Source organism: Onychomys torridus, chromosome 14 (genome assembly GCF_903995425.1).
Source record: "Onychomys torridus chromosome 14, mOncTor1.1, whole genome shotgun sequence".
Taxonomy (NCBI): Eukaryota; Metazoa; Chordata; class Mammalia; order Rodentia; family Cricetidae; genus Onychomys; species Onychomys torridus.
The window spans coordinates 33,440,108-33,688,144 of record NC_050456.1 but is presented as its reverse complement, the minus strand read 5'-3'; the positions used below and the strand labels follow the sequence as shown (position 1 = coordinate 33,688,144).

Genomic DNA, 248,037 nt, shown 5'->3' with positions numbered 1-248,037 from the left:
GTCACAGGAAATCGAAGTACAGCCTACATAAAAAGCAGTCACTGTGAAAGCAAACGAAACAGTAGTTCTTATCGCGTCTGAAAATCGTGACCTACATTCCAGTGACAAACCCACTGTGTAAGCACCGCATACACTTGCTCACGCTCGGTCCTCCTGTAGAGACAGGAAGCGAGCGAACTGAGGGAACGCCACCCCTTTCACCGGGTCACTGTCTCCCAACCTGTAGAGTCTGGTCCACAGGTTCAGTTCCTCTTCTGATAGGAGCCCATCTTTATTTGAATGAACTGGCTTTCATTCCTGGAAGTCGAAACAATGGTTGAAAAAGAGGTTTACAGGAATCTGCAAGACAAACCAAAATACGCGGTGCCACCTGAACTCTACCTAAAAGTTAACTTCTGCTTCTTCTGCCAGGCCAAGATCCCATTTCTGAAAACTAGAACGGGTCACATAAAACCACGGTGCACGGCTTCTCCATCCTACCTCTGTTGCCGAAGCTGCCCTTCTCATCTTAGGAACTAACCTTAGGCAACGGCGTCACAGTGAGCTAGGGTTACAAGAGCCTGGCCCTCGCTTCCTTTGGACGCTCGTCTGTAAACTCTGTTGTGAAACAGGGTTAAAGTGACTTACAAACAAAACCAGCGCCGCCCACACAGCTGTGGTAAAATGCTTTTCTGAAGCTTCGGAGGGGAAGAGCATTGAGGACAGAAAGGCTTTTAGGCTTAAGTCTGAAGTAGGGGACAGATGGGGGAGACCAAGGCAAGGGGAACAGAAGAGTGTGAAGCAGGACTCTGGCCCAACTCGGGCAGGAAAAAATTCACAGGCCACTAACCAGGAACTCAGAGACTTTGGTCTGCGTATTCCTCAATACTGTGGAGGAATTATAAAAAAAGCCAGTTTTCTGAAAATGTTTCCCCCATCATTAAAAACTAAGACCTGAGCTAAATGATCTTAGGCGCTCTATGACTTATTTTAATTTTTGAAGCTATTTTTTATTTCTTTAATGTTATGTGTACAGATGTTTTGCCTACATGTATGTCTGTGCACCACATGTGTTGCAGTTCCTGAGGAGCCAGAGGGGCATCAGATCCCCTGGGACAGGAAATTACAGGACCATTGTGGATCACCACGTGGGTGATGAGAATAGAAACCAGGTCCTCTGGTAGAGCAGCCAGTGTTCTTTACCACTGGGCCATCTCACCATGCCCTCCGCTCCATGTTTTTACAATAGGGAGGAATTCCAATGTTTCAGGCCCTACACCCTTGACGAATATATTCTACTGCACGTTTATGATGCTTTATGAGAAACTGTAGAACACAGTCACAATAATTTGAATCACAGACACTAGAAAATTCAGAAACAGAGTGGGAGTAGGAAAGTGGACACTAGCAATTTTGTTTTGCTTACATTTTTGAGATGATCTCAAAAAGTGACCTAGAACTCGCCATATAGTCCAAGCTGGCACCTAAGTGTAATACAATTAGTACAAATGGCTGTGAAATTACCAGATGGCTGGTGAAAGGCTGTGTAGCCAATGGTGGCAATGTGGTGTCCTCCTATATGAAGGGCACGTGACCACTAACCCTGGCTGTGCATGGAAGGGCTGTTCCTGCCTGGGTGTACACTCACAAAGAACTCCTTTCTGCTTTGTAACGCTGGGACTGTTACACACATCTAACTTAATGCTTGCTTATTCTGCAGCTGGTTTCTTTGGAAACTTTGTGAGAGGACCACTCTGGCTTGGTAAGGTCATTTCAGTTCCCTAACAAGGTTTTGTGACTCTACACCACCAGTGTCTTCCCCTGGTCAGCATCAACAATTCCTTATCTTTTCTAAGGCATATCCAAAACATCTTAAAACACGCACTGAGATTTTCAAAGAGGAAATAAATACCTTATCAAGATGGGAACACACACTTTAATCCCAGCACAGGGGAGGCAGAGGCAGGCGGATCCTTCGAGTTTGAAGGCCAGCCTGGGCTAACGAACGAATTCCAGGACAGCCAAGCTACCCACCCAGAGAAACCCTGTCTCGAAACAACAACAACAACAAGGACGCTCTGTTCCTTTCAGGTGGAGTCAGTATCTTCCAGGAATTCTCCAAAGTGACAGCGCAACAGGAAAGAGGGGAGGGCAGATGCACGCTCTCAAGCCTTCTGGAAAACAGTTATTTCTTTGGCCACACATGTGTGGACCTACAGGAACATACTACAGAGAGTAAGGGACTAGGGGCCGTTCTCACAGGAACGCCTCGGAACTGCAGCCATGACAAAACCGGGAGCGGCTACGACACACTCTGCGGGCTGCGCTGTCCCTAAACAAGCACGCCAAGGGCAAGAGTCCTGCCGAGAGTGCGCGTGCGCAGTGAGCGCGGTAAGCGCAGAGAGTCAAGATGGCTTCCCGGGCGGAATGCATGAAGGAAAAGGACCAGGACAGAAGCTAAGCCAGGAGGGGCACCGGGTCAACTGAGGCACCAGCCTGTCATTCAGAGAAGCCCTCTGTGAGGAGTAACAGAAGGAGCCTGAGCTGCTGGAGCCCGTGCCCCACGATCGGGAAAGAAAGCTCCAGAGTGTAAACAAACACAGGGCATACTGAGAAGAGAGTGAGGAGGAAGAATGTGTTCAAGTGTAAAGTTTATTTACCACCTCTCCAGGAAACAGACTTTCGATGCACATTCCGGACTTCTCTGGTTCATAGACACCCGGCGTGATGGACATTCTGTGTTAATTCGGGATGATTTTATCAGGGACCATTCGTGGACTTCCTTGGTAAAAGTGAAGCAATATGTCTGTTACCTGAAATAGCTTTATAAATATTTCTTTTGATGGACTGGCTCTGATTATATGTCTGAAAAAACAAATACAAAATTTTCATTGTTTTTATAATAATCATTTAGCTATGTAAGAAATCACTATGTTTGTGATTACTTTAAACATAAAAACTAAACTTTGATTCACTTAAGTAATAGAGAATGAATTCCTCTGGTCTTGAGTGTGAAAACAGATCCAGGAAACTGTTAGATACTTGAGAAAAAAAAGCTTTTTTTTTTTTTTTTAGTTTTTTTGAGACAGGGTTTCCCTGTGTAGCTTGTGCCTGTCTGGAACTCACTCTGTAGCCCAGGCTGGCCTCGAACTCACAGAGATCCGCCTGCCTCTGCCTCTGGAGTGCTGGGATTAAAGGCATGCCGCCACCACCGCCCGGCTGAAAAATAAGTAATTTAAAATCTATTATTACATAAGCTTAGCAGCTGTTTGCCAAAAGGAAATATACATACATGTATGTGCGGATTTCATGTAAGTACTTATTTTTTATTGGCTTACTGCTCTTGATATGGCTGACATTTGGACCTAAGTATACGGCTCTTCTTGGTGCAAGGGAGAGGGTTACGGGACAGGAAATGACACCTTTATTTCCGCTTGGTCATCTGTCTGCACTCCCCACTTTCTTTGCTGTCTCCCACAGCAGAAGCTCTACTCTGCCCACTGGGCATGGACCAAGCGGGGGTCAAAAGCTAATCTAGAACACCTGAAACACCGCACAGCCCCAAGAAAGGGCTCATTACAAGAAGGCCACTACTCTAATTTACAGAGAAAACACACACCTGGAGAATGATTGTAACGCCGGCAGCGGTGGCGCATGCCTTAATCCCAGCACTCGGGGCAGAGCCAGGTGGATCTCTGTGAGTTCAAGGCCAGCCTGGGCTTACAGAGCAAGATCCAGGAAAGGTGCAAAGCTACACAGAGAAACCCTGTCTCAAAAAAACCAAAAACAAACAAACAAACAAACAAAAAAATCAAACAAATAAAAAAGTGTAGGGAAACAGTAAAAAGAAGTAATACTATCAGTTGCTGAAATAAAGGTGACTTATGCTGAAGTACCAAAATGCATTTCTTCAAATGAGGTAAAACTTAGGAAAGTGAATTTTGTTTCAAAACTTATAATCTACAAAAACATTTAAGGCATCAAATAGAAAAATGGGGGAATAAATAAGCACATTTACCTAGAGTGCTTGGACTTTTAATGCTAAAAGACAGGCAGTTGTCTTTGGAATTGTTTCTCTAAAAGTCAGCGTCAATCAAGTTTGCACCAATCCATTACCCGCTCTTCCCGGCCCTCTGCGAGGATAACAACAATCCTGCCTTTGCCGTCGGCGGCCAGTTCTGCCCATGCGCTGGATGAGGCGAATTTGGGCTCTTCTGGGCGTCAAAGCATATTATAAGATGACTTCCCCTATATCCAAAACCTCTTTCACCAACAGCAGGGTGGAAAACCGATGTGTTATTAGCCGCATCCCGGAACTGCCTTCACACACCTCAAACACAAACACACCCAGAAGTTCACACCACAGAACTGCAGACTTTGCATCCTCTTACTCATCTTGAAAAGGTTAAAATCAGATTTAAAGCATTAAGGATGCCGAGAAGCGGGGAGGGTGTCATAAAACGACAAAATAAGTCAAAACCAGTACGATCAAATAGAAAGAACAGTGCCTCTTCCTTTGTATAATAATTACTATTGTCAGCATATAATTTACCAAGTACAAATCTGTAAATAGCTTTATGTTTCTCCGTCTATGAGCAAGCCCAGTGTTTACTTTAGCATCATTGAAACACGAGGGCAGGTAAAAGCCTGAAAGCCGCATTACTCCTATAGAACTAAATGTATGGTTAGGGTGAATCTAAACTTTAAGTGGAATGTTTAACCCTTAGTATGGTGGTGCACACTTTTTAATCCCCGTACTCAGGAAGCTGATGTCTATGAGTTGCAGCCAGCTAGGCTACAAAGTCAGACCGCTTTAAATAAGCAAATCAGAAAGAATGGGTTCGGCGCCTGAAGGGGGCGGCTTCAGCACGTAAGGATTACTTGCCAGGCAAGCCTCATAGCTTGAGTGTGATTTCTGGATGGGCAGGGCGGCGAGAGAAACTGCCATCTCAACTTGGAAAGTGGTAACTAGTACCTCTAGTTGCTCCTTCTGGGGTAAAACCTTTTGTGTTTTTCCCCGAAGCGTGGCCGACAAATGTCACCACTTCTAATCACTGGCTGGTGCTGTAAAAGCATTTCTGCAATCTCTTCCACACTATCTCGCGAACGAGGAGGAAGACCATAACTCTGGTCTCCTGCTTTTCTTTCAGTGTGTTTTTTAGCTGTGGAACAGAAATACTATGTTTTTAAAAAGGCATAGAAAGGCTAAGAAAAAACACTTCAGTAGTAGATTGCCTAGAATGTACACAAACCAGTGTGCGTCAATGCCAGGATCACATCAAAAAAAAAAAAAAAAAAAAAAAAAAAAAAAACCAGAAAAAACAGCATTTCAGAGAGGAACTCCTAGAAGCAGAAGCTAAAACAACAGACTCAGGAGTAAATTTAATGACTTTTGAACTCCCTGATTCTTCACTGGCTATCATAAAATAATGGTTCAAGAAATCAACTCATTCCTGGATCAATACTAGTCCATCAATTCAAACACATGCATGTCGCCTCCCCTTTACAGACTCTGCAGACAAGAAGCATGTAGAAGCTCCACTGACGTGCATCCATCCTTCCCCATCATTCACCACAGGGCACCATCCTAATCAGGCCAGGGAGCCTCCCAAACGCTGCCTGGGCCTCCATGCCACATGAAGGGACTGCACGACCGCAGCCTCTGGTTCACTCTGACCACCGCTCGGGTCTCAGTGCTTGCGGAGGGGTGGGTGGAACTTGGTAAGGTGACGCTTTTCTGACTGCCACTGCTTCTCCTGGTAACCCAGAAACCACTGCAGTTACTAAACGACGTAAGCTGTTTGATTCTGTTGCCCTTACATTGCCCCCACACTAAACTTTTCATGTAAAACCTATTTTTTCAAATCCCATCATATTCTTCTTGCTCCTAACCATCCAAACTTTCTTCAGAAATTCTAAATATCTTTATCCAGAGTAATTAGAATCCACCTTCTCCCTTGAATTTTAGTTTGTTGTTTTTTTCAGTAACTACTTGGCCTTGAAACTAACTGTTACTCACCGCATTCCATGACCTGAAGTGTCAATTATAACTTCTTCCAGTTTCTTTAACTTTGGATGACTATAGAAAAATTTCTTCTCTTTATTTCCTAAAAGGGATAAAAAAAAAGCATTATTTTCTCCATAACTACTATGGTCTTGAAACTCATAGAGGTCTGCCTGCCTTTGTCTCTGTGTATTGGGATTAAAGGTGCATGCTCGGCCCGTAGTAATTACCTTACTGTGGTGTGACATCTTTTGAAAATACAAGTTAGGGCTGGAGAGGTGGCTCGGTGGTAAGAGCAAACTGCTCTAGCAGACCTGAGTTTGGTTCCCAGCATGCACAGCAGGTGACTCATAGCTACCTGTAACTGCAGCTCCAGAGGATCCTACACCCCTGCGTTCCAGGCCAGCTTGAGGCCACATAGCATGAGGCCTGTCTGTGATACAATTACACACACACACACACACACACACACAAGTAATAAAAATAAATCTTAAAAAAAAAAAGCACATTAAAACTACATTTTCGAGCCAGGGCAGTGGCACACAGGACTTTAATCCCAGCCACTCAGTGGGAGGCAGAGGCAGGTGGATCTCTGTGAGTTCGAGGCCCAGCCTGGTCTACAGAGCGAGATCCAGGGAAAGGCGCAAAGCTTTAACCCTGTTTCGAAAATCTAAAACCAAAACAAAAAGTTAAAGTTTTCATTCATGTGTGGTGGTACACTGGTGCTTATCTCAGCACTTGCAAGGCAGAAGAGGGAGAATTAGGTCTTCATGGCCAGCCTCAGTACAGAAATGCTCAAGGCTAGCCTCAGCTACGTGAGACCCTGTCTCAAAAGAGGCTCAAAACAAACACAAAAACTTTTTTACCTGTCAAATGCAAGTACCCCCTCGATAGCCTATAAGTGTAAAAACAAACTTTAATTTTTGTGAAAATACCATTCTGAGAAAAATTCAAATGCATTCAGAAAAAGTAAAAAGGGAAAAAAAATATTTAGTTAAACATATTTCAATGTTTAGTAGTTCTTGAGAATTTTCACAAGCAGTAACTACCACTGCTATTTTCTATTTCGTTTATAGCCTTATACAAATTGTACTCATCAAAATACCCTAACTTACGAACAACATACATTTACAGGCCTGTTGCTATTAAAGAAAGTGTAGACGATGTGTACCAGACAGGGACGTTTCAACATTGATCTTCATCAAGGAAAACCATAAATAGTATTTCTTTTTTCTGAAGGGGTCTTGTTACAATGCCTTCTAAAATCCTGTCATGCCTCCCAGTCAGCTCTCACTGTCCTCAGTTAAACACAAACTTCCCCGTGAAGTATCAGACCTTTCTGCGAGGCCGAAGCGCCGCTGGCTGAAGGATCTCGCACTTGGCCAAACACCGCTCCAGGTGACTGTTAGAGCTTCATGAAGTCCTCATTCCGGCGAGCTCAGTCTTCACCCGTGCCATCCTTCAGAAGACAGACAAAGTTCACAAGTAAACAAGGCGAAGCTCTCGACATCGACTGCTTATTAAGAAGAAGTGAAGTTTTAACTATGAAGGCAAAAATATCAACCATTTGTTTTCGTTCAACATTTTTGGTTTGTGTTTGTTTGAGATAGGGTTTCTCTGTTGTAGCCCAGGCTGGCCTCAAATTCAGAGATCCACCTGGCTCTGGCTTCCTAAATTATGGATTAAGATGTTTCGTCCACCACTGCCTGGGCTAGTCCCACATTTATGATACACGATTTTCTAGCAAGCTATCCAAAACAATGAAACATGAACTTCCACTATGTGAGTCCATGCTTTTAAAGCAAAGTTATTTAAAGTTAACTCAAGTTACTAGTAATGACTTCTAAGAACACTCTGGTATACCCATAAGTCAGAACATTGCTCAACATTCTCAAAGAAGCCTCCCTTGCAGCAGATCGGAACCCACAGCAGATGGCGAAAAGGAAGGACCTTGGAATAGTCCTCAATGAGAGAGCTTCATCAAACTCCTCCATCAGGGATGAGGGAGCAATGCAGAAGAGCAGAGACAAGAGTGAAAGGGCCAGATGAGGATGGAGGATTCCAAGGAAACAAGGCCTGGACACCTCAGAGACTGAACTGACACGCAGGAACTCATTCAGTACTGAGAGGGGAAGTGGACACAAGCTCCCATCCCCGGCCTACGGCTATATCCAACTGAACAACAGCTGGCAAAGGGAAAATTAATTTTCTCCAACTTCAGTCTCACTGGGTATACAAAACCATGCTTGCAAGGCCCCATGCCACTGATAGATGACCATCACAAAAAAAAAAACAAAAAACCTCAAAGGTATTTTGGAGATTTTTGTCTCAAATTGTATTGTCTGGGTATTTTTTGCCTACTGATCTTTTGCTGCTTATAGCTTCTGGTTTTGTGTGTTTATGGGTTTTGTTTTTGTGTGTATGTTTCTCATGCTTTTTCTTTCTTTTTTGTTATAATTTTTGTTTTTTTTTTCCTGTTTGTTTTCTAAAGAGAGAGAAAGAACAAGGGAGTTGGACCAGTGGGGAGGACCTGGGAGAAGATGAAGGAGAGCAAACAGTGACAAGAATATATTGCATGAAAGAAATTTATTTTCAATGGAAAAAAAAAAGTTAACTCAAGTTTAAGCTGACTTCAAACTGCTCAATGACTTGAACCAGAATAACACATTTCATTGTTTTTAAAAACAATGTCATATAACTTACCTTTAGTTCCATCCATGATTCCAGAAAGGAAGAAAAATAATGATCGCATTCCCATTTGCGCAATAACTCAAATCCATGATATAAAACTAATACAGAGGGGCAAACTCACCCTCAATTATGCCTTGGTGAATTCCCTGGAAGAAACACATGTCAAATTTAACCAGAGAAGAAATGAAGACACACCCTCATGACAATGTTAGTTATAACACAATGGTTCAAATGACCAGAATAACCAAACCTTTCCACTGGTTATGAGCTAATGTTCTACCGAATATTATGTTACAGGGGTGGGCTACGAAAGTATCATGTAGTTCCATATGAAGCCTGGCTCCTAAGAAAAAGAAACCCAACAGAAACCAGTCTTTATCATTTTTCTTCACAGGTAAATTATTTGCCATATATAGGTTCATGTGTCCTTTCCAAAGCCATCAATAATTATCTATCATAGGTCAATATATGAGGTGACTGAAATGGAGAAACTGAACAGACTAGCTTCATGAAGAACAATGTTTTGTGTTAATTTCTCTCTCTCTCCTTCCTCTCGTGTGTGTGTGTTGTGTGTGTGTGTTGTGTGTGTGGTGGTGTGTGATTGTGTGTATTTTTGAGTGTACACAGGCTCTTGGCTCAGTCTGTGGCTTTAAACTCAAGGCAATCTCCTGCCTCTGTCTATCAAGTGCTGGGACTGTAAGTATGTGCCTCCCAGATGGGACAGATATTCATCAATGTAGACGTCGTGCCAGTGTGGAAGCCAATGCCAAACATGTCCTAATTGGTACATGGTCCTCTAAGGGCACGGTGCAGTCCCTGTCCGCTCCTGTCCTATAACACTGGTAAGGCAGTGCTCCCGTCTGCTCCTGTCCTATAAACACTCGGTAAGGCAGTGCTCCCGTCTGCTTCCTGTCCTAACGGTAACACTGTGCACACTCACTTCATCTTAGCAGCGCAGAGACAGGTACTGCTCCAACCGACTTTACAGAAATGAGAGAGGAACACTTGTAGCAGCTGTAAAAAGTACGTGAGACTTATTGGTCCTGTATTGATTAAAGGACATTGTTCCCTCCTCCTGTCCCACGCCTTCTTTCCTTTCTTCCTTCTACTTATCTACTTCAATTTCAGACAGGGGCTCCCTACCTATAGCTAGGATGTCTTAGAACTCTGAGCTGCCAGTCAAATCTTCCTGCCTCCACCTCCCCAATGATGAAATTATGGCCTTATCAGTTACCACATCCAACCTAAATCCACCTGTCCCCGCTAGTTCTTGCGCATAAACATTGCAAACTAGTCCCTTGTTGGTGCATTTACATGAATGACTCTAAGCCCTGTCTCGGCCACATTAGAGTGCTGGGATTACTGGCATGCCACCCCCACCCCCCCACCCCACCACCCCACCACCACCCCCACCCGGCTTCTTTATTTTTTTTTAATTGTAAAGATTCCTTTATTGTGTGTAAGGGTGTGAATGCAACGTAATGAATCTGTAAGGGTATCCCAACCCCACAGCTGGAGTTGCAGGCAACTGTGACTACCATTGAGAGTGCTGGGAACCAGATTCAGGATCTCAACTCTTAACCACAGAGGCTTCTCTAGCTTCTACAACAACAGTCTTAAAGTGGCCTTACACAGTTTCCGTGAGTCACTAAGCATATGAAATAATATTGTGACATGGTACTTAGAGATATTCTTCCTGTATTAATGAGATCTACTTCTTTTAAGGCAGAAAATTAGTTTCTTATTGCGATGAAAGATGCTATACAGAAAATATTCTATCTATAATTAACTATAATAAATACTATTGTTTCTTACAACAATGACTTCATATTCATAATGAAGGTTAAGAACTGGGCTGTAGCTCAGTTGGAGGAGCGCTTAAGCATACAAGAACCCTGGGTTCTATTCCCAGGAACCCTGCAATCCCAGCCCTAGGCAGGTAGAGGCAGGAGCTTTAGAAGTTCTAGGTCATCTTTGGCTACATAGGAAAGTCAAAGCAGCCTGGAGTACATGAGGACACCCCACACACACACACACACACAAAGACAAAAGAGCAGGAAGAGGAGGAAGAAGAAATGAGGAAACGTTCATCCGCACACTAGCAAGAGAAAGCCATCGCCATACAGCCAGAGTATTACAGACAGCACACAGAGGCTGTACATAGAGGCTGCACACAGAGGCTGCACATAGAGGCTGCACACAGAGGCTGTACATAGAGGCTGCACACAGAGGCTGCACACAGAGGCTGCAAGGCTGCACATAGAGGCTGCACACAGAGGCTGCACACAGAGGCTGCAAGGCTGCACATAGAGGCTGCACACAGAGGCTGCACATAGAGGCTGCACACAGAGGCTGTACATAGAGGCTGCACACAGAGGCTGTACACAGAGGCTGCACACAGAGGCTGTACATAGAGGCTGCACACAGAGGCTGCACATAGAGGCTGCACACAGAGGCTGTACATAGAGGCTGCACATAGAGGCTGCACACAGAGGCTGTACATAGAGGCTGCACACAGAGGCTGCACATAGAGGCTGCACACAGAGGCTGCACACAGAGGCTGCACACAGAGGCTGCAAGGCTGCACATAGAGGCTGCACACAGAGGTTGCAAGGCTGCACATAGAGGCTGTACATAGAGGCTGCACACAGAGGCTGCACATAGAGGCTGCACATAGAGCTGCACACAGAGGCTGCACATAGAGGCTGTACATAGAGGCTGCACACAGAGGCTGCACACAGAGGCTGCACAGAGGCTGCACACAGAGGCTGCAAGGCTGCACATAGAGGCTGCACACAGAGGCTGCACAGACCTGTAACCCCAGCACTCAGAAGACTGAGCCAGCCAGTCTGGAGCTGAAGCTAAATAACAAGACTCTGTCTCCAAAAACTGACAGAGAGAGGGAGAGGGAGAAAGAGGAAACAGAGGAGGCAGGAAGGAGAGGGAAGAGGGAGGAGGAGAGAGGGCTGTAAGAAAACTCTACCTCTTCGTGTCTCATTCCTTCTATCATTTGCATAATGCTTATAAAATGGTGGCATCGATCTGAATGGTCGACGTGATGTGTAGGAAGTGGATGATCTTGCCACAGACTCCATTCAGAGAGTGAGAGTTGATGAATCCCAGGAGTTGGTTCTTTCATCTTAATTAGGATTAAAAAAAAAAAAATAGAAACTGAGATTTCTTAAAAACATGCTTAGTTGCAAATAACAAGCTTAACATAAATCATTTAACTTCACATATGCACATTCAACTAAAATTCTCAAGGGAAAAAAGATAATTTTATAAAATATAAAGTTGCTCTTTTAAGTACATTTAAAATGAACTGTCCTTTGAGTTATGATTTACCATATTCCAGTTTCTACAAAACATGCTAAGAGGAAATATTTGAGAAAACATGTTTGGTTTTGAAGTCACTGCTTTGCTGTATATAGATCCCACAATATGAGGTGGCATCCATAATGTCCCTGATAAGCTAAACTGATCGAGACTCTGCATGTCCCCGCCATTCATCATTCTCCATGCTAGTGACTAAAACACGTCATAGCCAGATTAGAAATCATCCCTGAGCATCTTCCAACTCATACAACCTGGGTCAGTTCCCTCCATTGTAACTAAGCTCACCACGTCTGTTCAGGGAAACAATAGCATCCAACTTAAAGTCTTGGCTAAAATTTCAAGTAAGAAGACAAATAAAGCCAGGTTGCCCTAAGGCACACGGGACAGTATGATTTATGCTAGTGAAATATGGAGGATCCTAAGACACAACAGGGAAATAGTCATGCACACTGTGCTGTACTGCAGGATGATGGTAACCAAGTCACAGGAAATCAAAGTACAGCCTACATAAAAAGCAGTCACGTGAAAGCAAACGAAACAGTAGTTCTTATCGGTCTGAAATCGTGACCTCATTCCAGTGACAAACCCACTGTGTAAGCACCGCATACACTTGACTCACCGCTCGGTCCTCCTGTAGAGACAGGAAGCGAGACTGAGGGAACGCCACCCCTTTCACCGGGTCACTGTCTCCCAACCTGTAGAGTCTGGTCCACAGGTTCAGTTCCTCTTCTGATAGGAGCCCATCTTTATTTGAATGACTGGCTTTCATTCCTGGAAGTCGAAACAATGGTTGAAAAAGAGGTTTACAGGAATCTGCAAGACAAACCCAAAATACGCGGTGCCACCTGAACTCTACCTAAAAGTTAACTTCTGCTTCTTCTGCCAGGCCAAGATCCCATTTCTGAAAACTAGAACGGGTCACATAAAACCACGGTGCACGGCTTCTCCATCCTACCTCTGTTGCCGAAGCTGCCCTCTTCATCTAGGAACTAACCTTAGCAACGGCGTCACAGTGAGCTAGGTTTACAAGAGCCTGGCCCTCGCTTCCTTTGGACGCTCGTCTGTAAACTCTGTTGTGAAACAGGGTTAAGTGACTTACAAACCAAAACCAGCGCCGACACAGCAGTGGTAAAATGCTTTTCTGAAGCTTCGGGGAGGGAGAAGAGCATTGAGGACAGAAAGGCTTTTAGGCTTAAGTCTGAAGTAGGGGACAGATGGGGGAGACAAAGGCAAGGGGAACAGAGAGTGTGAAGCAGGACTCTGGCCCAACTCGGGCAGGAAAAATTCACAGGCCACTAACCCAGGAACTCAGAGACTTTGGTCTGCGCTATTCCTCAATACTGTGGAGGAAATTATAAAAAAGCCAGTTTTCTGAAAATGTTTCCCCATCTATAAAACTAAGACCTTGAGCTAAATGATCTTAGGCGCTCTATGACTTATTTTAATTTTTGAAGCTATTTTTTATTTCTTTTAATGTTATGTGTACAGATGTTTTGCCTACATGTATGTCTGTGCACCACATGTGTGTGCAGTTCCTGAGGAGGCCAGAAGGGGGCATCAGATCCCCTGGGACAGGAAATTACAGACCATTGTGGATCACCACGTGGGTGATGAGAATAGAAACCAGGTCCTCTGGTAGAGCAGCCAGTGTTCTTTACCACTGGGCCATCTCACCATGCCCTCTCTCCATGTTTTTACATAGGGAGGAATTCCAATGTTTCAGGCCTCTACACCTTGACGAATTATATTCTACTGCACGTGTATGATGCTTTATGAGAAACTGTAGAACACAGTCACATAATTTGAATCACAGACACTAGAAATCTCAGAACAGAGTGGGGAGTAGGAAAGTGGACACTAGCAATTTTGTTTTGCTTACATTTTTGAGATGATCTCAAAAGTGACCTAGAACTCGCCATATAGTCCAAGCTGGCACCTAAGTGTAATACATTAGTACAAATGGCTGTGAATTACCAGATGGCTGGTGAAAGGCTGTGTAGCCAATGGTGGCAATGGTGGTGTCCTCCTATATGAAGGCACGTGACCACTAACCCTGGACTGTGCATGGAAGGGCTGTTCCTGCCTGGGTGTACACTCACAAAGAACTCCTTTCTGCTTTGTAACGCTGTGGACTGTTACACACATCTAACTTAATGCTTGCTTATTCTGCAGCTGGTTTCTTTGTAAACTTTGTGGAGAGGACCACTCTGGCTTGGTAAGGTCATTTCAGTTCCCCTACAAGGTTTGTGACTCTACACCACCAGTGTCTTCCCCTGGTCACATCAACAATTCCTTATCTTTTCTAAGAGCATATGCAAAACATCTTAAAACACGCACTGAGATTTTCAAAGAGGAAATAAATACCTTATCAAGATGGGAACACACCTTTAATCCCAGCACAGGGGAGGCAGAGGCAGGCGGATCTCTGAGTTTGAGGCCAGCCTGGGCTACAGAACGAATTCCAGGACAGCCAAAGCTACCCACCCAGAGAAACCCTGTCTCGAAACAACAACAACAACAAGGACGCTCTGTTCCTTTCAGGTGGAGTCAGTATCTTCCAGGAATTCTCCAAAGTGACAGCGCAACAGGAAAGAGGGGAGGGCAGATGCACGCTCTCCAAGCCTTCTGGAAAACAGTTATTTCTTTGGCCACACATGTGTGGACCTACAGGAACGATACTACAGAGAGTAAGGGACTAGGGGCCGTTCTCACAGGAACGCCTCGGAACTGCAGCCATGACAAAACTGGGAGCGGCTACGACACACTCTGCGGGCTGCGCTGTCCTAAACAAGCACGCCAAGGGCAAGAGTCCTCCGAGAGTGCGCGTGCGCAGTGAGCGCGGTAAGCGCAGAGAGTCAAGATGGCTTCCCGGGCGGAATGCATGAAGGAAAAGGACCAGGACAGAAGCTAAGCCAGGGAGGGCACCGGGGTCAACTGAGGCACCAGCCTGGTCATCTAGAGAAGCCCTCTGTGAGGAGTAACAGAAAGGAGCCTGAGCTGCTGGAGCCCGTGCCCCACGATCGGGAAAGAAAGCTCCAGAGTGTAAACAAACAGGGCATACTGAGAAGAGAGGGAGGAAGAATGTGTCAAGTGTAAAGTTTTATTTACCACCTCTCCAGGAAACAGACTTTCGATGCACATTCCGGGACTTCTCTGGTTCATAGACACCCGGCGTGATGGACATCTTGTGTAATTCGGGATTGATTTTATCAGGGACCATTCGTGGACTTCCTTGGTAAAGGTGAAGCAATTGTCTGTTACCTGAAATAGCTTTATAAATATTTCTTTTGATGGACTGGCTCTGATTATATGTCTGAAAAACAAATACAAAATTTTCATTGTTTTTATAATAATCATTTAGCTATTGTAAGAAATCACTATGTTTGTGATTACTTTAAACATAAAACTAAACTTTGATTCACTTAAGTAATAGAGAATAGAATTCCTCTGGTCTTGAGTGTGAAAACAGATCAGGAAACTGTTAGATACTTGAGAAAAAAGCTTTTTTTTTTTTTTTTTAGTTTTTTGAGACAGGGTTTCCCTGTGTAGCTTTGTGCCTGTCCTGGAACTCACTCTGTAGCCCAGGCTGGCCTCGAACTCACAGAGATCCGCCTGCCTCTGCCTCTGGAGTGCTGGGATTAAAGGCATGCGCCACCACCGCCCGGCTGAAAAAAGTAATTTTAAAATCTATTATTACATAAGCTTAGCAGCTGTTTGCCAAAAGGAAATATACATACATGTATGTGCGGATTTCATGTAAGTACTTATTTTTATTGGCTTACTGCTCTTGATATGGCTGACATTTGGACCTAAGTATACGGCTCTTCTTGGTGCAAGGGAGAGGGTTTACGGGACAGGAAATGACACCTTTATTTCCGCTTGGTCATCTGTCTGCACTCCCCACTTTCTTTGCTGTCTCCAACAGCAGAAGCTCTACTCTGCCCACTGGCATGGACCAGCGGGGGTCAAAAGCTAATCTAGAACACCTGAAACACCGCACAGCCCCAAGAAAGGGCTCATTACATATGAGCCACTACTCTAATTTACAGAGAAACACACACCTGGAGAATGATGGTAACGCCGGCAGCGGTGGCGCATGCCTTTAATCCCAGCACTCGGGAGGCAGAGCCAGGTGGATCTCTGTGAGTTCAAGGCCAGCCTGGGCTACAGAGCAAGATCCAGGAAAGGTGCAAAGCTACACAGAGAAACCCTGTCTCAAAAAACCAAAAACAAACAAACAAACAAACAAAAAAATCAAACAAAATAAAAAGTGTAGGGAAACAGTAAAAAGAAGTAATACATATCAGTTGCTGAAATAAAGGTGACTTATGCTGAAGTACCAAAATGCATTTCTTCAAATGAGTAAAACTTAGGAAAGTGAATTTTGTTCAAAACTTATAATCTACAAAAACATTAAGGATCAAATGAAAAATGGGGGAAAATAAGCCACATTTACCTAGAGTGCTTGGACTTTTAATGCTAAAAGACAGGCAGTTGTCTTTGGATTGTTTCTCAAAAGTCAGCGTCAATCAAGTTTGCACAATCCACTTACCCGCTCTTCCCGGCCCTCTGCGAGGATAACAACAATCCTGCCTTGCCGTCGGCGGCCAGTTCTGCCCATGCGCTGGATGAGGCGAATTGGGCTCTTCTGGGCGTCAAAGCATATTATAAGATCGACTTCCCCTATATCCAAACCTTCTTCACCAACGCAGGTGGAAACCAGTGTGTTATAGCCGCCATCCCGGAACTGCCTCACCACCTCAAACACAAACCACCCAGAAGTCACACCACAGAACTGCAGACTTTGCATCCTCTTACTCATCTTGAAAAGGTAAAATCAGATTTTAAAGCATTAAGGATGCCGAGAAGCGGGGAGGGTGTCATAAAACGACAAAATAAGTCAAAACAGTACGATCAAATAGAAAGAACAGTGCTTCTTCCTTTGTATAATAATTACTATTGTCAGCTATAATTACCAAGTCAAATCTGTAAATAGCTTTATGTTCTCCGTCTATGAGCAAGCCCAGGTTTTACTTTTTAGCATCATTGAAAGCAGAGGGCAGGTAAAAAGCCTGAAGCCATTACTCCTATAGAACTAAATGTATGGTTAGGTGAATCTAAACTAAGGAATGTTTAACCCTGTATGGTGGTGCACACTTTTTAATCCCCGTACTCAGGAAAGCTGATGGTCTATGAGTTGCAGGCCAGCTAGGGCTACAAAGTCAGACCCTTTAAATAAGCAAATCAGAAAGAATGAGTTCGGGCCTGAAGGGCGGCTCAGCACGTAAGGATACTTGCCAGCAAGCCTCATAAGCCTGAGTGTGGATCTCTGGGATGGCAGGCAGGCGGAGAGAACTGCCATCTCAACTTGGAAAGTGGTAACTAGTTACCTCTAGTTGCTCCTTCTGGTAAAACCTTTGTGTTTTTCCCCGAAGCGTGGCCGACAAATGTCACCACTCTAATCACTGGCTGGTGCTGTTAAAAGCATTTCTGCAATCTCTTCCACACTATCTCGGAACGAGGAGAAGACCATAACTCTGGTCTCATGGCTTTTCTTTTCCGTGGTGTTTTTAGCTGTGGAACAGGAAATACTATGTTTTTAAAAAGGCATAGAAAGGCTAAGAAAACACTTCAGTAGTAGATTGCCTAGAATGTACACAGCCTTGTGTTTCAATGCCCAGGATCACATCAAAAAAAAAAAAAAAAAAAAAAAAAAAACCAGAAAAACAGCATTCAGAGAGGAACTCCTAGCAAGCAGAAGCCTAAAACAACAGACTCAGGAGTAAATTTAAGACTTTTTGAACTCCCTGATTCTCACTGGCTATCATAAAATAATGGTCAAGAAATCAACTCATTCCTGGATCAATACTAGTCCATCAATTCAAACACATGCATGTCGCCTCCCCTTTACAGACTCTGCAGACAGAAGCATTGTAGAGCTCCACTGACTGCATCCACCTCCCCATCTCTTCACCACAGGCACCATCTAATCAGGCCAGGGAGCTCCAAACCTGCTGGGCCTCCATGCCACATGAAGACTGCACGCCGCAGCCTCTGTTCACTCTGACACCGCCTCCGGTCCTCAGTGCTTGGGAGGGGTGGGTGGAACTGGTAAGGGTGACGCTTTCCTGACTGCCACCTGCCTCTCCTGGTAACCCAGAACCACTGCAGTTACTAAACGACGTAAGCTGTTTGATTCTGTTCCCTTACATTGCCCCCACACTAAACTTTTCATGTAAAACCTTATTTTTCAAATCCCATCATTTCTTCTGCTCCTAACCATCCAAACTTTCTCAGAAATTCTAAATATCTTTATCCAGAGTAATTAGAATCCACCTTCTCCCTTGAATTTTAGTTTGTTTGTTTTTTTCAGTAACTACTTGGCCTTGAAACTAACTGTTACTCACCATTCCATGACCTGAAGTGTTCAATTATAACTTCTTCCAGTTTCTTTAACTTTGGATGACTATAGAAAAATTTCTTCTCTTTATTTCCTAAAAAGGGGATTAAAAAAAAAGCATTATTTTTTCTGTATTTTCTCATATCTACTATGGTCTTGAACTCATAGAGGTCTGCCTGCCTTTGTCTCTGGTGTATTGGGATTAAAGGTGCATGCTCGGCCCGTAGTAATTACCTTACTGTGGTGTGACATCTTTTTGAAAATACAAGTTAGGCCTGGAGAGGTGGCTCAGTTGGTAAGAGCAAACTGCTCTAGCAGACCTGAGTTTGGTTCCCAGCATGCACAGCAGGTGACTCATAGCTACCTGTAACTGCAGCTCCAGAGGATCCTACACCCCTGCGTTCCAGGCCAGCTTGAGGCCACATAGCATGAGCCTGTCTGTGATACAATCACACACACACACACACACACACACACACACACACACACACAAGTAATAAAAATAAATCTTAAAAAAAAAAAGCACATTAAAACTTAACATTTTCGAGCCAGGCAGTGGCACACAGGACTTTAATCCCAGCGCTTGGGATGCAGAAGCAGGTGGATCTCTGTGAGTTAGAGGCCAGCCTGGTCTACAGAGCGGTTCCGGGACAGCCAGGGCTACAGAGAAACCCTGTCCCAAAAAAACAAAACAAGGCTGGGCGGTGGTGGTGCACGCTTTTAATCCCAGCACTCAGGGGAGGCAGAGGCAGGAGGATCTCTGTGAGTTCGAGGCCAGCCTGGTCTACAGAGCGAGATCCAGGAAAGGCGCAAAGCTACCCTGTTTCGAAAATCAAAACAAAACAAAAAGTTAAAGTTTTCATTCATGTGTGGTGGTACACTGTTGCTATCTCAGCACTTGCAAGGCAGAAGAGGGAGAATTAGGTCTTCATGGCCAGCCTCAGATACAGAAAGTGCTCAAGGCTAGCCTCAGCTACGTGAGACCCTGTCTCAAAAGAGGCTCAAAACACACAAAAAAACTTTTTACCTGTCAAATGCAAGTACCCCCTCGATAGCCTATAAGTGTAAACAAAAACTTTAATTTTTGTGAAAATACTATTCTGAGAAAGAATTCAAATGCATTCAGAAAAGTAAAAAGGGAAAAATATTTTTAGTTAAACCATATTTCAATGTTAAGTAGTTCTGAGAATTTTCACAAGCAGTAACTACCACTGCTATTTTCTATTTCATGTTTATTAGCCTTATACAAATTTGTACTCATCAAAATACCCTAACTTACTGAACAACATACATTTAACAGGCCTGTTGCTATATAAGAAAGTGTAGACGGATGTGTACCAGACAGGGACGTTTCAACATTGATCTTCATCAAGGAAAACCATAAATAGTATTTCTTTTTTCTGAAGGGGTCTTGTTACAATGCCTCTAAAATCCTGTCATGCCTCCCAGTCAGCTCTCACTGTCCTCAGTTAAACACAAACTTCCCCGTGAAGTATCAGACCTTTCTGCGAGGCCGAAGCGCCGCTGGCTGAAGGATCTCGCACTTGGCCAAACACACGCTCCAGGTGACTGTAGAGCTCCATGAAGTCCTCATTCCGGCCGAGCTCAGTCTTCACCCGTGCCATTCCTTCAGAAGACAGACAAGGTTCACAAGTAAACAAGGGCGAAGCTCTCGACATCGACTGCTTATTAAGAAGAAGTGAAGTTTTAACTATGAAGGCAAAATTATCAACCATTTGTTCTCGTTCAACATTTTTGTTTGTTGTTTGTTTGAGATAGGGTTTCTCTGTGTAGCCCAGGCTGGCCTCAAATTCAGAGATCCACCTGGCTCTGCTTCCTAAATTATGGATTAAAGATGTTCGTCACCACTGCCTGGGCTAGTCCCACATTTATGATACACGATTTTCTAGCAAGCTATCCAAAACAATGAAACATGAACTTCACTATGTGAGTCCATTGCTTTTAAAGCAAAGTATTTAAAGTTAACTCAAGTTACATAGTAATGACTTCTAAGAACACTCTGGTATACCCATAAGTCAGAACATTGCTCAACATTCATCAAAGAAGCCTCCCTTGCAGCAGATGGGAACCCACAGCAGATGGGAAAAGGAAGGACCTTGGAATAGTCCTCAATGAGAGAGCTTCATCAAACTCCTCCACTCAGGGATGAGGGAGCAATGCAGAAGAGGCAGAGAAAGAGTGAAGGGGCCAGAGAGGATGGAGGATTCCAAGGAAACAAGGCCTGGACACCTCAGGACTGACCGACACGCAGGAACTCATTCAGTACTGAGAGGGGAAGTGGACACAAGCTCCCATCCCCGGCCTACGGCTATATCCAACTGACAACAGCTGGCAAAGGGAAAATTAATTTTCTCCAACTTCAGTCTCACTGGGTATACAAACCATGCTTGCAAGGCCCCATGCCCACTGATAGATGACCATCACAAAAAAAAAAAACCAAAAAACCTCAAAGGTATTTTTGGAGATTTTTGTCTCAAATTGTATTGTCTGGGTATTTTTTGCCTTACTGATCTTTTGCTTGCTTATAGCTTCTGGTTTTGTGTGTTTATGGGTTTTTGTTTTTGTGTGTATGTGTTTCTCATGCTTTTTCTTTCTTTTTTTTTATTTAATTTTTGTTTTTTTTTCCTGTTTGTTTTCTAAAGAGAGAGAAAGAACAAGGGAGTTGGACCAGTGGGGAGGACCTGGGAGAAGATGAAGGAGAGCAAACAGTGAACAGAATATATTGCATGAAAGAAATTTATTTTCAATGGAAAAAAAAAAGTTAACTCAAGTTTAAGCTGACTCAAACTGCTCAATGACTTGAACCAGAATAACACATTTCATTGTTTTTAAAACAATGTCATATAACTTACCTTTAGTTCCATCCATGATTCCAGAAAGGAAGAAATATAATGATCGCATTCCCATTTGCTGCAATAACTCAAATCCATGATATAAACTAATACAGAGGGCAAACTCACCCTCAATTATGCCTTGGTGAATTCCCTGGAAGAAACACATGTCAAATTTAACCAGAGAAGAAAATGAAGACACACCCTCCATGACAATTGTTAGTATAACACAATATGGTTCAAATGACCAGAATAACCAAACCTTTCCACTGGTTATGAGCTAATGGTTCTACCGAATATTATGTTACAGGGTGGGGCTACGAAAGTATCATGTAGTTTCCATATGAAGCCTGTCTCCTAAGAAAAAGAAACCCAACAGGAAACCAGTCTTTATCATTTTTCTTCACAGGTAAATTATTTGCAATATATAGGTTCATGTGTCCTTTCAAAGCCATCAATAATTATCTATCATAGGTCAATATATGAGGTATGACTGAAATGGAGAACTGAACAGACTTAGCTTCATGAAGAACAAATGTTTTGTTTTGTTAATCTCTCTCTCTCTCTTCCTCTCGTGTGTGTGTGTGTGTGTGTGTGTGTGTGTGTGTGTGTGTGTGTGTGTATTTTTGAGTGTATCACAGGCTCTTGGCTCAGTCTGGCTTTAAACTCAAGGCAATCCTCCTGCCTCTGTCTATCAAGTGCTGGGATTGTAGATATGTGCCTCCCAGATGGGACAGATATTCAATCAATGTAGACGTCGTGCCAGTGTGGAAGCGCACATGTCCTAATGGTAACAGTGCTCCCGTCCGCTCCTGTCCTAAGGGTAACACCGGGTAAGGCAGTGCTCCTGTCCGCTCCTGTCCTATAACACTGGGTAAGGCAGTGCTCCCGTCTGCTCCTGTCCTATAACACTGGGTAAGGCAGTGCTCCCGTCTGCTCCTGTCCTAACGGTAACACTGTGCACACTCACTTCATCTTAGCAGCGCAGAGACAGGTACTGCTCCGACCACTTTACAGAAATGAAGAGGAACATCTGTAGCAGCTGTAAAAGCTCACAGAGACTTATTGTCCTGTATTTGATAAAGACATTTTCCCTCCTTCCTGTCCCCACCCTTCTTTCCTTTCTTCCTTCTACTTATCTACTTCATTTCAGACAGGGCTCCCTACCTATAGCTAGGATGTCTTAGAACTCTGAGCTGCCCAGCAATCTTCCTGCCTCCACCTCCCCAATGATGAAATTATGGCTATCAGTTACCACATCCAACCTAAATCCACCTGTCCCCGCTAGTTTCTTGCCATAACATTGCAAACTAGTCCCGTGTGGTCGCATTTACATGAATGACCTCCAAGCCCTGTCTCGGCCACATTAGTTTCTGACCTCTTTCAGCTGCCTCTGGCCTTCTGGATGTGGATTTATCCTCACTTCAAAGGACTCAGAACCTGTTTGTATGGTGAACATCTCTCCTGACTTCAGACAGAGTCTGATAGAAATTTTCATATCCATCCATTATTTTTCTATTAAAATTAAACAAGAAGCATGTGGGCCAGCCCGATGGCTCAGCAGGTAAAGGCACTTGCCATCAAGACCAATGCCCTGAGTTCAATCCCTAAACCACCACAGTACAAGAGAAGTTACTCTTACAAGTTGTCCGCTGACCGCCCCACGTCATGGCATACACATGCCCACACACGTATGCAGGTGGACATACACACACCAATCAATCAATCGATCAATAGATAAATATACCAACAAACAAATAAATAAATGTAATTTTCTTTCTTTCTTTTCTTTTTTTAAAGAAGCTTGCTAGCGGGGGCTGGAGAGATGGCTCCGTGGTTAAAAGCACTTGTGTTCTTCCAGAGGACCCGGGTTCAATTCCCAGAACCCACATGACAGCTCACAACTGTCTGTAACTCCAAGATCTGACATCTCACACAGATATACATGCAGGCAAAACACCAATGCACATAAAATAAATAAATTATCTTTAAAAAAAAAGAAAATTGCTAGGATGCTTCCTATGACTTCTGGTGTCAAGAACTGGACTAAATTGCCGGGTTGTGGTCTACAGAGCTAGTTCCAGGACAGCCAAGGCTAAACAAAGAAACCCTATCTCAAAAACAACAAACAAACAAACAAACAAACAAACATCAACAACACCAAAAGAATTGGACTAAAAGTCATGGCCTTCCATTTTAATCAGAAATGGACTAAAAGAATATTTGTTAACAGTTAAAACATGGAGGCTGGGAGGTAGCTCAGCAGGGAACAGCTCCAGCCTCACAAACCTGAAGACCCAAGCTTGATCCCCTGAACCCACATAAAAACACATGTATGAGTCTGGCAGGGTGGCGCATACCTTTAATCTCAGAAGAGGCAGGCAGATCTATGTGAGGTCAAGGCTAGCCTGGTCTACAGACAGTTTGGGGTCAGCCAGGCTGAGTCCCTACCTCAAAGCCAAACAAACAAAAAACCCGTATGTGATGTGGCACATCTGCACTCCTGGCACTCCTGTGGCAAAACGGGAGGTGGAGACTGGCGGGCCAGCTAGCCTGGTACATGCACCAAAGAGGCACAGACAAGAGCAGCCTCTGCAAGGAGGAAGGTGAGAGCCGGCTCCCGGGTGTTCTTCTCCGGCCACCATGAGTGCCAAACTCACACACACGAAATGCGAATTAATTAAAACATGGGCTATATAATCAACCTAAATTCTTTTAAAAACATTTTTATTAAATTTATTGCGCGCGCGCGCGTGTGTGTGTGTGTGTGTGTGTGTGTGTGTGTGTGTGTGTCCAGCTGTGCTATGACACACACAGGAGGTCAGAGGACAACCCTGCTTCCATCACATGGGTCTTCAGGACTGAACTCAGGTCATCAGGCTTGGTGGCAAGTGCTGTTAGCAGCCACTGAGCCACCTCCTTGACTCTGTTTTTTTTTTTTTTTTTTTTTTTTTTGGTTGTTAGAGACAGGGTTTCTCTGTGTAGCTTTGCACCTTTTCCTGGAACTCACTTGGTAGTTCAGGCTGGCCTCGAACTCACAGAGATCCGCCTGGCTCTGCCTCCCCCGAGTGTGCGGCCACCACAGCCCTGCAACTCTGCTCCTTCCGCCTGGCAACTCTGCCCCTTTTTTATTTACCTATTCTTGGACACATGGCAATCCTCTCACCTCAGCTTCCCAAATACAAGAAGTATAAATGTGAACCACCACACTTGCAATAAATGGTATGGAAATTCTTATTGAACTAACCAATATATACCTAAGAATTTATCATTTACCTTTTACCAGGCACTCAGTAAAGATTTATTTATTTATATTTTTCAGTAAAGATTTAATCAGTCACCAAAATTTATTTTAAAATACATACCACAATATTTGGGGATGGGTTCTTCCTAAATTGATCTCTTGCCAGAATTATCTGGTATTTTGTTAGATTGGGGATGTCTCTTTTCATCAAAACATTTCTCTGAATCAAAGAACTTGCAAATGTTTCCAAAATCTGCAAATTTAACAGAAATTTATTTCAAGCTTACTTTCAAATACAATGTCATATATTAAAAGTTTGATATTTATTAAAATATACCATGAAATTAAATTTTAAATTAATACAAGATATCAAAATTCTAAAGCATCGGCATTTATATCTAGACACGATCCACCTAAGAGTTAGTAGAAGCCCACATTCAATTCTATTCAACTATAATTCAACAGCATATTTACTTCTTTTCATTTTCTCTCCAGCACTGGGGGTTGAACTCAGTCTTGCACAAGGCAGGCAGGCAAGTGCTCTACCACTAAACAACATCCCCAACCTTATTTATTTCTTTTCCTTCCTTCCTTCCTTCCTTCCTTCCTTCTCTTCTCTTCTCTTCTCTTCTCTTCTCTTCTCTTCTCTTCTCCTCTCTTCTCTCTCCCTCCCTCTTAAACAAGATTCTCACTGCATAGCCCTGGCAGGCCCCAAATATATAAACTAAGTTGGGCTTGAACTCACAGAGACCTGCCTGCCTTTGCCTAAGTGCTGGGAGTAAAGCTATGTATGACTGCACCTGGCCCAAATTAGAGGAAAGGGTAATTTCACCCCATTTCTCGGTGGGTTAAGTGGGGAAAAAAATGGAAACCATTTTTAATCCACGAGGATGAAGGTTTGAAAACACACAGTTCTCTCCTGTGAGACTAAGCATAAAGGACAGACAGAACTGCCTCAAAAGTCAAATTCTAGCAGTCTCTCAACAGCTGCAACACTGGTACATGGTGACCGGGCCAGAGAATTGCTTGTTGTGAGAGGGCTAATGTATCCACAGAAGGCTGTTAGTCACGTTCTGGTCTCTATATACTAGGAGCAGTACTCTCCACCTCTTCTACTCTGTGCCCCAGCTCCCAATTAAACAACAAAGTGTCAAGATACTGCCAGACAGCATCTGCTGAGGAAAATCACTTCCATTTGAGAATCATATTGTAAGAATATTACAAAGAAACTTCTGCCAACACACAGATCTCTTTGAGTTCAAGGCCAGCCTGGTCTACATAGCAAGCTCTAGGATAGCCAGGGCTACATAAAGAGACCTCGTCTCAAAAAACAAAAAGAAACTTCTGGCTGAATGATGGGTATGTTCACTTTGTGAAAAGTCAGAGCCACAGTTTGTGAGCAATGCTGCTTATATACATCTATGCATGTATGCATTTCATACTGAAGTTCAAAGGTTCACTCAAAAAACATACACTCAAGCTGGGCATAGTGGTACCTGCCTTTAGTCCTAGCAGAGACAGGCAGATCTCTGAGTTCAAGGCCAGCCTGGTCTACAGAGCAAGTTCCAGGACAGCCAAGGCTACACAGAGAAACCCTATCTCAAAAAACCAACACATCTATATTCAGCTCACGAGGCCTTACCCTAGACAAAGAACTGCAGGCAACTACGGATTGTTGACAGCAATAGAAATAATCTTCCCCGGGGAAGAGCCCACCACCTGGTTATCTAATACCAACTGGTCACCTTTGAAAACATACACACATAAGTAACATTATACAGATTGAGCAGGATGTATTTATACATTTAGGAATACATACATACATCATACATACATCTTCTCAATCTCTCTCTCTCTTCAAAGGGAGAAGATATTTGGCTGTCCTTCAGGAAAGCTGGGGGGAAATGTAGTTTACAATCTGGTGATCCTTTGCTGTCTGAGAAGCCTGTATCTCCCAGAATTCATGTTTTATTTTCCACAAGCCCTTTCCCCCTAAAACCTTGAAATTACTTCTAGTCCATACAAGTCATCCTCGTGAGAGATGTCACTTGTGCTTCGCAACAGCCTAAGGGACTATGTTATCGTAGGGCCAGGCCAAATCTTGACTCCCACAGGGATTATGTTTACCTCAGTCATTCTCTATAGGCCAGTGGTTCAACCTTCCTTAGGCTGTGACCCTTTAATATGATTCCTCATGTTGGTGACCTCGCAACCATAAAATTACTTCATTGCAACCTCGTAACTGTAATTTTGCTACTATTATGAATCAGAATGTAAATATCTTATATACAAACCCCAAAGGGGTCACAACCCATAGGTTGAGAATTGATGCTAGACTCTTATCTTGATCATTGCTTCTAAGTCAACAAGAACCCCTCTCAGAGACAGAGCCATATGTACTTTGTAAAGAACTTCAACGCAAACATGTCTTAAGAATGTTGTACTCATGGGACTGCACTGGTAAATGAAAACCTTTTTCCAGAATTCTACTGTGCTTAAATATAGCAAAAAAAAAAAGGGGGGGGGGAGGGGGTTGATGTCAGACCCTAGAAGTTCTGGCCTATAACCACTTACCTAAAATCAGGCTTAGGGATATTCATCTGTTTTACAAATAGCCCATTTTGTAAATAGAAAATGGTTTCATGCATACAAAAAATAGGGCTGAATGACCCCAAGTTTCAATTTCAGAGATGTTTTTCAACCTCATAATTATACAATATGAAATACCGTAGATACACTCTACTATATTCTAACTGAAATAATTCCGTCCCCGGTTCATTTACCAGAACCCCACACTGATAAAAATGGCTTACCTGGATGTATGCCTTTTGGATGGCTCTAAGTTCTTCCCCAAGGGGGACAACGAGCTTCTCAACTCGTCTTTCGTGAGAATAAGGCAAAATATCTGGAGAATCTTCAGAACGAAGCTCTATCTTCCCAATTAGTAGGTTGGTAACCACCTGTTGCACAGCCTATGCAGAATCACAGAAGTATGGGTATAAGTTAGATACCACGCTGAACTATAAATCTGAAGCGAGCCTGAGCTCACAAGGCCATGCATCAAAAACAATAACACAATGATAAATGAATATATATATATATGATGTAATACCTTTCTGAGTTAAATTTCACTCACTTAAAACTTACAGTGGGATTACTGTATCAGACACTGTGGTCAATCGTTAAAAACGGAGCGACAAGCCCAGTCCTGTGGGATGCAACTGCATGCTTGACAGAGTCTAAGGCTAAGGCCTGCCTGGGCTTTGTACTTTCAACCAGGGCTTGCGATACAAAGTCACACTCTAGCTCGTAAACATGAGACAAAATGAAAGGAATTCTGACTTAGTTTAACTCAAAAAAATGCTCTGGAGCAAGAACCGCGGCTTAGGGTCTGGAGAGATGGCTCGGTGGTTAAGAGTACTGCCTGCTCTTCCAAAAGATCCAGGTTCAGTTCCCACCACCAGCATGGCAGCTCACAACTGTCTACTAACTACAGTTCCAGGGGATCGGACACCGTCTTCTGGCCTCTGTGGGCACCAGGTATGAACAAGATATGTAGGCATAAATGGAGGCAAAACATTCATACATATACAGTAATACAGTAACTTTGCAAAACAAGACTTTCATCTCCGAAAGACCGTACAAACCCAAACAGAATTACACCTGCATCACCCTTGTGTACCCAAGACCTAGCATAGTGCCGATACACCCGGTCTACTTAACTGTATGAGGTCCGTAGATCTAAGCACTACATTTACAACCACTTCATAAAATTAAGGCGTTCATTTATTGTTCTTTATTTATTTGAGTCAGGGTCTTACTGTGTAGCTCTGGATGGCCTGGAACTTACCACACAGACCAGGTTGGCCTCAGACTCTTGGAGATCTGCCTGCCTCTACTTCCTCAGTGCTGGAACTAAAGGCGTGTACAAAACCACACCCAGCAACATTTTTTATATTTCGTTCATTCAACAATTTTCTTGTTGTTACTCTTTCCTTCCTTCCTTCCTTCCTTCCTTCCTTCCTTCCTTCCTTCCTTCCTTCCCGCCCCTGCCTCTCTCGCTCTCTCTTTCTTTGAGACACTCTCAGACTGCCCAGACCTCACTATATAACCCAGGGTGGCCTCAACTAGAGGGACTATTCCTGAGATGGCCCTGATAATACTGAGATCACAACTGTAAGCCACCACACCAGATCAACAGATATGAGTGAACTCCACAGGCCAGGCGTTCAGTTAGCCACAAACTATTGCTGAAATAGGCCTAACCACTGCAGGCATGTATTTTATAGTTTAGTGGGGACAGAAAGAGCTTTTTTTTAAGGCAGATTATGACGAATTTGAAGCTTGAAAGATGGGTCCAGAGCTTCATACAAAAGCAGGAGGACTTCCATTTAGACCCCGGGACCATATAAAAAAGTAAAGAGCTGGGTGTGACTATATGTGCATTATTACAACCCAGTACAGTGGGGGTAGAGATAGGGTGACCAGACAGGGCTGGAGAGCCACTAGCCTAGCAGGTTCAGTGACAGGCCCTGTTTCAAAGGAATAAGGAAGAGGGTAATAGAGCCAGATGACTACCATCCTCCTCTGGGCAGTGTTTGAGCATGAGCAAGAACACACACATATGCACGTGTGTGCTCACACACTCTCGCGCTCTCTCTCCCTCACACACACACACAAATAATAAAAATAAAAATAACATAAGGAAAGCTGACTTTTGATAATTTAGTTAAAATAGATCTTTTTTAAGGGGATATTTAAGCAGTGATTTAATATCTGACAGAAGAATTAAGCATGTTTCAATAAGAATACAGAAGAAGAGATGAGAGAAATTTCTACCTATCATAAAGACTATGTATGAAGTATGGAATTCTTAAAGAATAATCAAGAAGATTATGTATTATAGTGATATTTTATTTATGCTGAAACGTGATTTTATCTGTATGTTAATAAATAAAAGTGCCTGGAGGTCAGAGCCATTTAGCAGAAGTCTGGCAGTGGTAGCACACACCCTTAATCCCGATCACATGGCAGGCAGATCTCTGTGTGTGTTCAAGGATACAGCCAGCATGGAGACACACCAACCATAGAGACCTGGAGGTCTGTATAGACAGGCAGTGATGAGGAGGTCATGTGGTTGGGTTTACAACCAATGAGAAGGCAGAACAGAAAGTCAATAAAAAGACAGACACTTCCAGAAAAGGTGCAAAGCTACACAGTTAGAAACCCTGTCTCAAAGAAAAAAAAACCAGACAGACACACAGGAAGTATGTCTCTTTCTTAGAGGAAGGGTAAGAAGGTGGTCTCCAGGCTAGAGAGATGGCTCAGAGGTTGAGAGCACCGACAGCTCTTCCAGAGGTCCTGAGTTCGATTCCCAGCAACTACATGGTGGCTCACAACCATCTGTAATGAGACCTGGCGCCTTCTTCTGTATACATAATAAATAAAATAAATCTTTAAAAAAAAAAAGAAGGTGGTCTGACCAATCCACAACATGCATTCCTTGCTAGCCTATGCTGAGAAAGGTTCTGCGTCATTTCTAGAACATTCTTGCAAAAATCAAATATTACTTCATCATAAAAAGCACCAGACAGACTCAAACTGAGCGATAGTTTGCAAAAATAACCCTAACTCTTCAGAAGCATAGAGGTCATGGGAAATAAGGCTGAGCAATTATCACAGACTGGAAGGGAGTAGAGATGTTGTGCCTAACTGCAGTGTTGGATCCTACCTATCACAACCCAGAAAAAAAGCATGCAGGTGGAGGTAGAGGCACACTGGAAAAATTCAGATCTGTGGAGGTCTTGCTAGTTTGTCAATTGTTTTGTTTTGTTTCGTTTTTTGGCTTTTGGAGACAGGGTTCTCTGTGTAACAGCCATGGCTATCCTGGAACTCGTTTTATAGACCAGACTGGCCTCGAACTCACAGAGATCCACCTGTCTCTGCCTCCAGAGTGCTGGGATTAAAGGAGTGTGTCACCACTGCCCAACCTAGTTTGTTAATTTTAATATTATGGTTTAAATTTATATTTAAATCAATAACATATAAATTTAGTTATACAGATAACATCCGGGGAAGCAAGGTAAAAGTGATAAACGTTTCAATTTTTACACATTATCTCAATCCCAAGAAAACTGGAAAATAAAACTTAAAAAAAAAAAGCCGGGGCAGTGGTGGCACATGCCTTTAGTCCCAGCACTCGGAAGGCAGAGCCAGGAGGATCTCTGTGAGTTGAAGGTCAGCCTGGTTTACAGAGTGAGATCCAGGACAGGCACCAAAAAACAGCACAGAGAAATCCTGTCTCAAGGCTGGGCAGTGGTGGCACACACCTGTAATCCCAGCACTCGGGAGGCAGAGGCAGGTGGAACTCTGTGAGTTTGAGGCCAGCCTGGGCTACAGAGTGAGTTCCAGGACAGCCTCCAAAGCTACAGAGAAACCCTGTCTCGAAAAAACCAAAAATAAATAAAGAAAGAAAGAAAAGAAAAGAAAAGAAAAAAGACCTAGCCAGGCAGGGTCCATAATACTCAGCAGGATAAAACAGGGATAGGGCCTGCTTGGGATACTTACTTAGCAAGACCATGGCTCAATACAAATTAAAAAGAGGTTAGGAACGCAGCCGGGCAGAAAGGCACTAACAAAGCATGCTTCTGGCTCTGGGTTCCAGGCCACCTGCTTTACTTGGGGCTCAAGCTTCCAGTCGTAACTGAACTAGAGGCTGAGGCAGGATGATCCCTTGAGCAAGAAGTGGAAGGCCTTCCTGGCGACATGACCAGAACCTATCTCACAAACAATGAAATACAAGAAGGGGAAGGGACAGATGGTATTGATAGAAAGAAACTTCTGCAGTTAGATATGCCACCGTCCTTACATCAGACCGTGTAAACACTAAAATGGAAAACTGATCTGGCCCCATATAAAAATCTGCACTTTCTCACATGTAATAATAGGAACTCATGGTGCTTACCTTGATATCACTACCTGGCGTAGCACTAAGGGCCAAGACTCGAAAGTGATTTGTGTATTTGACCAGTTCCCTTACAACCTTAAAAAAAAAAAAAAAAAAGTATTTTAATTTTAATTTCATCTGCTCAATGGGAAAATAACAATGGCTCAGTTAAACAAGGCATTACGTCTGGTCTATTATGGTTATTCCTCCATTGATACACAGATATTCTGGTGCATGGAACTAACAACAATCATTTCATTCCATAAACAAATGATTTAGGTTTAATAATACAATGAACTTGACTAGTGCTCAAAACATATTATTTAACACATTTATTTAAAGATGCTAGATGTCACATATAAAGGCATCACATTACACCCAAGGCAGACTTCAGTAGAATTATTCTGCTTAAGAACTAATAAAACTGGACATGGCGGGGTACAGCGATAATCACAGCACTCAGGAGGCTGAGACAGGAGACTTGCCAAAGATCAAGATTAGCCTGGGTTACACAATGAGTTCTAGGCCAGCCTGGGCTATAGACTGAAGTCCAGAAAATGGAGGGATAAAAGGACTGAGGATGTAACTTAGAGGAAAAGTGTTCACCTAGCACATACAAGGAAGGCCTAAGATTCATCCCCATCAGGGTGGAAACCAAAGATACGAAAGATAGAAAATCCTCAATAACCACTTTTGTCTCAGTGTTTATTCTAGTCTGCTTTTTGTGGCTGGGATGAGATACTGACGAAAGCAACATTGGGGGGAGAGAGTTTACCTCATCTTACAAGCTGCATGCAGTGATGGTTGAAATGATGGGAGCCCATCGCATTATGGGATGGAATGAGGGGAGTCAGGGCAGGAACTGAGGCCGAGACCATGGAGGAGCGCTGCTTGCCAGCTTGGGAGGCCTGCTTTCTCATACAACGGGAGAACCACACGCCAGAGGTGGCAGCACTCTCCGGGGGCTGGCCACCCCACAGCCATCATTAATCAGGACAACGACCCACAGACATGTCCACAGGCCCATCTGATGGAGGCAATGCCTCAGTGGAGGGCCCCTCTTTCCAGGTGACTCTACTTTGTGTCGAGTTGACAAGAACTAACCAGCAGTGTGCTAGGAGGGATATCCTGAGGTACCAAAGGATGCAAAGCAAAGGCGCGGCTGCAGCAAGGAAGAGGTGGTAAGCGGGCCGCTCTTTGGGGGCGGTGCTCTAAAAAAACACCCTTTCTAGGATGAACGTGGTGGGAGCCTGCAACCAACCTCAGCTCTCAGGAAACTGAGGAGTACAGCAAGTTCAAGGCCAGTCTGGACCACAGAGCAAGGCCTTGTCTCTGATAAGCAAATAACAACAACAAAATGTAAACAAAAGTTATTGGGGTGGGAATGCAGGTCACGAGTAGGCAGCCTGTCCAGCACGCTGAGGCCCAGCGCTCCATCCCCAGTGCGTCACGCGAAAAGGGAATTGCTGCGTTGAGAACCAGGATTCAGAGTTCTCTCAGACCACCAAGAAGTCTTGGGTCAAGTAACCTGTACTAACTACATACCCACCCCCAGCACAAGTCCGTCTACCAAACTGTTACACATGAGAAGTGAGCCGCTGTCACTAACGGCTCACACCAGCACTTGGGAGGCTGAGGCAGGAGGACCAGCAAGAGTTGAAGGCCAGCCTGGGCTACACAGTGACTTTCATCCCGCGCCACAGCATGAGGTAATGGTACTGTATTCTGTGACTCGGTGAGTTGAGTTTCATGCAGCTTGTGCGCCTGTTGTCGCTCATGTCTAGAGTGACTCGGGCGGGGCTGTTTTGTTATTAGATAAGTCAATCCATGTTCGACTGTACCCATTAAAAACACAAGACGTACAGTTTTTGAAAAACAGACTGTGTGGTTCTCCCCCACAGTACTTGGGTACGTCTCACTTTCCCTGGCTCTTCTTAGAGGAGCCTATATCCAGTGTGTCTTTCTTCTGGACGCCTCCTCTTAATCCTTGTACTGAAACCTATCTTAAAGAATCGGTATTAAATCTCAACTCTGCTTCAAAAAAAAAAAAAAATCATGTAATGCCTAGATACCTTTTGAAAATAAAATGAGTTAAATAGACACTAACGCTACCAAATGAATTTCTGCATAGCTGGAATAAGTTTAAACTATCTCTCAAGATGAGTGGAGTGGTAAGTGATGTAATCCAGCTCTGGGGAAAGAGGAGGCAGGAGGGTCAGGGTCATCTTTGGCTACAGAGTGAGTTCAAGGCCAGTTCTGGCTAAAAAACAAGAACAAATAAATAAACAAAAAGAAACAATAATTAAATATCTTCCTCAAACATAGATTCCAACACAATCTGTATTAATCTGGAAAGATAACAAAAGGCTGAAATAAATAAATTTCCTAGATCTAGCCAAAATGATAGCGGTAAGAAAGATAATTCTCCCTATGATAATAACACTGAGTAATATAGTAACGATACTTCTTATCTCCAAGGAAACTAGAAATCCTAAACCGGCAGTGAAACCCGGGGCTTTGCCCTTCCTTCCTTCCCCACTGTCTTCAACCTGCCCCATCACTTTGGGAAAGACCACCACCTTCAACTACTTCCTGTCTTCTACACTATATCGTGTCTACTCACGTCAGATTTCAGAACTCCACTGAGACCTCTCCTCCTCGCTAGCTACTGCATAATTGATATTACACATCTCTACAGTCACCAGTTTTATGACGGCATACAAATAATCCCAGCACTCTAGTGGCTGCCTCGGGAATATTTCAAGTCAGAGGCCAACCTGGATTCACAGGGAGACCCTGTCTCAACAACAGCAGCAGCAAACGATACCTCCAAACTGGACCCATATAAGGCTACTTGGGCTGGAGACTTACTTGGGTGCACACTGCTCTTGCAGAAAGCTTGAGTTCTGTCCCAACACCCATGCTGGCCGCCTGGAACTCTACCTCCAGGGTATTCGACAACCTACTCTGGACTCTGAAGACACTTTCACTCACAGGTGCACGGGCCCACCCACTCATGCATATATATACAACTAAAAGTTAAAAAAAAATCTTTAAAAAAATAATAAATGTCTTTATGACCAATACTGAAGTAGAACAGAACAGACATCTTAATAGAAGAGGGAAAGAGGGGATCCTTTCCATTTAGTGTACAGAGATGAACGACGCCTGTGACCAAACCCAACTGCATTGGAAGGTGCAGTTAGGTATGCTGCACTTACTCCTTATAACACTGCCAGCTGTTTGCCATCTTACCCAAATGCCAAACAACGGCAATATATATCCACTTCCAAAGTTTGGATTACGACTTCCTAAATTCCACCTATGTCCTACTTTAAATGAAGACCAGGCTTGTCGATAGACTATGAATAAACAGCCTTGCCTACTTTAAGAATGCTTTCATGCCAGGTACTCTGCTTAATTTGACAATTCATTTGAATGTTTCATGAGCTCTGACGAGGCCCAAGAGTCAAAGCAGGCTCCTGTCTAAGAATGCAAATATACTGTCTTTAGATAACTCCTATGGAAGAGCAGAAGATATGAGGAGAAGCAAATTCTTCAAGTGGAAAGTCCTTATTGGGAAGGAAGCCAATTAACACGATCCACATATGATATTAATGCACTTGCTACAGTTAGGGGGGCAACAGAGAGCAGGGTGTCACCACATATGCTGTTAGACCCAGCAGACGCAGGCAGAGCTCTGTGAATTGGAGGCCAGCCTGCTCTACCGAGTGAGTTCCAGGCCAGGAAAGCTAGACAGTGAGAGCCTGTCTCAAAAAAAGAAAAAAGGTTAGTGGTGGTGCACGCCTGTAATCCCAGCACTTGGCAGGCAGAGGCAATCTGATCTCTGAGTTCAAGGCCAGCCTCATCTACAGAGCGAGATCCAGGACAGCCAGGACTGTTTCACAGAGAAGCCCTGTCTCGAAAAAGAAAAAAGAAAGAAAGAAAAGAGCAGCAGACACAGATCTGAATGGACAAGGGGATGTTATTTCCCACCACCATGTGCTCTGACACACAGTGAGCATAAAGCTTTTAGAATCACACTAGTGAGATTTTCCATCACTTAAACCCATTCCCCCAAATGCTTCTGAACAATATATGCCTCCTCTACAAAACAGCATTCAACAACAACAACAACAACAACAAAAAACAATTACCTGGCAGTAAGCGTAGTTCCCAAGAGCCTTGTGAGCTTCATCAACCACAAGACATTTTATATGGGCAGCAGGACAAGCTCCTCTGGTTAGGTCATTCACCATGACCTGAGGTGTAAGAAAGAGGACCCTCTTGCTGCACCAGATCTCCTTCCTGTTGACAGCTTGAGTTGAACCTGTGAATCAAAGCGGCAGTGGGGCAGGGTGTGGTGGCAGCCCTCTGTAATCCCATCCCTCCAGAGGTAGAGATGGAGGGACAACTGTAAACTCAAGGCTAACCTGTTCTACCCTTTGAGTTCCAGGCCAGTCAGGGCAATACAGCAAGAGCCTGTCTCACGACAAAACAGAATGAACACACACCAAGAGAGTGAACTTTCGGAAACTTCAGACCATCATCGGTAGACTATAAATACAGTCTGGCCTGGTTTCTGAATACATCCATGCTCTGGTACTCTACTGAAGGGGAGAACAACTGGATTATCCGTTGTAACGTTGCATTTTGGAGCTCTGCATTTTGGAGCTCTGATGCAACCCAAGGATTGAAGCAGGCTCTTATCCAAGACTGCAATTACAATGTCTTTAGATAATTCCTACAGAAGAACATAAGCTCTCAGGAGAAGCAAATTCTTCAAAGGGGAAATCCTTCTTGGATCGGATGCACGTTCAGCACACCCACACAATTGTTTCGAGACAGTGGCAATTTACAAGCTATCTCTGAAAGTAACCAAAGCAAGTCAACGCATCAGACTTGGCTTTGCTACCAACAGACGGTGCTCTTATGGAAAAGAATGTAAGAAGAATACATTTGCATTGGGGAGTTTTTCCGCCGGGATAGTTTTATCACAAGAGCTAGCCCTTCCCCAGGAGCCGAGTTTTTCTCAGATACCTGTCATTTCAGCCATGTGAGACTGCGGGATACCCATCACGTGGAAGCAGGCCTCCATCTGCTGTGTCACCAGGGGTTTCGTGGGTGCCATGAAAACTACCTTGCCGGAAGGGAACCAGCGGTAGAAATTATACATGACCACGGCAGCAATAAAGGTCTTCCCCAGCCCGGTGGGCAGGCACACCAGGGTGTTGCAGAACAGCGCGGTCCGGGAGATCTGCAGCTGGTAGTCGCGCACCGGGCAATTGGTGGGGTAAATCCACAGGGCGCCGGCAGCCGTGCAGAAGCCGCCGTCCTCGGGATCCAGCTGCCGCTCGGCCTCGTACGCCGCCACTAGCAGCACCTCGTCGTCGTCCTCTTCCTGCAGCGCCTCCGCCACCGCGGGCGAGCGCGCCTGGCTGCAGCCCGGAGCGCCGGCGCCTCGCACGAGGCTCGGGCCCCACGTCTGGAAGAGCGTTCTCTGCCGTCCACTCATGGTGCCCACCCGCAGCGGGGCTCCGCTGAGGCCGCCGCCCGCCTGGCAGCGCAACCGCCGCGGCTCGGACGCCCATCAGTCTCCGGCCCGCGTCACGGTGGAACCCGGGGGCGGGACTGGCTGCAGCCCGTCGGGTTGAAAAAGCCGCCGCCTCGTTTGCAGGGGGAATATGATTGGCTGCTGTTCCGGAAACCTGCTGAACGCATGCGTGTTGTGCGCGGGGGTGGGGGTGTCTTTGCAAGTTGTTGTTTTTTGGTTTTAGTTTTTTGTGTGTGTGTGTGTGTTGTTTTTTTTTTTTAACCCCTCCTTCCCCCGAGAGCGCTTAAATGCAATCTACCACCCGGGGTGGAGGTACTTGACTGAAGTGGAGGCTGGAGGATCAGGAGCTCAAGGTCATCCTTGCCTTTAGCGTTTCCAAGCTGAAAGTACTTAATAGAATCTAGGTATTACTTTGCTTCCAATGATGCGGTGTCACCGCTAGCTTAGTACCATTTATAATGTTATATAATATATAACTTTGAGGTCTCAGAGAAAGTACATACTTATAATTTGTGACCTTAACATTATGGACTATTTAAACCTGAAGATTAGAGGAAAAGCAAAAGTAAGACAGAGTTAAATAATTCAAATTTTCCTCCATTTATGCTGAGAAAAGTAAAGTCTCCTGTGTCAGAAATGGCAACCCATTATTTTAATATTTTGCCTGTTTAAAGAAAGTGAATGCGCTCTGGCCCTGTATTTATTGGAAAACTAAAACAAGTAAGATTTTTGTCTTGGGATTTCATTTTCTTTTTCCTCCATATACTTTGTTTCACACAGAATCTTACTATGAGGGCCCATTCTGGCCTGGGACTCAACATGTGGACCGAAATGGCCTTGAACTGGCCAATGTCTTGACTCAGCTTGCAAGGGCTCTCAAGGGCTACAGGCATGTACTGTGTGTCTGCACTATTACATAATAATTACAGGCTTAGAGCAGTAAGCGTCCGTCAGCCATAGCTTTCTACTTCAGACTTGGGTTACTAAGTACAAATCCGGTACAAACCCCTTCCATCAGTTACTGAAGCCAAGTACACATCATATAGTTCTTGCTGTACGCCACCCTCATATCGGAAAGAGGTTTTTTTGGTTTTTTCCCCCGGAGCTGAGAACTGAACCCAGGGCCTTGTGCTTGTAGGCAAGCGCTCCACCACTGAGCTAAATCCCCAACCTGGAAAGAGGTATTTTAAGTATTCAAGTTTCTAAATTTGTACACAAACATCTGTCGTTTGATTTGGGGGCGGTTTGCATTTGGTTTTGTGTAAATATACTTTTGATGGGCAGGACTAAACCAATTCAGTGAGATTAGTAGGGTAGAACTAGATAAAACGAGACGGAAACCCGAATGCAGTTATTTTCTTTAAAGGGTTTACTGTCTGTACCTCTAAAGACATGGTAGGCTATAAAAATTAAAAAGCAAGTGTGGGTAATGACTGCCCAAAGAATGCCTCATAAAGCGTCAAACTAAAGAGGTTGGACATCACTGCATCCAGTTGGCAAAGCCACCTGCACAGATATTTTTTCATTCTACTCAACAGAGTCCTCACAGCCCAGCCTTGACGTCCCATTCCCTGTTAGGATCACGGTAGCCCGGCCTCTGAGTGCCTGCAGGCCCGGGAGCCGGGAATAGACAGAGACTTGCGGCGCTCCGAACGGCTGAGGCCCCGCCCCCTCACGCCTGGCGCATGCTCTGGCCACGCCCCGGGGGCGGTGCTACGCAGGACTGGCCGGCTGACTCAGAAAGGCAGAGAGGCCCCGCCCCTAGAGCGTGGCGCAAACCCAGGCCACGCCCCGGGGGCGGGGCGCCGCCGGACTGAGGCGGGCTGGCTCAGTGCAGCGGCGGCAGCGGGGGAAGATGGCGGCGGCTGTTCCCCAGCGTGCATGGACCGTGGAGCAGCTGCGCAGCGAGCAGCTGCCCAAGAAGGACATTATCAAGTTTCTGCAGGATCACGGTTCAGATTCGGTACCAGAGGCCCCTGGGCGGCCGGGCCGGGGCGATCCAGGGCCGCTTCACCCCCCCGGAGATGCCTTACATCCCGGATTCCTCGGTGCCCCCGCCCTCGCCTTCCGTGGCCGGTGCTGGCCAGGCCCGAGCGGCCCGCGTGAGCTGCCACCCTCCCGCCCCTTGGGCCGCCCCTGCTTCCGCGGGGATCGGCCTGGTTTCTTAGGGCCGGCGAGCGAGCTGCAGTCGGAGATTGCAATCTCAGTTGGGCTCTGTGAGGCCCAGGGCCCGAGAGAAAAGGGAACCTGAGATCTTGGGGTCTGAGGCGGGGGGCGAGGAGCCGCGCATGCAGGATTCCCGGGCGCAGAGTGCTGGCCCCTGGGAAATGGGAGGGAGGGGTGTAAAGACGTGGGACGTCGTGTGTGCATCTTACTGGTTTTACCAATTTACAAAATACCGAAGTATAATGATCTGTGATTTTCAAAAACCCATAAATTACGGTTTAACATTTTTTTTTTGTTAGAAAATCCCTTTACCTTTCTACTTAGGGGAGTGTGTAATTTTTATACTGTGGCCTCTTCTGTGGTTATAAACACGCAGATTTGAAAAATTGTAGTTTTCTAATGCCGTTTTCAGCCTGGTCTCCATCTTAGTCACCCATTTTTTCAGTCACAGTTTGTTTTTATCAGGCACCTGACTTTTTGTCCTTCAGAAATGATCATTCCGGCGACCACCCCCCTCCCCTTTTAATGTTTTTTGGGGGCAACTTCTGACATAGCCCAGACTGGCCACAAACTCCCCTTTCCTTCACCTCCCGAATGCTAGGGATAACAGTCATGCGCCACTATGTCGTCGTGTTCCTTATCTCCTTAAATTGCTGAATGATGGTACACGTTGTTGTTTATGAATCTACCACTTGAAATCAGAAGGTGCAGCCTGAAATTTGATTTTCTTACAGTTTTTCAAATTCTAAAAGGTTAAGTAATTGAGTGTTCTGTGGTTCCAGGATAAGAAAATGCTGTGGTGACAGCCATTTAAATGCATGTTTTGCAGCGATCACTCACAGACTCTGGCCTGTGTTTTTCCAGGATCTTGACGGGGAGATTCAAGAACTCTTACACTTCCAATTCCTCCCATTTTATTTATATATATTTATATATATATATATATATATATATATATATATATATATATATTTATATTTATATATATATTTATTTATTTATAATTATTCTGGCATCGGGAAATAGTTAAGCCAGTATTTATAGAACATATGTAGTAAGAGTAAGAACTATGCTCCATATTTAAATATACAAGAGTGAAAAGCACAAGACACCGTGCAGATAGACCCTAGTGCCATTTTAATGGAATTATTTTTTCTTGAGCCATTTTGCTTTTCAACAGTAGCGTTAGACATTTAATACCTCAAAACGGTACTACTTTAAGCTATCTTTAAACAGCTTATCACAATGTAGACTTTATAGGGTTTTTTTTTCTTCTTTTATACTCCTAGGTTAAAATGACCTAATTTGGACAATTTCAAGAGATTTGGAACATAATAATTTTGTAAAAAAAATAATGCATGGTTCCCAGTGATCGCTCTTGAAACAATTAGTTGCTGGTCATTTCTGTTAATCTTAAATATTAGATAGCTGTGGTTTAGATATTTTCCTGGGCTCTTTCAAAGAAATCACAAGAGTGCTGAAGTAACTGATTACTTCTATATAACCAACTTTTATAACCTTTCACCAGTCTCTTATTGAAAATATTTCTTTTTAATGCAGTTTTCAGCCTTTTCTCCATCTTAGCCGCCCATTGGTAGCAGAGGTGGTGGTGCACACCTTTAATCCCAGAGGTATAAGTAGTAGATCCCTGGATTCCAGGTCAGCCTGAACTACATTGTAAATTCTAGGCTGGCCAGGGTTACATATTGAGACCCTGTCTCAAAAAGGGGAGTGGGGATGGGGAAAGAGAGAAACAGCAAAGCGGGGAAAATTTGGTAGTGATAAAGGTAGATAACAAAGAAAAACTCTTAGGTGCTAAAAGCAACTTTAAAAAAACTCGGGGACCAGGACATTCCAAATACAGTGAAGGAAGCAGATGACAATAAAAGGCTGGAGATATGACTCAGTGGGTAAAGTGTTTGCCACACAAGTATGATGCTGTGAATTAGGATGCCCAGACTGTCTGAAGCTACAGGAGGTGGTAGTACTTACAATCACAGGGCTGCATGGGAAGTGACTAAAGCATCCTTGGGAGCTCTTAGGCCCCCTAGACAGTAAGAGAGACCCTGTCTCAAACAAGGTGGGAAGTGAGGACTTGAGCACACCATGCATGCTTTTTGTGTGTCCAAACTGACAAACACAAGAATTTTTTTTTTTAATTTTTAACACAAGATTTCTAACTCTCACTTGATCTTAAGATAAACATACTATTAATTGATTTTATTATTATTATTATTATTATTGCTTTTTTGTAGTTTCTTGAGATAGTCTTACTGTGTAGTAGCATAAGATGGTCTAGAACTCTCCATTCTGGATTCGCCTCACACGTGCTTTGTTATTTTACATTTATTTCTTAGCTTAATGTGTGTGGGCTTGAGTGCCATGACACTAGAAGTCAGAGGACAACTTGTAGACTTCTAAAGACATGCCAAGTAGCATTCTACCAGGGAAGCTGCTTATAGTATGCTTAATGTCTAGATAATCTTTTCTGTGTGTTCTGTAATGGGAGAAAGGTTAAAATGAATCTGTCTCCCATACATACTTTATTTTTGAGCTGAGGATCGAACCCAGGGCCTTGTGCTTGCTAGGCAAGTGCTCTACCACTGAGCTAAATACCCAACCCACATACTATAGTTCTAACTCTTAATTCCTGGTATTTCAAAATATGCCTTTTCGGAATGGAATATAAAGATACAGTGTTTATTTCTTCATTGCTACTATAGAAACATAGCAGCTAAGCACCAAAAGATTGTTTCTAAGTTTCTTGGTTTTGAGACAGGGTCTTATTATTTGTACAGACTAGTCTTGAATTCCTGAGCTCAAGGGATCCTCTTGCCTCAGACTACAGTTCTATCACACCAGACTCCATTTCCTTCTTTGTTTTCTTCTTTTGAGACAGGGTCTCATGTACCTCAGCCTAGTCTTGAATTTACTGTGTACCTGGCCATGGCCTTGATACTTCTCAATGCTGGGATTTTAGGTATGTGTCTCCAAACCCAGTTTATGTGGTGTGTGGAATGGATCCCAGGGTTTTGCACGTACAAGGCAAGCACTCTACCTGCTGAGCTACATCCTCCAGATTCCATTTTCTAATTTTAGATCCTTCCTACTCAAGGGAAATTGTTTTAACTAATGAGCTTTTTTTCTTTGTAGTTTCTTGCAGAACATAAGCTATTGGGAAACATTAAAAATGTAGCTAAGACTGCTAATAAGGATCATTTGGTTACAGCCTATAACCATCTTTTTGAAACTAAGGTAAGTGATAACATCCTATTAGAAGAACTTCATTTAGAAATTTTATTTCCACATACAAATTTTAAATGCACTTTTTTGGAAGAATAAGTTGTTTTTCCACCTGCAGTTTTTCTTAAATGTGGTCATAATTGGACTTTCTGTCATATCAAGCAAGGCTAGTTTACAACATGGTTGAGTATTTGGGGTTATTTTTAAATAAACCAGATTTAAAAACAAAAAGCAAAAGAAACTCCTAGTGGTATAAGTCAATACACAAATTCATAGGTCATAAACGAGAAGCCAGTTGACATTCTCTACACTTTTATAATGTTATGTGGAAACAGTGAGTTCTATGTCATAGAAGAACTTAGACTAGTTTAGATGATAAAAACAGATTTAAATTCTTTAATGTTTGTTTACTACAAAGTGATTATCATCTACAAAAAAGGATTTTTATTGAAGGAGCTTTGAGTAGTATGCGTCTGACTTCCTTTTTTTTTTTTTTTTTTAAGTTTTTCGAGACAGGGTTTCCCTGTGTAGCTTTGCGCCTTTCCTGGGACTCACTTGGTAGCCCAGGCTGGCCTGGAACTCACAGAGATCCACCCGCCTCTGCCTCCCAAGTGCTGGGATTAAAGGCGTGCGCCACTGTAGTTGGAGTTTTTCTGTCTGGCCCACAGTCAGGACAAATCTGTCACCTGCCAGGCCCATAGATGCTCAGAACCAACCAAGTAAACACACACAAACTTATATTGTTTACAAACTGTATGGCCGTGGCAGGCTTCTTGTTATCTACTTCTTTTATCTTAAATTAACCCATTTCTATTACTCTATATTTTGCCACATGGCTCGTGGCTTACCAATACTTTACATCTTCCTTGTTGTGGTTGCGGCTGGTAGCCCCTCCCTCCAGCCTTCCACCTCCCAGAATTCTCTTCTCCCTTGTCCCGCCTATACTTCCTGCCTGGCCACTGGCCAAACAGCATTTTATTTATACAGAGAGATATCCACAGTACGCCACCACCGCCCGGCGAGTCTGACTTCCTTATCAGAAGGTCATGGTGCTTGTTTAGAATTTATATCATGAAATGGTTTGAGGTCATAATTTATTGACTTTATATATTTAAATCAGTAATATCTTTGTTTTTAGATGATTCCCTTGGGTGATTGCTTTTGTTTGAGTTATTGATACATAAATGTGTATTCATTGTGCAGGTGCTCATTTATTGGAAGGGTGGGATCTAGATACTCTTCCTAGTTGCTGGCCTGTCCACTACTCATGTTAGAATATTTTTTACAGCGTTTCAAGGGTACTGAAACTGTAAGTAAAGTGTCTGAGCAAGTGAAAAATGTGAAGCTTAATGACGATAAACCCAAAGAAACCAAGTCTGAAGAGACTCTTGATGAGGTTTGTATATGATAGTTTTTACTTTTTTCTTTTATTACTAGGGACTGAACCTAGGACCTCATACATGTGCGATATGCTCTACCACTAAATTAATTCCAAGTACTTATTTTAATTTTGAGAAGGGCTTCACTACGTTGTGTAGGCTGGCCTCCATCACCCAACAAGCAAGGATTGCACCCCTGTGTGCCCCCTCAGCCCAGCTAACATTTGCTTTGTATCTCTAAATAAAGTAGGTGTGGTTGAGTACAGCTACTTTTTCAGAGGAAGCTGTGATTTGGAGTGTACTGACTCCCTATTCTCGGTATAGAAATAAACTCAAGAGCTAATAGCTTCTGGCCAGAGCTCCCAGACTTTCTGAACTATTTTAAGAGCCTGATTCTGTAGCCAAGTTGGGTTGAATTAAAGAAACTTCCTTTTAAGTTATTTTTAGCTTTTTCTAATGAACATGATGTGCCGGGCTTTGGAAACAGTTCATACCTCATTTTCCCAGCCCAGGCTTAACAGTCTCCACGTAAACGTTGAAGAATCTGATAAATCATTTGGGGGTTTGTTTATTTTTTTGGATATAGGGTTTTGCTTTTAGCCTGGGTTGTCTTCAAACTCTTGATTTTTTTTTTTCCCCCTGCCTCACCCACCTAAGCACAGGAATTGTAGGCCCAGCTTTAAGCTCATTCACTGCAAGCAGTCAGTATCAATGATAATAATCTACATTTAGTTTTATAACTTGGGTATGTATTCACAGAATGAAAGTTAAGGTATAGTGAAGTCAGATAGTTATGTGATTAAAGCCAGTTAATTTTGCATAATCTTTCAGGAAGTAAAAATTAATGTTTGTGGATATGTACATACAGAAGAATTTCGAGTTTTATTATAACTGTGTTTGATGACTGTTTTATCTATTGAGTAAATATTAAGTGGCTACAAAAGTAAATAAATCTATGATTACTATGGGGTTTCAAAAGCAATAAGCATAGCTTATTCTCATGAAAATTATACACTGTTAGAGTTAAGAAATGGGGTGGTGGTAATGGTGCATACCTTTAATCCTAACCCTCAGGAGGCAGAGGAAGGCAGATCTCTGACTTTTTAAGGCCAGCCTGGTCTGTGTAGTTGAGTACCAAGCCAGTGAGAGCTATGTAGTACAATTCTGTCTCCAAAAAAAAACAGCCGGGCGGCAGTGGCGCACGCCTTTAATCCCAGCACTCGAGAGGCAGAGCCAGGTGAATCTCTGTGAGTTCAAGACCAGCCTGGGCTACAGAACAAGATCCAGGACAGTCACCAAAACTACACAGAAAAACCCTGTCTTGAAAAACCAAAAAAAACATTTAAGAAAAAGAATTGTAATAAAACAGAGTTTCTTAGGAGCTAGAAACAATGCATTAAAAAAAAATTGTTTTATTTTTTTTTCTAGACAGGGTTTCTCTGTATAGCTTTGGAGCCTGTCCTGGAACTCACTTTGTAGACCAGGCTGGCCTTGAACTCACAGAGATCTCCCTGCCTCTGCCTCCTGAGTGCTGGGATTAAAGGCATGCGCCACCGCCACCCGGCCAATGCAGAGAATCTTAAAGGGAAATTTTTGTAATGACCTGTAGGTTTAACTATTATTCCTTAGAACTAAGGACCTCATTTATTTTATAGGAACACTGAAGTTAGTTACACACTCTCTCTCTTCCTGGACCTTGTCAGTGACACTGTGCTCACCATGTTGTCATGTTCTGTGTCCTGTACTTCCTGGACCTTGTCAGTGACACTGAGCTCTCCATGTTGTCATGTTCTGTGTCCTGTACTTCCTGAACCTTCTCAGTGACACTGTGCTCTCCATGTTGTCATGTTCTGTGTTCTGTACTTCCTGGACCTTCTCAGTGACACTGTGCTCTCCATGTTGTCATGTTCTGTGTCCTGTACTTCCTGGACCTTCTCAGTGACACTGTGCTCACCATGTTGTCATGTTCTGTGTCCTGTACTTCCTGGACCTTCTCAGTGACACTGTGCTCACCATGTTGTCATGTCCTGTCCTGTACTTCCTGGACCTTCTCAGTGACACTGTGCTCTCCATATTGTCATGTTCTGTGTCCTGTACTTCCTGGACCTTCTCAGTGACACTGTGCTCACCATGTTGTCATGTTCTGTGCTGGTACTTTGGAACTACAGAGGAAAAATGGTGACAAAACAAGCAGAAATTGTTCTCTCGGCCTGGTCTGAATTCATGTTAGTTTGCTTAATTTGAGGCAAAAGTCATAAGACAATATTCTAAAAATCAATGCAATTCATTGCTCTCAGGGGTACTCATGTAGCAGACAGGATACATTTCTCTTAAGAAAATGATGGGCTGGTGCAGTGGCTCAGTTGGTAAAAATATTTGCATTACAGGAGAAAGGACTCTTAAATCCCTAAAACCCATATTAAGCCAGCCAGATAGAATAGTAGATTGCCCATCATTCTAACACTCCAAGGAGAAGGGAAGCAGGGACAGAATCCTCAGAGTTTGTTGCAATCCAGGCAATCCTCAAACACATGATGATCCTTCCTCGTCTCCCAAGTGCTGGGATTTGGATAGGCTAACCTTCCCCAAGTTAGACTGTTTTTGCCTGTTTGGTTTTTTGTGTGTTTGTTGGCAAATAAGGGGAGCTCTGGGGCTCATTTTATTATTTCTTTTTTGATGGATGCTCTTTTGGGCTGTTAGTTCTGTCAACACAACAAAACCAGTCACATGGGAAAAGGGAACCACCATTGAAGATGTGCTGCCATCGGATTGGCCTGTGGGCATGTCTGTGGGGGCAATCTCTTGATTGATGTGGGCAAGTGGTCTAAGGTTATGTAAGAACACAAGCTGAAGGCTGGGCGGTAGTGGTGCACGCCTTTAATCCCAGCACTCGGGAGGCAAAGCCAGGCAGATCTCTGTGAGTTTGAGAAACAGAGAAACCCTGTCTCAAAAAATAAACAAACAAAAGAACACAAGCTGAGCAAGCCAGTGACCTTTCTTCCGTTGGTGCCTTCCCTGACTTCCCTTAGTTATAAACTGTGATTGAGATATGAAGGCCAAAATAAAGCCTTTTCCCCAAGTGTAGTTGGTTGTTTTTGGTCTTAGCTATGTTGGGGGCCTGCCACCCAACTCCCAGATAAATCACGTGGAGGCTTATTCTTCCTTATTTCTAGCTAGCTTTTCTTAAATTGTCCCATCTACCTTTTTTACCTTTCTCTATTTCTGTGTACCTTTCTTTACGTCTTACTCCTTGTCTTGCTGTGTAGCTGGGTGACTGGCCCCTGAGTCCTCCTCCTTTTTTTTTTTTCTTTTTTTTTTCCCCCAAGACAGGGTTTCTCTGTGTAGCTTTGTGCCTTTCCTTGAACTCACTTGGTAGACCAGGCTGGCCTCGATCACAGAGATCCGCCTGGCTCTGCCTCCCGAGTGCTGGGATTACAGGCATGTGCCACCACCGCCCAGCTGAGTCCTCCTTCTTATCCTGCTCCTGGATCTCTCCTCCCAGATTTCTCCTCCTATTTTTTCTTTCTACCTCCCAGCCCTGCCTATCCTTTTTCCTGCCTTGTTATTGCCTGTTCAACTCTTTATTAGGCCATTCAGGTATTTTACACAGGTAAAGTAACAAGTTTAACAGAGTTAAACAAATGCAACATAAAAGAATGCAACACATCTTTGCGTCATCAAACACATGTTCCACAGCACATCTTAAAATAAGACTCCACAACACCCAAGTTATTTTTGATCATGTTTGTCGCTAGGACAACATCCTTAAGCCCCTCCCACTTGTAACAATTTAAAGTATCTTCAGACAATACTAAGTTCCTGAGGAAGCAAAATTCCTTGTATAAGGTGTACTTATTGTTATGAACTGCAATATAGTGCTGGTGAAATGGCTGACCTGGTACAGGTGTGTAATGGGAAGCCTGGCATCCAGATTTTGTCCCCCATACTTTACATAGAAGTGGAAAGAGATGAGTCTTGGTAAAAACACTTTCTGCTTTTCCAGAGGGACTGAGTTCACTTCTCAGCACCCTTGTGGGCATTTCATAACTACCTGTCACTCCAACTCCAGGGACTAGACGCTACTGGCCTTCACAATCATCCACAAACATATGGCATGCACTCACATACACACAGATAAGTGTAAATCTAAGAGTATCAACTCTGACCCACATGTATATGTATACACACTAAAAACTTTAGATAAAAAATTGAAACGTAGTGTCAGGTATTCCTGCAAGATGCATTGCAGAGAGGAACACTTGGCAGGTGTCCCAAGTTTGAAAATGGAAAAGATTCCAGAGATTGTATTTTCTATGGTGTAGGCCTTTGGGCATTAGAGTAGTATTTTTAACATCACTCAAGAACTACCTATACCAAAGATGCACTCAGCAGACTTAAATTGGCACAGTCAGTCTTGTTCAGACCGAAGCCCCATTTACATGTGTGGGTGACTGGGCCTTTTAAGGAAGAGTAACAGTGAGGGAGAGGGAATGGCAAAGACTTCAACAGGGGCAGGAAGTGAGATGTTTAAAGTCTTTGCCATTTCCTCTCCCTCACTGTTACTCTTAAACACAGACTGAGACAAGAGCCTTAACCTTTAGGATGGCAGGAACAAACAGGAAATTCTTCTGGAAGTGTCGTTTGTTGTTTTTGCTCTTTTTTTTGGAGGGGGAGGCCTCCACCCAGCTCCCAAATAAATCATACACTGAGGCTTATTACTTATGAATGCTTGGCCTTAGCTTGGCTTGTTTCTTGCCAGCTTTCCTTAAATTATCCAGTCTGCCTTTTGCCTCTGAGCTTTTCCTGTTCTCTTACTTCTGTAAATCTTACTTTTACTCCATGGCTTGCTGTATAGCTGGGTGGCTGGCCCCTGGAGTCCTCCTTTTTTGGGTACTGATTTCTTTCCTCTCTGATTTCTCCTTCTATTTATTCTTTCTGTCTGCCAGCCCTGCCTATCCTTTCTCCTGCCTTGCTTTTGGCTGTTCAGCTCTTTATTAGACCATCAAGTGTTTTAGACAGGCACAGTAACACAGCTTCACAGAGTTAAACAAATGCAACATAAACAAAAGTAACACACCTTAAAATAATATTCTACGACAGGAAGTGTTGGGATTTCTCAGAAGGGTAGCCCTAGAGCAGTGGCTCTCAGCCTTCCTAATGTTGTGACCCTTTCATACAGTTCCTCATGTTGTGGTAACCCAAAACCACAAAATTTCCTTGCTACTTCATAACTAATTTTGGTAATGTTATGAATCATAATATAATTATCTGATATGTAGGATATCTGGTATATGACCCCAAAGGGGTCATGACCCTCATGTTGTGAACCACTGGCCTAGAATAAGGCCCTTGAGCTTTTGTAAACTATTACTGCTCCTCCAGTCTTCACAGGTCAAGATTCAGACCTAGCCCAGAAAAGGATAAAGTCCTGGCTAGTTTGGTCAAGAAAATTGTTATCAAAGGGAGAGACTATTAGCAGAGAGAATAAACAAGTTTAATTCAAGTTCTGAAGAGTTCAGGAATCTAGAGTTAAAGGAGTCAGACAATTGAATACATGACTTGACCAATGCAACTAGTTAAGGAAGAAAAATACTAACACTATTTCTCTCATTTCCAAACTCAGGAGCCAAGTAGATGTTAAATCCTTGATAACTAGCCTTGCTACTTGTTTTAAAAGATTTATAAACTGAAAATTAATTTGGATAATGCAGATCCATTTCTGAATACAGGAACCATTTATTTGCATGAGTATTTTTTCCCTCCAAAATTTGTTTGTTGTTGTTGTTGACAGGATCTCAGCTTGCAACTCTGACTGGCCTGGAACTTGATACGTAGACTAGGCTGGCCTTGAATTCACAGATCTGCCTTCCCCTGCCTCTTATGGTACTGGAGTACTGGGATTAACGTTGCATGCCACCATTCCTGGTTCCATCTAAGATTCTTGAGGGGTCATAGTCAGGCTGTGGGTGTAGGCAATGTCAATGTATTCATTTTCATTGCATATGATTTTTTTAAAAAATCTAGTAATTGGCATGTGGTAAGGAATGTCATAGTACCTTAGGAATTTAGTATTATTTTTCTAACTTTGAAAAGTCATGCCATGAGAATTTTAGTTTCCAAAGATACTATAATTTATTTGACATTAAATTATGGCCTCATGTGAATAGTATTCTCATCACTGGGTTAAGTTGTATAAGTATTATGTCATCATTTTAAAAGGACATAAATATGTATTTTATTTTTAGGGTCCACCGAAATATACAAAATCTGTTCTAAAAAAGGGAGATAAAACCAACTTTCCTAAAAAGGGAGACGTTGTTCACTGCTGGTATACAGGGACACTCCCAGATGGAACTGTTTTCGACACTAATATTCAAACAAGTAAGTCTTATAGTTTGTGCACTAGACAGATAAGCAAAAGGTCATTCTCTTTTCTTTGCTATTACTTTCCCCTGATGTCTTTTGTGCCAAGATTTTCTTGGTGGTGGTCTACCATTCATGGGGTGTTGGCTGGCTAATCTTGATCATTTAGGAAGCAAAGGATGTGGAACTTGAGGGAAGCTTTATGTCTGTTTTAGAACTCTTGAGACTTATTAAAGAGGTTTCACGTGGCTGTTAGTTGTGGCACTCTAAGAACACAGTGGAAGTGGCATCTGCTCCGTTCCTGGTGTCATGTGCTGTCTGTCCTAAGAAAGTGAGGACCACATGAAGAAAAGCACTTGTATGGCCACAATTGAGGGAAGTCAGTGCTCTGCTTGCTTTGCTAATAGTCTATTCTGCATTTAACTAGTAAGCACCACACAAGTGAGGAACTTGTTCCTATTTTAAAAAAGCATTCATATCCTTTATGCATCTTATCACTTTTTTGTATGTGGAGCTGAGGATCAAACCCAGGGCCTTGTGCTTGCCAGACAAGCACTCTACCACTGAGCTAAATCCCCAACCCCTAATCACCTCTTAAAGGTTCCCTTAAACTCGACACACTGCAACATTGGGGACCAAGCCTCAGTATCAGGTTAGTAACAAAGCAATATTCAAACCTAGCAGTGTCCCAGAATGCTTTACAATTTTTTTTTTTTTTTTTTTTTTTAAGACAGGGTTTCTATGTGTAGCTTTGCACCTTTCCTGGAACTTGCTTTGAAGACCAGGCTGGCCTCGAATTCACAGAGATCCACCTGCCTCTGCCTCCCAAGTGCTGGGATTAAAGGCGTGCACCACCACCGCCGGCTTACAATTTTAATAAAAAAAAAAAAAGAAAAGAAAAATAATCCCAGCACTCTGGAAGCAAAATGTCTAAGTACTGAGTTCTAGGGCAGCTACACAGTGAGATTCTGCCTCAAAGAAGTCAATATAGCTTGTTATTTAGTGGTCCAAAGCCTCTGCTTTCAGGTTGTGTTCATCTTGAAGCTATATGCAGTTGTAGTTAGCGATGTACGTATGTGATACAACAATCACATACTTCAAACATGTTTTACGGTTTCTTTTATAACTTTGGTGGGCATTTTTTTTTGGGGGGGGGTTGTTTTTTATTTATTATGTATACAGCATGTGTGACTGCAGGCCAGAAGAGGGCACCAGATCTCATTACAGGTGGTTGTGAGCCACCATGTGGGTGCTGGGAATTGAACTCAATAGCTCTGGAAGAGCAGTCAGTGCTAGTGCTCTTAACCTCTGAGCCATCTCTCCAGCCCAGGAAGTTTTTAAGTACTTTAATAATACAGTTTAGAAGGTAATTAAAACTACAGTATGTGATTAAAAGGTAAATCTGTTTTGCAGGTTCAAAGAAGAAGAAAAATGCCAAGCCTTTAAGCTTCAAGGTTGGAGTAGGCAAGGTTATCAGAGGGGTAAGTAAGATGGCAAATGAATCTCTAGGTATTCGAACAGATGTTGATTGTGGTGTAAGGCTCTTAAAAAGTTTGGATTGTGGGGATGAAGAGAGCAGCTTTGTGATGGAACACTTGACTAGTATATACAGGGTACTACTAGCTAGGTTAGATTCTGAACATGTCTTCGTTATTCTTTTGCTGTGAAGTGACACCATGACCCAGGCAGCTCATATAATTGGAGGCTTGTGTACAGTTTCAGAGGCTTACGTAGTCTATTAATGTCATGGTAGGGAGCATGAAGGCATGGTGCTGGAAAAGTAGCTGAGAGCTTTACATCCAGATCTGCAGGCACCAGGCAGAGAGCAGACACTGGGCCTGGCATGGGCATTTGAAACCTCAAAGTCCATTCCCAGCAACACACCTCCTCCAACAAAACCAACCACACACACCAAAAACAAAAATAACAAAAAAAAAAAATAACCAGGTTTTCTCTATCAGCCCTGGCAGTCCTGGAACTGACTTTGTAGACCAGGCTACCCGTAACTCACAGAGATTCATGTGCCTATGGCTCCCAAGTGCTAGGATTAAAGGTGTGCACCACCACACCTGGTAAATCCACACTTCGTAATCCTTCAAAGCAGTTTATCAAATGGGGACTAAGCACTCAAATATATGAGCCTATGGGGGCATTATCATTCAAACCACCAAAACATACAAAAAAACATTTTGTAAAAATCCAAGAATTAGGGTTGGGGATATAAGGAAAATAATCTAAGTCAGAAAGACTTAGTATCCTTACTGCCTGACCTGGTTACAAGTTTCCTAGGTGTGAATTTCCCCATCTATAAAGTAAGAATCCTAGGCCAGGCATGCTTGTTCACATCCTTCATCCAAGCACTCCAAGCAGATGTAGCTAGATCTGTGGAGGCTCCAGCCAGGGGTACATAGAGACCCTATCTGAACAAATAAACAATATTGACAAACTCTAGAGCTATAAGCTTTAGGGAGTATAATTTAATATAACGGGGACTCATACAGTAGTTTCTATGTATAAGCTTACTTTGAAAGTTAATACTGTCAGAAAACAGCCTTTCACATTTAATATATTTTTTTTGTTTTTCATTAGAAAAAAAAGTTTTTTAATTTTACTTACCAATCCCAGTTCCTCCTCCCACCCTCTCTCCCCCAACACCCCCTCTCAGAGAGGGTAAGGCCTCCCTTGGGGAGTCAACGAAGTCTGTCAAGTCTGGCATACTAAGTTGAGGCAGGACCAAGCCCCCCACACATACATACACACACCCCCTCCCTCCACACCCTCACCCCTCCAGTGTCAAGGCTGAGCAATGTGTCACAGAATGTGAAGCCATTTTGAGATAAGTCCTGGTCCCACTGCCAGGAACTCCCAAACAGATCTGGCCACATAACTTTCACCCACATTCAGAGGGCCTAGTTCGGTCCCAGGCATAACGTATTTTGGCACATATAATGAAGAAATATATTCTACTGAAGTGCTTGTAGAAAGAGCAATTTATTTCTTTTAAAAATCTTTGAGACATCAACATGCTTTTATTTGCCCAAGCATATTAGAAATGACAAAGTAAACCTTAAGGAGAAGTTAGCCTTAAGTAAGATTAACTATTAATACAGTGTATTGAAGAAATTATAAGTCAAGTTGATATCATTTCCTCAAATTATGTTTTGTTAGAACTACCTGTTTAAATTGTTTCTCAGACACTCAAATGGTGACATGCAAAATGTTTACTTAATGTAGCTACAAATATATGACATACTGCTTTCTGTAAATCAAGATGAGACTTAAGACTTCTATGTAGAACTCAAAACAATGTAAAACAAGTCAGGTTTTAGTACAAGATGTTGCTTTTGACTAAAATGTACAAGGTTTGATCTCCAACCTAACCAAAAAAAAAAAAAAAAAAAGGCTGACTAGAGCTTTGCTTTGAACTTGTTGAAACTTCATGTTAAAGAAATTGGAGACAGATTTAGGAATTCATCCAAGCATATTACCTTAGGGTAATAATAGAACTTTTTAAAGGTTATTTTTACCGTTAAGTCATGGTGGTACATACTTTAATCCTAGCATTTGAAATGCAGAGGCAAGTGGTTCTGTATGAGTTCAAGACCAGCCTGGTGGACAAAGGGCACATAAGCTACAGCTACATAGAAAAACCAGGATCTCTCTCAAACAAACAAAATTATTGTTTTGTATGTTATGTGCATATGAGTACCCATGAAGGCCAGAACAGGGGGGTTCCTCAGGAGCTGGAGTTAGAGGCAGTTAGGAGCTGCCTGATTTGGGTGCTGGGAACTGAACTCTGCTACAGTGTTAAGATGCCTTAACTTTGTTTTGTTTTGGGTGTGTGTGTGTGTGTGTGTGTGTGTGTGTGTGTGTGTGTGTGTGTTTTAACCTTTCTAGAGCTTTATTGGGAGGGAGGGAGGGAGGGAGGGAGGGAGGGAGGGAGGGAGACAAATTGCACAGAGGGGGGAGAACAGACGGAAAGAGTGCGGAAAGGAGGAGATGCCTTAACTTTTAAGCCATCTATGCAGCACCAGTAGAATTAAAAAATGTGTTTATTTGCTGTTCTATAATCGTGTGTATTTTGTTCTTGCTTTTAGTGGGATGAAGCGCTCCTGACTATGAGTAAAGGAGAAAAGGCTCGATTGGAGATTGAACCAGAATGGGCCTATGGAAAGAAAGGACAGCCGGATGCCAAGTATCCTTTTTCCTTTAAAATTTAAACACACACACACACACACACACAAACAAAATTCCCACAAAGATCTGGGCCAGTGAATCTTAGAAATACAACATAAACAATGGTTACCACATGTAAAATGACAGACCACAGGACAAATAATGTTAGTGAGCATTTATTGATAATTACAGTACTTCTATGACAAAGTGGTTTGTCAACATTTACAAAAATCAGAAAGGCAATGATTTTTAATCCAGTAGTTAAGCGGGAAGTAATTTTTAGGTGTTGATTCCATTCTTGTTGGCAAAATTAGTTTTGATATTGGGACTTTTGGGGATAAGGAGTGAGGTTAAGGTTGGAAGTCCTCTTTGTAGTCTTAAAAGTTAAATTCATTTCAGCTTGCCTGCATGTGATAGCATCAAGACTAATCTCATGTGTATGATGAAAGACTTTTTTTCTATTTTGTTTTTTGGAGGCGGTTTCTCTCTCTGTGTAGCCCTGGCTGTAACTCAGATCTGCATGCCTGTTTCCTAGTGCTGGCATTAAAGCTGTGCATCAACTTAGCTTTGAATTCACAGTAGGTGCCATGTTCTGACTTGTACAGACTTTGACTCACTCAGATGTTCTGAATACTAAGTAGCACAGCCTTCATAGATAGTGGCTAATTCAGTAGCATTAGTGAGGCATTCAGGTAAGAAGAATACTGTTGAAATTCGACTTTTATGATTGCTTTCTGTTGATCACTAAGGATATGATACTTTTAGGAAACTCAAGCTAGCCTCTGAGTCTAAGACAAATCTCTTCCTCTTAAATTTATTGGGACATTCTCTCTGGGTTACCTTGGAAGTATTTCTGGGTTACCTTGGAAGTATTTCTGTCTCCAGCACACAAATTTTGAGGCTTAGAGGTGTGCTGTCACACCAACACTCTTTCTTTTGAGCTTAAATTACTAATAGCTAGATTTCTCAATCCTAGTATTATGCAATAGGTTAGTGGTTGGGGGAGAGGCACTTTCATCAGTTTTACCTTGACCATTTCCCACAGAATTCCACCAAATGCCAAACTCATTTTTGAAGTAGAATTAGTAGATATTGACTGAAACCAGTGCTTCAGATCTGAAGACATCAACAATAAAAACTTGGCCTTGAAACTTAATGTGACTAAATAGAGCTTATTACTATTTTAAGGGAAGAGTCAACTGGAAAATTCAAGGAGTTAAAGCTTGTTTACTTGATCTCAATTTTTGAGAAATGTAACCCCCTGGAAGTCCCTTTAAGTCTCAGATATTTTACTATAGCTGTGTAAAGTATTAAAGAGAACTGCTTTTCCTTTTACCTCATATCATAAACTAAAAGGCTCAATAAAAATGTCATGGATTGTCTTGATTTGACTTACTCTGTGTTGCTGTATTAATGTTCGGATTAGGTAAGCAGGACTTGGGAGTTCATCCAAATAAGAGTATAACTGTTAATCAAGGTGGCTATCTTTGTCCGGGACATTTTAAAAATGTTATTCCATGGTGAAAGGTCAAAGGCATAGAACTTGAAGCAGAAAATCAAAGTATGTAAAACACTGTGGTAAGAAAATAATAAATTAACATTACTTCAAAGCAATGTTAATCTGTATTTGGTGTACCTCCCCCAAATGAATTCATAAACAATTGCTGCATGAGTCTTCACTTTTATTACAAAAATGACGATAAGCTTGATCAAAATGAAAGCTTGCTCGCAAGTTTTATATGAATATTCTAGATACAGAGTCTCCCAAAACATTCTTTGATATTTCATTTCTTAAGGGGATGCTGATTTTCTCATTACACTTTCTCATTTATAATCTATTCCAAGGCAGAGCATGTTAATAGTTCATTTTTCTTGCAATTAGAGCCAAATTTCCAAGTTCAACTGAAACACAGAGATAACCTTAGCATTTGAGGTTAAGAATCTTTCTTTTAAATGTTTTTAAGGAGATAAAATTCTCAATAACCAGCCCTTATTTTTTCCCCCAGAATCTTGTAACTGACATGATTTGCAGTCAGTCTTTTTCCCTACACTTAAGGCTACAAATCTCTTGCGTGAGCTGCAAAAGAATTCTAGACCACTTCAGTAAAATAAAATAAAAATTAAAAAAAAAATAATTCTCTAATAAAAAGTAAATTTTAAAAATGGTAGGAAAGTTTCTATGGTACACTACTAATTGACATTTTCTACTAATAACTAAACAAATGTTACACAGAAACTGGGAAGACAAATTATCAAATACAACAAGCTTATGCTATGTTTACATCCTTCAAAAAAAATAATTCCACATTTCTCATATAACCAATCTGAAATTTACATTTTTTCCATCAGGTTGGAGGTGGAGGATAATACTGTCCATAATTCCAAGGATTCTGATAATTATACTGAAAAGGTAAAAGTAAATATGTCAGCATACTAGAATTACAGCTATGTTCCACATATAAAATTAAGCTGTTGAAATTCCACAACTAAATCACAAAGGGAAATATACAATACAGACCTACAACGAAGAATAAATTATGCAGACTTACCTGATACCAGGCACTGTAATTATATGCAGCTTGATTTGCCTGTAAATCCCCATCAATGATTTGTGCTGATGACATATCTTCTGTGTGTGCTTTCTTTTCTTCTGGTTCTTCTGAACTATATAAAAGGCCAAAACAGAAACTCAAAATTCCCAGAGATAGGACCCTTCCTAGACAGCTATACTGTGTACATTTGTCTTAGTTAATAACGCTTTTACCATCTTTTGAGAGCAAGATGCTATTCAGAAGGCATGGTGGCAATTGCCTTTAATCCTGACTAAGTAAAAACTAGAGATTGTCTACACAACCAACATTCACGTTTCTGCATAACCTTTTACAGCTAAGGAGTTATGCTGTAGATGAACAAACTTTGCAGCACAAACGTACCTCCAATTCTTTATAGAAACACAACCCCACTGTGCTTGCCACCAGACTGCCCTGAACTGTCATCCTAACATAGGGATTTCCTTAACTACAACCCTCAACTTAGGGCCAGTAGCCCAACTCTAGTCATCTCAATGGCTTTCCACTCTCAGTCTCATCTCCAGGTTCAATGGAATCCTCATTTTGGGCCTTGGAGAGTGGTAGGCTGAGCAGTCTTCATACTCGCTTCTCAGCTCAACCATTCATGTCTTTTTTCAAGCCATTAAAAAAAAATTAAATAAAGTACATGTTTTTAAACATTTTTAAGTATCCCTTACTGATTTATCAAGAAATTACATACCCATTTTCAGCTTTCCTTTTTAAGGAATCCTGTTCCTTTAGAAGTGTTTGATGTTCATCATATGCATTCAAAAGCCTGAAGGGGAAGAAAAACAAAATCCTTTGGGATGTGTAAAACATTTTTTAGAAAGATGTTATTTCCACATAAGAAAACAACTTACATAAATTTGTAACTGGGCTGTTTGTCTTGTCTTTTAAGACTTAAATCTTAGTTTTGATATCTAGATGTTCCATACCTACATGAAGTTTAACAGCATACATAATACCTTTCATTGAACCAGTAATTTGTTTGGATATTACTACCAAATCAAAATGATAGCTCATTTAATTTTGTAGGTGCCAATTCTAAGAATTTGCTGTTTACTGCTGATAGTACAACCTCTGAACTGCATCAAGATCCTAGTTCTGGCCAGGTGTGGTACACATGCTGTTAACCCTAACACTCAGAAGGCAGATAGATCTGAATTCAAGGCCAGCTAGGGCTCGCTCCAATTTAAAAACAAAACAATCCTACTTGGTTCTGGAGAAGTAGGTTCAATGGGTCAGTGCAGTGGTCTCAAACTTCCCAGTGTTTCAACCCTTTAATACAGTTCTTCATGTTGTGGTGACCCCAACCATAAAATTATTTTCATTGCTAAATTAATTTTGCTACTGTTATGAATTGTAATGTAAGTATCTGATATGCCAAATATTTGATATGTGACCCCTAAAAGGGATTGAGAACCACTGGGTCAATGGGTAAAGTACTCAACTACCATGTACCAGACCTTGGATTCAATACTTAAAGAGTACGTCACATACTATTCTACTCATGCACGTTACTGTTAACGTATTCTGTTACCATCGCTGCGTTTCTCTTCTTTATCAGAATCCGATAGGAACTAAATGAAACTACCTCTTCTAAGAAGAATGACCGGTCTATTTTTATCCATACAGATCAAGCATATGCCATTCCATATACTTTTGTAGAACCTGAGAATCATACTATCCCAATGAAAAGCTAGCATTACAAAAAGTCAGTTTTTCTGTATACCTTCTTCAGTGTAAAACTGACTGTAGAGTATAAAAGGTAATTAAGAGCAGAAACCATGAAATAGGGTCTAGTTTCATCCTCCTAATTCATGACTTGAAAAACTTAGGTATCTGAGTGAGCCTCTCTCCACTGACTAAAACAACAGTACCTGTATCCATTTAAATGGCTATGATTGTTATACTATATAAATACAAAATATTTAGCATGATTTCAAGAACTGAAATACTAGCTGTATCAAGCTGTAAACTTACCATCAAAAACATGCACCCATATGTATACACTCAAGTTTAGAATGATTTCAGTGGAAATCATTGTATATCAATCATATCAGCAAAGGCACATACATGCCTATAAGGCACTGGGATATTTACTTACTAGCAAGAAAGAAAGACTGGAACTTTACCAATGTTCTAGGCAGTACTTCTACTTTCCAGGTACCAGATTTAAATCTAAAGTTTAGATCTTATTTCCCCCCCCCCCACCTTCCCCCAAATCTACAGCAAACCCTTACATCATCCTCAACTTGAAGCCTTTTATGATTCAGGAGGATGAGTCCAGTGAGCAAGATCTGTGTGACCACATCTACCTTCTTTTCCAAGCTGAGATAAAATGGCATTCCTTTTCCAGACTAATCCTATTTTAGCTCTGTGCATGTTGCTGAGGCCTGAATTCAGTGCCTTATACATGACACATATTCCACCACTGATTTATATCAACTACAGCCTCCACCTACCTACATTCATGTGTCTCATAGTTAAGTTTTTAATCTCATTTCTCTTTGTGCGAGGCCCACATGGTGGAAGGAGAGAACTGAGGGCTACAAACTGTCTTCTGACCACAGTATATATATAAACAAATAACATTGATTTAAAAGAGGAAAATGGTTTTGAAGAGAAGATAAAGCTTAAGTCCTATTAAGCATACACATATTTACAAAATTGAATTTACCTCCACTTGTCTCTGAAGGAAAAGTAGCCTTAACAAACACTTTTAAATTTAGCATTATATCCAACAAGGTAATTCAGCACCTAACTTATGTTATGGGCAAGCCTGGTGACCTGAGTCTAATCCCTAGTGCCCAGGAAAAAGTAGGAGAAAACCCCATGAAGTTGTCTTCTGACCTCCCCACATACATCTGAGAACACATGCACTCTCTCCCATACATATGCATCATATATATAATTTAAAAATATTTTAAAATAAATTTTGCAATGTATTAATGTAACTATCAAATTATCATCACAAAATAACAATGCTCATGTTCCATTAAAAAATACGATGAACTTAAGATCTTACTTATTAACATCTGAACCAAAATCTTCAAGGAATTCCACTTTTCTCTGAGAAAAGGTAATTCTCATTTTAATAGGCAATGAACCATGAATGGCCTTGTCAAAGCAATTGAGGATACTTTCTTCATTTTGTTTGAGATCACAACTGTATTCCATTTCAAGTAAATTGAGGTATAACTTTGTGTTCTCCTGAATAGAAAGCAGTATCAATTAATAACATTCCTAAAATATTTTAATTAAAGTACAAATGTTTAAGATTAAAATATAACTCATGTCAGTGTTTTTAGCATGTATATAATGAAGTGAAACATATTCTTCAGGACATATTTTCTCTGTCCCATTGCACTAAACAGAGACAAGCACTCTGTTACTGGGTCACAATCCCTGTGCTTCTTTAGCAACACTGCAGGGTTGTGACACTACTCTATTCCGCACTGTGCAGTATGTTGTTACATGCTAACTGATTAAAATTCAATATCCTATGTTAGTTAGCTGGACTTTGCCTAGCATGAAAATTGGAAATTAAAATACAAAAGGATAATCTGTATATTACACCTCTACTTGCGACTATAAATACTTTAATTACAAACTTGTATCTTCAACAGGCCCAATACAACTTAAAATCTAAAAAATGAAACACTTCCAGTACACTAGCTTTTAGTTACTGTTATATAAAAGGAACATTTTTTTGTGTGTGTGGTTTTTCTAGACAGGGTTTCTCTGTGTAACAGCTCTGGCTGTGCAATGTAACTTGCTTTGTAGACCAGGCTGGCCTCGAATTCATAGAGATCATTTGCCTCTGCCTACTGAGGGCTAGGATTAAAGATATGCACCACCACCACGTGGTAAAAATAACTTCTACAAAAGGAAATCACTATACTACTTTGTTTAATAATGTTATGCTTTTGTTCCTAAAGGCTTCTCCCAGGCTCTTTATTCTATTTAACAATCATTAAGTTTCTAAAATTTCTAAAAGTTAATTTCAAAGACCACAATATTTACAATTTTAACTCAGTAATCATAATTTTCTCAAACTTTAAATTCAAAGTAATTATGAAAAAAGTGTTAAAAATGGCAACATCAGTTTAGAGGGACTGTTGTCCTCATTTAGTAATAAAATATATTACTGTATAGACCAAGTCTTTCATCATGGTTGCCAAAGTGAAGAAGTACTGTTTTTTAATGGAAGATGTTGTTTAAAACATGCGTACCTTATCTCTTTCGATGGCTTCCAAAAGTACCTTTCTTGATTTTGGAAGATTTTTTTGTATTTTGAAAAGATGTCGGGCTAGTTTAATAGCATAAAATGACGACTCATTATTTGACTTGGCATTCTTTACAGCATCTTGAAGCAAATGCTCAGCTTCTTCCATATTTCCATGCCGTCGTTCTAGGCTTACTCTTCTCAATCGAACCATTGCCAGTCCTAGAACACATTCTTCAAATGTTCTCAAGATAGTCCTGGCTTCGTTAATGTTCCCTAAAACAGTTATTAAATGTTTATACTTTTGTTTAAATTTCCAAAATACACTTTACATCACTTTTGTTTAAATTTCTGAAACAAATTTGATATCAAGAACTGAAAAACATTAGCCCACAGACTAAACCTAGCTCTCTATGTAGGAGTTTGCAGGGTTGTTAAGTAGCCATGCTTTTTTGTACTGTCTATGGCCGATCTTAGATATGGAAAGGTTGAATTGTTAAAGAAACAACATAGCTTTTATAGAAGTAATTAATCAAATTCTTCTTTATATATCCCTCAGTGCAGTAATTCCATACTGACAAAGTGCTGAAGTATCATTGAGGAGCTGGAGGTCAGATTCAGCATTTAGGAGCACCAGGCTCACTTCTCAGCACCCACAACCATCTGTTAAGTACAGTCCCAGAGGAATCCATGGCCTCTTCTGGTCTTTGCAAACACTTAAGCACAGATACGTATGTAGGTAAAACACCCATTCATTAACAAAAAATAAATAACTGAACATTCTCCTTCTTACCCTGCTGTTCCTCAAAAGCTGCCCAAAGCATATGTGCCATGGGTTTCTTTGGAAGGTGAACAGTACAAGCTCTGCTGAAGACATGCCTCACTCCTTCAATGCTATGGTTTTCCATGTACTTGGCATACTACATACAGAAAAGAGGAAATACTGGAATAATTTACAGTTGAACACATGATTAAATATGTGACAGAACGATAAAATTCTATTTGTAAACCCATTCAGCACCTTTATTGAACCACTAGACTAGTTTCTGTAAGGAAGGACGAAGAGAGGCAACGAGGTTGGCATATGCAGCAGTCAAATCTGGTTGCAAGCAGACCATCTCCTAATGCAACAGATATAGTTATATGAACAACATTCAACAGAAGTACAAAAAAGGTTAGTCACTAGATCAATGTTTATAATATATTCAAGTTAAACACTATGTCATTTTCTTACCTTAATCCAAAACTCCTCATAGAGGGCACAAGATATAACACATCTTTCAAAGAGAACCACAACTCTTTCATGAGTCCCATTTTCAATTTCGAATTCTAAGTATTCTTTCCAGTTTTTTAGTTGGGCCTTTTCCAAAGGTTTCACATGAAAATAAGGTCTTTTAATCTGCAAAAACAAAAAATTGTTATATATATATATATATATATATATATATATATATATATATATATATAGAGAGAGAGAGAGAGAGAGAGAGAGATAGGTAGATAGGTAGATAGATATAGATAGATAGTATGGCAATAAAAGTAAACCAAAGTCAAGATATTAAGTATAATGATATAAATTATTTTAATTACAAAGAATAAAATTTTAAATTCATTACTAATTTTTCAGGGTGGAGGGGGCTTGAGTCTCTGTAGACCATGTTAACCTCAAACTCCCAGAGATCCGTTTGTCTCTGTCTCCTAAGTGCTGGCATTAAAGTCTTATGACACTACACCTGGCATAAAATAGTTTTTTTAATTAAAATTATTCAACCTCCATGAGTTTGACAACGGAAAAGAACACATCTTCCATTTATTCAGTCTTTTCAAACAATGTATTTTATTTTTACTTAAGTGTATGTGCACCTACATGAGTTTAGGTACAGTACTTGCATGCAGGTACGGGTGCCCAGAGTCCAGAGAGAGTGGATCCTCTGAACTGCACTTACATTTCTGAGCTCCCTACAACATGGATGCTAGGAAACAAACTTGGATCCTCTACAAGAGGAGCAAGCACTCTTCACCACTAAGACATCACACACCAGTCCTATTTAGTCATTTTTATAATAGTGAAAATTTTATTCTTTGTTACTTTTTTTCACCCCAGAGCTGAGGACCAAACCCAGGGCCTTGTGCTTGCTAAGCACGTGCTCTACCACTGAGCTAAATCCCCAACCCCATCACTTATTTTTAAATTGATCCATTTTAACATAGTTATATATGGGTAGAAATGAGAGTAGACAAGGAGACCATTAAAAGAATTATTCTTTATTTTGATTACTAAGGTAAACTATATTGTGTATTTATCAAAACTATTTTACAGGGCTGGAGAGATGGCTCAGAGGTTAAGAGCACTGGCTGTTCTTCCAGAGGTTGTAAGTTCAATTCCCAGCAACCACATGGTGGCTCACAACCATCTACAATGAGAGATCTGGTGCCCTCTTCTGGTCTGCAGGCTGAACACTCACTGTATACATAATAAATAAATAAATCTTAAAAAAACAAACAAACAAAAACTATTTTACAGCCAGACACAACACAATAGACATGTAACTCCATTCACAAGCTAGGCCATGATAGGGTAATTTACAAAAACAAAAGCTATATTAAACTTAAGCCTAGGACTACAGAAGCTAAACTGTAGGTAAGTTAAGTAGGGTAAGAAGAACTCAAAAGGAAAAGTGAGAAAAATATAATCAAGTTGACTATGCTGATGGTAATACATATCCGTGAATTAATGAACTACATACTTCAAGTAGGCAAACTGTTTGACATGTGACATATACCTTACCAAATCAGTAAGAAAACAGTTAAATTTGCAAGAAAAAAATATTATTCACCTATAATGGGTGGATTATGTATTTATTTTTGAAATGGTGTTTGATTGTAGCACAGGCTGGCATAAAACTTACTGGATAATTGAAGATTACTTTTAATATTTGAACTTTTTATCACTAGCTTCCAAGTGCTGAGTTATAAGATTTGGCACTAAACCTGGTCTAAATGTGGTGCTGGGATCAAACCCAGAGATTCATGCATGTTAGGCAGGCAGTCTACAAACTGAGCTTAATACCCAGCCTTTAATTTATAACGGCTGTTTTTATCTGAAAGGTATAACTCAATAATCAGGAATCTTGCATTTGAAATCTGAATGCAGTAAGATTTTAAAAATGGTCATGGAAAATGTTAAATACAATTGATAAGCATACCTTGAGTTATTACTACTACAAATAGAAAGAAATATTAACAATGGTTTCACTGCTATAAGAAATCTTATTTTTAAATTTTAAAGACTTATAAAACAAAAACACTTACACCTTCTTCAAATGTCCACCTCTTACTAACTTCATGCTCATTATAATTAAACATTTCTTGATGAATTTCAATGATTCTATGTCTCATGTTTTCTATTTCAGTAATCAGCTTGGAAAAAAAAGAAAAAATTAATCTTGTAAATTATATACTGAAAATTCTCAACAGCACACACTTTAAGTATCTTCTACAGATATTTCGTTCTTCAGTAGGGAATTTTTAATTGTTAGGTGTTATTATTTTAAATACAATTGTTTGTTTGCTTTGGTTTTTGAGACAAGGAACCCTGGTTATATCCTAGAACTCATATGGAGACCAGATTGTCCTAGAACTAACAGAGATCCATCTGACTCTGCCTCCCAATTGCCATTATACACAGCTTTAAGTATGATTTGTAAAAGAACTTCAAAAAGCCAATTTCTTGTGTAATTTTTAAAAAAGGAATAAATTAAAAAGTAAAATACTTTTTCTACACTAAGTTACTTCCAGTCTCATAGTAAGACTTTCTCCATTAAATTCATACTTAAATCATATTGATGTAAAGACCCAGAACTTATTGCCCTCCACATATGTTACCTAGTTTATTATGCACTGAACATATGATTAAAAACCTTACCTTTGCTGGGTCAGTTATGTCTTCAATTCCTGATGGAAGGTCATCACCAGGAGGTCCATCATCACCACTGTTTCCATTTACAGAAGCTAATTCCCTTCTCAACTGAATGAACTGTTCACCAGTTAAAAGATCTCTAGGCAAGTTATTCTGTACATGTTCTTTAAATCTAAAGGAAGAATTAAAAACCATGTGTCAGGTACCTACTACATATTATTCCTGCAAGTAAGCAGAGAAACAAATCAGAATATCCTAACATTTCTCCTATTCTGTATTAAAATCCTACCACTTGATATATAATATGTATACATATGTATTTAGTTTCCACTCTGTCTTTGCAGTGGAATATATAGAACAGATACATAAATTCCAACTCTATCTAGTATTCTCTGTGATTATTGGCTTTTTCTCTTCTCCCAATCTTAATCTATAAAAACAACATATCTACTTTGCAAAATTAAATAAAACATAGCTAATTCACATTAAAGTGATCATGAAATGTTTACATTATCATCCTACCTACCAATTACTCCTCCATACATTTCTGTTTAACAACCTAATGACAGACACTGGCTTCCTTAAGGTCACCAGTTACCATACATTTAAGATCAATGGATATTTGTTCTCCAGTATACGCTCTATCTTCAACATTTGAGCCTGCTAACCATGTTTTCTTACTTTTAGAATCTTCTTCACAGCTTGGTTTGTGAGGTAACCACTTTCTTGGTTTTCCTCCAAGTCACTTTCTAATTGCTGCTTGATCTCTCTCAGGTCCCAATTATTACCTGCCCTTAAGGTTATGTTCCCAGGAATTCTCTTTTAGTCTTACATTTTTATACATTTCCTGGCTAAAGTCATTAACAGAGCTTGAAGTAATTACTATATCAATAAAACTCAAAACTATAACAAAAGTCCAAAATTTTAAAATTACAGATTACTATATCCAATTGCCAAAAGTCTACAGGAAAAAGAAAATGTATTTTTTTTATATGAACTAGTTTCAAACTAATGTATAAAAAACTTTGTCTTTTGAGAAACTGACTCACTAGCTGACTTTGGCCTGAAACTCAAAATCTTGACTTTCATCATGTATATAGGTCATTTCACTATTTTATATAAACATACTATTTCATACACCCCAAAATTTAATTGGAACCACCAAAAAAGAGCTAAAGCATCTTCCATCTTGATTTTAACGTGGAATCTCCTATATTTATTTATTTGTCTTTTTGTTTTTTGAGACAAGGTCTGTCTATACCCAAGGCTGGCTTGGAACTCTATGATCTGCCTGTCTCTATCTCCCCAGTACTGAGGCTAAAGGCATGTCTCACCAGGCCTGCCAGGCTGCCTAGAACTCACTATATACCTGAGGCTGGCTAAGAAATGATCTCCTTTTCCCCACCACCATGTGCTATCTCCCAGTCTTTCCCAGTTAATCATTCACATTCCATGGGATAACAGATCTTACTGATTCCAGTTTTCTAAATACATCTTTTTGATCTAACTTTTCACCTGAATAAAGGTGTCTTCCAACCTCAAGTTATGTAATTTCCTTCCTCCAAAGTTACTAAAAACATTTTTTTAAAAAGTGACATAATAAGCAGAATGTTATGATATATGCCTTTTAATCCCAGCATTGGGGAGGCAGAGGCAATCCAGTACTAGAAGGCAGATAGACAGTAGGATTCCCAGGGCTCACTGGCCAGATAGCCTAGCCAACAGAAGTCCTGGAAATCAGTGTGAGATCCTGTCTCAGAAAAGTAAGATAAAGAATGATGAAGAAAAACACAGGGGTGCTGGAGAACACTAGCTGCTTGCTCTTCCAAAGGACCCAAGTTTGACTCTCAGCACCCTATCCTAACTGTACTTGAGCTCTATAGGCATCAGGAACCTATGTAGTACACAGACATACATGCAGGCAAAACACACACATAATAATTTCTAAAAGATAGAAAAATACAGGACTTCAGCCTCTCAATCTCTGACAAGCACATACACATTTTCCCACCAATATGCAAGTAATTAAATTAAAAACACTAATACTGATGAGTGTGGTAGTATATATCTTTAATCCCAGCCCTTAGGAGGCAGAGGCAGGTAGATCTCTGAGTTCAAGTCCAGCCTGATATAAATAAAGAATGAGTTCCAGAACAGCCAGAGCTACACAAAGAAACCCTGTCTCAAAAAACTAAAAAACTGGGGTTGGGGATTTAGCTCAGTGGTAGAGAGCACTTGCCTAGCAAGCGTAAAGCCCTGAGTTCGGTCCTCAGCTCTGGAACAAACAAATAAACAAATACATACATACATACATAAATCTAGCAGGATACTCTTTATTTTAAAATAGATTTAGAGGACTAAAAAGAGCTCATTAGTTATAGCATGCACCACTGTCACAGAATATCAGAGTTCAGTCCCCAGCACCAATGCTAGCTGGCTCACAACCACCTAATTCCAATTCCAAGAGATCTGATGCCTTCTTCTGCACTCCACAGACAACTGTACTCATGTACACATACTACCCTCCCAAGCCACAATTTATTTGTGTGTGTGTGTGTGTGTGTGAAAGATTTGGAAGGACTGAGAATATAGCTCAGGGATAAATAAAGACTAAGAAAACAGATTTCTTTTAAAAAGGGGTGGAGGGATTGTCTGAAGGGCCTTATCTCATTCCCAGAAGATTTTTCTGTTTCCAGGTAATTGTGAAATAAGCAGCTTTGAAAACCAAGTACATTCTGCTTCACCTAAGGCACTGAAGTAAACCCAAGTGGACCTTGGGCACCTTTAAAATTGCTGTTACATGGAAGGCAAAGGAGCTCACAAGCCCTATCCCTGAAGAGCTATTCACAGTTAATGGTTTTTGGGGAAGTCAGTTTTCTTTAAGTATGGCTGGCCCCTAGTAGGTTGACCATACTCCAGTGTATGACTTCATATGCCACAAGTGTATAGGCTATATATTAAGAAAGAAAGTAAAACAAACCAAAACAAAACCAAGCATTTGGTTGTGTGCACACAAGATGCTCACACACATGCATGTACTACAGTTGAGAGGGGTAGGGAGTAATTAAGGGGTAAATATGATTAAAACACAATGCATGAAACTCTCAAAAAATATAAAAAATTTAAAAGCAACTTTTCTAGTAACAGAAAGCTAGTACTTCCTTGATTAAGGTCTTGTAAACATTAATGTCACTGCATTTTAGACAAGTAAGAATTAGTCTATAAAAAAGCCTTGTGGGGGCTGGACAGGTGGCTCAGCAGTTAAGAGCATTGGCTGCTCCTCCAGAGGCCCCAGGTTCAATTCCAGTACCCATACAGCAGCTCACAACTGTCTGTAACTCCAGTTCCAAAGGGATCTCACACAGATACACATACACACCAATGTACATAAAATAAAAATCAAACAAACAAACAAAAAGATTAAAATAACACAAACTGTAAAGAAAAATTCTTGTCTTTGGCCTTCATTTGCACAACATGCATATTTATCAAGCATTGCCAAATACCAAGTCTTGTTTTAATTATTTATTTCAGCAAGTGTGTGCCTAGCTCATTATGTCCGAGAAAGCTGTTTTAGCTTTCATCAATAATAAGAGACAAGAGACCTACCTGCAATGTTTCTAAGTATATTTTTCTTCCTAGTTCCTATTCTCAACACAAGTCCGTGTAACATCTATTTTTAGATTTATTTATAGTAGTTTACAAATATCTCACTACATTTACCTGTGAAATTCATACCATATAAAAATTTCAATATGTAATATTACTCATAAGAATTAACAAAAACCCACAAAATAGCTGGGTGTGATTATATACACAGGTAATCTCAGCACTTGAGACAGGAGCATCACAAGTTCAAGAAGAGCTGAGATGAAACAGTCTCAAAAGAAAACAACCCCACACAAAGTACATATGTTATGTACACACTATAGAGTTTTTACAAAAAAGAAAAAGGCAAAGACACAATCTCCTATACATTTACTTTCTGGATTCTGATCAGTGAGGATAGCTTGCAGCAGGCAAGGCACATGGAGCTTATCATGTGGCACACACCTGCAACTACAGGACTCAGGAAGCAGTGAGGAAGAGATGCAAGGTCAAGGCGCATGGGTGCCACACAGTAAGTTCTAGGCCAGCTAGAGCTACCTAGTAAGACCTTATCTCAAAAGAAAAAGAGCCAGGCAGTGGTGGTGCACGCCTTTAATCCCAGCACTCGGGAGGCAGAGGCAGGCGGATCTCTGAGTTCGAGGCCAGCCTGGGCTACCAAGTGAGTTCCAGGAAAAGCTACACAGGGAAACCGTCTCGAAAAACCAAAAAAAGAAAAAAGAACCCACAGTACACAGAAACTTTTTACTAGTACAACGACCTTGAAAAGTTATAGTACTTATGACTTATAAACAAAAAATTCAGGGTATAAAATTTAAATGGAATTATACTTAATTTGAACAGAGACAGAAAGAAGTTAACACCTACACTACAATCTCTGCTGTTCTGGATATATTTGTGAACATCAGGAATATACATTTTGTAAATCGTTAAGTTGTTAAAACAAACAAACAAAAGCAGCAGCAGCAGCCAAGATTAAGGTGCGTGTCTATAATTTCAGATTTTGGGATGCTGAGTTAGGAGTAAAGACTCTAGGCCAGCATGAGAAACACAGTAACATACTATCTCAAAAAATTAAATATAAAAAAAAAAAATAAGCATTTAATATTTGCCAAGCACCATATAAATTTAGTATTACAAATAATTTATTAAACTCTGTTTTCACATTTCTTCACTGCTCTAAAGTACCTCAGATATAAAATGGACAAAGAAAACTTTCTAAATAAAACTAGTAAATTATTACATTTCATAAAATAAAGTGAAATCTCAAAGTTAAGGCATAAATTTTGATTCTCTAGAAAATTAGTTTCATCTACTAAGATCCTATAGAGCATTTCAAAATAAACTGTAATGCTCAATATTGGGAACTGATCACCTAAATAAACCACCAAAGATATTTCAAAGAAAAAATCTTTCCACATACCTCTGAAAATGATGACTGTACAGCTGTGTTGGAATACCAAGAATCCGATCATACACAGCTGTAACTTCTCTCAGATTTCCCTGTTCATTTTCCCAGTTTATATACATTTCCCATAGTTTGTCAGATCGAAAATCTGTTCCTGCAGCTAGAACAGCATGCTCAAAAGTTCTGAAAAATTAAATTACTCTTAAGTTATCTTCCAAATAAAATCACTTCTAAATATTACTAAATTTAGAAAGTAATATTGAAATCAAAGTTATATTCAGTTGCTTCCTAGGCAAGCATGGATTAAAAAGTAGAAGGAATCATATAAAAGAATTGTTTAAAGGAAAAATAAATGAGAAAAAACAAAGGGAAAAGATGAGTGTAATGTATACATTCCAAAGTAAGAGGAACATGGTAGATGAAGTACCTGTTACATATTTGAGAAGTCCTTTAGAACAGAGAACAAAACTGAAGAATTTATAGACAAACTACATCAATTCAAGGAATACGCTAGCAAAAAATGACTGTAACAAGGGACTCAAATTATTATATAAACTAATGAGAAATATACACAGAACTCTCAAAAGCATCTTTCAATTTTAAACTTTCTTTCATTGTGGAAGCAAGTATTTTTTACGCTATTTAGCTAATCTTAAGAAATATCTGTTTAATTGCTAGATATGACATTAAATAAACAAAACTTCACGACCTGGGAGATGGCTCAGCAAGTTAAGTGCTAACTATATAAATGAGGACTAGAGTTCAAATGTCCAGAACCTTTCTAAATACTAGGTGATGGGTATGGTAGCGCCTACCTATCCTTAATTCCAGCACTAGGAATGGAGACACAGGGGATCCCAAGAGCAAGCTAGGTAGCTTTTAAATAACCTAAGTGGCAACCTCTGGGTCCAACTGAGATCACACTTCAGTGAATAAGTTGTCAAGTGACTGAGGAAAACACCTAAAAAGTCAGCTCTGGGATCCAACACATATACACCCAGTACACATGAATATTAAAACAAAAAACACTTTTTGTTGCATAGTTTCAAAAATAAACACCTTAAAAAAAAAAAAAAAAAAAAACAACAACAACAACCAAGGGCCAGTGAGTTTCTTCAATAGGTAAAGTCACTTGCTACAAGCCTGAGGACCTGAGTTCAATCTTCCAGACTCACTGGAAGAAGAGAACTAACTGACCTGTGGCATAAACCTCTCCCCACATACATATACATAGATTTAAAATATTATAAAAAGTCAAGTGAGAGTTGGGGATTTAGCTCAGTGGTAGAGCGCGAAGGCCCTGGGTTCGATCCTCAGCTCCTTAAAAAAAAAGTCAAGTGAAAACAAAACAACTAGGCTCTTTTACCCCAAAGAGACGACATTTCCTAAATTATCTAATGATTTTAACACAATCTCAAATTTTAGGCAGAACAGAAAATTCAAATTCGAATTTTGGCATAAATATGGTATACATACATGTATATAAAAAGCACTTATTCATACAATATAAAAATATAAGTTATTTTTAAGCAGATTAGTGTCCAAGAAACAACAAAAACAACAACAAAAAAAAAAACAACAGAAAAATGAATGTGTGAGAATTTAATGTATATAAAAGGAGGCATTTTTTTTTTCTAATTTATTTTCTGGTTCGGTTTTTGAAGACAGGGTTTCTCTAACAGCTCTGGCTGTCCTGGATCTCGCTCTGTAGACCAAGCTGGCCTTGAACTCACAGAGATCTGCCTGCCTCTGCCTCCTGAGTGCTGGGATTAAAGGAGTGAGCAAAGAAAGCATTTTAAATCAACACAGACTGAACTATTTAGCAGAGGGAAGGGTTAATGTGTATGTCACAACAGCTAGATGAATGACAGAGAGGTATTTAAAATTAAAAGTACAGGGCTTAAGAGATGGCTGGCTGGCAGTTAGGTTTGATTCTCAGCACACACAAGGTGGCTTAATCATCTGTAACTCTAGTCACAGGGGTGCCAACATCCTTTTATGGCCTCCACAGACACCAGGCACACACATGTTGCAAAGACCCACATGCAAGCAAAAGCACCCATATACATAAAATATCCCTTAACTTAAAATACAGAATTTAAGCCGGGCAGTGGTGGCGCACACCTGTAATCCCAGCACTTGGGAGGCAGAGACAGGCGGATCTCTGTGAGTTCGAGGCCAGCTTGGTCTACAGAGCTAGTCCAGGACAGGCTCCAAAGCTACAAAGAAACGCTGTCTCGAAAAACCAAAAAAAAAAAAAAAAAAATACAGAATTTATATATTCTTGGCAAGAAAGACACAAAACTCAGACTTAATTTTTAAAGATAGGTCTCCTCATGAAGCCCTGGCTGGCTCGGACTGCACTATGTAGACCAGGCCCACACTCACAGAGATCTGCCTGCCCATGCTTCTAGAGTGTCAGGATTAAAGGCATGTGCCACCATTCATGATTGAATATTTTAATACATTATGAAAAAAAGTATAATAAAAAGACACTGAAAAAGTTTATTACTTTTCTATTTTAGTATTTTCAGTATTTCTATTTATGTGTGTATGTGTGTCTATATAAGTACATGCAGGATCCAGAATGGAGCACTGGATACCCTGGACCTGGATTAACAGATTGCTATGAGACACCTGATGTGGGTGCTGGAAACTAAACGTGGGTCCTCTGGAAAAACACAAAGTGCTTTTAACCAGTAAGCCATTTTATCATTCAAAAAACAAAGTTTAAAGACATATTAGTACTGGAAGAAATGTTTACTATACAAAGATAAATTTAAAGTGTCCAAGTGGGCATTTGCAAGCATATGCATGTTTATATGTAAGAGAAAGATGTTACTTCCCTAGAATAACCTCAGCGAATCCAGAGAATTATCAGACACCAAGAAAAGCTGGGGAAAGAATGACAACACAATAAAGGCAGAAGGGTTAGACGAAGGTCTGCTTAATCTATGGTGGGGAAGCTGTTTTGTTTTGTTTTTCCAGACAGGGTTTCTCTGTAGCTTTGGAGCTGTCCTGGACTCGCTCTGTAGCCCAGGCTGGCCTCAAACTCACAGAGATCCCCCTGCCTCTGCCTCCCGAGTGTTGGGAATAAAGGCGTGCGCTGCCACCACCACCCGGCTATGGTGGGAAGGCTTTAACTCTGGTCAGCTGTGAGATTTCAGAACTTAGGTTTACATTCATCAGGCAGATCAGCTGCTCCTCCTCTGAAGAAATTGCTTAGCGTAAGCCTTAGACCAACAGGATTTCTCCAACAAAAAACTGAATGTCTTTTATTTTTTTATTTCAAGTATCCTTTATGAAGAAGCTACTGGCTATACTTCTACAAGATGGGCATAAACAAGAAAGAAAAGGATCTATCAAACTTCAATAAACAGGGCCTGAAACCTAGGAATAAAGTTAAGACATTTCCTAGAACCATGGTGATGAGAAAATCCAAAATTGTATGGCAGAACTAGATGACAGCATGGAGTAGACTGCAGAAGAAGAGAGGCAGCTACACAAGGGTGAGGGAAACAGAAATAAGATCTACAGATTATCAACAGACCTGTTTGGAAAGCTGTAAGAAAAGCCTTTTTCTAGACAAATGAGAAACATGGTTGAGTGAAAAGTAGTAACCCCAGGGAAAATACGACTATTAAAGATGAGTATGATGAAAAATACTCAGACTCAAAATGACTAAAATACATATACATGTTAAACAGATTACTAAAACCTATCCTATAGCTATACTGAAAAGGTAAGAAATGGGAAAACACAGTATATGCATGCATTCTTTTTAAAAGCAATAACTGCTCTAACCTGCTGAGCCATCTCTCCAACCCTAATACATGCTACTAAAGGAAAGTTGGAACATGTATGTGAAAAGGCCATGGAAAAGTGACTATTTTCATGAATTTGTGAGAGTGTAAAATTGATACCATTTTTGAGGACCATTTCATAAAATGTCTTTGCAAACATGTTCTATTTTTAATGCATTCCATAAGATATACATACTCGGAGACATTTCTGCAGCACTATTTCCTATAATAAAAGCTTGGTCAAATAAAAATAGGACTTTAACATTGTATTTTTGCAAGTTAAAAGAATGTTTGGGAGAGATTATAAAACATCCTGTTAAAAACGTGGAGAATATGTAAAATTCACATACAAATTTGTATCTGGAGGCACAGACATTAAGACATTAACCATGGGGCTGGAAAGATGGCTCACTTGCTGCTCTTCCAAAGAACCCAGGTTCAATTCCCAGCACCAACATCATAGCCCGTAATTGTCTGTAACTCCAGTTCCGGGGGATCCAATGTCCTCTCTGGCCTCCTGGGGCACACCAGGCACTCAGGTGATATACAGGCACACATGCAGACATGAAAAAAGAAAGCTAACCAACTGCCTTAGCCAAGCGGTGGTAGTACATGCCTTTACTCCCAGCACTCAGGAGGAGGAGACAGAAGGATCTCTAAACATGAGGCCAACTTGGTCTACACAGTGAGTTCCGGGACAGCCAGGGATACAAAGAGAAACCCTACCTCTTTTTTTTTTTTTTTTTTTTTTTTTTGGTTTTTTGAGACAGGGTTTCTTTGTAGCTTTGGAGCCTGTCCTGGACTAACTCTGTAGACCAGGCTGGCCTCGAACTCACAGAGATCCACCTGCCTCTGCCACCCGAATGCTGGGATTACAGGCATGTGCCACTACCGTCCGACGAGAAACCCTATCTTTAAAAAAAAAAAAAAAGAAAGAAAGAAAGAAAGAAAGAAAGAAAGAAAGAAAAGAAAAGAGAAAAAAACACACTGACCATAAGTGAGTAAAATGTAAACTTGTAAACTAAGTTAAAGGAGTGTATTTATTTCATGTGCTGCTTTTTAAATAGTAGGAATGAAGCAAATATTAACTTCCAGTTTAGCATTCATAAAGTTTTCTTATCAACATCTGAACACTCATCTAAGTATCTTCAAATACATTAAGTATCAAATATTTACCATACCCTCTTATTGTACTGTTCGTCTCAGGGTCACCAGGGTCCAATGTTTCTTTTAAGAAATTTATATAATGTATCCAAAGATCAACACTAAGAGGTATTGCCTGAAGCCCCCGTCGATAAACCTAAGAAGAAAACAATAAACTGTACCTCAAATATTTAATTATTTCTTAAAAGAGAGGCAACACTGTGTTATCCGGTGAACCTTAGAAATACTAATTACTGGAATTTTGTTTAAATAATCTACCATTACCATTTGGGTGGAGGTTGGATAGAACATGGCAATGTTCTGATCCCCACGTGCAGAGTCTTGATCTTCAAAGCGCAGCAGTCCCTGCATTCTGACCGGGTTGTGTGGGCAGGCTTTGGGTTACAGACCATAGGGCACAGACCCATTAGAGCATCAATGACAGCGTCTGACCAAAAATGCAATAAGACGTAGCAAATGTGACTAGCAAACCAACTCTATTGTTTGGAAATTGAGAAATAAATGTAAGTGAGAGAAAAGCCCTGCCCTACTTGTTAAGCTGCAGTGTAATACAGAGGCTTGCACTGCAAAGCTTGACAAACTGTAGAGGTTTAACGCACCTGCCAACAAAGAGAGAAAATATTAGCTACAAATGCCACAATAGTGACAAATGCAAATAAAATACCCTATAAAAAATGTATGATCATAAATGGTAGGTACTGCCAGCCAGAAAAAAAAAGTGTTTGTTATTAATTGGCTTACAGTACCTAACAGAGAAAACTGTGTTCATTGATGTACGCACCTCATCTGATTGTTTAATGTTGTCATGTCGCTTTTCAAGGTCTGCATACTTTTTCCAGTAACCATAGCAATACGGGTAGTGTATGAAAAATTTGTCAAATGCTTTCCTGGCAGCCATCAAGTGATTCTGATGAAAATAAAACAAAGTGTTTAAACATCTTAGAAGTTTTTATCAAAGAAACAATAATTACTAACTTTGTCAAATAGCAGGGTAGCTTTATCCCCCAGAGCTGGGGATAAAACCCAGGCCCTCACAGATGCTAGCCCAGTGTACTCCACCTTACTTAAGTGCACTCCCATATCCCCAAGGTAACTATTTCACTAATTTTACATATCCACACACAAACCTCAATTACTACACAATATGCAGCATTGTGTTTACGTACTTTACACAATGCATAATCCTATGTAATTTTCAAAGCTAAAATATATGCTTCTATCATTATTGAACTTAATCTGAAGATTATTTAAGAGATTAAACTTTAATTACAAAACAGAAAGGCTTGAACTGATACTAGTGGATTATTCTGTCCCTCTTACATACACCATTTAAATAGTTACTAACCTCCTGTTCTACGTACTGAAGCAAATATACCCAGCCTGTAAAATCCTGAGGATTAGTTTCTACTGTTTTCCAAAATTTCTCAAATTCTGGAGGGAAGTTTCCTTCTGTTTCTGTCACTGGAAGGTCCACAGCACTTGCCATTTCATTTTCTTCTGTGGATGCATTCACGCTGGGAGAGCCATCAGGTGACTGTTCCATCTCCGTAACATTCATAATCTCAGTACTGAAATCTGGATGCTCTACTACTACCTCTGAACTGTTGCCTGTGCTGCCATTATCAGAGTTTCTGTACTCATCCATGTGAGAATTTTGCATAGCTACTTATTTGGTCTTCAGTTAATGATCTGCAGAAACACACACACACAAAAGAGAAACAGATCCCAAATGCTAGTAAACTTATTTGTCATGACCAAACATTTTTTCCTGTAGATTTTTTTTTCTTTTTACGCGCATGAACGCTTTGCCTGCATGCATGCACCACGTACACGCCTAATCCCTAAGGTCAGAAGACCATGACAGACCCCCTGGAACTAGAACTACGAACGGTTATGAGACCCTATGTAGGTACTAGGTACTGAATCTGGATCTTCTATGAGAGCAGCAAGTACTCTCACACACTGACCCAGGCCTCCAACTCCACACTTTTTTAAAAAAAGATTTATTTATTTATTATGCATACAGCATGTATGACTACAGGCCAGAAGAGGGCATCAAATCTTATTACAGATGGTTGTGAGCCACCATGTGGTTGCTGGGAATTGAACTCAGGACCTCTGGAAGAGCAGCCAGTGCTCTTAACCTCTGAGCCATCTCTCCAGCCCAACTCCACACTTTTTAAAGCCCTGTCTGCCTACTACAAGTACAGATAGGAAAATCAGCACATTTTATTGATTTGTCTACAAATAATAGAAACTCTATTGATAATATCTATCAATATTACCTGGGATTACAAGCACGTGCCACAAGGCCGCAAATACCTGGCAATAGTTCAAGTGTAACCCAACCTTTTGATACTGTAACATACCATTATCATCTACAAAGATAATGAGAACTCTGCAACCGAGTTAAACTACTCCTCCTCCCCCCGCAAATTTAACTCATGCAATTCATGCAATGTTTTAAGTAAGTCTACTGTTTTGTGTTAGACTACCATTCTCATATTCCTAGCTATCCTCAGACACATATGCTCCTGAAAACCATACTCTGCACACATCTACAAGAAATTTATTTGCTCACATGATATTTCATTATGCCAACAAGAAGCTGGCATTGTGTTAGCACAGTGGTTTTCATCCTGTGGGTTGGGACCCCTTTGGGGGTTGAAGTGCCCTTTCACAGGGGTTATCTATTGGAAAACACAGATACTTACAATTCTTTGTTTATGTATTTTTTTAGGTATGAGCACTCTGCCATGTATACCAGAGAGAGCTTCAGATCTCATTATAAATGGTTGTAAGCCACCATGTGGTTGCTGGGAATTAAATCAGGACCTTTGAAAGAATAGCCAATGCTCTTAACCACTAAGCCATCTTTCCAGCCCTACATTACAATTCTTAACAGTGCAAAATCAGTTATGAAGTAGCACAGAAAATAATTTTATGGATGGGAGTCACCACAACATGAAGAACGGTATTAAAGGGTCACAGAATTAGGAGGGTGAAAGCACTGTGTTAGCAGCATGCAATTGTCAATGTTGGCACTTAATTTTCTTGGCTAATCCCTACTGACTACTTCATAGATAGAAGTCGTTTAAAGAAATGTTCAAATTCAATCAGGAAGAAAATGATCAACAGAAGCACACTAGCATACTGTCCTTTTTTAATGAGAAAAAGCAAAAGCTTTCTTTCCCAGAGCCTTACAGCATTTACAGTCTCCTAATCCCTTAACTGGAATTGGGTACACTGCTGCTTTGGACAAAATAAGTTTTCTATTAATAAAGATAATGTAAGAGGAATAGTGAATATGTAACTGTTGTCCACTAGATATTACAGAACTTTTCAAGAAACATTCAGCATAACCCCAGATCCTTATTTTTTCCTTTGACCCAGAAGTTCTAGTTGGTATTTGCCCAAATTTTTACACATACATGTATATACCTTAGTGAATGTTCGGGCACCATATGTGCGCAGGTGCCTGAGATCAGAGAGGACACTAAATATCCTGAAACTTTTACTCAGTCATCAGTGAGCCACATAGCATGGGTGCTAGGAATCAAACTTGGTTCCCTTAGAAGAACAACAGCAAGCACTCTCATCCATATTACTATTGTAATAATTACTATCTCTCCTACACATCAGTGTTTTTTTTTTTTCAAGCTAAAGACTGCTTCAAGATAGCTTCTGATTTCTTTAAACAGAAAAAACAAAACAAAACAAAACAAAACAAAACAAAAAACAGAAAACACCCAAGTCAGGCAGGTACAGTGTCACAAGCCTCTAATCTCAGCTTTTGTGAAATACTTGTAGGAAGATCAAGTGCTCTATAATGGGCTACACAGGAAGGCCATGACTGAAAAAGATAATCAACGGTAATCTCAGTACTCGGGAGACTCAATTGGGTTACATAAAGTCCAGCCAGCTTGGGCTACATAGAAGACCCTGTATTTGGGCTGCAGAGGTGGCTCAGTTTTTTATAGCATCTACTGTCTTCAGGGTGGGCTGCTTATAACTACCTTCAACCCGGTTGGGCGGTGGTGCACACCTTTAATCCCAGGACTCAGGAGGCAGAGCCAGGCAGATCTGTGTGAGTTTGAGGCCAGCTTGGGCTACAGAGTGAGTTTCAGGAAAGGGGCAAAGCTACACAGAGGAACCCTATCTCGAAAAACAAAACTAACAAAACAAAAACTACCTTCACCTCCATCACCAGGGGGTATCCCACACTTCTGGCCTCCATACCCACCCGCATTGACATGCACATACCACCAGACACATACACACAGAGGAAAAAGAAAAAGAAAAGAGTATATACATACATTAAGGGCATATGCTGAAACACACACACAATTCAACTCATATAGACACCTTCTATTTTGAGTGCAGAAAAAAAAAGTTAAAATACTGCACTGCTGTACTATTGGTACAGATGAACAAATCTTACTAGATTATTAAATTTTGGGAGAAAGGAGCTTTGTATCCCTAGAAACCTATGAACAGATGACATATCCAGCCCTAACTTGGCAATATGTTATTCCTCAGACTAACAAAACTCTTCATTCCTACAACTCACCACACTAATGGTTTACTAAGCATACTTTCATATGCTATGACATTTTCTTATAAAATGATAGGGATGGCAGACTCAAATACATTAGGCAAAAAACTAAGTATGTATTACATGGAAACACAAGCACTCTATACTCTCAATTCAATATTTATTTTATTTGGGGCCTATTAAACACTTGCCTAACAATCAGCATGCTATTTTAAAAATTAAAAGGAATTTTAGAAAATGGCTTAAATGATGAAAACTCATTAAACATGGTGCATTTGACTTAACATGTTTTTTATATGCCCATGGAAGCACATAAAACCTTATATATCATTGACTTTTACCATAAACCACGTAAGTAATATATATAAACTGAAGTCATTAGCTAGTTAGCTAGCTAGCTAGCTTTACAATCCACAAATGACTCCATGTCTCATCCAAAGATGAGTCATCTGTGGCTGTTAGAAGAAAAGGGCTTATTATAACAAGTGGTTTTGGCAACCTGTCTCTAGAGACTAAGTAGGATGTTCACAGACAGACCTTGTTTCCTCGTTTTAAACAATTATGTCTCAGAAATTGAACTTTGTTTATATATTTACAATGTCTGCATAATCTTCAGAGCTTATGTCTTACACAGAATTCTTAACACATAACAGAAGATTCTGCTTCTCCTTGAAAATGCACAAATCTGAACTTTATAACTTGATTTACAAAATCTTTTTTCCTCAATTCAACTCTAAGGTACAAACAGCACCAACTATTGAGTCTTTAAAATACCAAATGGCTCAGCAGGTAAAGGCACTAGCTAGCCACCAAGCCTCAGAGGGAACGGTGTTAAGTTCCAAATTTTCAAATTCTAGAATGAGGTTACAAACATGAGGGGAGGAAGGGATTTAACAGCTGTTGCTCATTTTTCTCAAAAGACTTAAAAGACTACCATGGCGCCCAAAGCACTTAAGTCCCAACCTAAGCTTTCTCGTACGCACGCACCGTGCATTCTTAGCGTCCCCCTTTCCATTTCCAGCAGCTGAAAATTGTAAAGCATTTCCGAATACATTCCACTAGTTTCCTAGTGTAAGTTCTTGAACAGAAGGCCATTTATCAGTATCAGGCCAACCGGGGACATCTGAATCAGCATAAAGCTACATAGTATCATCACTGCATCACTACTAATACCTTATGCTGTGAGCTCCAAGGAGTATTTTTTATCTTAAAAGAGACTGCGGGCACCGGATCACGAGAGGCAAAAATCTATAGACGCAGGCTGTTTAAAAAGGATCCTTTCCCCTGTCCTTTCACGTAGGCTCTTCACGTGTCCGTCCGTCCGTCCGCCCGCCCGCCCGCCCCCAACCCCCTACCCCCAAACCGCTGGCCTACGGTATCGGTTTCGCAGTGACCCCCGTCCTGGCCCTCAAGAGCCCCTCCACTTCGCGTCGTGCGGGCCACGCGGGGGCCCGGGTCCGGGGAAACACGGGGTGCAGCCCCCACGCCGAGCGGGCTCGCCAAGGCAGCCGGAGGCTCGCTCCCCGCCCGCCCGCCCTCCCGCCGCAGCCCTCGGGAGCAGCGCCCGCCCGCCGCCCGGGGCGCCCACCCCAGCCCGGCTCTGCCCAACAGGTGGGACGGGGAAATCGGGCCACGCGCAGGCAGGCAGCCCGGCGCCAGGCGCACGCCAGGCCTCGAGGCGGACGAGCAGGCGAGGCCGCGGCCCGGTGCGGCCTGGGGCGCCGCAGGCCCTCCCCTCCCCGGGCGCCTCCGCCGCCGCCCGCTCCAGGGGCGCCCGCCCGCCCGCCCGCCCGCCACAGCTACCTCACGATGGACGCCGCTCGCTGCCATGAGCCGAAGCCCGGGCCAACCTCGCCGAAGATGGGCCTCCCAACGCCTCACTCCGCGCAGCGACCTCAGCCGCCTCCGCCAGCGCCTCCGCCTCGTCGGGGGACACGCCGCGCATGCGCCGGCGACTCCAGAGGCGCGGCGGTCACGTGGTGCTCGCCGCCTAGGCCCCGCCCTCCGCGGTCTCCGGTCCCAGATGGCGGTCCCTGTGCAGGGTGCGTTTCCAAAGCCTCCGGGACTCGCTGCCCACCTTCAGCCTCCAGGAAAACCCCTGAAGCACCGTCATTCTCTTCCTAACTGCTCCACCTTTACCCGTAAAAATGTATCAGGAAACGGCCAGACATTCAGCCTAAAACCTCCAAACGTCAAGACACTGTGGGCTGCAATGGACTCAAGGATTCTGAAGGCAGACACCTCGTGGGCTTGAGAGTTTGAGGCTCTCCTCTGGGCATATATATATATACACGCTAGTCCTCACCTTTAAGTATCTTTTTAAAGTCCTGTCTTCTCCGGGTAAGACTGTAACAACTGAGCGAGCACACGTTTACTTATCACTCACCAGTCTCCCGACTGGGGTTCAATAAAGACACAACTGGGTTTAAGTCCTTCTCTCTAGAATCAGACTCCAGAAATTTTTTTTTTTTTTTTTTTTTTTCCGAGACAGGGTTTTTCTGTGTAGCTTTGCGCCTTTCCTGGATCACTCTCTGTAGATCAGGCTGGCCTCGAACTCACAGAGATCAGCCTGCCTCTGCCTCCCGAGTGCTGGGATTAAAGGCGTGCGCCACCACCGCCCGGCTAGCATTTTTTTTTTTTTTAAAGATGGCTATTACTCTGTTAGCTATAAATTACCTTGACTGCGCCTTGCTCCCAAATAACCAATTCCTCCCCACATTCTGCATTTCCATCGAATGATCACACCTTTCCCTTTGCCTCTTCATTGGGCAGTTTTGGAGTCTCTAAAAATCAGCAGCTTCTAAGTGTTTAGCATCCAAAGGAACAATGAAGAGAGGGCACTATATTAAGATGTATTTATTTTACACGTCTGTTTGCCTGCATGTATGTATGTGGATCACAGGCTTGCAATTCCTATGGAGGCCAAAAGAGGGCAGTATTTAACAGGCACACCAACCTTCTCACTGTTTTCCCCAAACTCCCAATAATTCAGTGTTAGAGCTCTTAAGGATCTAAAACACTCCATATAATTAGCCTAAAATGTGTTCCTCACCACAGAAAACATAAATTACTCAGGCATCGTGGTGCATGCCTATAATCACACTTGGCGGGTAGCAGCAGAAAAAGCAGGAGTTTGAGGTAATATCCAACTGCATGAGTTTGAGGTGAGCCTAGGCTACACAAGACTCAAAACAGCAGCAGCAGCAACAAAAAGAAAACCACACAAACCACTTTAAAAACAGATTGAGCCATAGTTGACCTTAAAGTAAATTGTATATCCTAATTATAAGCACTCCAAAGAAAAAGTATTAGACCAAATACTGTGGTTTATAGTCTAGTGGTATCTATAATACTGTGTTTAAAGTCAATTGATCGTAGAAACTGAGAAGATCTAAAGAGGAAAGAGGTTATTTATTACCTTAATACATTTCTTCCTCCTGATCAATTCCATGCCAGCCTGCTATGTTCTCTGGAGACTGACCCTTACATATTGTATCAGTGAATTCCCTTGCTCCCTTGCTCCTGTTGGATCCAGCCAGTTGTCCTTCATCGAATGGCATGGAGGAGTGAAGTGGGGTATTCATTTCTCCTTCTCTGTTTAGGGGTCTCAGGTCTGATGAATGTGTCTTTCTCTACATCAGCTGCTGCTCCTTCCAGACACCAGGTTTTCCTAAAGTTCACCTTTGCAAAAGTAACTTCTCAAATTCTGATTTTGGTTTCTACTTCTTTCTACTTCTTTCTACTTCTTTCTACTTCTTTCTACTTCTTTCTACTTCTTTCTACTTCTTTCTACTTCTTTCTACTTCTTTCTACTTCTTTCTACTTCTTTCTACTTCTTTCTACTTCTTTCTACTTCTTTTCTTCTTCTTTCTTCTTCTTCTTCTTCTTTCTTCTTCTTTCTTCTTCTTTCTTCTTCTTTCTTCTTCTTTCTTCTTCTTTCTTCTTCTTTCTTCTTCTTTCTTCTTCTTTCTTCTTCTTTCTTCTTCTTTCTTCTTCTTTCTTCTTCTTCTTCTTCTTCTTTCTTCTTCTTTCTTCTTCTTTCTTCTTCTTCTTCTTCTTCTTCTTCTTCTTCTCCTTCTCCTTCTCCTTCTCCTTCTTCTCCTTCTCCTCCTCCTCCTTCTCCTCCTTCTTTTTAATTTTTCTAGACAGGGTTTCACTGTGTAGCTTTGGAGCCTGTCCTGGAACTCACTCTGTAACCCCAACTGGTCTGAACTCACAGAGATCCACCTGGCTCTGCCTCCCGAGTGCGGGGATTACAGGCGTGCACCACACTGCCCGGCCTATCTACTTCTTTCTAAGATCTAGAATGGTAAAGGAGCAAAATGGTTCTTTCTGGACTATTCAGTACAAAGTTTCTTTTTTCCCCCTTTCTTTCTTTCTTTTTTGGTTTTTCAAGACAGGGTTTCTCTGTGTGGCCTTGGCTGTCCAGAACTTTGTAGACCAGGCTGACCTCGAACTCAGAGATCTACCTGCCTCTGCCTCCCGAGTGTTGGGATTAAAGGCTTACACCACCACTGCCTGGCTCAAAGTTTCTTTTTTATGCTTTTCAAAACATAGCATTGCCCAGCTATGGTGGCAAAGTCCTGTAATATTAGCGTCCAGAAGACACCCCTGTAGTGGTATTTGCTCTGCCCATGACCTTGGGCTATAGGGCCCTTAAGGAGGCAGTGCTTCTTGCCTTTCGGACCTCTTTAAAAGGTAAGGGAGTCCCTTCACCCTTCTCCCTGCTGCCTGGTGTGGTTGAACTGCCAGGTGGATTCACCCTGGTCAGATCAGAGGATGATTTCAGCTGTCTCCTGCATTCTGTATTCATGAGTGTATTTCTTCAATTTACCCTAATACATTTCCCTAATACTCCTTAAACAGACTTCTGTGGATTTATCAGTTATCTGTCCCCCAGACTAGATAGTCATAATTTTCCTTAATCATGATAAAAATACATTAGATATAAACTTTAGACTCACAAAAATAGGATATTTTCTTTAATTTTGTCAAATACAAATAGACTAGATATGTAACTGTAATTCTTGCTTGATAACTTTTTGTTATATATCATTTTACTGTGTTAAAGTTAAAACCTTCATTTTTGATTAGACAGAAAAAGGGAAGTGCTGTGGGATGTCTTTCTGTATGCTGTGAATATGTATGGCTCCCATTGGATAATAAAGCTGTTTTGGCCTGTGGCAAGAAAGCTTACAGCCAGGTGGGAAATCCAATCAGAGATATAGAGAGAAGAAGGGCAGAGTTGGGAGAGACACCAGCCACTGCTGAAGGAGCAATAAGATGCCAGCAGACCGGTAACACCACAGCCATGTGGCAACATATAGATTAATGGGAATGGGTTAATTTAAGATGAAAGAGCTAGCTAGTAAGTAACTAAAGCCATAGGCCATACAGTTTGTGGTTGATAAAAGCCTTTGAGTAATTATTGTATAAGTGGCTGTGGAACCTTGGGGCCGGGCAGGACCAGAGAAACTTCCATCTACAAATATTCCTTCTTCTTCTAGCATATTATGGGATTCATAGATAGTAAAGTGGTTCTATGGCAAATTAACTCATCCATGATCTCACATGGGTTTCCTTGGTGTCTGTGTATGGATGGGGCAGAAGCAGCTGAAGCATATTCATTCAACAGAAATCCCAAATAATTTTTAAGAGACTATTAACATAGTACTATTAACTACAGTCTTCCTGTTGGACATTAGCTACCTTCATTTATTCATGATATGTATCTGTTATTTCTATTTTTCAACCCTATAACCACTGTTTTTCTAACCCCCAACCTCACCCTGTCTGCTTTATTCTCTATTATTTCATCTTTGGGGTTTTTGTTTTGTTTTGTTTTGTTTTTCCTTCAGTGTGAGATCATGCAGTATTTTTCTTTTTCAGTCTGACTTATTTTACTTAGCATGATTTTTCTAAGCTCAGCCATTTCCAAGTTTTCATGAGAAAAATCTCATGAAAGTGGGGCTGGAGAGCTGGAGAGTTGGCTAAGGGTTTAAGAGCATTTGTTCTTGCAAAGAACCTGGGTTCAGTTCCCAGTACCCATATAGTGGCTAACAACCATCTACAATTCCAGTTCCAGGGGATCTGATGTTCTCTTCTGGCCTTCACAAGCACCAAATACACACAGTGCATAGGAATATATGAAGGCAAAATGCTCATACAGATAAAATAAAATCTTTTACAAAAATTTAAAGTCTTGGAGGTGTTTTAAAATATGACTTCAAAACCGCAGATATCAAAAACAAAAATATATAAACATGCATCAGACTGAAAAACTTCCGCATACATCCATAATCTCAGTCCTCTCTAGGTTGAAGCAGAATGATCACCATGAACTCTAGGGTAGCGTGAGCAACATGGGAGCTCCAGGCCAGTCTGGCCTAAGTATCAAGAGACTATGCCCAGACCAGACCAAATCAAGCCAACCCCCAAAAAGACTTCTGCACAGAAAAGGAAATGATTAACAGAGTAAAGAGAGAACATGTGAAATGAGTTGGATATTCTCAAACCATAATGCTAATAAAGAATTAATTTTCAACTTTGATAGGGAATTCAAACAACTAGCAAGAAAACAAAAAACCCTATTTTTAAAATGTGCACACGACTCAAACAGCCAAAGAACATAAATGGGAGGGCAAGATACTTGCCATTAATCCTGGCAACCTGAGTTCAATTCCCTGAGCTTCTATAACGGAAGGAGAATACTGGCTCCTGCAAGTTGTCCTCTGATCTCTATACACATGCTGTTGCTTGTGTGTGCTTGTACACATATAACACACACACGGTGATATTGTGTTCTCCAAAATATTGTGTACCCTAATAAACTTATCTGGGGTCAGAGAACAGAACAGCCACAAATACAGAGGCCAGAAAATGGTGGCACTCACGCCTTTAATCCTAGCATTCCAGAAGCAGAGAGCCGTCTGTATCTCTCTGAGTTCAAAGCCACACTGGAAACAGCCAGGCATGGTGACACACACCTTTAATCCCAGGAAGTGATGGCAGGAAGCAGAAATATATACGGTATATAAGGCGTGAGGACCAGGAACTAGAGCCTGGTTAAGGTTGTTAAGCATTCAGCTGAGATCCATTCAGATGAGGACACAGAAGCTTTCAGTTTAAGGAAACAGGATCGGCTAAGAAGTTGAAGTGAGGTTAGCTGTGGCCTGTTCTGTCTCTGTGATCTTTAAGCATTTACTCCAATATCTGTTCCAGATTTGTTTTTATTAATAAGACCTTTTGTTTTTGGTTTTTGTTTTTGTTTTTTGTTTGTTTTTTTGAGACAGGGTTTCTACGTGTAGTTTTGCGCCTTTCCTGGATCTCACTCTGTAGACCAGGCTGGCCTCAAACTCACAAAGATCCACCTGCCTCTGCCTCCCAAGTGCTGGGATTAAAGGCGTGCACCACCACCTGGCTAATAAGACCTTTTAAGATTCATGCTACACACACACACACACACACACACACACACACACACACACACACACAGAGAGAGAGAGAGAGAGAGAGAGAGAGAGAGAGAGAGAGAGAGAGAGAGAGAGAGGAAGAAATGTCATTTTAAAAAGACAAGTAATTTGCCAACAGGCATGTGAAAAAAATTGTCCAACATCACTAGCCGGGTGAAGTGGCTCATACTTGCAATTTCAACATCAGGGAGGAATTGGCAGAAGGATCATGGCTTCAAGGCTAGATCCTATCTCAAAACCAAACAAGTAGACAACCAAACAAAACCACAAGGAGTTGTCACAGCAATCCCGTTATCACTCTTTCCTTCAAGTACAAAGGGAAAGAGCTTATCTTGTTGGTGAGAATTTAAAATATGCATAAGACAAAACAAATTGAAATTTTTCAGAAAATTTTTCAGAAAAAATAGCTAGTACACAATGCTCTGAAAATTTACTTATGGTTGGGTATACAGCAGAAGGAAATGAAATTGACATTGATACAATGAAAGACATTTCTGGGCTGGAGAGATGACTCAGAGGTTAAGAGCACTGAGGCCCTGAGTTCAATTTCTAGCAACCACATGGTGGCTCACAGCCATCTATAAAGAGATTTGGTGCCTTCTGGCATGCAAGCAGAACACTGTATACATAATAAATAATGTCGTTTTGTGTCACTACATGGGTGTGTGAGTTCAAACGGATCTGTGGAAAGAAGACTCAGGGGCATCTTCAGAATGAATATAGCCTTTCATGGCTGCAGGGGGGTCCAGTCTGGAAGGACTGAAGCACTATCCCTTCGCCTAGGGCATTTTTATTTCTCTCTGTTATCAGTTTAGTCAGTAAATTTCCATACCTTTAAAGCAACCTAAAAGGAGCTCCCAGAGATAAAATGCCAAGTGCAAATCACTTGATTTCTCAGGTACCACAGAGTTCCTAAACCAAGTTTTGCATAGGCCCTTTGATCCTTGGGAGACTCTCTAATCCTTGACTCTCAGCAATTATTCACATGGGGCAAGAGGACAAACAAAAGATGTGGTTAAACAAAGGAAGGATTAGGGCTAGGTGCTGCTCTCTGGAGCCAGGCCAGGAGCTCAGCAGGAATGCTGCCACAAATAAATCTTTAAAAAAAAAGACCCAAGAGTTGTCAAACTTCCATTGTGTTGCTATAAGGAAGAAAAATAAAAAAGGAATAACTGTGCCTTGAACAACTAACTCCACATACTTTGTCCTTTCCTCGACAAGCTCTTTCAATCCTGTCAGGCCTTCAAGATTGATACTACTGCACCATTTTACACAGCAGAGGACAGGGGCTCAGAGTTGCCAGTAATATAGAACTCACATTAGAACAAAATGTTCTCAAACAAAATGTCACCTTTTTTCTACTTTCCTAATAAACCTGGATTCCAAAGCCAAATGTCTACATTTTTTCCCCCAGGTTTTTGCTTGAAGGATATTGTCTCCTGATTACTGACTTAAGATCTTCCAAACAGTGTTTTTACTTATAGAATAGGATTTCACATAGAAACTTATTTGTTTTCTTTTTTCTTTTTGAGCTGAGGATCGAACCCAGGGCCTTGCGCTTGCTAGGCAAGCGCTCTACCACTGAGCTAAATCCCCAACCCCGTTTGTTTTCTAATGAAAGACAGAAATAGGGTGGATGCAGATGGGAGGGAAGTGTGGAGGAGCTGGGAGGAGTACAGGGATGGAAAACTATAACCAGAGTATACTATGTGAATATATATAATTTCAATAAAAGGAAAATAGAAAGATGTTTCTCCATGTCCACATTCATTACAGAATTATTCACAATAGAAGAAACATGAAATCCATTGTGCTGAACAGTTTTATGTCAACTTGACACAAGCTAAAGTCATCTGAGAGGAGGGAACCTCAATTGAGAAAATGCCTCCATAAGATTGGGCTGTAAGGCAAGCCTGTAGGGCATTTTCTTAATTAGTGATTGATGTGAGAGGACCCAACCCATTACGGATGGTTCCATCCTGGGTTGGTGGTCCTGGGTTCTATAAGAAAGCAGGCTGACCAAACCACAAGCCGGTAAGCAACTTCCCTCCATAGCCTCTGCTTCAGTTCCTGCCTCCAGCCCTGCTTGAGTTCCTGTCCTGACTTCCTTCCATGATAAACAATGATATGGAAATACAAGCCAAAGAAACCCTTTCCTCCCCAACTTGCTTTTGGTCATGTTGTTTAATCACAGCAATAGTAACCCTGACTAAGATATCCATTTAAAGGCCTGGCAGTGGTAGCACAGGCCTTTAATCCCAGCACTGGGGAGGCAGAGCCAGGCGGATCTCTGTGAGTTCGAGGAAAAGAAACCCTGTCTCAAAAAAACAAAAAAAAAGACATCCATTTAAGCATCCTTCAGTGGATCAAGAAAATATGATTCAGCCATAAAAGGAAGCCCTGTCATTTGCAGCAGTTTGGGTGTAAATGGAGAACATTATGCTAAGTGAAATAAACCAGGCACAGACACCAACATAACCTAACGTGAAATCTAAAATGATCTCATGTGTAACCTAAAATGGTTGAACTCAAAGTGCGAGTATCTGGACTCATGGGGATACACTAAAGGATACCAAGTTTCACTTGGAATAAGTTCTGTCCATCTGTTTTATATCATAATTTCAATGAATAATAATGTGTCCTTGCAAACTGCTTAAGAGCCTTTAAGTGTTCTCACTGCAAAGAAACATTACATGTGTTATCATCCTATAATGTACTTATAGGGAAGCATCAGGTTGTACTCCATATATAAATATAGGCAATATATACTCATTTGCTTATGCAATTTACAATTATTTGAATATAATCTCGATCATAGAATTAATCCAAAGCTGTAATTTGAATCCAGAAGTTTTATCTTCAGAGTTCCTTAAAAATATTTGTTTTCTGACCCTACTCAGAAAAAGTCTGTAATTTACAAATGTAAACTACAGGCCTATAGTTTACCTAAAAGAAAATATAAGGTCTATGGAATTATAAGGTAATGATAAGTCTTCTGTTGTAGAATATTATTTTAAGGTGTGTTACTTTCGTTTATGTTGCATTTGTTTAACTCTGTGAAGCTGTGTTACTGTGCCTGCCTAAAACACCTGATGGTCTAATAAAGAACTGGCCAATAGCAAGGCAGGAGAAAGGATAGGCAGGGCTGGCAGGAAAAGAGAATATATAGAAGGAGAAATCTGGGAGGAGAAAAAAAAAAAAAAGAGATGGAGTGAGGAGATCTAGCAGGCAGAGGAGGAGGAGGACTCCAGGGGCTAGCCACCCAGCTACACAGCAAGGGGCCGAGGAAGAGCAAGATTTACAGAAGCAAGAGAATGAGAAAAGCCCAGAGGCAATAGGTAGCTGGGATAATATAAAACAAGGAAATAAGCCAAGCTGAGGCCGGACATTCATAATTAAGAATAAGCCTCTATGTATGATTTATTTAGGAGCTTGGTGGCAGCACCCCACCCCCCACAAAGTAAAAACCAAACAGCCACACTCTTCACTGTCCTTTCACTTACCTTCAAATAGCCTCAAAATCCATGCTTCTGCTTGTTTCCTCAAAAGTTACAGATACACACAACAGCACTGCTTCAGAGACTGGCAAACAGCAGCTGTAGAATAGTGTGAGGGCTGCAGAGTGCATGCGTACTATCTGCAAGACCCTGGGTTCTTGCCAGAGCACCCCCCCCCCCCCCCCAGGCAGACCGGAAACTCACAGACACCATGTAAAAGAAGACAACCAGAGCATTTTAGAACAAGGTTAAGACCTTAGAATGCATCTAGCCTAGCTCTTGGAAGCCAGGAAAGGAGCGTAGACTCACTCAGTGTCATGGAGCTAATTTCTTCTAATTTGAGAATGATAATTTGGGTCTAGTCTTACTAGTGATAGGGCAGATGAAATAAAACAAGTCAGCACTAAAACATTGTTTTTATTTATTTATTTATTTAGTCTAATCTTACTAGTGATGGGGCAGATGTAACAAAACAAGTCAGTACTAAAACACTGTTGTTCTTTTTTATTTTTTTATTTTTTTTATTTTTCTTTTGGTTTTTTGAGACAGGGTTTCTCTGTGTAGCCCTGGCTGTCCTGGATCTTGCTCTGTAGACCAGGCTGGCCTTGAACTCACAGAGATCCACTTGCCTCTGCCTCCGGAGTGCTGTGATTAAAGGTGTGTGCCACCACCGCCCGGCCCCCATTGTTTTCATTTTAACACATATGAGAGTTAGAAAAATAGGACACCTGTCACACATCTACAGAAATAAATCCTTTTATTTTATAACATTCCTTTTCTTCTTTAAGATGCATACAGTACTTGTAAGCCCAAGAATTCTGAGAAAAAACTATAGAAGACCTGGCACTATTTTTGAGAATTACACAACTGGGCAGCAAAATAACACCTTTATAAATGGACAGACATACAGAAATTAAAAACTTAGTGTTTGTACACAAAAATAATAAATTTACATTCAACACGTTTCTTAAACGTGCATTCAAATGTTTAATGTTTTCTAAGCTTTGGTCATCATGCTTTATCATAACTTGTTAAATTTCACAATTGTGCAGATGATTAAACCCAAAAGATCAGCAAATATACCATAGTAACACAGCAGCAACAGCAAGCTAATACTGCATAATCATATTAGCAGACTGATTCAGAAACATGTTCTTCACAAAGAGCACACAAAACTTATTTTGTGATAACATAGTTAAATGACTTTTTTCCATTTCATAAAACAAGGCAGAGTAATGAGACATAGCAGAACATGATTACATAATAAAAAGTATATTTTTAATTACAAATCTAATTGTACATATGGGGCAACAAATTGCAGTTTCTATAGAATAGTGCAAATGAGCAGAATTTGTCTCAAAAACATTTAAAATTTAGTTCGTCCCAGGCACCACAGATTTCATGACTATTAGTTTATATCAATTATTTCAGGTTTTCATGTGATGGCTAGAAGGACACATCTGTACTCACAGGTAGGCCACTGAGTTAATTTACTGGACACGAAATGCAGGCACTCAAAATGCAAAATATAGCTTTAAAAAGATTTCATTTGTTATCATGTAAATTGTTCATTGTAACTATTTCATCAAAAACTCATAATTCATTTAAAACTGTCATATCGAGCAATTCCTCTAAATTTTTTTTGATATGTGGTGGTTGAGATGCAGCCTGGTTTAATAAATTCTGACCCATCTGTGCAAAAAGTGCTTTTGACAGTTTAGCTGTGGCTGTTCGTATATTTCCGCCAGCTCCAGGCAGGGAGCCGCTATGTGTCATATTCCCTAAGAGGTGCCACAAAACCACCAGCACTTTCTGTTCCGTGGCATGAGGCTTCCTTTGATAAAGCTCCATGACAATATCTGGAACACAAAACATGGACATCAGTCAGCTTCCCCAAAGTAAATTCAGGGTCTGTTAAATAGCAAATAACCCAAATATGGACTTCTGCCCTGGGCAGAAACCCTAAGAAGTTAGGCCTTAAAAACCAACCAACCAACCAACCAACCAACCAACCAAACAAACAAAACTAGGAAAGACTTGCAAAGACTGGATCTCTAGGTGTCACAGTGCCATATATATGACAACTAGTTCAGGGGGAAAAATGCTAAAGAGAAACATCAAACCTACAGTGAATCTCAATATTTTCCAAATGCAGTTAAATACAATTTACAGAGCTCAATTCATGGACTGTTCGTCAGACAAAACACTGAACTATCTTTCTTCCGTGAGCATCCACATTGGCTCTAATGCCCATTTAACAAAGGACAGAATTCTCCATCTTCCTCTCCCCTCTCCACAGTGTTAGGGCATCAAACCCAGGTGTTTCAGAGTGCTAATCAAGAAATCTATTATAGAGCTACACCCTCAGTCCTAGAATTATTTTAAAGACTATTTTGTAGCCTTAAAATGTTCTTCTGTAGACTACTAATACAATTTATTTCTATTCTGTACAGACTGAATTGTCAGCTGTAGTTAAAAAAAAAAAAAAAAAAAAAAAGGAAATACCCATCAGTTTTCCTTAATATCATTTGCAGGAAAATGGACATAACTGGTGATCATTTTAAGTAAAATAAGTCACACTCAGAAAGCCAAATGTTGCAGGCCTTCCCTCATTTGTGGCTCATAAATTTCATGCAGATAACCAATACTTATGGACACAGGCCATGAAAGTAGAAGAATGGCCTGGGAGACTGAATGGGAATAATGGGAAGGAGCCAGGGGAGGAAAGGGGAAGTGACATATGGTCAATGTATATAATAAATATACTTGCATGAAAATGTCTGTCTATAAACTCTACATTAGGTATGATGAATGCATTGCTATCAAAATTCATAATAAAAGTACATTACTTTAGAAATTATTACTTAAAACTATTTACCAGCAAGTTTTTCTGTCATATCTTGTTTTGCTTTTCCATTTAGAAACTGAGCTTTTGTGCAAAATGGTTGTAGAAGTAAGTAATTGTCTAAAATAGAAAAGAGACATGTCTAAGAATAAGCTCTCAATAATTGTGATTAAATAGCATTAATAGGAAAAACATAATTTCTACAATATAGATGTACTAACTTAAGAAATCCATATACTTAATCCCTACTTTATAGTTTTCTATAACTGTAAGAGTAACATTCTTGAGGCAAAGATGAAATAAAAAATATACATAAAGCATTAAGAAACTACCACACGGCATAGAAGGCAAAGCGCTGTTGATCTCCTAGGCATCTTATTTTTAAATTACTTTATTATAAAACAACAACAAAAATGGTTTTTATGGAGAAGTGGTTTTTACATTTAATTTTTTTAGAAAAAATATTTTTATTATAATTACATAATTTCCCCCTTTCCTTTTTTCCCTCCAAACTTCAAAAGATTCAGAGGAAGTTGTAAGACAGTTCTGACAAGTCTTTTACATTGAAAGGCTACATCTTACATAATTATAGGAAAGTATCGAGCCAGATGGTGGTAGTGCACACCTTTAATCCCAGGAGGTAGGAGCAGGCAGATCCTTGAGTTTGAGGCCAGCCTGGTCTACAGAGTGAGTTCCAATACAGCCAGAGCTATACAGAGAAACCCTGTCTCAAAACACAAAAAAATCAAAATAAGGGATGAATGTACACAACTCAATTCCATTTCCTCACCTACTCTGAGTTATACAACAAATGAGATAAAGAAGGGCTCCTTCACCACAGACTTCTTGCTAACTCCTGCCTTCTCTAGTGATAGAACACAACTGTGGACTCATGTCAGTTGAGTCCATGCTCACTTAGGGCCTATGGGAGCACAGGACATCATGAAGGAGGCTTACAGTGGTGTACACAGCTCACCCCACGGAATCCAGGAAGGGAAGAGACAGGAGAGGCTGGGGCCTAACATTCCCTTCAAGGGTGTGTCTTCAGGGTTCTGCCTTCTAAAGTTTCTAGAACCTCCAATCAGTGCCATGGAGAGAGGACTTGTCTTCAAAAAGCAGGGGGGGGGGGGGGTCTGCAGTACACTTAAGATGTAAGTCATAAGAATACCAATACTTGCTTTCCTATCTCTCATCAATGCATACAACTAGAATGTTCATCACGTTAGTGATTTTTGTCCTTTTGAAAATATGAATAAATCAAACAAGAGAGTATGACTTCACTATAACTTTTTAAAGAGAATCATGCCTCTGTGATTCATACACATCAACCCAAGTATCAAGTCTGCTCCTTTCTATTGCTTAATAGTATTCTATGGATATGCTATGACTTGGATATGGTCGAAATTCTAGAGTGCCTGTACTACTTATACTCTCATTAGAAATGTACCCAAGAGCCAGGCTGTGATGGCCCACTCCTTTAATCCCACTCAGGAAACAGAGGCAGGCAAATCTCTGTGAGTTCAAGGCCAGCCTGGTCTACAGAGCTAGTTCCATGATAGTCAAGCCTACACAAAGAAACCCTGTCTCAAAAGAAAAAAAAAAAAGAAAGAAAGGAAGGAAGGAAGAAAGAAAGGAAGGAAGGAAGGGAGGGAGGGAGGGAGGGAGGGAGGGAGAGAGGGAGAGAGAGAGAGAGAGAAAGGAAGAAAGGAAGAAAGAAAGGGAGAAACAACAACAACAACAACAAACCCCTCACAATCCATTGCTTCTGGGCTCCACAAGTGTTTGGTTCTTTCTACTTCCTTCCTTGATGTGAATGTAAGTGTGTGGGCATGTGTGTGCCACAGGTAAAGTGTGGAGTCAGAGAACAACTAGTGGGAGCTAGCTTTCCCCTCCACCACATGGATCCTGGGAATCATCAGAGAGCAACAAGCTCTCTTACCTAGTAAGCCATCTTTCCAGTCCCAGTCACATTTAAAAAGGAAATAAGTAGCTGTTCTACTATCATACAGTGAACAGTGTCTTAATTTGCCTTTGCACTGCACTAAGGCAAAGTAGTGGTGAGTATCTTTTGTGGGCACGTTTATCATGTATATGTTGTCCTCAGTGAAAGGCTTCTTCATGCCTTTTTTCTACATGGATTTTTTTTTGTTGTTGTTGTTGTTCACAGTTGAGTTTTGAGAGTTCTTTCTATATTCTAGATATGTCTATTATGTAGTTTGCTAAGATTTCTGTCTCAGGATGTATCATTTCTCTTTATCTGCTTAATATAATATTTTGTACATTAAAAAATTAATTTTGTGTATACACATTCCATAATGAGACATCTGAAAAAAATTTTTTTGGCTTGCATCTGGTTCCTTCACACTTAGACCTTTACCCTGAAGATTTTTGTCTGTGTATCTGTCTTTGCATTAAATCCCAGTCATAAGCAAAACTGTCTGAACATATAAAATGACATCCATAGAAGACTGCTTTCCTTCAGAAGTCCGGGATTTTGTCACATCCTAGGCAGACACGATGATAGTCCAGGGAAGACTCTGTCTGTAGTGAGCTTCCTTGTTGGACAACATGTCACAGTGGATGTGCTCTGTGCAGGACTACTGGGAAAGGTCCCTTGAAAGCTGGGATCTAGCCAGACGTGGTGACACACGCCTTTAATCCCAGCACTGGGAGGCAGAGGCAGGTGGATCTCTATGAGTTTAGCACCAGCCAGGGGCTTCTGTAAAGGCTGGAGGAGGTCTTTCCTTCCATCATGTGGGTCCCAGGGATAGAACTCACATTGTCATACCTGGTAAAAAAAACCACCTTTACTTTTTTTAACACAGGTTTTGTTTTTTTTTTTTTTTTGAGGATTTCATGTATGAGTACTATATTTACATCGTTTCCACCACACACTCTCCCCTCTCTAACTCCTTATCCATAACCCTTCCACTCCCTCTCAACTTCATAACATCTGCACTTTACATATATTGTATGTTCATATAAATACAACCAGCTGAGTCCATGTGGTGCTGCTCATATGCACATGGGTTTTGGGCTGACCATTTAGGGTTGTACAGCCTATCAGGGGCTTGTCCTTGGAGAAGATGAATTCTGCCTCTTATAGCAGCCAATAATTGCCTGCGGCTCTTCATCTAAGGGTGGGACCTTGTGAGATTTGCCCTATTTATGCTGGCATGTCAACTGGTAATAACACTGTTCCCGCCTTCCGTACATACCCATATTGTTAATATTAAACTGATGTAAAGTAACTCCCTTTCACAGATAGAAGACACTATTTCTAGCAGACATCCTGGTCCTCTGACTTATAATCTTCCCACCCCGAGTTCAGTTTATTGACGTGCATGGATCATGCTGGTAGAATGATTCTTAAAGGTTTATTAAGTTCTGCCGGGAGGTGGTGGCACACGCCTTTAATCCCAGCACTTGGGAGGCAGAAGCAGGCGGATCTTTTTGAGTTTGAGGCCAGCCTGGTCTACAGAGCAAGATCCAGGAAAGGCGCAAAGCTACACAGGGAAACCCTGTCTCGAAAAAACCAACCAAACAAAAAGGTTTATAAGTTCTAATGTCCTGAAGATGTTTCCATGTTATCTCCCAAAAGCATTAGTTATGTGTTTTTTTGCATTAGTTATATTTTACGTTTAAATCTACAATCCATTTAATTTCATGAATATGAGGTAAAAAAAAATAGAACTCAATGAAAAAGACAGTCAATTTAAACATTTCACTACTAAAATGATTTATGAAAAAGTTTAGGATATACTATATATTAAAAAATGTGACTTATTTCAACATATAAATACTACATAGGCTAAGAAAGCATGGAAGTAAAATCACTAATTGGAATACCAATTGAGATTCCTTACCTACATGCTGACTCAGTGCATGAACAACATTGGTAGCGGCAGCATATATGCCTGGATTCTTGGAATTCAGATTGTTATCCACAATTGCGGGAATGAGCATGTTGATTATGGGAGACAAGTTGTCTCCAAGTAAAGGAATCATTTTATGCATTGTTTCTAGAGCCACCAGATTTACTTTGCTGTTAGAATCATGAAGACGAGACTTAAAAGCATCAAAGATCTGAAAAGAAATTGGTTAAAATTATTTAAAGGAAAACAATGCTTATACCTACTACATTATCCTTGTTTGCACTTCTTATCTCTCCTACTTTACTCTCTCTCTCTCTCCTACTTTACTCTCTCTCTCTCTCCTACTTTACTCTCTCTCTCTCTCTCTCTCTCTCTCTCTCTCACACACACACACTAAACTTAGATAACAGAAACTTTATGATTTGTCAAGTTTAAACATGTACAGGCAGTAAAAATTCACCCTGAAAGATGTTTTAATAAATAAAGGTTACCAATGTGGCTTGGCAGGAGGCTGCCTTACTCCAAGCATGACTAATGTGTGGTTAGCTAGAAGATGAAGGTCTGCCTCATTTGCTGCTAAGAACTTGGGGAAAGTTTCTTTCTTTCTTTTTTTTTTTTTTTTTTTGCCAGAGCTGAGGACCGAACCCAGGGCCCAAGCGCTCTACCACTAAGCTAAATCCCAACCCATGGGGAAAGTTTTTATAATCTCTTTATTCAGAACAGAAGACAATGAAATTTTACTGTAGATATCTGATATAATTTGGTTGAAGTTTGGTAGGATAATTAGATGTAATGTCACCTCCCTCCCTTAAACTAGAGTAGAATCAAACCCAAGGCCTACCTATGCTTCCATGCTTGCTTGCTTGCTCTACCATTAAGCTGTATCTCTAGCACCTGAGTTTTTCAAGGGTCCCCCCCACACTCCCCAGACCTTTGAACTTGCAGTGTAGCTGAAGATGCCCTGGAACTACAAGAATGTACCACACTGTAGCTTATGTGGTGCTGGGGAATTTAACATTTGTGTATGTGTTAGGCAAGCACTCTACAAAAAAGCTGCATCCCCAGCCTCCTCAGAGTAAAATTTTATTAGTTTTTAATATGATACTTTACTAATTATTCCTGTTTCTTCGGATTCCTTAATTAATAAATCTCAACACATAATACAATGGATGTTAAATAAGCCTTTAGTCAGGCATCAAGAAGCTACTCTATGAAGCTAAGGCCATTAACTAATCAATCCTTGTACTTACTTATTCCTAATTTTTCATGTTGAAAATAATTTAACCAAGAGATTTACTTTTATTTAACAGATACTAGAAAATGACTCACTGGAATTAAGAAGTGATTATAAACAAATATTCATTTGTTAGAGTATGTATTGACTTTCTCACATATAGTTACTGAAGCCAGGCTGAGAACTCTCAGAATACTAAACTTACCAATGTGTGAGAAGTTTCAGAGAAATTCTGACTGCCTTCTTTTCTTTCTTAGACTGCACCTGGGTCTGTGCCTGGCTATGTACACATACTACAGGCTCCCTCAAAGCCAAAGGAGCTAGAGTTATAGGCAGCTCTGAGCTGCCGGAAGTGGGAGCTGGGAACCCAACTCAGATCATTTGGTAGAACAAGCGCTCTGCGCTTCAGAGCCATCTCTGCAGCCTCCTACACGACCATTTTCTTATTTTTATCACCTATCACATTTTAGTCGCTCAGCATGTTTTTAACATAGCAAATCCTATGTAATACATTCTTGTCATTAAATGTATTTTTAACACTTTTAAGTAACATAAATAAAGATCCATGGTTTGGGGTAATGTGCTACGTTAATGCTTTTTTTTTAGGTTATAAATGAAAATTAATCTGGAGGAGCAAAGGACCTGAATTTGACCCTTGGGTTCCATGTGTGACAGGAGTGAACTACCTCCCTATATCTGTCATCTGAATTCTACAAATGCAGTAGGGCACGCGCACGCGCACACACACACACACACACACAGAGAATTCTTAACAAAATTAACTTGGACCTTCTTACCTTCACAATGTTGCCAACAACAAGCTCTTGGTTATTTTCAGTATCTGATAAAAGTTGTTTAATCCCATTAATACGATCACGAAAGTCTTTTGCATTTAATAAACCTGTTATGACTTTAATGTACTCAGCACTTTCTAAGGAATTTCGAGGAGCTGGTTTTCTGGGGACTTCTCGAACATCAGTTACTTCCCTAAAATGAAAGATAGATTTCATTTTTACTTCCCTATAAAAACTAAAATTAAAAATTCGTACTATAAATTCAATTTTTAATTTCAAGAAATGATGTAGCACATCTGTGTTGGGAACTCCTAAGATGTCTCCCTAAGACAGCGGATGATTTGCTGGAAGCACTCACAAAGTCAGCATAGTTTTACTAATGGCTGAGATTTACAAAGACAGATACCAAACAAAATCTATAGGGGTAAAGGCACATGAGTCCAAGTCTAGAGCAAATCGGACACAGGCATTTTTTTTTGTTTTTGGGTTTTTGTTTGTTTGTTTGTTTTTTGTTTTGTTTTTTTTGAGATAGGATCCCACTATAGCTCCTAGATGGCCTGGAAATTATAGACAAGGCTGGTCTCAAACTCTAAAATATTCACCTGCCTCTGCCTCCCCAGTGCTGGGATTAAAGGCGTGTGTCACCACGTCTGGCTAGATGCCAGCTTTCAAGGGACCTTTCCCAGTAGCCCTGCACAGAGCACATCCACTATGACATGTTGTCCAACAAGGAAGCTCATTAAAGACAGAGTCTTCCCTGGACTGTCATCGTGTCTGCCTAGGATGTGACAAAATCCCAGATTCCTGAAGGAAAGCAGTCTTCTATGGACGTTATTTTATATGTTTGGATAGTTTATGCACAATAAACAACCTTACAAATTGGAGAACAGTACACTGCTCTTCAAATCCTATTTTCTTATGTTTTTGGTTGTGAGCCTAGCCTTTAATGGCTGAGCCATCTCTCCAGCCCCAAATCCTATTTTCTAATACTAGTAAAGGATTAACTTTGCAGGCAAGTCAAAAACAGCATTTCTCCCAATCAATTTACTTTGTCTTGTTACTTTCCCTCCCCCCCCCCCCCCCCCGACAGGGTCTCTCTAAATAGCCATGGCTGTCCTCCAACTCACAGAGATCCACCTGCCTCTGCCTCTCTTAGTGCTGGTATTAAAGGTGTGCACCACCAGGTCTGGCCAAGAACAACAGTTTTAAGCTGGATGTGTTAGCATACATCTTTAAATCCCAGCACTCTGGAGGCAGAAGCAGGTGGATCTCCGTTGAGTTTGAGGGCACCTAGGGATACATAGAAAGACCTGTTCTGAATAAACAAACGAATAAATATACTAAGTGGAGTAACTGCATGCCTAAGAACATGCGTGCACCGAGCGGTGGTGGCACATGCCTTTAATCCCAGCACTTGGGAGGCAGAGGTGGGCAGATCTCTGTGAGTTCGAGGCCAGCCTGGTCTACAGAGTGAGTTCCAGGAAAGGTGCAAAGCTATATAGAGAAACCCTGTCTCAAGAAACCATAAACAAACAAACAAAAAACAAAACAAAACAAAACAAAAAGAACATGCGTGCATGCGCAACCCCTCACGGGTCTTTATGTAAAACATAGGATGTGGGCTAGGGAAATGGCTCAGAGCTTAAGAGGTTAAGAGGTTAAGAGCACTGACTGCTCTTCCAGAGGTCCTGAGTTCAATTCCCAGAAACTACATGGTGGCTCACAACCACCTGTACCGAGATCTAGTGATCTCTTTTGGCCTGCTGGGACACATGCAGGCAGAATACTATATACATCATAAATAAATAAATCTTAAAACATAGGATGTGAAACTATGGTATTGAAAGGCCCCTTTCTAGGCCATTTGTTACCTCAACTCATTCAGACCAGTCCATCAGGCCACATAGACTCTTTTGGATAGCAACCTCTTGATGCACAAATACAAATACTATTCCCTGACTCAAGGACCATTTGGCATGAGATGAAGAATAGGGGAGACTTTATCTTACTTCCTACAGTGCTCTAACTTCAATAGGAAGTAGTAAGAAGTCAACTCCATAAATCCCTTGGGCCCTATCTCCCTCTACTCTGTTATATAAATGCTCTTTTATTTTTTTAAACGTAGTCAAAGAGGCTGGAATCCTGTGTCACAAATGCTGCACCTAAGATATTAGCCAAGCCTTTTATCTTATCTAGGACTTTCGTGAGCTCCTAAACTCCCATCATATAGCAGCTTCAAGACAGGTAAAACACTGTTAAATTACTACCTTCTATCTTACCTAATACCTTTACTAATCTGCTAAGGTCAGAAACCCTGATCTTCTAACCTGAGACGCCTTCCCTCTAAACTCGGTAAACGTAAGGAATTTCCTTTTTTTCTGTGGGTTGCTGTTGGAACCTTCTATCCCAGTTTCTATGTTGTGAGTGGCTAGCATTATTAAAACATATTTTTTTGGATGTTTGTGTATATGTACAATGTATGTGCACATGATATGTGGGAATGTGGACCCTCACATGCCATGGCACTCAGGTGTCAGTGGTTACTGTCCACCTTCTTTGAGACAAGGTCCCTTGTTATTTATCACTGCACAGGCCAGGCTAGCTGACCATTGAGCTTCTAGGAGTACCATCTCTGCCTCTCATCTAGTAGGAGCCCTGGGCAGCACACAGGGCTGTTGTGTATTGATAAAGGAGTTCTGGGTACTGAAACCCAGGTGCTCCTGTTTACACAGCAGGCACGTCATCCAATGAGCCATCCACTCAGGCCTCATTTTTGCTTGAGACATCGTCTCACTATGATGTCCAAGGCTGACCACTGAGTTCATTATCCTCCTGCCTCAGCCTCAATAGTAGCTGTGATTACAGGAGTATTCTGCCTGAAAACAAGAGCATTTTATTGATTTTTTTTTTTTTTTTTTTTTTTTGAGAAAGAATCTCATTCGGTAGCTCATTCTGGCTTGGGATTTGGTATGTAGTCCAAGCTGGTCTCTTAAAAATCCTCATGCCTCAGTCTCCCAAGTGCTGTATTACAGATGTGAGTCATCATAAGCCAGCAAAAATTTTAAAGAGCATATTTAAATGAATGAGCCCAGGCTGACCTCAAAATTGCTATGTAGTCAAGGATGATCTTCAGTTTGCTAAGTGTTGGGAGACAGACATGTGCTAGCATTGTCGGTTTATGAGATGCTGGGCATCAGACCTGGGGCTTTATGCAAGCTAGGAAGGTACCTACCCCTGGCCCCACCCTGTGCATGTGTCAACTCTAGACTTGAATTAATAATTTATAATGAAAGACACAGACAATTTTAAAGATATATGTATATAAAAAATATAAAATTTTGCTGGCTGATTTTATGTAAACTTGACATAAGCTAGAGTCACTAGAAAAGAGGGAGCCTCAATTGAGACAATGTTTTTATGAGATTGGGCTGTAGGAAAGCCTGTAGGGCATTTTTTAAATTAGTGATTGATATGGGAGGACCCAAGCCATTTTGGGTGGTGCCAACCCTGGGCAGGTGGTCCTGGGTTCTATAAGAAAGTCTAATGCTGGTGAGTTCAGTAACACTACAGTTTCACTAAGGTGTATGTAAAGTTTCCAGGAATATGTAAGTACTCAATTAAATCTAGTCATCTAGGTCCTTACTGAACTTTTAAGAATCATTAAGTTTGACAAATACTACTGAGGTAGGTCATGAGAACATGCACTTGAGATAATGAGGGTCATTTCTCAAACAGTGTGGACTCTTAGATGATCCCACCTTTCAGCTGAACTGAAAACATCTCGAGAAACAGATGATGATCTCGCGTGTCCAACACTGCCAGTATGAGATCGTCTTCCTTTTGCTGATGGCGTGTCTAGAGGGATCTCTCCCAAACCCTGTAAGGAAACAGAGTCAATGGGAAACATAGTTCAACTAGCAGTGCAGTAACGAACACAATGGCTTTTCAAAGCAGCCTGATAAACACATTATGTGTTTTATGGAGCCTGGAGAGACGGCTCAGGGGTAAAAGCACTGGCCTTATACCAGAGTTCAATTACTCAGACACACCTAAAAGTGGAATCGAATAGGGTGAATCAATGCTACAAGGTTGTTCTCTGACCTCCACAAGCTCACAATGACCTGCTCTCACACACACACTATAAAAAAATTAAAACACTTTATTGTACTGGAAATGACTCACATATATAACAACTTCATTTCAGTCAGTTGTTTGCATGGCTATAAGAGTCAGTATTAATGGACAGAAAAATTGCTCGAAAATGCCTGTTACTGTGTATCTTTGTAATATCCCTTTATAAATGACCATGTCATTAAAAAAAAAAGACATGAAGTTACAATATAAAAATTGTACATTATATTAAACACAGTAAAAAGTAAATGTATTTTTCACATTTTACTACTATCCTCATTTTATAAAAATAAAAATTCTAGTTATAGAAATGAAGTGCTGTGCTGAATATAATGCAATTACAATGCAGAATTATAATACAAGTCTTATAACTGTAAGAGTTCAAATAACATCTTACCATATTTAATGCTTTCTTCAAACAATGCCCTACCATCATGTAATCTTTTCTTCAAGATTTATTTTAAAAATTATTATGTGTTTTACCTGCCTATAAGCCTGTGCACCACACGTGTGCCTGGTACCTGGAGTTCAGAAGAAGATACTGGATCCCCTGGAACTCAAGTTACAGACAGTTGTAAGCCTCCATTTGGGTGCTGGGAATTGAACCTGGGTCCTCTGCAAGAGAACCTGTGGTCTTAACCACTGAGCCATCTCTTCAGCCTCATAATTTTTTTAAAGATTTATTTATTTATTATGTATACAGCATGTATGACTGCAGGCCAGAAGAGGGCACCAGATCTTGTTACAGATGGTTGTGAGCCACCATGTGGTTGCTGAGAATTGAACTCAGGACCTCTGGAAGAGCAGCCAGTGCTCTTAACCTCTGAGCCATCTCTCCAGCCCCCAGCCTAATAATTTAAAACTTAATAAGCAATAAACATTTACTCTTTAGGCCCAATAGTATATACATCTAGTTAGAATTGCAGGCTAGCCCTATTTCAAAATGGGTAACACAGAAATAATCTTAAAAAAAAAAAAAAATTGTTTCTATCCTTTACATTTTTGGAAAAACACACTTTGTAGTTATTTGTATTTATTTCTTTATTACTTTCTTTATTTCTGTATTTGGAGGGTGGACTCGTTTTTTTGGAGACTGGGTACTATGTTGCTGAGGCTAGACCCATAGTCAATACGTAGCTGAGGATAACCTGAATTCCTTTGATTCCCCTGCTTCTACTTTTCAAGTGCTGTGAGTGCTGGGCTTATAAGCTTTGCTTTTTAAGTTGTTTTATACAACAAACTTAATTTACATACCTTTTGCCGTAAATTCTTAACAGATTCTTTAATATATGGCAAATCTTTCGATGGGATATACTTTTCAAGCATTTTTTCAAAGTTAGGATGACCCATCATGAGGAAAAGCATCTTTCGACCATAATACCTATGAATTTGAGAGAAATGCATTAGTACTTTTTCATCTATTAACAAACTCAGTTTCTGTGCTTGATGCAGTTTTTCCCAATGGGTGGGGCTGGGACATAGAGACTGCTAATCCCTTAGGTAGGAAATCACTGAAATTCATATACACTGACTGTCCTTGAGAGAATAGCATCCCCCTGTTCTCTGTCTGCCTCCTTTTAAAGTCACTGCAGCTTAAATCTTTCAGCCACGAGATAGAAAGTACAAACATACAGCTATTTTTGTTTGTTTGTTTATATGCGCTACGGTCCATATTCAAACTTGCATTCTGTAGAATCAAGAGCTAAGGGAAGTGCATCATTTCTGTCTTGGGCTCCTCAAGCTCAACCTTGCAGCTCCCCACCAGCGAACGTCTGACCTTGGTTAAAACCTTCCCTCCATCTGTCTTTCTGACTGACTTTCTCCTTTTTCAGCCCAAACTTACCTGGATGCCAATCTTCAAAATTCTATTCTGCTGTTTACAGTATGAATTTTAAAAATGAACCCAATGTCAGATGACACAATTAAGGTTGATATGCTACTGAAATGGTGGGGTGGTCTTCAAGCTAGAATTATGTTACATAAAACTAAACATAATCCTTTTAGGGTAAAGGAGCCAAATGTCAATCTAGTAGAAGAACGGCAGGCACCATAGAGATGCACAGAGATCTTAGTAGCACAGTAGAACTCTTAAGGGAGGATTGGCCTGAGATAGTTACAGTTACACTTGTGCAGACAAGTTTCAACACGGGAGGCTAGAAGACTCAACAGACAAGGCCTGTGAGAGCAGGATGTAGGATGATCTCAGGACAGGCTGTCAAGCAGACCTCTTCAGATGCAATGGAGACTGCAGAAAAGGACGAGACAGCAGAGAACCAACAGGAACTTGCCCACAAACAGAATCAGACCTACAACTACTCAGCTAAGTAAACCTATTCAGCTGTCACTTCAAGAACAACTCAACTTTTTAGCCTAGACTATTAAGACAAACAGGCCTGCCATAAGGCTCAGGAATACGGGAAAGGCTGAAACAAACAGCCAACCTCAAAACCCAAGCAACAGTGAAACCCCCAGATTAACTGTGACCATTCTGCATTCTTGGAACTATAAATAATGACAACGTGAACTAGAAGAGAGCCTTAGTGCAGGCTGGGTGCACAGCTCTGTGGTACAGCACTTTCCTAGAGTGTGTTAGGTGCTAGATTCGACCCCAGCACGAAAGGAAGAAGACAAAAAAGGGTGGGGCTAGTAACACATAAAGACACACGCCACATAACCAAAGAATCCTTTGTTTCTCCCTCTAACTAGTCACTGGTTTAATCCTCTTCAATCTATTCATTTTACATACCAACCAGATTCCCCTGTCCTCCTCACCTCCTGCCCCCCAGCCTTTCCCCACAACCCACCCCCCATTCCCACCTCCTCCAAGGCAAGGTCTCCCATGGGGAGTCAGCAGAGCCTGGTACATTCAGTTGATGGAGGTCCAAGCCTCTCCTCCCTGCACCAAGGCTGTGCAAAGTGTCTCACCATAGGCACTAGGCTCATGCACTAGGGACAGGACCTGACGCCCCCCCCTGCCTGGGGGCCCCCTAAACAGTTCGAGTTAAACAGGGACAGAGTGGGAGAGCAAGGAAAGAGATACCATGATAAATGAAGACATTATGGAAATAGGAAGAAACAGAGTGCTAGGGAAATTCCCAGGAATCCACAAGGATGACCCCACCTTAGACTACTGGAAATAGTCGAGAGGGTGCCTGAACTGGCCTACTCTGGTGATCAGATGGCTGAATACCCTAACTGTCATCATAGAGCCCTCATCCAGTGACTGACAGAAGCAGATGCAGAGATCCACGGCCGGGTGCAGGACAAGAGCTCCAGGAGTCCAATCGATGAGAGAGAGAAGGGATTCAATGAGCAGGGGACATCAAGACCATGATGGGAAAAAGTACAGAGATGACTAGCCAAACTAGTGGAAACCCATGAACTATGGACCAATAGCTGAGGAGCCCCCATGGTACTGGACTAGGCCCTCTGGATAAAGGAGACAGTTGTTTTGCTTGATCCTCTTCAATTCTTGTTTGGTTTGGTTTGGTTTGTTTGAGGCAGGGTCTTACTGAGCAGGCCAGGCTAACTCAAGCTTGAGATCATACAGCCTACTGTAGCTTCCTGAGTTTTAGGATTATAGGTATGTACTACTATGCCTGACTCTCCTCAATGTTTCTAAATGTTTTTATTTGTTTGTTTTATTGCCTCAAGACAGGGTTTCTCTCTGTAGCCCCAGATGTCCTGAAACTCACACTGTAGAACAGGCTGGCCTCAATTCAAAGATCCACCTGCCTCTGCCTCCTGAGTGCTCAGATTAAAGGTGCGTACCATCACTCCCAAAAACTATATATTTCTCACAGAAAATTTTAGATTTTTTTTTCAAGACACTACTGGTTACCATGTCCAATCTTCCTAAATTTACAAAAACTGAAAACAAATACTAAATAACCTACTGAAGGCCAATAGTGACAGAGGGAGGAACTTAATCTAGGCTTCTGACTAAATAAAAATTTTCTGCCTCCACCATAGGTATCATGCTATAAATATTATCTTGTCTTCTTTTGTTAAATGTTAGTAACCTTCCTAAACTGGTTCAAGTAACAGTACCAGAAATTCATGAAATACTCTAAGTATAAACACATTATTTTCTGTTGATAATATGTTGTAAGCATATTCTTGCATTTTACATGCATACCTATTTCCTTGATTTTTATCTAATTGCTTTAAAAATGTAATTTCCCCCTAAATGTATTACCTGACTTTGGCTCACAATGAAGCTGCCACTTTTCTGCCCATTACAGTCTTGTGTCACTTGGGAACTTACTACTAAGGGTTATGAAGTTGTATATGCCATCTGTATAGTTTTAGAATCCCCCTTGTGCTTGCTCAGCATTATTTACAAATTGGCAAGTAAGGCTATCCTCTGTATCAAGCTGAGCTTCATATTTCTCTTTGGAAAAATGTTCATTGTTTTAAAAAATCTCATTTTCTCCTTGTAAGGCCTTGTTTCTAAAACTTAGGGGCCAGCAAGATGAATCAGTGGGTAAAGGCAGGTGCATACTATGGCACGTGTATGCCATGGCACACACATGGGCCACACACACAAAATGAATAAATGTAAATTTTTAATTAAAACAAAAAAAAAAAAGACTTGGGAAATATTACCAATTATTCACCTGGTTTCTTGTGAACTATCTTGAGCAAACTTAGCAGCAGCAGGCAATAAGCGTTCAGCCATATCCTTTGTTCCAGATAAAATACGCTCTGGCTCCATGAATTCTATTACATCTGCTAAGTGCTGGGCTGTACACCTTCTTACTGCAATGTGCAAATGGCTGCAAAGAAAACATGACCAAATAAATCGAAGCTGAGGCATCAACTATTTCCAACAGTCGTAAAGGTTAACAAACTTCTTAAAAATTTAACAATTTCTCCTTTTGAGGAGGAGGTTCCAAGGGCAGATGGTGGGTATGAAGGAACGTGGAAATGAATGGATAGACATGCATGATGTGAAAGACACAAATAATATAAAGGATAAATTAAAAGGAGGAAAAAAATTAACTTCTCATCAATCATCCTGGGAGGCTGATATGACAAATGATTCACCTGAGTTCTCTCTCCCCAAGAAGATACATAAAAATGTCAATTCTTTTTTATTGATTTGCTTTATAGCCTATATTGTGATCAATTTTAGAGAAGGTTCTATGGGCTTCTGCAAAGAATATGTATTCCATACCTGTGAGATGGAATAGTCTGTAGATAGCTATGAAATCCAATTGGTCTGTGTTGCTATTATTATTTTTAGTGTGTGTGTGTATGTGTATGGGAGCAAGAGAGAATAGACATGCATGTTGAGTGTGGCAGCACCCATGTCCAAGTGCTTATGTGGAGGTAGGAGACAACATTCAGGGGTTGATTCTTTTCTTCAACCATGGGATCCAGCTAAGAATTCAAGTGCCCGGCGTGGCAGCAGGCACCTTTACCTGAAGAGCTATCTCATTGTATGCTGAAGTTTCTTTGTTGAGTTTTTAGATTGGCTGACCTATCAAAAGACTTCTGTAGGACAATAAAGTCACACACTGTACTGAATCAAGACCTTTCTGGTCTTTCCTTGCCTTTTAGTGTTTCTTTTCTGAAGTTAGGAGTCTCAACGTAAGTGCATTTGCTATTATACCTTTTGATAAACTGTTTCCTTTACTAATATTATTAATTATTATCTCTTATGATTAGTTTTGGTTTGAACTCTATCAGGTTTTAAAACAGCTACACTAGCTTGATTCTGGCTCCCATGTGCTTAAAATGTTGACATCCATGTTTGCCTCTCAGTATCTTTCCCAGTGGGATGTACTTCCTATAAACAGATGAATTTGGTTTTTAATCTAGTCAGCTGGTCTGCATCTTTTATTTCTATTTATTTACTTTGCAGCAGGTTTTCACTATATAGCTCTAATTAGCCAGGACCTTGCTAGGGAGACCAGGTTGATTTCTAACTCAGACATCTGCCTGCTTCTGCCATCCAAGTGCAGGGTTAAACGTGTCTCGCCACCCCTCTTTTCTTTTGTTTATTCAAGACAGGGTTTCTCTGTGTGGTTTTGGAGGCTATCCTGGAACTCGCTCTGTGGACCAGGCTGGCCTCAAACTCACAGAAACCCATCTGCCTCTTCCTCTCAAGTGCTGGGATTAAAGGTGTGCACTACCACCACCTGGGTTACTTCTTCCCTTTTTTTTTTGAGACAGGATTTCTCTGTGTAGCTTTGGAGCCTGGCCTGGAATTCTCTCTAGACCAAGCTAGCCTCAAACTCACAGAGATCTATCTGACTTTCTTCCTCTTTAGTGAACAGTATTCCTTGAAGTGTTTCCGTCAGTGCTACTTTGGTTACCATGAATTGCCATAGTTTGAGCAATTTGTTGAAATGTCCTCATTTGTCCACCAGATTTAAAAGACAGCTTCGCTATATAAACAACTGTAGTTGTCAGTTACTTCTGTGCCTTAAAATATCATTCCATGCTTTCTGGACTTTGATTATTGCTGATAAGAGATTTGATGTTATTCTGACATGTCTGTCTTTGTAGGTAAGCTGGTGTTTTCCCCTTATAGGCTTATTTTTGTTGTTGTTTAAATCATTTATTTAGGTGTGTATGTGTATCTGAGCATGTATGTGGCTATATATGCTGTGTGCAGTGTGGAGGTCAGAAGACAACTGTGGGAATAGTTTGAATCTTGCACAGTGTAGGTCCTGAGGATCAAAGACAGGTCATCAGGCATGGTGGCCAGAGACTTTGCCAGCTGAGCCCTCTTGCCAGCCCCTTCCTCATAGCTTTTAATATTGTTCCTCTGCATTGTATTTTGGACAATGCTTTTATTAGCATTTATTAATTATATATAATAATGGGGTTCATTACAGCTTTTTAAATTTTGACTATGATCCATCACAGAGAAGTTTTCCTTGGTAATGTCTATTTGAAGCTGTAAATGCCTTTGTGTTTAGAGTTCCATTTCCCGTACCAGGCTTCTAGCCTGCTGTCTTACCTTAAATTCCCAATGTACCCAGAAGTGAAAAACATGACTGACAATAGTTAAACTTTATTTAGTTCCAGATTTTGAACATATGTGGTATTATTAGAAAAACAATATTATGGTTCTTTTCATGCTTAACATATAGTTTTTATCATAGAGAAATAATTTGCTTTTATCCTTACTATGCACAGAAGCACAATTTAATTTCTAGCTTAAGGGTATTTCAAGATTCTTTTGAACATTACCTTTGTCCTCCATTGATAAGAGAAATGACTGCCCGTGCAGGAGTTACATTATTAACCATAGCTCTCAATGCCTTGTCAACATCTTCCCTTATGAAGGTATTCGATTCTCCAGCCTTATGCAACAAAGCTCTCACTGCAGTATCTAGTTCTTGATCCATGCTCTTTTTCAGGTAAGTGAAAAGGTCACTTAAACACACCACAGCAGCACGGGACACTCCAGACCGTAAATTTTTCACCTAAAAAACAATTTTGAAACATGAACTTTCCCCCCACATGCTGTTAGAAACACAGCAACATCACGCTGGAATGAGTTTTAACATGAAAGTAACATATCTGATTACATGAACTTGCTCTGCAGACCAGGCTGGCCTTAAAGTCACAGAGATCAGCCTGCCATTGCCTCCCCAAGTGCTATGATTAAAGGAGTGTGCCACCACCCCTGGCCATGATTATGTTGTTATTATATATTCCCCAAATCAACATCAAATAACTTTTCAAATATGACAAGTTAAGAATGTTCTACTTTATATACAAGTACACTCAAATCATGTAATACAGAGTTGTCTAAACAGTTTGAAAATCAAGTAAGTATGTATGACAGATAATTCCTAATTAAACAACCCTCAACTTATCTAAAAACATTACCTCTTGAACTACTGCAAAGTTTGTTTCATGCAGCTTTGTGTTCAACAAGTCAGCGTGAAAAGCAGCTAAGCATCGGATAAAATTCAGTCCTTCCATCTTCTTCTCCCTATGGACAGACAAATGACAAAATCATCTTTGAAATGGGATTTAATTAGAACAGAATCTCAAATGTCTTTTTTTTTCCCAATGAGGAAACTATTTTCTTCCTTAATAGTTAGTAATCTCCAAAATCCATGTAAAAGAACTTTTTTTTTTTTTTCTTCCCCAAGACAGTTTCCCTGTGTAGCCCAGGCTGGCCTGGAACTTGCTCTGTAGCCCAGGCTGGCCTCACAGAGATCCTCCTGTTTCTCCCTCCTGAGTGCTGGGATTAAAGGTGTGTGCCACCAGTGCCACCATAAAGAACTGTTAATAGCAAGAACCACCCTAAGAGTCATGCCAGCCCAACGGTGTTGGTGCATGCCTTTAATCACATCACTTGGGAGGCAGAGGCAGATGGATGGATCTCAGTGAGTTCAAGGCCAGCCTGATCTACAAAGTGAATTCTAGGACAGCCAGGAATGTTACACAGAGAAACTCTGTCTCATAAAACAAATAAAAAAACAGACAAAGAATACACACACACACACACACACACACACACACACACACGCAAAAGTCATGCCAAAGTCATGCCAAGTTATTATTTTAGTAAAAGTACCATCTTCTTTCTAGAAAGTAGGAGACAACAGACGGAAGTTAAGAAAAGCAGTTAGGGGTGAAAAGGAGGAAGAAAACAACTACTTGTTAGCTCCTCAGTAAGGAAAGAACTCAAAAGCAGTGAGAACTACCAGTTATTTCTATGGCTTCAATTTATCTCATTATCGGGATGAAAGGGTCAGAGGAAGTGAGTGGATACTAACAAAAGAGGTTGGGACTCAGCTGGTATTTGGGCGTAATGTCAGATTTGATGGTTTTCACCTTGTAGGTATAAAGAATGTGCAGCACTGCTGGGTAAAGCAAGCTCAGATCTCACCAGGAAACCTCTGTGGGATCTGACAACTATGCATAGTATTAAGAAGGGTGTTAACCTACCAGTCCTCATCAGCTAAAAGCCGTAAGGCTTCTGTTAGGGCTATTTCTGGTTTGGAAAATGGTCGTAATTCCAATGAATCCATTATCTCTGGACTATGAGTGACAGAAGACATTCTTTCTTTATATTGTGGAATGACTCCAGGAGATGCTTCACCTAAAACAAAACATTAAGGCAAGAAAGGACCTTTACACAAAGGATACAAATGCATCCAATTATAGGTGTTATATGAATATTTTCTCATATAACATTAGTTTATTGTTAAAGCAAATAAACAAAACTTTGCAATAACTCCAAATCACATCTATTTAAAACTGTTTATTTGCTAGGCAGTAGTGGCTTATACCTTTAATCCCAGCACTCAGGAGGCAGCTGCAGGCGGATCCCTGAATCTGAGGCCAGCCTGGGCTACAGGGTAAGTTCCATGACAGCCAGGACTGTTACACACAGAAGCCCTGTCTTGAAAAACCAAACCAAACCAACCAAAACAAAACAAAAACAAAAACAAAAACCCTGTATCTTTTATATTAATTTTTCATATAAAATAATGGTCATATAAAATGCTACAATATACTAACTGGAATATATGGGTAAGTAAGACTGATGATTCCAATAATAAAGACTGATACAGAACAACTGAGTTGTATCATTAGCAACATATGGAGGATGTACATCCAAATTATTAATAAATTCATGAGCCAAAACCAGATCTAGGGTTTTTATTGTTGTTTTGGGTTTTGTTTGTTAGAACCTATCCCAACATCAGTCATGCTTTATCCATTATTTACTCTAAGCAGTGGAGCTCATTAAAGCCCTTCGCAGAATGGGGGCCTCTGATGTCCCACATTCGCTTCAAGGACCCTGATGCCACCACACTGTAGTAGTGACTGTGAGCAGCTTTCTCCAGAGGGTCTACTCCAACTTCTGTCCCCTCCCAGCACAGATGCCATCTCCTGTTGGAGGTGACATTTTGGTCTTGGGATCTTCTCCTAGAAATCTGTCACTCTGATGGAAGTATACTAAGAGCATAAAAGCTGCTTGACTGGGGAGGAGGCAGCTTAAAAAAAGTACAGTTTTGAGAACAAAAGGAAGTCAATCCATCTAATTTCTAAAAAACATAGATACTTGTTTTACTATATAGCTTTTACTTTAAAAATGAAGGTACATGACATTTATAGAGAGAATTATATCAAGAGATAACAGTATTTGTACTTATTCTTTGACAATTTCACACATGTATATAACAACACAATTTTTCTACCCTCTCTTCTCCTCCTCCCCACATTCTATTCACATAGGGTTAACGACCTACAATCCTAAAGCGATGTGTAGCAGTATGAATGGTGCTTCTTCCATAATCTGGTTTTTACTAGACATTTTCCATAGATAAAGCACTGTCCAAGACAGTGGGGAAGCATCATCTTTCAGCATGCACAATATAAGACTATTATTAAAATATATGTCTAAGGATTAGAAAGGAAAAGACCATAGAAAATGGGCTTTTGCAAATGAGTAAAAATCCATTGGTTCTCTTTCATGGAATAATTTTAAAAAAGAAATTATTAGGTACTAGAAAATGATCATCATAAAAGATTATTAACCATAATATTAGTAAGGAAATGTTGAAATCACAAATATAAGAACTTTCATTTGATGCTGTACACCAAATATACAAATGCTTCAAAAATTAAAAAACCAAAAGCAACAATATATTAGATACTTGATTGAGTTCTTTACTATAGACCTTGAAGAATGTTTTACAAATTCTTTTTTTCTTTAGATTTAGGTAATCTACTGTATGCAGTACATGTAAGTTAAGTGTGGGTGTTTGTAGAAGCCAAAAGAGGGTGTCGGAGCCCCTGGAACTGGAGTTACAGGTGGCTGAGAGCCACTCAATGTGGGTGCTTTGAAATATTACAACCCTGAAAGAACAACTTTGTTGTTAGAAACTATTACTGCCAAAACGTTTGTAACTATAAGCAGAATTAAATATTTAAATTCTGATTGATCTAAATCCCCATTTTCTATGTATATTCATATGTTTAAGTAACACATGAATGACTTTAAGAAAGCAGTCATAGGTTTCAGAAATCTAATATAAAGGCTGCATGATAGACAAAATTAGTCAACATCAGTAGCGACAATGAGCACTCCTAAATTTACGATTCTTTATTGCTTGTATTTTTACTACTACTCTTAACACTGACTTAGGGGATTTTTCTGTCTTTTTAAATTTTATTTTATTTAATTTTATGTGTATGAGTATTTTGCCTATATCTGTGAACGTTCTGTGTGTGTGTGTGCGCCTGCTTGCAGAGGCCAGGAAAAACATCAGATTATTTGGAACTGGAGTCACAGACAGTTGTGAGCTGCTATGTGGATGCTAAGAATGAACCAGGTCACCTAGCTAGTGCTTTTAACCACTAAGCCATCTCTCCAAATCCTTCTCCCTGGCTTTTATAATATTAAAACATGGTGAAATTATATGAGAACACTAACAGGTTAAATTTCTCACAAATGCCTATATTTAATAGGTTGTAGGGCATGTTTAGGTAGCAAATTTACATACCAACACCTCCCATCTGATTAGCTCCATGTACATAGGATTTCTGCACTTTTTGCATACTCTAGACCTTTTTATTTTTACTTTAAGAAAATTTTGTGCAACATTAATTTTCTTCTATTTCTTGTTGATATGCACTTTGAACTCAATATAAATTTAAGAATGATAATATAGTCCACGAAGTTTAGTTTAACAAAACATTAAGAAATTACTTAATGTTTACTAAAACTCACAAAAATTTCAATTTAATCTTTTCTTTTTTTCCTAGTTTGTACTATACCCAAGAACTTTAAGGTGGTCTTGAAGACATCCCAGGAGATGGCTGTCAGTAAAGTAGTTGACACATAAGCATTAAGACCTGATTTATATCAGGAGAGCCCATGTAAAAAGATGGGTGTGGCAGCCCAGGTCTCTAATCTCAGCACTATAGAGGCAGAGAGAGAAGAATCCCCACAGCTTGTGGCCAGCTAGTGTAGCTGATTTTGGGAGCTCCAGGTTCAGTGACGACTCCAACTCAAAATACAAGGTAGAAAATGACTTAGGTGTCAACCTACAGCCTCCACAAACCCATATACAAGTACACGAATACAAACACCTAAGTGCACACACCTGAACATGGACACGCACACACATACACACACTCCAAAGCCACAGAAATCATGACACTTACTCTTGCCTCAAGTGTAAAACATACTAGTAACTCAAGGACAAACTGAATAGATGATCAATAGTGACTTAATTTTTTTTTTGGGGGGGGGGAGCGGTTTCAAGACAGTGTTTTGGTGCCTATCCTGGAACTCACTCTGTAGACCAGGTTGGCCTCGAACTCACAGAGATCCACCTGGCTCTGCCTCCCGAGTGCTGGGATTAAAGGCGTGCATCACTGCTGCCCAGGATGACTTAATTTTTTAAATTTCATTTATTCACATGTACACATGCCAGGGTGCACTTACAGAGGACGGAGGATTATTTCTGAGAGTTAGTTCTCACTTTTCACCATATGGTTTCTGGGAATCACACACAGGTCATCAGGTTTGGCAACAAGTACCTTTACCCTCTGAGCTAGTTCATCAGCCTTAGACTGACTTTTTTGATCAAGATCTAACAAAATCCACTCCAGTATCTCAATTACCTCAACTATAACAAGGAATAGCACTTCCTAGTGAAAGAGGATTGTTTCTAGTGAGTATGGAAGGGACTACTGAGTAAATCTGGATAGGAAAACAACCTGGATATTTACGAATATGAAAAAAAAAAAGAAGAAGCCTGTTGCCAGTTCTTAAAGCTAATCAAAGGCAGAACCAAGACTTAAAAGACTGGCTCCATCTACTGACTCCATTGTTCTCTGTTGTAACTGTACTAGACCACATGCAACCACATTATTTCAACAAATATTCACAAAATTACTTACTTTCAGATGTCATTTTCTCACTTCCTGTATGTTTTATTCGTTCCCAGGGATTCGGTTCTTTCCTTTCACAATCTTTAGCATCAAAAAGCTCTTTTTCTTCTTTTCTCTTTTGTCTCATCTTGTCATAAGTCGATTTTGCAATACAAACTTTAGTCTGCATGAAAAAGTTGAAATATCTGTGCTGTGGAATAATCCTTCTGTGCACTGTGAGAAGGTATTGCTTTCATTGTTAACAAAAAGCAGACTGGCTGACAACTAGGCAGGATTTTCAGGGCAGAGAGAATGCTGGGAAGAAGGGCGGAGTCTGGGGAGTCGAGAGATGCAGAAAGAAGCAAGATGAATATGCCTTGTTGAAAGAAGGTACCGCCACGTGGCAGAGGGTAGATAAGATATATGGATTAATTTAAAATGTAAGTGTTAGCTAGTAACAAGCCTGAACTATCAGCCAAGCTTTTATAATTAATATTAAGCCTCTGTGTAGTTATTTTGGGAGCAGTTGTTGAAATACAGAGAAACTCTGCCTACATATGGTGCTCCAACATGGAGCTAGAATTTCTATATAAGACCTAACAAAGCTTAAAATAAGATTCTAAGCACATAAAAACAGAGCCAAATATGGCTTCCTGATAACAGTCTTTTCTCAAGGAGTCTTGATACTAGTGACAAACAGAAGCACTGCACATTTAGGAGGTCGCTTCCTTAACTAGGTGCTAGTGGCTAACATGGGGTGCAGCTCTTTTAAGAGGCCCTGCTACCTAACACTTAAAAGGGGTTTATGAGCAGTGAGCAGCATGCTACTCAGTGACAGCATGAACCCAACAACCTTCCAGGTATAGGGCGGCAAACATGGATCCTGCTGTTTGCTCCACCATGAGGCTAAGCTCTCATGGAACCAAGTGGGGAGGAGCCAGCGCCAATGCCATGTGCCAACACATGCACTAAGCTGAGCCATGCCAGCAACTAACATAGCAGTTTAAGATTCGTCTCATGCGATCAAAAAAACAATATAGATGCTCAGCAAAGATAGATCCAGAGGGATAAAAAACCCTCTAGATGAGTTACAGTATGTTAAAAAATATACATAGGCTTGGATGAAAAAAGAAAAAGGGTAGAGACAGTCATAGATTAAAAAATAGTTTAAAAATAATAAAGTCCGTAAAAAGAAATAGAGTAATTAAAAAATACAACAAGCCACATAAAGATGGGAAATACACAGAAAGTCTGAATTCTGTATGTTATTGTGTTATCTTTAGATTCTGATTGCTAATGAAGAAACAACAGCTGCTAAGACACACTGGATTATGAAAACTGTTGGATTAAATCAACCTATATATTTTTAAAATGTCTCCACTTCAAAAAGGAAGTCAAAAGATACATTACTTTGGGGAAAAAGTTACGCTTTTATTTCCACAGGAGATGAGAGGCTGGGAATTTGTTCCAGGTTGATATGGATCAGGATTGATCAGGGAAGACCCCTGAAAATCCTGGCTACAAGCATAAAGAAATAAACCTCTAAGAACTACAAGACATGTGACGTATATTTTACCTGCTCAAACATAAAACAAAGAATCATCTTCGGTGACTTGTGTACAATGCACAGTCTATGCTTGTGTTAGTGCAGATATGTATGCTACCTTTAAAAGTTTATGTGTTTTCAGAGCAAGGGGACCAGACACCAATAAAAATGGATGGCCCAGGTGATCCAGCACCCAGAACATCTTCAAGGCTGCAGACTGAGATGATCCAGCGTCATTCTTTATTCAGAGAGCTGCCTCCTCACTTGATTAAAATTTTAGGTAATTGAAATTTCTGACTTTTACTCACTTAAATTGTTGATATACAATATAAATACATTTTATGCTCAACTTGTGATATATATATATATATATCTTCAGTGACAGACTGATAATCTTAAGCATGAATTTAATTGGATATTAGCATTATATAATTCTTTCAGATTTCAGGAGTTCTAAAATAAGAATTGAAAAGCATGTACTCGGATCAAATATGTAAAGAGTGTGCTGTCCAAGTTTGCTGTTCAAGTGGTGGTGGTGCATCTTTGTGAGTTCAAAGACAGCCTGGTCTACAAAGAGAGTTCCAGGACAGCCAGAGCTGTTATACAGAGAAACCCTGTCTCAAAAAACTAAAAAGAGTGTGCTGTTCAAGCTTCCTGAACTCAAAACCCTACAACACAGGTAAAGCCAGGTATTGTACTATACACCTATAACTCCAGTTCTCCTACAAGTTGGGAAGTAGAAATAGCAGATTCCCAGAAGCTTATGCAACAGCTAATCTGGCTTACACAGTTCAGTGATAGAGATGCTCCTTAAAATAAGGTGGAAGTTGTGGACTAATACACAAAGTTTATGTTCTGATTTCTGCGCATACACACACACACACACACACACACACACACACACACACACATTAAAACTTGTTAATCAAAAGATGTTTACTATCCCACATCTCATATAAAGAAAATAATGACATAGCTAAAGATTAGTAGAGAACCTTACATCTTTGTCATTTTCAACATCAAGATATGATGGCGTATTTTGCTGGACTGCTCTTCCATAAATCCCTGATGGTGGTTCAATACTTGGTTTCACTGAAAATGTATCCTCATGTTCAACAGAGGATACTACTGGTTGGTTGCAAGTTGCTGGTGCTGAATTTGGATTTCCAAATACCCCTGCAATCAACAAAACATCAAGCAGTTATTGTTTCTGTAATGGCACTCTAGATATAAAAATTTATGGTTTTTCATTTAAGAAGCAAACAATAATCTGTGAAACACATGTTAAATAATCATGAAATGTACAAATATCCTACCCATATAAGATAGCCATTCATGAAGATATAGGTCAACCTTGCATTTTTAAGTGAGGTTCAAGGGAAGACTCATAAGGCTGTTGTGACTAGGTATTTAAGTTGGTTATTAAGAGGACAACTTTGAACTGGGATTTGTTCAGATACACAAGGAAGAAATAGAAGTAGATAGAAATCCTGACGTACAGACATTTATATGCAATGCTGGACAAGTGAAAATATGTCCATGAATACAAGATGTGGTGGTCTAAATGAGAATGGCCCCCATTGGCTATAAATTTTAATGCTTGGTCACCAGGGAGTGTTGCTATTTGAAAGGATTAGGAGATGGGGACTAGTGGGAAGAAGTGTGTCACTGGGGGAATGATGTCAGATTTAAAAAGCCCATTGCCAAGCCCAGAGTCTCTCTCTTCCTCCTGCCTGAAGATCAGGATATAAAACTCTCAGCTCTTTCTCTAGCACCATGTATGCTTGCATACCGCCATGCTTGCCGCCATGATGATAATGGACTAACTGTAAGCCAGTCCCAGTGAAATGTTTTCCTTTGTAAGAGCTGCCTTGGGCATGGTATCTCTTCATAGCAATAGAACACTGACCAAGACATAATAGAAATTGAAATTATATATGGTAAATTTTCAAGGACTGTCTAGAGATAATTTGAAGAGGGTATTTAATGAGATTATCAAGCAAATTATTTTCAACAAAATCTATTTTCATAATACTGAACAAAAAGATGCATTCCTAACTTGATATGCCATGCTTGGCTGATATCCCTGGGAGGTCTGCCCATTTCTGAAGGGAAACAGAGGGGGAGTGGATCTGGGGGAGAAGAGGAGGTGGGAGGGGCCTGAGAAGAGAGGAAGGAGGGGAAGCTGTAATCAGCATGTAATGTATGAGAGAAGAGACGAAGTAAGTAAATAAATAAAGAGGTGTCTTCCTTGCTGTGGAGCGTTCCCTTCCCTCTGCTTCCTGACTGCACACCTATGACGGAAGTGTGAAACACTGCCTACACTCACCCAAACACTACAACCCAAGCTGGCACAGAACTTGGCAGCACAATCCACACGGGAATTTTGCATGCAGGCAAAAAGTAAGAGATCAAGGGCCATGAAAATCTGCGTCAAGATTCTAGAAAATTATGGTGTCCAGGCAATGTGTGACAGGAATACTAGGTTCCATGCAAGGGGTTCTTGAGAGGCTACTGAATAAAACTGTGTTCCCTATGGTCTCGGGCATTCGAACACTTGGTCCCTACTTGGTGAGGTTTTGGAGGTATGGCCTTGCTAGACAAGTATGCCACTAGGAGGAACAGACTGGAGGCTTCATATTTGCCTGCCCTACTTGCACTTTGCTCTCTCTGCTTCCTGCTCCTACCACCATGCCTGCCACTTGCTGGCAGGCCTTCCTACCATGATGGGATGCTATCTTCCATGGTCTCTGGTTCAGCTTCTGCCTCTAGTCTCCTCCTGGAGTTCCTGCCTTGGCTTCTCTTCATGATGGACTGTAAGCTGTAAGTCACATAAACCCTTTCTTCTCCCAAGTTAGTCTGATCACAGCAATAAATACTATGGGACAGGCTAGGAACATGAACACTAACTGGAAATGAAGACTCCAGAATGTCAGAGATCCCAGGACCATGGGATATTTTTTGAGGAAAGTTGTATGCAGAGAGCAGAGCTGGCCCAAGAAGAGGGCAATGTGCTGCAGGTGGTAGTTAGAAAGATATGGTCAGATACTGTTATCACAAGTCGCCGATGTCAGACACAGAGCTGTGTGGTTTGGACCCACCTTTCCTTGGCTTCATTCCTCCTTTTGAGATGGGAAAGTTTACTTTGTGCTATTGTATACTAAAGTATGCAACTGGTCTTTTATCTTACTTTTTTTTTTCCTGGGGTTTATGCTAACAGACTGCCTTCAGGCTCAGAAGAGATTCTGGACTTTTTAATGGTGGGACAACGGGACCTTTGGAAGCTGGAATAAATACATTTGTATTATGAGATGATCACGAACCTATCAGGCCAAAGGTGGAATGTTATGAATTAAAGTGATGTGTCTGAATGTCAAACTGACAAGGGGTGGACTTGTGATAGCAAATCTACTTGACTGAAACTGGAATCATCTTGGAAACACCACCTCTGGGCTTGTCAATGAAGGCATCTCCAGAGAAGTTTAACTGAGGGATGATACACCCTGAAGGAGAGTGGGCTCAGGTCCTACACTGGACGGGAAACACAAATGAGCTGGGCACGAGCATTTATCTTTCTGCTTTCCTTACTGCAGATGCCCTGTGAGCAGCGAGCTCACACTGTCACCATTATGACCTTCCCACCACGATGCACTAGATTCTCTCAGAGCAGGGGCCAAATTCAACTCTTCGTCACTTAGGTCACTTTTTGTGAGGCATCTTGTTACAGTCATGAGAAAAGTAACTAAGACAGCATTTATCTTAAGAAAAAGAAAATAATATTTAAAGATACTTAAATGAATTATGCTTCTTCAAGGTCCCCTTGCATCTCTGAAATATATAACAAGGGTTCACTCTGATTTTTCATTAGAAATAATAAATTCCACATTAAGTTCTATTACTTATGTTACACTGATAAAACCTGATATATGGCTTTAATACAATTATCATAATTATCCTTAAACTGTCTTATAAGTATCTAACTACTTTTTGAAAGTTACTAACATGAACATCCCATAGTTTCATTAAAAGGCAGAAGTATGAAATTAAGTATTCATTTTTAATTATTTCAATTTAATATTGACAAATGTTATGTATGTGCAATGAATGCATAAAGTTAAAAGCTAGACCACTTTGAAATACCTTTTCCAACAATTACTACTGAGTCTTCTGATAAGGTATTGGTAGATGTGAAGTCAAAACTGGCAATCTGCTGTAAATTTGATGACCTTGTAAATCCTAAAAGAAAGAAAAAGGATGAAAAAAAAAGAAACCAAGGCAAAAAGGCACATTTAAAAACACTCAATTGAAGTATAGTTTAGGATATTATGTAGCTTTTTGAAATTGAAAATTTATTTCATAACAAATACAAATCAATTACTTCAATGAACATTTAAAATCAGAATACCCACTATACACTAGCTACCACAGAAGTCAACAGCACAAACAAAATCCTTCCCCCTCTTCAGGAGCTTACACAGGCTTGGGTTGAAGATGAGAGAAACAGACACTCCTGTCATCCTAAAGTGATCAGCAGAGAGCTAGGCTGTCAAAGTGGAAGAGAAAACGTCATGCCCATAACAGATGAGGCCCGTCTCAGGCCAAGTGTACTTCTCTAGCTAACCTGGGTTACTCCCACACGCAAACAAGTACACAGCCTAACACTCGACTGCTCCCGCCCGTGACTGAAGATGACAGAAGGAATGAAGCACAGAGGTGGTCCTCCTTTATCCTTTTTGTCAGTTTTTTGAGGCAGGGTCTTGCTGTAGCCCAGAGTAGCCTCAAATGTCCACACGTTCTGCCTCTCCCTCCTGAGTGCTGAGTGTGCAGGTGTGCACCACCATGCCCAGCTGAAATATTGATCTTAGCAGGCTCACAGCTGTCACATTAAAAAACAAAAACAAAAGCGGCAGCTCTTCGCTTATTGGAACTCACAATGTACCCCAGGCTGGCCTTAAACTCAGGGTAATCCTCCAGCCACAAGCTCCCAAATGCTGAGACTAGAAGTAGGAGCTACTTTGCTGGCTGCAGAACTTGTTTTAAAGGCAGCTACCACAGAGGAACCTGGACAACGGACAAAGCACTCACCTGACGTCCTGTTCACTACTGCAGTCTTAAAATGTAACAGTTAACAACGGCTCGTGACAACCAGAAGGGCTAGCTAGCATAAGGAAGGTGCTTTCCTGTTGCCACGTCTTGGCTCCATAGTTAACACCTACACAGACAATTTCTTCACATGGCTGTTCTCACTATGTGAGTGATGAAATATCTTCTAGAAAATCTGTTTGTATGTATGTACCTGTGCATGTTCTTGGGGTAAAGCCCAAGGATTCCTAGTTTTAACTAATGTTTAGTCTTTTGCATTGGCTCCTTTAGACAAGAGCATAGACCTTAAACCCTAAAGTTATTTCAGAAATAACCTTTCAGTAGAATGGTAACTTAAAAACCTTAAAGTTAAGAATTCTCAGTTATATTTTTTCTTGATATGTTTAGAGAAGATTCTGACTTAGATACATTGAATATTAAAAAATTAACTTGTCATGAAATTTACAAACCTTTTGTATGCTTAAATCTTGGGTGTTCCTTATTTTGTATTTTTAAAGCACTAGGTGAAATGTCATGTGACCTATCATCTTCAAAATCACCACATCCAAACCCATAGTTCATACGTTGACCAATTATGCTTACACTGGATGTTGTAATCCCTATAAAATAAAATACATATTTATTTGAATAATTTAGGTAATATTTACAATAGGAGAATATCTCTCCTCTAAATCTATTTTGCTAGCTACCCTTTTGAAAAGATCAGTAACATAATATTAAAAATTATGTTAGTAATTTTAAAGTTTTAACATATTTTAAACTATGTAACTTTCAATGAAATAAAAAATGTAATGTTTGAAAGAATAACCAAATAATTACATGTTAAAGTTGATGAGGAGTCAGATATTTGTAATCCTAGCTTCCAAGAACTAGAGATGGGAGGATCACAAGGTTGAAGTCAGCCTAGCTACATACAAGTTCAAGGACAACCAGGGCTACAAAAAAACAAATCAAGATCTTAACTGATTAAATTAATGAATAACATCCTTTAAATTTCACAAAAAAGAAAAAAATTACCAATGTTAAACCAGTGGATCAAGGGGGCCTATGTTCTTCACACCTTTCTCTTCATGTCCCATGTGATGGGTGTATACTGGTTTGGCTAATTAGGCAGTACACGTCACATAAGAACTCTGTATCTGGAATCATGTTCAGCAGACTGTAGGTTTCTGCCCTGCTACTTAACTGCTGAGAGATCCTGGTAAGACATTTAATGTGTGTAAAATGGGAAGAAGAGCAGACACTTGACAGAACTGTCACATGAGTTCAATGCAGGAAATAGCGAGCTAGACACAGTGGTGTGTGCTTTAAAAGTACTAGTGCCTGGGAAGCTGAGGCAGGAGGAGCACCATGAGTTTGAGGTCAGCACAGGCTATATGATAAGTTCAAGGTCAGCCTGCTCTACACAGTGAGCCCTTGTTTTACATCCCTTACCCTTGCAAAAAGAAGGAAAAAGAAAAAAAAGAGCAAATACACATAAAGAACTCAGTACACTGCCTAACATATTGCAAATACTCAAATAGTATTTTATCTCTAATAAAAAATAAAATAAAATACTATTGTGTATGTCCTTTCAACAAGTAACAAAGAATAGAGTCCACATTTGAATGTTTAAATTGTACTTGTTATACTAATACTTTACCACTACTGGAGCTACAAAACGTTGACTAAATAAAAATCCCTATTCAGCATATTTGCATTGCTGCCCATTTTTATACATAGCTACATTATAAACCAGCAAGCAATAATAATATACTTCATTTTTAAATAATGCAATACTTGGGGCTGGAGAGATGGCTCAGAGGTTAAGAGCACCGGGTGCTCTTCCAAAGGACCCAGGTTCAAGTCTCTGCACCCACATGGCAGCTCACAACTGTTTATTAACTCCAGTTCCAGGGGATCCAACACCCTCACAGACATACATGCAAGCAAAACACGAATGCACAGAAAATAAAAATAAGTAAATCATTAATAGTGCAATACAAAATAGTTGGAAAAGTGCTAGCTGTTGGAAGCTGGGCTAGGAAAGCAGTAGACAAAAGCTTTCAGCTAAATCTACAGCGTTTAAAGAAGTATCTCTTGTAAGTGCTTACACATACATGGCTCTAGGTTAGCTCTCCAGTACCACATAAGATTGGCATGGTAGCACATGCCACTAATACTAACACTAGTGAGGTAGAGGCAGGAGGAACAGATGTTCAAGGCCATCCTCACTTACAGCAAGTCAAGACCACCTGGCTACATGAGACCTTCTTTCAAAAAAGTAAAACTAAAATCTCATTTGATTAGCCTTACAGGAGAAACTGATTCTTCTTTAAATTCTTAGTTTTAACAGTTATTCTAGATATTGGATATTCGTGGAAGATATTGGCTTTAGGTGGAAATATTTCTACTAATATTTGACACTAACAAGGTAAGAAAATCACTTAGGAAATTCAGCTATTTACAGTAATAGCTGTAAAAATATATGAGGAAACATTCATTGGAAACATCTGTGGTAAAGACATGCTGTCTTTATCATTTTTATACCATTTCTGCATTTAATTTTGTTCACGTGCACATAAACAAATAATAATCAATTAGTAACAGCTAGTAGTGACTAAACGAACTTTTTTTTTTTTTGGTTTTTCAAGACAGGGTTTCTTTGTGTAGCTCTGCGCCCTTCCTGGAACTCACTTTGGAGACCAGGCTGGCCTAGAACTCACAGAGATCCACCTGCCTCTGCCTCCCGAGTGCTGGGATTAAAGGCATGCGCCACCACCACCAGGCTAGAACGTATTTTTTTTTTTTTTACTTGTCTTCTGTGATATCCAGTGTTCTCAACTATGTTGTATACTAGAATTACTAAGTGAGCTCTCAAAATGGTGACAGTCAGGTTTCAATGCATTTCTATTAAATAAAAATATCTTTTCCCCCCTGGCTTTTTTGAGACAGGGTTTCTCTCTGTAGCTCTGGTGGTCCTGTAACTAACTTTGTAGACTAGGGTGGCCTTGAACTCACAGAGATCCTCCTGCTTCTGCATATGCCACCATCTCCTGGTTAAAAAAAAATATCTTGTGGAGGAACCTGGCATAAGGAAATCAATGACTTAGTCAAGCAAATATTATTTCTTTCAAAACTAGAGCCATATTTAATCTCATTAGAACGGCTGTCTAATGAGCTGTGGTTAGTTGTACATTAGTAAGTATAAAAACTAAATCTAAAATGCATTTTCTATATTACAGATCAAGCATATTCTTTATAAAGCATATTTAAAAACAAGATACCTGGACTGGGACTCTGTTCAGCAGCATGGGAGACTTTCTTTGCAGAAGACAGTCTTGTTGAGCACGATTTTGATCCAAATGTTGGAAATATATCTGACCTAACGAAACAAAGTAATTTCAATAAACATTTACAATTCGGAGCTGTGCAACACTTATATCACTCTTTGTATATTATTTTTATTAACACATTAGGATACTAGATAAGCACGAAAACAAGAATGAAAAATTATGGCTAAAAACTCCACAGGGGGTTGTTCTCCTTTGATTTTGATACTAAGTCTCACTATGTAGTCTTGTAGAATTTACTATAAAGACTCACAGAGATCTGTTTGCCCCTGCCTCCTAAGTGATGGAATTAAATTTGTATACCACCATGCTTGGCCTAGCTAAAAGTGATTTTTACTGTCTGAGCAGATCCAAATCATCTGCTAAAGTACTATATACATGTAATCTTTTGTTATACTATATGTATGTTCATGTATCACATGTAATACATGCATTACATGTAATACTACATACATGTAATCTATTGTTATACAGACAGAATGGAGACAAGACTGTATTAGGAACAGGAGCAACAACTGAGTTTGTAAATGCCACTTTCTAAAAACTATTCTTTGCTCTACCATTCATATATTATGAAGGCCCACAGGTCTTGCTTAACAAAGAAAGCAAACTTTCATCATTAAAGAATATTAAACCTTAATGCAAAGATATCCAGTAAATGTAATAATACAATGAATGACAGACATTTTACAAACCACCACAACTGACTAGTTACCATGTATATATTCCAATGTCCTTTATCAACTTTAAGTAATTAAACTTTTTAAAATTTATTTTGTATACACAAAAAAGTGTGTATATGTGTGCAGCAGTGTGTGTTTAAGTCCATGTGTGCAGCAGTGTGCATATGGAGGTCAAAAGTGGTTCTTCCCTTCTGCCATGTGGGTCCTGGAGCTCAAACTCAGGGCATCAGGCTTGATGGTAAGCACTTTTACCTAGAGAACCATCTTGACGGCTTACTTGGAAGCTTTTGAAAGAGCCATTTCTCTAGACTACTAGAAAAGTACAATCATCTTGAGTATACTTTAGCTGGAGGAAAGAAAACAAAATCTTCATTCTAAAAGGACAGTTTGCAACAGCTTCCCTTCCAACTAGACTACATAGCAACCTGGAAAACCTGGCAAAACCATTAAGAAAAAAACAAGCCAGGCGGTGGTGGCGCACGCCTTTAATCCCAGCACTCGGGAGGCAGAGCCAGGCGGATCTCTGTGAGTTCGAGGCCAGCCTGGGCTACAGAGTGAGGTGTTTTTTTCTTAATGGTTTTGCCAAGTTTTCCAGGCTGCTATATAGTCTAGGATGGCCTTACCTTCAGAATTCTCCTGGCTCAGCTTCCCAAGTATAGAGTAATTATTCTTAACCACCTTGTATCTTGCCTCAAGAGCCATTAACAGCACCACTGCCTCCTGAGACAAGTCATCTCTCAGCTCTCAAATTCTATGAGGTTACAGGAATGCCCAGAGTCCAGGGTGAGGTCACGTTTTCAGTGCAGAGGCTTTCTGGGAAAGCTGGTAAGATAGCCAGGACTTGAATCCTAGCACTATTCGGTAGGCAGACCGACTCCTCAACTGGGCCCCATGGGCTACAAGTATGGAGTCCCAAGCTTTAGAGGATTATAGAAATAAGATATAAGAAGTAGGGTGTAATACCTAGGAAGCACTTACTCATCAACTAGAACGCACTTGTGACGAGTCAAAACAAAAACAAACAAAAAGACCACAGTTGGCAAACAAAGCAAATGACCTAGAAAAGAGCTAAGGGACCAAGAGTATTAGAATAAATCTTAGGAAAATGACTGGGGCATTGATGCAAGGACCATAATAATCAGGAGCTCTAAGCTACAGCTAGAGTCAAACCCTCTTGCTATCCCTAATCCACTAAAGGTAAACAAGGTAGGTAGTGTGTGTAAACTTCCACACAGTAACTTAAAGGTATTTAGACTCTTCTTTTTTACTTTTATTTTTATTTTATTATTATTTATTATTTTTATTATTATTTATTTTTTGAGCTGAGGATCCAACCTAAGGCCTTGCGCTTACTAGGCAAGCAAGCGCTCTACCACTGAGCTAAACCCCCAACCTTTGTTTTATTTTTAAACAGGGTCTTATACAGCTCTAGCAAGCCTGCAGCTTGCTATATAGACCAGGTTATACTCAAACTCACACAGATCTGTCTGCCTCTGCCTTCCCAGTGCTAGGATTAAAGGTGTGTGCCACTGCACCTGGTGTATTTTTTTTTTTTTTTTTTTTTTTTTTTTTTTTTGTGGCCACTGCACCTGGTGTATTTTTTTTTTTTTTTTTTTTTTTTTGTGGAGCTGAGGATCGAACCCAGGGCCTTGGCTCTACCACTGAGCTAAATCCGCAACCCCGCACCTGGTGTATTTAAACACTTTTTTTTTTTTTGGTTTTTTGAGACAGGGTTTCTCTGTGTAGCTTTGTGCTTTTTCTGGAACTCACTTGGTAGCCCAGGCTGGCCTGGAACTCACAGAGATCCGCCTGCCTCTGCCTCCTGAGTGCTGGGATCAAAGGCCTGCGCCACCACCGCCCAGCCGTATTTAAACACTTAAAAAAGAACTAAAAATTAAATCACTTTAAGTCTTCTCCGGATATAGTGTTAAAGGTCTAGATCACAATTAAAGGTGAATATTAACACGTCAGAAAATCAAATACATTATTCTCTTCCCCTGGGGAGTTGTAGAAAGAGAAGAGGTCAATGATTCTTGGCTGTAAACTCCACTTTCACTGTAAGAGCTGACGTTTGGCGAGGAAGATCGGGATGGGGAGTCCATGGCCAGCTCAAGCTTCATTGCAGAGTCGGGACTGTCCATATCAGAGGTGCTGCCACTGCCGCCACTCAGCTTGGCTCTTTTCTTAGCTGCACTATTGCGAAGGGACCTAAGCGAGCTCTGCATCTATGAAGAGGAGAGAATAACCTGTGAGGTTAAATTTTTAGTATATAAAGAGGTAGCCTTAGAGTTTGAACTCCATTAACTTAGCCACGTTAGCCAACCCTCCATCTAGTACAGACAGCATGGATGCTGATATATGCACAGAATAAAAACTGGATTCCATTGTGCGGGATAATAAACAACCTACTAGGCTGTGAGTTGCTATGAAGACAACTCCCCCCATTACTAACCATGACATTTTTGGCAAATGGCAAAATGACTGACTATATTGTATGACTTCAATTAATACTGAATCAATGACTCTGAAAGTAAAAATCACAGATTACAATTGAGCGAAATTAATCAGCTCTATAGCTCCTTACCTTCTGGAGATGCAACAGGAGTAAGCCATTTTATAGATTATGAAATTTACATGAAGCCTGCATGGGCTACACTTCAAAGTAAGGGATCTCCAAAGAGTCATGGGACTTCTAAACTGGGCTACAGGTGAGCTACACTGCCAGCCCCCAAACTGAATTTTTTTTTTGAATTATTTTTATATGTAAGAAAAACTGTTGTGGTATAAAAAGTACCACTTTTTCCTTATGCAGCAATTACATAACAGAATATTAAAGGGGTTTTTAATGATTAAAAATGATCTGAGTTCTCACCTCCTCTTGATCCAAATCTTTATCCCTGAAATTCAATTCTGAAAGATCAATTGTAAGACTATCTTTTTCACTTCTCCAAATATCATCAGGTTGTTTCTTTTTGTGTCCTACTGTGCTTAAGTCAGTTTTATCAGGCAAAAGGCTTAGTCCCCTTGGTATGGGAGGAACAGGCTTTGTCCCATTTAGGCCTCTCCGGGAAGAAGGTGATCTCACCAAGGCAGGTGTAAGTTGAACTGGAGTAGTTTTTTCTTGAGAATTTTCTCCTGTATGAAAAATATGTATTTTATTTTCTCTTATTTTCAGAGGAAGTAAGTTTGACTCATAAGTATTTAGAATATAGTATCTTTAAATTAAATAGCACATTATCTGTTGTGAAATATTTGTATGCTGTGTGAAGATGTATTGCTATAATAATAAAAAACTGAATGGCTAATAGCTAGGAAGGAAGTATAGGTGGGACTTCTGGATAGAGATAGAACTCTGGGAAGAAGAAAGGTAGAGTCACCAGCTAGACACCAAGAAGAAATAGGGAAGTGCAAGATGGAAGAGAGGTAACACAATGTAGCAGAACATAGATTAATATAAATGAGTTAATTTAAGTTATAAGAGCTAGTTGAGACAAGCCTAAGCGAAAGGCTAAATAAGTCTCTGTGTCATTATATATGGGCTGGTGGTCCCGAAGAGAAATTATTTTATATTAGAAACAGACTTATGTAAAATAAGATGGAATAAAAGCATTAGTGTTCCCTAATAAATATAGCAAAAATAAGCATATGAATCCCTGCACATTACATAAAAGTACTATATACTAAGCTATATCTTCAGTCATCATGACTAATATTTGTTAATGATAAAAATCCAAAATAAGCCAGAAAGTCTATACTTCGTGTTTAATTTAACTATACTTGTACGTGTGAAGCAGCACTGGTCACTGGGGAGAACAAGCTGAACACACACACACACACACACACACACACACTTTTGAGATTCTGGGATCAAAATCAACACTTCACATATACTAAAAGCAAGAGCTCCACCACTGTGTTACACCTACAGACCAAAGTTTCAAATGACATTTGATCTTATAAGGAAAAACAAAGAAATTACTAAAAGGATATGAAGGATCAGTGTGAGGTGAATGTTGTGATGTAATAGGCTGAGTATAAAAGCATTGAGCTTATGTTTATAAGCTGAACTCTAGTTGTGTGGGTGTCTCAAAAGTGGAACATCTCATCTTAGAGGCTGAAGAAGAAAGCTTGTAGGATAAGGAATGTCTTTTAATAGACTTTAGTTAGAAACTGAATGAACTTACATGCTAATATCACAATTTTGGAGTACCATATTATTAAGAGATAATGTTTTAGTTAAAAACAAGAGAAAAATTTTTACAATAATTTTACACAAATATAAAAAACTCCTGAGTGTCAAATACATGACTATGTATTACAGTAAAATGTGAATGATACTTTACTTTGTAATGGTAAAAACTTGTCAGTAGGCCCTTTCGGCAACATGTACCTTTCTATTATAAAGCATTATTACTTTCCTAGTTCTGAAAAAAAAATCTTAAAGTGGCAATGTAAGTAAATGGCCATTTCAAATAAATTTTAATTATGTATTTTGTCTTTTAAATACACTGTTAAATACTTTCCTAAATATTTGTAGGTCAGAAGAAAATATAATTCTCAGGCTTTAAAACCTAACATTATATATTAACTTCAAAGCATGAATTCAGACATAAACTTAAATAAAGCACACTAATCTTTACCATCGTTCCTACCTGTAGGGTCAGATGATTTCTGGTTGACAAGTTTTTTCTGTGGATTTGGTTTTGACAGTCCTTCAAAGCTTTTAAGAGGCCAAGAATTTGAGAAACTCATGGAATTATCTTGAGATTTCTTTGGAGATACAGAAAGAGGAGATGTGTGCTTTGGACTAGTTCGAGGAGATGAGAGAGGATAGGACGGAAGGATAAAGGGTCCTGGGCTTGCATTTGAACCAGAGTATGAAGAAGTTCGTTCTGTTTGACTACCAAATGTTTGCTGTGTCTTATTGCCGAAATTTAGGCTAGCATATACTGTAACAAAACAAAGAGAATATGTTATTTACATTTACACATTGTCTCAGAGTTCAAAGGCTCTTCCCCTTTCACAGTCAGATTCCCCTGCATATAGCATTTATCCTTTTATATGGTGTCAGGCATAGAATTAATTTTGAGCACTAACACTTCATATCTTTGAATCCCAAGCTTTCTTATCCTACTAAAAATTTTGACCATATATGTAAAGTTATTTTCTCCATGTAATTTTATAAAATAGTATTATGCAAGCATAAATAGGCATTTATCTCAAGTACATGCATTAAAAGAATATGTTTAGTGAATCATTCTCATAATTTTGGTGGACATATTTCTGTATCAACATATTTATTCTTTGAGCCTGTCTTTTTTTTTCCATACTTTATCTTCTCCCAACTTACTTTTGATACTTTTTTTTGTTTTGTTTTTTTGTTTTTCGAGACAGGGTTTCCCTGTGTAGCTTTGCGCCTTTCCTGGAACTCACTTGGTAGCCCAGGCTGGCCTCGAACTCACAGAGATCCACCTGCCTCTGCCTCCGGAGTGCTGGGATTACAGGCATGCACCACCACCGCCCGGCATTAAATGACTTTTTAAAAGTGTGGCATTTAGTATTTACCACAGGGTCCTTCATATGTTAAGCAAATTCTCTACAACACAGCTGTATTCCCACCTGTAATCGCCCAGTTTGCGGGGGGGGGGGGGGGGCGCGCGCGCACGCGCACACACACACACACACACACACACATGAATTTCAGAGGAAAGGACTGTACTGACTGATTTATTTACTTAGTGCAGGCACATGTGTGTGGAGACCAGTTCTGGTCCTCAACTGCTCTTGTCTTACTTTTGGATTAGGCTAAAGTAGTCTGACAGCAACAGTCAGCAGTCAAACTCTGTTTTGCCAACACTGGCATTACAGGTGGACTGTCCTGGGTCTGGCATTTACATGGGTGCTAGAAATTGTGATCAAAGGTCCCCACATTTGCAAGGCGAGTACTTCACCAACCGGGCCATCTTTCTATCCCACCACTGTAATGTAAATGTAAGCTTGTCTTCTTTATGTTGTTAGCAATGATTGGTGAGTTTGACTTAATTCTACATCCTGTCTTTCACTTTTGCCCTTCAAACTCACTACCTAGCCTACGCTGGCCTTGAACTTCCTAATCCTCCCAACTCTACCTTCCTGGGGCTGGAATTAAAGGGATGCAAAAACAGGTACAGCTTCTGTTTTGTTTGTTTGTTCAAAATAATAGCTCTTGGGATGAAACCCAGAGTCTGTGTTCTGGGCAAGCAGTCTTCTAATAAGCTACCATCAGATCAATTTTCACAACTACTTGTGTATACAGTAATGTATACACTTATATCTATCCTCTTACAACTCTACAGTTTTCCCCTTTTTTGGAAACAGGTTCCCACTCTGTAGCCCAGGCTGGCCCAGACTGTATATCATGGCAACTCTGTAAGTTTCCTGCTTATGCTTGGATCACAAGCATAAGCCACCATGTCTACTTTATATCCTCTCTTACCTGAAACAACCTGTCAACAAGTTATAGTTCCTAAAAAGACACAATAAATTCTACATAGCTTTAAAATTTAAATAAGTGCATGCACATGGTACTTATTTAATGTTATTTGCAATTCATGTTAGCCTTCATCAGAAGTTTATAAACTTTAGTCATATTTAAATCAAAATTTAAAAGTCTAACGTTTTAGAATAATAATTATGAAAAATACGAGTATCATTAAATTGTAACAAGTTTTCATTATTATCATACACAGTAACACGTGAGCTAGTGTCAGAAATCTTACATATTTATAAATACCTTTATCTTGATGGCCATTGGCTGTTCCCAGGAACTGTAAGTCAGAACCCACACTGCCAGTTTTACCTATCTGTAACAGTCCAAGTTGCCCACATTTCCCAGGAAGATTTGTCTGATGAGTCGCAGTATTACCTTTGAAGGGAGGCACAGCAGGGAAACAAAGTAAAAATAAATGTTATTTGATAAATATATATTTCATAAATGTTGGTGTCATTATATTCTGGTCTATTTTTTTAAACTCTTATGACTAATCAGATTTTCCAATAACAAATGTTATCCTTTTCTTGCTTGCCTCACTTACAGGAGCCAAACACACACACACACACACACACACACACACACACACACACACACACACACAGGAAAATAAGAGGAATTCTGCCTTGACACAGCTCAAAGAGCATTCATGAGACAGAGGTAGAGGCAAGAAGATCTCTGTGAGTTCAAGGCCAGCCTGGTCTACAGAGTGAGTTCTTCTGCATCCCCAGTGTGGGGGCTGATGGCATACACCACCATGCCTGGATAAATACCTAGTTTCTATGACAATTACACAATTAAACATCTTTTCAATTTTTCTGGCAGAAGTTCTTAGATTTTTTTTAACTTCCCTTTTCTCAATCTTTGTAAGGAATCTACCAGCAAATCATGTCAATTTTACCTATGACATGTAATCAGAATCCAACCATTTCTCACTACATTCACTGCTATGCTGACTAAATCCTCTATAAACCTTAGCCAGGGTTCTGACAAGGAACTCAAATGGTTCTCCCTCTTCCTCCCTTTGTCTTCCCTTCACCTGTCTTAAATATAATATCTAGAATGAGCTTGCAAGACATAAGGCAAGTACAGCACTTCTTTAAAGTTCTCAGAGTAAAAGCTAGCTCATCCAGTTGTCTAGGAGGTCTCCCCACTGAGGACCTCCATGAGTTCGGCCATTTTCAGCTCTGCACTCCTTTTTTCTCATTCCTATCACACTGGTCTCTGCCACCTTTGTGAAACAAGTCCTCCACTCAGCTTCTTACTCACTCTGCCCTGAAACCACTTGCTCTTCTCTCCTCACATCTACTGGTTTGCTTCAAATACCTCCTCCTGAATATGGCAGCCTTTAATCACATAGTTTAAAATATTCCTATTCCTCTTCCACATCACCATCTAATCTTCCAAGCCTTGCATGGGTTTAATATTTGCTCCCCTGCTCAACTAAAATTGAAGCTTTTCTGTTTGCTTTGTTTTTGAGACAGGCCTCACTATGTAGTCCTGGCTGGCTCGAAAGTCTGTAGACAAGGCCTGGAACTCACAGAGATCTGTGGGTCTCTTCTTCCCTAGGTCTAACATTAAAGGTATGATGTATAAAACCACATCCAACATAGAATACAATCTGTTTTGGCTTTGTTATGCCTTTTTTGAAAGCTACATCTCCAACACTAAGAAAAGTATCTGACATGTAGAGATGCTCAAGAAACATTAGAGGCTTATTAAAGGACTATGGCCCTACATTACTAATAGACTGCAATGAGAAGACCTATGATCTCATGACACAATCATGTCAAAGTGCCAGCTTTTTATCCAATCTTCAATAAGCATTTATTAAACAAGACTTGCCTGTTGGATTATGTAGATTTTTTATAAGCCCTCAAATGAGTAATGAAGTTTAGAGAATCTTTAACTTAGCTCAACACACCTATTATCCCAAACAATTTACTTACCAGCACCACATGTAGGAATTGAGTCTGAGTTAAAATCCCGACTACTCTGAAATAAGTTTCTTGAGGACCTTTTTTTGCTAAAACATAAATCATCATCGACCGGCAGTCCTTGAGAGGACTTTAATGTTGGAGATGAGATGAGGTCACGAGCTGAAAACTGAGAAGAGAGTAAGTCAGCAAATTTTTGCTGAGCCTCATATTTTTATTAATATGAAAAAATAATTTAGATCCAAATGCAAAACTCAGATAAAAGAAAAATATTTTTGAGTATGCAATACACTCATTCATCATGACACACTAACAATGTTTTTCCTTCCAAGACAGAAATGCCACTTTTCCTTTATTATATCTCAATTCTTTTCTTTACCTTTCTGCAATATATATCTGACAATTAGTGAGGAGACAAAATAATGATGATAAAGGATGAAAAAAAAAAAACACAAAGAAAAAAAAGTCTGCTCAGTAGCATAGGCTCTGCTCTATTCCATCTTTCAGGGTTGGTCAATAATCGACTGATGATCACTGAATAAATAAACAGCCTACTTCTCTCACCACGGTAAAATTATTACTAATATTCTGCAGCCCAAATAGAACTATTACAAATGAATAGGTAAAGTATGTAAGCACCAGGCTCCAGTTACAGCCACTTAAGTAGGGGCTAGAGGTGCATTCAGTGATAAAGCATGTGCTTACAAACATGTGAGATGCCTGACTAGCAACAAACAAACAAAAAAGCCCAAGTGTATCACACACACACACACACACACACACACACACACACACACACACACACACACGCCACACACAGAGTAGTTAATGGTTTTCCAGGTACTTTCTTATCACATGGTCTATAAGTGATAAAAGTTGTCCAAAATTCAGTACTACAATTTCTACAACTGATCATATGATAGGATCAAACAGAATTAAACAAGCCATTTACAGTGAACTTCTAACTGAATACTTTTAAAAAAGATGCATTAACAGATAAAACAGTAGGTAATCCAGTAAAGATTCCTTTACATTATATTTGCTTTGCAATTAATTTCAGCTTTTTTATCCATCCTCCCCTATTACCTTTCCAAACTCTAATAACTCCACTACATTCAGGTTTTTTTTTTTTAAGCTTCCACATTGGCGAGAACGTGCAGTTCTATTTCCATTAACATAATTTTCATGGTTTTTACAAGCATTAAAAATAAAATTTTCATATTCAGAGACTTCTAGAATTTTAAAAAGAAAACTACTTATCGGTGATAATCTAATATTTACACTAATACTTTTCAGACTGTTAATGATTTTGACAAGCTCTAATATCAAATTTGCTTGTTTTAGAGGGTCTGAGATAGGATCTCATAGCCCAGGCTGGATTCAAATTCACTATGTAGTCATGAATGACATAAATTCCTGATTTTTCTGCCTCTAACTCCCAAATGCTGACATTACAGGTAGGAGCCATCAGACCCACTTTTTGAAGCACTGGAGACTGAACTCAGAGTCTTGTCATTCTGGGCAGGCACTCTACCAGCTTAGCTATAAATACATTACGAAGCCTGTTGTTTATTGATTGACTGATTGGTTTATAGAGGCTGACCTCAAATTTGCCATTTAGCCCATGCTAGCTTGTAATTCACACATCTGCTTGAACATGCCAAATGCAGTAATGATAGGCATGTGCCACCACACATGACAAAGACAGCTTTTCCTATTCACACAAGAATACAGTCAATACCCACTCCCCTTGACTCATATGGGTCGCGGATATCAAACTCAGATCATTAGGGTTGGTGGCAAGTTCCTCTATCCACAGAGTCATTTCACTGGCTCCAGAATCTATATTTTGAACAAGATCCTGAGGCAATTCATACACACGTTAAAATTTGCTAACAGTAAACTAAAACTCATCTTTTCCTTTCGACTTTAAAACACACACATACATACACACACATTTTGCTATAGAGAAGCAATAATAACAGTAGTAGATACAACCAATGAGACATAACAAACATATACATCACATGAATGCAGGGACTGAATTGTCTGCATCTCTCATGCTTACTATCTACAGTCCTAACCACAGAGAATATCTGCTGAATTTAGAGCTGACTCTCCACACTGTCTCTTGTATCAGGGCTTCCTATTCAAAGGCAAGCAGTAATAAACCCATCCTGCTAGTCATTGAACTGTGTTGCCTAGTGCTTTCCTTCACTGTCATCAACAATGGGAAGAGCACTGTGGTTAGTACTGTTATAAAACCAACACCATGGGTGGGAGAAACGGCTCAGTGGGCAGAGAGTCTGGCTACCAAGCCCGATGACCTGAGTTTAACCCTCATGTGGAGGAAGAAAGCCAACTCCTACAAGTTGTCCTCTGACCACCACATGCTCCCTGTGACATGCTGTCACACATACATAAACTAATAAATGTAGTATTTTTAAAAGAAACAAGATTAAAATGAAATAGTATTTAAAAATCAAAACAAAAACAGTTCCTACCATCATATTGTCCTGCCATTACCAAGGAGAAAGACATCATGACTCATTTATGTTAACATCAGAAAGAATAGCAATGCTATTAAAAGGTAGTGCTTTAAAGAGTAGTCTATAAACTACCACTTGTCTTGGAAGATGATCAAAAAGACAGATGCTTACTCAAGGCTAACAGCTTTTAACTTTAAATACTCTCCTTCCTATGCTATACGAAAAGGCTCTTTTCCATGTCAAAATGACCTTTAAATATCTAAATTTTCTATTTTGATAAAAATCACTGGTAACTACAAAATTATGATGTCAAGACAGACTATAACAAGAAAGATATTATAAGTCTATATATCAAGGCACAAATGTAATTCACTAAAAAACTAAGAACGAAAAAAGTAATTCACTGAATTCTTGAAATAAAAATAAAAATTTAAAGTCTGACTTCTGGAAAAAAGAGCAATTAAACAGACTATGACATTATATGTACTAAGTCACTAAACTCCTACTACATATTATTTGATGTTAAAAAATGTTCATAATAAAGTACATGAAAGGTGGCACACTTTAGGCTGGAGGTGTCTTCATGGTTAACACACTTGCTGCTGTACCAGAGGATCTGGATTTGGTTCCCAGCACACATGTGGCAGCTCATAACTATCAGTCCAGTTCCAGCACCCTCTGTTTACCTCTGCTGAGGAACCACACATGCACATACATAGGTACAGGCAAAACACTCATAAATATTTTTTAAAGGTGAACACTTTCATTTATGGAAATAAGGCCTGAACCTTTATACATAAATTAAAATGATAACAAAATATTGCAGGGCACTGGTGGCACATGTCTTTAATCCCAGCACTTGCGAGGCAGAAGCAGGTGGATTTCCGTGAGCTTGAGGCCAGCCAGGCCCACAAAGCAAGTTCCATGAAAATCAGAATTGTTTCACTGAGAAACCCGGTCCAGAAAAACAAACAATAACAAAAAAACCCAAAATATTGACTACATGTAAATCTCTTTCAATAGTGGGATTGTGAGCCACCATGTGGGTGCTGGGAATTGAACTCTGGACCTTTGGAAGAGCAGTCGGTGCTCTTAATCACTGAGCCATCTCTCTAGCCCATAGTGGGATTGTGAAAACTTTTTTATATAAGAATAAGAGATGGGCAATGGTGGTGCACATCTTTAATCCCAGCACTCAGGTTGCAGAGGCAGGCAGATCTCTTGGTCTACAAAGCAATTTCTAGGACAACCAGGGCTATTACAGAAAGAAACCCTATCTCAAACAACAAAGGAATAAGAGATATTAAAGAAAGATTAAAAGTACTTCTGGAATACAAGGAGTAGGGTGCAATATGTAAAAACAAACCCTGCTCTTCCATTTTCATGTGCTTCTGACTGTGGTTCACCTAACAGTATGGCTCATTCCTTAAGACAGTCTTGCCACTTTGCTCCAGAACTGTGTTGTTTCAGCTTTGAGGTATATGTTTGATTGTCTTATTGGTTTTATCTATCACTATTCCTTAAACGAGGCTCTATAGCAAGATTTTATCTTTGCAGGGGTTTGAATGAGGCCCAGTTGGTGTGGGTGTTTGGGGGGGCTTAGGAGGTATGGCCTTGCTGGAAGATGTGGTCTTTCAGCTTTCTGCTCTCGCAGCCTTCCGTAACTCCTCCCGCACCACTGTGGACTCTCCTTCTGTAACTGTGAGCCTAAACACTGTTGTCTTGGGCCCTGGTGTCTTACCACAGCAACAACAGAGAAGTGCCTGACACAGTCAGTCTTAAGCACTATGTGTTACTCTGGATGCCTCTCATAGAGAACCATCAGCTCTGTTTCAGTGAAAGTCTCACCACATGACCTCCAGAGCCACAGTCATAGCTCTTTTCCTGATTCCTAGTAGTTTGGAACAGGCGAGTCTCTGTGAGTTCGAGGCCAGCCTGGTCTATAGAGCCAGATGCAGGACAGGCACCAGAACTACACAGAGAAACCCTGTCTGGGGGTGGGGGTGGGGGACCAAAAAAGAAATATAATAGGAACTAAGTTACTAAAGAAATGAAGTAATAGTGGTTGATTTTAAACTTTGTAAGTACATCATTAAAAGCAAAAATTGATACAGTGTCAAGGAGGGCTGAGGGTACAGAGTAGAATATTTGCCTACCATGTATGTGAGAGGCTATATACAATCACCAGTGTAGCTGGAGTTTTTCTCTCCAGCTCCTGCCAAGCCCCTGCAGTCCCATAGTACACTTACAAAATAATCACTCAGACGTCTATATTACTTATAAACTGTATGGCCATGGCAGCCTTCTTGTTATCTTCTTTTTTTTAATCTTAAATTAACCCATTTCTATTAATCCATAAGTTGCCATGTGGCTCATGGCTTACCAGTACCTTACATCTCACTTGTCATGGCAGCGGCTGGCAGTGTCCCTCTGCCTCAGCCTTCCACTTCCCCGAATTCTCTTCTCTGTTTGTCCCTCCTATACTTCCTGCCTGGCTACTGGCCAATCAGTGTTTTATTTACTAATCAATCAGAGCAACACATTTGACATACAGACTATCTTACAGCACACCAGTACTACAAACAGACACCCAAAAAAAGCATGTACACACACACACACACACACACACACACACACACACACAGAGAGAGAGAGAGAGAGAGAGAGAGAGAGAGAGAGAGAGAAGTCTGATTTATATTCCAGTGTGTAAGGAAATGAGAAATTCTAAAATCATTCAAAACATGTAAGTTTAAGCAAACTTTTTTTTAGATCCACCAGAGATGTTCATTATAAGTCAAATTGCAACATATAGATACAAACTCAGAATTACAAGTGACAGGCAGAACTTCTAAGCCGAAAGCTCTGAGTCGGAAAGGGTAGGACAGGGAAAGGAACTGTTAATGAATGACTTGGTAGAGACTCAGTGCTAACAACCGGGAAGCTAAAGCTCTAGGGCGGAGCGAGTCACAGGGGAGCCCCTCTCTTCTCCCAGTTTACCTCCAGGAACTATCATGACTTCACATTGAATAGTGAAGAGAAAAGTTTAATGTTTCTGGCAAGGAAAGAGAAAATGTTACCAATTATTTTGAAATACACAGAGCTTTTCTATGCTTGACAAGGCCTGCCCTAAGGAGATGCTTTTCCTTTCAAGCAAAGCCTGATCTGCTGAAGTTCCACCAGAACCTAAGGGTACAATTAAAGGGAAATGGTCAGTTACAGGTCCCTCTAGTCACCTTGTGCTGGGCCAGAAGGCTGAAGTGAATCAGAGTCCAGAGCACAGGTATCTGGGGTCCGAATTAGAGGACTACAGAACTCTTCCCCCACATTTTAACACCAATTTACCAATTACTTTTTCTCCCATACACCACAATCAACTCTCAACCAAAACTTACAAGGCAATACTAAAAAACAAAAACTAAAATAAAAACTAACCTAAGCCATACCAAACCTAGTTACAACAACCACAGTTAGAAGAAAATGAACAAGCATTAGAACCAGCATCAAATATGGCAACAAGACTGGAATAATTAGGCCATGATTAAAAGAACTATAATTAATATGTAAGAGGCTATACAGGAAAAAGCAGACAAAAGTGCAAGAACATGCTAATGTAAACTGAAATTTGGTGAAGAAAGTAAGATAAAAAGCACTGGAAGAGTAAGTGGGATGCCCTCAGTATATGCTTTAGTTTATACATGGTCTGTACAATAGGAACTTTTTTTTTTTTTTTTTGAGCTGAGGATTGAACCCAGGGCCTTGCGATTGCTAGGCAAGTGCTCTACCACTGAGCTAAATCCCCAACCCCACAATAGGAACTTCTAAATGAAAAAACACTAAAAGGGGAAAAAAGAAGTCTGAAAAAAAGAATATACAGAACATGCAAAACTGTGGGAAACTATAAAAGGAGAAACATATGTTAAAAAAAAAAAAAAAAGCAAAGTGGGAAAATATTGGAGGCAATAATGGCCAACAAATTCCCTAAATTATAGTCAGAAACCAAACCACAAGTCCAGAAAGCTCAAGGAGCACCAATGCAAATAAATGTCACAGAAACTATGTGTAAGCACACTATTTTCCAGGTACCGAAAATCAACGACAAAGCACAACACAGGAGGCAAAGAAGACAAGAAACACTTGATTTACATAGACCAAAGGTAACAATCACACCTGACTCCTCAGAGAGTGAGGAAGTGAGAAGAACAGGAGTGATATAAACTGCCAAGAAAAAGAAAGGAAAACCAAACACTACCAAGCTAGAACTCTGAATCTTGGGAAGTTACCCACAAAAATGAAGGACAAAAAGACATCCACAGACAAACAGAAATTGAAGCAAATTTCCAGTAAGACCTTGCCTTACAACAAATTAATAGTTCTTAATATAAAAAGAAAATTAAATAGGTCAAAGTACTTCACACACACACACACACACACACACACACACACACGAGATGGAGAGATGGAGAGAGAGAAGCAGACAGACACACATACACACACAAAGTGCACTAGAGAAACATTAAAGAGGTATAATAAATTTCTCTTATTCTTTTTTAAAATGTTTATTTTACGTGTGTGGCTGTTTTGCCTGCATGTGTGTCTATTCACCATGTACGTGTCTGGTGTCCAGACAGGCCAAAAGAGGGTTTTACAGATGGTTGTGAGCCATTATGTGGGTGTTGGGAATTGAACCCAGGTCTTCTGAAAGAGTGGCAAATGCTTTTAAGCATTGACCCATATCTTCAGCTCCTATTTTTCTTGTTCTTGATTGCTCTAAGAACAACTCAAAACAATAGTATTAATGTTTCTATTTACCATGTCTGTATATATGTAAATGCAAACTGCAAACTCTAAGACAACTACAACATAGAAAAATAGAGGTACACTTGATATACTATGAAAAAGGAGAAAACAGAATCATAAAATTCTCAAGTTAAATCTACAAAAGACAAAAATGTTAAAGACAGAAACAAAAAAGATAAGCAACAAATAAAACATATGATATACACTAGTCCATCATATTAAGTATTAATGGTTTAATCTATACCAATTAAGACACAAGATGGACTATGGAGATGGCTCAGCAGTTAAGAGCATTTATGTGCAAGCAGGAGGTCCTGAGTTTAAATCTCCAGAACACACATTTAAAAAAAAAAAAAAAAAAAGCAGAGCATGATTAAACATATACTGGTAACCCCAGTGTTGTCAGAGACAGAGAAAGGAGAATCTATGAAGACTCCTGGCTATCAGCCTAGCTCCAGGTTCACTGAGAGACCCTGTCTGAAGGGAATGAGGCAGAGTGATACAGTATGCTAACAGATACCTTCTGCATACACACACAGCATATAGCACAGATATATACCATACTCACACAAAAGAAAAACATTTGAAAAGTTATCTGAGTAAAACAAAAAGCAAAACCCAACCCTATATTTTCTACAAGAAAGCAACTTTAAATATACTAATGGACACACAGTAAGTAAAAGGATAAAAATATATCATGCTATTATGAATGAAAAGCAAGTAGCCATGGGGCTGGAAAGATGGCTTAGTAGTTAAGGGAACTAACTGGGTGCTCTTCCAGAGGATAGGGGTTAGATTCCCAACATCTACCTAGCAGCTCACACTGTCTATAACTCTAGGCTCAGAGGATCCAACAACACTCTCTTCTGGCCCCCAAGAGCACCGTATGCTTGTGACAGACATGCATAAAGGCAAAATACTCATACAAATAAAATTATAAAAAAAAGGAAATAAGCCATGACTGTACTAATTTTAGACAGCATGAACTGTGTGGAATAATCCTTCTCTACACTGTGAATATGTATTACTCTCATTGGTTAATAAAATGCTGACAGGCCAGTAGCCAGGCAGGAAGTATAGGTGAGACAGCCAGAAACAGAGGACTCTGGGAAGAAGGCAGAGTCAGAGGAAACACCAGCCAGCCAGCTGCTGAGCAAATAGGACATGTAGAAAATTGAGGTAACAAGCCATGAGCCACACAGCAAGCATAAATAGAAATACGGGTTAATTTAAATGTAAGAGTTAGCTAGTAACAAGCTTGAGCTATTGGCTGAGCATTTATGAATAATATTAAGTCTCTGTGTGGTAATTTTGAAGCAGCTACTGGGATGAGGAGTGGGAGGTAAGGACAGGAAAGCTTCCAACTACAGTGACCTTCACAGCAAAAAATTAGCCATAAAAGGAGTACCACATGATAAAGGGATCAATACTCCCAAGAAAATAAAATCATCTTTAATAACATAGTGTCAAGTTATGTGATGGAAATCCAAGCAGAACTGCAAGAAGAAATAAATGAATCCACTATTATAGTAAGAGACTTCATCACCCCTGTATCAGAAATCAACAAATCCAGATGGAGAAAAACAGAAAGGAAATTGAACTCAACAACATGAATGAACTGGATATAATTAACAACTATAGATAATTTTATCTAGCAACAGATTAGGTATTCTTCTCAAGCTCACATGGGACATTCATCAACATAAGACAACACTCTGAGGATAGCTAGAAGGTAAGGTACTTGATGCATAAGCAATGAGAAACAGAGTTCAGATCTCCTGATGGATCCAGTGTCTGGGACCCTAGTGAGAATTGAGTGGGGCAGTGTGGTCAATTGTTTTTGCTCTTTTGGAGGGCCCACCACCCAGCTCCCAAATAAATCACACAGAGACTTATTCTTGATTATAAATGGCCCTTAGCTTGGCTTGTGTCTAGCCAGCTTTCCTTAACTTTAAATTACCCTGTCTACCTTTTGCCTCTGGGCTTTTATCTTTCTCTATTCTTGTATACCTTTCTTTGTTTCTTGCTCGGTGGCTGGCTGGGTGGCTGGGTGGCTGGCCCCCTGATGTCCTCCTCCTTCTCTGTTACTTCTTCCCTCTCCTCTTCCCAGATTTCTCCTATTAATTCTCTTTGCCTGCCAGCCCTGCCTATCCTTTCTTGTGCCTCGCCATTGGCCATTCAGCTCTTTATTAGACCATCAGGTGTTTTAGACAGGCACAATAACATAGCTTCACAGAGTTAAACAAATGCAACATAAACAAAAGTAACACACCTTAAAATAATGTTCCCCAACAGGGCAGAAACAGGATGATCACTGGGGCTTGCTGAAGAATCTTTGTGTTTCAGGTTCACTGAGAAACCCTACCTCAATACAGAAGGTAGACATCTATAGAGGAAGCCACTCAAGGTCAACTCTGACCTCTACACACTCACACTTGAGGAAGCACACTTTTGTGCGTGCATACACAAACAGAAAGAGAGGACATGTTCAAGGCCAGGAAACACACTAAGAAATTTAAAAGAATATGACAAAACAATATCTGTTCTCAAACTGCAAAGACATTAAGCTAGAAATCAACAACACAAAGACAACACACACACACACACACACACACACACACACACACACACACAGTAATTGGAAATTAATATACTTGTAAATTACACATAAGCCAAAAAAGACATTTTAAATGAAATTTAAACAAATTTCAAATTAGATTAAAATGTTTCTGGAATGGCAAAATTGTTTCCATTATTAAAAAATCGAGGGTTGGGGATTTAGCTCAGTGGTAGAGCACATGCCTAGCAAGCGCAAGGCCCTGGGTTCGATCCTCAGCTCAAAAAAAAAAAAGAAAAGAAAAAAAAAATCAAAGTTGTTGGGCCAGAAAGATGGCTTCTCAGATAAAGGCACTGCAACCAAACCTGATGACCAGAGTTCAATCCCCACAACCCACATGTCTCAAGGAGAGAACCAACTTCCTCAGGTTGTCCTGTGACTTCCTTACAGGTGTTATGACACAAATGCTCCCCACTTCCTTCCAATAAATAAATAAAATGTAAACAAGAAAAAGAACAAGTTAAACTAAAAGCAAGCAGAGGAAAAAAGTAATAAAAAAATTAGCATAGAAATCAATGAAAATGGGAAATAAAGAGGGACACTTTACAAAATCAAAGGCTGGCTTTTTGAAAAGATCAGTAAAACTGATAAGCTTTATTTAGGCTAAAAATAGAAGACACACATTTCTAATAGCAGAAATAAAAGTAAAGCACATAAATTACATCAATATTAGGATGAAACAGATAATTTGACCAGGTCTACCTCTGAATTCACTGAATAAGCAATCACCTTCTAGAACAGAAAGCACAATGCTCAGCTGTGTTCATTAATGAAATCTATTCAACATGTGCAGAAGAAATTATGTCAATTTTCTATAATCTTACTTAGAAGGCAGACACATAAGGCCTACTTCCTACATCATTCTAAGAGGCTAGCAAATATGCTGTATGACTGCAATTTCATGAGACACAGAAAAAGACAAAAGTGTAGAAATACGGAATGTGTTTGCCAAGGGATGGAGAAGGGAGGAGGGATAAGCATTCATAGCACAGAGGATATGTGTGGTAGTTAGCTATTCTTATGTGACCACAATGGTGACTCTCGTGCACACAGATATACACTTGCCAAAACCCCACAGAATATACAAGGCAGGGGTGGAGCCTAATTAAAGGATGAACTTTTGGGTTTTTCTTACTGTGGTTTCACTGACTCTACCATAATAATGTGCTACTGATGATGTACTTGAAGTTCTGGAGCAGCAATTTGAGTGTGTGGGCAGGAAATTCACAAACCACCTGCACTTTTCACTTAGTGTAGCTATCATCCCAAATCTGCCCTAAAAATCAAACAGTAACAATAATAATACATATACATACCTCTTTAAAGTTGCACATTTTCAAATGTGTATCTATTTAGTCCATGTCCTCATTTTAGATAACTTATAGCATATTTCTACAAGCATTTCTGAGTACATATTTACAAGTTGATTTCTATGGCAAATTTCAGTTTTACCACAGAAGCTTTCAGTGAAAATTAGTCCAAACTGGCATTTCAGAAATGCACTTATTTTCTGATTCCTGTTGTTATGGTTAGCACCAGAATCTCTTATTGTTACTCTTATTATTACTTTTATTGTTGTTATTTTATTTTGATATAGCGTGTCATGTAGCCCTGGCTGGCCTCCAACTAATTACCTAAAGATGCTTTTCAACACCTCAACCACCTGCCTCCACCTCCCAAATGCTAGGATTACAAGCATGTGCCACCATGCCCAGCCAGAACAGAATCTTAATATACCCACTAAACATCTTAATCACAGAACAAGCAGTCTCAATAATAATCCTTACAGAAAATCGACTACCGCCAGTTAATGTTTACAATTAAATGGCAATAATCATATAAACAGACTATATAAATCTGAAAACTATTTCCAAAACAACCTATACATTTTAGAATTGGAGGGCCAGGAATTTGGCTTAGTGACAGAGGACAAACCCTGATGGCTCAATCTTCAATACAAAAATCAAACTAGCAAAAAAATATGGAACTGGAGATACAGCCTAATAGAGTGCTTACCTAGTATGTTAAGGGCCTAGGTTCAATCCAAGCACCACAAGAAATAAATAACTAAATACAACCCTTTGGAATGGGAAGAAATAAGTGAGAAATGAGAACACTTAGAAGTCAGTTCCATCTGCGTCAGTACTACTAGACAGTCTAAATGTGAAAATGCATTGTATATACTGTGAATCCCTCACTTTATTTTATGGTGGTGCAAAAGCAATATGCACTCATTATAAATGGTACTTTGAATTTTGATCCTTCCTTGCAATGCTGAGCAGTACTCAGTTAGCCCCAGGGTCATAAGCAGAAATAACCTCTTCTCTACAGTATATCAGGCTGCTAGGCTATGATGTTTGATAGGCCAGGTTTTCAAGTTACGGTGAGTTTACTGGGGTATAAATCCATCATAAGGAGCATCCGTATTTGCCCTGCCAAAGAATCAGTTTATTCAAAATTTTTATTGGTTGTTAGGTTTTCCTTTTATTTCATTATTGTGGTGCTGGAGGGGCCAATGCAAGTCAAGGAAACACTTTGCCACTGAGCTACATTGCCAACCCTTTGAAAAGTCTGTAGCTGGAAGTTTTCCTGTGTCCTGCCCGGTCCCACAGTTGGGATGAATCTCCCACTCGCATCCCCCAAGTAAGCACACAGGCTTATATTAATTATAACTGCTTGGCCATTAGCTTAGGCTTATTACTGACTAGCTCTTAGACTTAAATTAACCCATAATTCTTATCTACGCTTAGTCACATGTCTTGGTACCTTTTCTGCCTTGTCATCTTGCTTCCTCTGTGTCTGGTTGGCAACTCCTGACTCAACCCTTCCTTGTCCCAGAATTCTCATCTGTTTACCCCACCTATACCTCCTGCCTGGCTACTGGCCAATCAGTGTTTTATTTATCAACCAATCAGAGCAACACATATTCACAGCACACAGAACATCCCACAGCAAAAGTCCTAATAAAGCTGTGTGATAATTCAAAATACAAAAATAACTATGGAGCTGGACATAATGGCACATGTTTTTAATGCCAGAACTCAGGAGGTGGATCTTTGTGAGTTCAAGGATAGCCTGGTCTATATAGTGAGTTCCAACATAGCCAGAGCAACATAGTGAGGCCCTGTCTCAGGGGAAAAAACCAAAACCAAAAGGAACTACAAAGAAACTTTGAACTTTATCTACAATGATGTTGGAAGCTAGGCTTTTGTTACAAAAGAAAGGAGACCAAATATGGAAACGGCAAAGAACCTGCATTGCCCAATTCAATTGGAATTACTCATAGGAACTTATTTAAAAAAAGATGATCTTGGTTCTGTCCACTGCAAGGGATGATCTGCAACAGCAAGAAATAGCAATGATTGAAAACAGAATTGGGTTTTAAAATACTACTCTACTACATTGCCAATATTAGGATCCTATAGGAAACAAAACAAAACAAAACCAAAAAACCCCAGCTGATCCCAGTGTGAAACAAGAAAAAAACAAGCTAGCCATTGGTCAAACACGTAATTCAGTATCCAAAACTTAATTTGATAGCCAACATTAAATGAACTAAATGTAGTTTTGGAGAGATTTTGTCCCATTCTGCATTGCTGGGCTTTTTTTTTTTTTTTTTTTTTTTTTAAACCTTACAGATCTTTTGCTTATATGTTATGTTTCTGATTTTGTGTTTTTATGGGATTTCTGTGCTCGGAGTGTTTCTTGTGCTTTTTCTTCAGCTCTTTTTTCCCCCTATTTGTTTATTTTGTCCTATTCTGGATTGTCATTTGTTTTTTAGTTGCCTGTTTATCTCCTAATGCAAGAAAGACTGGAGATCTGGATGGGTGGGGAGGTGAGCAAGATCTAGGAGGAGTTAGAGGAGAAACTATGATCAGAATATATTACATGAAAAAAATCTATTTTCAGTAAAAGTTTGAATTATAAATAAATTAAAAAAAAATCCAGTTTGGGGTTGGAAAGAATGTTCAGCAGTTCAGGGCTCTTGCTGTTCTTACAGAGGACAGAATTTGGTCCCCAGCACCTACACAGGGCCAATCACAGAATCCTACAATTCCTCTAGCTCTACCAAATCTGACACCCTCTCTGGCTTCCACAGGTTTGTACACACGTATACACACACACACACACACACACACACACATGCAGGCATACTCACACAGACACATAAACAGAAATAAATCTTAAAAAACAAAGCCAGGCAGTGGTGGCACACGCTTTTGATACCACCACTTGGAAGGCAGAGGCAGGCGGATCTTTGGGAGTTCCAGGCCAGCCTGGTCTACAAAGAGAGTTCCAGGGCAGCTAGGACTGTTACACAGAGAAACCCTGTCTTGGGGGAAAAACAAAAAAACAAACAAACAAAACAACTTGATTTTAAGGAGCAAAAATTAAAGACAAATATAATAATTACATATAGAAAAGAATTTTAGGCAACAAATATAGACAAAATGCTTTTTGCCTCTAATTATACTCTTCCTAGCCACCAATATAATAACTGATACAAGTAAAAATACTCACCTGATGTTAAAAACAATGAGTAAAACATTGTTGAGGTATTTGTAGGGTCTCAATGTAACATCTATGGTAAAGAATCTTTATAATGTATCTTGTTGTCAGTGGTGTTACTCAAGGTAGGACAACCACAATGTGCTGTATCCATTACTTAGGTAATATATGCTAGGAATTTTTTTTGTCTTTTTTTTTCAGAGCTGAGGACTGAACCCAGGGCCTTGTACTTGCTAGGCAAGCGCTCTATTACTGAGCTAAATGCCCAACCTTATGCTAAGAATTTCTATCTTCAGTCTAATGATACAGAAACTATCAGATAAATTCACACTTACCTCAGCCTTTAAGAGGAAAGGGGCCTGCCATGAAAAAAACCATACAAACTCACAAACAAGTAGGGACATAATACTAGACAAAAAGACAATAGTGCCAGGAGATGGTGGCACACACCTTTAATTCCAGCACTCGGGAGGCAGAGCCAGACGAATCTCTGTGAGTTCGAGGCCAGCCTGGGCTACAGAGTGAGTTCCAGGAAAGGCGCAAAGCTACACAGAGAAACCCTGTCTTGAAAAACCAAAAAAAAAAAAAAAAAAGAGTTCAAAATCTGTTTGGGCTGGAGAGATGGCTCAGTGGTTAAGAGCACCAACTGCTCTTCCAGAAGTCCTGAGTTCAATTCCCAGCAACCACATGGTGGCTCACAACCATCTGTAATGAGAGCTGGTGCCCTCTTCTGGCCTGCAGGGACATATGCAGGCAGAATACTATACATAATAAATAAATGTTTAAAAAAAAAGACAATAGCTACAGCCATGACTGGATCTTAGATGATAAAAGTAAAGTGAAAAATATAAAACACAGTTGGGGAACAAATGGAGAAATTTAAATAAAAGCTATATACTATTCAATTACTATTAGTATTCTGAAGCATGGCAATATGGTTATAACTTATTTTAGGAGACATATTTCAAAATATTAAGGAATGAAATCCAAAATATGTGCTATTTACTATCAAATGGTTCATAAAATATTGCAAGATGTTAACAGGCAAATACAGATGAAGTACATGAGTACTAATTTACATGTAGATTTGTAAATTTTAAAATAAAAGCTTTTTAAGGATGGGAATCTAAGTTCAAAGATCAGAACCTTGGAGGCTTTTTGATTTGTTCTAGTGGAATTATGTTTCCTAAGCTTTGGTATTATTCCTCAGCACTCTATTTCTATTCTAGCACCGAAAAAACATGTTAACTGCCAGTTTGTAACTTTCTCCAGAAGCCACTTGGAACTGGAATTAATTCTTTATCTGGTACCTACTAGGCATTGGGGGTTTGTTGTGTGATTGAGATGAGTGATATGAAAACAAATAAGCCATAATTGAAACCCATTTCTTGTCCGTATCACATTGTACCTCAAATTTGATCAAGAAGGAACTCTATTAAATGACCTTACATAACCCGTACCATTATAATGGACATCCACATAGCACTTAATTCAAAATTTTCTTTGTAAATTATTTCATTTTCAACTCAAGAAAATTCAGCATACCTGCTCTGAATCTTTAGTGTCCTTGGAAGTGGAGGTCTGGTTTTCTCCAGTGCCTCCAGGCTGCTCATTTTCCCACGGTAATTTGTTTTTCCCTTTTCCAGCACTTAATACCCTTCGGGTACAGATCGTTGGACTGTAGGAGCCATACAGCTGCATGCTGTCCCTCGTGTGGTCACCACAGTAACAGTGTGCACTCTGAGTTCTGTTACCAGACATAAGCCAGTCTGTATCTGCTCCATGCGCCAAATGGCTTGACCTCCCCTGGGCAGAAGATGGCATGGGTACTGCATACTCCACAAACCCCTGCTCTGTTAGCCGTGGTAGAGATTTTCTGGCCAATCTGGCCTGCACAGCATTCATCACACCATCTCCATTATCTTGCAGTTCAACAGTATCTACAGCTTTCAAAAGGACGTTGGTTTTACCTGATCCCATTGATGAAGCCAAAACAGCAAAGGCTTCCAGAGCTGCCTGGCGTACCCTGCGTTTGCTATCTACCAGAGCTGGAGCCAGATCGAAAGACAGTTTGGCTAGGTCGAAATCCTCACTGGGATAGGTCAGGAGGGAACAGATGCAAATGTTCACTACTTCCTCTCTTACTCTGGAATGCTTATGCTTAAGATTTTCCAGGAGCAAACAAAGCACCTGCTGAGGACCTACTTCCTTCATCAGCTTTAGAAAGATTTTCATGTATTCCTGCTTGATCACCAACTTGTTGTCGGCCAGCACTTTCACAGAAGCGGCTATAACTGGTCCCAAGTACTGCTGGACCTGCTCTCCCAGGCGAATGACCAGTAAATGCAGAACTTGAAGCGTGCCGTGGACCACTTTGAAATTGGAATCGTCTAACAAGTTATACAGTAAGCTAATGAAACCAACAAGACTCGAATGAGGGGTGGAGCCTGGGTTGAATTTTCCCAGCAACTGTTTCAGTTCCTCGACAGCCTGAGTCCTGTTCTTATAGTCTTCCTGATCCAACAATCTTGCATGCAGCTCCTGAGGGATAATCCCAAATTTAAGATTGCTGTTGGAAAGAGTCACTACACACGGGGCAGGATCTTCAGAAAACCCAGAGGCTTCGAGCTCCAAATAATAAGGAACCTGATTCCCAAGCTGGGCCTCCAGGCGGCGATTGTAGTGCCTCCTCAAGGCAGAGGGCAGCCGGGAGATGTAGGACTGAAACCTCTCTTGACCAAGTCGTTCTCCAATTTGCTGAAGTGTCGAGAACGCTGCCTCGGATTCTTCTTCCATCTCCTGATCGCCAAGCTTTCGGGCCAGAGCTATTATTACTTCAGTGAGATCCAAGCCCAGCAACAAATCCTCGGGAGTAAGCAAGACAGGGAGCAGGAGCGCAGTGGAAGCTCTGAGCCGGGCATCTGGACTTTCCAGGCCTTGTATCAGCGTTCTCAGCACCTGCCCGGAACTGCGCCTCAGACAGATGTGCAGGATCTGCAGCGCATCTTTCCGTAGGGCTGGGTTCTCTTCTCGTAACGAGACGACGAGCTGAGGCAGAAGCGCTAAACTAAAGGCCTCTTCCAGCTGAACGGCCTCGCCCTGGCCCCGGAGGACGTCCGACAGGAGCTGCAAGCAGAGTCTCTTCTCATCACTGCCGCCTTCCACAAGCACTCGGCCCAGCGCCCGATACAAGGCTTCCTTGCGGCGGGGGAAGCCAAGCCGGCCGCCCCGCCGCGGCAAGGCGGCCTGCAAAGCCTGGAACGCCTCGGAGGGATCCGGGGCGGTGCGCAGGAGTTGAAGGAGCCGTGTCTCCTCCTCATCTCCCCCCGACAGCCCACTTCCAGGCCCCGACCAGCTACTGGAGACGGCCTCGGCCGGCAACAGGAGGGTCGAGGTCAGAGGCGACGGCGTCGACGGGCAGGAACCGGGATCCCCGGCAGCCCCGCGGCAGTAGTAGTTTTTCTCGCCTCTCATCGTGCCCCCAGCTCGACGACCATCATCAGTCCCTGGGGCGGAAGGACGACCGCGGCTCGGGAGGCGATAGGAACCAAGGGCTGCCAGGGGCGGCGGCAGGAGCAGCTCGGAAGGCGCGGCCGCCATGGAGGGTCGTCAGGTAGCGACGGCTGGAGGGAACCATTGCCGTCTTGGGAGGGCTGGAGGAGGCCCAGCCTTCCGGCTCCTCTCCAAGGCCCGAGGTGCAGAGGATGGGAAGGAACGGCTCGGGTCGGCTGCCAGGCCGCTCGGGCCTTCAACTCCCGGAGCCAGCCTCCGGCAAAATGGCCCCCGCCCGAGCCCGGGACCCCACAGCCGCCACCCGGCGTAACCAGGGCCACCACGTGACCAAACCGAGCGCTTCCATGGTGATGCACCCAGCTCGGACCTCTTGACCCGGAAATTAACATCCCGAGATGCATGCTGGGTCATGTAGTCCACGTAGGGAGTTAGGCCCAGGCAGAAGACTCCTGGAAGAGGAAGTTGGACTGTTGGAACGTAGCCAGAGGGGCGAGGCGCGGGGGTCAAGACCTTAAACGGAAATGACGCGTCCCTGCGCGGGGCGGAAGTTTCCCGCCCCACCCGTAAGAGTTGAGGATTGAGCAGCGCAAGTGAGGTTGTTGTCCGGGTTCCAGTTTTCCGTGGCTCCTCCTCCTCCTCCTGTCGTTGCAGGTGTTATTCCTGGGACTCAGGTATTTTCCGTTCTGCTATTATCCAATGGTGCAAGCTTTGGCCGAGTGTTGCGCGGTGGCACATGAGCCAGAGTAAGAGGTAAATGCCTGTACCGGAGCAGGCACAGAGGCGACATGTTCTGCAGGGCTGGTTACCAATGTAAACGTTCTACTCTACCATCCTGAGTGAGAGTCTGTCTTCCAGCTGACTGCTCATCAGTACAGGAGAACCCAGCCAAAGTCAGTCTTACAGACTGAGTACTTTTCTTTCTTTCTTCTTCCTCTTTTTAAATTATTATCATTCCTAGTCTTTGGGGACCTTCCTTGTCCCGCCTTCCTCTTCCATGCTGCCCTTTCCTCTCCTCGCCTGCTGGCTGTAGAGTGTTAAAGGTTTCTGTCACTTTTCATTGTCCGTATCACTAAATTTTCTTAAAGATGTGCAGAATCTGTACTTCCCCGTGTATAGTTAACCGCTTTGCATTAGACGAAGTGCTTAAGATCTTTCTAACGTAGCTCCTCTGTGGGACTCACCCCTTTCCCCCCACCTGCACTTCTCCAATCTCCCAGTAGGATCCTGGAGCTTCTCTGCAGTCTCTCAGTCTCCTGGAGACAGAGATCGCTAGACAATTTCAGTGGTGGTGCAAGTTCTTGGCATCACCATCCTAAGAGAATTCTGCCCAGAGGATTTAGGGTTGGTAGACATTATGTTGAGCTAACTGAGAATTTGATGGCTGATGGGTGTTTTCCTCTTTGTCAATGAAACTATAAGTAGAATTAAGAGTATCTCCTGTAAGGTCAAACGCTTCGGGTATGAAAGAGCAACTTTTGTTTCTGTATTTGAAACAAATAATTGCTATTTATAGTCCAAGTTGGCCTTGAACTAACTCTCTCTTTTTTTTTTTCTTTTTCAAGACAGGGTTTCTCTGTGTAACTTGGCATGGCCTTGTACTCTCGATTCTCCTGTCTTGAATGTTGAGATTACAAGTGTGCACTGCCAATCCAGGTTTAAAGACAGAATTTGGGGGGGGGGCAGACTTTTTAAAGAAATAATACAGGTGGGCAGAGGTGGCACACGCAGCAGTTGGGAGGCAGAGGGAGGCGGATCTCAGTGAGTTTAAGGCCAGCCTAGTCTACTACTGATGGAGTTCCAGGACAGCCAAGGCTGTTACACAGAGAAAACCTGTCTCGAAAAAAAACAAACAAATTACTTTTCAGTGACCTAGTGGGAAAAGACTGAGTTATAATTTGCAGTTCCGAGTTTATGTTCAAATGCAAGTGTTTCTGCCCAAAGCAGACCAAATGGGGGGGTCTCTTGAAATCTTTTTTTTTTCCTTCTTTGAGGCAGGGTTTCCCTGTGGAGCCCTGGCTGTCCTGGAACTTGCTCTGTAGCCCAGGCTGGCCTTGAACTCAGAAATCCACCTGCCTCTGCTTCCCAAGTGCTGGGATTAAAGGTGTGAGCCTCCATACCCCACTATATTACTTTTCGAAATCTTGGAATAATTGAGTCACGTGTGCCAAAGTACTTTATAACAATAAATTGATACTCCTGGTGATGCAAGTTGAAATTTTATCTATTAATTTTTATTATAGCACATTTTAATATCATAGATTTTTTTTCTTTTTTTTTTCTTTCTTCTTAAGAGTAGTCATATAGTCATACAACGAGGCTGTATGACCGTGCCGCCTGTGCATTGGTTTAAAGCCCAGGTAGTTTCCTCATTAAGCTTTTGTGTTGTGTTTGTTCGCTGCTGCTGTTTTGTTTTCTTCCACATCAAACCCAGGGCTTTGCTTATGCTAGGGAAATGCTCTGCCTCTGAGCTACAGCCACGGCTTTCATTGGTCATTTTGATGTGTGAGTGGATCCACCTAAGTGTGGCTTAGCAAATGTATTTTAGGAGAGAAACAACAAAAGCCCAGCTGTCCCCACCCCTTTTCTATATTTAGAGGCAGAATAAGGACAGGAATGCAAACCAAGAGATGGTTGGAACACCTGTCAGTGAGAAACAGTGCCTGCCAGGTGGCTGGGGCTTGGTAGAGCACTCGCCTAGCATATACAAGGTTCTGGATTACATTCATAGTACTACGGAAAAAAAAAAAACACAGGCTGGGGTGGGGGTGGGGGGGCTTGGGACTTTCTAGATTCCCATTTCCAACCTAAAATGTTTAAATGTATTCTTCTATTCATATGTGCTCAGACTTGAGGAACCCAATCCACACAGAAAGAAACAGAAGACTGATGTATGCATTAGAATGTACACATTAGAATGCCAGTTTATGTTGGAATAGAAGGTAACTCTTCCTGGTGATCAGAATTTTCAGATTGAAAACTCCAGCATACTTTTCATGTATCTAAGAATTTAGGAAGCCAAGTTACTAACCAGACTAAGGTTGTGTGGTAATCAGCATCAAAGAAAAGGAAACTTAGAAAGTCTTAAATGATATTTCATTATTAGTTATGGCAGAAATTTAAGAATGATCCTTTCCCTGTAATAAAGAACACTACTGGGAGGGCCCTGGATCCATAAATCAAGCAGTTCTGTTCTTTTCCTTTGAGCAAAGCAAGATGAGTCCTTCTTTGTCTCAGGTCCCTGTAGCTCAGTGTGTATTACAGATTGTAATTTGTTTATGTCCATTATGTTTTGTCTCCTTGAAGATTTGAAAAATACATTAGTTTGATTGTGGAGATTTAGGAAATGAGACTTCACTGTCAAATATCTTACTATCTTTTATGATCATCTTATAGAATTAAATCTTTTTGTTTAATATATTTTTATTTATATCTATTAAAGTACTTGCTTCTTTTAGTCTTATTTTTGAAGCCTAGGAGTCCTTTGACTAGAAAAGCATTAATATGTAGTAATGAGTTTGATAAAGAACAGGGTATTTTTTTCCTTTTGGATTTTTGAGACAGGATTTCTCTGTGTGTCCCTTGGCTATCCAGTAACACATTTTGTAGACCAAGCTGGCCTTAACCTCAGAGATCTGCCTGTCTCTGCCTCCCAAGTGCTGGGAATAAAGGCATGTGATATGTGATAAAGAACAGGGGTTTGGTTTTGTTCTTTTTTGTTGTTGTTGTTTGTTTTTGGTTTTGTTTTTGTTTTTCAAGACAGGGTTTCTTTGTGTAGCTTTGCATCTTTCCTGGAACTCGATTTGGAGACCAGGCTGGCCTCGAACTCACAGAGATCCACCTGCCTCTGCCTCCCGAGTGCTGGGATTACAGGCGTGCACCACCACCGCCCTGGCCAAAGAACAGGGTTTTAATAAGATTATAGAATATGAATCGCTTTTTGTTTTATTGTAAAAGTAAACTTCAGAAAATTGAAAGGAAGTAGTTAGGGCTATACTGAAAATTGCAAATTTGAGTAAAACAAAATTTCAATGATTGAAAATAATTTAAACTAAGGTATCGGATTACAGGAAGGTATGTGCTACCTACCTTCATTCTTTGAGCTGTACTTAGAAAGAGTACACACAGTTGCTCTAGAGATGAATGTTTTATTTCCACAGTCAGAGATAATGAATTTGTTGGACAAATTGCTATAGCAGGCTTTCTTGGTCTGCCAGCCCCCAAATCATGACATGGAGACCTAATATTACTTAGGAATGCTCAGCCTTAGCTTAGGGTTGTCCCACTAACTCTTATAACTTAATTTAACCTCTTTATCTTCATCTATGTTTTGCTTCAGGGTTTTATACCTTTCTTTCATTCTGTATGTCCTCCTTTCCTGCTTCCTCGGTGTGTGTCTGTGTGGCAGCTAGCTGCCTGGCTGACCGGTCCTGGCCAGCTCCCTCTCTTCCTCATTCTCTCTCTAGCCTAGATTCCTCCTCCTACTTATTCTCTTTGCCCGCCGGCCCCCGCCTATCCCATCTACTGCCTAGCTGTTGACCAGCTTTTTTTAAACCGATGTGCCTTAGCAGGCTAGGTAAAACAAATGCAACACATCTTTACATAGTTAAACAAATGCAGCATAAGCAAATCCAACACATTTTACTTAGTTGAACAATTATTCTGCAATTCAAAACAAATGCAACACATCTTTACATAGATAAACAAATATTGTATTCAACAAACACATCACTTTGTCCTTTGTGTGTTCTTTACCCAAATTTTAAAGGCATCCCTGAAATATTGGAAATGAAAATAAAAATATGTGTAATTTAAGAAGTTGTCATTAATAAGTACAATGGAAGTGAAAGGTTATTAACCAATAATTGTATTCCATTTATTGTGTGCTATGTGCTGAATACTGTGCTAACTACTTAGTAAATATTAGCTCATCTAATCCTCATAACAACAATTAGAGGTTCTGTATTCTTCATTTGTATTAGATATATTTTAATGATCAGAAGAAGAAAGTAAAACTCAAATCAGTTCAGCTGTTTGCTTAGACTTTTGGAACTTTGGTGAAAAGGTTGTTAAAACTGTAGGATAAAATTTGATTTTTCCATAATTAATCTTTATATTTTTATGTATTATTTGATTATATATTTTTATCTATCCCTTTTCTGTTTCTGTTCTGAATCTTCTTAGTTAATTATGTCAGAACTTCAATAAGGTTAAGGAATTATGAGCTTTTGTTATTTTGAGACAGGGTCTCCCTGTATGGCCCTTGCTTTCTGCTGCATGTTTCCAACCCCAAAACATAAGGATTTATGTTAGTAACACACAGTTAATTTTACTTTTGTTTCTCTAGATATATGGAAATTTTTCAGAGAAAAATGCAATATTGCAGCTTATTCTATAGATATATACTGGTAAATATTATATTATAATGGTTGAATTTACTGTAAGGAAACTGAACAATGGGAAAAGAATTTAATGCCAGAGCAGTTTGATAAAATCTGATTTGTTAAATCACATCTATGTGTATTTTTTAAATCACTCTCGTTTCTTCTCTATTTACTTGCTGCGGCTGTGATCTATATTTATATGGCAGTTAATTGCCTCCCAGCTGATTTCAGCACCACTTCTTTGTAGCTTAGATGTCAATTAAGTAGATAAGTACTAAACTCTCAGCCTGATCTTTAATATCTTAGTTTTAGAATCTAAAATTGTGAAGTCTTCTTTTAATATATTAAGGGTATTGGCACAGCATATGAGAATCATTAAAAATGAACTACAATGCTGTTGTGTGTTTCCCAGTATATTGTGCACCCTAATAAACTTATCTGGGGTCAGAGAACAGAACAGCCACTAGATATAGAGGCCAGAAAATGGTGGCACACACGGCAGAGATTCATCTGGATCTCTGTGAGTTCAAAGCCACACTGGAAACAGCCAAGCATGGTGACACACGCCTTTAATCCCAGGAAGTGATGGCAGAAAGCAGAAAGGTATAAGGTGTGAAAAACCAGGAACTAGAGCCTGCTTAAGCTTTTAGGCTTTTGAGCAGCAGTTCAGCTGAGATCCATTCGGGTAAGGACTTAGAGGCTTCCAGTCTGAGGAAACAGGATCAGCTGAGGAACTGGCAAGGTGAGGCTGTGGCTTGTTCTGTTTCTCTGATTTTCCATCATTCACCCCAGTACCTGAATCTGGGTTTGTTTTTATTAATAAGACCCTTTAAGATTCATGTTACACTGTTGCCTTATTGAAACTTTAATGTTGGAACTGTTTGTTCAGTATTGAGTAATTCAGTTCATAGATATTTAGTACTCTTAAGTATTTGCTTCAACAAAGGTTAAAGCAAAAAATAGGCTAGCATATAGAAGCAATTCAGTATATCAGATCTACTATTATACATCAACAGAAGGGAGTTGTTACTATCTGGATTCCTCTTTGGTTTGTTTTAATGCCCTGATATAATGTTTATGTGTTCTGGGCATTTACATATGTGTAAATTTATCATTTGTTTTTTGTAGGCTTACTTTTTTAGATTTGTTTCTTTAAGACAGGATTTTGCCCTGTATCCTAGGCTAGTCTGGAACTCATCATAAATCCTCCTGACTCAGCCACCTAAGTGCTTGGATTGCAGATGTGAACCACCAGTATCAGCTTTGATATCACTTATTTTATGTATTGATATATTAAATTAACATATTCTGAAGGTCATAGAGCTGTTAAGTAGCCAAATGTGGACTTCGCACAGATTTGCCTGGTTCTGGTTCATACTGTTCACTGTTCTTTCCTGTTTTCAGTGGTACTTGCCCTTCCTTCTCCATAAGGGTGTTATTGAGATAAATGAAACATAATAAAATTATTTGATAGCATGGGGTTTGAAGATCTGAAATTATTTTTTCTTTGAGTTACTTTTAGTCATTTATGGATAAATAGCTGAGAACCAAATAAATAAAAGTTGCGAATATTGAATCAGTTATAAGTAAAATTTGCAGTTATTTCGGCTAGAAATAGTTGACCTGATTCTCAGTGTTTGCAAGTGTGAGAATCACCGGGAGAGCTGAAAGCAGGCTGTGCAGCCTCCACTCACCTCTGTGTTTGCTCACTGTCTCTATCCATGATGAGGCACAGGAGTATTCGTTTCCAGCTGGTTCCCACGTGATGCTGATACTTTTGGTGCAAAGACCATGTTTTAAGCCCTATATTTGAATAGCTTCTGTAAGTTTTTAAGATGTATCTCTTGAGACTGGAAAGAGGTCAAATTAGAATTTTTAATAACGGAATATGGTAAACTTAATGTCATTAATTTTAAGTTCCTATTTTTTTACCTTACCTTTTAAAGTTTTATTTATAATTATTTAATTGAGCATTAAAAATTAAATGATTTATTTATGTAAATTTAATTCCCAATAATAGTTTTTAATTTAAATTTTTTAGTTGTATTTATTGTTTGTATGTGTGAAAGAAAGAACATTTGTATAGAGGTTAGAGAACAACTTTGGGAGTTAGTGCTCTCTTTTCACTGTGAGTTTTGGGGATCGATTCAAACTCAGCCATGAGGCCTGAATAGCAAAGTTTTCACCTGCTGGCCAATATGGTGGAAAGAGTGTGCACAGTGTTTCTACCAAAGACCTTTCTTCAATCTATTTTTAATTTTTGATAGTTTTTATTTTTAACCTGCTATGAAATAAACTGTTTGAAATGAATAGTTCACATATTGGTTAAAATGAGATGAAGTACTCTAAGAATGTAAGTGTATGGAGGCAGGTTTGCCATAGCACCTTATTGACCTTGCCTCAACCAGGAACACTGGAGAATAAGAGGGCTTTTAGGAGCTTACGTGGGGCATCACTCACTAACCTTTCCATCTATCCTGTAGGTGAGTCATGAGATAATTTCTCCCATGTTCCTAGTTATGATGATGTCCAGGGATGAGAGGTTACCACACACCCTTTTAGAATAGAGGCCACAGAATATAAAACTGCTTGGCATCATGCAGTATAGGCTGGGGTCCTTAAGAACTAATAGGAAGTCAGGCAGCCAGGCTCTTTTCCTGGCACTGTTCTTTTCTCTTTTCTCTGTGTGGGTTGAGGATCTAGGCAGTTTACTAAAGCTCTGTCTTTCTGCTGCTACTTTTCTGCTGTCTTCAGAAGTCAACTATCTAAATCTAATTCACTATCCAAACCGTAAAGTGGCTCACTGTATCTGTACTGATGGAATTAGTCAGGCATTGGCCTTGCCTTGGTTCTCTTTGTTCACTTGATAGTAAGCAGGCTTCCTTCCTTTTTTGGTAAACAGAAGAGAGTCACTTTCTAGGTGGTAAAACTCAAATCTTGTTAAAGCTGATATTGATACAGATAACAGGTAATGTCTAAGAACTATTGGGTACTTACTTGCCAGCAACAGAAAGACACTGCCCCATTGTAACCCTGCTGTGCTGTGCTGTGCACGTGAGAAAACTGAGACTTCAAGGTGACCTTCACAGGCCATTGAACAGTTCACACAATACAAGCCACAGCAGTCTGATTCCAGAGCTAAGTCTCCTTAAATTACATTGTTGTGCCTCTCTAGAGCTGTGTAATATGCACCACGTGTGTGCTTGTGTATTGTGGTGTACATGTGTTCTTTACAAGTTATATTGTGTTATACTTCATACCACGTGTACCACAGACTCCAGAATGAATTTCTTACCTAATACTGAGTTAGTACAACATAGAAAGCTAAATAGCACTCAGGTAAACAACTAAAAAATTCATGAATACAAAGCTGACAAAATTGTTAAGACCTTACTAATGGTCACTATTGTAAGTGTTTCATATGTGTAAATTCATCTCCTCAAATCAACCCTTACTATAATTGAGCCGCATTTACCCTTGGCCTACCTGCCACATAACCCTGAGTTTTCCTTTTCTCTAGACTCAGTACCCACAGTTCTGTTGCTCATTTGACATGATCTGAATTCTTCTCTTCACTGGGTATCATGGTTTGTTTCTATTCCCTCTAGGATGATGCCTAAAGTCTGTGCACCTGATGCGAACTGACATTTCCTGAACTAAGGGAAAGTCTCCTCTCTGGCATTCTGTGCATTACAGTTCTATTAATAAAGCTTAAACCCACATCAGACTAGGGTATTAAAGTGGTACTGAGATTTAAAATCCCTAAACCCCTAAAATATCCCTCAGATTAGTTATTTCTCTCCTTCATGCTTGTGCCAATATTTCGGAACGCTTCTGTTTTATCCCTGTTAAGGTCTCTTGGTGTCCTTAACTTGTTGTCCAGTGTTTTTGCCGCCCTTCATGGTCACTACAAATGGAAAGGGCAGAGCCCAGGGGTGGCAGTGGTGCACACCTTTAATCCCAGCACTCAGGAGGCAGAGCCAGGCAGATCTCTGTGAGTTCGAGGCCAGCCTGGGCTACAGAGTGAGTTCTAGGAAAGGCACAAAGCTGCACAAAGAACCCTGTCTCAAAAAAACAAAACAAAACCCACAAAGGGGAAAGGCAGAGCCAGAGTATGGTCATCTTGATTCTACAGCACACCACCAGGATCACCCTCCAGTCCCCATCTTGATTGATTCTACAGCACACCACTAGGATCACCCTCCAGTTCCCCATCTTGAATTGATTCTACAGCACACCACTAGGATCATCCTCAGTCCCCCACCTTGATTCTACAGTGTACCACTAGGATCATCCTCCAGTCCCTGTTCTTTTAGAAGTATGCACTGCACCTTTGCTTTATTTACCTACCTGGACTAAATTATAATTTTAGATTTGTTTTTAAAAAGTCTTGAGAGACATTATACAGTTCTTTACTCATCTTTAAACATAAAATACACTTTTTGATAGAAACTCTGAGCTCATTGCGAGAAGAAACAAAGTCTCTGAAGTGCCTTATTATTGTTAGCTCATTTAGACTAGACTTAATCCCTTTAAGGTGATCATAAATCACATCATTACTAATGTTAGAGTGTTATCTGGAATTAAGATGATCTTCTCAGACTGTTTATAAAATTTAGTCTTGCTTTTGAAATTAGCGTCCAGGCTTGTATCTCTGGTATTAGTTCAGAAGCTCATTTGTAGGTCTGTGTTACTATCTTGTTTAGTCTGGAGAAATATGTTCTTATAAAGTATCTAGCTCTTCCTTTTTAACCTTTCTGTCTTCCATTTTCATTGTTCACATGTTCAGCCTGAATATGATTCTTCGTGTTAAGTCAGAGAATGTGTGTGTGGAGTGGGTGGGGGGAGGGTTACAAATCTGCACATACATAGTTAAGTTAATTGCATGTAAAGGAATTAGACTTTTAGAGAAAGTTAATATTAACCTAGACTTTTGAAAATATGTATTGAGGAAAGGAGGATGAAAAAAAGGAAAAGTTATAGACAATACTTAGCACTTACTAAAAAACATTTAGGAAGATAGTACATTTTTTTTAAAAGATTTATTTATTTATTTTTTTAAAAAGATTTAATTTATTTATATGTATACAACATTCTGCCTCCATGTATGCCTGTATGCCAGAAGAGAGCACCAGATCCCATTATAGATGGCTGTGAGCCACTGTTATGGTTGCTAGGAATTGAAACTCAGGACCTCTGGAAGAACAGGCAGTGCTCTTAACCATCTCTCCAGCTCTGAGATAATACATTTTATAGAGAGCTGCAACATTTAATAATTACATGAGCCATATTGGAGTGAAAGGCTATCATGGGAAAGAATATAAATTAGTGAGCATGGAGGTCATAGGAAGAGACAGTTTAATCAAAGTGAACATTTATGTGCTATGTGGAACTATATGTGCTATGTATCCTTATATGGAACTTTATGCTTTATAAAGTCTCTGTCAATTGGTATTGTTGATGTTATTATTGAGCAAATAGGCAAACTAGCCTAGTTGTTTTCAAAACTAATTTGACTGTAAGCAACTTTTTCTCCATATATTTGTATTTTATTGTAGTGATAGCTGAGTCTTTAAATGAAAATACTCAATGAAACAGTAGTTTGCGTGTAAAAGTCCTTATTTGAGGGTATCATGCAACATGTTTGGTTCTCTACTTCCTCATAACAAAGGAGTTGCATTAAATGATAAAGTCGTTCCTTCTCTAAAAGTCTCTGTTTTTAATGTTCACGATTAAAACCTAGCCAGTGGCGAATTAACAAGTTTGACAACGTGCTCTTTGGAACAGACTCACATTGGCATGGCTATTTTGAAGTAACCATCCGTGTCTTTCATTTTCTGTAGATGGACCACACATCCCCGACCTACAGTGCTTGCTAACTTAACCCACTTACATTCAGAGCAACTTCTGCAGGGCTTGAATCTCCTTCGTCAGCATCACGAACTCTGTGACATCGTTCTTCGAGTAGGCGATGTTAAAATTCATGCTCATAAAGTGGTACTTGCCAGCATCCAGCCCATACTTCAAGGCCTATGTTCACTGGGAACCTCGCTGAGAAGGGGAACACTGAGGTTGAGTTTCAGAGCATTGACGAAGCCGCACTGCAGGCCATTGTGGAGTATGCCTACACTGGGACCGTCTTTCATCTCTCAGGATACGGTGGAGTCCCTCCTGCCAGCAGCAAAACCTGCTGCAGATAAAACTTGTCCTGAAAGAATGTTGTGCTTTCCTTGAGAGCCAGCTTGACCCTGGGAACTGTATTGGAATTTCCCGTTTTGCAGAGACATATGGCTGTCATGACCTCTATTTGGCGGCTACTAAGTACGTATGCCAGAATTTTGAATCTGTTTGCCAGACAGAAGAGTTTTTTGAGCTCACACATGCCGATTTGGATGAAATTGTCTCCAATGACTGCCTGAACGTCGCTACTGAAGAGGCAGTTTTTCATGCGTTGGAGTCTTGGATCAAGTATGACGCACAAGAACGCCAGAAAGTACTTAGCGCAGCTGCTGAGCAGTGTGCGCTTGCCATTGCTGAGTGTTAAGTTCCTCACTCGGCTCTATGAAGCAAATCACCTTATCCGTGATGATCGTGCCTGTAAACATCTCCTGAATGAAGCCCTGAAGTACCACTTCATGCCTGAACATAGACTCTCTCATCAGACAGTCTTGATGACGCGACCTCGCTGTGCTCCCAAAGTGTTGTGTGCGGTAGGAGGAAAATCTGGACTCTTTGCCTGTTTGGATAGGTAAATAAATGGGGTTTTGAAAGGAGTGATACTAACAGATGTTGTGCTTTTTAAGTGTGCTGATTTTCTGTATTTAAAAAATAATTTTATTTTCCTTTTATTTGCTGTTTTGGTGTTCTTTCTCTCCTTTTATTTCCTAAAATATCTATGAAGGTATTTTAATCATATTTCCATACATTCTCTATACTCAATTATTAGTCTTTTCCTCACCCCAAGTGTACACATTTCTCCATCCTGGTTATATACTGTTTTTTCTAATGTTTCATTGTTTCTACTTCTTCCTTCTCCTCTTCCTCCGCTCTCCCCTTTTCTTGCTCTTCACCTCTCCTCCTCTTCTTTCTGACAGTGTGCTAAAGCAGAGAGCTAGGAACCTGTGATGAGGGCAGACTGAGGACACGAGGAGCTTTGAATGAAAATAGTTAATTAGGAGAACATCGGTGAAATGAGAAAATAAGAAACTACCATAAATAATAACTTGGGTGTGAATCTTTTTTCATTGTGTTTTTTACAATTGTAAAGAGTTCTTTTTATTTTCCTAATATTTTACAGCAGGGCTTGTCAGTCTGCTTCTGTGAAGAGCAAATAGGAGATATTTCAGACTGGTCGGCCCTCCTGTCTTGGTTGCATCTACTTTCATTCCACCGATGTGGGATGAGAGCAACCGTAGACAGTATGTTAATGATTAAGCATGGATATGTTCTAATAAAACTTTATTTGTAAAAGTCCATGGACTGAATTTTAGCCCATGGCTGTGTAGCTTGCCAACCCTTGATTTAGTTTGGTATACAAGTCACCCTTCGACACCGACAAGATAGCTTGAGGTTCTTTGTCTCTCCTTTCACAAAGGTCACTTCACGATTTTGATTTTTGGTTTTGTTATATTTTGTTATTGAACAGAAACATCTGAGTATGTTTGAAAGAAGATGTCAAAATAAAGAGGGGAGCAGGCTGATGATATAGGACAAGGGATGGTCACTGGTAGATCAAGGTCTTGAAATAGTAGGACAGTAGCGGAAGAGAGGGGTTTGAATAGTTGGAGGAATACAGGTAGAACAGAGAGGTGAGAGAAAGGGTCTGAGGAGATCCTGTAAGGTCTGCTAGAGAAGAAAGTGTGGGTTGGATAGGTAGCTTAGGAAATTGCGAAAAGAACCAAGCTGCTCCTTAGACACAGGGAGTCATAAGGATGACAGTGTACTGAGAATACTTTAACTGAAAATTTTAAATCTTCAGTGGATAAGTAGCAACGCAATCTATACTCACTCCATGCAAGTATCACCATTTGTTCTTAGAAGACTCTTTTGGGGAATAGGTATGGTACCACACTCCTGTAATCCCAGGACTTGGGAGACAGGGGCAGGAGGATAGCCATGAGCTTGGTCATTCTACACAATGCTGTTGTGTGTTTCCAGTATATTGTGCACCCTAATAAACTTATCTGGGGTCAGAGAACAGAACAGCCACTAGATATAGAGGCACGAAATGTGGCACACACACGCAGAGATTCATTCTGGATCTCTGTGAGTTCAAAGCCACACTTGGAAACAGCCAAGCATGGTGACACACGCCTTTAATCCCAGGAAGTGATTGCAGAAAGCAGAAAGGTATTAAGTGTGAAAAACCAGGAACTAGAAGCCTGCTTAAGCTTTTAGCTTATTGAGCAGCAGTTCAGCTGAGATCCATTGGGTAAGGACTTAGAGGCTTCCAGTCTGAGGAAACAGATCAGCTGAGGAACTGGCAAGGTGAGGCTGTGGCTTGTTCTGTTTCTTGATTTTCCATCATTCACCCCAGTACCGAATCTGGTTTGTTTTATAATAAGACCCTTTAAAGTTCATGTTACACTGTTGCCTATTGGAAACTTTAATGTTGGAACTGTTTGTTCAGTATTGAGTAATTTCAGTTCATAGATATTTAGTACTCTTAAGTATTTGCTTCAACAAAGGTTAAAGCGAAAAAATAGGCTAGCAATAGAAGCAATTCAGTATATCAGATCTACTATATACATCAACAGAGGGAGTTGTTACTATCTGGATTCCTCTTTGGTTTGTTTTAATGCCCTGAGTATAATTTATGTGTTCTGGGCATTTACATATGTGTAAATTTATCATTTGTTTTTTGTAGGCTTACTTTTTTAGATTTGTTTCTTTTAAGACAGGATTTTGCCCTGATTCCTAGGCTAGTCTGGAACTCATCATAAATCCTCCTGAACTCAGCCACCTAAGTGCTTGGATTGCAGATGTGAACCACAGTATCAGCTTTGATATCACTTATTTTATGTATTGATATATTAAATTAACATATCTTGAAGGTCCATAGAGCTGTTAAGTAGCAAATGTGGACGTTCGCCACAGATTTGCCTGGTTCTGGTTCATACTGTCATTGTTCTTTCCTGTTTTTCAGTGGGTACTTGCCCTCCTTCTCCATAAGGGTGTTATTGAGATAAATGAAACATAATAAAATTATTTGATAGCATGGGGTTTGAAGATCTGAAATTATTTTTCTTTGAGTTACTTTATAGTCATTTATGGATAAATAGCTGAGAACCAAATATAATAAAAGTTGCGAATATTGAATCAGTTAAAGTAAAATTTGCAGTTATTTCGGCTAGAAATAGTTGACCTGATTTCAGTGTTTGCAAGTGTGAGAATCACCGGGAGAGCTGAAAGCAGGCTGTGCAGCCTCCACTCACCTCTGTGTTGCCACTGTCTCTATCCATGATTGAGGCGACAGGAGTATTCGTTTCCAGCTGGTTCCACGTGATGCTGATACTTTTTGGTGCAAAGACCATGTTTAAGCCCTATATTTGAATAGCTTCTGTAAGTTTTTAAGATGTATTCTTCCTTGAGACTGGAAAGAGGCTCAATATTAGAATTTTTAATAACGGAAATCGGTAAACTTAATGTCATAATTTTAAGTTCCTATTTTTTTACCTTACCTTTAAAAGTTTATTATAATTATTTAAGTTGAGCATTAAAAATTAAATGATTTATTTATGTAAATTTAATTCCCAATAATAGTTTTTAATTTAAATTTTTTAGTTGTATTTATTGTTTGTATGTGTGAAAGAAAGAACATTGTATAGAGGTTAGAGAACAACTTTGGGAGTTAGTGCTCTCTTTTCACTTTGAGTTTTGGGGGATCGATTCAAACTCAGCCATGAGGCCTGAATAGCAAAGTTTTCACCTGCTGGCCAATATGGTGGAAAGAGTGTGCACAGTGTTTTCTACCAAAGACCTTTTCTTCAATCTATTTTTTAATTTTTGATATTTTTTATTTTAACCTGCTATGAATAAAACTGTTTGAAATGAATAGTTCAACATATTTGGTTAAAATGAGATGAAGAGTACTCTAAGAATGTAAGTGTTGGAGGCAGGTTTGCCATAGCACCTTATTGACCTTGCCTCAACCAGGAACACTGGAGAATAAGAGGCTTTTGGAGCTTACGTGGGGCATCACTCACTAACCTTCCCATCTATCCTGTAAGTGAGCATGAGATAATTTTCTCCCAGTTCCTAGTTATGATGATGTCCAGGGATGAGAGGGTACCACACACCCTTTTAGATAGAGGCCACAGAATATAAAAAACTGCTTGGCATCATGCGCAGTATAGGCTGGGTCTTAAGAACTATAGGAAGTCAGGCAGCCAGGCTCTTTTCCTGCACTGTTCTTTTCTCTTTTTCTCTGTGTGGTTGAGGGGATCTAGGCAGTTTACTAAAGCTCTGTCTTCTGCTGCTACTTTTCTGCTGTCTTCAGAAGTCAACTACTAAATCTAATTCACTATCCAAAACCGTAAAGTGGCTCACTGATCGTACTGATGGAATTAGTCAGGCATTGCCTTGCCTTGGTTCTCTTTGTTCACTTGATAGAAGCAGCTTCCTTCCTTTTTTGGTAAACAGAAGAGAGTCACTTTTAGGTGGTAAAACTCAAATCTTTTAAAGCTATATTGATACAGATAACAGGTATGCTCTATAACTATGGGATACTTACTTGCCAGCCACAAGAAAACACTGCCCATTTTAACCCGTCTTGGCCTGTGCTGTGCACGTGAGAAAAGTAGACTTCAAGGTGACCTTCACGATTGAACAGTTCACACAATATCATAGCCACAGCAGTCTGATTCCAGAGCTAAGTCTCTTAAATACATTGCTTGTTCTCTCTAGGCTGTGTAATATGTACCACGTGGTGCTTGTGTATTGTGTGTGTACAGTGGTTCTGTGTCTTACAAGTTATATGTGGTTATACTCATACCACGTGTACGCACAGGACTCCAGGAATGAACTTCTTACCTAATACTGAGTAGTACTACCATAGAAAGCTAAATAGCACTCAGGTAAACAACTAAAAAAAATTCATGAATACAAATCTGACAAAATTGTTAAAACCTACTAATGGTCACTATTGAAGTGTTTCATATGTGTAAATTCATCTCCTCAAATCAACCCTTACTTATAATTGAGCCGCATTTACCCTTGGCCTACCTGCCAATAACCCTGATGTTTCCTTTTCTCTAGACTCAGTACCACAGTGTCTGTTGCTCATTTGACATGATCTGAATTTTCTCTTCACTGGTATCATGGTTTGTTTCTATTCCCCTCTAGGATGATCCTAAAGTCTGTGCACCTGATGCGAACTGACATGTCCCTGAACTAAGGAAAAGTCTCCTCTCTGGCATTCTGTGCATATCAGTTCATTAATAAAGCTTAAACCACATCAGACTAGGGTATGAAAGTGGTTACTGAGATTTAAAATCCCTAAACCCCTAAAATATCCGCTCAGATTAGTTATTTCTCTCCCTCATGCTTGTGCCAATATTCGGAACGCTTCTGTTTTATCCCTGTTAAGTTCCTTGGTGTCCTTAACTTGTTGTCCAGGTTTTTTGCCGCCCTCATGGTCACTACCAAATGGAAAGGGCAGGACCCAGGGGTGGCAGTGGTGCACCCTTAATCCCAGCACTCAGGAGGCAGAGCCAGGCAGATCTCTGTGTAGTTCGAGGCCAGCCGGGCACCAGAGTGAATTCTAGGAAAGGCACAAAAGCTGCACAAAGAAACCCTGTCTCAAAAAAACAAACAAAAACCCACAAAGGGAAGGGCAGAGCCAGAGTATGGTCATCTTGATTCTACAGCACACCACCAGGATCACCCTCAGTCCCCATCTTGATTGAATTCTACAGCCACACCACTAGGATCACCCTCCAGTTCCCATCTTGATTGATTCTACAGCACACCACTAGGACATCGCCTGCAGTCCCCACCTGATGTCTACAGTGTACCACTAGGATCATCCTCCAGTCCCTGTTCTTTTAGAAGTATGCACTGCACCAATTGCTTTTATTTACCTACCTGGACTAAATTATAATTTAGATTTGTTTTTACAAGAGTCTTGAGAGACATTTATACAGTTCTTTACTCATCTTTAAACATAAAAACACTTTTGATAGAAACTCTGAGCTCATTGCGAGAAGAAACAAAGTCTCTGAAGTGCCTTTAATTGTTAGCTCATTTAGAACTAGACTAATCCCTTAAGGTGATCATAAATCAACATCATTACTAATGTAGAGTGTTATCCTGGAATTAAGATGAATCTTCTCAGACTGTTTATAAAATATTAGTCTGCTTTTGAAATTAGCGTCCAGGCTTGTATCTCTGGTATTAGTTCAGGAAGCTCATTTGTAGGTCTGTGTTACTATCTTGTTTAGTCTGGAGAAATATGTTCTTATAAAGTATCTAGCTCTTCCTTTTTAACCTTTCTGTCTTCCATTTTCATTGTGTCACTGTTCAGCCTGAATATGATTCTTCGTGTTAAGTCAGAGAATGTGTGTGTGGAGTGGGTGGGGGAGGGTTACAAATCTGGCACATACATAGTTAAGTTAATTGCATGTAAAGGAATAGACTTTTAAGAGAAAGTTAATATTAACCTAGACTTTTGAAATATGTATTGAGGAAAGGAGGATGAAAAAAAGAAAAGTTATAGACAATACTTAGCACTTACTAACAAAAACATTTAGGAGATAGTACATTTTTTTAAAGATTATTTATTATTTTTTTTAAAAAATTATTATTTATTTATGATATACAACATTCTGCCTCCATGTATGCCTGTATGCCAGAGAGAGCACCAGATCTCCATTATCAGATGGCTGTGAGCCACTGTTGGTTGCTAGGAATTGAACTCAGGACCTCTGGAAGAACAGGCAGTGCTCTTAATCTCGGACCTCTCTCCAGCTCGAGATAATACTTTTATAGAGAGCTGCAACATTAATAATACATGAGCCATATTGGAGTGAAAGGCTATATGGGAAAGAATATAAATTAGTGCAGCATGGAGGTCATAGGAAGAGACAGTTTAATAAAGTGAACTTTATGTGCTATGTGGAACTATATGTGCTATGTATCCTTATATGGAACTTTATGCTTTAGTAAAGTCTCTGTCCAATGGTATTATTGATGTTATTATTGAGCACAAATAATAGCAAATAGCTAGTGTTTCAAAACTAATTTGACTGTAAGCAACTTTTTCTCCATCATATTTGTATTTTATTGTAGTGATAGCTGAGTCTTTAAAACCTGGAAAAGTACGTCAATGAAACAGTGTAGGTTTGCGTGTAAAAGTCCTTATTTGAGGCGTTGTTTATGTCCATTATGTTTTGTCTCCTTGAAGATTTGAAAAATACATTAGTTTGATTGTGGAGATTTAGGAAATGAGACTTCACTGTCAAATATCTTACTATCTTTTATGATCATCTTATAGAATATAAATCTTTTTGTTTAATATATTTTTTATTTATATCTATTAAAAGTACTTGCTTCTTTTAGTCTTATTTTTGAAGCCTAGGAGTCCTTTGACTAGAAAAGCATTAATATGTAGTAATGAGTTTGATAAAGAACAGGGTATTTTTTTCCTTTGGATTTTTGAGACAGATTTCTCTGTGTGTCCCTTGGCTATCCAGTAACACATTTTGTAGACCAAGCTGGCCTTAACCTCAGAGATCTGCCTGTCTCTGCCTCCCAAGTGCTGGGAATAAAGGCATGTGATATGTGATAAAGAACAGGGGTTTGGTTTTGTTCTTTTTTGTTGTTGTTGTTGTTTTTGTTTTGGTTTTTGTTTTTCAAGACAGGGTTTCTTTGTGTAGCTTTGCATCTTTCCTGGAACTCGATTTGGAGACCAGGCTGGCTCGAACTCACAGAGATCCACCTGCCTCTGCCTCCCGAGTGCTGGGATTACAGGCGTGCACCACCACCGCCCTGGCCAAAGAACAGGGTTTTAATAAGATTATAGAATATGAATCGCTTTTTGTTTTATTGTAAAAGTAAACTTCCAGAAAATTGAAAGGAAGTAGTTTAGGGCTATACTGAAAATTGCAAATTTGAGTAAAACAAAATTTCAATGATTGAAAATAATTTAAACTAAGGTATCGGATTACAGGAAGGTATGTGCTACCTACCTTCATTCTTTGAGCTGTACTTAGAAAGAGTACACACAGTTGCTCTAGAGATGAATGTTTTATTTCCACAGTCAGAGATAATGAATTTGTTGGACAAATTGCTATAGCAGGCTTTCTTGGTCTGCCAGCCCCCAAATCATGACATGGAGACCTAATATTACTTAGGAATGCTCAGCCTTAGCTTAGGGTTGTCCCACTAACTCTTATAACTTAATTTAACCTCTTTATCTTCATCTATGTTTTGCTTCAGGGTTTTATACCTTTCTTTCATTCTGTATGTCCTCCTTTCCTGCTTCCTCGGTGTGTGTCTGTGTGGCAGCTAGCTGCCTGGCTGACCGGTCCTGGCCAGCTCCCTCTCTTCCTCATTCTCTCTCTAGCCTAGATTCCTCCTCCTACTTATTCTCTTTGCCCGCCGGCCCCGCCTATCCATCTACTGCCTAGCTGTTGACCAGCTTTTTTTAAACCGATGTGCCTTAGCAGGCTAGGTAAAACAAATGCAAACACATCTTTACATAGTTAAACAAATGCAGCATAAGCAAATCCAACACATTTTACTTAGTTGAACAATTATTCTGCAATTCAAACAAATGCAACACATCTTTACATAGATAAACAAATATTGTATTCAACAACACATCACTTTGTCCTTTGTGTGTTCTTACCCAAATTTTAAAGGCATCCCTGAAATATTGGAAATGAAAATAAAAATATGTGTAATTTAAGAAGTTGTCATTAATAAGTACAATGGAAGTGAAAGGTTATTAACCAATAATTGTATTCCATTTATTGTGTGCTATGTGCTGAATACTGTGCTAACTACTTAGTAAATATTAGCTCATCTAATCCTCATAACAACAATTAGAGGTTCTGTATTCTTCATTTGTATTAGATATATTTTAATGATCAGAAGAAGAAAGTAAAACTCAAATCAGTTCAGCTGTTTGCTTAGACTTTTGGAACTTTGGTGAAAAGGTTGTTAAAACTGTAGGATAAAATTTGATTTTTCCATAATTAATCTTTATATTTTTATGTATTATTTGATTATATATTTTTATCTATCCCTTTTCTGTTTCTGTTCTGAATCTTCTTAGTTAATTATGTCAGAACTTCAATAAGGTTAAGGAATTATGAGCTTTTGTTATTTTGAGACAGGGTCTCCCTGTATGGCCCTTGCTTTCTGCTGCATGTTTCCAACCCCAAAACATAAGGATTTATGTTAGTAACACACAGTTAATTTTACTTTTGTTTCTCTAGATATATGGAAATAATTTTCAGAGAAAATGCAATATTGCAGCTTATTCTATAGATATATACTGGTAAATATATATTATAATTGGTTGAATTTTACTGTAAGGAAAACTGAACAATGGGAAAAGAATTTAATGCCAGAGCAGTTATGATAAAATCTGATTTGTTAAATCACATCTATGTGTATTTTTTAAAATCACTCTCGTTTCTTCTCTATTTACTTGCTGCGGCTGTGATCTATATTTATATGGCAGTTAATTGCCTCCCAGCTGATTTCAGCACCACTTCTTTGTAGCTTAGATGTCAATTAAGTAGATAAGTACTAAACTCTCAGCCTGATCTTTAATATCTTAGTTTTAGAATCTAAAATTGTGAAGTCTTCTTTTAATATATTAAGGGTATTGGCACAGCATATGAGAATCATTAAAAATGAACTACAATGCTGTTGTGTGTTTCCCAGTATATTGTGCACCCTAATAAACTTATCTGGGGTCAGAGAACAGAACAGCCACTAGATATAGAGGCCAGAAAATGGTGGCACACACGGCAGAGATTCATCTGGATCTCTGTGAGTTCAAAGCCACACTGGAAACAGCCAAGCATGGTGACACACGCCTTTAATCCCAGGAAGTGATGGCAGAAAGCAGAAAGGTATAAGGTGTGAAAAACCAGGAACTAGAGCCTGCTTAAGCTTTTAGGCTTTTGAGCAGCAGTTCAGCTGAGATCCATTCGGGTAAGGACTTAGAGGCTTCCAGTCTGAGGAAACAGGATCAGCTGAGGAACTGGCAAGGTGAGGCTGTGGCTTGTTCTGTTTCTCTGATTTTCCATCATTCACCCCAGTACCTGAATCTGGGTTGTTTTTATTAATAAGACCCTTTAAGATTCATGTTACACTGTTGCCTTATTGAAACTTTAATGTTGGAACTGTTTGTTCAGTATTGAGTAATTCAGTTCATAGATATTTAGTACTCTTAAGTATTTGCTTCAACAAAGGTTAAAGCAAAAAATAGGCTAGCATATAGAAGCAATTCAGTATATCAGATCTACTATTATACATCAACAGAAGGGAGTTGTTACTATCTGGATTCCTCTTTGGTTTGTTTTAATGCCCTGATATAATGTTTATGTGTTCTGGGCATTTACATATGTGTAAATTTATCATTTGTTTTTTGTAGGCTTACTTTTTTAGATTTGTTTCTTTAAGACAGGATTTTGCCCTGTATCCTAGGCTAGTCTGGAACTCATCATAAATCCTCCTGACTCAGCCACCTAAGTGCTTGGATTGCAGATGTGAACCACCAGTATCAGCTTTGATATCACTTATTTTATGTATTGATATATTAAATTAACATATTCTGAAGGTCATAGAGCTGTTAAGTAGCCAAATGTGGACTTCGCACAGATTTGCCTGGTTCTGGTTCATACTGTTCACTGTTCTTTCCTGTTTTCAGTGGTACTTGCCCTTCCTTCTCCATAAGGGTGTTATTGAGATAAATGAAACATAATAAAATTATTTGATAGCATGGGGTTTGAAGATCTGAAATTATTTTTTCTTTGAGTTACTTTTAGTCATTTATGGATAAATAGCTGAGAACCAAATATAATAAAAGTTGCGAATATTGAATCAGTTACAAGTAAAATTTGCAGTTATTTCGGCTAGAAATAGTTGACCTGATTCTCAGTGTTTGCAAGTGTGAGAATCACCGGGAGAGCTGAAAGCATGCTGTGCAGCCTCCACTCACCTCTGTGTTTGCTCACTGTCTCTATCCATGATGAGGCACAGGAGTATTCGTTTCCAGCTGGTTCCCACGTGATGCTGATACTTTTGGTGCAAAGACCATGTTTTAAGCCCTATATTTGAATAGCTTCTGTAAGTTTTTAAGATGTATCTCTTGAGACTGGAAAGAGGTCAAATTAGAATTTTTAATAACGGAATATGGTAAACTTAATGTCATTAATTTTAAGTTCCTATTTTTTTACCTTACCCTTTTAAAGTTTTATTTATAATTATTTAATTGAGCATTAAAAATTAAATGATTTATTTATGTAAATTTAATTCCCAATAATAGTTTTTAATTTAAATTTTTTAGTTGTATTTATTGTTTGTATGTGTGAAAGAAAGAACATTTGTATAGAGGTTAGAGAACAACTTTGGGAGTTAGTGCTCTCTTTTCACTATGAGTTTTGGGGATCGATTCAAACTCAGCCATGAGGCCTGAATAGCAAAGTTTTCACCTGCTGGCCAATATGGTGGAAAGAGTGTGCACAGTGTTTCTACCAAAGACCTTTCTTCAATCTATTTTTAATTTTTGATAGTTTTTATTTTTAACCTGCTATGAAATAAACTGTTTGAAATGAATAGTTCACATATTGGTTAAAATGAGATGAAGTACTCTAAGAATGTAAGTGTATGGAGGCAGGTTTGCCATAGCACCTTATTGACCTTGCCTCAACCAGGAACACTGGAGAATAAGAGGGCTTTTAGGAGCTTACGTGGGGCATCACTCACTAACCTTTCCATCTATCCTGTAAGTGAGTCATGAGATAATTTCTCCCATGTTCCTAGTTATGATGATGTCCAGGGATGAGAGGTTACCACACACCCTTTTAGAGTAGAGGCCACAGAATATAAAACTGCTTGGCATCACGCAGTATAGGCTGGGGTCCTTAAGAACTAATAGGAAGTCAGGCAGCCAGGCTCTTTTCCTGGCACTGTTCTTTTCTCTTTTCTCTGTGTGGGTTGAGGATCTAGGCAGTTTACTAAAGCTCTGTCTTTCTGCTGCTACTTTTCTGCTGTCTTCAGAAGTCAACTATCTAAATCTAATTCACTATCCAAACCGTAAAGTGGCTCACTGCATCTGTACTGATGGAATTAGTCAGGCATTGGCCTTGCCTTGGTTCTCTTTGTTCACTTGATAGTAAGCAGGCTTCCTTCCTTTTTTGGTAAACAGAAGAGAGTCACTTTTTAGGTGGTAAAACTCAAATCTTCTTAAAGCTAATATTGATACAGATAACAGGTAATGTCTAATAACTACTGGGTACTTACTTGCCAGCCACAGAAAGACACTGCCCCATTTTAACCCTGTTTTGCTGTGCTGTGCACGTGAGAAAAGTTAGACTTCAAGGTGACCTTCACAGGTCATTGAACAGTTCACACAATACGATAGCCACAGCAGTCTGATTCCAGAGCTAAGTCTCTTTAAATTACATTCTTGTGCCTCTCTAGATCTGTGTAATATGTACCACGTGTGTGCTTGTGTATTGTGTGTGTACATGTGTTCTTTACAAGTTATATTGTGTTATACTTCATACCACGTGTACCACAGACTCCAGAATGAATTTCTTACCTAATACTGAGTTAGTACAACATAGAAAGCTAAATAGCACTCAGGTAAACAACTAAAAAATTCATGAATACAAAGCTGACAAAATTGTTAAGACCTTACTAATGGTCACTATTGTAAGTGTTTCATATGTGTAAATTCATCTCCTCAAATCAACCCTTACTATAATTGAGCCGCATTTACCCCTTGGCCTACCTGCCACATAACCCTCAGTTTTCCTTTTCTCTAGACTCAGTACCCACAGTTCTGTTGCTCATTTGACATGATCTGAATTATTCTCTTCACTGGGTATCATGGTTTGTTTCTATTCCCTCTAGGATGATGCCTAAAGTCTGTGCACCTGATGCGAACTGACATTTCCTGAACTAAGGGAAAGTCTCCTCTCTGGCATTCTGTGCATTACAGTTCTATTAATAAAGCTTAAACCCACATCAGACTAGGGTATTAAAGTGGTACTGAGATTTAAAATCCCTAAACCCCTAAAATATCCCTCAGATTAGTTATTTCTCTCCTTCATGCTTGTGCCAATATTTCGGAACGCTTCTGTTTTATCCCTGTTAAGGTCTCTTGGTGTCCTTAACTTGTTGTCCAGTGTTTTTGCCGCCCTTCATGGTCACTACAAATGGAAAGGGCAGAGCCCAGGGGTGGCAGTGGTGCACACCTTTAATCCCAGCACTCAGGAGGCAGAGCCAGGCAGATCTCTGTGAGTTCGAGGCCAGCCTGGGCTACAGAGTGAGTTCTAGGAAAGGCACAAAGCTGCACAAAGAAACCCTGTCTCAAAAAACAAAACAAAACCCACAAAGGGAAAGGGCAGAGCCAGAGTATGGTCATCTTGATTCTACAGCACACCACCAGGATCACCCTCCAGTCCCCATCTTGATTGATTCTACAGCACACCACTAGGATCACCCTCCAGTCCCCATCTTGATTGATTCTACAGCACACCACTAGGATCATCCCTCCAGTCCCCACCTTGATTCTACAGTGTACCACTAGGATCATCCTCCAGTCCCTGTTCTTTTAGAAGTATGCACTGCACATTTGCTTATTTACCTACCTGGACTAAATTATAATTTTAGATTTGTTTTTAAAAGTCTTGAGAGACATTATACAGTTCTTTACTCATCTTTAAACATAAAAATACACTTTTTGATAGAAAACTCTGAGCTCATTGCGAGAAGAAACAAAGTCTCTGAAGTGCCTTATTATTGTTAGCTCATTTAGACTAGACTTAATCCCTTTAAGGTGATCATAAATCACATCATTACTAATGTTAGAGTGTTATCTGGAGTTAAGATGAATCTTCTCAGACTGTTTATAAAATTTAGTCTTGCTTTTGAAATTAGCGTCCAGGCTTGTATCTCTGGTATTAGTTCAGAAGCTCATTTGTAGGTCTGTGTTACTATCTTGTTTAGTCTGGGAGAAATATGTTCTTATAAAGTATCTAGCTCTTCCTTTTTAACCTTTCTGTCTTCCATTTTCATTGTTCACTGTTCAGCCTGAATATGATTCTTCGTGTTAAGTCAGAGAATGTGTGTGTGGAGTGGGTGGGGGAGGGTTACAAATCTGCACATACATAGTTAAGTTAATTGCATGTAAAGGAATAGACTTTTAGAGAAAGTTAATATTAACCTAGACTTTTGAAAATATGTATTGAGGAAAGGAGGATGAAAAAAAGAAAAGTTATAGACAATACTTAGCACTTACTAAAAAAACATTTAGGAGATAGTACATTTTTTTTAAAGATTTATTTATTTATTTTTTTAAAAAGATTTATTTATTTATTATGTATACAACATTCTGCCTCCATGTATGCCTGTATGCCAGAAGAGAGCACCAGATCCCATTATAGATGGCTGTGAGCCACTGTATGGTTGCTAGGAATTGAACTCAGGACCTCTGGAAGAACAGGCAGTGCTCTTAACCATCTCTCCAGCTCTGAGATAATACATTTTATAGAGAGCTGCAACATTAATAATTACATGAGCCATATTGGAGTGAAAGGCTATCATGGGAAAGAATATAAATTAGTGAGCATGGAGGTCATAGGAAGAGACAGTTTAATAAAGTGAACTTTATGTGCTATGTGGAACTATATGTGCTATGTATCCTTATATGGAACTTTATGCTTTATAAAGTCTCTGTCAATTGGTATTGTTGATGTTATTATTGAGCAAATAGCAAATAGCTAGTGTTTCAAAACTAATTTGACTGTAAGCAACTTTTTCTCCATATATTTGTATTTTATTGTAGTGATAGCTGAGTCTTTAATGAAAATACTCAATGAAACAGTTAGTTTGCGTGTAAAAGTCCTTATTTGAGGGTTATCATGCAACATGTTGGTTCTCTACTTCCTATAACAAAGGAGTTGCATTAAATGATAAAGTCGTTCCTTCTCTAAAAGTCTCTGTTTTAATGTTCACCGATTAAAACCTAGCCAAGTGGCGAATTAACAAGTTTGACACGTGCTCTTTGGAACAGACTCACATTGGCATGGCTATTTTGAAGTAACCATCCGTGTCTTTCATTTTCTGTAGATGGACCACACATCCCCGACCTACATGCTTGCTAACTTAACCCACTTACATTCAGAGCAACTTCTGCAGGGCTTGAATCTCCTTCGTCAGCATCACGAACTCTGTGACATCGTTCTTCGAGTAGGCGATGTTAAAATTCATGCTCATAAAGTGGTACTTGCCAGCATCAGCCCATACTTCAAGGCTATGTTCACTGGGAACCTCGCTGAGAAGGGGAACACTGAGGTTGAGTTTCAGAGCATTGACGAAGCCGCACTGCAGGCCATTGTGGAGTATGCCTACACTGGGACCGTCTTCATCTCTCAGGATACGGTGGAGTCCCTCCTGCCAGCAGCAAACCTGCTGCAGATAAAACTTGTCCTGAAAGAATGTTGTGCTTTCCTTGAGAGCCAGCTTGACCCTGGGAACTGTATTGGAATTTCCCGTTTTGCAGAGACATATGGCTGTCATGACCTCTATTTGGCGGCTACTAAGTACGTATGCCAGAATTTTGAATCTGTTTGCCAGACAGAAGAGTTTTTTGAGCTCACACATGCCGATTTGGATGAAATTGTCTCCAATGACTGCCTGAACGTCGCTACTGAAGAGGCAGTTTTTCATGCGTTGGAGTCTTGGATCAAGTATGACGCGCAAGAACGCCAGAAGTACTTAGCGCAGCTGCTGAGCAGTGTGCGCTTGCCATTGCTGAGTGTTAAGTTCCTCACTCGGCTCTATGAAGCAAATCACCTTATCCGTGATGATCGTGCCTGTAAACATCTCCTGAATGAAGCCCTGAAGTACCACTTCATGCCTGAACATAGACTCTCTCATCAGACAGTCTTGATGACGCGACCTCGCTGTGCTCCCAAAGTGTTGTGTGCGGTAGGAGGAAAATCTGGACTCTTTGCCTGTTTGGATAGGTAAATAAATGGGGTTTTGAAAGGAGTGATACTAACAGATGTTGTGCTTTTTAAGTGTGCTGATTTTCTGTATTTAAAAAATAATTTTATTTTCCTTTTATTTGCTGTTTTGGTGTTCTTTCTCTCCTGTTTATTTCCTAAAATATCTATGAAGGTATTTTAATCATATTTCCATACACATTCTCTATACTCAGTTATTAGTCTTTTCCTCACCCCAAGTGTACACATTTCTCCATCCTGGTTATATACTGTTTTTTCTAATGTTTCATTGTTTCTACTTCTTCCTTCTCCTCTTCCTCCGCTCTCCCCTTTTCTTGCTCTTCACCTCTCCTCCTCTTCTTTCTGACAGTGTGCTAAAGCAGAGAGCTAGGAACCTGTGATGAGGGCAGACTGAGGACACGAGGAGCTTTGAATGAAAATAGTTAATTAGGAGAACATTGGTGAAATGAGAAAATAAGAAACTACCATAAATAATAACTTGGGTGTGAATCTTTTTTCATTGTGTTTTTTACAATTGTAAAGAGTTCTTTTTATTTTCCTAATATTTTACAGCAGGGCTTGTCAGTCTGCTTCTGTGAAGAGCAAATAGGAGATATTTCAGACTGGTCGGCCCTCCTGTCTTGGTTGCATCTACTTTCATTCCACCGATGTGGGATGAGAGCAACCGTAGACAGTATGTTAATGATTAAGCATGGATATGTTCTAATAAAACTTTATTTGTAAAAGTCCATGGACTGAATTTTAGCCCATGGCTGTGTAGCTTGCCAACCCTTGATTTAGTTTGGTATACAAGTCACCCTTCGACACCGACAAGATAGCTTGAGGTTCTTTGTCTCTCCTTTCACAAAGGTCACTTCACGATTTTGATTTTTGGTTTTGTTATATTTTGTTATTGAACAGAAACATCTGAGTATGTTTGAAAGAAGATGTCAAAATAAAGAGGGGAGCAGGCTGATGGTATAGGACAAGGGATGGTCACTGGTAGATCAAGGTCTTGAAATAGTAGGACAGTAGCGGAAGAGAGGGGTTTGAATAGTTGGAGGAATACAGGTAGAACAGAGAGGTGAGAGAAAGGGTCTGAGGAGATCCTTTAAGGACTGCTAGAGAAGAAAGTGTGGGTTGGATAGGTAGCTTAGGAAATTGCGAAAAGAACCAAGCTGCTCCTTAGACACAGGGAGTCATAAGGATGACAGTGTACTGAGAATACTTTAACTGAAAATTTTAAATCTTCAGTGGATAAGTAGCAACGCAATCTATACTCACTCCATGCAAGTATCACCATTTGTTCTTAGAAGACTCTTTTGGGGAATAGGTATGGTACCACACTCCTGTAATCCCAGGACTTGGGAGACAGGGGCAGGAGGATAGCCATGAGCTTGGTCATTCTGCTTTACCTAAGGAGTTCTAAGTCAACCAAGCCTACATAGTGAAACACTGCTTCTAATTAAAAACAAAAGAACAACAACTCAAAAAAATCATTAAGATGAATACCTTTATGCCGTATCTGCTTATATCTGAGTTACCAAACATGATTTAGGTCAGCAGAAATCCATGAAGTTTAGATAATCCCCTTTAGAACTTTGGTTTCATTTCCACTGTGAGGCTTGTTTGTCTTTTCGTTACACCAGCCGTGTATTTTATTTGGTATCACCCGCTGGGTACTTAGCAGTTCTGTTCAGTTCATCTCTGATGTTACCTCTCTTGAATTGGCCCAAACTGCGAAGGTTTTTTGGCTTGGTCTCACAGTACTGCTCCTACTTCAGCTGCTAGCTTTTGTCATTACCAGTTACCTCAGTATATCCAGATCTTGTTTGCTGGTACTCTGGTTTCTGACCAACTCCTTTCAGACCAGCTTATTTTAGTACATGCACTCTGTTATGGTTTGAATGTGTTCCCAAATTTTATTTGTTGAAACTAAATCCTCCATGCAACATTCCCCACAAGGTGAAAGCTTCAAGAAGTGGTTAGATCCTGGGTGTGCCTGAATTAAGACCATTATCATGGAAGTGGATCTGTTCTAAAAGAGAGGAGTGTGGCTCCTTTGATGCCTCTTTGTGTGTTGCCAATAGCTTCTTCTACGTTATTATCTAGAAAAATGCCCTTGTCTGAGACAGACCCTTGATCTTGGGCCTGCATTACATACCATGAGCCAAATAATCTTCCATTGTTTATAATATCCCCAATCAATAACTGCCTGTTACGTCAGAAAACAAACTGCCAGAAAACTTGGTACAGGAGAGGGGGATGTTGCTCTAACAAATACTTGGAAGTATAGAAGCAGTTTGGAAACTGGGTAAGGGATACGTGTTGCTCAGATTTGGAGGATTTTTCTAGGTTTTCATGAGCAGAACATTAAAGACAGTTCTAGATTCAAGAAGAGGAAACAGTTTGAATCTTCCTAGACATTACCTGTGACAGTACATAGCCAGCATATTGGAAGATGTATAGTTGGTAAAAGGCTGTTGTGATGTAGCCTTAGACAGATATGAAGAACATGGACTTGGAACTTGAAGGAAATGCCACTCTTGTTATACAACTGCAAAGAACACATCCCTCATTTTACATAATACAGCACATGAGTGATAAACTAGGTTACCTGGCAAAAGAATTTCTGTGTGACTATTTTTTAAGTAAATATACTTAAGATGTGAGAGGAAAGAAATGACCTAAAGATAGAATGTATAATTAAATGAGAATTAGAATGGGAAAGCTGAGACCTCCACAGCCTTGGCATGAAGAGCATACCAAAGCTGTGACCACGTTAATTCCACAGATTAAAGAGACCAGTGTGGATATAAGGAAGCCAGAAACTACCATCAGGAAAGGAAGAGAGACTGACGGCATTTTGATAGTCTTTGTGATCCTCTTTTTAACCACAGAGCAATGGTTCTTGGAGGGCGGAGCAGTTCTGGGCATATGCCCAGGGCCCCTCCACAGACCTGCAAACAAAGGCCATCTCAGGACTCTGGGCACAGCATTCAGCATAGCACTCTGACTGCTCCAGCTGTTGTTCAAGCAGCTGCAGCTGCAGCCTGACCCACCAGAGATTCAGAACACACTTGCTGTGGCTTGTCTACTTAGATTCCTAAGAATACATAGAAACAATGGAAGGCCTAGGCAGGAATCTATGGTAGAGATGGAACTGCTTCTGGGAGCCCGCCACTTAAGTGCTGAGCAACAAGGAAGCTGGGAGAACTATAGGCATTACGACCCCGCACACTGTGAGGTGTTGATCAGACCGAATCCATAAAACCGTACATCGAGGGGCTGGGGATTTAGCTTAGTGGTAGAGCACTTGCCTAGCAAGCACAAGGCCCTGGGTTCGATCCTCAGCTCCAAAAAAAAGAAAAGAAAAGAAAAGGTTCTTTGGGGCTGGAGAGATGGCTCAGAGGTTAAGAGCACCAAGTGCTCTTCCAGAGGTCCTGAGTTCAATTCCCAACACCCACATGGTGGCTCACAACCATCTGTAATGAGATCTGGCACCCTCTTCTATATACATAATAAATAAATAAATAAATCTTTAAAAAAAAAAAACAAACGTACATCGAGTTAAGGCTTCCTTAGGCTGTATGGGCCTGATTCCTCCCCAATATGCTCAGCCTGTGGAGCCAAAGGAGATTGGTCTCTGGTGGTTTCTTAGTCATGGGACAGATGTATACTATACCTTATTTAGCATTTTCTTTTTGATGAATTATTGTCTTGAGCTCCATTTGAGCACTTCTGGATATGTTGCCTATTATGAAATTGACTATAGGAGATACTCAATCGAGGAGACACATTAAGTGTGAAATTCTAAGTATTTTCAATTTTTTTTAGATAAAATGGTTTTCCAGAGTAGTTTGTACCAGTTTATGCTCTTAGCCACAGTGTGTCCATGTTTGCACAACACTTAGCAGTTATTTCTGCCTGCACTTTCAGTAGTCTGGAAGGTACGCCATGATTTATCGTGCTTTTGATTTGCATGACTTTGATTCCTATTGCAAGTACACATTCTTGTTGATGGGCCATTTGAGTTTTTTAATCTATTATTTTTCTGCTTATTCATTAGTGTGGAGATGTACTTTCCCCAGAATGACTCTTGGATTGGTCTGGCGCCCCTAAATATTCCTCGCTATGAATTTGGAATATGTGTTTTAGACCAAAAGGTCTATGTTATAGGTGGTATTGAAACTAGCGTGCGTCCTGGTGTCACCATGAGAAAACACGAAAACTCAGTGGAGTGTTGGGACCCTGATACAAATACCTGGACTTCTCTGGAGAGAATGAATGAGAGCAGAAGTACCCTTGGAGTAGTAGTCCTTGCTGGAGAACTTTATGCTTTAGGTGGATATGATGGGCAGTCTTACTTGCAATCTGTAGAGAAGTATATCCCCAAAATAAGACAATGGCGACCTGTGGCCCCAATGACAACCACAAGAAGTTGTTTTGCTGCAGCTGTTCTGGATGGAATGATTTATGCCATTGGAGGGTATGGCCCCGCTCACATGAACAGGTATATAACATAATAATGGAGTTACTTATGTTTGTAAGCTTTTACAGAAGCACCGTGTACAGTCATTTTTGAATTTTAAATAATTTGTGTGTATAAATGGACTTTTAATATGCTTAAATAATATTGATAGGCATTTGGAAATTTAGACTGTCCTAAGTGTAATTGTATTTTATCACTGAGATTCATATCTCTCCTATTAAAGTTTATGTCCAACTAGTGAACTACACTTTAGAGCTCAGAAAACCTAAAACAAATTAGACAGATTTAAAATTTTGTATATGATGCAATTTTGTATGTATCTATGTGTGTGCATGATTTTTTTCTTACATTGCTTAATAGAATAAAGTAGAAGTATAATTCATGTATTCTAGTATAGTCTAAAACATCATACAATTAAAATCTTGGGCCAGTAAGATTGCAAAGTGGGTAAATGTACTTGCTGCACCAGCCTGGCAAACTAAGTTCAGCCTTTAGACCCCATGATGGAGGAAAGTGCCATTTCTCAAGTGCTTCTCTCTATTGTGTGGTGTATTCACACCCATATTTATGTGTGGATAATATTGTTTAAAGAAGCAGCTTTTAAAACTCAAGCCTTATTTCATATTCCTTCTGGGGTTCTGTGGTCATAGTAGACATGCCATCACAGTACTAGAGAGGATGAGAGATTTCTGTTTCTGTAGTATATTCTTGGAATAAAGGAGAAATCTAAGTAAGAAAAAGTAAAGTCTGCAAGATACTGATTGTATGTACTGTGAATCATGGTTCTAAACCTTTGTTAAAAATTGATGTTCTAAGGTATTTTATCTCTTGGAGTGGTGTTTCTCTCATTGTAAACAATCTAATGAAAAAGTTTTGTGCTCCTATATACTATACCGTTTTGTATGAGGGATGGGAGCATCCATGGAATTGGTCCTGCAACCAATTCCTCTTGAATATCCTATCTAACTGTAGAAAAGAATAACATGCAGCTATTGTTATATCCTGTTCACAAAGTAAACTTTTATACCTGAAATCTTATCTACAGATACCTAAACACTTGGGACAAATTACTTTATTTTTATGTTTATTTTTTTACTTAGTTTTTAAAACTGGTGGGTTTTAGTTTTGGTTTGGCAAAAAGAGTGACAAAATGACCTATGAATTAATTCTTCTTCATGTAAATACTTGCAGTGTGGAGCGTTATGACCCAAGTAAGGATTCCTGGGAGATGGTTGCATCCATGGCTGATAAAAGGATTCACTTTGGCGTTGGAGTTATGCTAGGTTTTATTTTTGTGGTAGGTGGGCATAATGGTGTCTCACATTTGTCAAGCATTGAAAGATATGACCCTCATCAAAATCAGTGGACAGTGTGTAGACCAATGAAAGAGCCCAGGACAGGTAATATTTATTTATTTATTTATTCATTCTTTTGTTTGTTCATTTTGTGGTACTGGGGATTGAAACCCAGGCTTGTGCATGTAAATATCCTAAAATTGAACTACATCTTGAGCTGTTAACTCATTAAACTCAAAATACAGGACTGTGCTTTATGGAGTGATATTCTTATAATACTAGTATCTTGGACCTTAACAGTAAGGATATTATTTTATCAGAAAAATCTTGTGTAATTGTGTATATGTGTCTATGTGTGTGTGTGAGAGAGAGAGAAATACATACAGAGACAGACACAACATGGTACATGTCTTTGGAGGTCAGAGAAAAATTTTACAAGAGTTGGTTCTCTGCTACCTTGTTTTGAGGAGGGTCGCTTTTAATTTCATGCTGCTGTGCCACATACTGACCTGTAATCTTCCTGCCATTTCTCTTGACTCCATCTGCCCCCCACAATAAGCTCAAGTTTACAGGTATCTTTATTACATGCTGACTTTCCTTCCTATCAGTGTGTTCCAAGAAGTGGGATAGCTGGATGCTATAGTAGTTCTGTTTTTGGTACTGTGGGGAATTCCATACAGATTGCAGTCACAGATGAATGATTTACACTTTCACCAATGGTCTCTCAGTTCTTTTTCCATGTGTTCTCTCTAGCATGTGTTGTTCTCTTGAATATTTGCCATTCTCACTGGGGTAAGGTGGAATCTCACGACACTTCTGGTCTGCATTACTTTATAGCTAAGGACAGTTAAACAGTTTTTCATGTATTTCTGATTTGTACTTTTGAGAGTTCTCTGTTTAGTTTGTTTGCTCATTTATTAATTGAAGTATTTGGATTTGTTTAATTTGAGTCATTTATTAGATAAATATCTAGCCTTGATTGTCTTCCGCTTGTAGGCTGTTATTTCACTCTGTAGTAGTTCCCATTGCTGTCCAGTCCTGTTTTTCATTTACTGTTTGTTGAACTGTTACAATCCTATTCAGAGAATTATTATCTAATGCCTCTATAACCTGAGCCATTTTCTGTTTATTTTCTTCTTGCAGCGTAACAATTTCAGGTCATACATTAAGGCTTTTGCTCTACTTTGAATGGATTTGCATGCAGGGGGAGAGACTGGCAGCTAGTGTTATTCTTCTGCATGCAGATTCTGATTGTCCCGCACCACTGTTAAAGAGGCTGTCTGTTTTCCAGTGTATATTTTTGGCTCCGTTGGCAAGTTGGCTATAGCTGTGAGGATTGATTTCTAGGTCCTCTATTCTATCCCATTGACCTCCATGTGGTTTTTTTGTTTTTGCCAAACAATGTATTTTTATTTGGGGATCAAGAACATTCATATTTAGGGTTATCGTTAGAGGTGTGTATTAGTTCCTGCCATTCGGTAGTTATGTGGTGTTTTCTCTGCTCTCTTCAAACCTCACGTCCTGGTGTCATTTGTCCCCTGTGACCTCTTGAGTGTGCTTATCCTGTTGTCAGATTGAAGTATTCCTTCTAGTGTTGTCTGTAATGTGTCATGGAGAATTGATTTTCTGATCGTGTCTACTCAGTGTTCTGTAGATCTCTTTTATCTGGATAGGCATTTCTTTCATAAGTTGGAAGTTTTCTTCTGTGATTTCTTGTACTGAAGACATTTTCTGTGCCTTCCCTAGGATTTTCTTCTCTTTCTGTCCTCTTAGAGTCCTTAAACACATTTATAATTTCTGTTTTGAATTCACTGTCTTGTGCATCAACTAAGTCTCTTTTTCCAGGGAAATTACAGTTAGGGTGCCAATTTATAGACATGCTGTCTTCATTATTCACAATGTTTATGGGCCCAGGCATCTAGAGAGTACAAAGTATATAGAGACAGCAGTCCAGAAAAGAGAGAGGAGAGAGACCCAGAGAAGAAAGGGAGGGAGGGGAAGAGGGAAGCTATCAATATCTCTTTCTTCAGAGAAGCACTCACACACTGCACACCACATATATCTACCACACACCACATACACCGTACATACCACACACAAACCAAATACACCATACATACACCACATATGCCATACACCACACATACACCACACACACTATATATACCACACACAAATCATATACACCATTCATACACCACACACACCATACACCACACATACTGCACACCACATACAGCACACATACATACACCACACACACACATACACATACCACACACCACATACACTGTACATACCACACACAAATCATATATACCATTCATACACCACATACACCATACACTACACACACATACACATACACACATACCACACACTGCATACCTCATACACTATACATACCACACACAAACCATATGCACCATACATATACCACATACACCATATACCACACATATACCACACACACCACAAACACTACATATATATGTACACCACATACACCACACACAGACCATACATAACACATACCACACACACCACATATACCACACATAATACATACACCCACAGACACATACATACATACACTTCACATACATGCACATACACATCACACATCACACACACAACACAGACACCCTTTTGTTGTTTTCTTGATTTGATGTGCAAGTCAGTTTTCCCCCCCTACAGCTTTGACTCCAAAGGGCCATTTGTCATTCGAGTCCTGTCAGAGTTTACCTCGTGTGTGAGCCTGTTAATGTGGAAGTGCTGGCCCTACCCTCTGAACTGCTGCACCGAGGAGCCTGGGGACACAGCCTGCACGCCTGAGTCCTCTCAGAGGCTCTGCCTGGGTGGGTTCAGCATGGGAGGTTTCCACACCTTTTTGTGGTCCTCTGAGAATGTACAGATCAGTCAAGCCAGTTCCGTCTCCGGTAGTAGTAGCCAAACCACAGGGCCGTGGTTGATCTTGTGTGCCAGGGCTTTGCAGTTCTTGAGCCGTACAAGTTTTCTCTCATCTTGCCAAGCTGCTTTGCTGAGTGTTCACGCTCAGCTTGCCTCTCAGTGTGCCTTCCTCCTACAGTCAAGTAGATCTCTTCCCATGAATCTCAGTCCAAGTCACAATGAGTTCTTGGTCACTTAGGCAGTGGGGGAAGGTGAGGCCTTTGTTGTTTAGAGATGTAGAAATGCAAGATGTTGTGCTTCCCCTGCCCAAGTCTGAGTGTGAGACTTCCGCTAAGCCCAAGTCACCTATAGTACCAGGGAGCAAGAACAGAGCGGCCCTCTCTGGCATTGTGTGCTGCACAGGACACAAGATACAAAAATGCTTTTTTCTTTTTTTCTTTTGAGACAGGTTCTCACCATGTAACTCTGGCTGCCCTATAACTTGCTCTGAAGTACAGCTGGCCTTGAAGTCATAGAGAGCCACTGACCTGCCTCCAGAGGTCTAGGATCCAAGGCTTGCACCACCATGCCAAGCTAGATGTGGCGTTATAAACTTCCTTTTTCAGAGTCACCTAGGGCACATATGGAGTCCTCCAAGTCCTTCCATCTCTCACTGGAGGATTCTCCTCTTTCTGTGCTGTTTGCTTAGTGCTCTGTGGGAGGGTTTTCTTTTACAAATCTACCCTTCTGTCTCTGTATCCTACCTGGTTGGTCTCTGTCTGTGGCTTTGGCTTTCTGTTTACCTCCCTTGCTTTTCCATAGCATCCGCCTCTCTCCACAGCCACATACCTAATGATTTCTTCAGATTCTTGAGAATCTGAAAAGTACTGTGGGTTTGCTCAAGGTTTATTTATTTATCTGGCCTGCCATTTCTCCTGTCCCCTTCACCTCTTCTGTTTGTTTTCTAGGCACCGTCTTTGTGTTCACTGTCAAATAGTCTGTCCTCTGCAAGGAGGACAGTTCAGTCAGAAAAAGGATCAGATGTTACGGTTTCTAGAGAAGGAAAAAATACCCCCTTAGGTATAGGAGAAATTGTTAATTTTTTTAAACAATTTTTTTAGATTTATTTATTTATTATGTATACAGAAGAGGGCACCAGATCTCATTACAGATGGTTGTGAGCCACCATGTAATTGCTGGAAATTGAACTCAGGACCTCTGGAAGAAGTCGGTGCTCTTAACCTCTGAGCCATCTCTCCAACCCCAAAATTGTTATTTTTTTGAGCCCAAACTTAAATGACATTATTTAAAGGGCAGTTTTGTTGTTGTTGTTGTTGCTTGGTTTTTGTTTTTTGTTTTTCGGGACAGGGTTTCTCTGTGTAGCTTTGTGCCTTTCCTGCATCTCACTCTCTAGACTAGGCTGGCCTCAAAATCACAGAGCTCCGCCTGCCTCTGCCTCCTGAGTGCTGGGATTAAAGACGTGTGCCACCACCGCCTGGCGAGCTTTCTTATTTTTATGATTGAAAAAACTCCAGAATCATAAGAACTCAAGGGAAATTAAAATGCAACAAACCATTTAAGTGTGTTTAGTATAGTTTCTCTGGCACACTCAATAGGGGAAGCGATAAAAACAATGAGAATGTTGTAAATGTGGGTAGACTTACTATTTTTATAACTATAGGTGGTAATATTTAAGAGAGGATTTTTAAGACATAAGTTATATAGTACAATGTATTTGAAAACCTGATCAAATTTATAGAAAGACATGCAAATATATATTAGAAATGTATTGCTTTCTTCCTAATATTTTAAGAATGCATGCCAGTATGCGCCTTTAATCTCACCACTCAGGAGGTAGAGGCTGGCAAATCTCCCTGAGTTCAAGGCCAGCCTGCTCTACAAAGCAAGTTCCAGGACAGCCAGAGCTGTTACACAGAGAAACCCTGTCCTCAAAAAAAAAAAAAAAAAAGAAAGAAAGAGAGAAAGAGAGAAAGAAGAAAAGAATGCCAGTCATCTTGATTTGATCATTGTACTTTCTATGCACGCATTGACATGTCACACTGTACCCTGTGAGCAAATCCAATTACTGTGTGTCAAAACTAAAGCATATTTTGAAAGAACTTTCCTGTAGTAGGGAGGGAGAGTAGAATTGAAGAGCAGAGGTGAAGGCAACTGACTGCTTTGTTGAGGTTTTTGTTTTGTTTTTGTTTTCTCTAGTAAGCCTATATTGCTATAATGTTTGTATAATTATAGTAATTGTTGAAATGAATTTTGAAAATGCATTGAAGTATAAATTATTTTATTCTAAGTGAGACGTAATCTGCTTCCTAATTCACCTGTGTGTTCTTTTCTCCCCACCTGTCTTAGGAGTTGGTGCTGCAGTAATTGATAACTACCTTTATGTAGTTGGTGGTCACTCAGGGTCTTCCTATTTGAACACAGTACAGAAATATGACCCTATCTCAGATACATGGCTGGACTCAGCTGGCATGATATACTGTCGCTGTAATTTTGGATTAACAGCACTTTGAGAAGTGTGAACTTGTGGGAATCGCACATGGTGGTGCCACAGAAAGGAGACCCAGTGTCCTGCAAACTGCCCTGCTTTCTCTGCAGCGTGAAGTGGCCTGGAGACTCGGAGCTTCATTGGGTACTTTGAATGGACAAATAGTTTGAATTGCTCTTGAATATATAGTGAATCAATAATTAAGAAAAAAAAGAAAGGAAGGAAAAAAAAGGAATGACCTAACCAATTAAATTGTGCACTTTTCTCCACTAAGACTGGGATAGACTAGTTTTTATATTCCTAAATGTAGAGAGAACCTTGCTGCTTTTTAATTTGTTTTCAATAATTTAAGCTCATTTTTTAAAATTTGTATTTTGATTTAATAGGATGAGAGAAGCTTCAGACCCTGGAGTATATCGAATGACTGGACAGAATGTGGATAGTGATTGTTGGATGTAAATTCATTCGCTTTACATTGGTTTCTTTAAAAAGGGCTGCTTTTCCTTTGGACACTTTTAAGGATTGTAAATACCATGTTAGTCATCTGAGGGCTCTTTCTGCTAAATGATTTTAGGGCTAGTAGTGTGATAAAGTTGCAAAACAATGGCTTTTGTTATCATATGTGGGCCCTGTTTTAAGACAGGACATATTTGTTGTCTGTGCTCTTTCCGTATGGGCTGATGCCCTCCTCTCTGCTTGGATGAGCATGGGCAGAGGACAAATTGTGTCAGTTTCAGCTGTTCGCTACACAGCAGGCTTCTGACAGTCGATGGAAATACATTTGGAAGCTGTCTAGTACCACCCTTGATGCATACTGTTTTCATATATTTTTAATTTTAGTTTTTTAAGGTCCTAATTTTGTTTTCAGTGTTCAAATATAAAAATGGTGCTAACTGTAGGATGTATAACAAAGCTGTAACCAATGTAATTTGGGTGTTCAGTGTGAGATGCATGATGTACTATGATAATCTGTTTCATTTTTATTGGCTTGACTTATTTGTACTTATGGGAAATAATAGTGATTACATTAATGTTAACATCCAAAGTCATCTGAATGGCTTGAGTTATACTTCCCATGGTTTTTGAATGGTGACTTAAAGAATGATGCTTTTTTTTTTTTTTAATTTTCTTTCTTGTTCTAGAAATTACATGTCCTTCAATACAGAAATACATGCACCAAATACAACATGCTAGGCAGGTGTGCATTACTTTTTTCATTTCTTAGGTAACTGAGTATTTTTAACTTATTGAGGAAAACTGGAACTCGATGTTTACTTGAATAAATGGTTCTAAATTTGGTTCTGCTTTGATTAAAGAAACAATCTTTCACAACAAAACTGTTACAGCCACTGACAGCTTATTTAAAAAAATAGTTAACTTATTCTAGCATGGTTTAGTAAATATCTGTTAGTCTTAAACACATTAATTTGCATTTTATTACTATGTTGGTACTTGCATTTTCGTATTTAGTAATTTTGTTTTCGTTTCCTTTATTTTTTCTTTTTTACCTACCTACTCTCTCTCTCTTTATAACTTCTACAAGACCAGTGAATATTTTTTCCTAAGAAAAAGAACTCATCCTGCATTCTTAAGTGCCATACTATTCTAACTATTGTTAAGAAGCCATTTGTAATTATAAAGCCTAGCTTTACCTGTTAGCATATATGTTATTACTCAAAAACTATAGCCGGGCAATTTGTAGATTTCCTTGTTTTTCCATAAACTACCCGTTGTAGATTTGAGACTATACTATGAAACTATGTAAAATCATCTTTAGTCATAAAGTAACACCATGCTTTACAAATATTTGCACAGATTATGAAGCCTTGCAAGTAATTTTTAGTCTCTTTTAACCTAGAACTCAACAGAAGCTAATAAAATCAACGAAGTATTTTCTATGTCGCTTATTTGAATATCATAGTGACACATAGCAATAACTTTTTCATTGGTTTGACTAAATCTGTTGAATAGGAATAAGGTGCACTATTGTGGTTGGCCTAAACCTTATTTAAAAAAAAGCATTTTAAAGTAGATTCCAGCAGATACACACTTTTAAATCCCAAGCATAAATGTTTTTGTTTATATCAGTCAAATTATTAAATGTATTGTTATGCTACTTTTAATCTCTTCTTCCCAGAAGTGAAGTGAATTTGAAAGACTAGAAAGTTATTTTAAACATAAACACATCTATTCTAATCATTCTGTTTTAACAGGGCTTTACTCATATATTGTTTCCAGTATGCAATTCCTATAAAATACATAGCCATTTGGTAGGTTAGATCTAAAGTATGTACTGACTATTATTTTTTTTTTTTTAAACTTAAGGGTTTTTTTTTTTTTCCCGCCCCCCTAAACTTAAGTTTTATCTTGCTTAAAAACTAAATGTAAAACATTTTGGGCAACGGTAGGATCATGTTTCTGTGAACAAAGTACAGACACATATGAAGCAGAAAAAAATTGCACTCAAAATTTAGAAATACACTGTATTTTAGGAATCCCGTTGTATTGTTCATAGTAAGCAGAGCTACTCTATGTCCTGACACCTGGTAAGTTTACAACAGAGATTTCTCTACATATTCAAGGTTTCATATGAATACTGTGCTGGTAAGCTGTGAATGTAAAGCTCCATGTTTCCTATGCAAAACAAGATGAAATGTTAGATTAAAAGTCTCCAGGTTCAATGTTTTTAGAAATATGTATGTATAATACACATATGGATATACTAATATATACACATATACATTCAATAAATATTGGATACATATGTGTGTCTATATTACATCAAGAACTTGAAAGCAATGTAAGATTGCCCAGAAACATTTTGGAAAAGAGTGACAGGGACAGAGATCTGATCAATTGCAATGCCATTTGTCCTCCAGAATTATGGTAAAAAATGTGTATGCAATGTTTGGCTATTTAATATTTATTTATGCAGTAGTAGAACCTAATTGATTTTTAAGGTAAACCCAAGGGATATTTGCAAATTTGATGTTATTGCTAATATTTTAAATATGAATGAATATCAAATTATAGAATGTAGTATCAAATGATAGGAAAATGACACTTGGTTTTGAAAGGTTTTTATAGTTCAACATATATGGAGGATCTATATATATGTGTGAGACATCATGTTAGATGCTGTGGTGACATCTACTGAAATGTAGATAGGCTACATTCTCCACTCAAAAGAATAAACTATAATGGTGTTCATTTATTCCAATAATGATTATGAAAATCTGTAGCCTAATTCCTTATTTCTAAGGTCATAGGAAGTGACTTGAAGCTTAGTTTATATATAAACAAATATTTAGTGTCCAGTTAGATTTTAATGACATAAGCAAGATTTGTGAAAATTGTAATGTTTATAGAATCCACGTGGGGTCTGGAGAGATGGCTCATCAGTGAAGACTGACTGTTGCTTTCAAAGAGGACCCAAGATCAGTTTCCAGCTCTCAGAGAGGTCTACATCTGTCCCAGAACTCCAGGGGATCTGATGCCCTTCTCTGGCCTCTTTGGGTGCACCACCACCACCACCACCACCACCACCACCACCACCACACCACCACACACACACACACACACACACACACACACACACAAATAACTTTAAAAAAAAAAGATTTCCATGTTTCCTGGACTTGGGTGGTATATTTTCTAAAGGAGAAACAAAACTGGGAAAGACACACCCATTTTCTAGAACAGCGTGGCTTTGGCTAACATTAAGGAAAATACATGTGTGTCTTATGCTGGGTCCTGGTGTTTGTTTTCAGCTGTGGTAGTGGGTTCCTAGTGTTGTTCCCAAAGTGCTCCTTTTTAGGAAAATCAGATTCTCCAATGAAGTCAAGTTCAATCAATTATGATAACCTCTCAAACGTTCTACGCAGAAAGTACACAAGCTCTGTGACATGTCAAGTTAACATCCTGTTCTGCTACTTAACCCTCTCTTTCCCACAGCACTTTAATTAGACAAGATTTAATTAGATAAAGATCCTGTGGCTGGGGATTTATTGGCTCTTCACTTCCAGTGTACTGAATTCAGTGTTGATATTCACATTTGGAAAATAACTTTAATACATTTTGAATAGAAAAAGTTTACAAATCTTACTAGTGTGAATATGGTCAAATAAAAATCCAGTTTACATCTCTGCTGAGAGAAAAATTGTCACCCATGTCTTTTCATCTTATATATCCGCATGTCTTCTACATTTAATTTTGTCAAGTTATCATGTGTAAAGTCCCACATATTTTAAAATACCAAGCAAAAAGTTCCAAGTTTGCCTTAATATACATGTGAAATTAAAGAACTGGATGATGATGCCTATATCTTTGCCTTATGAATTGTGCAGTGTCATGAACCAGAGATGGCTGTGTTTTTAACAGGATTCTAAAGCATTGTAGATGTGGAGTACCAGTGGGTGTCCTCTGTTGCAAAGAGTGTGGTTGGTTGGTTGGTTGGTTGGTTGTCAGTAAGGTTCATGTTTAAATGTTTTGTACCTGTATTTTACCTCTGAATAGATACTTTTTAGCATCAGGGTTTTATTTTATTTTTGTTTACATAGTAAAGTGGCATTTAACTTGTTGAAGATTGTATTCTTTTATTTTAAGAGTTCTTTGTGCTGCATATTCTTGTGGTAATGCTCTGTAATGGTTATATTTCACTTAATGTGAAGTGTTTAAAATAAAACTGAAAAATGTAAATTTGTATCATGTAATAATTGTGAACTGAACTAATCTTGCCATGTTCAGCTCTTCAGTCACTCAAGTTCTTTTGGATACATGGATGGATGCATGGATGCATGGATGGATGGATGGATGGATGGATGGATGGATGGATGGATGGATGGATGGGTTGCATGGATGTCTCAAAAGATAAGGTACAGGAGTTTCACAGTATAAGCCTGTAATCCTATTGAAGGAGGGTCAGGTGAACTTAGTCAGATCTGGAAAGCAGGGATAAACCTGCTCCTTTTAAGAGTGCCTGCTGCTTGCTGCAGGCTTGGACTATTGCCAGCTCCTAATAGCATCTAGAAGAAAATTCCACTGGGGGAGAAAAGACCTTGCCTAAGAGAGGATACCCCAACAATGAGGCAGGAAAGGGAGGGCCTAGGATCCAGAGCCCACAGCAAACTCCCAGCTGTTTGGCTGACCCATCTCTGGGAGCTGTTCTAATAGAGGCTGTAGTCTTTGCCCCTTCCCTCTCCCCCTTTCCTCCTGCTGCCCCATTCTCCCTCTCCCCTTCTTCCACTCCCCCCTTCTCCCACTCCCCCCTTCTCCTATGTCATGCTGCTGCTTCCTCAGTGACTGCCTTTCACTCTCCTGCCCGGTCACTTGGACTTTCCCATCCAGCATCTGCTGCTGTCATATCTGTTGAATCTGTCCCATTACCTTTCTCTGTGTTGGTCTTCTTTCCAGGTTATACAGTTCCTTGTCAGTCCCACAGAACAAACTCAGCGGAACCCTAGCACAACCCCATAACCTCAGGACCTGGTAATCTTAGCATCTTGGAGACTATTGGAAGCCAGCCTACTCTAAGGAGTTAGCTGAGTGGTAACCACTGCTTTACAGTCTCTTTAGCAGGTTATAATAAAGGCATGCCATAGGGCAAATTCTACCCATGATTCAGACATTTACTAAATAAGCACCTAAGAGTTGAGTTGGTAAGCTCAATGTCTATCCTTTGAGCAAGATTTACTTTAGGCAAACAAGGCAGTATCCCAGAAGAACCCATACTTTATAATCAGCGTCAAGGAACCAGCAAGCTATAGTTGAAGCTATATATAAGCAATTGAGACAGGTGCCATTTTTGTTGCCCATATTAATTATAAACCATAATGTTTTCCATTATGACACTGGCAATTCATATATATGTACCATGGACTCTGATCATATGCATGTTAACATTTTTGTGCCCCCCCCCCACTTCCAGCTGGTCCCCTTTCCTTTCCAAATAAAGTTCCCCTTCTACTTGTATGCCTTAAAAAAAAAAAAAAAATCCAAATTCCACATAGGAGAGAAAAGATAGTTGCCTTCCTGAGTCTGGCTTAGTTTGCTTTTAACATTGTGATCTCTAGTGCCATGTTTCTTGGCAAAAGACACTTCATGATTTTGTTTTTTCTTCATGCCAGGGAACCAACTTTAAGGAAGTAGTAAATTATGTCAGAAAGGATTTCACTAGAAGAGGAAATTTCTATACTGTGTTAGTCTATGAACCGCTTCAATAAATGGTGCTGACATTTAATGTGATAATTATCAAAACAGTAGCTATGAAGGATCTGAAGTGGATCAGTAGTTAAGAGCACCGGCTTCACTTCCAGAGGACTCAGGTTCAATTCCCAGCACCCGCGTAACAGCTTAGCACTGTAACTCCAGTTCCAGAGGGTCCAGTGCCCACTTCTGGCTTCTGCAGGTACTGCACACAAATAACACACATACATGCAGATAAAACATCCTTACTCGTAAAATAATAAAAATCTCAAAAAATAGCTGTCAATGAAACTCTGAAAAACGAATGTACTTAAAGATGCCTTGTGTAAGGATTACAAGCGAGCTGGGCCACCAAAGCTACACTGAGGCCAAAGAACAAAGCTTTACTGGGGTATGATCTGACCGACTGTGTCTTGAGAGAAGGGGGAACAGCACCGCCTATAGGCGGACACCCCAGAACTGAGTCAGGAAGGGGGAGGCCCTGGAGGAGAGCTACAAACATGAAAATTGTCAAACTTTTTTTCTTTTAGGGAACTTCTGGTAATAACAGGATGCTGTGGTCTGCAGAGTGTATAGTTTTGATTTCCCTGGAGGGGCTTGCTCCCTCTTGGCTAGGGACTTGGGCCAGCCTGACACCCCAATTGTGAATTATGGGGGTACCAGCTCACTGTACTTTGCCTGATTTTTTTTCTTTTGAAAAAATGTTTTGTTAAATTTTTTTCTGATGGTGCTTTTTTCTTCCCCCAACTCCTCCCAGATCCTCCCTATCTACCCAACCCATGCTCTCTCTGTGAGTGATACAGCTCTGGAGGGAAAGATATCCTGACTTATCTGAAGTGAGGCTATACCTAGAGGTGCAAGAGGACAGCTCTGGAGCTCAGCCCTGAAAGGAAAGGTATCCTGATTTGTCGGAAAGTCAGGCTATACCTGAAGCTGGGGTGCAGTGAGAGATGGTCTCCCCACAAGATACAGCAATCCTGCTCCTCTTTGAGCCATTACAGCTGAGCTTTACTCCGCCACACAACTTAAGGGGGCTTCCCAGCAGAGCTCAGCTTCTCCCTGGCCCAAGATGTTGCTCCTTCTGCTTCACTCTACGAAAGGAGAAACCCCTGCAGAACTGTAGCAATCTCCGCCTGATCCGCCAAGTAAATTAAGGGAACATCTCAGCAAGGTTTTTTTCTACTCTAAGGGAACATCCCAGCAAGGTTCTTACGTTCTGGAGAATGAAGATCTTCACCCCAAGACTTTTGAGATTTATTTGGGAAGGAGGAGTCCAGGAGAGTGGCTGCCTCTGCCAGGCATGTGAAAGCACAGCCCACACCTGAACAGGCAGAGGAGTCATGTAAGTCTTCTTAGGGGCAGAGTTACTCCAGGGAGATTTTCTGCTCACAGACTGGTTAGTTTTCCTGCTTGCGGGGGGAGTGGAGGGGGTACGGGGGACCGGTTAGTTTCATCGTTCAGGGCCAAACTTTTTTTCACTGGACCTTTTTAGCCTTTTGATTCTAATTTTAGGGCCAAGGCATAGTTTTTTCACTGGCTCTGATTCTAGAGACAAAGTGTGTTTCTCTGACAGTGGTTTCAGGGTCAGGGCATGTTTCTTAGCTTCTAGGTTTAGGCTAAAGTGTTTCTTTCCCTGGCTCTGGTTTCGGGGCCAGGGTGGGTTTCTTTCACTAGCTCTGGTGGGGTTCTTTGGCTGGCCTCTTTTCCCTACACTCTCTTAAAAAAAAAAAAAAAAGCAAACCAAACAAAGAAACACAAAACTAGAAACCAAAATATATAAGCAAAAGACCCAAACAAAAGCAATTTGAGAAAAACAAACAAACAAACAACAAAAACCTGACTTCGGTGGATTATTCCTTTACACTGTGTGAATATGTCACTGTGATTGGATTAATAAGGAAGCTGACTGGCCAATAGCTGGACAGGTAGAGGTTAGGTGGGACTTTCAGGCAAAAGAACACGTGAAGAAGAAGAGGAGGAGTCTCTGGAAATCGAGAGGAGACGTGGAGAGGAGATGAATTTGCTATACAAAGAGAAGATATCAGGGGCTGGAGAGATGACTCAGAGGTTAAGAGCACTGACTGCTCTTCCAGAAGACCTGAGTTCAATTCCCAGCAACCACATGGTAGCTTATAACCAACGATAATGAGATCTGGTGCCCTCTTCTGGCCTACAGTCATACATGCTGTATACATAAATAAATCTTTTTTTAAAAAAGAGAAGATACCAAGTCATTTGGCAGAGTGTAGATAAGAAATATGGGTTAATTTAAAATGTAAGAGTTCAATCCTGAACTATTGGCCAAGAATTTATAATTAATAATAAGTCTCTGAATAGTTATTTGGGAACAGCTGCTGAGACACAGAGAAACTCCATCTACAAACTATAAAAATACCATTGAGTTTGTCTTGTGTTGGCCATTTACTACTGTGCATGGGCCCTTTCCCTTAAGTGTGGCTAATGCATCCATTGAAACCATTGGAGGAAACTAATTTTTCCTTTTGCAATGGATGTTGATTAGGGGTTGGTTAGGGATGGGAGCTTGTGTCCGCCTCTCCATCTTAGTGCTGAGACTTGGTCTGTATTGAGCCTGTGCAGGCCCTGTGTGTGTTGAGCCGGTGCCTGTGACTTCACAGGTTATGCCTAGCTTCTTGATGTGGGAAATTCAGACTTAAATTTGGAATTTAGGAGATACAGCCTAAAGTGTTTAAAGTATATGGTACATGAAGTCAAGTATATTAAGAAGCACCTTGAAAGGAGTACATATTAAAATATTGAAATTAAGATTTCTTTTTTGGGAAGGTGCTATTTGTTTTTCTTTTGTGAGACAGGTTCTTTCTACATAGCTCTGGCTGTCCTGGAACTCATTACGTAGACCATGGTGACCTTGAACTCACAAAGATCCACCTACCTCTGCCTCTCAAGTGCTGGAATTAAAATGTATGCACCACCACACTAGAGTGAAATTAAGATTTCTTATTTAGGTGGATGCTTTCAAAGTTCTACCTTTTTTCACTCTGGCATTCCCAGAGAACATCTACATTACCCAGGAGTCACTGTGAGATCAATCAGTTTAGTAACTGCTGTGAGATCAATCAGTTTAGTAACTGCAAGTAATAAGGGAAGGCAAAAGAAGTGATATTAACCATATGCTATATTCTATTGGAAATGACAGACTCAAGACCACCCCTCCCCCAGTTCACACAGAGAGAATAGAAAATGTCCTGCTCCAGGAACTTCCTCTGGACTTCTTGGGTTCTGTCTTCATCTTGCTAGATGGTTCTCTTGTTTGTGACAATTGTGTCACAGAGGGATGGTGAACAATAATAAAATGAATTTCAAGAGTCTGAAATAAACTCAATGGAATGCAGAAGCCCTTCATGTGCCAAATCAGACATCAAGACCAGGAGTAAGTGTCGTGCTTTGTATAGGCTGCATGGGGAGATCCTGTCTATGAAAAAACAGAAAGAATGAAAGAAAGAAAAGGAAGGAAGGAAGGAAATAAGGAAGGAAGGAAGGAAGGAAGGAAGGAAGGAAGGAAGGAAGGAAGAAGACATGGAACAATCGTTCAAATGGACAGATTAATTCAGAAAAGCTCTAGAAAAGTCCTTTCATTGGGTTTTTATAACTTTGACAATATTTTAAATTATTTAAAATATTTTTTGTAATTTTTTTTTTCAAAAAGCAAGTAAGTTCAACATAATAGAACAAATCTGGATAAATTTAAAGTGTAGCTGGAGTTTTTCTGGTCCTGCCTGGCTCACAGTCAGGACAAATCTCTCTCACCCGCCAGTCCCACAGTCGTTCAGACCCAACCAAGTAAACACACAGAGACTTATATTGCTTACAAACTGCACGGCCTGGCAGGCTTCTTGTTATCTACTTCTTCTATCTTAAATTAACCCATTTCTATTAATCTATACTTTGCCATATGGCTTGTTGCTTACCTGTACCTTACATCTCACTTGTCATGGCGGCGGCTGGCAGTGTCTCTCTGCCTCAGCCTTCCACTTCCCAGAATTCTCCTGCTTGTCCTGCCTATACTTCCTGCCTGGCTACTGGCCAATCAGTGTTTTACTTATTAACAATCAGAGCAACACATTTAACATACAGAACATCCCACAGCATTAAAGTGTGTTTTGGGGGGCGAAGCAGTTAATGAACTCCATGGAGCATCCACATTCCTGAGACACAACAATTGATTGAAACCACACAGCAAAGGAAACTCAGCAAAACACACAGCTAAAAGATGGGAGAAAAAAATATTTACCAGCTGTAATACTTCAGACAAGAGGTTGATATCCAGAACACTGCAAAAATTAAACACCTAGGGTGGGGGGGAACCACCAGTCAATGAATGGCTAATAAATTGAATAGACAGATTGGGGGAAAAAAAAACACCACAAATGGCCAATAACTACTTTTAAAGGTGTTCAATAGTCCCAGTCATTAGGGAAATTAAATCTATGAGAGACCATCTCACAGCAGTCAGAAAAGCCATTGTCAAGACATCCAATGTTGGAGATGTCGAGAAAAGGGAACCCTTATTCACTGCAGTGGGAATGCAAATTAATACAACCAGTGTGATTAATCATTGTGGAGGTTCCTCAAAAAATTAAAAGAAGGACTATTATATGAACCAGCTATTCCATTCTTGGTCATATAACCATAGACCTCCATATCCTACCATGCAGATATATGTACATCCATGTTCGTTGTTCTATTTATGATAGCAAGGAAGTTGAACTAAACTAGTCAATCAGAAGATTCATGGATAATGATCTGAGATATATATATATATATATATATATATTATTGAGGTCTAAAGAAAAATGAAATCAGAAAATTTGCAGGAAATTGGATGGACTTAGAGTATATAACACACAAGATGACCCAGTCTCAGGAAAAAAACAACAACAAAAGCTCATGTTCTCCCTCATATGTTAATCTTAGCCTATAATGTATAAATATATCTAAATGAACGAATGTATGGGTGTAGCATGAATTATAATCGGTCTTAATAAAAACCCAGAGTCAGATATTGAGATGTTGAAAGATCAGAGAAGTAAAGGACCTAGCCAAAGTCACCTCTTACCTCCATGTCTCCTCAGACAGAAAAGGGGCCGATCTCCTGGCTCCATCTGCCTTATATCCTGTCTCCACCCAACCATATCACTTCCTGTTTGTCTATAGAGACCCTCTGATCTTTAGGCAAGCTTTATTTGTTAGAGCACAAACAAATTATCACCACATGTGGGAACTGTAAGCTCCTCCAGCCACATGAATAACTGGGCACCTCCCCCAGGACCTTTAACTGACCTAACTGCTGGACCCTGCCCCCATCATACAGAGTAAAAAGCCCAATCTCTGGACATGAAATCCCACCAATCTCCACCCTGGAAAGCTCCACCCTCTTCCCGAGAAACTCTATATAAGCCCTCTATCCTGTCCAGTTTGCTGCTGTTTCTCGCCCCAGCAGGGGCAGCCACCACCCACCTCTGGCTCCCGGCTTTTTCCCTCCTAATCTCTTGTGTGAAGTTTGTTGTGTGGTGTGACTTTGTGTTATTTCTTGGCTCCTGGCTGCCAGGGTACCTTTCCATTTGAGCTGTAATGCTTACATTTGGTGTCATGACTAGGATAGGCTCTCCTGATGCCTGTGTTTCCTGTCAAGGTCTAAGCTGCACTGGGACCCTGCCCCTCATCCCCAGTCCACCTGCAGCAGACTCACCTTCCGGTTCATGGATCTCTCAGCACCCTATTCATCAGCAGCAATTAGATAAGTTTCCCGTTTGGTCAGTGTAAACATTTCCCTGAGTCTGAGGAAATGAATGACTGTTAGGGTCTGGCACCCCTCTGGTACTCTTGGAAGCAGAGCTACTCCCATCTACAGTCTTTAAGGCCGTGGTTGGCCTTCTTCGCCTATCCCCGTCCCACCCTTGGACCTGCCCTCTCTTCCTGTCTTCTGGAGCTGCCCATAATCCCACAGCTCCTGTAGGCCCTTGTGGCTTTTGTGACTCCTTTTTCCAGCCCTTTCCTGTGGATGAAACCCTCCTGCTAGACTTCATTTGTTTTTTTCTTATCTTCTTGCCTCTTCGAAAGCCCTGCTGGCTTAGCCAGGTTAAGCTCCTGCCCCCCACTAAGAGTGGTGGCAACCCACTGAACAGCTTGGTCCTCATTCGGTCTTCCTTGGGTCCTAGGGATGCCCATAACTACAGGCTGCAGTGACATTTTCCTTTTCTCTCATCCATGGGAACCTGTCGTCCATACCCTCTCATTCCTCCTTGGCATGCCTCTTAGAAAACCTCCAGTCTCTCCACCTGACACCAGACCCTAAGGGCCCTAAATTTATTCACTTTTGCAATCAAAGTTAGTTTCAATACCCCTTAGATAATCAATCCAAAGAGCCACCTATTGGCACCTTAGATCCTATTATTATTTGGGACCTTCACATATACTGTGAGCGATCGGGGAAATGGAAAGAGATTTCCCCATTCCCTATTTTTTGGCTCCAAGCGCTGTTGGTTTTTGTCTAGTCTCCTCTCTACCCCCACATGCTGTGTAAATGTCCTGCCTTTTAAGTTTCCATAGATGGATCTGTAAGTTTGTTGCAAAGTGGGAGCTAGGAGCAAGACCTAGCAGCAGAGGAAGAAAGCAAAGGATTAGGCACATACCCTGCACACACTTCACTGGCTACACCCTGCACACACTGTTCACTGGCTACATGCTGCACACACTCTTCACTGGCTACACCCTGCACACACTCTTCACTGGCTACATGCTGCACACACTCTTCACTGGCTACACCCTGCACACACTGTTCACTGGCTACATGCTGTACACACTCTTCACTGGCTACACCTGTTAGGGACCAAGATTTCAGGAACCAAACATGAACCATGGAAAGTAGTAGCTAAGCCAGAGAACAAGTCATAAGCCTACCGCCCTTCCCCAGAGCAGTAACACCTGTTTACTAACTGGAGGCTCCCAAAGATAAGAACATTCCACAGTCAGGTGCCATAGCAACCGAATGTAAAGAGCATTCCATGGTCAGGTAGCCTAGCAACAGAACAAATGGCCCCTGACCAGTGACCTTAGCCGACTTCTTGCAGTTGGACGACCTGCACATCTCCCACGTTCTGCACGCCTTCCATGTCCCTTCCCCTTCCCTCCTTCCTGCCCCTTCCCCTCTTATGCTATATAAGCCATGCAGAGGAAAATAAAGATTGGCGGCTTGATCAGAATACTGTCTTCCTGTCCGTCTTTCGTGTTGCCCTTCCCTTTCATTTGCTCCCACAGGTGGGTCGCCCCCGTTGAAACCCCACTGCCCGGGGCATACACCCTGCACACACTGTTCACTGGCTCCATGCTGCACACATTGTTCACTGGCTCCATGCTGCACACACTGTTCACTGGCTACACCCTGCACAGACTCTTCACTGGCTACACCCTGCACAGACTCTTCACTGGCTACACCCTGCACACACTCTTCACTGGCTACACCCTGCACACATTGTTCACTGGCTACATGCTGCACACCCTCTTCACTGGCTCCATGCTGCACACACTCTTCACTGGCTACACCCTGCACACTGTTCACTGGCTACATGCTGCACACACTCTTCACTGGCTATACCCTGCACACACTCTTCACTGGCTACACCCTGCACACACTCTTCACTGGCTACACCCTGCATACACTCTTCACTGGCTACATGCTGCACACACTCTTCACTGGCTCCATGCTGCACATACTCTTCACTGGCTATACCCTGCACACACTGTTCACTGGCTGGTGCTTCTCTCAGCTCCCTCCTGCAGCATCCTCTGTCTATAGCCAGGACTCAAAAATTTCCTACCTCTAAGCCTTCTTTGTTCTTGGTTTACTAGATTCATTTTGTTTGTTTGTTTTTGTTTTTGTTGTTGCTTTTTTGTTTTTGTTCGTTTTTTTTTTTTTTTTCAAGACAGGGTTTCCCTGTGTAGCTTTGTGCCTTTCCTGGAACTCACTTGGTAGCCCAGGCTGGCCTTGAACTCACAGAGATCCGCCTGGCTCTGCCTCCTGAGTGCTGGGATTAAAGGTGTGCGTCACCATCGCCTGGCTTAGATTCAGTTTTACAGGGATTCAGATATCATTTAGGCATTAAACTGTTGTTTTATGTTATTCCACTTGAGTTAAAATCTGGCTCTGGAGTTAGGGTGTGGCTCCCCCTCCCCTAGACCCAAGCAGGCTTGTTTAAATGTTTCTTCCAAAATCTCAGCCCCATATCAGGTGAGCCACCTTCTGTGTGACAGAGAAAGGAGAGCAAAACAAAATAAAGGGACAGACCATTCCCACTAGGGACTATCGCTACTCATCTCCTACCCTTTTGGTTTTGGTTTAACTCTCTAAAGCTTTTGCTGAGGTATAAATCTTATCTCAAGATTTGTAAAACTATTGTGTAAACTGAACCTCAAGACTTGGAAGTATATCGGGCCTGATTAAAACCATGTAAAATCTGTAATGAAAGGGTTAATTTAAAACTCACAACACCTGGGTTGATAGTTAAAAATCTATACATGAAAAACGTGGCTTGCTGCCGCTTCAGCTGCTGATCCCCCGGCTGGGATGGAGGTAGCCACATGGTTGACAGCCACCTTTGCTAGGGTTGGAAAGGATGGATTTTGCCATGTGACCTCAATCGCATTTTGATAAAAGCGACCACATGACATCGCGACCCATGGAAAAATGACTCCTCCTAGCTATGAGGCCCAAACCTGATGATTCTTGCTCTATTTTTGATCACATAAACAAGCCTCAATCCACGATCCCTTCTCTTCCTCTCCAGCCTCTCTGGTTTCTCTTTTTCCTTTCTCAATGACAGGCTGCCCACTCAGGGCTGAGGCAGTCCCTGACCAGGACCCTGAATGAAATTACAATACCCCAGGGAGCATCATTTCTAGGGGCCAGTTTGTAATTTGCCTCCTGGTTGGCCACCCTTAAAGGGGGAAATTATGAAGAAGATCCAAGAGGTCATCCAGGACAACCATGATAACCCATCTTAAACCTACCAATCCTTGCGGAGGCCCTCTTACAAAACACCCATCTGGATCCTGAGACTGCAGATGGAAAACAACTCCTTATGATCTACTTCTCCCAGAGTTTCCCTGGTATTAGGGTCAAACTTAAATGTCTAGGGAAAGGACCCTTGACTCCACAGGCAGAAGTCTTAGCAATAGCTTTTAAGTGTACCAAAGCCCCTAAACAAAAATACCCAATGCTAGAAAAGGCCTTTCAACTGGCCATAGCAACTACCCAGGCTCCCTGGCATCCCAAAGCCTGACAACCTCCCGGTCTCTGTTTCAAATGCAGTCAGGAGGATCACTGGGCCTGAGCCCGTCTGATCCCTCATAAACCACCCAGACCATTTCCAAGGTATCATCAAGAAGGGCATTGGGGTGTTGACTGTCCCCATGTCCCTTTTGGTATGGAGACATGAAGCCCGCGTGGTCCTTCAGCTGACCTCCTAGATCTGGCCATGGATGACTGAAGGGCCCAGGCTCCTTTGGCCTGATTACTACCATCTCTCACTAGGAGCCTCAGGGAGACACCACAGTACCAGGGTGATCTATCTCTCTCCTTCTGGACAGTAGGGCCACCTACTTAGTCCTCATGGAGTTTTAGGGGCCCACATCTTCTTCTTCCCCTATTGTCAGGGTAGGGTGAAAGCTTGACCAGCTTCATCAAACCCCACCAAATATATCACAAGTGTTCAATACTCATTCTCTGTTTATAGCCTCAGGGGATTTAAGCCTCTTATCTCTGACCTTTTAAGAAAGAATCTTCTGAGTCTGGGTTACCTCACTCAGGATGATATTTTCTAGTTCCATCCATTTGCTTTCAAAATTCATGATGTCATTGTTTTTCTCTGCTGAGTAGTACTCCATTGTGTATATGTACCATATTTTCTTTATCCATTCTTTGGTTGAGGGGCATCTATGTTGTTTCCAGGTTCTGGATATTATGAATAATACTGCTATGAACATAGCTGAGCATGTGTCTCTGTGGTATGATTTAACATTCCTTGGGTATATGCCCAAGAGTGGTATAGCTGGGTCTTGAGGAAGATCGATTCCCGATTTTCTGAGAAACCACCACACTGACTTCCAAAGTGGCTGTACAAGCTTGCATTTCCACCAGCAGTGGAGTAATGTTCCCCTTGCTCCACATCCTCTCCAGCATAAGCTGTCTGTAGAGCTTTTGATCTTAGTCATTCTGACAGGTGTAAGATGGCATCTCAGAGTCATTTTGATTTGCATTTCCCTGATGACTAAGGATGTTGAGCAATTCCTTAAATGTCTTTTGGCCATTTGAAATTCTTCCTCTGAGAAGTCTCTGTTTACCTCTGTAGCCCATTTTTAAATTGGATTGTTCATTATTTTGATGTCTAGTTTCTTGAGTTCTTTATATATTTTGGAGATCAGCACTCTGTCAGATGTGAGGTTGTTGAAGATCTTTTCCCATTCTGTAGGCTGTTGTTTTGTCTTACTCACTGTGTCCTTTGCCTTACAGAAGCTTCTCAATTTAAGGAGGTTCTACTTATTAATTGTTGCTCTCAGTGTCTGTGCTACTGGTGTTATATTTAGAAAGTGATCTCCTGTGACAATGCATTCTAGACTACTTCCTACTTTCTCTTCTATCAGGTTCAGTGTAACTGGTTTTATATTGAGGTCTTTGATCCACTTGGACTTGAGTTTTGTGCATGGCAATATATATGGATCTAATTTGCAATCTTCTATACATTGATGTCCAGTTATGGCATCACTATTTGCTGAAGATGCTTTATTTTTTTCATTGTATAGTTTTGGCTTCTTTGTCAAAAAATCAGGTGTTCATAGGTTTGTGGGTTAATGTCAGGATCTTCAATTTTATTCCATTGGTTCACATGTCAGTTTTTATGCCAATACCAAGCTGTTTTTATTACTATAGCTCTATAGTAGAGCTTGAGGTCAGGGATGGTGATGCCTCCAGAGGTAGCTTTGTTGTACAGGATTCTTTTCACTGTTCTGGGTTTTCTGTTCTTCCAAATGAATTTGAGTATTATTCTTTCCAGGTCTATAAAGAATTGTGTTGGGATTTTGATGGGGATTGTATTGAATTTGTAGATTGCTTTTGGTAAGATTGCCATTTTTACTCTGTTAATTCTACCTATCAACGAGCATGGAAGATCTTTCCATTTTCTGATATCTTCTTCAATTTCTTTCTTCAGAGACTTAAAAGTTCTTGTCATACAGGTCTTTCACTTGCTTAGATAGAGTTACCCCAAGGTATTTTATATTATTTGTGGCTATTGTAAAGGGTGATGTTTCTTTGAAATTTTTTCTCATCCCATTTATCATTTGTGTATAGGAGGGCTATTGATTGTTTTGAATTTATCTTGTATCCTGCCACATTATTGATTGTGTTTATCAGCTGTAGGAGTTCCCTGGTAGAATTTTTGGGGTCACTTATGTATACTATCATATCATTTGCAAATAGTGAAAGTTTGACTTTTTTCTTTCCAATTTGTATTCCCTTGATCTCCCTTGGTTGTCTTATTGCTCTAGCTAGAACTTCAAGTATATTGAATAAATACAGGGAGAGCAGACAGTCTTGTCTTGTTCTTGATTTTAGTGGAATTGCTGTGAGTTCCTCTTCAATTAATTTGATGTTGGCTGTAGACTTTCGGTAAATTGCCTTTATTATGTTTAGTTATGTTCCTTGTATTCCTGATCTCTCCAAGACCTTTATCATGAAGGAGTGTTGGATTTTGTCAAAGGCCTTTTCAGCATCTAATGAGATCATCATGTGGTTTTTTCTTTCAGTTTGTTTATATGGTGTATTACATTGACAGATTTTCATATGTTGAACCAGTTGTGTAGCTTGATCTGCTTGGGGGGGGGGGTGTGTGTGGAAGTAGGATCAGAATCCATCCCTGGTGCAAGAGCAGGCTTTTTGAAGTCCACTATCTATGATGGGACATCTCATGTAGCTTTGAGGCAGGGAGGAAGGGCTTGGACTTGCCTCTACTGGATGTGCCTCCTTCCTTACCTTCTTGTGGAGGGGAGAAGGGGGTGGGCTGGGAGGGGAATGCTGGAGGAGGTGGGAGGAAAGAAGAGGGGGATCTTTGATTGGTGTGTAAAATGAAAGCAAAAAACATTTTAATAATTAAAAAAAAAAAAAAAGAAAGGCCAGGTGGTGGTGGCACATGCCTTTAATCCCAGCACTCAGCAGGTAGAGGCAGGCAGATCTCTGTGAGTTCGAGGCCAGCCTGGGCTACAGAGTGAGTTCCAGGACAGGCTCCAAAGCTACACAGAGAAACCCTGTCTTGAAAAACAAAAACAAAAACGAAAACAAAAACAAAAACAAAAAGAAAGAAAGGAAGGAAGGAAGGAAGGAAGGAAGGAAGGAAGGAAGAAAGAAAGAAAGAAAGAAGCTTCTATGCTCTTTGGGCTGCCTACCTTGAGGGCATACTCCCTGCCATGCTCTTCAAGACCCCAGCATGTGTGCAGTTCTACCTACTAAGATACTTGCACCTCTCCAGCTGTTTCCTCCTCTACCTGCTCTAACCACTTGTCTCTCCCCTTCTACTGGGTGAGTGTCACTACGGAGCTCCCTGCTTTGTTTACTTTTACTATGAAAGCCACACAGGTGTGCCAGGATACCTTTTCCCTCCAGAGCTGTAACACTTACAGGTATAGCCTGGGTTCTGACAGTCAGAATACTTTCCCTTTCCCTTTCCCTTCACAGCTACAAATAGAGTTTGACTTATGATGACCAGGATACCATTCCCTCCAGAGCACTGATGACAGAAATTAAAGAAGACACATGTACATGCATACACACACACACACACACACACACACACACACACACACACTCCATGCATGAGCAGAAGCATCCAAGGTTCATGGGAGAACATGCAAATTCCCAAAGTAATTGGAAGATCCATTGTAATTTCTAACAAAATACCAATGACATCACAGTAGAAAAAAATTTTAAAATGTACATGAAGCATCACACTACTGTCTTAGAAAATATTTTACAAAACAGCATTATATTGGCATTCAAAGACCAATGGAATGTGTGTGGGGGGAAGAGCCCACAAACAAAACCACAAATCTTACAGCCAACTGATTTGTGGACATCAGTGGGAAAACATACTCTGGAGAAAGGAAAGCTTTAATAATAAATGGTGCTGGGGCAACTGTATATCAACATATAGCAGACTAAAACTAGGCTATTGGTTAAAATATTAAGGTAATTCAATGTAGTTAAAAGGGAGGTTTATTTTGTGGGGTAACTTACAAGTGAAATGATAGTTTACAGGGTCTGGGAAAGGTGTAGCGCAGTCTGGGGGTGTTCTCTAGACAACTCTGCTCAGTTTACCTCCAGTGTCCAGGGTCCAGGAACCAAGAGAGCCAGGCCAACCAGATTTCGGGTCTTCAGGGGTCCTCTCCTGGCTCCACCTTGTAGGCGTGACAGTTACCAAAGCCTCAGTGGGGGTGGTACTTCCAGATCAAAGCTGGAATGGCTACCCACTACACTAGGCTACCATGTCTCACCAGTTATCAAAATAAACTTGGGATGAGGAGGTAGATCTGTCAAGAAAGTACTTGCTTTGCAAAAATGAGGACCTGAATTTGATCTTCTGAACCTGTGGTAGTTTGAACATAATTGGCCCCCATAATCTCAGAGTGAGTGACACTATTAGGTATGGCTTTGTTGGAATGGATTTGGCCTCGTAGAAGGAAGTGTGTCACTGTGGAGGTGGGCTTTGAGGTTTCCTATGCTGAGGATACCTCCTAGTGTCTCAGTAGACTTTCTGTTGCCTGCAAGATGTAGGACTCTGAGCTACCTCTCGAATACCATGTCTGCTTGCATGCTGCCATGCTTCCCAGCATGATAATAATGGACTGAACCTCTGCTGCCTGTGGATTAAGATAAAGAACTCTCAGCTCCTTCTCCAGCACCATGTTTCCCTGCACTCCACCATGCTTCTTGCTGTGATGACAATGGACTAAACCCGTGAAACTGTAAGCCAATCCCAATTAAATGTTTTCCTTTACAAGAGTTGCTGTGGGAGACAGCTGAACTGAGCTTGTGGGAGCTTACTGACTCTGGATTGACAGCCATGGAACCTGCATGGGACTGACCTAGGCCCTCTGCTTGTGTGTGATGGCATGTAGTTTGGTCTGTTTGTGGGGCTCCCAGAAGTGGGATCAGGGCCTTTCCTTGGTGCTTGAGCTGGCTTTTGGGAACCCAATCCTCAAACTGGGTTGCTTTGCCCAACCCTGATACAGGGGGAGGAGCTTGTTCTGCTTCCACTTAATGTCCCATGTTGTGTTGATTCTCATGGTAGGCCTGCCCCTTTCTGAGTGGGATGGAGGAGGAGTGGATGGGGAAGGTAGAAGAGAGGTGGACGGACAGAATGTGAGGAGAGGAGGGAGGGAAACTTAGTGTTGGTATATAAAACAAACAAAATAATTTTAATCAAAAAATGTAATTTTCTGAAAAAGAAAAAAAGAGTTGTGGTGGTCATAGTATGTCTCTTCGGAGCAATAGAACCCTAACTAAGACACCATTCAATCATAAAAAGGATGAAATCTTGTCATTTAAAACATATTGACTTGGTTGTCAATATGTCAGCTGGAGTAAGCCAGACACAAAGACCTCATATGTGGAATCTGAAAAAAGCTGACCTCCTGGAAGTTGAGACTATAATGGAGTTTTGGTAAAGGGAAGGACACGATCAATTGATGGGTAGTAAGTTATAGTTAGCTGTTTCAAATGCATTCTGTACCAATTGTGCAGTGTGGCGACTATAGATAATGTACAGCACATTTCAGAAAAACCAAAAGATCCTCAGTATTTGGGGCTGCATAGACAGGGTGGCTGCCAAGTTTTGGGCCAGCCTAGGCTACATAATGAAATTTCTGTCTCCAAATGAGCAAACAAATAAACTCATAAAAAGTTGAATGTGGACAGGCCTTCCTGACGGCATTCAGCTCAGATGGGTGCTAGCCAACTACAGGACAGCCTGGGTCCTCAAGGCCTGCACTGGTGGGAAGACATGCATGGGCCCACCAGTGCCTTATGGCGCCCGGTGGGTTGGCGCCACTAGGATGAGCAAATGTGTGGTGGAGAAATGAGAAAGAGAAGCAGAATGGCCCATGTGCTGTGGGAAGAGGTAGAACAGAAGTGAAAGTGATGAGGAATAGGCTGATATGGGTGGCCTGCTTGCCACCGGGGCCATGGTGATGTCTGGTCAGGGCTGCTGCTGGAGGCTGCCAGAGGCCGCAAGGATGTCCAGTGTCTGGGCTGCCACCTGTGGCCATGTAGGTGTCTGAGGGCTGTGCTGCTACAGGGGCCATACTGACATAAGTGACCTACACTGCCACCCAGTGCTGTGGTGACATCTGGGACAGAGATGCAGCTAAGGACCATGTCTGGGTCCATGGTCCCACTGCATCCAGGGTCTGAGCTGATGTTGCAGGCTCCTGTTACCACCAAAGGCTGTGGGGATATCCAGGATCTGGCCTGCCACCTGAGCACCTGAGGCTATGCTGGTGTCCAAGAACCATGCTGCAGCCGTGGCATACTGATCTGAGTAGCTTGCTCTGCCATCTGGGGCATGGTGATCCCCAGGACTGGGCTGCTGCTGAAGGCCTGGTCTGGCTTTGTGCTCCTATTGCAGCCCACTTCTGTGTTAACGTCCACGGCCCATGTTGTCACCAAAGGCCGCACGGAAGTCCAGGGTCTGGGCCTTGTTGGTGTCCAAGAGCTGTATGGCCATCAGAACCACGCTGGTCTGAGTGGCCTGTGCTGCTACGCAGGGACTATGGTGTCATCCAGGTCCGATCGGCTGCTGAGGGCAGTGTCTGGGTCCATGGCTCTACAGCAGCCAGGGTCTGAGTTGGCTGTCTGTGGTTTTTGTTGCAGCTGAGGGCCGTGTGATTGCCTGGAGTCTGATCAGCCACCTGAGACCACGTTGGTGTCTGAGGGACTGCTGCCGTTCATGTTAGTATTCAGCCGTGCCAGGATGCTGGCAGTACTGCTCAGGGATGGTCCTGATAACATAATACACCCATTGCTACCCGGTCTCTGTGCACATGCGCTATGTCCCCTCATAAAAGGCGGGGCCCTTCTCTCTCTTCTCCTCAGCCCCAGATCTCTCTCTGTCTCTCTGTCTCTGTCTCTCTCTCCCTCTCTCTCTTCCTACTCTGTGTCTCTTCCCCTCACCCAATAATAAATCCTCCACATGAGTTCTGTCATGTGGCGTGACTTTCTGGGGCCTCTTGACTCCTATCCTCCAAGACCACCTTCTGCCATTTCTAATTTGTAACAGCCAGGACCACACAGATCTGAGCGGCTTGGGCTGCTACTTTGTGTCATGGTGATGTCTGGACCAGAGCTGCATCTGGGGGCCATGTCTGGGTCTGTGGCTCTACTGCAGCCAGGGTCTGTGTTGATGTCCATGGCTCCTGTTACCATCGAAGGCCACCTGAATGCCCAGGTTCTGGGCTGCAACTTGTGGCCTTATTGGTGTCTGAGGGCTAAACCTCCACCAGGGCCATGCTGATCTGAGTGGTCTGTGCTGCCACCCAGAGCCATGATCTCATCCAGCCCAAGCTTCTGCTGAGGGCCATGTCTAGTCCTGTGGTCTTGCTGCAGCTGGAGTCTGTGTTGGTGTCTGTGGCCCGTGTTACCACTGGGGGCCATAGGAATCATGAGTGTTGAAGTCCGAGGGCCATGCTGAGATGGCACTGACCTTCACTGGACACTGCAGAAAGAGAGCTGGCCCTAATCCTCATGGGAGAGCCATCCTCCTCCTCTTGGGAGAGATGGCCCTACCCTTCACCATGGTCCTCTTGGCATGGGCATAGGAGAGCTGGCTCCACCCCTCACCTGAGGGAGGCAACCCCAGGGGCCAGGACTAACTAGCTCAGCTACCACCCCGTCCCACAGCTGGGCCTTGGGTTGGCCCATCCCAACATCTGCCACATCTGTGACCTGCTGGAGTGCGTGAAGGGACTGGTCCTGTGAAATAATACCTACAAGATCTCCATGGAGATATCAAAGAGGAGTTTGGGTGAGGGTCCAGTGATGATGGTGTACCAGAAACCAGAGACCTTGAACCAGACCCAGTGACTCATTGCAATGAACACTTGCAAGTAAAGCTGATTGGACAAAAGGGTCTACTGTGTGACACACTGTGGCTCCCAATGCCACTAAGATGAATGAAGAGGTGTTGGAAAGGGAGGGAAAGACAGAGGAACAAAGAGGTTTTTTTTGTTTGTTGTGTGGTTTGGTTTTAATTTTTTTTTTTAATTTTATTTTAGAGGGGATGCTACAAAGGCAGATATGGGGGTACTGGGCAATGAGTAAAATTGGAGTACATGATGTAAAATCCCCAAAGAATCAATAAAGAAATTGTTACATAAAAAAGCTTAATGTCTCCATTAAGGTGAAAAGGAATAGCAAAGAGTATCCCTTTCCTCTGCCTTTCTTTTACATAATTGCCCTGGCCAGTGAGGTTTCAACAGGGGCGACCCACCTGTGGGAGCAAATGAAAGGGAAGGACGACACAAAAGACGACAGCAAGACAGTATTCTGATCAAGCCGCCAATCTTTATTTTCCTCTGCATGGCTTATATAGCATAAGAGGGGAAGGGGCAGGAAGGAGGGAAGGGAAAGGGACATGGAAGGCATGCAGAATGTGGGGGACATGCAGTTCATGCAACTGCAAGATGTCTGCTAAGGTGACTGGTCAGGGGCCATTTGTTCTGTTGCTAGGCTACCTGACCATGGAATGCTCTTTATATTTGGTTGCTATGGCACCTGACTGTGGAATGTTCTTATCTTTGGGAGCCTCCAGTTAGTAAACAGGTGTTACTGCTCTGGGGAAGGGCGGTGGGCTTTTGACTTGTTCTCTGGCTTAGCTAGTACTTTCCATGGTTCATGTTTGGTTCCTGAAATCTTGGTCCCAAACACATAATGTATCAGGGTAATCAAATGATTGCTTTGCAGTACTTTGACACACTTCCTTTGCAGAATCCCAGAAAGTCAATATTGAAGGAACAACAGGATTGGTAAATCATCCACAACTCCAGCAGCAACCACCAAGAGCTGCTAAAGCTACACAGATTGAAAGAGAGCCTGACAAATTTCACAGTTAAGCTTGGCATCACTAGAAGTGGGATTGCCAGGCATATGAGCTTCGTGAGCTGATGCCTTGTCTTTCTAAATAGACTTCCTAAAATGAATGAATTGGCAAAATTAAAAAAAAAAAAAGAACCAAAACTCTATACCCAAATTTCAATTTATGGAAAAATTGAGCAAGACTTGTTAAATAATACAAAAAAAGCACCAAGTCTAATCCAAGAACTGGGGCAATCTACTGAACAATCACTTGTTTATTCAACAAAGATAATGCATAAGAAAGAAGGGAAGGAGGAATCCTCAGTCCAGAAAGAAATAAGGGACTTAACATGTAACTGTAGACCTTGCTTAGGTCCTGACTCAAAGCAGCTAGTGGTAACCTTTTCCAGAAAATTAGTGAAGAATTAAAGTCCATTGAGCAAGAAATGTTGCCAAAAGCACTAATTTTTGAGTGTGATTGTTTTGTCTGACCGATACAATAAAGTGTTTAAATATCTTTATTAACTAGAGAGAGTCTCACTTACTTATCCGTCACAATGCATGCTCTCTGGGATTTTTTTTTGAAAGGTGTGGTGAATAAAGGAGGATTAGTTGTATTAGAGGGAGTGCAGTAAAGAAACTGCCAAAATAACTGCTCAATTGGGAGAGGGTTTTTACTATGAATAATGGAGAGAAAATATTTAGAGGCATCTTGAAGAGTCCAGAGCTGTTGTAGAATATTTGTTCACACTGTGAAGATGTGTCTTTGCCAAGGTCTTTGCACCTCCTGATTGATTTACTAAAGAGCTGCATGGTCAATAGCTAGACTGGAAGGGGTTGGGCGGGACTTCCAGGGACAGAGAGGACTCTGGTAAGAAGAAAGGTGGAGTTGACAGCCAGATGCAGAGGAAGCAGGATCACAGCACAGAGATGCCGGGGAGGCACTGAAGAGGTCGGACATATGGTACAGAGTAGAGTTAACCAAGCCACAAGGAAGAATGTAAATTAATAAAAGCAGGTTAATTTAAGTTATAAGAGCTAGTGGCACAAGCTAAACTAATACAAGTTTTCATAATTAATAATAACCCGCCTTGTTGTTATTTGTGAACTGGCAGCCCAAATAAAAGTTCGACTATAAGAGCAGAGAAAAACAAAAACAAAACAAAACAAACAAACAAAAACAAAGCAAAAAAACCACACTGGACATAGCCAGGCGAGGGAAGCAGAGAAGAGACAAAAAAATCAGACTGGACATAGCCAGGCGAGGGAAGCAGAGAAAAGAGAATAGTAGGAATAGCAAGAGGTAAAATACCAAGCATAGCAAGAGAGTGAATAGCAGAGACTAATGGGTTATAGCACAATGAGTAGCTGGGGGGCGGGGACAAAGGAAGCTAGCTTTTATCTAACTGCCTCCTTCTATAGTCTAGCTTGAATAAAGCCAAGACTGTCATTTCAGGACATGGGCACTGCTTTTTGAACTTTGGGGAATTGGAGTTTCCTTTAGACTCGACATTAAGAAAATGTGGTTAATAGTTGAAGCTGGGTGATAGGAACATGGAAGATCCATCGCTATTAAAAACTAATAAAAAGCCTGGGCATCAAAGCTCACTTTGACTGATGTAGAAGTCTCATCACAGCACATGGTTTTGTTCCTGGCCTTTCATTCTAGTTTGGCCCCAGAAAATTTTCTTGGCATCTTATTATTTTAGACTCCTGTAATACATCTATCATACCTTTTACACAAGCATCACCCTGACTCATAACTGCCCCCAGATGAGAGACTCATCTACCAGTTTTACAAAAGAACCCAAGAAATACAGTGGCATTTGGCTAGAGCAGCACATACTTCTCTTCTGAGTGAGCAAGTGGAGCAGTGAATCTGAGCTATCTCTTTTCATTTCCACAAAGGATTGCAGGATATGGTTTATATTGCTCTTTTATGTAGGCAAACTTTTCTTTCCTGCCTGCCAGTTCCCACATATCCAACGCGGAGACTCAATATTAATTATAAATGATCAGCCGATAGCTCAGGCTTGTTACAAACTAGCTCTGACAACTAAATTAACCAATATTTATTATCTACCCTCTGCCATATGGTGGTACCTTTTCTCAGTACAGCATGCTTGTCTTCTGCTTCCTTTGCATCTGCTGGCGACTCCTCAGACTCTGCGCTTCTTCTTCTCAGTGCCCTACTAGTCTGTCTCTCCTGCTCAATCTCCTCCTGCCCAGCTATTTGCCAATCAGCTTTTTATTAACAATGAGAGCAACACATTGTCACAATGTACAGGAGGATTATTCCATAGCACTTTTACATCTTCCTTCATGACTTAAACATGATGAGGCTGACAGATTTTACAATGGTTTCTGAGTGATGTGAAAATTCTCTGTGCATACCTTTTAATTTAAAAGGCAAGATTTTAGGGAGCAGTCACTTAACCAAGACATTTCAGTATCAATATTTTAATATATGCTCCCCTTCAAATTCAAATATTTTATTTCATGTATAATTTAAGTAATTCAGGCTACATTAAGTGAGCTCCATCTTCAACTGTGAGTTGCTCTCACCAAGAATGCAGTTGAGGGGCCAGAGAGATAGCTCAGTGGTTAAGATTGCTTACTGATCTTGCAGAGGGCCTAAATTTGGTTCCAAGCACCCACATTCAGTGGGTCATACATAACCACTTATAACTCCAGCTTTAGGAGATGAAGCTTGCACACATACGCGCACACACACACCCCAGTAATATATTTTTTTTAATGAACACAGATGACAGTCACCTGATATTCTCATAGGCACTTCTTGTTGAGAGCAACCAGGGGCCATTTATATGCCAAGACTATGATCTGCCACTGACCTGCATGCCTAGCTTCTGCTACACTCCAGTGTTCACTATCCTCTTAGAGTTCTCTCAGCCTGGATAACTGAGAGCACTGTGCCAGCTTCTAGCAGATTACTGCAAGGCTAGCTCCCTTGCTGTGTTCTCTTCAGTTCTATACAGCTCACCATGCAGTCTTTTAGAAAGGCTTTCACCACTATATAATAATTATCACTAAGCAGGGAAATAATTTTCCCTCTTTATATATTTTATATTCACTGATTTATACATTATTTAAATGAGATAAAATTCCAAGTCAAATAATAAAAGTTGCAGCCAAGTGTACAAGCAAGTTTCTACCTTTTCTGTACTGCACACAAGCTAACATATGTGCATATGTACAAACACACACATGACACATACATACACACCTTTTCCGTGCTGCACAAATTATCATGAGTGCACACAATTTTCTTACCACACACAAGCTAACACACATATGTGCACACATTACATAGAAACACACATGCATAAAAATCATTTTTAAGAAGTAAATCTAGGCTGGGCGGTGGTGGCACATGCCTTTAATCCCAGCACTTGGGAGGCACAGCCAGGCAGATCTCTGTGAGTTTGAGGCCAGCCTGGTCTACAGAGTGAGATCCAGGACATGCTCCAAAGCCACACAGGGAAACCCTGTCTTGAAACTGCCCCCCTCCACAAAAAACAGTAAATCTAAGATTGGCGCAAGTTGGAAGGTGACACCATTCACCCTAATCCACTTCCAAGTGTAGTCAAATCAATAAAACTACTTCTTCCACGTTAAGTGGTAGTTTGTGTCATTTTGGTTAATAAAATACTGCCTTTTTTCTGAGCCCCCCACTTTCTTCAGATTGATTTCACAAAGGGTGTTTGATTTCAAAAGAAAATCCTCCTTTGCTACCGTCACATTCTATAGATACTCTGGTTGATTCCATTTGACTTTATTCACTGTTTGCCAGTTGTGGGCAATTTCTTTTCTAAAAGCCAGTGACCTGTTCTTCAACCCAACCACTCAGGGCCCAGAAGCCATACTTAAATCCACCACACATTAGTGACATAAGCTATTACTAATTTTCTTTCATGATATAATAGCTAGATAATTTTTAAATATTCTAAAAAACATTCATAAGAGAATCTGGAAGACTGCCTATACACAAAAGAGGTAGAAATATGTTTTAATAGCATGTTCAAGGTAACAAAACTTTTAACATCTTAACCCTCACAACAACCCTGTGAGGTAGGTAAGTCATTGAACAATAAACTAATATCCCAATAAAGTGCAATTCCCTGAAGAATCTGCATTAAGAACAACTTAAGTCATTAATAACGTACCATTTACGTATGTAGCTGCTAGTATCTGTATTGTTTGATTCATGCAATACATTGTTAGTAACTAGAAAAGCTTGCTGTCAATCAAATACCATTACCATATTTGGGGAACTATTTAAATAAACCCTGGGTGTTTTTTTTTTTTAAATGCCATTCTTATTCTTGTATTAAAAATAACTTTCATAATATTTACTCAAAGTGAGACAGTGTTAGCAAGATTTCACCCACATTTACCCAGCCTTACAGCAAATTTTCTCTACACGGCACCATAGCAATGTAAGAATTATAATGCAACCTTAACAGTTTGGTATTTGGCAGTGAACTCAGCTGTCATGTAAAGTCTTCAGATATACTGCACTCAGTCTCAAACCCAAATACAAAATGATGTTATTCTATTGTAATGTAAACACTAAAACTAATGATAGTTCATCAAGCATTCTCCCTTGGAAATATTCTCCTTTTAAGTTGCCAAAAGATGAGTGACTTTAGGTTATTTATAACAAAAGATGTATTCTGTTAACTGTCAAATGCTGACTTCGCATCAGTGGCATTACAAACCCAAGCCTCCTGATGTCCATGAGGAGGTTTCAAGGGAGCCACATGTTACAATTTAAAAAAAATCTGAATTAGAATAAATATTACTAGGTACCCCATTTTCCTCTTAAATATATAAACACATTTCTATTGTTAGTCCATCACTAATAAATATCCAGCTGCCTAGTATTTTTGACAGTTGCCTTGTCTGCAAAATAACTTAGTAGAGAATTTTCATTCCATTTAATGGTAAGATATTTAGGATTGTTATATAATGTGTTTGAAATGTTTACATTAACTGAAGTCAGAGGCTGGAAATGCACTGGAGGGTGTACACTTCAGCAAATAGTTACAGTAACTTGCTACTACAAAGAAATGGTTTAATCTACAAAAAAAATTTCAAATATATTTCTTAAATTACCACAAAGAAATGCTAATTTTAATGCTAAGGGTAAAACAAACTAAGCAATGGGTAAAATAAGCTATCCATAAGCCACACATTCAAATCCTACTAAATCCAGTAGTGCACTTTGGAGGTAAGGCAAAGAAATACAGTCAGATAACCAAAATACTGACTTTTACCCTAGGATTTACTCATATATCTAAAAAGAAAAATTTAGAATTAAAATGACGAAGTATTTTCTTTGATTTAAGGATAGAAATGTAAAAACTGTTGAGGTATATATAAATAAAAATTACAAAGGCCATAAGATATATTTTATTTGAACATAACATATGCTTATATAAAAATAACCCAGAAAATACTTAAAAAATACATTTTTGCATAGATCTTCCATATAAAACATTTACCTGGGGCAAAACACTGACAAATACATCTCTGAAACTAGTATAGTTGAACCGTTTCCTTGGATACCAAGTATATACAGAACAAGAGCCCTTCCTCTAGGGGGCACGGGTAAGCGGGAGAATAATTGAATTCAGCATCAGTCTATATTTATTTCTCTGTTGCTCGAATATAAACCAATGATGACAAGAGGAGAAACTCTGGGGGTTTATTTAACAAAATTAAATTCACATTTCTGAGGCCATCATAGTGCATCCAATGTCCGTCTATCTGGAAAGCTGCAGAATAATGATGTTCCTCTTTGTTAAATAAAGTGGCACCTTCCAGTAAATACCTGCAAATTATAAATATATATAATACATAAAAAAGATCAGATTTCATTTTTTATAATAAACAGTTCTTAAGTTATTTTTTAAAAATGTATTTACTTTGACAGATATATACTACCATTTCTGCTTTATCAGTAAGGCAACTGATAAATGTTACGGGTCTTGTAAAAGGCAGGACCAGGTTTGAAAAGAGTCCTGTTCTATAATCAAGTCTCTACTCATCATGCATGTTGCTAGTAACTGGCTGCCTCATAGTGGACTCTGATCATAGTCAGAATCCAGAAATCTAGAAAGCCTTGATTTATTTTAACATATCATCTTTTTTTTCCTTTTGTTTCTGAACCAGGGTCTTGCTGTGTAGCTCTGACTGGTCCAGAACTTCCTACTTACAACAGGTTACAACAGGATCCTTCTGTCTTTGAGTTCAGACTACTGGGGTTAAAGGCATGCACCACCATGTTCAGCTAACAATATCTTCTTAATGGCTAGTCAAAATCATGGTGGACTAGTTTTTTTTTCTAGTTTCATAAAACAAACAACAAAAATTACCTACTTATGATCAGATAAATCCAAGTAATAGGGTACATATGCCAGATCTTCAGGTTTCCAATGCTGCATATTTAACACAACGAAAGGGGGTGCCCCATGGCAGAAAACTCGTTGGGAAAATTCTCTTAAGCCACCACACCTAAAATGAAAATTGGGTACAAACATTATCATACATGGGGCAAATGGCTTTTCAACACTCTGAACTGTATTTAATTTTCTAGTAAGCAGAGTTATTCTATTATAATGGGTAATGGTATGACTGTTTTATTTCCTTATTTTCCTAGTCCCGGAGGTCTATATAGGGTCTATCCTCTATACTAGAAGTGATGCTTTAAGAACTCCTAGAAAAGTCGACTGTTTATATTAAGAGTTATAAAAGCATGAACCTATTGAACCATTGTAATAGCTTTTATTTATACATCCAGTTTTCTCTTCAAGGTGGTTTCAATGACTGAGGGAGAAAATGCCTCCTACTTAGGTAGGATCTTCCATTAACGTGAAGCAAATTCTCTTCTCTTTAGTATTAGTAAGTAGTAAGCATACAGATCAACAAACAACTTTACAGTAAAATCTCGATTAACCGGAACGCTCAGGGCACAGTCTTCTGGTTGATGAACGTTATTAACTACATTAAGTTAACCAGAAAATCATTTGCTTCAGTACCTGTTGCTAAAGTATGTAGGTTCCTTTTTTTTTTTCTTTTTTTGGTCTTAAAAATAATTAATGTATGCATCTTTTATCTTTCATTATTTTTATAATTTTTTATTGTTTTATAAGACCATTCTTTTAAATATTAACTTCTAGTGCACAAAATAATGTAGACATACAAATTGCTAAATGATTGGGATAAATATTTATGCCCTTTTGACTTTTTTTAAAACTGTATTAAGTTTTTTGGTTTTCATTTACCTTTTTCCTAAATGAGGAATGCAGAAAAAAGTCCATTTAATTGAGGGTCCTGATTAGCCGGGTTCCGGTTAACCAAGGTTTTATTGTACCTACTCAGCAATGAGGAAAGAGAGAAAAGGTGTTTGCTTTGTATTTGTTAATGAGCAATAGTACCACATTGTATATTTATATCTGGTAACAAAACATAACATATGATGATATACTAAACTAGACTAGGAACACTGAAAAACTGTTAGGCTACATAAATATTTATGCATTGTTGTTTTAGAAGTATATTAACTTTAAAGAGCTTACTAGTCTACATTTCTTTATAATGCAATAGAAGTATTTTCAAATGTCAATCATGTACTCACCCACGCTCTTCACAAAGTTCAATCTTGGAACAGAATAACTCATCCACAGCCAGTCGTATCAAGTTTCCATGTGGAATTTCTTGGGGAGGACTAATATAATAGCAAAAGCCAAGTAAGAAGGAATTTAACAGTTTAGGACATTATTAGAGTGATAAATTTTAGAGGCTAAAGCATTATGAGCATAACAAATGATATGAATACACAACCTTTGATATCTTTGGGGTTTTGGCTGTTTTAAGACAGGATCTCACCTTTAGCCTAGGCTGGCCTGAAATTCACTGTGTAGCCCAGGCTAGCTTCAGTGATCTGATTGACTCAACTCCCTGCATGTTGGCATTACATTCTTAAGAGAGCATACGTGACCAGCCTGTGTTTTAGGCAGATACTATAGAAGCAGCTGAACTCTATATATACTGCATGGATAAAGTTTCCTGTGCACTGACCCTGATGCATACAGTGGTTGCTACTTTCACTTTAAAAAAGTGTGCCTTAACAGTTGAGTTCTGATGAGGAGAGCTGGATGCAGGATGCAGACAGCTGCCGATCAGCAGGGAAAACCCACTAACAATTGTGGCTTGTTTTCACTGCCTCGTCTGTTAGAAATGCTTGCTCTGCAAACTTCAGAGTTTGCTTTAAATACCAGATTATAAAACATAATCTTATAAAAGTTCTACAGTATAATGAGAGGCCTTTTAAGTGAGAGAGAAACAACAGTATTAACACAGAATTATAGTTATGTAACTATTCACAGATTGACAAGGGGCTAATTTAAAAAAACTGAATTTATAAAGCACTTCAGTTCATTATGACAGAAAAAACTTTCCCTGGTGGGTTTCAAATCAACCATCTTACCAGCAATACAGGAAAATAGATGACATGTGAATATATACAATGTACATTTCCTTTCCAATCTATTAAGCTACTTTTCCTGACTATGGTCAAATTCACCCCTGGAAATGTCTGGATTCGCTTGTCCCTACCGGTCCCCTGAGACTTCACTGTCTGCCATCATTCCACCAGGTCTTCCCAGCTCGGCCTTCCTAGCATCTTGGAGGTCTGTGTTCTCTCCGAAAGCCAAACACCACCACTCAGCTGCCCCCAGCACTGTCTCCTCAGTCACATCTTCTCCAGACGCCAAATTTGGAGTTTCTGTCTATAAATATTCTCTGGCCTTTCCACAAAAGAGTATTTTTAGTTTTCTTGTTTATGTAGAACTAGTCTTCCTGACAGAAGACCATTCAAAAGATGAAACATTCTAAAACATTAAAATTTTAACATTTAAGAGGTTTAATCTTTGGCATAGAGCTTAGTAAACTTGGACCAAGAACGATTACCTCTGTGTATTGGATGATTTCTTTCTTTGCTACTAGGAAGTTATCAGGTGGTTTTGCACATACACACATGTAATTAAGCAAAGCTCATTAACAAATAACATGACAGAACAGAGTTGAGAGCGACTTACTTTATACTAATTGTGCGCTGCTGATTTTCCTGCACGCGGGTCGGGCAGCGCCAGTTAGAACAGTAACTCTCTTGAATGGTAGACATGAGATTTTCAAGATTTTTTGTAAAATTGTCATGCTCGTTCCCAAACAAATCAATTACTAATGAAGCTTTATGAACTTCAGATTTGTATTGCTGTTTTTCCATCTTGTCCCAAATCCAAAGCAGCTTCACAGTTGTAAAACTGTAGGTGTCCATTAAATAAAGAAAACAGTCTACAAACTCCCTGCCAAAGTGGAGAGAGAGTTCCCTGGGGAAATTTTCATTTTCATTCAGAATGACATACAGTAACATCAAGAATCCATCTATGGTGCAGGTATTTTTCAGTCTGATTTCAACATAGAGGGGTGTACAGGATACTGCTTTGCGGCCAGCTTTGATAGTAAAAACTCCTCCCCAAGGAAGAACAGGCCTCCAAAATGATCGATCTTGGTTATAGTTATTTTTAATTGATGCTTTGATCTCTTCAAACAGTGTCTTCATCCTGCATTTCAAAAGTGCAAAATAATACATGTAATGGAAGGAGATATATTTAAATGAAAATAAATTTATTTACAGAGTCAAATTAGATTGTTAGGTGGCTTCCCAATACGAAAATAACAACAATAATTTAATGATTTTTTTAAAATTTATTTTTATTTTATGTGCATTGATGGTTTGCCTCCATGCATATCTGTGTGAGGGTACCAGATCTCTTGGAACTGGGCTTTCAGTTCCACCAACGTGGGTGCTGGGAATTGAACCCAGGTCCTCTGTAAAAGAAAGCATCCATTGCTTTTAGCCACTGAGCCATCTCTCCAGCCCCTTAATTCTAGGAACTTTTTTTTGTTTTGTTTTAGCTCTGTAGACCAGGCTGGCCTCGAACTCAGAGAGATCTGCCTGGCTCTGCCTCCCAAGTGCTGGGATTAAAGGCGTACACCATCACCTCCTAGCTAATTTAATGATTTGTGTGGCTCAGGCAATATGCATGGTCTTGGTCTCTGTAAAGACCATTGAAGAAGTCAAAACCTAGGACAGCAAGATGGTACCATACAAACCTGAAAACCTGATTTTAATCCCAGGGATCCACAGAAGGGTAGAAGGAGAGAATTGACTTCACAAAGTTGCCCTCTGATCTCCACACACATGCTGTGCTATGCATGGCCATTCTCCAGTGTGCATGCACACACACAAATAACAAATATCTTTTTTTTTTTTTTTTTTTTTTAAAGAAAAGAGCTTTGAAGCCAGGTGGTGGTGGTGCATGCCTTAATCCCAGCACTAGGGAGACAGAGGCAGGCGGATCTCTGTGAATTGGAGGCTAGCCTGGGCTACAGAGTGAGTTTCAGGAAAGGTGCCAAAGCTACACAAAGAAATCCTGTCTCAAAAAAAAAAGAGCTTTGATACCTAGGCTTTTTATTAGTTTTTAATGGATATGGGGACTGGAGAGATGGCTTAGTGGTTAAGAGCACTTGCTGCTCTTGCAGATGGCTTAAGTTCGGTTCTCAGCACCCACATGGAGGAGTCCAGTGCCCTCTTCTGGCCTCTGTGAACACAAAGCATGTATACTGTATATATACACATAGACAGATAAAACACTTTAACACATAAAATTAGATCAATCTTAAAAACAAACAAACAAACAAAAAAACCCAAACCAAAATCCCTCTTTTTAAGGTATAGAGTGACCATCTGATGGGCCTTTGTATTAACTATATTAGTCTCTGTCTGTGATATACGAAAACCTTGTAATAAATTCTAAATGAAAATAAAACTATTAAAAGATTTAAACTTATGAAAATGTCATAGAGATTTGTTAAATTAACATGCTAATAAAAACTAAAGATACATATTGAATTTAATTGGTCGCTTTCTACCTTCCCAGGTACAAGTTGTACTTCAGTTCCTTGTTAATCCAGGCAGTTCCACATAAGGGGCCGAAATGACACCCCCGGATATTTTCAAGCACAAAAGAGCTATCTCTTGGTCTTTATATGGATTATACTGTAGAGCGTATCTATGCTCTACAGCAACCGCATGATGACCTGCTGCTCCCCACGAAGGCTAATCTGGCAATTGACTTTGGAAGACAAGAGAGAAGTGAAAGAGCACTTCAAACAGTGGCACAGCTATTATTTCTACTCACTGCAGGATAGTCATGTGCATCCTAGACTTGTGCCAGTCATTTTAACTACAGAGGCCACGCGATGCGACTCTCCGGACTTAACACCCTGATTCTCCCCTCTGCACGTTCTGGGAATAAACTGGAGTGCCCCTCCCCTTTAAACTGACACCTTTCCTTGAGGACAGCCAGACACTGTAAAGTCACAGACACTACCTCAATAAAGGTGTTGTGTCCTATGTATGTTACATGAGCAATTAAAAAACAAACAAACAAACAAAAAAAACCCAAACGGTTCTTGCTGAAACTGTTTCATAAAAGTTGCTTCACTTTACTTGGAAAAATGACTATAAATTACAATATTGCTTTCTAGTATGTTACTTTTACAGACAAGTTTATTTTTAAGAAAAGGGGATGTATCTGAGCAATAGAAACAGAGAAGGAGATGGCTGAAGGGTTTCTCTGTGTAGCTCTGGCTGTCCTGGAACTCACTCTGTAGACCAGGCAGGCCTTGAACTCAGAGATCTGCCTGCCTGTGTCTTCAGAGTGCTGAGATTAAAGGTGTGCACTTATTTTGACTACCTTTTCTTATCAAATATCACATCCTCTTAAACAACACAAAAACACAACTATAAACCCGAGTTTTATGTCCAAAATTAAGTTCAAAACCATTCTGTGGTACTGGCAAATTGTGTTGTACATTAAACATGTACACTGTTTTCCACTTGAGACAAGATATTGCATTCTAAATTACTTGGTACTATATTTAGTTTGAAATACGGGTGTTTATATATAGTCTGTTAACATGTTGGCTCTCATCAATTACTGAATCAGCCAAGTGTGGCAAATCTGAAGCCAAGGAGACAAACACATTTCTTAATATAAATTGACCAGTTCCACTTAGAGTTTTTTCTTTTTTTAATCCTAAGACATTCAAGCATTTTTAAAACGTGAAAAACCTTTCATGATTTTCATTTTATCTCTTGAATTATAAAGATTTTTGTAGCAAAGTTTAGGAGCTTGACTTCGGATTCCTAAATATTATACTGGAAAGGAAGACTAAATCCTAGTGTCTCTGTTCAAATTATCTCTTGGATGTGATCAAATGAAAAAATAACCACAGCTATGAAAAGCAATGACTATAATCTGCAACGCTTAGAACCGCATGGATACACAGGGCACGAGCCTAACTTTACAGGCAACACTGGAAGATCTTGAGGACACTTAAGATTCCAGCAACAACACATCGGTCAGTTGTTCAAATGTAAATTGCAGCAAAACTTGAAAAAGAAAAAAAAAAAAAAAAAAGGGAGGTGGGGTGGGGGCAGCGATGGCTGCCAAGAGCTTTACTGAAATAGCCCAGAGTTTCTGGCACGTCGTCCCTGGAGGATGTCCTCGCTGGCTCTTTCTTACCTGCCTCCATCCCAACTCCTTCAGTTGCACCCAGCCCGGGAAACACCCCAACCTCAATTTCTCCACCCGCGCGGTCATGCCCAGGGGTCACGGGGTGTTCCCCGGAGGACTCCGCCACCTGTCTCGGGAACCGAACACCGCACAAACCGAGGGTCGCGGGACTCGCAATCCTCCCGGGGGTGGGGTGGGGTGGGGAGTCGGGAGTCCACGCCCGCGCGGCCACGCCCACCCTCCCGCCGCCGCGGCGGCAGCCCGGCCTCGGAGGGGTGGGGGGTAGAGGACGGCGGGCGGCGGCTCCTCCGCGCCTACCTCCCGCGGGACCGAAGACCGCCGGTGCCGCCGCACCCGTCGCCGCCGCCGCTCGCTCATGGGGAGCCCGGGCCGCCGCCGGCGCGGCCGCCGCATCTACCAGCTCCTCCGGCTGCCTCGGCCGCCCCCGGCGAGCGTGCGGGGCTCCGGCACGGCCTCCATCGCGCCCGCCGCGGCGGCAGCCACCGCAGCCGCAGCAGCGCCCAGCCCCACCCGAGCGGCCCACGCAGCCGGGACCGCGGGGCGCGGCGCGTCGCTTGTTACGGAGCAGGATTCCGCGGGCCGCCCCCCCCCCCCCACCCCGCCCCACCACGGCCCGGCCAGGCCAGGCTAGGCCAGCCGCCGGCCGCGCTGCTGCGCAGGCGCGAAGGCCCCGCCCAGCGTGCGCGTGTCGGCGGTGGGGGTGTGGGTGTGTACAGCCTTCAGACTTGCCCAATCGGAGCCGGGGTCAGGGGTAGGAGGGCGGGTCCTCGCGGGGAGGGGCGGGGTCCAGAGTGACAGGGTGGGTGGGGCAGCCGGAAGTGGGCGGGGTTTTCCCGGAGTTGCTGCGGCTGCTGCTGCTGTCTTGGGCTGGAGCGAAGCTTGGCTTGGCTTGGCCTTTGGACTTGAGTACCATTGTTTGGACGAATTTTGATTTTAGGCCTTTGGAATCTCTAACTCACAAAGCGAAAGCCTCTTTTTTTTTTTTTTTCTTCCCTCCTTCAATACATGATGACTCTGTGAGATATTGATTTATATATATATATATATATATAAAGTTGAATTGGTATCTTAAATACTGTTTAAGATTAGCCACAATGCTGTTTCTGTTTTGTTTTGCTTTGGAGACAGGGTTTCTTTCTTTTTTTTTTTTTTAATTGATTATATTTATTCATTAATTTATATCCCAGCCTCAGTTTCCCCTCCCTCCTCTCCTCGCGTCCCGTGCCTACCCCCACTCCCATCCACTCCTCTGTTTCTGTTCAGAAAGGGGCAGGCCTCTCATGGGTATCAACAAAGCATGGCATATCAAGTTGAGGTCGGATTGAGCTCCTCCCCTTATATTAAGCCTGGACAAAGCAACCCAGTGTGAGGAGTAGGTTCCCCAAAGCCTGCCAAAGTGTTAGGGACAGCCCCTGCTCCCGCTGCTACACAACCGTCACACATATGTAGAGGACATAGCGGGTTCCATGAAGGCTCCCTGGCTGTTGGTCCAGACTCTGGGAGCCCCTTGAACCACCCTCCACCCCTACCGCCCCCAATAGGGTTTCTTTGTGTAGTTCTGGCTGTCCTGGAACTCACTCTGTAGACCAGGCTGGCCTCGAACTTACAGACATCCACCTGCCTCTGCCTCCCGAGTGTGGGTTTAAAGGCATGCGCCACCACCTGGACACAATGCTGTATTTTTACAATGGAAGAGAATAGTATTTTAAAAAATAATAGCTTGGTGGCCCACGCCTTTAATCCTAGCACTCCGGAGGCAGAGCCAGGCGGGACTCTGTGAGTTCGAGGCCAGCCTGGGCTACAGAGTGAGTTCCAGGACAACCAGGGCTACACAGAGAAACCCTGTCTCAACAAACCAAAAAAAAAAAAAAAAAAAAAAAGCTTAAGTCCCATTTTAGTGCTCAAAAATTAGAGGCAAGTTTCCACACAGGAAGTGACAGAGATGGAAGGTCAAATTAATGATGTTTAATTCTAGAGTTTGTGCATTTACCAACTGTGAATTTTCGTTACTATCTTTTCAATCCTCCAAGAGTTAAAGCCCTGTATGGCCCTGTACCTGGAAAGTATCCTTCAAAAAAACTACCTCCACTCTCAAGTAGAACTGGAGATGATGTTGAGAGTGTGCAATGCAGTCTTTGGATAAAGACTGTAAAGGGGTCCAGACTCTAGAATACAGGATGGCAGATTTGAAGAGCTCAATGCCGGTCCATTACATGGGAATTTTCACAGGCTGAGCATAACGATATAATGCTTATGCAAGGCTGTGTGAGGACCGTCCTCCTAAATCACTCTAGATGGAGGCATGCAGACTAGGAAAAAGCTTGAGTGTAGATGAGGGAGAGAAGAAACAGATGTTTCTCAAAGCAGAGGGAGAAAAAGAGAGCTCTGTCCAAAGAATAATAACTAGTAATCCCTACAAAGCCAGTTCTTAATTTCTGACTTTTATAGTTTCTTATTGCATCTTACAGATGAGAATTACTGATACCATGAGAGATTAGACAAATTATTGTGTTGAAAAAGTTCATGTGATATTATCTCGCTAGAAGAACACCCCTTTAAAATATTTGTAAATGTTGGCCATATGTTTAATTCACAGTCTCTCCAAGTAGTTCATTCTTAAAAACAGACAGAGATGGCGTGTGGAGAAGAGCAGCAAGATGTATCATTAAAGTGTGGGAAGGCCAGCTGGGGGGGGCAAGTATGGATTCCTTGCATACTTAACATCATCCCCAAATGCCTTTGAAGACTTTAAACAGATTTCTGTCTCTCATTCCACTCCCGAATCTGATGACCAAATTTAGGATTAAAAAAAAACAGCATTATTGAGGTGTGATTGACATATGGAACATATTTAAAGTGCATACTTGGGCATATTTTGACAATATGTGTGAAGCCACAAATGAACATGTGCATCACCCTCAGGTATCCTGGTGCCCCTTTATAGTTTCTTCCTTCCTGCCTCACACCTAAGCATCCATTGTTCTGTTTTGTTAATGTGCATCCATCTCCATCTTCTTAAGTGGTACGTTAAGTACAGTCCCAGGAGGTACTCTTTTTTTCTGTTTGCTTTCTCTCATGCAGTGTAATCATTTGGATATTCATCTATGGTCTGCACAGTAGTTCCTTTTTTTGTTCCTAAATGTATTTCATTGCATGGATGAACTTCAGTTTCTTTTCTAGTCACCAGTTAATGGACAATTAGAGCATGTCTAGTTTCAACCTGTTTTCAAGAGAGCTACTATGTGTAGCACAAATTGCTAGAAGGTCATATTAATACAGTCAAACCTGGAGCCAGGTATTGGGGTGAACGCTGGAAGATCAGAGAAGCAGAACAAGCCACAGCCACCTCACCTCGCCAATTCCTCAGCTGATTCTGTTTCCTCAGACTGGAAGCCTCTGAGTCCTCATCCAAATGGATCTCAGCTGAACTTCTGCTAAAAGCCTAAAAGCTCTAGTACCTGTTTTTTCCTGAATTTTGCTCTGTAGACCAGGCTGGCCTCGAACTCACAAAGATCCCCCTGGCTCTGCCTCCCGAGTGCTGGGACTAAAGGTGTGTGCCACAACCACCCAGCTATACCTGGTTTTTATGCCTCATATACCTTTTAGTTTCCTGCCATCACTTCCTGAGATTAAAGGTGTGTATCACCATGCCTGGCAGTTTCTAGAGTGGCTTTGAACTCACAGAGATCCAGATGGATCTCTGCCTCCAGAATGCTAGGATTAAAGGTGTGTGTGCGCTACCATTTTCTGGCCTCTATGTCTGTCTAGCGGCTGTTCTGTTCTCTGACCTCAGATAAGTTTATTAAGGTGCACAATATATTGGGGAACACAATATCACCACAACTATGAATATTTTCATGCAAGGAAATATGTATGTACACACATTTCCTTTGCTATTGTGTGAATAACTAAAGTGTAAGGACTAGATCATATGGTAGATGCATGTTTAACTTTTTAAGAAATTGCTACATTATCCTCCAAAGTAGATGTATGATTTTACATTCCTACCATGTAGGTTCCACTTGCTCCAATACTCACCAATATTTGGTACTTTTAGACTTTTTCCATGTGTGGTTGTGGCAATTATATGAGTTGTAACATGTTAAAAAGCAGGCAGGTCAGAATCTAGGGGACAGTAGCCACACAGGAGCTAGCTCTCAGTAGACAGTAAAGTGAGGGAAAAGGACCTTTGGTTAAAACTCCAAGCAACTCACATGTGCTATGGTGAGGATGGACTTTAGGGATAAAGGGAGATTAAAGGTTAAGATAACAAAATCTGGAGTACTGAAGCAGATGAGAAAGAGGGCTTGGAGTCGGGTGTGAGAAAACCAAGGTAGACAAGAGGAGAGAGACAGGGCTCTGGGCCAGTGTCAGCAGGCTGCCTACCCATCTGTTTCCTCTCCACCTCCCAGAGGCCAGGAAGAACCGATAGAAGACTCTGTTGATTGCCTCTCATCTACTCTTGCTTCTGGTGTAGGTAATCAGAGCAGGCTATATTGTAAGAACAGCTTCTGACAAGCTGTTTCCACCTAAGGGGGGGGGGTCACCCCAGAGCACTTCACAGACAAGAAGCTAAATATGAGAAAACCTGAACTGCCGTGACATGGTGGTTGTGATAGGGTTAACTCTGTGCCATAGTAAAGTTTCTACCCGGTCAGGTGCATGTGAGAACACAGAGAATGTGGTCTCATTGACAGCAAGGCACTGACTGACAAGGTTGATAGTGGCAACACCAGCCATGGCCCTCAGCCAGCAGACAGTCCAGAATGGCAGCTAACAAAGGCCAAGTCAGCCTCCCCTAGCTGGGTAGGCAGCTCATACACAGCGCACGATTGTCTTCCCAGATGGGCCAGGAGAACACATATAGAGCATGTGGGTCCTCCATTGGCTTACCCTATGGTAGCCCAGAGAACTAACCAGTCTCATACCAGTTACTTTAGCCTTTATCTAGTCTCTGCCTTATTCATTATAAGAACCATAGAAAAGAAAGTTTGGTAGTATATTCTGTGTTGAAAACCATCCTACTCTGGGAACCTCTAGCAATTTTTCTTAATTTATTACTTCTCCATTTTTCACTCCTCTGTAATTCTCCTTAATAAATCTTCCTTCCACTTTGTACACTCCCAGGAGTGTCTGTGTCTTTAATCTTCATTGGCAGGAGACAGTGACCTTGGAAACCTTGTCCTAATTTGATCTTCAATGACAATGATTGTTTGTGCCCAACACCCTAGATCATTGGGTCTTGTACAACTAGGCCATGAAAAGTCCCATAATACTAAAAAAAATAAACCAAAACCAAAACCAAAACAAAAGACCACCAGTAGTTATTGAGTAGTGAAAAGTGGTAACGATAACAGCCAACACATTGCGAGGTTCTTATCTGTTTGATATGGAAACTCATATTGGAATTCTTTTTAAAGTGGAATAATTGCAATCCTGTATATCCACATCAGTTTTCCCTACTGTGCCTACATTAAATTAAAACATACATTAATATGTCTCCTGTCCCTCCCTTTTGATATGAGGACCATTTTACTAACTGGCATTAGCCATTCACCTTCAATTGCCCCAACCTCAAGCCTCAGCTAGAGCATTGCTTAGTCTGGTGATGCATCTCTCTGAATAATGCAGCTAATACAGGGCCCATGACTCTTCGACTGGGTGAAAGCTTTTACATCTTTCAAATCTTGGAACACTTGAGAGTCTTGGCCTGGTCTGAAGGTTCAATCCAAGGGGTTGAATATAACACCACAAACAAATGTGTCTGGTCTTTTCATGCATGTTGTTACATAACTTTCCTGCCCACCTAAGACAGGATATCTACACAGACCAAAGGCACAGTCTCACCCAAAGCCTAACCCAGTAACTTAGTTAATTTATTGGGGTTATTTCAGGAGTGTGGGTGAGGAATTACAAGATCCTGGATGGTCCAAAGCAGGTGCATGGCTGAGAAGTCCACCCCACTGTGGGAGATGGCTTGCAAAAGCTGGATCCTTGGAGCTCCCCACACAACTTTGCAGGCAGCTCTGCTGGACAGTGTCTCCTCTCTCCAGCAATTGTTTACCACTTTTTATAACCTTGAGGAAAGTCTTTGTGAACCTTGGAGCTTTCAGAGTTTCCTGAGCTTAGAAAGTTCCGTCAGCTGTCTGGATCTTACCAGCTAGCTCTTACTCAAGAGAATGTTCCAATCCCAAGCAAATAGCTGTGTAAAGTGTCAGCTCACCACCAGAATAATTAGCTCCCTTCCCTTGATGCTGTAACACCATAAAACATTCTCAGTGTCTCTCATCTCTCTGTGAGTATGTACATCTGCTCTCATGCTTAATCTCTCTTTAAGTCTCCTAATGATCCAGATGGAAGATGAGCTATCTAGCCACTATGGCTTCATCATATTTTTGTCTTTATTATGGAGATGAATTTACTGTATCACATTTTTTTTTTGTCTGACTAATTAAATTTTTATTTTGTTTGTGAGCCAAAGCATACTCACTATTTTAATGCTCTTCTCTGGCTGTGTTTGTTTCTAAGAAAAAAATATCAGCAGAGTATGGGTTGAACTATGTTTTCCTCATCTTTTCCTGGTGTTTGTTAATCATAATATAATTCTGAGAACTCTTGTAGTCTATTTATGACTCCCAGAAATGAATGTAACTGTACATACTTTCTTGCTTTTAAACTGGAGATTAATCAGTGCTAACAGAACAGGATATAGTTATAGCAAGTGGTTTCATTCTTCCAGTTGGCTATTCCTGTTTGCCAAGGAGATGCTTTTGGGTCAGGTCCATTTGTCTTTCTGAATTATTCAGCATCTGCTATGTAAAGATATATGGACTCCACTACCTTAACATGTGGGAGAGCTCTACACAAGTACTGCCTTACAGTTCTAAGAGGCAATTGTGGCTCAAAATGGCCTTGGTCCCTGTCCTAGTTCTCATTCTGTTGCTGTGATAAAAACATCCTGTCAAAAAGCAAGTGAGGGGAGAGCGAGTTTATTTTAGTTCATGATTCCAGGTTATGGTCCATCACTGTGGGGAAATCACAGTGGCAGGAGCTTGAGACAGGTAGTCACAGCTCATCCACCATCAAAGTGACAGAGTGAACGCATGCTTGCTTAGTACTCAGTTTTCCCTACTTTCATACAGCTCAGGGCCCTAAATAGGGAATGGTGCTGCCCACTTTGGGCCTCCATTATCTCACATTAATTAAGGTACTTAAAACAGCCCCCAGTAGACATGCCCACAAGCCAATCTGATTTAGATAGTCCCTTATCGAGACTCTCTTCCCCCATGACTCTGGGTTGTATCAAGTTGGTAATTAAAACTGTTACAACCCACCACCCTTTCAACCTGACACACAAACACTTCACTTTAAGCCATAACCTTCCACCACTTGTCCTCAAGATCTCATGTTTATCTCATAGTCTAAACTGTTCACAGGGTGGATAGAGGCTTCCCCCAGTCAGAACAGAAAGAGCTATTGAAGTAGCAAAGACTATTTTCTAAGATAAATTGTCCCGGGGGCTTTGGGTGGCCTCAGTTGCTACAAAGTGACAGCAGACCCCTCCTTTACTTGACAAATGATCTAAAGGGTGAAAAAGGTGGTAAGAATAATTTACATTCTTCCTGGAGGTCTCAGTTCTCTAGAAAAGTAGGAAGAGCTAACCAAGTCTTAAAGCATAGCCCAGCCAAGCTTTGCCAAGAGACTTTAGAAAAATAGCCAACCATACTCCCCATCACCTTGAGGATATGGGTCAGCCCAAGAACACAAATTTAAAATGATTTACAGAAGACTTTTATAAAGACTTACTAGCAGACTCCAAGACTGGATAGACGTGAAAATATTTGACTAATTTGGAGCAGTTTCTGAAAGCAGTCAGAGAGGTTGCTATCCAGGATTTCCTGGCCCCAGATCATAACCCCGTTGATCCTAAAATCAACACCAGGGAATGGGTACTAATGAAAACTTAGAAAGAAGGCTCCTGGGGGTTGGAGAGATGGTTCAGTGGTTGAGAGCACTGGCTACTCTTCCAGAGGACCCAGGTTCAATTCCCAGCACCCACAGGGCAGCTTACAACTGTCTGTAACTCCAGTTCCAGGGCATCTGGCACACTCACACAGACATACATGCAGGCAAAACAACAATTCACGTAGAATAAAAATAAACAAATTAAAAAAATAAGAAAGAAAGAAAGCTCCCTGACCAAGGCAACTCACTCCTAAGTGGAAGGAACCCTATATTGCCATCCTAATGGCAGTAAAGATAATTGGGATAGACAGCTGGATTGATCTTAACCAAGTTAAACCTGTCCCATGGACTCCAGAACCGAGAGACAACAAAATACTCTTGTGTGCCCACTGAGAAATCTACAACTGCTCTTTAGTAAACAATCTAGAGATCAGTGAAATGACCTGGTTTTGGTGACTTCACAGTAGCTCTCAACCCTGGTAGTTTTCTCCACTTCCCACGAAGTGGGAAGGAACTGAGTGCTTGTGCTTTGATTAATTGAGCTGCATCCCTCTAATGTCTCTCTAACCCTGTCGGTCATGTCCTTTCACCCGGGAAGGGACGGTGCACAGGTAGTACCAGCAGAGGTCTGGGTGTTGGTGGAGGCTTGTTTACAAGGGCGCACAGGCTCAGCTGAAACCCTCTAGCTCTTGGCAACCAGCCCAAGAGAGGGAACAGGAAATATACTTGGATACACGGTCCATTCCTGATTTAATTCAAAATGTTAATATCTCCCTTCCCACCTGTGCCTTATTCATACAACTAGCCTGGAACTCAACTGCCAAATTGGCCTTTTGCCTAGGTAACGAGAGGGTTTGGTTCCCTAGGCGAGAAGCTTGCCTGACAGTTCTTGCAGGAAGCCCCAAGCTGATTGATCACACCGTTGGACTTACACGTAAAGACTCTCAGCAATCTTCTCCCATGAACTTTATCCTTCCCTTGTTCCCTGCTCCTGCTACTCCTTTTAACTTGCACTCTCCTCAGCACAGACTTCTGCTGGAGAACGGCCATGTCCAGGCTAATACAAGCTCTCTTACAAAAATCTACTGAGGATAATTTTTTTTTCTCCCTACCAGACAGTCACAAGTTCTCCCTGCTCCTAGGGATCCTACAAAAGGTACTTTGGACTTTCAAAGATGCACCAAACCCAGTCAAAACAACCTTGATATCTCCCTTCTGGTGGATTCTAGTTTTGCATCACAGAGAGTAACTCTATAAGTCCAAGCCTGGAAATATGTACCCAAAGTGGCTACTGGAATATCTTATTGTCATCAAAAATCGTTGGCCACACACAGACCCCCCAGACAACCACTCTTTACATTTTACGCCTTCTAAACTGTCTGACTCACAGGGCCTCTGTTGGATTTGTGGGTAACAGGCCTTTTAAGATCTCTTTGAGCTGGGCGGTGGTGGTGCATGCCTTTAATCCCAGCATTTGGGAGGCAAAGGCAGGTGGATTTTTGTGAGTTTGAAGCCAGCCTGGTCTACAGAGCGAGATCCAGGACAGGCACTAAAACTACACAGAGAAATCCTGTCTCGAAATACCAAAAAAAAAACAAAAAAAAAAAAAAAAACAAAAAAAAAAACCCCTTTGTGGGGAGGTACTTTGCTCTCTGGGGTATGTAAGATCAGATATTTCTGTGGCCTGAGACTGCCTCCTTGCCCTTCCCAATGTATAAAAACACACAGGCTCATAAATGAGAAGCACCTTTAATCCCACTGGCATGGAATCTGGATGGCTTGGTAGAAGCAGGGAGCTTTGAGTGGCAGAATCATCTTATGTTCAACAAAGTTTTCAATCCTCCCATGCCCCTAAAACCTGGCACGACCATGAAAGAGGTGAGCAGAGAGTCTAGCTCAAATTAGAAATCAAATAGTTTCCCTGGTAGGAGTGGTCATCTAAAATAGAAGAGCCCTGGACCTACTCACGGCAGGACATGGAGATGTTGCTTATATCCCTGGGAAAAATGCTCCTTTTATGATAATATATCTAAGCAAGTATAACAAAATGTCAAAAACACCCTAAGGAGCTGAAGCAGTTGAAAATTCCTCTCTGTCTTTTGAGGTCTGGGCATCTGATATGGTCACTCCTCCAGTTGCTGGCGGATGTGGAAAGAAGGGATGTTGAAAGATCATGGATCTATTAAAGGGGCAGGCACAGCAATCTGCTTGAGGCAACACCTTGCCGTGCATGAAGGTTGCGGGAGGTAAGAGTAGATGCCAGTCAGGCAAAAAGAGTTCTAGAAAACTAAGCCGCTGATGTTTGATCTCTCATGTTTGATGCTTCTGCTTCAGTACAATGAGGGATGTGCCATATTCTGCATGTATAGCAAGATGGTTGAGTGCGGTGATATTTTGTTTGTGCTCTAACAAATAAAGCTTGCCTGAAGATCAGAGGGTGGAGCTAGCCACTAGATAACCATAGAGGCCAGGCAATGGTGGCTCACACCTTTAATCTCAGCACTTGGGAGGAAGAAGCAGGAAGATTAGGAGTTTAAGACCACCCTGGGCTACACAAGATTGATCCAGTCTAAAAGAGAAACAGAGCCAGGCAATGGGGGCACACACTTTTGATTCCAGCACTTGGGATCTCACGCCTTTGATTCCGGCACTAGGGAGGTGGAGACAGGAAGTGATACAGCTGGATGGAGAGAGGAATATAAGGTAGAAGGAGACGGGGAGCTCAGCTCCCTTTCAGGCTGAGGACTAGGTAGAAGTAAGAAGCTTCCCTAGGGGACAGCTGCTCTGCTTCTCTGATCTTTCAGCAAGATTTATTTGTTAAAGCACAAATAAAGTATCACCACAGTTGAGTTAGGGTGGAATTCTAAAATAAACTTTTGATTTAAGGACAGTTTTTTTTTGTTTGTTTGTTGTTGACTTTTTAGTAATTAGTTGATCTTTGAACACACTAAGATGCTATCTGTGAATAGATTTTCAGATAACTAGTCAAATTAACCTCTTGGCTAGGGCACTCATCTGTGTGCACAGTATCTACCAAATACAATTGTACTTGGCCTCATACATGTTTTAATGGACAGTAATTGGATGTCGTGTACAATTGCTTTCTGAGGTTTTTTTTTTTTTTTTTTTTTTTTAGGAAAAAAATAGGCTAAACATGAGGAAAGAGTCTCTTCTTGCCAGGTCCATCCATTAATTATTTATTTTTAAAGCAAATCAATGAATAGATGGTCCAGTATTCCAGGAAATATGTCAGTTATTTCCTTTAACTGTATATTGAGGATCTAGAGAAATGGCCCAGAGGTAGGAAGCACTGATTGTTCTTTCAGAGGATCCAAGTTTGATTCCCAGCACCCTCATGGTAGCTTGTAACTGTAATTCCAATTTCAGGGGCCCCAATGCTCTTTTCTGACCTCTGTGGGCACCAAGCATGCATGTAGTACAGAGATATACATGCCAACAAAACACTCACACTTATTAAATAAATGTTTTAAATAGTCATCATTTAAAAATTTAAAAGCACAGGGACAAATAGCCAAACTAATGGAAACACGTGAACTATGAACTAATAGCTGAGGAGCCCCCAACTGGATCAGGCCCTCTGGATAAGTGAGACAGTTGATTAGCTTGAACTGTTTGGGAGGCACCCAGGCAATGGGACCAGGACCTGTCCTTAGTGCATGAGCTGGCTGTTTGGAACCTTGGGCTTACACAGGGACACTTTGCTCAGCCTGGGAGGAGGGGACTGGACCTGCCTGGACTGAATCTACCAGGTTGAGCTGAATCCCCAGGGAAGTCTTTGCCCTGGAGGAGATGGGAATGGGGGGTGGACTGGGGGAAGGAGGAGGAGGGGGGAAAGGGGAGAGGGTGGCGGGAGGGGGGAGGACAGGGGAATCCATGGCTGATATGTAAATTTAAATTAAATAATTAAATTATAAATAAAATAAATAAACAAAAAATTATATATAATTGTATACAATACTTATAGATACTATAGATACTTATATATTATAATATTATATATATAAATATATAAAATATATTATATATTAGCTCAAAAATCTAGACTCTAGATCCTAGAGGGAGAGAAATTCAAGGTCAGCCATCATATTTGGTGAGGGCTTCATGCTTTATCAGAACGTAGTGTGAAGAAATGAAAGGACAAGCTGGCAAGCACGTGTGTGCTTGTGTGTGTGTGTGTGTGAGAGAGAGAGAGAGAGAGACAGACAGACAGACAGACAGACAGACAGACAGAGGGGACTGAGGACAGAGGAGAATGAACAGCCAATGCAAGAGTGTGAGGGATGGAGCGGAGCTCACACTGTAACATCTCATGTTTGAAGTGGCCATTTTGCTCTTGTGGGAGCTACAGTTAATCTCTTCTTGAGGGCAGAGATCACACGATCTATTAGCCTTTTACTAACATTTATTTTTTAATTGGTACCTGACAGCTATACATATTTATGGGGTATGATGTGACACTTCACTATATGGAGATGACATGTAATGACCAGATGAAGGTGATTGGCCTGTCTTCTCAGACATACATCATTTCTTTGTGCTGAGAATAATTAAAATTCTCTCAATTGCTTATGCTGATTCAATTAATTGTTGTCAACCATATTTTTCATCTTGAAATGAAGCTTCCTTACTTTGTCCTCAAGAGGATGCTGAAATTCAGCACAGCACTGATTTCTCATCAATCCCTCACTTAACGATGAGAACCCTTGACATCATTTTTCAAGGGCAGGGAGCAGATTTTGCAATTTTCCATTTTAGGAAAGGTGGATTGGAAAGATAATGATCTTAGTCAAACTCGGGAAATTATTTTCTTCCTTTTATTTTTAAAGTTATTTTTATACTATTATTAAGAGATTTTCTATTCTTTTTACATACCAAGCACAGATTCCCCTCTCCTCCCTCCTCCCACCCCTCCAGCCTTCCCCCTCAATCTACCCCCCATTCCCACCTCCTCCAAGGCAAGGGAGTCAGCAGAGCCTGGTACATTCAGTTGAGGCAGGTCCAAGCCCCTCCTCCCTGCACCAAGGCTGAGCAAAGTGTCTCAGCATAGGCAGTACGTTTCAAAAAGCTGGCTCATGTACTAAGGACAGGTCTCACTGCCTCAGGGCTTCCTAAATAGTTCAAGCTAATCAACTGTCTCACTTTTCCAGAGGGCCTAGTCCAGTACCATGGGGCTCCTCAGCTATTGGTCCACAGTTCATGTGTTTCCACTAGTTTGGCTGGTTGTCTCTGTACATTTTCCCACCATGATCTTCATGTCCCTTGCTCATAGAAATCCTCCTCTCTCTCATCGATTGAACTCCTGGAGCTCAGCCTGGCACCTGGCCGTGGATCTCTGCATCTGCTTCTGTCAGTCACTGGATGAGGGCTCTATGATGACAGAGTATTCAGCCATCTGCTCACTAGAGTAGGCCAGTTCAGGCACCCTCTCGACTATTTCCAGTAGTCTAAGGTGGGGTCATCCTTGTGGATTCCTGGGAACTTCTCTAACACTGTTTCTCCCTATTTCCATGATGTCTTCATTTATCATGTGTAGCTGAAGTTTTCCTGTCTCCCACCTGGCCTATAGTGAGGACAAATCTCTCTCACCCACCAGTCCTGCAGCCGCTTATAAATCACTCAAAAGCTTATATTAATTAAAACTGCTCAGCCATTAGCTCAGGCTAACTATTGACTACCTCTTACCCTTAAATTAACCCATAATTCTTATTTATGTTTAGCCACGTGGTTTAGTACCTTTTCTCAGTTCTGCCTTCCCATCTTGCTTCCTCTGTGTCTGGCTGGTGACTCCTGACTCTTCCCAAAATTCTCCTCTCTGTTTATCCCATCTATACTATACTTTCTACCTGGCTCCTGGCCAATCAGCCTCTTATTTATCAACCAATGGGAACCACACATTCACAGCATGCAGAGCATCATCATTCATCAATCATGGTATCTCTTTCCTTGCTCTCCCACTCTGTCCCTCTTCCAGCTCCAACCTCCCATTCCCCTATGTTCTCATCCCCCATCCCTTGCCCTCCATTACCTCCCCTCACCCTGAGTTTGCTCATGTTGATCTCATCTATTTCTCCTTCATTGGGTGATCCATGCATCCTTCCTAGGGTCCTCCATGCTAGCTAGCCTCCCTGGAGCTGTTGGTTGCAGTCTGGTTATCCTTTGCTTTACATCTAGTATGTGTCCTTCTGAGTCTGGGTTACCTCACTCAGGATGATACTGGAAATTATTTTCTTATTGCATGGTCCTTCTGTGGCAACCCGGCTTCTGATTTTATACCGCCAAGTGATTGGCAGCAAAGGCATTTGATCTCTAGCCGCCCTTCTTGTTAGAATCCTGAAAGCTATGTCCTTTTAGGAAGTGATGTACGGAGCAGCAAGCGTATGATGATTTCAACAAGAATTCAGGTCCTAAAGAGTGTAGATGTTTTGTTGTCATTCTCTTCCCTTGGCATAGCATATAAATTATCCTGGGAAAATAGACTGAGCCTAACCTGAGCTTCCTGCACCATGCTGTCCAGTGACAGTAGTCAAGTGACTGTCTCTGCGTCTGAAGGACCCACTGCGGCATTACAAATGGTAGGAGGTGCTTCTCTCATATCGCTAGACCTCTTTCATCAGTGTGTCCAGGGGAGTCTCTCAGCCAGCGGTGCCACCAACCTGAAACCCATGCCATTTTTTTAAACTTTATGATGGAGAACTGAGGGCACGTTAAACATTTTTTTCCCCCCGAGACAGGGTTTCTCTGTGTAGCTTTGCGCCTTTCCTGGAACTCACTTGGTAGCCCAGGCTGGCCTCGAACTCACAGAGACCTGCCTGCCTCTGCCTCCCTAGTGCTGGGATTAAAGGCATGTGCCACTACTGCCCCCCAGCTGAGGACCGAACCCAGGGCCTTGTGCTTGCTAGGCAAGTGCTCTACCACTGAGCTAAGTCCCCAGCCCCTTTTAAACAAATATTTATGACTACATTTGTGATTGCTATGTTCCTCCAACCAATGTTATCTAGCCATCAATTAAAAAAAATCAACAGATGCTCTATAAATACTTACAAACAGTTCATTGATTTTTTTTTTTCTGTTGGAGGAAATAGAGCTTAATGTTAATTAACAAAGGGATATTTGTTGCCTTTGCACGATTCTAGGTGGAAAGATCCATGCCTCAAGTTTCAGTATTAGAAATGTGAGGTGAGACAAACTGACAGTTGACAGCATTCACGGGGCTTCAGAATAATTTGGGATAATACAGAAGCTATATACCCTGCCACATGCCAGCAATCCCAGAACTTGGGAGGTGAGGTGGGGCAATTGTGAGGTGAAGGCCAGTCTGCTCTACATAGCAAGACCCTGTCAAAACAAAATAATAATATATATTATACGTGAGAATTCTGCCCTGCTAGGGATTTCTGAAGCACTATGGAAGGATAGAGCCTAGGAATCCGTATTTTCATAAAACCCTTTTAGTAACCATTGAATTTCACTGTTGGAGAGTCACACAGAAATGCAAGGGTTGCCTAGAAATAGGCTTGTATTTAGGACTCTGGATTCTAAGAAAAAGTTAGAACCCAACCAAGCATGAACAAAACGATATTTACTTGATTGTAAAGCTGAGAGGATTAGAGTGAAGGAAGCCAGAGAGTTCTTCAGGATGGCATCATGGGCTTTCCCTTCCTCCCTCCCTCCCTTCCTCCCTCCCTTTCTCCCCCCCTCCTTACTTTCCTCCCTCTTTCCCTCCCTCTCTTCCTTAACTCTCCCACAGAAACCTTTTCTGTGGTGGGAAAGGTGGCTCCTGATAGCAGTAAGCTCTCATTTTATTGTCCATGTTTCAAAATGAAAAGACATCAGACCTCTGCCCTTTCAGCCTCCTTCACCAAAGAACGTGAGTGGACTCTGGACTGAATACCTTCCATATACACCTCTTGACCAATTGGAATGACTTACAGGCTGCAGTCTAATAATGGCTAGCTGTGAATGGAAAGTCCAAGAATCTAGTAGTTGCTTAGTGCCACTAGGCTGGATGTCACAGCTCATGAATGCTTCTTTCTTCCATTGTCATGTAGGCTTCCAGCAGAAGGTATAGCCCAGATTAAAGGTGTACTTCCGGCCTCAAGATCTGGATTAAAGGTATGCTGTCTTCCTGCTTCAAGATCTGGACCACAAGTGTGCCCTCCATTTCTGGATTGTAGTTCATTCCAGATATAGTCAAATGACAACCAAGAACAGCCATCACAGTGTGTGTGTGTGTGTGTGTGTGTGTGTGTGTGTGTGTGTGTGTACCACAGAGTGAGCCTGTAGGTCTGAAGACAGGTCGGAGGAAATCAGTTCCCTCCTTCATCAAATGGGTCCCAGGGATTGGACTCAGCTGGTCAGGTTTGTTGGGAAAATACCTGTACCCAATGACAAGATATTGTCAGCTTCTTTTGATGACATATACCATGTGTTAGAGAGGGCTGAGAAGAACTCTGCACAGCCTTTGGCCTATAGTCAGCAGGGAGCTGAATCTGGTCAAGAATCATGTGAATGAACTTGGAAGCCCATCTCTTCTCAGGGAAGCCTTAAGATGATTACAGTCCTTATATCTTCACTGCAGTCTGTTAGTGACCCTCAATAAGAACATTTAATTCATAAGCCAACAAAACTATGAAGTAGTAATTTCCTTATTTTAAGTTGCTTCTATTTTATTCTTTTGTTAATGTAGGAATATTAACTAATTCAATCTTATATTTTGGTGAAATTTTATGAAGTATTTGCACATGATGGGACACACTAGTCATTGTAACCCTGGTTCTGGTTACCCAGTGATAAAGACTGAGATTTTGCATTATCTGGTGAGTTTTGTTTGTTATGTTAGACATGGATTTCTGTGCCTTGTGTTCTGTATTTTCTAAGTTATGATGCTTTTTACTGCATGTGTTAATTGAGTACAGACTCAGGGCTAGGGAAGGTAGTTAAGATACTCGAGAACAAAATAAAAAGCCCCAAGATGCCTCACTTGGCTTACCCTGCTCTAGGGTCTACTTCAGTTGACAGGTCTTGCTTTGGGTCTTGGTTCCATATGTTCAATCTTAGATTATCTAGAAATTAAGGTTTGTCCTGTGCCCAAGATTAGGTAGTTGCCTAGTGTGTCTATGTCTTTGTGTGTGTTTATTTAAGTATAAGTCTATGTAAACATTTTACCTACTGTTTGCCCTTTTCTTAGTGTCTCCAAATCATGAATGAAAAGTTGATCTTCTACTGGGCTATGGCTGTGCATTGTTGGCAGATTGGTATTTCAAACTGTTTGTATTCTCTTCAAAATTCTTAGGCTAAAATCCTAACTTCCAGTGGGATGAATTAGGAAACTTGGTCTTTGGGCAGATGTAGATGAATTTCTAAGCAGTCTTATAAAATTAAAAAACACAGAGCCAAATATAGGGGTGAAAGCCTTAGAGATCAGAGAAATAGTGATAGCTACCAACCTTACTTCATCAGCTCTGCATCTCCAAAAAATGAGCCACTTCCTGTCTACCCACGCCTTTATTGCCTTCTCATTGTTCTGCCCTCTCATTGGCTCTTAGCCCAGCTACCTCACTTCCTTGTCACTGCCTGTTTGTACACACCTCCAGGTCTCTATGGTTGGTACTGGGATTAAAGGCTTGTGTTACCACACTTTGCTGTTCCTTAGTGTATCCTTCAACACACAGAGACTCCGCCTGCCAAGTGATCAGATTAAGGGTGTGTGCTAACCCTGCCTGACTTGTGTTAATGGCTGGCTGTTTCCTCTCCTCTCCAGGCAAACTTTATTTATTAACATACAAATAAAATATCACCACATTTCAGCACAAATAAAATATCACCACAGGCAGATATGGCTTAGCCATGAGGAAGAGGTCAGCAGTCTACAGTGTAGAAGACTTGCTTCTGATTCTGTTCTTTCCAGACCTTGTTCATACTGGCACCGTAACCTTGACCTTCCTGTGTCTGTCTACAACTATGTGAAACAGATGTTTTTTGGTTGTTAGCTCCGTTTGTGATACTTGGCTGTTGCAGCCTACATCAGAACAGTCGGGGCTGTAATTAAGCCTTGCTGCTTAAGTATGTGTCCTGTTTTGTTCTTACTACCTTCATGGGTAAGCACATTCAGATAATCTGTCTTTGTAGGACACACAGGGCCACTAACTCTACCTGTCTTTCATCTTGGATTGATGTGATGTTCTCTTTAGACAAAATCTCTCTGCCTCTCTTCTTCCCCTTATAGGTTTTTGACTGGGTTGTTACATAACGCCAGAGTTTCCTCTGGAGACATGGCCATTTTAGGGTGAGGCGATGAGATGTTTCATTAGAGACTAAGCTAGGTTTTTTTTGACAAACTCTGTCAAACCTCAACATGAGGGTTATTGGGTGCTAGTTTGACTGTTAATATGGTGTTGATTTTCCAAATGATTAGTGTCCCTTGACCATGTTTCTTTTAGTTGGAAAATGTACAGGAGAGGTGCATATGAAGGAGCAGGTTTTGAATTTAGCATCAGCCTAATGTCATCCAAATCTCATTTGCTTTTCCTAGTAATGCTGCTCTCTGTGGGACAGAGTGAGTGTAATCAGAGAGCCTGGAATTTGGAGGCAAAGTGCTGTGTGGGAAGACTGGCTTTTGTCTGCTGTGCAGCAGCTGGCTTAAACTGTGACAGCCAGCTGCAGCAGATGGTATTGCTGGAGTGCAGCTCGGCCGGGGTTTGGCATGAACAAAAGGTTCATTTTGAGGTCAGGACTGATTGGAGACCGCGGCTTGAAAAGGCAGGAGGGTGGTTCTGACAGTGGAGAGGTACTTTCGTACATCAAGGAAGATGTCTTCCATTGATTGTGAACTTGCCGAGGCAGCTTCTGATGGTGTGAACACCGAACATAAGGCAAGGAGTAAGTCTTGCTGG

At 40.6% G+C, this 248,037-nt stretch overlaps 6 protein-coding genes, 1 long non-coding RNA gene, 1 other non-coding gene and 1 pseudogene across 13 annotated transcripts; 3 read left to right on the top strand and 6 right to left on the bottom strand.

Annotated features, from left to right (window-relative positions):
- Positions 1-5,999: 5,999 nt before the first annotated feature.
- On the bottom strand, positions 6,000-7,371 carry LOC118595762. Its single transcript, XR_004946549.1, has 2 exons — positions 7,319-7,371; positions 6,000-6,086 (listed from the first exon to the last, which is right to left on the bottom strand). It is a non-coding gene; the product is annotated as an uncharacterized LOC118595762 (long non-coding RNA).
- Positions 7,372-15,110: 7,739 nt separating this feature from the next.
- LOC118595761 (Fanconi anemia group M protein homolog) lies at positions 15,111-37,122 on the bottom strand. Its single transcript, XM_036206537.1, is given in 13 exon segments — positions 15,111-15,323; positions 16,563-16,769; positions 17,401-17,425; positions 17,427-17,488; positions 17,490-17,584; positions 18,418-18,504; positions 19,912-20,037; positions 21,284-21,416; positions 24,628-24,759; positions 27,320-27,478; positions 31,471-31,548; positions 35,610-35,782; positions 36,493-37,122. Coding segments are annotated over 13 exon segments (1,965 nt in total). The 5' UTR covers positions 36,968-37,122.
- Positions 37,123-38,792: 1,670 nt separating this feature from the next.
- Positions 38,793-55,728, top strand: Fkbp3 (FKBP prolyl isomerase 3). Its single transcript, XM_036206543.1, has 7 exons — positions 38,793-38,969; positions 42,326-42,427; positions 43,704-43,811; positions 50,040-50,175; positions 51,571-51,638; positions 54,255-54,352; positions 55,379-55,728. The coding sequence occupies exons 1-7, from the start codon at positions 38,862-38,864 to the stop codon at positions 55,431-55,433; spliced, it is 675 nt and encodes a 224-aa protein (XP_036062436.1). The 5' UTR covers positions 38,793-38,861; the 3' UTR covers positions 55,434-55,728.
- Positions 54,494-81,517, bottom strand: Prpf39 (pre-mRNA processing factor 39). Of its 4 annotated transcripts, XM_036206541.1 has the most exons (16): positions 81,390-81,517; positions 76,377-76,720; positions 75,813-75,938; positions 75,562-75,630; positions 75,296-75,458; positions 75,049-75,167; positions 70,080-70,247; positions 65,057-65,222; positions 64,444-64,551; positions 62,366-62,530; positions 61,925-62,051; positions 61,139-61,407; positions 59,932-60,116; positions 57,604-57,678; positions 56,883-56,997; positions 54,494-56,735 (listed from the first exon to the last, which is right to left on the bottom strand). In XM_036206541.1, the coding sequence occupies exons 5-16, from the start codon at positions 75,380-75,382 to the stop codon at positions 56,679-56,681; spliced, it is 1,641 nt and encodes a 546-aa protein (XP_036062434.1). In that variant the 5' UTR covers positions 75,383-75,458; positions 75,562-75,630; positions 75,813-75,938; positions 76,377-76,720; positions 81,390-81,517; the 3' UTR covers positions 54,494-56,678. The 4 variants fall into 4 exon arrangements, with proteins under 4 accessions (XP_036062434.1, XP_036062432.1, XP_036062433.1 ...); XM_036206539.1 differs by lacking the exons at positions 75,296-75,458; positions 75,562-75,630; XM_036206540.1 differs by lacking the exons at positions 75,296-75,458; positions 75,562-75,630 and having other exon boundaries at positions 76,515-76,720.
- Positions 61,000-61,086, bottom strand: LOC118595946. The gene has a single exon (XR_004946628.1). It is a non-coding gene; the product is annotated as a small nucleolar RNA SNORD127 (small nucleolar RNA).
- Positions 81,518-91,295: 9,778 nt separating the features above from the next.
- Positions 91,296-153,714, bottom strand: Togaram1 (TOG array regulator of axonemal microtubules 1). 2 transcript variants are annotated; one of them, XM_036205747.1, is made up of 21 exons: positions 151,386-153,714; positions 135,441-135,597; positions 133,735-133,866; positions 131,615-131,911; positions 129,835-130,097; positions 128,946-129,187; positions 126,214-126,311; positions 123,397-123,546; positions 121,985-122,080; positions 118,845-119,020; positions 116,329-116,482; positions 112,357-112,510; positions 111,286-111,391; positions 110,641-110,876; positions 108,054-108,212; positions 104,689-104,815; positions 103,062-103,180; positions 99,307-99,496; positions 97,267-97,486; positions 93,434-93,520; positions 91,296-92,414 (listed from the first exon to the last, which is right to left on the bottom strand). In XM_036205747.1, the coding sequence occupies exons 1-21, from the start codon at positions 153,438-153,440 to the stop codon at positions 92,149-92,151; spliced, it is 5,484 nt and encodes a 1,827-aa protein (XP_036061640.1). In that variant the 5' UTR covers positions 153,441-153,714; the 3' UTR covers positions 91,296-92,148. The 2 variants fall into 2 exon arrangements, with proteins under 2 accessions (XP_036061640.1, XP_036061642.1); XM_036205749.1 differs by lacking the exon at positions 123,397-123,546.
- A 255-nt stretch (positions 153,715-153,969) lies between these two features.
- LOC118595546 lies at positions 153,970-165,487 on the top strand (annotated as a pseudogene).
- LOC118595545 (kelch-like protein 28) lies at positions 153,984-193,599 on the top strand. Its single transcript, XM_036206184.1, has 5 exons — positions 153,984-154,024; positions 180,050-180,948; positions 184,997-185,440; positions 186,611-186,819; positions 191,971-193,599. The coding sequence occupies exons 2-5, from the start codon at positions 180,050-180,052 to the stop codon at positions 192,132-192,134; spliced, it is 1,716 nt and encodes a 571-aa protein (XP_036062077.1). The 5' UTR covers positions 153,984-154,024; the 3' UTR covers positions 192,135-193,599.
- Positions 193,600-221,894: 28,295 nt separating this feature from the next.
- C14H14orf28 (chromosome 14 C14orf28 homolog) lies at positions 221,895-229,737 on the bottom strand. 2 transcript variants are annotated; one of them, XM_036206659.1, is made up of 5 exons: positions 229,457-229,737; positions 225,593-226,117; positions 224,131-224,220; positions 222,873-223,007; positions 221,895-222,324 (listed from the first exon to the last, which is right to left on the bottom strand). In XM_036206659.1, the coding sequence occupies exons 2-5, from the start codon at positions 226,114-226,116 to the stop codon at positions 222,141-222,143; spliced, it is 933 nt and encodes a 310-aa protein (XP_036062552.1). In that variant the 5' UTR covers position 226,117; positions 229,457-229,737; the 3' UTR covers positions 221,895-222,140. The 2 variants fall into 2 exon arrangements, with proteins under 2 accessions (XP_036062552.1, XP_036062553.1); XM_036206660.1 differs by having other exon boundaries at positions 222,269-222,324; positions 222,869-223,007.
- Between the last annotated feature and the right edge of the window lie 18,300 nt (positions 229,738-248,037).

What these genes read in the sequence shown, in the direction of transcription:
- Fkbp3 (XM_036206543.1), top strand. Translation starts at nt 38,862, where the DNA reads ATGGCGGCGGCTGTTCCCCAGCGTGCATGGACCGTGGAGCAGCTGCGC. An exon ending in ACCATCTTTTTGAAACTAAG is followed by an intron (nt 42,428 to 43,703) that starts GTAAGTGATAAC and finishes TATTTTTTACAG; the next exon opens with CGTTTCAAGGGTACTGAAAC. An exon ending in TAGGCAAGGTTATCAGAGGG is followed by an intron (nt 51,639 to 54,254) that starts GTAAGTAAGATG and finishes TCTTGCTTTTAG; the next exon opens with TGGGATGAAGCGCTCCTGAC.
- Prpf39 (XM_036206539.1), bottom strand. Translation starts at nt 76,691, where the DNA reads ATGCAAAATTCTCACATGGATGAGTACAGAAACTCTGATAATGGCAGC. An exon ending in AGCTTTTGAGGAACAGCAGG is followed by an intron (nt 61,408 to 61,924) that starts GTAAGAAGGAGA and finishes TAACTGTTTTAG; the next exon opens with GGAACATTAACGAAGCCAGG. An exon ending in AAAAGGAAAGCTGAAAATGG is followed by an intron (nt 56,998 to 57,603) that starts GTATGTAATTTC and finishes CCTTTTATATAG; the next exon opens with TTCAGAAGAACCAGAAGAAA.
- Togaram1 (XM_036205747.1), bottom strand. Translation starts at nt 153,440, where the DNA reads ATGGCGGCCGCGCCTTCCGAGCTGCTCCTGCCGCCGCCCCTGGCAGCC. An exon ending in AAGATTTGGATCAAGAGGAG is followed by an intron (nt 129,188 to 129,834) that starts GTGAGAACTCAG and finishes TCCTCTTCATAG; the next exon opens with ATGCAGAGCTCGCTTAGGTC. An exon ending in TTAAGAATTTACGGCAAAAG is followed by an intron (nt 103,181 to 104,688) that starts GTATGTAAATTA and finishes GTTTCCTTACAG; the next exon opens with GGTTTGGGAGAGATCCCTCT.
- LOC118595545 (XM_036206184.1), top strand. Translation starts at nt 180,050, where the DNA reads ATGGACCACACATCCCCGACCTACATGCTTGCTAACTTAACCCACTTA. An exon ending in CTCTTTGCCTGTTTGGATAG is followed by an intron (nt 180,949 to 184,996) that starts GTAAATAAATGG and finishes CTTATTCATTAG; the next exon opens with TGTGGAGATGTACTTTCCCC. An exon ending in GGCCCCGCTCACATGAACAG is followed by an intron (nt 185,441 to 186,610) that starts GTATATAACATA and finishes AAATACTTGCAG; the next exon opens with TGTGGAGCGTTATGACCCAA.
- C14H14orf28 (XM_036206659.1), bottom strand. Translation starts at nt 226,116, where the DNA reads ATGAAGACACTGTTTGAAGAGATCAAAGCATCAATTAAAAATAACTAT. An exon ending in CAGCGCACAATTAGTATAAA is followed by an intron (nt 224,221 to 225,592) that starts GTAAGTCGCTCT and finishes CTATTATATTAG; the next exon opens with TCCTCCCCAAGAAATTCCAC. An exon ending in GAACTTTGTGAAGAGCGTGG is followed by an intron (nt 223,008 to 224,130) that starts GTGAGTACATGA and finishes TTTTCATTTTAG; the next exon opens with GTGTGGTGGCTTAAGAGAAT.